General features: G+C 43.0%; 4 protein-coding genes across 15 annotated transcripts; 3 read left to right on the plus strand and 1 right to left on the minus strand.

Annotated features, from left to right (window-relative positions):
* The first annotated feature begins 7,650 nt into the window (after positions 1 to 7,650).
* Positions 7,651 to 131,856, plus strand: LOC139585340 (fatty acyl-CoA reductase 1-like). Of its 4 annotated transcripts, none has more exons than XM_071418026.1 (12): positions 7,651 to 7,805; positions 63,571 to 63,796; positions 92,978 to 93,153; positions 105,831 to 106,010; positions 110,658 to 110,835; positions 111,915 to 111,959; positions 116,675 to 116,793; positions 117,836 to 117,903; positions 121,214 to 121,385; positions 125,130 to 125,259; positions 126,097 to 126,224; positions 127,294 to 131,856. In XM_071418026.1, the coding sequence occupies exons 2-12, from the start codon at positions 63,608 to 63,610 to the stop codon at positions 127,454 to 127,456; spliced, it is 1,548 nt and encodes a 515-aa protein (XP_071274127.1). In that variant the 5' UTR covers positions 7,651 to 7,805; positions 63,571 to 63,607; the 3' UTR covers positions 127,457 to 131,856. The 4 variants fall into 4 exon arrangements, with proteins under 4 accessions (XP_071274127.1, XP_071274126.1, XP_071274128.1 ...); XM_071418025.1 differs by lacking the exon at positions 7,651 to 7,805 and adding an exon at positions 8,039 to 8,284; XM_071418027.1 differs by lacking the exon at positions 7,651 to 7,805 and adding an exon at positions 8,061 to 8,265.
* A 38,837-nt stretch (positions 131,857 to 170,693) lies between these two features.
* Positions 170,694 to 203,997, plus strand: ARHGEF5 (Rho guanine nucleotide exchange factor 5). Of its 9 annotated transcripts, none has more exons than XM_071418064.1 (16): positions 170,708 to 170,823; positions 188,870 to 188,953; positions 189,387 to 192,930; positions 194,315 to 194,396; positions 194,765 to 194,829; positions 195,116 to 195,375; positions 196,256 to 196,416; positions 197,252 to 197,404; positions 198,037 to 198,166; positions 199,119 to 199,193; positions 199,992 to 200,081; positions 200,380 to 200,534; positions 201,201 to 201,362; positions 201,738 to 201,808; positions 202,139 to 202,243; positions 202,440 to 203,997. In XM_071418064.1, the coding sequence occupies exons 3-16, from the start codon at positions 189,399 to 189,401 to the stop codon at positions 202,592 to 202,594; spliced, it is 5,196 nt and encodes a 1,731-aa protein (XP_071274165.1). In that variant the 5' UTR covers positions 170,708 to 170,823; positions 188,870 to 188,953; positions 189,387 to 189,398; the 3' UTR covers positions 202,595 to 203,997. The 9 variants fall into 9 exon arrangements, with proteins under 9 accessions (XP_071274167.1, XP_071274166.1, XP_071274165.1 ...); XM_071418063.1 differs by lacking the exon at positions 170,708 to 170,823 and adding an exon at positions 171,871 to 172,444; XM_071418066.1 differs by lacking the exon at positions 188,870 to 188,953 and having other exon boundaries at positions 170,694 to 170,823; positions 189,384 to 192,930.
* Positions 203,998 to 207,347: 3,350 nt separating this feature from the next.
* On the plus strand, positions 207,348 to 223,119 carry NOBOX (NOBOX oogenesis homeobox). The gene is made up of 9 exons (XM_071418042.1): positions 207,348 to 207,414; positions 209,805 to 210,425; positions 210,810 to 210,916; positions 211,051 to 211,169; positions 212,082 to 212,215; positions 218,104 to 218,368; positions 218,862 to 219,169; positions 221,213 to 221,515; positions 222,052 to 223,119. Exons 1-9 carry the CDS (start codon positions 207,348 to 207,350, stop codon positions 222,075 to 222,077), a joined length of 1,950 nt encoding a protein of 649 aa, XP_071274143.1. The 3' UTR covers positions 222,078 to 223,119.
* Positions 223,120 to 238,484: 15,365 nt separating this feature from the next.
* CD9 (CD9 molecule) lies at positions 238,485 to 260,273 on the minus strand. Its single transcript, XM_071418039.1, has 8 exons — positions 260,103 to 260,273; positions 248,504 to 248,603; positions 244,557 to 244,654; positions 242,874 to 242,948; positions 241,816 to 241,908; positions 241,232 to 241,321; positions 239,561 to 239,644; positions 238,485 to 238,829 (listed from the first exon to the last, which is right to left on the minus strand). Exons 1-8 carry the CDS (start codon positions 260,166 to 260,168, stop codon positions 238,764 to 238,766), a joined length of 672 nt encoding a protein of 223 aa, XP_071274140.1. The 5' UTR covers positions 260,169 to 260,273; the 3' UTR covers positions 238,485 to 238,763.
* Positions 260,274 to 287,686: the final 27,413 nt, after the last annotated feature.

Here is a 287,686-nt window from a genome sequence, read left to right on the forward strand (position 1 = left end):
AGATAATCCAGAAATCCACCAGGCATCCCTGGTGCTGCCTAACATCTTCTGTGGATCTCTTCAACCTTTCCCCCCATTAAATCTTTTAATTAAACTAAGCCTTCGCCTTTCCTACTCCACACACAAACAGTGTTTCCTGGAGGTTTTGGTGATTTTTTTTTCCTCCAAGCATCCTCTTGGACATGATGGAATAATTCAGCTCCAGCACTGTCTCCCCTCCCAAAATTTGGACATATATTCATCTTTATTATGAAATCTGATCTTTTTACTCGAGTTAATTCAGAAGCAGGAAAAGTAATCCTCCAAAAAGCCCAGATTGCTGAAATTGCCTCTGCTGTCTAGAATACATTATATAAGGACTTCTAAACTCAAAAAGAGCAAGAAACAACAAATCTTCTCAACGTTTAATTTCAAATATATTTTTTCTTTATAATTTTTAATCACATGAGTTGTGAAGTCAGTAGATTATGGCTTTGTTGGTTTTATTGCTTTCTATACTTGTTATTTGTAATTTTGGAAAGTTGATTTCCTCTCTCTGCCCTTCTTTATAATGTTAGAAAAGCAAATTTACCATTCTCTCTAGCTTTCTTTCTTTTTCACACAAACAAATATTTCTCATGTGAGAAAAATGAGCATTCTCAAAATCACACACAAAGTGACCAATCACAAAATCACACAAGCACCTTGGAGTTCCTTTTTGTTTTATTTTTCTTTGAATTTTTTTTTCTTTTACATTTTTAAGAGCTAAAACTCAATCCAGACTTACCTACTCAGAAACCTTCTGAGAGCCATGCTTGCAGAGTAAAAATTGTAGAGCCTGACAATCACCACAATTATCAGTGAAGGTGTTTCCACTAGAAGAGTGAAACATCCTGACTGCCCAAAAAGCACTTGCTAAGAGACTATTTATGCATAGAGGAGGCTGATGCATTTCTCTCTTTATGCCTTATGAAAATGGCTTTATGGAAGTACTTTGCTGTACTGCCCACAAGGTTGGACTGGATGCGCCATCCTATCAGCTTCTGTTGGCATAATATTTCAACACAGGGCAGTCAAAACGAGGGCTTAAGCAACAAAGCTCATCACTGATCTGATCACATCACTGGAAGCTGAAGAGGTGGAAGGATTTAGTAGACAATGGAATTGGTGAAAATACACACACACACACACACACACACGACCTTCTGAGGTATTTTGGGCTCAGTGCTCTGTTACTTTATGTGTGCACATGGCCTGAGATGGAAATGAACGATATAATCTCATTCTTCAATAAATTGTTGTTGTTTATAAATGCAGTATTGGCTACCCCAGCTCATGCCATGCTGTAGTAACTAAGTACAGCAGCATAGAAGAGAATTAAGCAGCCTGTTTGAAGTGGACTATCACTGTAAGTTATCAGTGAGATTTTCTGAAGGCAAAATATTGATCTGTTGATATGATAAAAACATTCCTACCAGACTAAAAGAAAATAGATCCTGGGTCACATATGAGAAATAAATATCTAGCTATTATCTCTTTGTATTCAGAAGGTTGTGTCTGTGTTTAAATGTTTTTATACATATATTATTTTTTAAACAGTCTTGCTGTTACATGGTAGTTGAAAGAACAAAACAAAACCATCCAGTCATCTTTCAACATCTTAGTCCAACTGCCCAGATTACCACAGGTACTTGAGCTCTCTGATCTTTGTCTCAGTTGCATTTGGTGTCTTCTTTTTGTTGTGGTTCTCATTTTTATTTTTGCCAGTTCACAATCACAGCCCTTTGAAAGAGGAATAGCTAAAATAGCTGAGGGTTCTTTTGAATTCTGAAAAAATGAAAACTGAAAAACCTTTGATCTTGATTTTTTCTGACAACTCATTTCTGCTCTCCTGCATAATTAGTAATTTAAGGTTCCTTTTTATTAAACTGTGGCTAGCTTAGTTCAGCTATGTTTACTGTGATCTGAATATCTTCCTTCAGTGGAAACAATGCTTGAAGGAAGCTCATCAGGGCAATTTAGGCTGCCTGAAAATTTGATTCCTTAGGTTGAATCATTTGCTATTACAGGGTTCTATTTTGTTAAGTTCTCCACACAGCCTGAGGATGTTGGGAAGTGCAGCTTTCATAAAATACACACATTTTTTCACTCATTTAGATTAATTTTTAACAGAAGGATGGTGATCTGCTCAAACATGTTCCTGTCTTTCTTCCTGATGAATTAAGATTGAGCAAATGCTGGGAACAGAGGTCTTCAGAGGCAAAGGAATTCTATAAATCTTCTTGAGAAGGCTACCCCCCAGGTCCTGCCTTTCCTAAAAGCCTACCAGCCCTATGCACAAAGATATTGGGCCTGCTTGCTGCGCAGCTGACATTCCATTGGGAAACTATTGCCCTGTACTATTTAAACAGGATCATCCTAATTCTTGCTGAGTTGACTTCTGACTTTACAATATTATAGCTTAAGGTTATTTTCCATGTTGTTTTTTCTCTTGATTCTCTTTTTCTCTCATTGTTGCTGCCTCAATTTCACTTCAGTCTTTTCTTACATTGCACAAGATGTAAAAAAAACTGAGAAAAAAAATCTTCTTTCAGAGCTTGCTGCAATCACACAGCCTAGAAGGTGGGCAGTGGCTAGGGATAGGTGAACTCCTGTACAGTAGATCATGGCACAGTCATTTGTTCTGGAACTTTTTAAGTGTTTTGAAGCCCAAAATTTAATAATTAATTGATAATATTTACCAGCCATTTGGTGTTTAAGTCTGCCTCTAACAGTCTACTAAGACTCTGCCACACTGTGAATCTCTTGCTGAAATGCTGAAACTCCCTACTCATGCAAAGACAGTTTATAGCAAGGATTGTATCAGAAAGAAATCTCAGTAAGGAATTGAAAATACCTAAAGGAAGGGCCTGTGCTATCCAACTGCAAAAAAGACAAAATATCTGCACTTGTATAAAGTTAATACTACCAAATGACATGTAGAAATAACAATCTGAATATTTTAGATTATTATTATGATGATACAATATTCTGTAGTAATTTTATTAATAAACTGATTTTGTGCTTTTTTAAGAGGAGTTGCCAAGGTGTCTGCATTTTCTCCAGTATTCTTGAGGAATATCTGGAATATCATAGACCAGACGTCAGTAGTGAATAATGGATAGCATGGTCTCATATTAAAAAGTTGAGTGCCTTCATAAAATGTAGTGTGCATTTCTGACTTTCTGCAAAATACTACTTGGTATTCTCTCATGGTACTATTTCTCTAATTGTATTCCAGGATGGGAAAATCCAATACAAATGAAAAAGTCTTCTAAATGCATACTCAGAAGTGGGTTTTGCCCTGATTTCTGTAAGGTTTTGGAAGCTCAGTTTCATTTCTTAAACACAGGAAATACTGGGATGTTGTCAGCTCGCATTTCTGTCCTGATTTCCAGATTGAACAGTTTGGATCAAAAGAATAAAAAAATTGCCATAGCAGAAAACTGCTCACAGGTGTAGATTTACAGATTTAGAGATCAGCCAATCAGGAAATAACCAATCTACCTTTCGATTCCCATTAAAAAGTTGAAAGATTACAGTACAAGCATTGTAAGGTCTATTGTTAAAAAAAGCAACATTAAGGCTTGTGTGACAAGAAGCCTATTTGTGTCTGGCATTGATCACTTAATGCAGAGTGGCTTGGCATTCTGAGATGTGAGGCACTTCAGACATGCACAGACTGTTATTTGTTTAGGCATAATTTGACCTGAAAACATAAGATATTTAACTAATTATTTGCAGCACTATGACATTCCACTTCTGGTTACTCAGTACACAGTGTTACGACTTAATTGGTGAAAAGAAGCAATGAATTTCAAATCACAGAATTTTGGAATTGTTTTGGTTGGAAACTTGATGATCTGTAAAGATCATCAAGTCCAATCCTTAGCCCAGCACTGCGAAGTCCACCACTAATGCATGTCCTCAAGTGCCACATCTACATTTTTTTTAACACTTCAGGGATGGTGACTCCACCACAGCCCTGGGCAGCCTGTGCCAATGCTCAATACCCATTTCAGTGAGGAAATTTTCCCTATTATCCAATCTAAACCTCCCCTGGTGCAACTTGAGGCTGTTTCCTCTGGCCTGTCTCTTGTTCCCTGGGAGCAGAGCCCGACGACCCCTTCTGTGCACACTTGCACTTGTGGGATCCTTTTTTTAAAAAATCAACATTTGTCTTTTTTTTTTTTTATTTTTATTTGGACTCAACAACTTGCCACCTTCTCTTTCTCCTCAGGTATTAGGTTCACATGAGGAAGCTGTAAGTGGGTTAAATTACTGTTATTTAAGAAATCAACCTGCCCAAAGACTCTTTGGCAGCTTTCCATGCATAGCTATGATTTTCCTTCATCATAAACACCAGGTTTGATACAACTTGATCAGGCTGACAGATGACAAGATCTGTTAATTACATCTTCTTACTTTTAAATATTAATTGCATTAATTCTAGGCTTAATTTTTAAATTTTCTTCTCAGAGTCCCTAATCTTCACCCGTACCTTGGCTGAAGGCTAACACATCATTGGGAAAAAAGTGAAACGGGTAAATGCAAATTCCTTGTATTAAGAAAATAAATGCAACACTATTTAATTAATTCCTTCCCTCTCACAAGGAAAAACAAATAAATATTTATCAGTAGCAAAATGATTTTTAAAACATGTTTGTAATATGTGGCAATTAATATTCTGTTTGGAGTTTGACCCTTTTATGACTCTTCAATATATGTTACTCAATTAATCAGAATTTTAGTATTTGTCTAATAGATGGTTCAAAAATCATGAACATCTTCCATTATGTTTCAGTTTCCTTCACTTGGTCCGTATTATAAAATAATGGAATAATTTAGTCTGGGGCATCTAAAAACTGCAGAAGATATACCCTCTCCAACCACATTGGAGAAAAGGTTAAAGGGCAAGCTGACTTGCTAAATCAGAAATATAAGAAGTGGGTATTGGAAGCCACAGAGATAACAGGTGTCTCTTTAACATTTTTTTGCTAAACAAGCATCATGTAGAAAAGATTTCAATTCAACTGCTCAGATTGTTGAAGCTGGGCAGCCATGAGTAGGAGTGAGTGGTAGGTAAAAATAATTTTAATAGAGACATGATTTTCTGCATAGAATAAACTTAATAGTTATTGCATTTGACTTTTTTTTTATCAGCCTCAAAGAAACAGAAATCTCATAGGTCAAGCCACTACTTTGTAAAGATACAGGTATAAATTTCTGGGGGAAAAGCCAAGGTTAATTACTTTTGCATGTTTTCTGTTATATTTCTTTTCCCCTCTGGATGCTTAATGGATAAATGATTGCTTTGCTCAGAGTGCCTCACCAAGATTGAATTGCTTGCATTGGCAAGAATTCAAAGAGAAACTGACATCTGGGAAGGAGCTAAGGAAAGCTTATCTTTTAATTAAATTAAATAAAAAACAACAACAAAAAATAGATGCTCCAGAGTGAGTTTTGAGGACCTATAGCATATTTCCCAGTGTATGAAACCACTTGCAGTCCTCTTTAGAGGAAACAGCAGATGTTTTGACTCAGTGCTCTTCTCATGCAGTTCATCCTTGTCCATCTCATTCCAAAAAACCATGTAACAGTTTTTTCCTACAGACTCCCACAAGACTTCAGACAGATTATTATCGCTTCTCGAGCTGAAGCCTCCACATTCTCCGTAGCCCTTGACACATTTGAGAGCTTCATTGCTACCTTCATTTCCTGGGTTCAAAGGGAAGCCTCCTCAGGTTGGCGCAATTCCCTGTTGTTTCTTCATTTCCTCAATCGAATTATGCTCTCAGCATTTTTTTTCACCTAGAGATTTCTGAGAAGCTGTCATGAACCGATTCTGACACGCGAGCAGTTTAATGTCCTAATTGGTTCTTAGTTGGGAACTGTTCTTCTAGACTGCCTGCTTTTTGGAAATTTCCCAAAGAAATTTCACTAAGTTTGCAGATTTGTATATCTCCTATACAATGTCTCTTGGAAGAGTTTCTGAAGGAACTGTTGCTTATCAAGCTCTCTATTTGTTGTCCTGAAAGATAATAATTACAATCGTTCTTTCTCATTTGGGCTTCCCAAAAACTTTTCTTCTGGTTAGTTTTCAAAGTGCAAGATCACAATCCTTGAACAAAGCCATCCCTCACTGACTATTCTTTTAAGTCACGTCTTTGTCTACTTGTTCCTCATTTTGGTGTCAGTCACCATCAGTTCAGGTATGGCCTTTTTAGTCTTGACAGAGGCCTAGCCAGCCTGTCAAGGCAGATGTTTATGTTAAAGAATATGCCTGTGATGCAGGCAACCAAAACTCTCTTTACTTGGAAACATCCCAGCAACCATCAGTCACTTTCTGCAGACAGCTGGGGCCTCCTCCGGTAGAACCACTTCCTGTGGTTTCTTTCCTTGCAAGTTTCCTCCTGCTACACTTCCAGTGAATGAAATCTGAAACTCCTTTGCTGGAATCACAGAATCACTGAGATTGGAAAAGATCTTTAAGATCACCAAGTCCAGCTGTAAAAGAAGCTGTAGGTTGTTTTTCCCTGTAAATGCAAAAAATTAAATTGAAACAGAGCTTCCACTCTCCTGTTGAGTGCTCCAGACCTTTGGGACAGCACCTGGGTATTGCAGAAGGCAGAAGCTTTTCTTCCATCTGTATGAATGATGAAGGCAAAGTTCTCTACATCCCACACATTTCTGTGGGATGAATCACCTGCTCAGCTCTGTATGACCCTACTCCAATCCATAGGTGTAATGTAGAGAGCAGGTAACACAGACCTTGTGTCCTGGTTGGATATTTGTGGTCTGCCTGGGTCTTAGAGCCCTATGTCCTGTGTCACATGAAGGTGACTGGCACATGTACTGTAAGGACACCTGGCAGAATGAGGTGAAATGAGGCTTTGGAGATTCCACCTAGCCTTAGATTGTGCCCAGATGTGCCAACAGGCACTGGTAGGTCTCATGTGGAAGTGGCAGGCACCTGTAGCCTATAAACTCTCCAAGCAAGGAGCTAGAAGTGGGGGAGCTGCAGTTGTTGGTGCAGTACTTAATCCCTTTGTGTGGGGTGTTCTGCTGATAGCCCTCATACTGATTCACTCATCAGCGAGCAATTTACCCAATCTCTCCCGGGCTGGCTTTTTCCCAGTACTAATAAATGGAAGGAAATAATGAAATAAACACAACCTTGTAAAATTAATTAATGCTCATACATGCTGCAAGTGTAATAAGAGACTATAAAAATGTCTCATCTTGATGATTCTGATGCTGAGTTGAAAAGATCAGAGGGTGTACCTTCTATTGCCAAAGAGAGAAAATGAATATTGGTGTTAAAAGCAGGTATTCTAGGCTGACTAGGCATGCTGCAAATCTCGTTTTTTCCCTAACGCTTATAAGACAAGTTGCATAATTAACATAATATGCCTATTTTATAACTCTGTTTCTGTGCATTCTTCCTGACCATTTTAATCGCAGACGTAAATTCTGCTGTAAGCTGAAGAGGGTAAGGAGGTGTAATAACCTTGGAGGGCACCCGAGGGACCACTCACCCTGCCCCTTCACCATAGATTTAGGAGCTTTTGCGGCTCCCCCACCCTCCCCTGGATCCCTGCGGGGCTCCAGCGCAGCCCGACCACGCTTCCCGCACTCCCGGCCGCCGGCTCACGCCGGCGCAGGCGGAGCGGGGAAGGACGAGGGTGGGGAAGGGGTTCTGGGAGGCGCCGAGGAGGAGCCGCCACCGCCGCCGCTCGCTCCGGCCCCAGCGAGCCCGGAGGCGGTGGAGGAGCCCCAGCAGCACGGTAAGGAGGGGAGCCCTCCGGGAGGAAGAAGGGAAGGGAGAGAGGGAGCCTTTTCTCGCCTGCCTTGCTGGTTCCTGCAGGGATGGCGCGGCGTGTCCGCACCCCCTGCGGCACGGCCGCGGCCGGGAGCGGCCGGGCCGCCGAATACGCCTGTGCCCCACAGCTGAGGGGCGACGCCGGCAGCGGCCGCGGAGGAAGGGGCGGCCTGAGGCGGGGGTTCACGGGCACACGCGGAGCCGAGCGCTGCCGGGGGGGGGGGCGGGGCCCGCTCTCCCGCCCTGGCGGTGCCTGGCGGCTTCTGCTGCAGAGCCCACGGCGCTGAGCCAGGCGGCCCCAGTCCGCACCCGGGCGGGCGCGCATCCTCCCCGGGTCCGGCTCCGAGCAGCGGGGCAGGCGCTGCTCCTGCCCGCCTCCCTCCCTCGGCCGGATACACACTATCACACCTGGAGCGCCACGAGAGGTTTATTAATTTTATTTGGGTGGGTTTTATATGGTTTTTTCCCCGTGGGTTTTTGCCTTTTTTTTTTTCATTGTTTTTTTGGGGTTTTTTTGCTAGCTTGCTTTTTCTCTTTTCCTCCGCCTCTTCTTTGCCGGGAGTTGCCTGCGTGCTGGGGAAGGTGGGGGGCAGCGATTTGGAAACAGGAATTGGTCGGAAAAGCGGCACTTGAGGGTAACAACCCGCTGGGGCACGGCGGAGGGAAGAAAAGAAAAAAAACCCAAAACACCCAAGAAGGCAGAAGATGGTGTGGGGGCGAGGGCGAGGAGGAGGCGACGCTCGAGAGGGAGGATGCCCGGGAGGCGGCGGGGCCGGGCCGGCTGCAGCGGCTGCCGCGAGGCTGGGAGGCTCCGGCGGGGTCGTGCGGGGCAGGTACCGCGGCCGGGAAGCCGGGAGCGGCGTGGTCGAGCCCCTGGCATCGGGCGGTACCCCGGGGGCGACGGCGGCCCCAGCCCCGCTGGTGCTTCGGCTCTTCCTTGGGTGAGTTGATGCCGGGGTGAGACTCTGTGAATGAGGAGAGGATGTGGCGAACGGCTCCCGCCCTGCCTCGCCGCAGGGTTGGCTGCGGGTGAGGGGAAATCGTCAGTGCGATACGGTTCAAAATAAAGATCTAATCTAATTTTTGGGGGAGGATTGCCTTTTTGTTTTCCTGCTCTTAGGCCCATACGTTGTTTCTGGCTTTTTTTTTTTCAATGGAAGTGTGGTGTTAGATAGCGATAGAGTTTTATTCATATGAGGAAAGAGCCTTAGTGATGTTTTCTGTCTCTTGATTGGGAAATGACTGGATATCCCTGCTACCCCCTTCCCGCAGGGCACCACAAACATAAATTTTGTTACAGGATCCTGTGAGGATATCTTCGGTTCTCTGGGAACTAGAGACATGTGACCTTGTCTTGTCTTATACAGTCCTTTACAGTAATGTTACTCAGAACAATTTGTTTTTTCGTGTTTGCCTTGGAGCCTTTTAAGGGCATAGCTAGAGAAACAAATAACTAATGACAGACCATTATCTTGTTGGGGGGGAACTAGTAAAACTATATTGGAGTTCATCCAGAAATATTGCATTATAAATTCAGTCAAAAGGCTAGTTTTGCATCTTTATTTAGACTGAAAGTTTGCTATCTCTGAAGGTCATTTTTAGGCTAGAAAAATGTGTTCCAAAATCCATATCAGCTCTAATCCTGGTTCATTTGAATTTGTATTAAAACAAGTGTACGATTGAACTATTAGATGATCCCAGAAACATAACAAAATGCAAGGCCTTTCAGAAGCTTTTAATACCGAAGCTCACATTGTTTTGGCTTGTCAGTTTAGAGTGTAACTTTCTGTGCATGCTGACATTCTGGGAACCTTCATCCCCACTTGTTAAGAAGCTGGTGGCGCAGAGATCTGCTATTGGAGTTTATTTTGATTTGCACTGCTGTATCAAAAGCATCATAGTTTCCTGCTTAGCTGTAATGTTCTTGACTAGAAAAATCCAAGTTCTGTTTATTACTGAGTTAGGGACTCGTCTTCTCTTTGAAGGAACCACATAGTTTAAAAATTGATAGTTGCTTTAGTTAAGTTGTAAAATGCCTGTTGCAATGTAGTGCTTTAACCTCTAGATCTATTGTGTTGTTCTGACAACTAGTTTCTGCGTAACTATAGTGTTTTAAAACATGTTGTTTGTGTTTTGGGGTGTTTTTCTAAGTTAAAGTCACCATAAATTTCAGTACATAGGTGATGAGAACTGGGGATGAGAAAATTGAGGGGAGTAGGGATGCATTCACTCAAAGGTATCTGAATTAAACATGAAGGAATAGCAGATTTAGGCCAGCCTTCTACTATATTTGGAGTATGTTTGAGGATGGATCTGATATTGTAACAAAGCTGCAAATCTTCAGTTCTTCCAATTCAGGATTCAAGTTTAATCCCTGTCAAGGCTTGTTTAAATTAGTGGTGGGGAAATGTAGTTTTAAAACATCTTGAAGACCATGTGAGAAAAGGCTGAGTAAATAGAACCCAAAGCATGTCAGCTGGGGAAAAAATATCTAGAGATCAGCTACTATGAAAGTAATAGGAAATGGCCCGTTAACAGAGGCACAAAGTTTGTGGCTCTGTTACAGGAAGCAGCTTTGACTGATAAGCTTCTTGTACCTTCCCCAAAGTCAGTTCAGATCTGACAAACCTGAATCTTGGGGAAGTGGGTGACTTGGGAAGGTGTGGGAGGGCTGACAGGGAGAGAAACATGGATGATGACAGGGCAGAAGGATTGTGTCAGGGACTGTTAGCAGTTTGACCAAAGGCACAGAAACTGTCATTTGGCTACATGGTGCAGTGGAGAACACAAACAAGTGGCCATTGTCTTCAGAAATCTTCTGGATACTGATGATTTTGAGTCCTGTGACAGAGTGTAGATCCTTGCTCCAGAGGAGCAGCCTGCAGAATTAGACTGTCATTGGAAAAAAGCTTCCCCCCCCCCCGCCCCGCCATACATTTCACATAGAAAGCTCCTAGATTTTGCCATTTTTTTCCCCAAAGCAAATTACTTTGACTTATAGAAGATCATGTGAGCAACTCAGTGGGGTGGAGAAAACTGTGTTGATGAGTACCAATTCATCTGAGGACCGTTGCTTATTTTAGTATGTTTTTTGGTTTTGCTATGTTTGGAAGAAAATATTGGGAATAACGGCTGCAGGGGATAATATTAGCATTGTCCTATAATAATTTTTCATAGTCCTTTAATTATTTTGCATTATCACTATGAAAAATTATAGCATTGTTTCCCTAAGGGTTGAGTCCACAAAGGAGGCTTAAGAAATAGAAGTTTGAATATTATCCAGCGAGATTAAAATTATCTAAATTATTAGCAGTGGGTCATGGAAAGAGTCAGACATCACCAGATGTGTCTGGAAATAAGGATAGTCCGAAAGACGTTGACTTCCCTGGCTCAGACAGCTATTTCACAAAGGCAGTCGTAGTTTGGGAGCTCTTCACCTGGCCTGTGTGGAGCTGCGCTGGCAACTCCCCAAAACCTTGCTCCCTAAATGTGAGCTCCTACCTGACCAGGGGGTCTGCCTGCCTGCCTCACCTCTGGCTACTCATTCCGGACCTCCTGCTTGGGATGGGACTATTACTTCTGGCCAAATGCAAATCTGCTCTTGTTGTTGCTCTTGGCCTGGTTTTGAGTTGAGGAATTCCTGGGTGTGACTCAATGCCTGGCTAAAACACTGCGAGGAATCAGTGGAGATCGAGGAATCGGTGGAGATCGTGCACTTGGGGGAAGAGTGCGCTGCTCCTTGCAGCAGGGGACGTTTGGCATCACGAGCTTGCTTGGTGCTGTACTGATGCTTCTGCATGGCCTCTGGATTTAATTTGACTCCTATCTGGCCAGTCTGGAGAGGGAGGAGAGGTGCCTGCCTGTCTCCAGTCACTTGTGTAGACATACCCTTCAAGGGTCTGATGAACAGAGTCAAAGAGGAAACGATATCCTTCAAGATAAGACTACAGCAGATGCTTTTTCTTTTATTACAGTTCTTTTCCATTCTGTTTTTGAATGGTAAGCCTATGTTTCCCATTTTTAATGCCAGCTGAGGCAGACGTTTTGTCTGTGGTGTTTTTTGTATTTTTTTAATTCTTATTTTCATAGTGCTTTAAGGCTTTCTTTAGCTGTCTTTGAGTGACGTAGTGTTAAAATTACAGCAAACTAGGTCTTTATATAGTGAAATAATAATAGTAGGTATGTAATTAATGTTCTGTTGATAATTACTAAAAACTGGAAACCCTTTCACCCTCAAATCTGTTACTATATTTATTGTTAAAGCATGAGGCATATTGAAGGTTTGGCAAAAATACCTGTAATTCAGTTATAATCGTGTTCTGTTCTAAGCTAATATTAGCTGTGTTTTGCAGGAGTTGCTTGAATCTGTTTCTCTTTGTGTGTACCCCTGCTTAGGGAGTTTCAAGTGGCTGGAAATCGCATGGGGTTCTGTTCTTCCACTCATGCTCACAGGAAAAGGTATCTTGTGCCTCAAAAATATGCTGTTGTGTTTGACTCCAAAGTTTTCTCCTTCCCAATTAATTTTTCTCCTTCCACAGTGTGATTGTGGTGCAACTGTGCCCATAAATTTATGATTATAATAGGTTTTCCTCTTACCTCAATTAATTTTTAACCCTCTATACCAATATCCATCTTCCATATCTGCTTTGAGTAGCAGATTGTGGGGTTAACAGAAAAAATATAAAACTTGATGACTGATGGATGCATTCAAGAATGGCAAGACTGGTCACAAACCTGGATGCTTACAATATAATTTCTAAAGCCATCTTTTGGCCATGCCTTTGTCCAAGCCCAGATCCATGTTTTATTGTGTCCAAAGGTAAGAAGCAATTTTACCATGGGGTGCTCTCTGTAAACAAATACAAAGTTTTGATTCCAGTTTTGAATGGCTTATGTTTACCTTTGTAGCAGACTCAGTTTTCAGTACTGTTCTGCAGTGCTGTATAAAATTGGGACTGGCTGGACTGGCAGCTTCTTTTTTTGGTTTGTTTGTTTGTTTTCTGTTTTACATTCCTGAAAGAAGCCATAAACTTAATTGTTTGAAGGAAAGAATTGTTCCCTGATTTAATGTAAAGAAGGGAGATTTATTTTGCTGTAGATGGTTCAAAAAGGCCTTTTCTTATTTTGGGGCTGCTGAATATAATTGCACTATTGTGTTACAGCCCTCTCTAGAATATTCCTTAAGAATGGAAATGTTAATTGACTGCAATTTTGTTAACAGTGGGATAGATAAACAACAAGAAAAAAGTTCTTACAAAGCTATGCAGTTGCATTGTTTTAAGAAATGTAAAGCAAGAATAAGTCTTATGTTGATATTGAGCCAATAACTCCTCTTTCTGAGGAAAATCTGAAAAATGGATATGCTGTGTAGGAAAAGTACTAGGCCTTTCAGGAGTGCAGTTCCTACCCTACACTTTAGTAAATGCTAAAAGAGAGATTCTTTATTTACCCACAAAATATGTGGGCATTAATAGAGCAGAGCAGTGTTCTAAAAGGTTCTTTGGAATGAGTGTACTCTGGAGTTAATGGCTGAAATGGTTACAGGCGGTTTTGATAGTAGCCAGAGGTGGCACCATGTAATGATTCATTGGCAGAATAAGAAATGGTCTGAGTCATCATTTTAGGTGTGATAAGATGTTTAGCGTTGATAGCTCAGAGGAGAGTTACTGTTGACTGGAGCTGGTGCTGTGCTCCAGCTGAGGCAGTGTGCCCAAAAGGACACCATGACATTCGTGCTGTCTCTTTGTCTTTAGTGGGTTCTTGTTCCCTGAGCATAAATAGCAGTAACTTGGAGAAGGTTGCACCTGTAGCAATATTGCTTTGGCCAAACACATGACACTCATTGGAAATCTATTTTTCTGTCACTGCTATTATTTACACATGAAATAATGTTTTTTTCCCCACTTTTTCTGTTTTGAGGTGTAATGTGAATAGCTGTGCTTCTGTGAGGTTTGCTCCCATTGCCATATCGCTCTGTGACGTGAAGTCATTCACCATTTGTCTGGCTGTGTGGGGTTGCAGCATCTAAGATGCCTTCGCACTAGGGCCTTCAGAAACAGGTGCTGGTGCTTTAAGCAGGGCTCTGGTCTGTGGGTGGGTGTGTATGCTGGGGTTCAGCACTGGAGCGTGCTCTCTTAGGTACCATCCTCTGGCGTGGTCAGAAGCAAAATGGTCATGGTCTGTGGTGAGTGACTGCCAAACCCAGGAGCTCTGCCTACTCTGGTCCTGGCTGAGACCAGTAAACACGGGGGTGAATTTGTGTCTCTTGTCCGGTGGGCACCTGGCTGCTCAGCCTAGAGCAGCGGCTTGTGTTTAGCTGAGCTTCTGCAGAGGGGCAAAAGCAGTTTGGAAGTAGGATGAAGAGCATGAGTGAATTTTGCCTGTCCTTTCCTGCCTTTGTGGCAACCAGCAAGATCAGCTGCTGGTTTTCTGGAGTAAGAAAAGGAAAGAAAAGGAAAGGAACCACTTCTTCTGCCAGTACCCTGTGGAGCTTCTGAGATGGTGGAGCCAGGGACTGCTGCAAATCCTTTCAAAACCATCTGCTTTTACCATCTGTCTCTGCTTATTGACTAACATGTGGTCTTATTGGGCCTTAGTTTTAAAAATCTTTCTCTGTAAGGACAGAAATGAATAGGTTTCTTCTCCAGTCCCATGCTTGAGCTGTGGGTATGTAATGGAAGAGTTTCAGAAGTGCTCTGTTGTGAGGGAGAGTGTGGAGGGGAGAGAGATAAAAGGAGTTGCCTCCCTGACCTAAAGCACTTTCTGATGTAGTACATGCTCACAGAGCTCTTTTATTTTTGGTATCTGTTGGTCTGAAATGCATGGCATGACTGTTTAAACCTAATTTTAAGGACAATTTTGAGGGTGAAATTTTGTTACAGAAGGAGCCCTTAGCAAAACTGTTGCATATACTGACATCAGCTTATTCATTGCTTCTAGCTTTAAGTCAAGGAGAACATCACAGTCCAGGACTGCTTTTAGATTGCCTTTGGCTGTTGAAGTAAATGTCATTGCTGTAAAGGACTCAACTCCTTTGTTGGACAAAAAATTTTTGAAGAGCCTAAGGCTATTGCTCTCCAGGCCATTAGTAAGACACCCAAACTCATATGAAATGTATTCACATTTCTAAATTGAATGTGACAGAATTACACCCTTAGTTAACCTTCAGCTCGTATAACTGCATCCTTGCTGCTCTACTTACCACCCTGCAGACTGCAAAGAAACAACCTGCTTGCTTTTGTGATAAAAGATCTGTTTATGCAGCCTCGGAGCTCTGGTAGCCATGCAGTGTGGGCAGTAGATTCTTCCTTTATTCCTGTGAGAGCAGCTGGAACTTCTCAACCTAGCTCTTTACATCCCCTGTGATCCTTTCTCCAGTAATGTACATTATTGCTTTGATGTGATTCTGCTTCTACTTCCCTGTAGAGCCCTGTTGCAGGAAGAAGTGAAATCCCAGGTCAAAATATTACAGACATCGAATGACACTGGTTTCTACCAGTGACTTCCTTGGGGTCCTCATTGCTGCTATCTTCATTAGACACTCCAGAGCAGTACATTTCTAGTATGTAACAAAATGTCAGTGATCCCCTCTGCATTTCTTTGTGCCTTTCTTTGCATCTGAAATAAAGTTGATGGCACTTGCAGAGATGAGAGGGCAAGGAGCTCAGGGGGTACCAGGGTGCTTATGCCATGCTCTGTTGTGTGTAGCAAAATAACCATTGAATCTTGCACCTAGGGGCAGTACTCAGACCTGCCAGTTCAGTGGAAAAGCTTTGTGGTTCTGCAGATAACCAGTAACATTTGCCATAGCAGTGTCTAGCTATGGTTTTAATTTTTCTTTATTCTTACATTATTCTTACATTTATGTTCAGTGGCTACTGCCTTGGCCTATGCATCCTCAGAGCAGCCAGTGGGTTTCTGCTGTACTTGAATTTAAGGTTTCAGGGTACCCTAAACAACACAGTGATTTGATAGGAAATGTTGGATCCTTGATTCATTTCTCAGTTAATGTTTTTTCATTTCCCATTTCCTAATATGTGTCCTTTCCCAGGCATTTTGGTTTGTTCCTTCGCCTAGTTCTGCTGCCACTTCACTAAGCTGAGAGAGCTCAGGCTGTGACCACAAAGCCTCATTTCCTGCCGGAGGTGTATCCCTTCACCTTTGTTTTGGCCTATTCCTGACCCCTCATTCCTATGTAGTGTCAGGCAGACTGCTAGCTGTGTATTAATCTCTTTGACTAAGAGTAGAATGGCACTCATCTCCACCATGTTCTAAAGCTAGCTGTAGTCACTCTAAAATCAGTGCCTTACAGGCACCTGTCTCAAATCTGGGAATTGTGCTGTTTGCTACAGGGTCCAAATCAGCTGATTTGTGGAGAAGTATCAGTTCTGGCAGTGGAATGTTTCATAAATGTGGCCTTAGGTGTTTCAGCCCAGCATTTTTTTCTGCTGGATGTTTGTATTGGCCCATATACAGCTGAGATTGTGTTTCTGCCATTGGGAGTGCTGAATTTTCCACCAAGGGGAAAGCCTATTGCTTTGGCTGGGTGAGGGTTTTTCAAGAACTGACTTTTCAAGGCATTGCTTACAGCTGATAAACTTACCCACAAAGAATTCCCAGCAAGCAGATCAGGGAGAAGGTGGAGCTGTGTGCTTCCAAGATGATGTGATGACACCCCACCCATATTTTAAAGATGAGATCTCTGGACTCTGCCAACACAGTAATGCTGTTGAACCAACCACATATGCAAAACTTAACTGTGATCTGACAGCAAGTCAATCACAGCCTACAGAGGCATTAGTTCCTCATACTATTCCACTTGGACAGGGGATATGTGTATTAATTCTCAGGTTCCTCTTGGAAACTTTTGCCTGTCAGTGCTACATTTACAGCACCATGGGTTTTCAAGTAATGAATATTTGTGTTTTAATAGTCACCCCTCTGCTGGTGAATCATCAGCAGGCTGAAGTTGCATTAATACTGAAGGCATTTGTCACATCTCTGGAAGGCCAGAATTCCCCCAGCCCAGGATGCTGATGTACACAGGAGGACAGGTTGCTTTGCTCTTGACATTCAATATGATTTTGAACTTCCAGTCTTAAAGGTTATAGGTTGGCATATCTATCTGTTGGTATATAATGTTAAAAATTAGATAAGCACATTAAAAAAAGAAAAAATAATACACAATGCCAGAGATTCCATTGCTGACCATAGATTGCATCCTTGAAGATGGGGAAGTTCTTGCCTTCTGAAGTGACATAATCTGTATTTATCAAAACCCAATTTCTCTGCTTGTCACTAACATTTAATTTCCCTGGCAGCTTAGGTAAGTCTTGTTCTGGGAGATGAGGTAAGGTGATCTGGAGCCCTTCATAGGAACTTGTTTCTGATCTGAGGTTCATGTGTTCAAAATGTTAAAACAGTCACAGTCTTTCATTAAATGACAGGGTGCTTTCAAAGAGAGTAGTTCTCTTAGTTTCTGCATACACCTACACTGAGTGTGACTAATGTGATTGTGACTGTGAGCCCTTAAATAACAAATGGAATTCTAGAAGTAGGTCTCATAGCAGTCCTAGATACAGAGCAGGAAACTTGTACTTTGTCTCCTGGGTAAGAAGAGTAAGCTAAATTTATTACATCTGATTGTTGGAATTAATTAAGGCAGTAGGATTTGGTTTTGTGAAATGTATGCAAGTCCTCATATGGATTTTTACTCTAAACATATAATTTTCAGTGTTTTGACTATATTATCACTCTAGAGTAGCATTGGCAGCATTTGGTGCTTTGCTCCATGCAGCTCTGTAAAAATATCACCCAGTACTACTGACTCATTTATAAAATAAAGTAGGCACTTCCTCGCTCTTATTTTTTCTTTTTTATTTCTGTTTTTTAGACTTCAAAAATCCTACCTGCTGTGTGCAACCTTATGTCCTTTCCATGCAAAGTGTAGTGCCCAAAATATTCTGTCAAAGATGCTTTTTATCTAAAGTGCTCGTAATTGCTAGTAGCAGCTTTTTTTAAATCATTTACAGATTTTCACTGGAGTGTCCCGTCAGTAGATGGGTTTTTACTCTGTACAGTGCTGTGCAAAAATCTTAGCAAACAAGAAAGTTCCACTTGCACTAATAGAGGCATTGCATCTATTTGATAATTGATTTGAAAGTTCAGGAGGATTAAGGCTGGGAAAATACAGTAAGGATTATTAATTCCATGATGAAAAGGTCATATTTCATTGCCTTAGCTTTTTAAAATGCCATGTTTTTCATACTTTATGGAAATTTACCTTCATTCCTTTAAAGCGCAAATTCTGATCTGAGTGTACTCTTAGGGTAAAATATATCAATTTTCTCTTTTTGCTGTCCTCCTATTCATAAGTTGTAAGCTACAACTGTAGAACTCTTTTTTGGTTTGTGGGTGGTTTTTTTGTTTGTGGTTTTTTTGTTGTTGGTGAGGTTTTTTAGTTTTGGGATTTTTTGAGTGTTTCTTCATTGATTAAATAACTTCTTTAATGCAAATAAATATCTGGTGTATTGTTAGCAGGGAAACATACCTTCTGATGTTTTAGCATAAACATGAAAGTTCTACTAATATTTCTCCACCAGGACTGTATACTACAAGAACAAGATATGCTGGGCCACAGGTAGTGTGGTCTCTATCCTCTTGAGAATATTTTCTGCCAGAAAACATTGATTTTAGTGATCCTATTAAATTTGCACTTAGTGTTTACTCTCACACTCATTGGAGGTGTGCATTTTCTTCATAAGAGTGTGGCATTAGTACCAGAAAGCAAAGGGAACATAGCAAAGCACACAAGTGATAATAAGTGGTACAAAGTATGTGAAAATTAGGTAAACATGGTAGATTTGAAATCAGATACAGAGGTCTGCTAGCATGACATAGGCTGAATGAAGAGGAGCAAAGCAGTCTTTTGCACTTGTTTCCCACTTCACTGTTAGAAAGAACATGAGATTAACTCTGCTTTGCCCTGTGTGACACATCTGCAGTGCTGTGTCCAGCTCTGGGCTCCTCAGGTCAGCAGAGACATGGAGCTCCTGAAGCGGGGTCAGTGGAGGCTGTGGAGATGACTTAGGGCCTGGAGCATCTCTGGCAGGGAAAGGCTGAGGGAGCTGGGCCTGTCCAGCCTGGAGAGGAGCCCCAGCTGAGAGGGGCCCTCAGCCCTGGGTGTCCCTGCCTGCAGGGAGGGCTCTGAGCAGGGCCCAGGCTCTGCTCCAGGGGCCCAGCAATGGCACCAGAGGAACGGGCAGGGACTGAGCCCAGGAGGTTCCACCTGGGCAGGAGGCAGAACTTCTGTCCTGGACAGCGACCGAGCACTGAACAGATTGTCCAGAGAGGGTGTGGAGTCTCCTCACTGGGGATATTCCAGACCCCTCTCTACACAATCCTGTCCCCTGTGCTCTGGGATGGCCCTGCTGGAGCAGGGAAGCGTGACCAGCTGCCCCACTGTGGTCCCTTCCCAGCCTGAGCCATCCTGCTATTCTGTAGCAGAGTGTATGTGTTGTCTAAGTGGAGTAGGGAGTAGTGTTCAAAAACTGCATGTGATGGAAACAGCTTCCCTTCTGAGTACTGAGAATTGGCATCTGCACAGAGGGCTTTTCTGAAGACCTCTGGAAATGCTGCCATTAGACAGCATTTGGGTCCTCCTGTTTCTCAACTCAGAATCAAGTAGTGACAAGTCTGCAGCAGATTGCAGGTCCCTGGTAAAGGCAGAGGATAGGGTAGGTAGCACTCTTGCACTGAGCATTCAGGGAGTCAGCCTGGCAGGTCTGTCAAGGCAGCAGTGAGATTCTTTAATGTCAGTGAAGGAGAGTCTCACTGGGTCTCACCCCTGTAGTAACCACATCCTAGCAGAATCCATGTAGAATCTAGTAATTTTAGTCCTGTTAAGTAAGTTTAATGTCATGTGTCAGAAAGGCGAGTTACTCTTTTTCTTCATTCCTTCAGTTACTTTGAAGGGAAGTAACTGGATTGAAAGTTTTCTTTGTGCTGTGCATATTTCTTGGCTCTCTGTTCTTCTACCTCTATCAGTATTTTGAGGCTAGTGCTCTGAATATTTGGGTTCTCTTCTCTTATATGTCACTGGCTAGTTGTGAGAAGCACTTTTTGGTAGATAGCTGCTCATGGAGCTTGAGGGCAGAGCCCTCTCCAGTTTTATAAGGGTGGGGTGGGGATAAATGCTGTGTCCTCAGAGCCCAAGCAGTGTGGGATTGAGTGCATGGGCAAGAGGTGGCCTGTCTTGCAATTTGTCCCACCAGCCAAGAGTCATGATAGGTTCTTGTTCCAAACACAGTTTTGTACAAAAGCAAAGCTTGCCTAGAACTTAAATAAGCAGTGCAGCACAGGAAACAGAATATTTTACTACTCAGAACTATGTTTAAAAACTGACTATGTTCAGATCTATCAGGCTGGATGGGATTTATGCTAGGATGCTGAAAGACATAGGTGATGCAATTGCAATTCTGCAGTTGCAGTTCTCCATGAAAATATATCAGAAAGGTTCCTGAAAACTAGGGAAAGGCATTATTTATTATATCCATCTTTTTAAGGAGAGAAAGAAGGATAATTTAGGGCTAATTAGCCTTCTGCAATCCCTAGAAATGTTATATATCATGTCTCCAGGGAATTTGTTTTCAAATATGAGAAGAGTGAGAAGATAATCAAGAATAGTTGAACCAGGGGCAAGAAGTATTTGATGAACCCAAATGCCTTTTGTGAATAAATGACCAAATATGTAGATGTGGGCATATTGGTGGGTAAATTCTTTGCTGTGAGGATGGTGAGTCACTGGCACAGGTTGCCCAGAGAAGTTGTGAATGCCCAGTCCAGGGATGGAACTTTTAGCAACCTGATCTAGTGTCTCTACACATGGCAGAGGAGTGGGAACTGGCTGGTCTTTAAGGACCTTCCAACCCAAACCATCCTGTGACTCTCTGACTCCAGTTTTTGTTATCATCTCTCACTGAGGAAGTATATGGATTGTTAGATTAATTGAAAATTGTGTGGATATTGGAGTTCAAAGTGTAGTCTTCCATGGCTCAGTGTCTCACTGAAGACAAATAACAAGTGGCCTGTGAGGGATTGGGCCAGTTATGTCACCTCTCTGTTAATTACTTTGATGGTGGGATGGAATACACTCAGAGAAAAGTTATAGATCACAATTAATTGGCATGAGAGAGAGTTTAGTGCATGAAGTGGTAGAAAAGCAATTCAGCTGGGTCTTAGGAAGCCTAAGATTTGGCTAACAGAAAGCTCTTGAAGTGCAGATCAACTCCTTGTAGCGATGTAGCCTGGGAGGCAGCTGGCTGAAGAGAACATTTGTAGGAATGCTATTGGATGTAATGATTGCTGCCAGGTCAGAAATGAGCTAGTGGTGCATTTTCATTGCAAATAAGACAGACAGCATGGTGGTCTCCATGACCAGCAGATCTGGGGAAGTAATTGTTCTTCTCAGCATTGCTGAGTACTCTGGTTCTTCAGTCAGTTCTGAGGTTCCTCAAATGCAAAGCACGATGTTTAGAAAATGGAGAGAGGATTACCAAGGTGATTCTGAGCCATGGGAACCATGGGTAATGAGGAGAGATTAGGGTCCTTGGGCTGTTTCACTTTGCCCAAAAGAAGAGGCCATCTTATAGAAGCCTGTAGCTTCTTAAAGACAAGTTCTAATTACTATGGAAATGAACTCTTGTTTGAGGCAGATCGTTAAAACAAGGAACAGCTGTCACAAATTGCAGCTCAGGCTGACCATTAGGAGAAGTGCAGACTTCAGACTGGTCATTAGGAAAATGTTTTTCACCACTGAGTAGCACAAGAGTTTTAACATGCCACCCAGAGAGGTGGTGGAGTCTTTCCTTGGGTGTTTTTGAGACTCAGCTGGACTAGGCTGTGGCAGACCTCATCTAGTACTGATGAGAGTCCTTCTTCAAGTGGAGAATCAAACTGCTGATCTGCAAAGAATTGCACTGGGGTTTTTTGTGTTTTTCTGTGATTCTGCCCAGGACATCAGGGATGAGCAATACAGAGGAAGAATTTTGTACGGCTGTGACATTCCTGTGTCCACGAGGGTGAATCTGAAATGGTGGACAGTGGAAGTCCTTCTGTAAGATTTTCTCCTTACTGTCAGCTTGAAATATATCCATGTACTAGGAGTCCTTAACTCTGTGTGAGATGTGTGTTTATATTGCCTAGCCATTTTCAAATTTTCTGCTCTTTTGACACACCTTGGGAATAAACACCACAATGTTCACATGACCATTTGAAGCCAGGTAATTTTTATTTCATCAGAATTATTTAATTTGAATTACTTATTGAACATAACGTGTACTGTAGTTATTGCTTCTCTCTTTGTAGGTGTTTTAGAAATTGTAGAAATGTATAGAAATCTGTTTTTGAAACTTAATTTGTCAAAAGTAAGAGAGAAAGAGACATGAGAAAATCAGCTGTCAGAATCATAATAGATCTGTTTTCACAGATCAGTGTTGATGATGGTTTTCAATTGAGTTGATCCTTGTTTTAAATCTGACTGTGATTGATTGCGAATGCTGCAAGATTTAATTGAAGAGGCCAGCTCATGGAAAGGTGAAAAAGTAGTCAGCTAAAAGCCAGGATAATTGGAAGCATGATTTTATCAGTAATCCAGGGTAGGAGCAGAAGACAGACAGAATGGGGTCAACCTTTGACAAGCTAGAAAGAAACACCCAAAGTCCTGATTCCCCAAACCCACAGGCCAAGTCCTATTGCCAGAAACCCGTGGGTGGGAATTCCCTCCCTTGAGGCTGGCCAGGAAAAGGTGTTGCAAGGGTATGTTGGTCATCCTTCGTGTTTTATCTGACTCTCAGATACTGATTCCAGCTGCATCAGGGTAGGAACATGCAAATGTGCCTGTATTCACTTCAGGGCCAATTCCAGTTCCAAACCAGTTTTATTTATTTCTCTTGCTGCCTGAGCCAAGAAACCCTGCATACCTAGGTCAAGCCAGTTTAAGGAGGACTGGATCTCATTTAGGCTGCTTGGGATTATGTAGAGAACAGGGGGAAAGCACCCAGCCAACCCCTAAATATTTTGTTTTCTGAATCAATTTATGAGAAGTTGGCTTAGGAAAGCCTGGATTTAAAATCTTGACTTTAATTGACATATACTGAATGAAAGTACTAAACTGAACGCAGTCTTAGTTGATGTCTGGTCATCATTTCCTTATTCAGTATATTTCTGTGAAATGCTCGCCCAGACTATGTCTATGTGATGAAAATTGGTATTACTCTTGATTTACTGCACTCTTCTGTGCTGAAAGGCTTTGCTATAAAAACAATGCAATGTAGAAATGATGCTCTGAGTAGATATAGATTTTCTTCTTATGGTTGGTATTGCTATAGCAACATTTCCCTCTATCCTTCCAAGCCATGACTGTAATTACAAAAGTTGCCATTGATCTTATATGTAGTAAATTCTATCTGTATTTAGCAATGAACTACTAATGTCAAATGAAATAAAAAATTGCTTTTCCTATTCATCCCCTACCAAGCCTCAATTTTCATTTCAACAAAATAATTCTATTTTTAAGAATTCAGATTTTCAGTAAGTTGTTTTTGGATGTGAACACAGTTTTTCTGTTTCTAGATTTAATATGTTTATTGTGCTTATTTTTTGTGTTTATTTTAATATGTTTAATTACTGTAGCTTAATTTAAGCATCAGTGTTCACTGTGGTTCTTTTACTGGAAAGGTTCTTGTTAGGAATGTCTCTGCCTCTGCTGGATATATTGGGGGGTTAATTATGACCTAGTATAGATTTCAGAGGAGGTATGCAAAAAAAGGGAAATTTACATGTGGAATATCTTGAAAATACATTTCAAAGAGAAAATGTTCTGGCAAACATTTATTGTGTAAGTTACATTATTCATGTCTTAGGAATATGTGCATGTTCATTTTTGTTTTCAGTCCAGAAGCAGGAGCAGCAGTCAGAAGTAAGGGTATGCTCAAAGGGTATCTGAGAAGACAGGATGGGAAGGTCAGTACCTGTCTTCTTGGGTATCCTTCCTGAAAGTGAACTGTGTGACTGCAGCCAGCAAATCTCATTGTTGAACTACTTGCATAAACCCACAAGCACATAGGAATTAGAATATACAAACCTGATTCTGGTTAAACCCCATAGGTTATGCAAGAGCATTTATGAAATGAACTTAAGAACTACAGAGTGACAGTAACTAAGGTAAGAGTGCAATCAATCACGTGTAATCGCATTTTGCTCAAGAAGCTGAGGGGTCATTGTTATGAAAACAAAAGCGTAAATCAGTTTTAGTTTCTTGGATAGGATCTGCTCTTTCTTCTCTGAGCAGTCCAGCTGGGAATTCTGAGCTGAGTTTGCAGTCACATAGCTTTGAAATAAATTGTAGTGTTACCTGGATTTCTTGGTTCTGTTTGTCATGTAGTAAGTGGCTTGTTAATTTTAAATTCCACTTTGTGCTTAGACTTTAGACTGGATTTTATTTGAGAGATTCAAGGCTCTTCAGGTGTGATATAAATACAGTTTATTGAAGGGCCTTTGTTTCCATAGAATAGGTGAGAAGTGGTTTTGTACCAAAGTCATGGTGTTAACATGATCCTACCATTTCTCTTTATTTTTCAGGGAGTTCTGAGAGCAGGCTCATCTCTACCTCAGGTTGTAACTTAGTTGCCTCTCTCCTGAAACTGCACCTGCAGAAGAGCCCTGCTAATACCTCTCTTTGGGTGCTTGGTGCCCTAAACCAAAAGGAACAAAGACGTTGTTACGCCATAAAAATATGTAGGGTAGAGGTAAAATCACTTGTGTCACTGGAGAGGAGGAGTGAAGCATATGGCTAAAGCTTTATTGTCAGGGAGCATCACATTACACAGATGATATTTTGAACCCAAACATGTTTAAAACAAAGCTGTTGATGTGTGGCTAGTGTCATCACGGTGTGGCCACCTGAGAGTTATTGGAAACACACCAGTGCCTCTAAATCTTGTAGTTAAGCTGGTTACAAGCTACTTAACCCAAGAGTCAGCATGAACTTTATACATATGACAAGCATACAGTCTGTTCTGATTTTGGAATGCTGTTCCTAATGGAAATTTTATATGAACACTAACTAGTGTGAGACTACAAAGTATAACATGGCATTTGTAGGTAAAACTTTTTATGTGTGAATGTGGGTCCCAAAGGTTGTGAGCCACTTCTGACACAGGCTTGTTGAGTCTCATGCTTCACGTGTGAGACTCAGTTAATTGGCCTCTCTTCTCTAAAATTCTGTCTTTGTGGATGATTTCTCTCTGGCTCCAGGCTACTGCTGATGGTGAATTGGTAGAGTTGGAGAGGCAGTGTTATGTGGGACTGTGCTGCAAGCCAGGTTTTGCATCCCAGCCAAACCTACCTGTAACATATTGGGTATGGAATGCTCACTTTCTTCATGACCTGAAAGCTTAACATGTGCCCTCAAAACCTTGATCTATCACTTTTTTCCACTGTGCTAGTGCAGAGTCTGTCTTTTGTGTTCGTGTTGGAATAACTTGGATGGTGTAATTTAATATTTTGGTGTTGTTTTTAGATGATGATGATTATTATTATTGATTTGATTTGCAATGGAATTCCAGCAGAATGAGTGATTTGCATTGGTTATGGTCACCGAAGACTTTTGATTTACTTTTTTCATGGTTAAAAAAAGGTGTTTAACTAAACTAGAATTGCAGAGAACTTGGTAACCAGCAGAAATCTTTTTCTGTGCTTCAGTGTGGGATAACTTAGGGGAACAAAAAAGTGTCAAGGTTTGTTCTGATTTTGTACTAGGCAATACATTATTTGTAACCTTAGTATCATGACTATAGCAACTTTCTTTTTAAGGCCTTAGCTGGTACTTTAAAAGGTAGGGCTCTATATGTAAGTTTTGCTCTGTTTGCCGCACTTCTTTGTCATGAATTCTGACCTTCTGTCAAGTGGTTTGTTTTCGTAACTGCTAAGCAACTGCAAAAACCCAAACCACAAGGCATTACCAGAGCAGCAGTCTGCTTTTCTGTGGCCTCCTGCTGTGGGATGGAGTCAGTCTGCCTGCTGCAAGTGCTACAAACTGCAGAAACATAGTTTGACCAAGTTTGAAGGCAAAACTTTCTTTGGTTTTCTGTGTTATACTGTCTTAGTAAATCTCCTAATTGTGAAGGCATTCAGCATGATTTTATGAGCCAGAATAATTCAAAGGCTCACTGTCCTACATGGTAGTTACTTGGGTAGATCTAATTCCTCAAAACTGCCTTGTGTGTCCTCCAAATGCCAGAGGGTATTAGTTCCTTTCTGCTGCAGACTGAAAGGGAAATGCATTATCATGCTAAATGTAAGTTTATTAAATAACTCAAGTAAGTGGTTTTCATTCAGGTATGAGGCTTGTCAACTGTATTAGTTTAGAGTTTTTTTTAAGTTGTTAAAAATGCTTCATTTTCTTGCTAAAAAGTCTTATAAAATGCAGTGTAAATACAACTGTGCAGTGAAATGTCACTTTTCTTTTTAAATTTGCATGCTGTAAACTTAGTTATGTTCAATGAAGCCTATAAACTGAGCAGATGAGTTGGGAGTGGGTAACCTTGGGACCCTTCCTCTGTGCCTGACTCAGACACTTTGATTTAGCTTCAGGGATGATTCTCCTTAGATTCTGTTATCCTCAAATGGCACTAGTTTTACCAAGCTTGGCTATTCAGGAAACATAAATAATGTCCTCAAAAACCATGAGAAAACACTAAATAAGAAAATAATTGGACAAATGAGCAAATTTGCATTCCTGAGCTTTAGTCTTCTCACTGCAGTAATTGAGTCTAGAAGAGCAAAATTCACATGTTATCAAGGAGTCCAGGAGCTGGCTGTTCAAAAATATTTACTGCAAGTATTGTTCTGGTATTGTTAAGAATGGTAGTACTGTAATAGGGGCATAGTCTGTAAAAGATTTTAGCTACAGCTAAAACCAATATATGATGTGTTGGATGATGCCTGCTGGTTCTTCTAGATTCATCTTTCTCCATACATAAGCTGTCAGTTCAATTTGCTTATGAGCAGGGCAGTGTTTCTTTTACTTAGTTGAAGGAAGAAGCCACTAAAATCACATAGGGGTTTACTTATTGCAAAATTTGTTGTGCTATGGGTACAAAACTTGCCAGAAAATGTAACAGTTTTAATCTTCTCTGTTCTTCTTGATGCAAAATACAATCACAGCTCACCCAAAAAAATCATGACAAGGTCTGACTGAACTCTGTAGATTTCAGTTTGATCTTTCTGGTTTGTTTGGTTGAGGAACATTTAAGCACCTTGTTTTGTTTGGGCACAGTGTGCTTTGTGTCCATGGTTTTCTGCTCAAAGCTTTTACCAGAATATCAAATTTTGGTGATATGTAGTCAAGTGCTCTTTTGCTCCCTAGACTTTGGGTGCTTGTATTTTAGAAGTAAAAAGGGGTGACAAGAGAACCAACTGGTTCATGCATGAACAAGAATTTTAATTTATCAGTCATCTTACAACCCCTTGTTTTCCTCTGTTTTAATTTTGAGCTTGTCTTTTGATATTGCTGAAGATGGAAAGGGAAGTAAAACAAGTTTTTCCCCACAACTGCATTGTGCAGTTTTATTACACCATTTAGCTGCTGGTGATTTAATCTTAGTTAATGTTAGAGCTCCTGGAATTATGTCTCAATGCAGTCATGGTGAACTTAAATTAGGATCTAGCAGTCCTAGACATAAGCATCTCCTAAGAGGTTTGTTTTGTTGATTTTTGTTCTCTTGAGTAGGGAATGTTTATTGTCTCTGTTGCAAGGACTTCCACATTTAATATGTAGCATTTTGATTTACAAAGCAATTCACTTGCATTTTAATTTTCATTAAAAGTATCATAGAATGTAATGGTTTTTAGTTGCAAATTTGGATGGGCATGTAGTGCTGTGATCTTTCTTTTGACTATTTGCCACAGGCCAAGTGAAATTAAATATTTTGGAACATCTTAATTTTGCTGTCTGACAAGTTTCCTCTAAGTGAAAGCAGATGGGTGTTCATCAGCAGGAAGGGAAAGGAAATGTGGCATGCATAACAACAACAACAATCCAATGAGTGTCCTTCTCATGCAGACTTGTGCAGGTACTTACAGTCTGCATCTGATAGTGAAGTGCAAAGATCTGAAGTTCACTTAAGGTGTGACTTACCATAAGAGTTAAAGACTGTTATATTGTTATATTTCTTAATATTTTGCATTTAAGCATCTTGGGCTTTTGAATATTTTGTGTCTTCTGTGATTCATATTCAGCTAAAGTCCTTTTATCTAAACAGGTACAGATAGTCCTAAATCTCTTTGAAATGGTAACATTTTAGATTATTATCATTTGTGTTGAGTTGAAAAAAGTGCTTCAGATGCTATCCTGAACAGGAAAACTTTACAAATTCATGACTTTAATGAAGTCAGCCTGTCTTATTTTTTACTATGTTAGCATGCATTATGTCCTTGTAATTCTCTTATGAGCTCATTCATTATAAAACTCTTAACAGTGATTTTTCAGATGAGGCCAATAAAACCCATTTCTAATTTATGAAATGTAGTAAAGCAAGCAGAGTATATTCCAAAAATTATTGTTATAAAATTTCTCTGTAAATGTTTTCAAGAGGTTTCCTAACAACAGACTAATTTCTGTAATGTTTTTTAAATAACCTGTTTATGCTCATAGAAAGCTTAAAAAATACGATTTTTTTTCATGAATTTCTAGCATGAATTCTAGATGTAAGAAATTTGGATTTACTGTTTCTTTTAAAATAAATGAGTTCAGAAAATTGTACTTGAAGTGAAAAGCCATCCTGACAGTTAAGGAGCATTTACAGCAGCTGTGTATAACATCACCTGTCTTACCTGATTATTGCAGTCTGCCCAGAAATAACTAAAGGACATGCACTCCTAGGAGAAAGAAGGTATGGCCAAGCTGTCTAAGGGATGCTGCAGTTTTGGTGCAGCAGCTGTGGGAATTCAGTACTACTCAAAACATAGACCACTGAGGGCTTTATCCCCATATGAATTGCCTTATTTCTTCATCTTCTACTTGTGTGAGCTTTTATTAGTGCTGAGCTTACAACTTCATGATGTACTTGGAAGATTCCTTGCACTTCATGCCCCAAAGCCTTCACCAGCATTCCTGAGAGAAGCTTGCTCCTGCTTACCCTTTTGCTTCTGAGGGGGATTTTCTAGTGGAAACAGAGTTATTTAACCTGATGATGAGGTTTTTCTGGTATGGTTTGGTTTTACTCTAAGAAATGGCATGTTGTTATGTAGGTATGGCCTACAGCATACTTGAATTACTTTACCAGACTTGATTTGGTAGTTGGGAGATTTGAAAGACTTCTCAAAAAAACATTCATTTAGATGGTGTATAAATGCATTATTTCTTTTCCTCTAATTGTGGTCAACAGTGTGCTTAAATAAAACCACAAAACAAAACTGGTGTTTCTCACCAGGAGGGGTGATACACATTGTACCCTAAAGTACAGAAAACAGTGTCATTAATTACAAAATTATGTCTCTTGGGAAGTCTCTGGTGAAGCATTGAATCTCCTCTCTTGATTTGTCCCTGCATTAAGCGCTGCTCAATTGTCCTTGCTAATTTACAATTAAATCTAGTTTTGGATGTGGTTGGCTTCTTGATTTGTTTATAGGGTTTTTTTCGCCTTGCTAAGCAGTACATTAAACTAAAGCCTCTTTTATCCCAGTCATGCTAAATATACTTCCGTGTGATCTGAGTCAAACAAATACTTGACAGCCAAGAGGAATTTCTGCTTCATGCTTGTGGAGCTGCTAAACTTCAGGTGCTACAGACTACATCCTAGAATGGTGTTAAAAGAAGCCAGCTTACACTGAGCATTTCCCTCCGAGGCAAAAGTTCACGCTGTGAGAAGATGGCTTCCAGTTGTGCCCTAAAAATCCTGCCAGAGCACAAGTGGCTCTTCTCCTAAGCCACTGCAGATCTTTGCACTATTTCTGGATACTGCTCTGAGATGAGAGGAACTGGGTGGGTCAAGAGCATCAGTTGTGCTCCTGTTGGGTAGTATCTTCCGTGGCTGGGTGCTAGAAGCTAAGCCTCCACCCAGAGTGGTTGGCAGGAAGCAGAGCAGCTTGTGAGGAGCTGCCTATGCTAAAAAGTGATTCTTTTGAGGTTTGGCTGGGGATGCAGCTCCTGGAGGGCAGTACTGCTGATATGGCAAATACCGAACTGCTATTCTAAGCTGAACAGCTGATAAAAATGGGGGATGAGAGTGCAGCACTCTGCAAAATCCATGTGCTTAACTCTCAAAGCTGTTTTTGAGAAGATAAGGAAACAGAGACTGAAGATGCCACTTCCACTAAGCTGTATGTCTGTATCTTTTAGAATTATAGCTTCACTAGACTGTAAAAGGCCCACAAGACCTGATAGATATGCATTTGAAAATTGAAAGGGCAGCACCATCTCCATAATTTCTAACTGTCTTTGGAGCCGAGCACTTCCGGTATAATTTCTTTGATTCATGATAACAACTAAAACCTAATACCATCATGGAAAATAGTCATCTCTCTAACAGGCTTTCTTTCAGACAACTCAAAAGTTTTTTAAAGCTCCTGTTCAAAATTCATTTCACAAGTCAGGCTCAGAATAGAGATGGAAAAGTTAGGAATTCTTAGTTTGCTAATTCTGAGTGGAACTGTGTAGAAGGAAAAATGTCTTAGGAAAGCCAGTTTTCAAACTGGCTGGAGAGTTTGTTAACTTGGTTTGTCATGCTGTATTTCTGACTTTCTGCTCTGAACTGTTTCTGAATTTATGAACATTGGGCAATTTTTTTGTCATGCATTTAATTTGACCAAGACCTGCTCCCCCTAAGTGCCAGGCAGAATCAAAACAACCACATTGCCACTGTTATTCAAAATTGTGCCTTTGAAACTCTTTTGGCACTTGGCCAGACACCCAAGCCTGTGTTTTACAGCTTCAGCCAATCAATTTACGTATATGGCAGAAGGGGATATTATAATCAGATGTAGTTGGAAAAATTCCAATAAAACAACTTTTGCAAATGTTGTGCTCTGTCACATTTCTGTCTGCTTCTGAAGGATCTGCAGTGCCCAAACACTGCTGCTCTATGGGCAGCACCTGGCCCAGGACAATAAGGTGTTTGACATGGAGAGGGAAAGGGATAAAACTCTGGGAGCCTCAGCTCATGGGAGGCTGTGACCTCAGCCCTCAAGGCTCTCTGGAGCACAGAGCTGTGAGGGTCATTCCTGATGGTATTTGGCCTGTGCATTAAAGATATTTGTGGTTTTTTCATGGGAAGGGCATGGTGTCAAAACCTGAAATTACAGCTTTTGGCATAATTTAAGATTGTTTTTGTTGTCCTTTTTCAAATATTTAAAAGGATTGTGCAGGTTGTTTTGCTTCTGGAGCTGTGTTAGTCTACTGGAAGGACAGTGCAGCCAAGAGCTGCTGGGTGTTTCTTGCATCTTGCTGTGAATATGCAGTAGCATCTTTGAATACCAATACTGATAAAAATAGTAATTCCAAATAATTAAGGAAGTCTTTAGGAATTACTGACTATCCACCAACAGGAGCACAGTAGTGCTGCAAACTTGAATAGAGAATATGGGGTCCCCAACACAGGAAGGATATGGACCTGTTGGTGCTAGTCCATAGGAGGGACCACAGTGACTGGAGGGATAGGGCAGCTCTGCTGTGAGGAAAGGCTGAGGGAATTGGGATTGTTCAGCCTGGAGAAGGGAAGGCTTTGAGGTGCCCTCATTGGGGCCTTCCAGTGCCTGAAGGAAGCCTATAGGAGAGATGGAGAGAGACTCTTGACAAGGGCCTGGAGTGACAGGACAAGGGGGAATGGCTTCATGCTGGCGGAGAGCAGGCTTAGATTGGATATCAGGAAGAACTTCTTCCCTGTCAGAGTGCTGAGGCCCTGTCTCAGGTTGCCCTGAGAAGCTGTGGCTGCCCCGTCCCTGGCAGTGTCCAAGACCAGGCTGGATGGGGCTCTGAGCAACCTGGGCTAGTGGAAGGTGTCCCTGCCCATGGCAGGGGACTGACTGAGATGGGCTTTATGGTCTCTTCCAACCCAAACCATTCTGTGAGTTTATGACCATACGTATGTGCCCTCCATATAAGATAAGCACCTCTTTCCTGATTCGTCTAACATCTGTAACAGGATGGAAGGTGAGATTTTTTAACATCCCTGCCAGGGCACTAACTGGTTTTTAACTCCAAAGATATTTGGCTCAGTTTAACAGTTGTTAAAATTAATGATCTTTGGAATTAGTGATAAATGTACCTCTTAACCACAGTACAATCATGACTCTCTGTTCAGGCTGACTTACTACTTTTGTCTTCTTTGATGCATATTGCTTTGTCTCTCTTTTTTAAAATCCTGATAAAACTTTAATTGTCCCATTATCCTCCCACATGTTCTGCCCTCTAGCAGATCTCAGGGATGGAAATGTACTTGCTGCAAAGTCAAAGGTGAATAAACTAGAAAAGGTATAAACACCTTTTTTCATTTGGGTTTGTTCTGTATTTTTTGTATGTCATGTGTTTCCTGAAACATTTTATTTACTTACTAAGGAATTATCTTGTTTGTACTGATAAGCATAAGGAAAGATGAACAAGAATTTTACCATCTTTTACCATCTTTTGAAGAATTTTCACCACAGAAAGGAAAAGGAAAGAAGAGAAGGAATATTTTTTCTTTTTTTCTTCTTTTTTTTTTTACCAAGCATTATGCGGTAATAACTGCCTTTACTTGTAGCAGACATAGTATTTTACTTTTCTGGTGGAGAACAATCGTTCTTGATGTGTATGCAGCATCCCAACATGACAGGTTCAAAGAGAAGTACACCCATTCTGACAATAGGAACACCACAGGAACTTCATCTTGGGTCTCAGTGGTACTAATGCATCAGGGTTGTTGTGACCTCTCTCTCAGAGAGCCTAAAAAAATGACAGTGTTTATATTTTATGGTAGCTATTTCTTTGGCTTTCTGGGAGTTTTTCTTTTGTCTTGAACTCTGTTTGATTTTATATTTTTCCTTAAGCTGTGTATCTACCAATATAGGAGAGAGTATTTTCTTTTTTTATTTATTGATAAATGCTGACATGAAAGCCTCAAGTGGTGAGGCTAGGTTTAGATAAAGTATGTAGGAGTGGTAACATGAGAGCAGTCTTGAATTACAGCATCAAACCTAAGGGCAAAGACATGGAAAATTCAGATAAGTACCAAGACTTGTCATCTACTCAATTTACTGACTATTTTATGTGTTTCATGCTGCCCCAACTAGGATGGCATGAAAAACAGCAGAAGGTACCAGCATGTGTAAAATCTTCAGCCTGGGACCTGATGTTACTCTCCCTGCCTTCCAGTCTCATACGATATGGTGCACAGTATGAACCCCTTCCTTTCCCAAGCAGTAAATTGGTAGAATTGGCATAAGCAGTGTTTCTGAACCTTTTTTGATTGGTGGAAATTAAAATATCTTTGTGGACATTCCAGTATATTACCTGTATTACAATATATCTCTCTCTGTCTCTTCAACCTGCAGATTTTGGCAGTGATTTATAGACCCCCACAGGAGTCTCTCAAGTCACAATCAGGGACTTGGATCAGTGGCAGGAAACCAGAAGAGAGATGTCCAGAAAGAATAGTGTTTGTTGCCTGCTAATTTGATAGTGTCAGGCTGAGAACAACTTTACTTTTTGTAAACCATGCAAAGAGTGATTTCCAGCAGAGAAAACTGAGCAGCTGCTCCTTTCCTGGCTCTTCTTGCTTCAAAGCCACTGATTTGCAGGTCAGATGCTACTAACTGGAGTTTTATTGTCATTCGTGTGCAGTATGTACACCTAACAAATCCATGAGCTGGATGGAGATGGTAAGAATTTAACTGTTTCCATCACCTGTCCACCTGCGGGAAGGGAAAAGGAGTGAGGGCTTTTTAAACTTCGGAGATAAACTAAGTTACTTTTCAACAGGAGCTGGAAGGACGGAAGCGGAAAAGCAGGCGGACAGGGATAGCTGGAGGCCTTTGCTCAATGCTGTTTAAAGATGTTTCACAGAAATACCGTGGAAGAGTAGGAAGCTTAATTAGAAGTTTTTAACAAGTCATAAATCTTTCTTAAAAATAACTCTTAATGTGGCTTCCTGGAAGAATTTCAAGGTATCTGATAAATAGAAGGAATTCTGCTGTGATTGGCTTTTTATGTAATGCCTCATTTTCCATAAATGAGATCTACAGAAAATTTTTCCTTTGCTTCCACCTCAACTCCAGTATCCTAAAATAAGCAGAAGATGGTATATTATAGATTGCTAGCTTATGCCTCTTTTTAAATTTTTTAATAGCAAATATTGAAACAGATTTTTCATTTCCATGTATGTTTTCCTATCAGCAAAAGATTACAAATGCATGCATGATATTTAGAGGTACGCTTTTTTTTTTCCCCCACATAGCTTATTATAGAAGTTCATGTGATACTGTGTCCCACGGGGTGTGTCAGATAGGTAGACATCATTAATTACAAAACTGCTATACATAAATTATTGTTCCTGCTGTAATGTTTTAAGTAGAACTAATTGGAATATATTTTCTTCCAGATATGCATATATGCATACTTTCACTGTCAAAACTTCCTTTCAGGTACTGCTTTAAACAGTTGGGCTTTTTTTGGTCAAGAACTGTTTCATTGCTTTATGTTGATGCAGACTTAAATAATGAGTTCTGGGCTTATGGCTGCAATTTAGTGATGTGAATTGGAAAACAGGGTTTCTGTAGCTTTCTCAACCAAGTAGGTAAACTTTCTGAAATAGATTAATAGATTAGAATGAAAACCACTGTTTTGCTGATAAAAACCAGGTTGTTGTTTTCTGCCAGCCATGATGTGACCTCCTTGTTTTTTAGATTTTTATGGGTTCTTAGCCTGAGACCTGCACCTTTTCACCCTGGAAGGGATAGTTTCACTCCTATAAATGTACCTATAAAGAAACTGCAGTCTTAAATCACACAAAGGAAATTACCTGGTTCACAGTTATCTCAATTTATTAGGCACAGAAGCCCAAATGCCTGCAGAACACCAAACTGCAGAAATACCAAGGGGAACTTCTTAAATCACTGAAAAATATAGTAGCAACAAGGTTGGAGCTGTATGTTCTGTTTCTTCCAAGAAAGACCATTTTTTTTCTGACCTGTCCCTACTGTAGGATGAGATGCAGAAAAATGGGAATTACTAACTTTTACAAATTAAAGGTCCTCATTTAGAAAAAGCACATTTATGTTTAATGAACACTGTGCACTTAGTTGACATTTTTCCTGTTGTTTTATTTGTCCTTTTTTCTTAAAATAGCAGTAGATATGTGTTAGTATAAAAACCTCTGCCTGCCGACTTTTTTTCTTCTTCCTCTCCAATCTGATCAATCTAGTAGTAAGACTGTAATTAAAAATTAAGTTTGTTGGAGCTGTAAGGTGGGAAGGGCTATGCATCTTGTATCAGATGCCTGTAATATATTCTTCCACCCTTTTTTCCCTCTTGAGGTCAGGCAACAGCAATAACAAAGTGATAAACACTTCATCTCATCATCCTCCGCCATTCCGTAAGAATCACTGGTTGCTACACATGGTTTTAATGCTCTTGCTTTATCAGCTGCTGTCATCACAGCCATTGTATTGGCCTCAAAATGGTAATCTGCAGCTTTGATGTACTGGTTGCTTACATTTTTCATTCCACAGTGCCTTCCTTTTGCCAAGTGAATTCTGCAGTACAGAGGCGTGCTAGAGTAGGTGAGGGTAACAGCTGTTCCTTGAGGCAAAAGCCTCAAGGCAGCTCCTGAATGGAAACTACAATCCTTGTGTGATGCAGGGGTTTCTTATCCTGCTTTTCCATGAAGAGAGAAAGTGATCTAGATATAGCTGTCAGAAAGAAACTGCTCATCCTTGCATACCAGCAAGGCAAGGATGTCTTCACTGGGCAGTGCACTATAAACTACATTAAAAAGATGATAATGCATGGACTCAGCCCACCTTGGGATTGCTTGGAAAAAAAAATTGCCTTTCTGTCTATCCACATCCTGTGGGTGCAGCAGCACGCACCCATGATAAGGCGAAGTTCCTAACATAATTTGGTGCGCCTGTGAAACACTGGAGGATGTAACAAAGACTGCGAGATATGTGCAGACCAGACAAGTTACATGAACTGCAGGTGAGCTCTGGAGTATTCTCTGTGCCTCTCTGGGGCTTTTGAGGGCAGTGTCACAATCATTCCCTTGCTCATGTAATGTGAAGGGTTCAGCCAGGTCTGTGTCAAAGGTGTGATGCCATGGAGAAGCAATGCAGCCAGGGAACCTGCTTCCAGCAGCCCCTTCTTCCTGTGGCCTCCTGGGGAAATGCTGCTCTTGTTACCAAATATAGGTTGCGGAATCCTGTAATGCCAAGTGAGGAGAACACTGTTGGGAGAACTGTTGTATTATTCTGAGGGTCTCATTAGCCAGCCATCTGCTTTGCTCAGCAGATACTTCCCAGATACTGGATATGGAATCAAAGAATCATAGAACGGTTTTGGTTGGAAAAGACCTTAAAGATCATCTTGTTCCAGTCTCCTGCCATGGGCGGGGACACCTTCCACTAGGCCAGGTTCTCCAGGCCCCACCAACCTGGCCTTGAACGTTTCCAGGGATGGGGCAGCCTCAGCTTCTCTTCCAGGGCCTCATCACCCTCACAGGGAAGAATATTTTCTTGCTGTCTAATCTAAACCTATTTTCTGTCATTTTGAAGCCATTCCCCCTTGTCCTGTCACTCCAGGCCCTTGCAGTAGTCTCTCTCCATCTTTCCTGCCATCTCCTTCAGATACCAGGAGGCTCCACTGAGGTCACCTCAAAGCCTTCTCTTCTCCAGGCTGAACAACCCCAATTCTCCTAGCCTTTTCTTGTAGGAGGCTAAGAGAATTTGAAGAATGTAACTATTGGGAACAGATAGTTCATCTTTCAACAGTTCTGTCAGTAAAAGATACATGAAAAATGAGTTTCTTCTGTGGCGTGTGCAGTCATGGGCTGCAGTGTAAAAGGCAAAATCAGTGTCTGTAGATAGGTACCTGTAACACTTCATCTTGTTCAAGTGGAGGGGAGTCTTGTCCTTCTATTCTCTGGTTGTTTATGTCCAACAGGAAGTGTCACTGAGGCTGTGTTAATGATACTTAAGAATAATATTCTTGGAATCAAGAGCATTTTAAAAATTATTATTAAAATGGTTGCATCTTTGGAGTCTCTGCGGTCTTATACTAACGTTGAAGGCACATATGTGATATAAGATAAAATAGCACAAGCAGTTGTATAGTTTCTAAATTTTCCATTGTTTAACAAAATGTTTCATTAATACAGGACATACAGAAAGGGAGAGGCCTGCTCTTGATAGCATTTTGTAAATATTGCCGATAATAGTGCATTTATTAAGTGTCCTCCACCTTGCTACACCACAACACATGCACTGGCAGGTAAGAAAAGCCTAGAGATAAACAGAGAGGCTGCATTCCTTTGTGGATTGGGAGGGAGAAGCTAGAACCTGAGCAGTTAGTTCACATTTTGTTTTTTCACACCCATCTGGTGAGGAGGAGGGGAGCACATTGCAACTCAGATGTGGATGGCTGGAAACATTTCTATCCCTTATTCTGGGCCAGCTTCCCCAGTTCTGCTCCTGAATTTTGTCTGCAGTGGAGGTGGGGGCTGGGCAGAACAAAAAGAAGCTCCTTCTAAAAGTTCTCTTTTTCTTGCCTGAGCAGGGACTAGTTGCTTTTCTGCAGTATTTTGAAACATGAAACAGACCATCTCTGGGCAGATTACACAGGGGAAGGTGCAGTTGAGTTGTTGGATAAAATTTATTTGCCATTAGAATTCAGTGCTATCTGAAAAATCAGAGAGGAAAAATTACAGGCCTGTGAATTTGAGGAGGAAAACTGTTCTGGTTAAACTGTCCAGGTTGTCAGCCCACCTCTCCCCAAGTGATAAACCAAAGTGATAATATTTAAAGCAAAGCTGTTTCACTTTCTAAATTTTGAAATAAAAAGTTATGGTTCTCTATCTTTTTGAAAGTCTGCTCATCACCTGGAAGTACTAAACCTATGACATATCTCTTCATTTTACAGAGGCAGCAGTGACAATTCAGTTGCTTGTCTGTCCTGGATTTGCAAGTGGAATTGTGACTAAGATTTTCTCTGGTATGCCTCTCAATTTCTGCTCGAGGAGCAGATACCAAGTCTTGTAGGAGCATTACATCTTGGGCTGTCTTCCTTCCACACCAGGACAATGCTGTGGGTGCTCTAGTAAATACATCACCCAGGTTTTGCATTAAATCAAGACTGTAGACCTGACTCTTCCCAGCAGGTAATAAGGAGCATCATGTCCTAGTCTTTGGTCAGTTCTGGAAAAATTCTCCTCGCTTTAGGAGAACTTCCTGTATTGCCAGCCCAGCTGCTTTTGCAACAGTCGTAAGCCTCAGGGCTGGAAACACGTTTGTCAGCCAGCTGGGAATTGGAGCATATGTCTCACTTCTTGCACCTCAGTGATGTTTCATTACAGAGTGCATCACAGATGCCTTCCTGTCCTACACCCTTTTTTCTTGCAAAACTTCATGTCTCTCTCACATTTGCTTGGGATTCCTCCTGCTCTCTTGTCAGGAGAGCACTGGTTCCTGTTAAAGGAATCAAACTAGGAAGAAGGTCCTAGGTCAGTTTTGGTGAAGTATCAGTTTGCAGTGGGTACAAAGCACTTCAATCTCTGTAGCCAAAATCAGATTATATCCATCTAGATTAGATGCAATAGCTGAGGTATCTGATTCCAGGTGGATCAAGCTGGGGACAGCTCAGGATGAGGGCTGACCAGTAATGACAAGCTTTACTGCCTCTTGCCACCATGCTGTTGATAAGACAGTAGACATTATCTTAGGCTTAACACACTAACTTCTCACACTGCTGCCAACTGGAATTCAGCCTTTAGCATAGGAAAACTCCTCCTAAATGTATATTCCAGAAATGAAACAAGCCTTCTACCTTGCATTTTGTTATGAGAAAACCACCAAAATTCTAATATATTTATCTAAAAATATCATGTCTTTGAGAAAGGCAATTACATGTTTTTCAAAACCCTTTATGTATCAGCATTGAGTAAAACTCAGTTGTTTGGCAATTTCTAATAATGCTATGGATTTGATCTTTTCTTCTGGTTGCATTTCCCCTAACCAAGCTGCATTTGTTCTCCTTGGGAGAATCTTAGGTTGCTGTCTCATTGTCATAGTACCCATTGGAAGGACTTCTAGTAGGCAGTATTTACTCTTCTAGTCACACACTCTTCCTCATCAGAACATTGATTCAAACTTGTTGAGACAAAGCAAAAAGAAGTTTTGTTACTTAAACTTTCTCTGAATTGCTGACAAAATATGTTCTGACAATGGAAAGAGGAGGAACCATCCCCCTCCCCCGCTTATTGTCTTGACAAATTCCTGGCAGAATCTGACAAGTTTTGGGGTGGTTTTTCTTGTGTGTATTAATGGTTTTTTTAAGTTGTCTTTATAAAACTCTGCTCTTTGGTGTTGCTGGTGAATAGGGCAAGCTGACAATCAACAGGTAGGCACAGGAAATGGCCAAGGCATGAATTCTGATTTGGACCCTTCATACTGTAACAGCTTCATCTAGTCAAAATATGGTTGACTAATTAAAAATTAAAGAGTCTTCCTGGTGAGGAAGAGGAATTGTCTTCATGTTGCAAAGACCCATTTCCCTGAATGTAAAATGGTCAAAATAGGAAGATATTGCCCACAGCTCTAAGTCTTCTGCAGCCCTCAATGTTGCACATACTTGTATTTGTGTTCTGTCTTTCAAATCACATCTGTTTGCTTGCCACTTGGGGTTCTTCTTCACGCAGATCCAAAATGCCAGCATTCAAATCCACTGCTCTGCTTGGCTTGAGGAAAGCAGCAGGATGAGTTTGCTCCAAGCCTGTTGCTTTTGCTGGTGCTGTCTTTCCCTTATGCAAGGAGATTACTGTTAGATAGAGATGTTAAAAAAAAGTGAGCTAAGGGGTCAGGTAAGGGCACGTCTGTGAGGCACCTTAGTCTGGCAGCACAGCAGCATGATGTGAGCTGAGAGCTTCAAAGGGACATCCAGAGTGTCAGCTGGCACGTGAGTTAAAGGAGTAAAGTTAATTAATTGAGGAGCAGTGCTGTCTGGAGGGGATTTTAGCACTCCTGGTGTTGGAAGCAGATTGATCCCAGCTAGACCAGGTTATCCTTACAGTTGTCTGCTGCTTCAGGGTGATTTCAGGATGCTTTCCCCTTGGCTGGTGGTTTGGATGCTACAGATGAAAGGATTTGGTAAACACATCTCTATCTGTTATGCTTTGATGCGTGTATCATGTCTTTAGAGTACTGACAATACTGGGATTGCCTGCGGGCATTTTTGTTTTGTGGTGGAAAGAAGAGATTTTTTGGTGGTTGGTTTGTTGTTTTCTTACACTGGTGTTTTGGTTTATTATTAGTTAAAAACAAAGGATCTCATTTTAGTGTGTGACAGAAGAGCATTGTGTGAAGAGTACTGTTAAGAATGGTAGTTGCAGAATCATGTGTGCTTGTTGCATTTATTGTTTTGAAAACAAACATGCCCCTCCTCTCTAGCTGCAATCTGCTGATTCAGTTGAAGAAGCAAGGTCAGCTTTCATCTCTCTTTTTTCCTTTCTTCCTGTCATCTAGAAATATTTTAGAATATTCATTATTCACTGCCAGAGAGCTTTGTGCTTTCCTTCTTAGCTCTGCAGTTACCCAGGACTTCTGGATGCTTCCTGCTACTTCTGCTTCATACCCCACCATGTTTTGAGCTGAAGCAGGTAAAAAAGGCCTAATAGTTGGGAGAGAAGGAGGAAGGTTACAGGTATGCAGTCAGAGGAGGCAGGGCTGCCAGCAGCAACGGGACAGATTTTATTCATTTGTATTTGTGTGAAAGATTTTAAAAGTGGCCAGTGACACAATGGTCAACACGATGGTCCCTCCCATGCGGTGACTTGGGACATGCCTTACCCTGCTCTGGGAGGGATCACAGAGATTCATGGCAGAGAGTGGCAGTAATTCAGTCACTTTTGGTGACATCAGATTTCTGAAGAGTGCAGCTGGTGCTCGGCAAAACAAGTGCTTCCTCTGACAGGAACAGTCAAAGATGTGCATAGAGGGAAGGCCCCTGGACGAATCGGGGAGATGAGGGTGTTACCTTGTTCTCTTGATGAAGAGAAGGGGGTAACACCTTCCGTGACACATAAGATGTCTTGGGCAACAAAGACTTCAAGTCATCTCCCAATTAGATGACTGTTGTAATTGAAAATAGGCATATCCATGCTTTTTTTTTCCAGGCTGTTGTGATAAAATGAGGCAGTGTCTCTGATGGTGACAGGATGGTCAAGTTGCTTGGAGTTAGGGCCTGGATTCTCTCTTCTGTTGGAAGGAGCAATCCTTCACCAATGTCTGCATCGGAGCCAGGATTTTTTGGGTTTTGTGTCTTTTGCCATCTGGGACTGGGAAAGAAAGCATTGCTAATATTTGCAGTTATAGTTGAGAATGAATAGCTGTAAGATAAGAACTACTTTCCATCATGAACTTCCTTGTCATTTGCAGCTTTGGTGGCAGGTGACGGATGGCAACGTAGCTGTTAGGGCAGCAAGATAGATGAGCAAATTTGGAAAGCTGCCCTGCCTGAGCAGATGTTCCTTCGCATAAACAAGTTTGGAAAGCTCCTCTGAATGGAGAGTACATCAGATCACCATTTTAATAGTTCTGACTTTTATATCAGAGAAATCAATATATTTTGAGAATGGAAAACGTCATAAAGTTACTTTTACTGTTCTAATTTAATCAATGAGAAATACAAAAAGCACCCAGCTATGAAATAATTAAAAGTGATAGGCAAGTCATAGGTTTTTATCCTAATTCTATCCTTTTCTAGACACAGCAAGAAGATTATTTAATGAAGTAATAAGTATTTTACTTTGTAGTGATGTTTGGAGTAGAAAAGTTCAATGACAAAATTGAGACTATATGCCCAGATGATATTGAAATGGTAAATATTGCACCGTTATGAAACAAGTAAATTTTTAACCTTTCCAGCATTTGAAGTATTTCTTTAAAAGCTGACTTTTTTTGTATGTCTGAAAGTAGTTGTAAAAGCAGTACCTCACTGACTTAAACATGCTGCTTTCACCCAAACCTTTGCAGTGAATTCTGACTCCAGCTCTCATCCCCTGAGTCCCAGGGGTGTCTGTGTGTGGGTGTAACCTCTGCTCATGTCAGTGTGTATTGCTGTCTTTGAATGTGCTTGCTAAACGCCTGGCCTGTGGAGGAGCTCCTTTGTTTTCTTAGGAATTACAATAGAACTTTGTAATTTCTGTTGTTGCCTTTGGTAGATTCGAAGCTTGAGAACAGAGGAGCAAGGTCCAATGGGTTTACTTAAGGATTAAATATTTACATTGTATCAGGATTTTCAAAGAGCTCCCTACTTAACTGTTCTCATATAAAACCATAAACGAGCCGGACCTTAAAGCAAAAATGTTTCCTTAACAGTGCCAAAAGATTAAAACCAGTATTTCTAGTATATGTTTGGTGACAGAGAAAAAGCTTGGTTTCTCAGTGCAAGTGAAGACAGTCTGAGGCTTGTACAGGTTCTGCCAGTGGTTATCCAGCAAATTCTGTTTCTAACTAGATGCCTTTCTGACTTGTGAATTAGAAGAACTGTAAGTCCAGGCTTGGATTAGTTGGACTGATTGAATCAGAAGTGTTCCTAGACCTGTAGCTTAGCTCTTGGAGGAGTTTAGTGCTTCCAGAGCAGCTTCACTGGCAGTAAATGTCAGACATTTAAGTCTAATTAATCTAGTTTCCAGGTGAATGCTATTAACCACTTGTTTCCTGTCTGTTATGTGTTTCCCCAGCATGTATCCTGTGTTCCTCACCCTTCCATGCTTCCTGCTCCCTCTCTGGACTTAATGCAGTATCAGTGCTTAATTCTGCACAGCAAACTTTCCTTCCAACACTCAGCCAGATTCATCCCATCATCCGTCACTAAAGAGAGAGGCAGCCTAAGAACAGATTTGATGCTGAGTGAGCGATTTGAAGGAAACATCACTCTGATGTCAGTATGCTTTAATATTATTTTTAAGATATACAGATTTTTAATTTGCCACTCTTAAGTTAGATGCAATCTCTTTGTGTTCAAGCTCTCTGGGGGTACCAAGAGCCTCTTTGGGTAGGAGGAGATGCAGGTAAGGCTTTTTTTAAGATGGCTTGATTCTGTCTGTGGCATGTTAACCATAATAGGTGAGGAAATCCTGTTTCAGATGATGATGAAGTGTAGGTTTCACTTTAACAGTGATTTCTGTTGTTACCTGTCTAAACTAACTGGGGTTTTGGGGAAAGAAAGGACAAACCAGTTCACACAGTATGCAGCTGCACTGGCAATTTTGGCTCTTCCAGTTTTGGATTTGGAAGAAAGAAGTTATGTGAGTCTCAGCCTCTACAGCTACAGAATTGTCGTAAGTAATAGTGGAAAGTCATGAGTCATGCTATCACCCTGTTCTGTTTTCCTGCCTCCAGAGTGATCTAACATGCTTAGAAGCTGGATGCTTAATGATATCCTTTGAGGTTATTAACTTTGCAGGACAGGGTCTTTAACTGGTTATACTGGTACAATTAGAAAATCAGTATTTCAAGTGCACAGAAAATACCTTTTCTTTTCTGAAGACTCTTCAGAGGTCAGTGCCTTTACTTGTCCTCCCTTAACCCACAAGCTGCTTTTAGTCCTCAGCAAGCTCTGGCTGAACTCATAGTCACCCTCTCCTTTCCTCTCCTCTTGCCATGTGACCTTCAGCACACTCTGTTCACAGCTCCCTGGAGGACACAGCTGGTGTGTTAAACTGCTCCATCTGCTTCTTACTTCAGATTTTTTCCTCCTTCAGTTTTCTCTGGAATCCCTCCTTAGAACCTTAGAATAGTAGAATATCCAGAGTTGGAAGGGACCCACAAAGACCATCCAGTCCAACTCCTGGCTCTGCACAGACACCCCCAACAATCCCACCCTATGCCTGAGAGCATTGTCCAAATGCTTCTGGAGCTCTGGCAGCCTTGGGGCTGTCACCATTCCCTGAGGAGCCTGTTCAGTGCCCACCACCCTCTAGGGGAAGAAACTTCTCCTGATGTCCAGCCTAAACCTCCCTGAGACAGCTCCAGCCTGCAGGATGCAGTCTGATTTTGTCAATTGCCATAACAACTTCACTCAGCAATTTCTCAGCATCTTCAGTGACTTCCAACAGCTGTTTTCAGTTTCTTTATTTGAGCAGCTAAGAACAAGGTTTTTATCATAACTGGGCAACAGCTAAAATTGTTAGAAGTTTTTTGCTTTACAGTGTTCCTATTACGTCAGAGGGAATGCACCCAAATCCAGGTGCATCCACATTCCAGCCTGAATTACTAGTCACTGAATGAACACTATAGAAGAATGAAATTCACCAGAGCAGATCTTTTCTGCTCCTTTTTTCCCCTATGTGACTTCTGTCTCCTTTGATCAAATACCTTACTCTTTTGTTAGATTAAGAAATCTAAATTAAATACAGCACTATTTCTCCACCTTACAATGATGCAGTGAGCTGGAAACTGCTATGTATGGCTTAGATTAGAAAAGAATAATATGGCAGAGAAGTTGGTAAAAATCATAAAGCTTTTTTGGATTTGACTTTGTGGAAGGTTGTCCAGAAGGAATGCAATGACTAGAAATATAGTTCAGTTGTTGTTGGGTCTAGTCTACCAGAGGCCATTCTTGAACCAAAAGCCCTATCATGAAGTTAAATTAATTATTACAGTGCATATTGCAATAAATACTAACAGCTGTCCTGCACCTTTAACAGTTCTGAAAGTAGATGGACATACCTTCCCTTATTCATTAACTTTTATGTGGGAAAGTCAGAGGGTGAAAGTCAAAAGCTGCAGGGTGATGTGAAATAACTCACTTAGCAGCAAACATGCATTTCATACATTTTAAAGTAAATTATTCAAATCTATCATAGCTATTCAGGCAGTTATATTATGGTACCATTTCTCTGCCGTATTCTACAGAGAATCCAAGAATTCTAAGTTTTAGCCATGCAGGTTTCCCACTTTACAGGGCTTTTAAATGTTACATCTTTTCTGGTTTGACTTAATGAAGAAAAGTAGAAAAGGCCAGGTCAGGTGGATGACCCAGGAAGCAACATTACATTGAAAGTCCTTTACAGCTGCTTCTGGGAATGCTCTAGGGAAGCAGCAGATCCTCTATATTTCTTTAAAAAAATGAATTTCAGAGCTAAGGGAAAAAGCACTCAAGGGAGAAGGAAAGAGATCTGCAGAAAAGGAGAAAAAGAGCAGCACAAGCATCATGGAAAGACAGAGAGTGATGAAGACAAGTAATAAATATTTCACAAAATAAAGACAAAATTTATTTATCTTTTGGTGGTCAGGAAAATATTTTTCCTTAAAGAACTTCTTGAGACATCCTCCCAAAAAACAACGTCCTGACCAATACCTTTTTCCTTTTGTTTTATTCACACACCAGAACATTTTCAATTAAACATTTTCTTTTATTTATATGATATCTGAAACACTCTTTCATCTCTAATAATTTCTCTGCTCTAGGTGCTGATTTATTTCTTACTTTTTTAGTCTTTTCATTCTTTGGCCCTTTTTGGGGCTAGTGTCAGTAACAATAAAGTGATACTATGTAGTCACTCTGCTCTTGCATCTAAGACTTCAAAGTTAAGGGCCAAATGCTTCTTGCTCTTCATGTTTTCAGTGGGCAGAAGGAGGGGTGTCCAACAAGGAAAGTCAGAGTCTCTTTCCGTTGGTTTTTTTTGCCTTTTTTTTTTTTTTTTTTTTTTTAATTTGGGCTGTCCACATTACTGACCTTGAGTGACAGCAGCAGCCAGCAGGAAGAGCACTTGGCTGTGCATGGAACAGAGCCGCTGTTTGTCCCAGCTTCCCACAGAAACCTTCATGGAAATATCACTGGAAAAATCATAATAGTAAGATTATGTTTGGGGTTTTCGTTCTGGTAAAAGAACATTTCCGAAAGGTGTAAAAATCTGCTCCCAGGGTAAAAGGAGTTGAATAAGCCAGCTTACAGGCTGTGGCTTCCAGAAAGCAGAGACAAAGCCTTTTTTTGTGAATCAGTCTCCCTGCTTGGACACTCCCTGGTTTTAGTCATTCTGTAGCTATTTGGAGGCTTTCCCAATGTGGGAAAGATAAAAATATTTGGTTTTGGTTGTCATTAAGCAGACAGCGTTCCCTCAATGAAAAGAAATTGTTTCCTGGGGAGCAGGTTGAGGCAGGAGACTTGAGACATGTCAGGAGAGCCTTTCTGGCCAAAATAATTATTGGGCTCCATGGTAATCTATTGTTCAAAACCACAAATTGTTATACTCAGAATCCAGGTGTTTGATTAGTATACACACACAAAAAAAACCCCAAAAAACTATAGAGAAGTTGCATAACTCTGTGAAACTCAGTGGTTTTGTAAGTATTTTTGTTTCTTTCTGAATAGAGTTCTTTCTTTAGCTTGGAAAAATTAGCTACATGGAAAAATTATCTGTATTTATGTCTGTCTATAATGTCTAAGTTGTTTTTGCCTAAGCTACAGGATTGTTTGTATTGAGTTTTATTTTTCTGTCATCTTCATTAGTGCTAATGGCTCTTTTTAAGGCCTGTATTTGGAAATTCTTGTCAGAATTCAGCAAAGCTGAATGCCAGTGCAGAAAAGTAACTAAACCTCAGCTCCTCTCTCCCCTGTGTTTTTCTTCTTCCTTGTTTTTTTGAAGAAAAATGTGCTATAAAATGTGGTTACAATTGGATAATACAAAACACAGAATTACAGAAATACAGAATTGTTCATCTTCCACCTCTGGAAGTTTCTTTCTCCTTGCCCATCCTGAAGATGGTCTTGACATATGCCTTTTACTGTCCTTGGGTGTTCTCTCAGTCTCCAGTAGGAATGCTCTGGCATTCCTAAAATACCAGATTGTTTACTTCCAATGACATCAGCAAATTCATTCAGGTCCCTTGGATGCTTCACAACCAATTCAATCTTCCTGTACAGGGTAACACTTTTCTCTATCAGATTCCTCTATGAGACACATACACCTGAGAAATCTAGAGTGCAGACTTACAAATTTATATTTTCTACACAGATTTAGCAGAAATCAAGATAATATCTTCTACTAAAGTTACAGTTTCTATCCAAATACCTGTGAATGGACATCAGGATTTAGGTAATTTAGCAGCAAAAAAAACCTCTAACTGATGGAACCCTGGTTTTCTCACATCCCATGTGTCAGTGTTTGGCATTTTTGCAAATAATGACTTATTCCCTTCTAAGTGGGCAAAACCAGCTGTTACTTCATCAGATTTTTTCAAGGGTTTAATTATACTGGAGTATAGGATGTGATTTGCCACAGTGCATAAACAAAGGGAAGGAGAAGGCAAAATGGAGAAAAAACAAAGTAGTGATAATTAGAAAAAGAAGACCTATTTCAAATACTTTTACATACTGTATAAAAATATACCATTTAAAATGTCGTATTTTAAATATAGAGATTTCCATGTGGAGTTGATCTAAAGCAGCTTGAAAAATGGAGAGTCTCATTTGACCTTCAAGTTGCAGGAAACCAGAAGTGGTTTTAAAAAGCTTGTGAAGGTTTGGTTGATTTGGTTTGGTTTTTTTTACTTCCAAGTTAAAGACTTCTGCCTTAATCTCTTTGTGGTTCTGACTACTTTTCCTTCTGTGATTGTGCAGTGCCAGAAGAGTGCAGTGCCTGGAGCATGTCCTGCCCTAAGATTCTCCTGCCTGTGTAACTGGTGATGTCCCACTCTGACAGAATGGGTTTTATGAGCAGCCTAAGACAATTTTTACTTGCTGCACAGGCAGTCCAAAGAAATAAAGGATTCACAGAAGGTAATAAAATAAAGCCCACCTTTGTGGCATGATGGTGAGGAGCAGGGAGGGCTGAGAAAAAAGCAGATGCTGCTCTGTGGTGAGTCAGGAGAAGCCCCCAAGCTGCTGAAATATGAAATGGAGATGAACCCAATATAGTTTCATGTGTTTAGGCAAAGGCATTGTGATGCTTCCCTGTGAGGGAGGACTGTAATTCTGTGCCTCATCTCGCTCTGATAAAGTCAGCAAATCTGTGAGAGTTTTTAAAGAACAGCTTGAACAAAAAGATTTGACTGGGAAAGATAAATGAGAAACAGTTTAATAGTAGAAGACATAACAAACTCTGATTGAGAAGAAATGAGGAGGAGGAATAACCAGAGCAGATTTAAAACTTGGTGTTTCCTTCCATCAGGGAATTCTCCCTAACTTCAGCATTTATCTTTATGTTGGATAGGGATAAAAAAAAAATTCTAATTTCTGTGCTGGAATGGAGGGTTATGACAAAACTTGTTTTTCAAAAGGATGGTGTGGGGTTTTTTTTAAGGACCAATTTTGACATTTTGTCTTCCCCCACCACTTTGAATGAGTCCTGGGAATGGCAATTCAGAGATCTCTACATTGATCGCTGTTGAGCTGGGGTCACTGACCAAGCATTTTGCCCTCATGAGTGATACTGATGCACCTCCTGTTTTGCATCCAGAGAGCACTGGCAGAGTGGAGGAACAGCACATGCCAGGATTTTGCATGAGGGTGTCTCTGTTGGGAGATACAGACTGTCAAGAGGCACAGCTGATTGTGATAATGGATTGTAGGTTGTGACAAAGGGGGAATGTTGTCATGTCGTGTGTAAGAAAAGGAGGAAGGTGATGTGTTGTCTAAGGAAAACTATGACATGTGTGCTGTTCTTTGTAGAAAAGGGAAAGTAAAATACATTTTTTCTGGAAGCTTTTTGAGATGACAAGAGGTTCTGTAATGAGAGAGAAAGGCAGGACATTTATGCAACCCTTTATAAAGTTCATGTTTAATTCATCTTTGCCATGAAGATCTTCAGATAAGCAGGTGTGCTTCATCCATTGGCTGTGCAACAGCCATCAGCTGTTATTCTGCAACAAATACTTCTGTGAAAGGGGTATTTATTCATGTGAAATAGGATTTAATTGGGATGCTCTTTATGTAATTTTTCAGGGAGAAAAGGCCTCCATAGGAGCTCACACAAATTTCTCTCTTCATTGAGAGTCTCTAAAACACCTGCCCTAGTAGTCACAATAATGGGGGGGAAAAAACCCAATTAGCTCATTTGAGGTGTCGTGCTACAAAAATAATCAAACTATTACTTGATTAGTTTTTAGCCTGTGGGCTAAAGTGACTTCTGCAAGGGAAATGGAAGTTTTCAGTGGGTAGGGAATAATGAAGTGCAGGAAGCTCAGGGCTGGTCCCTCAATCCGCAGCTGTGTTTGGGTGGTCCAGCATTCCAGCAGATCTTGGAAGCCTCTTTGGAAACAAGGGCCCTTTGCTGGGTCTTGGAATGAGGAGGTTCCCTGCACTGATGCGAGCAGAGAAGAGACACAGGGTAGAGAAGATCTTTCTTTTCAAGGGGTTTCATGCCCTTCTCTTCCACCTTCCTCCCTACAACAACGCCCTGGGAGTCAAGGGAGGCTGGTTTCAGTAAGAAGTTAAAAGCTGCTCAGTCTTTTTGCTTAGGATTTTGGCTTAAGGTCCTTACAGTAACAGCAGCAAGCTCTTCTTGTGTATCATGACTGGGTCAATATTGTCCTTTGTTAGTGGGAGGGCAAGCTGCATGAGTAAAACATACATTTTTTCACTTGGACTTTACAATGCTTTTCAAGAAAATATGTTGGATACAGCTGAGATAAGTATATTCTCTGTGGGGAGAGAAAGGAATTTTTATTTTTATCCTTATTTCTTATGCTTTCTTGCTGAACTGAATGATTTTGCTCTAAGATAGGGCACAGGAAAGATTTACAGCCTGAGATCTGTTTGCTCTGATATGTGGAGAAGAACATGAAAGCATCATATTAGGCTATTTCAGTGAAACCAAAGTAAAATAAACTCTGGAGTAAAGGGGCTGTTTTTCCTAGGCATTAGGAAAGGAGTGTCAAATTGTCTTAAGAGATTATATTGTGTGCACAGTAGTTCTGCTCTCACAGGCTGAAACCTGAGCTATGCTGGAGTTGTTCTGTGATAAAGTCACTTACCTTTCAATTCAGCTGAAATTGAAAAATGCTAAACCTATTGTGGAAAGAACAGGGTATGTCTTCTAGAAATAGCTGTCAAAGAAAAAGCACACCTGGCCTATAGTGTGAACTTGTCCATAGATGTTGCAATTCTTTTTGTGTGTTTTGTGGTGCATCATAATTACATGGTGTGCCCTGATTGCATGTGTCCTTAGAGCTGTTTTATTTCGTAATAACAAATGGCTTCTCTACTGCAAACCTCCCAGTACCTCCCTCACGGCAAAGAGAAAGGAGGGGCTAGCTGATCCCCACGCTATGCAATAATGTTCCCATGTTACCTGAGAGTTTGGCTAACTTTCTGGATTAAATTAACTGCTTGCAGATAAAGTTTGGTGACACCTGATTTTTTCAGGTGAGTCATGTTTCTAAATCCTTGTCCTGTAATTGATAGTAGACCTCCTCTTCAATGTTGGACTGGGATTTTCCCTTTTAAGTGATCCTTGGTCTTCACTTCTCCACTACCAGATGTGACCCTCTAACATTTAGGCTGATGGTAGCTATCAGGAATTTCTTTTATTGCTTCTTACTTTGTGGCCATAGAGGATCTATTCCTACCATAAGTTTCCCAGTTCAGAAGATGAAACTGCAGGTTGGACTTCATGGTCTCTTCCATACCAAACAAAGTTATGATTCTAGAAATAAGAGGAAAGAAGAGAAAGTATTGAAAGGAGAATTAACAGAGTACTGGCAAAACATCCACAAGGAGATGAAGAGATAGTCTGAAATTGTTTGAGGCATCATGCAAATCCTGGGGAAAGTTGCTGTAACTGTTATAATGGTCAAATAGTAACAGTGGAGTACTTGCTGAAAAATGATGCATGAAAAAAGATGCATGTATGAAACACTGCTGGAAGGCCAGTGTTTCTCTGTTGGAAAGTTTTGGCAGTGATACAGGACCAGGGAATTCTTGCTGTTTCCTGTCCCTGCCTCTCATCCCACTGCTGCTTCACACCACCCTCAGCAGTGCTGACACAGCTCTTTCCCAAGCCACATCATAAACCAGTCCAGTGTATTTGTTTAATTCACAACATGATCCCACAAGATTTCTTCCTGCACATGCAAAGGGATGAGAAAAACATGGCCTGAGTTGCTAAAGGTAAGAATTTCTAGAAAACCTTAAAGCTACTGCCAAACCTCTGTGTTTAAGCATTGTGCATTTTGGGTTTCATAAAAGAGAACAGCAGAGGACTGGGATGAGTTTCCCCTGTGAATACACTGCATTGATTGTCTTAGGCTTGTTGTCAGACCTAAAAAGTATTGAAATTAAGGCTTATGAATGTACACATTTAATAAATTAATTGGCCCAGGCTCTGTCTCCGAGTTAAACTACAGGTAGTCTAAATCTGGAAGAATCAGCCTGCTATAAGAAAATTTCTTCTGTAGTGTAAAGATGATCTAAGAATTTCCTTGTCACCTGTGGGCATTGCTGCTTGGTATGGTGATTAGAGCTGCTTTTATGGAGTGTTTGGCACCTGGCAAGCCTGACGTCCCACAGCTAGCTGGGAAGCTTGGCAGTGCAAAGGTGTCTGTCTTGTACTCTTCAGTTCATAATTTGACTTCTCGGTCATAGGTAATAGTTTTCATCTTCTGTCACTGTTTCTAAGATTATCTACTTGTTCTGTGAAATACTTACATTAAGTTCTTTCTGTCCTAAACACTGTGACTTTCTAACCTGAATTTGAATGCTGAAGTTTACTGAAGGGCTTGAAAATCTACAAAAACGCCTGATTCAATTTGTAAGAAATGGATCATCCAGATTCCTTAGACTCAATCTCCTTATATTCTTTGAATATAAAGAGATGGGGTACACAGGATCACTCTATTGCATTTACTCTTCAGCCCTTCAGTTTGTATGTCTTGACAGCAGCCATTTTATCCTGTGTTTCTAGGAGATTGCAGCTAGATCAATAATTCCTGAGTAAGTATCATCTAAACAAGATTTTTTTTTCCCAGCACAAATCACCTACCATCTCCTTCCTGTATCTGTGCTTAACCTTCCTTCTGTCAAAAGGCTCACGCTGCATTCCCAGACATTATTTCTTTCCCTTCTGGTCATTAAGGACTGTCTTGCAGGGCATCTCTGCCATTCAGTTGTTAAAATCCAGGTTGTGTGTTCAGTCGTGGCAAAAGCTTCGATGGATATGGTGGCAATCTCCCTGGCTTCCAGTGCAATCTCCCTGGCTTCCAGTGCAAATTCAGGCCACCCTGGTGCACTGTTTACTGTGGCTTCAAACACCTTTCAGATAAAACAGGTATACTTGGGTTCTACTGTCTCTCTGACTGCCACCTTTTTTCTATTCTCATCCTGCTGGAAAGGGGTCAAGAAAGAGAATTGGCAACAATTTTAACAGAGGATCTCTGTACACTGTGAGTACTCAGCCAGGAAAAATTTTCAGGAAGCCAAATAGGCTGAGTTTCAGGCTGTTTTTTTTTACTAGGGGGGAGGGGGGGAAATATGTTGTTCCTAAAATAGCATCTTGTGCTGCAGGGATTTCAAGAACTAAAATTTTGAGCAGAGTGAAACACCTCTCCTGCTTTGTTTTTTCTTTGCTCTCATGACAACAGAGAAGTTGTTTTATGCTATTAAACTGTAGAAAAAATATTGTTGCTACCATGTACTAACACCTACTACTTTCCTAAGAGGTGTAGTTGAGTGAGAGCCCTAATCTGTGTTCAGATTTTAGTTAATGTCTCTGTATTGCACCACTAATCCTGCCTTGAAGACGACTCTGTCAAGGTCAGTGTATGTTTTGGCTATTAATAACAAAACTTGTTCTTTCTTGTGGCAAGCCTAGTGGGGTTACATGCTACTTTTTACGTCCTTGCCCAAATGAGCTGTGTATTTTGGCAGCAACTTTCCAGCCTGGCAATCTGTGTGTACCTCATGTCAGCCCTTCCTAATAAGACTCTTATCTGGACCTAAGATTAGCAGGAAGAAATCCAAGATGAGGGATAGCCAACAGATGTCACAAGGCTTGGAGAATGCAGACAATAATTCAGTTGGTGACACCAGCATGAGCCTTTTGGCTGCTATTCAGAGAAGCAGGGATTTATAAAAGTTTAGGTTGCTATACCAAGTCATCTAATGTTTATTTTCACAGCATTTCCAGAGTTTGGGCTGAGGACAAACTGATCCTGTGATTGCAGAGGCCCAGGGAGCTGAGACCTTGCTTAAGATGCAGATCTTTTGTATTTTGGTTGGCACAAATTAATTAAGAGAGGGAGATGTGGCTTGTTCTGAATATCAAAGTTTAAAATACAAAGAACAGAGAGGTTTAAGATAGAATGTGTCTGCTTTGCTCGTCTTCTTGTGATGGAGCTAGTGCTTCAGAACGAGTATTATTTGCTTGATATTTCTATCTTCAGACTGTGGGTTTTGTCTCCAAGATCATGAGGTCATACGAAAGTTAAAGAGATCATAATTTCTTGGAAAAATAAAAAATTACTTAAAAAAATTATGTAGTGAGTTATTTTTTCTCAAATGATACGGGTAAATTGTTCCCTTTAGATTGGTCCTAAGTACCTTCACTGCAACACATAGTAATTTTCTGTCCCTGCAAGAATGGAAAGGGCTTAAAAAAGAGAATAATCAGGAGGTATATTTATTTTGGTACCTCTCTGTGGTCCATGAAGTTATGCTAATATACCAACTTTGTGTGGTCCAGTGAGTTTTCGGGGCATGCACATACTAGTCCCTCCAGAGGCACTACCACCAGATAAACTGCAGGGATTAACATTGGATTGTTCCATGGGATTGGGCTTCCCGAGGCCTCTGAAGTCAGTACGCATACCTCATTTTCAAGTTAAAAATTATCTCAAAATTTAAACTGAGTCGACTTTACTAGGACCATGTGGGATTCCCTAGAAATAAGAAGGATTTATTTATTTTATTTATTCTTTATTTTATAGACCAGGCTAGGATGAGATTGAAGGGTGGGGGAGTCAGTGTGTTGTGGTTCTGATTCTAGTAGTGTCAGAATTGTCTTCAACAAAACAGGGGATACAGGGAATTACTGGAGAGCTGGTCATATGTGCTGATTCCCAGCTTGCTGTAGAATAAGCCAGCTAGCAGTGTGCAATATTACTAGTGTAAAATTCCCTGTGGACTTCCTGGAATTAAATAGGCTATTGTCACACTTCTTCCCCACTCCTGAAGGGTTTGGTCCTGCTCTGGACAGAACAACTTTGCCAGGTGCCATCAAATGCTCAAAGCCTGAAAGATAGAGAAATGTGGGGAAAACAAACAAACAAAAAAAGCTTTTTGTTTGTATTTAGCCTAAGGTTTGAGTCAATGATGAGGGAAAAGGCAAAGCTGTGCTCTTTCCATTGATAATGTTCTCTTTCAGGTAAATTAAAAAAAACCCAACATGCAGGTATCTTAAATCTTTGGGTTTGAAAGTATATGTCTATATATATGCTCTGCTATGAAATTAATAGTATAGGTTCTCACATTCATCTGGTCATCCTTTTAAGACTCTTCTTAGTGGGAAATATTTCAATCATTTTTGTCTTTTAGCTCTAAGACAAGAGTAGGGTTCTAGACTGTACTTCTTAATGAAACCCCAATATAAAACTACTCAGACTGCTGAGCTGGGCTTCCTATTGGAAATAAAAATAATTACAGTTACTTAGTTCAGTTTAAATTTGTGTCTGAACACAGCAGGTAATTTTTTCCATTCTGTTAGTCTGACATCTGGGGTGTGAAATGTCCTTTTAGCTTACTGTTACAGGACTTCTTAGTGCAGTCACCTGCAGCTGTCTTGCTTTCTTTCAGCTTGTATTATTCAGCCAGTTATTAATTATTTTACATTTGTTTTGAAGCTTAATACAAACAAAAATACACATTTATAGTGATAGATCTGCACTGGAGTACAAAGCAATGTGCCTTTTCTATTTACATCTTCCACTGGACATAGCTGTGGGAAAAAAAGATGTAAAAATAGAAAGGTTATGTCTTAGATAATTGTTTTTAAATCCATGGTCATTAGGAGGGTCATCATTTTGACCACGTTCCTGTACATTCTCCTCAGTTTCTTCTTTTGTTGGTTTCTGCAGGGATTTTTTTAGGTTTTCTTATGAAAGCATAGAAATTCCGTTTCAATTGATTTCATTAAGACTTTGGAGCGTTGTGCTTGGATATTTACCTGACAGGAGCGCTGGATGGAGTGAGTAGAAAAAGTCTTAGGAAGGCAGTCTCTCCATCATTCCATGGCCTGAATTTACGTACTAGATAATGATCAGTGATATTGGTTTACTTGTATCAATATTGCTGTTGACTCTAAATCTTGAGTGGACTGTTCTTTATGTCATGACAGTGCCTTTGTGAAGAACGTGGTTGCTGTAATCACATAAGTATTTGCACTGCTGCTGTCAATCACCACTGCATTTCCATTTGTTACAGAAATGTAGGCGTTTTTAGGCACCCAGTCCTTTTTGGGGCCATTATGGGATAGTTTTCCATGAGTGCTGGAATGTGGAAATTGCTGGGGAGGTAGCAATCCTGCAGCTGCTGTCCTTCAGAGCAGCTGTGCTAGTTGGACTTTTCCAAAAATGGGGCTTGACAAAAAAAAACCACCGAAACACCTCAGCCACTGGTCACCCTCAAATTGTATGTGAGTATTCTTAAACTGGCTCAGCCACAGAATCATTTAGGTTGAAAAAGACCCTAAAGATCACTGGAGAGAGAGAGACTAGACGGTATTGGTGGCTGCAGAGCTCAATGTGTCTCTGCAGTGTGTGAGTGGGCAATGACCCCACCTGTGTGCTGGACTGAGCCCCCAGTGTGGGCAGCAGGGGCAGGGGAGGGGGATTCTGTCCCTCTGCCCTGCTCAGGTGAGACCCCCCCTGAAGAGCTGCCTCCGGCCCTGAGCCTAGCGAAGGACAGGGGGCTGCTGTAGCCAGTGCACAACTGGTACCAAGATGATCAGAAGGATAGAGCAGCTCTGCTGTAAGGAAAGGCTGAGAGAATTGTGATGGTTCAGCCTGGAGAAGAGAAGGCTCTAGAGTGACCTTAAAGCTGCTTTTCAGTACATGAAGGGAGCCTATAAGAAGCCTGGAGGGGGACTTTTCATGTGGGTGGAGAGTGACAAAGGGAAATGGCCTTAGGCTGACAGAGAGTAGGTTAAGATGGGATATTGGCAAGAAATTGTTCCCTATGAGGGTGGTTGAGGTCCTGGTGCAGGTTGACCAGAAAAGCTGGCTGCCGCATCCCTGGAAGTGTCCAAGGCCAGGTTGGGTGGAACTCTGAACAACCTGTGATAATGGAAGGTGTCCCTGCCCATGGCAGAGGGTTGGAATGACATAGTCTGTAAGGTCCCTTCCAACCCAAGCCATTCTGTGATTCTGTGCTTCTAACACTGCCAAGTCCACCGCTTAACTTTGTCCTCAAGTGCCACCTCTACACATCTTTAAATACCTCCAGACTTGGTGACTCTACCACTTCCCCGGAAAACCTATTGCAGTGCTTGATAATCATTTCAGGGGAAAAAAAAAATCACAAATGTCATAAATGCTGGTGCCATTATTTTTGATGGGGGACAAAGACGAATAGTGGAAAGGACAGAAAATCTTTGTTAATATGTTAGCTGCTGGATGCTAATAAGAAGTTATCAATGGAGATGTCTAAAATAAAACTAATTTGCCAGACAAGCCTGTTATCACACAGACCTAACTCCTGACCTCACTGACACCTCCCTTGTGCAGTACTGGGGTGCAGAGTGATTGGTGTACAGTGGGTATGGCAGGGGTTTTGATCTAGGGTTTTGGGACAGGACTGCTGGTTGTAGAGATCCTAGGAGAAATAACAAGAAGAAAATGGCTGTGAAGTGTGAATTGGGGAAATGATAAGGGGGAAAGGATTGCCTGCAGGAAAGCTCTGGTGTAGGACGTCTGCCTTTAATTATGCTGAGTCAAAGCAAAAACCCCCTTCTAGTTCTGATCTATGCTTTGATCCTATAATCTGCTCAATGGCTTTGCAACAACTAGCTTTAAAAAAAAAAGGGAGAGTGGGTGCATATGCTGGACTGTGTGATGCAGAAAGGAGCCTGCAGAAGCTGTGCCTTTGAAGTCTCTGGTAGCTGCTGTTCTTACCAGGTGGATAATTAAATAGGATTGAGGCAGAATACATTGATATTGGGGCTACTGAAAAATATTTGTTCTTTTAAATCCTACATGACACAAGTAGGTATGTCCTCAACACCATTGCCTTGTCTCAGCTCTAAAATGTTTGCAGGCCTGTTTTCCTTAATTTTGGAGAAAAAACATAGTGAGACTGAGTGAGACTAAACAGGTTTCACTAAAAAATCAAGAGGCTCCTCCTGCATTGTGTTCCATCAATGGCCTTTCTGTTTTCTTCATTTTTTTCTCTATTTCTTCATGGTGGTCAAACACTTTGCACTACTTGGGAGGGTCAGAACAGAACATCTGTGAAGCTGTGTAGGTAATGCTTAGGCTGGAAGTTTCAGCTTTTGCCCACATCTATCCTGGGGGCAGGTCTTTTACCCAGCAGCCACAATTCCCAGAGGTTTCCATGTCTGTCTGCCTGTCATGTGGCATTCAGCAGTTTGCAGGATCCAGCTGTGCATGCTGCTTGTTGTCTCCAGCTCTTAATTATGCTGTCACACTTCTGTATCTCTTTAGATTTGACTGCTATAAATTAAAATGGATTGCGAAACTGGTGTGGTTTTTCAAGGCATGAAGGGTTTCTGGAAGCAATGAGTTTCTCCTTGCGTGTTGCTACTTGGGGATGCTGTTATGGATTTAAATTGCTACTGTTGGCAAACAAAAAATGATTTAAAATATATTAGCTGGAGAAAAGTGATTTAACCTTCAGGCTTCTAACAACAATGTTTATATTTGGTGTAAATTGCTTGAAGCAAAATCTCTTTTGCAAAGAGGATTATCATCAGGAGTTCAGTCTGGCTGAAAATGTGCCCATCTTTGAATTGCAGGGTTTTATTTCTTTATGCTACTATTAGCTTCTTTAGTGCTTGCACAAAGGGTGGATTATGACCTTCCTTTTAATTCTCTAGCTAAATGAGGGGAGTTTTTTCTTTGTTGTTGGTGTTAGGTGACGTTAAATAACTGTGGAAATTCAACAAACTGTAAGGAACTTTTAATTTTTCTGTAGAAAGGCCATTTTATCATCCTCTTTGCTTCATTTTCTGCCACCAGTAAAATCTCCCTGACTTCATAGGCTACACAAATCCTTCTGTGCCTAAAGACCTTTGGAAATGCATTATGTAACTTCAGTGCCTCCTTGCTGGTACTTTCTCCTTGTTTGTGTCAGCAATGCTGTTGTCTCAAATGGTGTGCAGTGTTGAACTACAGCCATTTTCTGCTCTGATTTGCTGTTGCTTCTTACTGAAAATGCAGGAAATATTTTAAATCCAAAGGCTCAAATCTAAGTTAATTCACATTAATCCTTGTTGAAACATTGGTCATTGCACTGGAACTTCTCTGGTCGTGAGTTTGGCCCAGAAAATTAAATCAAAGGAGCAGAGTGACTTTCTCCTGCTGTTACTGAGGAGCCAGGAGTTAAGTCAGTATGATGTAAAACAAGTCACTATTTCAGCTATTTCTAGCATGCATGGTGTGTATTTATTTTATGGTGATTAAACAAGCAATAAATGCTTTCAGGCAAAAAACACATATTGGAAATAATTGCTTTTATGTATTACAATTACTTGCCTACTTTGGAGAGTCTCTGTAATACATCCTGGGACAAAATGTAAAAGAGAAAATAATTCTATGAAGATGTATTGTTCATAATCCCCAGTGTTCAGTCCATTTAAAACTCATAAAATAATTAATAGACTGAGGAAGTAAATTGATGAGACAGAAATAGTCTGTGACCACTTTATATTGCTTTTTCTGACCTCAGCTATACAAGTTCTCTGAAGCAACAGGAATTTTTCTTTCTTTGTGTGTTCCAGGTTGATCATAACTCTTCTAGAATCCTGATTAAAGAAAACTGTCTTATGTATGATTGGATATTTTCACCCAAGATGAAAAATTTATTTTCAGAAAGTGGCCAAAATTTATTTCGTCTTAAAGGACTCTTGCTGACTGTAGCTTTTTTCCAAAACCTACTGCTTGTCATTAAGTGTAATTTTGGTTGAAGCCGGTTCATTACATTGAATATGATGTCTGAAAGACTCATCTGAAGAAGCTGATCCTCTTCTTTATGGAAATTACATCCCTGCATAAAATTGTGCAAGAAAAAGCTCATCAAAACTAGCCTCAGTACAAGGAGATGTCAGAGAGACCATTTTCGAACCTGGATGTACATTTATAGGCATATGGTCCTTTGCTCTTGCACAAAACTAATTTTTTTTTTCATTTTATGTAGTTGAGTTGAAAAGACAAATATCTCAACAGATAAGCTTCTGAATTGGCTGCTGTCCTGTTTGAACAGGACAGTGATCCAAACCATGCTAAAATATTCACCTCTTCCAGTCCACCTCCATTTCTCATCCTCCCTTTTGCTGTTCCTCCTTGACCCCCTGCAGCCATGGGGCTGCTGTGGGCAGTGGCAGTGGCAGAATTCAGTGAGCTTCAGGTCCACATTTCCCTTCCCACCCCTCTGGGTCTGGTAGCAGCTGACTCTGCATCACACCATTGCAATCTGGATGCAGATTTGGCATCACCAAAATACATGACAGATGAGGACACAGAGTAGTTGTTCTATTAAATATCAGCTCAGTTGTGCCTGCTCTTGGTGGGGAAAATTCTCCTGTGCTATTCAGCTGAGGATATGAGGGTTGTCTTTTGCAGGAGGGAGCTATTCGTTTGGTAGGATTAGGATTCTCACCTTTCCTTTTGCTTGTCCTTTGGCACAAGATCGTGGCTTTGTTTGTAACACAGCACTGTAGCTCGTCCTTTCTGTTTGATCCAGAGGAGACCGTGAGAGGCAACAGTACCCTCAGAACAGCTTGTGTACTTCTGTCTGCAGAGGTGCTCAGTGGGATTCCTGGCTCGTGGGTTTTTCCTGCTCTGGCTGGAGATGAGTCAGCATCAGAGAGATTTGTGCTGCTGCAAAGATGCTGTGCTCAGTAATTCGGGTGGCATCAGAGATTACTTTCCTGCTCCAATTAGTGCCTAAAGCGTCTGAGTTGCCTGTATATACTCACTTGAATTGGGTTGCAGGAAGCTCTTGCATGGGCTTTTCTCCACAGTTCAGTGGCTTTCTCACCTCCAGGCAGATTTGGAAGAGCCAGGAACCTCAGCCTATGAAATAGTCTTTATCCTTCTTTACCTCACTAAGGGTCGTGTCTCTGCAACTTCTGACCATAGTTCAAGTAGTTCTACCAGTAACCTAATGCCTTGTAGTTTAATTGACTGGAAACTCATCAGTTCTCAGTATTGGCTATTTATTCCCTTAGATGAAAGGCCAAGTATAAACTTCTGTAGGAAACAATTTGAGTGTAAAAAGCCAAAAAGGCATGCATGTAGTTCTCCCTGGTTTGAAGTAGACCTCCAAAGGGTCAGGTTAGCAGGCATTACTTGGGTCACACCCTTTGACCTCAGAAATCCTCTCATTCCTTAAAATCTCCATATATTTTTCAGTACTTTCTTTACAAAGGCCAAGCAAAATCAATAAAAACAGAAAACAATCAATCACACTCTTAAAAATATTAAAAAATCCAAAATAGTTGTACAAAATAAAAAATTCAAGATTAAGTTGAAAGGAAAATATCTCAGCAATCCTGAATATAAACTGGAATCTGCCTTTGAACATGGAATGTAATAAAAGCCTCTTTAAATTTGCTTGACCAGTGGAGATTCTGGGATCTGTCTGAACATACCAAATTGCAGCATTCTGGCTTTTGTGTCATGATCTCAAAACATGAATTTGTTTGTGTGCATTAGACAAATCCACATACTTTCTTTCCTGATAATTAATATGGCATCAGATGGGTACAAGATTTTTATAATTTCTTCTGAAGCTCACTTAGGAAATAGAAAAATAAATGTACTGCAAAGAAACATGAATCTGCTCCCATAACAGGCAAACACCATCTCATTCTTTGTGGCTTTTTATTGTGGATGAGGCTGAGTAACTGGATCCAGCTCTGAAATTTGCCCTACTAACTCTAGGCTGCCTAACTTGGACTGCTTTATTATGGAAAATAGAAAGGATGGGATTTTTCTTCCCTTTTCTTTTAACCCTAGGAGGATAAGCCAGTAATCAATAGTAACAGCAGATTACCTTGAAAGTTTGTTTTTTCAGTGGCTATGTTTGGTACTTCCATTTTCATCATACAAGAATAGCTTGGGAGATGAAATTTTTGGGTTTTTTTGGACTCAGACACTCAAAATGATCTCAGACTAGATGGAGAAGAACTGTCAGTTATGTGCATGTAGTCCTTGTCAGAAATGCTTAGTGAAACATGTCTGCATGGTTAATTACAGGGACACAGTTAATTACAGGGACAAAGTAGTGTGATTTATTTACTTTACTATTCTAGCAGGCATTGAACATCTGGCCACAACAAATGAAGCGTTTTTTAGATAACTGAAGCAGGGAACCCAAATGAAACAACATAATAAATTGATGTCCACACATCAATTTATGTGGAAGCTGTGGAAGCTTTTCACAGTTATTTTGTGCAGTAGTCTACAACTCTTAAGGCAAAGCAGCAGTACTTAGTGATGCAGGCTGGAAATGCTCTCTACTTCTGAAGTGTGGGAAGGAGAATAACTCCTCTGGTAATCTCCAAGTTTATGGTGTTAAGTACTCTATAATTGTACCATTGTTTGTGCAGATATGATCCTCTGGATACAAATTCAAAGCAAGTATCCATCCAGTGGCTGCAAGTGGTCCTTATATTTTTTTGTTTCCTGTTGTTCACTGGGATTGGTATGGCCTCTAGTGACTAAGGACTTCTCTCCTTCATTTTTCTACATTGGAGGGCATGTGTCATGCCAAGTTTCTGAGATCTTTTGCCTTCATCTGGCTGAACTACAACCTTCTTCTGGCCGTACACACTTTTCACATGCTCCCTGGCTCTGCAAGTTCCTGTCTTCCAGTATGAGTCAGTTTTCTGAATTGGAATGAGACGTGACATTTTGTTATCAATAAGTTAATTATCCAATCGTTTTAACCTGTTGATTTAACTTCCTGAGTGGCCAGCTCTTTAATAAGAACAGGTTTTTAATAGGCCTAGATGAGCCTTCTGTAGTCATCTAAGGTACAATCTTGACGACATCTGAAAGTAGGCTAATAACCAAATTCACTGAGCCAGAATACCCACAGCTATTAGTTTGTAAAATAGTGTCCCTGAGAGGTTATTCTGCTTGACCCACTTTCTAAACTGGATTCTACACCTGATGTTTTGTCATGGATAAAGAAATTTGGGGATTTTCATTTGTTTGATGCTGAATGCTGTGGTCCCAGGCAGCAATGGGAAAGAAAAGTAGTATTTTGTTAGGCTTGACTCCCTAGTTTGTGTCTCTGAAGTTTCTGCTGGAGGAGTTTTTCTGAGATACTTTGAAGATCATTGTTCTGGTTCTTGAATACGTGAAAGGCAGCATTCTACTATTCTTGTTTCTTTTTGTTTCAAATTCAGTAGGCTTTTTTCAAAACATTTACTGGTATTTTTCATGAGCCTTTTCCTTGCAGTGTGTATTTTGTGCTTGCTGTGGTCTGCCCCACTTCAAAGATGGTTGTTTTGCTTCTGTTAGGCTAATAGGGGAAGAAGGGCTTTTCTAAGAGGATTCAGTCCAGCTTTGTTTGCATTTAATCAACTTAAGAGTTTGAATCAGGGTGACTGGGAATATTCAGGCCTGAAACTATTTCATCTAATTAAAATACTTAACTAGGACACATCATGTGGGAACCTGGTCCATGTCAGTGAATCTCCAAAGGGAAGCCTATCGTGTCTACACTCCTTAGAGTGAACTGGGATGAATTCTGGCCATAACAGCTTGTGAAGGGTTGTAACCTATTGTAGTCGTGCAGAGCAGTGTCACTGCACTGTCTTATGTGAAGAAGAGCTTTCTTCATGGTGTTATTCCAAGTGAAGGCAACAGGAAAAGTCTGAGCATGTTGATGAGTGATGGCTGACAAGGAATGCCGTAGGCACAGTGGAATTGAAGTGGAAAACACAGCAGGGTTTGTGAGGAAATTTCTTTCTCCTTTGTCTTGTAGGAATAGCTGCATATCTTCATGGCTGCCATTCCACAGTAGCAGATAAACGTTCTTCAGCACTGCAGTGAGCATCTCCTTCTGGGAACCTTGGACAGCATGAGCTGTGTTTGACCTCTGTGTGCAGCTGTGGTGTCACATAGAGGATAAGGCTGAGCTTGATTTTTTTAAGCTTCTCAGATTTTTGTAGCGTATTTTCGCAATAAAGCCTTTTTTAAAAAAATCATTTTTAAAATTGGCATTGACTGAACCAATTTGAGTTTACCTAGGTGACTAAAAAGGTTATCCCAAAAGCCTTTAAAACTTTATTTCTGCATTTTCTCAGGTACCTGCTGCAGGAAGGGACAGAACAAGAAAGCACCATGTCTTCAGTCTCAGCTTATTACAATGGGAAGACCGTACTTATCACAGGAGCTACAGGTTTCATGGGCAAAGTACTGGTGGAAAAACTTTTGCGCTCCAGCCCTGAAGTGAAAGCAGTTTATATTCTTGTCAGGCCGAAGGCTGGACAGTCAATGCAAGAGAGAGTGGCCAACATGTTGAAATGTAAGGTAAGTTCATATGCTTTATTCTGGAATCTAATCTGAAATCCGTTTAGCTGGGTGAAGCAGAGGGCTTCTGTTTTACTCAGTTCATGAGGAGCAAAATGCTGACTTCTGCTGTAACAGCTGTGTATTTTTCCTGTGTCTAAAACAAACAGCAAAAAGAATTGTTCATGAACAAACCTGTATATGTCTGATTTTGATGGCTGCCGCAGCATTTTACACTGTAATGATGTAATCTTTTAAATTCCCGTTTTGCATGACCTCCACCTGTGTGTCTTGATCCTGTTTAGTTTGCCAGTGAAAAAATCTATAGTGACAAGAAGGGTGTCAAAGCCCTTTGCTGTATTAAATGTAAACATTTGTAAGGAGACACTGACTTGGCCTGAGGCTCTCAAGATCCTATGGATCTTAAGCCAGTGGTGAGGTTGTGAACTTGCTCAGACTCCTCCAGCTATGATAAATGCCAGAGTTCAAGCTCATGCCTAATGCTAGTGAGAATTTGTACATAGCTGATGTGAAATGAGAGGAAGGGACAGATCTGGCCCTAGCAGGCAAGGAATTACTAGGAATTAATCTGAGAATTGTCAACATGCCTTTATGGAGTATTGGTCTAAAAGTTTGAGCAAGACTCGACTGGAAGAATCCTTCTCCTTCTGCAGAAGTTAGAGGTAAAATAGTTGACTTTGAGACAAGTAGGTCTGGCAGAAAACATGTTTTTTTCCTTTTGGTGTTTTGAGGCATTAAGCTAGGAAAATCTTACATATGTCCAAGAACAGAGGTAGTTTGGTTTTGGTGTGTTTTTAACTGAGGGTAGATTGTTTTCATATTCAGGAAAATTTGTGAGTAATATAAAAGGAGACAGTCACATTAGTTGCTTTCTGCAAGTCTGTCATAGAATGATTTAGGTTGGAAAAGATCCTCAAGGTCGTTAAGTCCAACCTGTAACCTCACACTGCCAAGTCCACCCCCAGCTTTCATCAGAGTGGATAATGTGAAACAATCCCAAGTGTGGTGTGGTTTTCCCTTTTGTGTTTTAAAACACTTGAGGAAATGATAAACCTAGGTATTTATCAAGACTTCTGTAAGTTCTGTTTGCATTTTATGTATAAATGCTGCTGGCTTATCTTTTCAGTTGAGCAGCACAACTTGGAGGTATTATTAGCTCTAGATGGGGTTCCCTAGTAACTGTTTTATTGTTATAGCTGTATTAGATGTACCCATTTTTCTTCCTAGGATGTTTCAGCAGTTTTAGACTTGCCAACAGCAAACAGGACATGATGACCTCTGCTTGAACCTTTGGCAGCCTGCTCCAGTGTGTTTCAAATGAAGAGAAGGAGAAGGCAGAGCTCTAAGTTAGGCTGCTGCAGCCTTGGGAAGAAAAAAAACTTACACAAGTTCATCCAGGTCCTCTTAAGGAAGAAGGTGTCTTTCTGATGCTGATCATTTTAAAATTACTCAAAAATCCTTGCCTAAGGCAGAAAACCTACTCCTCAAAGGTGTTTGTCATGTACAAATGTTGACACCCTTGGAGATTTTTTTTCTAAAAATGAAACTGTTAATTCCACTAGATGTTAATTTAATGACAGACAAGGATGGCAGGAAACATTATTCTTAACATTTTTGCAGACTTCTTCTAGTTGATCACAATCTAGAGACTGCCTTTTCATTTACTGTTCTGGTTTGCATGCTCCAGTTTGGGAAATCCCTGAGGTATATAACAAATCAAAATGCAGCAAAACTTTGTTCCAAATCTTCAGATAACATTCGCATTTGAAATTTCTGATCACTATCTCTGATGAGATATATTGGAGTAAGCACAGGAAGCTGCAGAGTAAAATAATTTCTCTTATTTATGTACCTTTATAATTTCTAAACTCTAGTGAATAATTACTCTTTTTCCCCACAAACTACTGATTTAATGCAGAATAGTATTTGTATCTGGGTTTAGGAGAATATACTTTATTTCTTCTTTCATATCCTACCCTGTGTAATCTTCTACTGTCCCATGACACATTCACTTTGCAAGTAACTCCTTCTTTTGCATCTAGCTTTGACCTAGTGTTGGCCTCTGGATTTTCTTGTTTGCACATCCAGAAAGTAAGTATTCCAGGAACCAAAGGAACAGAGAAATGCAAGTTGTCAACTTCTAAATATTCGAAGCAAAGAGATAAAATGAGTATTTGGGCTGAAGTAAGATCAGAGTGAAGCAGTTTGGTTAAAATTAGTTGGATAATGTTTAGGTTCTTCAGGAAAGGTCCTCTGGGGACTCATGATTTTTGGTAGTATTTAGAAATATTTTGAAAGAACTTGCCTAGAATTTTGATCCCTTTTCAAATATCTCTGTGAAATTTGTGTGGCTTTTATCATTATATCTACAGGGGTTTGAATACTGAAGTGTCACATTTGTGTCCTGTCTTCTTCACAGTGTGTACGTGTGAATCTGCTGAAAGATGACTCCTGCTAAATAGAAGAGAAGCTGTGGGTTACAAAAGGGTGATACAGTATGATCAGGCAAAATAACTTAGTTTGTGCTTTTCAACAGTTGGTTACTTGGAATTTTTCAACTTCTGAATCCAACATGGAAAGTAAAATACAGAAAATAGTTTATAGGCATCAGTCAGAATTCTTTGCATTCTGTAGCTAAATAGGCATTGAAATTTAATATAAGGCTGCTTTCCTTAGTAAATTAGTTTTACATGCAGGTGCATTAGTGCATTAATATTCAATATATAATGAACAGATACTCAGTTATCTCAGCATCAAATCCAAAACAAGCATGGTGACCTTGCCTGTTTATGAAAGGAGATGTTCTATTTCCCAGCGGCAAGTCCCTAAGGGAATCAAGCTATTATCCTGTCCTTAATGAAATGCCACGTCTGCCTTGCACAGAGCACAGCTGTTCCACAAAAAGCCCCAGATTTTAGTATGGGCTGCTGCCTGGATGCGGCCAAAGATGTGGATCATGAGGCAAAACTTGACAGGGCTATATAATTGTTAGTTGATGGAAGAGATGTCTTTATCGGAGGTAGAGAATTGCTTCAAGGAGCATTTTTGCTGTCTGATCCCTCTGTGCACAGAAATAGGCAGGAGTGCTTGAAGGGGCTGTCTTGGATTCCCTGGAGAGCAGTTACTGCGCTAATGCTGAGTCACTGATTGTAGCTTTCCTGTTGACCCTGGGAGAGCAGAACATTTTCCATGCCCTGCATGCAGTGAACTAAGTCTGCTTGCTGCTGCCAGGCTCTTTCTCAGATATATATATATATATATATATGTTCAGTATTCCTAATTAGAAAGATCAGACAAAGTGGGGAGTGGAAAAGGCTCTTATTAATGTCTCTGATAATTCAGAGAGAAAACGGGGAGGCTGTGAATGAGGCTGCTGAAAATGGGGAATTGGGTGTGACTGTAAAATGCTGCTGCTTTTTTCTGTTGTCCAACCACAGTTAACCCCTCTAGTTAAAGTGGATGCTACAGACAGACCTTCTTTTCCCTGCAAAGCTTTGCCTGGAGCTGCACACTGGGATGGGCAATGCTGTCAGACACTTTTGTCTCTTCAGTATTTCCTCATTAAATGTGCTGTGTTTATCAGTAAATATCCAGCAAGACCCTGTAAATTTCAGCTAATCATTCGAGGTTTATCTTTCCCTCCTATGACTTTGCCCCCTCACTCATCACCATAAGCAGTAAAGGCTCTCCATGCCAAACCAGTGCAGTGTCACTCCATCTGGAACAGCATCCCTGAAATCTGGTGTGACCACTATAGAGGGGCTTGTACTTGGATCAGGGTTAATGAAGTTTTTAGGTTGATGGAACATGGTGGTGTTAGGTCATATGCTGGACTCAGTGATCTCAGAGATCTTTTCCAACCTAACTGATTCTCTGATTCTGTACGTGCCCTATCCCTTGAAGTGTTCAAGGCCAGAACTAAAATAATATTTTTTTTATCTTTGAGTGTTTGAAGAACAAATGAGTTAGAGAATCATAGAGCCATCGAATCAGTTATCTTGGCAAAAAAACTCCTATGATCAGTCCAGCTGTTAACCCAGAACTTCCAAGTCCACCACTAAACCATGTTCTTAAGCATCACATCTTCATATCTTTTAAATACCTCCAGGAATGGTGATTCAACCACTCCCAGCCTGTTTCAGTGCTTGATAACCCTTTGGTGAAAAAATTTTTCCTGATATCCAATTTAACCCTTCCCTGATACAACTCGAGACCATTGCCTTTCATGCTATCACTTGTTACCTGGGAGAAGAGACTGGCCACTACTTTGTTAAAACCTCCTTTCAGGTAGTTGTAGAGAGCCATGAGAGAAGCCCTGATCCTTCTTTTTTCCAGGCTAAACTACCCCAGCTCTCTAAGCCACTCCTCCTAAGACTTGTGCTCTAGACCCTTCCCAAAGGCATCTCTGACTGCAAGAAGCTGTCTCCCTTATATTACATAACTTCTCCTTGTACTCCTGCATGACTCTCTCCCTGAAACATCAGTCTCTGATCACTTAGAGATGCAGTTCTGTGGTGTTATCAGCATGGTTCTGCTGATCTGGCCCCTTAAAAGCAGAACTTGCAGTACTGGAAGCTCTAGGAAGGATTATGACCTAATGGTGTACATTGTCTTTTATTTAAAGAAACAATGCTGCTGAAACCCAGGGAAGCCTTGGGGATGCCATTTGTCTCCAGGTCACAAGCTCTGCCAGATGGTACAGAATTCAAACCTGTTTTATTGCTGTCAAGGAGAGGTCGCAGTGTAATGCTCCATCTTTGCAAACTGTCTTCAGTCCTTCTGTTCTTGCGGGTAGTCACAGTAGTAAAGTCAATTCTTTTAAAATAGAATGCAGTTTTCAGTTTCCTCCAGTTGTACAAAGGTACGCAGTAAATCACCAAGAAATTATGAATGTTTAAATGACATACAATTCTAAATGAGAAACAAGAGCACAGTACGATATGAAACTAGAAATTTGGTGGATTACTCTGAAATTAGTAATTCATTGAAAGCAAAAATGCTTCTCAGTTTATTTCAAGTGTGATCATCATTCTGTGAAGAAAAATGTTTTGGTGTCAAAACCTGACACATCAGTTTCCTCATCTTCCCCTGTAAATAGAAACCCAGCATGAATCAGGGATGTCCAACAGCAACCAGGGGCCACCTGCCTGGCAGCAGCTGCCAGCTCAGCAGAGTCTTGATCCTTGCAATGTATGTGTGCCTTGTATGAAGGGTAAAACAAGATCTTTTTGTACACCTCAGCTTTCTCTGTGCCTACTTGCTCAGCTGCACCAGCAAAGGGGTTAATGGTTTCTGTCTTCATTTCATTCTATACACATACCCACCACCTGCAGAGCAATCTGTAAAAGCTGCCCCTCACTTTTGTCTTTACTTCTTGGTTTCATGCAACTTTTTTGTGGCTGGCATAATGATAAATCAATCAGATTTCAGAAGGGTTTTTTTGTTTGTCTGGGTTTTTTCCCCTTAAAATCACTTTGTGATGTCAAGTAGATGGTGATCTAAACAGCAACACCTGAGAATACAGAGCCTCAAATAGAAGCATTCCAGAAAAATCCCTATAGCCAACTGTATGCTAACGTATGTGCTGCTCATGCAATAAAGTTTAAAAAAAGCTGAAAACAAAGGAGAATTTTCTCAGTTTCGCATAAGATATCTGACAAGAGACATGCACATGTTTAAATATTAATATTCAGTTATTCTTCTAAATCTGTAAAGATACTGTGGTTAACAGTATGCTGCTGTGTGACAACTCTTATGGTCAGAGACCTCATTTTGTCCAAGGAATGTTACGGACAAGCTTTTTTGCAGCCAGCACAAAAGCATTGTGCTCTGCAGCCCAATTAACACATACACATTTATATAGACACAAATGCACACATATGCATCAGGGCACTCTTTCAAGCTAGCCATTTTTGTTTTCTTTAGTGGTGGGTATCCCAAGGGATTTGTGTGTTAGTGAAGATTCTGCAGTGAAGATTCCACCAGCTGATAAATGACAAAATAAAAGTTCAGCCCTTGAAGCAAATGAGCATGCAGTATCTTGAGAATGATGCAATTAAAAAGAAAATCAACAATAAGATTTCCTCCTGCCAGTAACAGCGTAGAGGTTGCGGTTAAGCTGCATTTGCTGCCATCTGTAAAATGAAATGCATTTTAGGTGCTCCATAAGCAGCGATATTTTGAGACACTTACAGCCTGTAACTTCACAATATTTTTTCTTCAATGTACAAGGGTGTCATACAGAAGAAAGAGGGACTCTCATAAGGAAGTTAGCAAACTAAGATTGCAGTTGAGTCACAGCTTTAAAGGATCTTCATAACATTGCTTGAATTTGCATTTCTGCCTGAGTACTTTCTGGTTTGCAGCCAAGGCCCAGTTCCTGGAATCAGTGGAATTTCTCTTGGTAACTTCATTTAGCCTTGGTTGAATATCTCCTGAAAGGTAGATTTCGAAGAGGCAATGGGCCCACATAAGTAGATACAAGCCGTCCTTTTAATTCTGTGCCATTCTGGTGATTTTCTTTTTGTTCTGGATAATTACATGTATGAGTTTGATTTCCCTGCCAGTATTTCAACTTCAGATGATAGCAACTTAAACACAGGGAAAAGTGTTTGGTACTGAGATGAAAATTCAGTTCATCACTCTTCTAAATCTGGGAAACTGATACCATCTGATTCTAGCCTTGGAACATAAGCAAGCTAGACAATTTCTGGATTTGCAAGCTACTAAACCCAAGAAGTAATTGTTTTATTGGTAGTGCTGACCATCCACCTTTATTGATACTGCTCTCATCCACCTCTTTTCCCATGTGGCTGCATCTAAACTCAGCCTTGTGTGTTAAGTTGGAGATGGAAATAGTATCCTAATGTTAGAATTTTTTTCATATGACTAAAGGGAAGCTTTAGATTCTCTAATGCACAAAATTTACTTTTATGCCAGTCAGAGATCTCTCCATCTGGAAAGTTTAATCTTTCCAGGTCTCCTTGCCAGAAGAAAACTTCTAGCATCACCACCATTCCTGTCTACATATCCTAAAGGAAAAAGTCAAGGAAGCGGGGGAGTGTGCTGACAGGCATGGAGGAGTTCAGCTTGGCATTTTCAAAGAGGAAGGGAAAAGAGCAAAGAGCGTTGAAGAGAAAAGCTCTTCTATGCAGGCTTGAGAGTTTTACATCAGTAGCAGAAATAAGAGCCATTTCCCAGCAGCTTTTGCTGGCAGCAAGGCCATGGAGCAACATCATTATAGAGGTCCTGTTGGGCATCCTTTTAAAGCTGCCGATTTCTCCTGGATCCTGGTTTTGCTCAGGCACACAGGAGAGCTGAGCTTTTAGGCAGCTGCACAGCATGCCTTGTGTTCACAGTTTTGCCAAGTGACCCGTTCACCAGCAAGGCCTTCAGCAAACATGTTTTTAAACAATGTTTGTCATTTTGCTGGAGCCTGGGACTTGGCTCTTGATGTGTGCAAGTTGGCACTATTCCTTTTTGGACTATTGCACTTCAGAACTGCTGTGGACACCAACGGATCTGCTCATGTACCACAGCTCATCTGTGGGCGTGGGTTCTCTGCTTGGAATAGGGGCTGAATGAGGACATCTGACCTCAGACACCCTCTGAGGGCCTGAAAACCATAGCTTAGAACACAGGCTCATCTCTTTCTGCAAACCTTTCTCTGGTTTTCTGGAGAAACCCAGTTTCTCCATGGCTGGGTTGGCCATGGAGCCATCAGTCAGCACCCAAAGAGCAAGAATTGGCTATTTGGTCATTGGTTTACATACACAATGTAAAGTTAACTCAAATGAACTTAAATTTTATCCTTTGTGTCTGATTTTATTCCATTCTATCCTCAGCTGTTTCTTCCATTTTTTTCTTAAAGAAAGCTATTCTGTTTTCCTAAATTGAATTCTGGCCTTCCTTACCAGTATTTTTTTCTTCTGTAGCAGCAAACCGTGACTGAATAATGAAACCTAAGGACCAGTTTTGTCAGAAGACCCTGTGTAGTGGGTTGAGTGAGACACCCTGAAAAGAAAGAAATAAATTTTGTTGTCAACAAAACACAGCAGTTTAAGAAGAAATCCTAAACATAGTGGGGCAGAATCTTTAAACTTCTGTTTTTACTTCCCTTTCAAAACCTGATCCCTGGCTAGTACACGGATAAACAAAAGTTGTTGAAATACTGGGGAGAAGTGGGGGAAGTACTGTAATCCTTTGGGCCTCTGAGAGAGCTCTTGCTTGGGACACAGGGGTGCATCTTGAAACTCAAAATCCAGAGCTTTTGATCTTCTGGGTGTCCCACAATTGATCCTAAAATCTATCTTCAAGAGGATCACACAGCTTAAAAGTTGTCTGGAGGTCACCCTTGACTGCAGTTTACTCTGACAAATCCAACCTGCTGTTTTTATTACATTTACCAGAGCCATAAGAACTGCCAAATATATTAGGGAGATTGTTTAAAAAAACGGTGAGGTTCTGACTCGCGTCATAATATTGCATACATAAATCAAAACATCTGAATTGCGCCAAGGAAACCAAGCCTGAAAATTGGGCTTTGGTAATTTTCTGGGGGCATGTATTAGGCCTTTTGTTTTCTTTTAAGGGAGCTGGGAGTGAGAGTATTATCAGTGTTGTAAATTAATTTTGCTTCTTGAAACAAAACAGCTCTTCCATTCGTAGTTAAACGTGAATGATGGTCTGACTGTCAACAGCACAAACTGACTGCAGCACAAACTGACTGCAGACTCCCAGAATGAGCTGGTCTGACTCTGCAGAGGGAAAGCCTATTAATTCTGGGATCAGGTATGATTCACTGCTGCACTCTGGACTGTGGAGGTGGTTGTCCAGAGCCTGCTGTTCTGGCCTCAGCTATATTTGATTTTGAGTTGGTGAAGGGAAAGGGTTGCTAGTCTAGCTAAATGTTTTTAAAATCAAGGCACGCTTTATTCACTCTGTTGAAAATTATCACTAGACTGGTTTTTGACCCTATATATGCTCAGTTACTATAAGCTTTCACTTAATTTCTTTGAAGAAGGTTGGTGTGTCTTCAGTGGTGCATCATTCTTGTGCTTATCCTAAATTCAAGGAGATTGTGTTGAAGTGGGTGCCACTGAAGAGTTAACAGAAACTTGCCTTATGTTATTACAATCTGAATTGAATGAGTTTTGCCAAGTGTTGTGACTTATTATTTATATGATTTAGATGAGAGAGAAAACTTAGAGTGATCTCCTCATACATGAAGCTTTGGGATAGTCAGTGTCTGATTGCATCAAGATTTAAAAGCAGGGACTGAGAGTGGGATGTCTGGATGGGACTTCTGGGCACTGCTGCAGTAGAAATAGCAAATATGAATAAAAAAAACCAAGCACTGACTTGTGGCTTGTTTAAAAACCAAACAAACCTTTGATACTGTGTGTGTACTTTTGATCTCCATTATTTTGTGTCTTCTTCTCATCTTTCTTGTCTATTCTGCAAGTTGTCTCCTTGTGTTGCCATCTCATCCTAAAAGTGGGATTTCATAGCTTAGTTTAGGAACAAGGGTTTCTTATTTTGGTTTTGTATCTGCCAAACACTAAAATGTGTTTTCAAGCCTTCAGTCTACTGCTGAGCTCAGCAAAACAGGAGCCTGGATTTGGCTCCCAAGCTGGGCATTACTGGGATTACAGTAATGTAATTTGTACAGTTGTGTATAATACTATGAGTACTTCATCTGTATAATTAAATGTTTACAATGAACAGTCAGTACCTTCCTAGTTGGGAGGGGAAAAGAATGTCTCCCATATGGTTTTTTGGCGAAGAAAACATGGGTAAGGACAAGCAAAATGGACGTTTTTCTTGAATTACCTTGACTGCTTTAATTACCTTGACTGCTTTGGTAGAGCTCTAACCCCAGGGCCCTAAAAAGAGGGTAAAGAAATCCCGAAACCCCAAAATACTCTTCCAAAGTAACAATTTACTTTTTCAACTACTTCAGTTTTTTATTTTTATAATTGCAGAACTATAACTAAATTTTTACTAAGTTACAGTAAAAATTTCTAGTCAGTGGCCAGTTTTTTCCATGACATTGAAAATTTCCCCTTTGGATGAAGCAAGAATAAGTTATTTGGATTCTCTTTGTTTTGAAAAATCTTGAAAAATTAGGGTGTCCAGATAGCTTTGTACTTGTCTGAAGTTTATGGTAATATTTTATTTATTGAAGATGTATCAAAATCTGCTAAGACACACGCACACACTGTAAGTATGGGTAATTACACCTCCACTAAAAGTTTCATGATACTTTCTGTAACAGCTCTCAGTCTGACCTCTTTAAACCTTTTTTAGAAGTACCTCACTCATTATTCAAGATGTTCAGGTATAAAGCAGGCTGTGAGAATGCAACAATAGGGATGCAGGAGGGTAAGAAAAGGGCTTATCATTCTGATAAGCTCACGTTTCAGAAGACCAGGTGAGTACAACTATGCCGCTTCTAGCATTGTATGTGTGCCCACACCCAAGGAATGAAGCACCTGAAGTATACACCCACAGGTAATTTCAGCACTGGGAAGGGCATTTCCATACAAAGTGTGACAAAATTCTCAGTGGTGGAGGAGGGAAATACAATTTAATGGCTAGATTTCTTCTTGGGGAGGTTGCTTGCAGAAAGGCAGTAACCTGTTCAGAAAGCTGATGTGCTCCTTACTGTGCTGTATCCATGCCTAGAGGCATGCTGTCTCCCTGATGGTTGACTCCCAGTTGGATGTGGGCAGTTCCCAAGCTGCTGCCCTTGCTTTGATCTCCAGGAAGCTGACTTGACGAGAACTCTGTGTGTGCGTATGTTTTGCAGCCAGTTTCTTTGCCAGGGGCTAAAGAGAGCATGAAGATTCCATTTATTTCAGAAGCCTTCAGTATTTCTACATTCTAGAAAACACTAATGGCTGAAAAAAAGGGCAAATGCTTCACCTTTTGTCAGAAGGGGAAAGAGGGTCAATTCAGGCAGCTGCAGACCAGGCAGTTTCACTCCTGTGCCTGAAAGAGGAAATCATGGTGTGCATTTTCTTCACACCTTTCTGGGTACATGAAGGAAAAGGAGGTGACTTGAAGGTCAGCATGGATTTGGAAAAGAGGTGACCTAATTGCAGCCTTCCAGTACCTGAAGGGAGCCTGCAAGAAAGATGGAGAGACTCTATTGATAAGGGCCTGGAGTGACAGGACAGGGGGGAATGGTTTCAAACTGAAACAGAATAGATTTAGGTTGGATATTGGAAAGAAATTCTTCCCTTTTAGGGTAGTGAGGACCCAGCACAGGAAGTTTAGAGAAGCTATGGTTGCCCATGGATCCCTGATCTTTAAAGTCACTTCCAACCTAGACCCTTCCATGATTTTATGACTTACCCTTGGTACACTTAGCAGGACCAGTCAGGTCCTGGGATAAAATGACTGAATCTGTGGATGAAGGGAAAGCCATGGGCATCATTTACCTGGGCAATGGCAAAGCTTTCAGCATTGTCTCCATCAGATTGCTAGCATGCAGATAAGGATGTTACAGTCAAGGTGGGGAAAAGAAACCTGACTGGACATTCAGACTGCAAGGGTTTAATGGTTCATACTTTGCCTGGAGGTCACTTATAAGCAGAATTCCCTAAGAATTTGTCTGGGCATTTACCCTGTTTAGTACCTTAAAAAAGGGGAAAAATCTCCAGGTTGTAGTGCATTCTTTATGCTACAGGCTCTGCTGGTAACTGGCAGTGCTGTTAGAAGTCATATCTAACTTAGGAAGCTAGAGAAGGGAAACAGGATCTGGGTCTCTGAACTCCTGAGTGCTGGTAGCTTTCCCAGTGTATTTATATATCCCTTGGCTTTTACTGTTCTGCCTCTGCTGGGCTGTGTTCATTACAAGGAAGTTGTGCTGGATAGAATCAGTTGCAGAAGAAATGCACTGGTATGTAATTTGTCAAAATAAAATGTAATGTTAATTTTACTGGGAGGATCCAGATTTTAGAGAATGTGATGATTGCTTATTTGGAATAAGAACAAGGGATGACTGAACAACTGTTGTAAGACCAAACATTTTTGTGCTGGAGGCTCAAAGATGTGGCTAAACTGAAGCCTTGCTTATGTCTGTCATAAAAATTAACCAAAATCAAGCACCAGCAATCCCGAGGCATCACTCCTTGCTGCTGTTTATAGTGGTGGTATACATTTAACTTCATCCAATTGTGTGATACCCATCCATCTGCACAAAATGGACTCTATGAAAAGCTCTGGAATAGGTGCTTTTGAGATCTATGACTCTGTTTTTCATGTACCATTCCAGCACTGATTTGTGGTCTGTGCTGCGTCAAACAAGAGTTGATACAGTTTCCTCTGTGCTCATCTGTTTATTGCAAAGAAGATTACTTTGATTTTCTGCTTAGTCATTATCCATCAATTTTTTCCATTTACCAGTGTCTGCTTTGGTCACACATCATTCCTTGGTCCCTCTCAGATGTGTCCTCTGATGTTGTGGTGTTGTGAGGGTCCCCAGGATGAGGAGAGAGGTGATAATTGACTCCAAGTTCTCAGAAGGATGATTTATTATATTATGATATTATATTATATTAAAAGAAAATTATATACTAAAACTATACTAAAGAAAGAGAGAGAAGACAGCAGAAGGCTAAAACAAGAATGAATAATAAAAACCTGTGACTGACCAGAGTCCCAACACAGCTGGACTGGGATTGGTCGTTAATTAAAAACAATACACATGCTGGGTAAACAGTTCTTTAAGTCGGATTCCAGGCAATCAGATAATTATTGTTTACATTTCTTTTCTGAGGCTTCTCAGTTTCTCAGGAGAAAAATCCTGCCAAAGGGATTTTTCAGAAAATATCATGGTGACACTCTGAGGACAGGTTTTACTGCTTTCCTTTGGTTTAGATGAAATCCCCAGATCACCAAATAGCAAATTCTGTGTTCCCTATCCATGTTAACTCCATGGACACATCAGGATTGCTACCTCTGGGCAGTTTACTCCAGATAAATGTTAGGCCCCGATTAGAACTGGTCAAAAGCAGTTTATGGTGGGTAGGAAAGGCATGGAGAGCAAAGCAGTTATTTGTATCCTTTCTTAGTAAGCTTGGAGCTGCAAAGAGTGGTGTTCCCAGCCTGCTTGGAGGCAAGAACCATTCTCCAGTTAACTTCATCTTTTCGTAGCGCTGGTGAGTACTCTCTCGGGCTGACATTCCTTTGCCTCACCCGTGTGCTTCTCCCTGGGGGCCTGTGCTCTCACAGGACTGAAAAGCAATAAAAAATGTCAGAGGGCACATGGAACCTACTACAAGAGAAGATTTTTCCACAAGCCTGTTACCCAAGTTTTCTACTATTCATCCCAATGAATCTTGCCCTTCTTACACAAAATTTGTTATTGTCCAGTTACAGAGAGATAATATTCCCAAGCCTAAACATGTGCTTTTGTTTTGTTGTTTTTTTTAAAGCATAGATCAGGGTTTGAGTTAGTGCCAAAATTTTGATGTTAATTTGACCCTCAAATGGCAGCTCTCAGGAGAGAAGCACTTGGTTAAAGAAGATATATTGCCTCCTAAAGGGCTTTAAAATAGCTAATGTTCTTCTTCCACTTGTGTGGCCTTGGGTAAGTCACTTGAAATCTATGTGTCTCTTTCTTCCTGTGAAAAATTATGTGGCTCTTCTTTATAAAGAACTTACTGATGAAAGAGACTATGTAATAGGTATTAATGGAATATTTGATTAAAAAACCTGTTTGAAATCCAAAATACATGTCTGGAGACCTTTAGTTACCCTTCTCTCCCTTATGCCTAATATCTAATCTGGAGGTTGAGGGACATTTAATCAGTGTCATTCCTTGGTCACTTGATACAACTTTGAGACCATCCTTTTTGGGTTTGCTTTTCGTGTGCACCCATGGAAGCAGTGAGTTCCTTGGAGTGCAGGTGCTCTCTAGGAAAGCAGTCAGCTTTCTGTGGTTGTCTGCAGATTGTTCAGGTACTAATAGATGTTCAAATCCCTGGTATCAGCAGAACATGAAACCAGAGTGGTGATAGACACCTGTGCTAAAAATAAATAAACCCAAAGTAAGATAAGCTCAGTGTCCAGGAAAGGCAACTTTCAGTGAAAGTAATTTAGCACTAAAGAAGGAAAGAGTATTTTACTAAATAATAGCTAGATTTTTAAATTAATTATTTATGATGTTTAGTCAATGAAATGAGGCTTTAAGCTGTACTCAACATTTGTATGGCTAAAAATACATATTTTAACATATATATATAAGGTAATGTTGTAAATTAAACAATTAAGCTACTCTCTTCCTTCTATAAATGACGATGAGACCTGACTTGGGTGGATGTAATTTGCTGAATTAATCTTTCTTCAAAACATTTTATGTAGCTCTTGTCAGATGGTGGCTCAAATCAAATTCATCTTTGCTTTGCTCCTGTGTGATACTTCTTGTGCCCCTGGATAATTTCTCTGCCTACACCTGCTTTTGTTCTCCCATCCTCTGACAGGAGCTGCATTTAATTAACTCATCAGTCCTTTTCCCTTGTTTTCATTAGTTTTTATTCTGCCAGCAAGGATAGATGGATTCCAGCTCCAAAGGCACAGTAAAGCCCATGAACTGGGAAGGTGCCAGGACTTCTGAGCTGCAGCAGTGAAAAGACAAAGTGGCAAGGAATGACACTTCTGTTCTGAAAAGATCAGTGTTTTGTTAAAAGAGATGAGATTTTCTCTGAGGCCAGCAGCACACCTCCAGGGAGTCAGTTCAGCAGGTCACTTTAGGAACTGAAGGAAAATGTTGTATAAGGTGAGAGGGAAGAGAAGTGCTGTCTTTAACCTGAAACCAGCAATTCCCTTTCTCAGTCCTTCCCAGGAGAGAGTCTTTCGTGTGGAAGGCAAGGCATGCATTTACTCGCTCTCTCCTCCACTGCAATTTGGCAATTCAAGTGACAGAAGCGAAGGTGACAGCTACCCAAAGGTGCACTTGGTCCTGGTCTTGGAATGCCTGGCACAGGCTACAGTCCAGCTTCTGCCTGTCTGTGTCCTGCACTTGGGATGGGGCTCCTACTTCATTGCTGTTATTTGGCGGATGTCATGGATTTGATGTGAGGTGATACCTTCATAATAGATGTGTTAGCTGGTTCAGTTTAATCTGATTAAACTCTCCCAGTCACCTACTTAGGTAAGGTAGATGGGAGGAGTCGGAGTCAGAAAGATTAGGAGACATCTGCATGATTGTGAAAAGGCTGGAGGCAGAGGAAAGAATTTGAGGAGCATCACCCCTAACTCCCACATAAACATACTCCATGAAATCAGGGTCCATACTGTGGGAGGGGAAGAAGGGTTGCCACAACATGATCCAGTCTTTCCTCATTCCCACTTCTTGGACAGGTCTTAACCTCTTGGTATTGTATCAAGAGAGTGGGAGGAAGTGGGTTTCACAGGTTCACTTGTCCTCCAGAGTCAATCCTTGAGCAATGGATATTGCCTTATAATAATAGTGAACAAAGTTACGAGTTCGTGTGTTGTCTCTCTCGGGACTCATGTCACCCAGCTTGTTACAGTAGTTTCTTTCCTAATAGAAGAAACTGGTTGTAGGCGTAATTCTGCCGTGGTGTGTGGGAGGAAGATCTTGCGGAACAGATGGTTCTTGGTGAACAGACTCTAGTGACTAAGACTGACTCTCAAAAAAGAATTAATATATCAGGCTGATTTGCTGATGAACAGAAATAGGAAAAATGACCATAATACAAGCACAAAAATGAATGATGAAGAGGGCTGCCTGTTCTATGCTTGACAGCGGTATTTCTCCATGATAAAGAAATTGCTTTTTAAAAGCTCCCTTATGGAAGGGATTCTCTAAGCTGTTTTGTTTTCAAATCTTAATGTATTTGTAATTGAGCACAGGAGGGAGAAAACCAGACACTCAAAACTCAGAATGAAAAAAAAAAGAATTCTGCACTAGGAGAAACTTTGCATCCACACATTTGTGGCTGCCTGCTTGAAGGTGGAAACCATTGAAGATGGAAGACCCATCAATATGTACAGTTGGACAGATTCTTCAGTAAACCTCATTTCAGTCTGCTGATGTTGATAAATACACACTTATCCCTTAAAGGTCATGGTTTGAAAAATATCACTTTCATGACCAATACAAACAATGTCTGAGTGTGTGGATTAAAGTCTCTCCCCGTGAAACAGGTTTTCCTCTTCAAAAGAAGTACCCAGGACTGTGGGCTACTGCTCAGTCTTGAGTAATCTCTTAAGAACTCCTTGTCGGCCATTTGATATGCTGATGTTTCATTTTCAGGGTGTTTAACAATCCCACCAGCTAGGAGTTAGCATCTCAAATTTATCAGCATGACATCTTAAAGTAGTGCAATGGAGTGGCCCTTTCTTATATGGCAATATTTTTTCAGGACTTCTTTGGTTGCTACATTGATTGAAATGCAGTTTTAGGTCTGTTAGACCTGCAGACCCAGCGCAGCTCAGAGGAAATTATTTAGAAGTCCATATCTATGGCAAACTTTTCAGTTTAGGGCTGACTCCAGTGTAGGAGAGAGTTCCCCACCTCTTATGTTAACCAGTAGTCCTGAATATCCTGCTGCTGCTACTAAAAATGTAGCAGACAAGACAGAGTTTCACTTGGGTTTAATAGAAGTAGTGCTAAGCAGTCTGAGACTTAAATTCTCCTTCCCTTTGGCATTACAGTAAAAATGCCCATTTTTAAAATAAATGACTGTACATGCTCTAAACTATTCTTAGCTACAATAACTGATATCAAACTACAGGGCTAAGGGCTATCGTTAAGTACAAAACAGCCAGCAATAATGTTTCAGAAATTGAATCTGTCCTGGTAAAATCATACCTAAACTGGCAAGGTCTTTTGAGCAGCATGCAAGGAAATACAGATTTCCATGGCTGCAATGCTGAACATAGATTGGCATTCTTCTGGAATTGGGCTTTAATCTTGGAGATGATCTCCTGAGCTGCTGTTTTTATGGTGGCACATCACTGATCTTCATACCCTATGGGATACAGATGGCTCCAGCATTGTCAGTGTTGTATATTAGTTGTTATTTTTCTTGGTTCAGAGAGTGATGATCAGATATTATTATATTAATTGAGCCTTTTCAAGAGATGGTTTTAGGCATGTGGGAGGGAAGGAAACACAGTGTTTTGGAGAGTTATCTCTTCCAGTGTAAAAGGGAAGAAGATATTCTTGGTTTAGTACATTTTTACTCTCTCTGAATTAGACAAAATTGCAATGCTCTGAGTGATGACTTGGGCAAATGATGTGGAGATAATAGCTGGGCTATTATCCCCGAAGAGTAGATGCCAAAACTGAATGCCTTTCATTTGAAAGGGGTGAGTTGCCATAAAATGTTCTACATAAGGAAAATGGCATGGAATAGGATTTTCCTTGTACTTTTGTCATAGTTCTGCTGACCTGGTGACTCAAAACCAATTTGCTGTGAAAATGAGTCTGAACTAGCCTATCTGTGCAGTTAGAGCACTCAGTTTGTGAGATACTTGGCCGTTAACTCAGATAGTGCTGGAGAATACAAAACACACATTCAACACTGAGGTGCATGCCACTTCAGAGGTCATTTTCTGCAGCTGCAGCACAGCAGTATTTCTCCTTTCTTGCTTGGGCACCCCATACAGCTGCTCAGGAGATACCGACTTGGTGGGTGTACAAAGGGTCCCAGAGAGATGGAAATTCAGTGGTATGGCAACACCAAAAATGGGTTCTGCAAAAGAAAAGTACAAAGGAGGGTGGAGGGCCAGTGGAGTACAAGAGTCGCCCCATCACAATTATAACTTCAGCAGTGAAGGTGTGTTTGTGCTGTCATGGTTCTGTCAGGGATGACACCACAAAACAATTCCAGAATTTCTCTTCAATCAAAACACACCAGTGGGCTTGTAATTTTCCTGTACAAGTGTGAGAAGCAGAAATGTCATGAGCTGAGCACAAAAATTTTGAGAATACCGAGATTAGCATTTTTTCATTCTGTTACAAGTGCTTTGGAATTACAGGTGTGATTTGGTGGGAGGATGAAGACTGAGATTGGCTGGGTGTGAGGCTGAGCATCCATCTGGAGGTGGGTTGAAGGCTGTTCCTGTTGATTGAAGGATAGAGCTGGTCTTTCAGGCTGGTGAGCCAAAGCAGGTAGCCATAGGTTAATTTATGAGCCTGGCTCTGCTCTGCTCAGGGTCCAGGCTTAAGACATAACCTGAATTAAGAGATTATGATGATGTTAAATTAACCAGTACACTGTGAAGAGACCAATACAGCAATTAAATGATAGCTAAGCTAGAAGCACACACAACTATAAAGCTACTAAATACCATTACAATTATTATGAATCACATCCAACTTCTGCTGAGTTATAACTCTATCTCCCTAACCACTTCAAGTCTACCGCGTCTTTCTCACTGTCTCACACCAGCTCTTTTCAGATGAAGACATGATGGCAACTCCAGCAGGTTATCCAATAGGGGTCTTTTCGACATCACTGTGGACTTGGATTCATCACCATTTGTAAGTGTCCACATTCCAGAAAAAAAAAAAAAGAGCAAAAGAGCTCTGTCCTCTTTTATCTTCTACCTGATTTTATATCTTCCACATTTTCTATTTTTGGATGTTTGGTTTTTGGACCACACTTGCACATCACTTTCTCTATCCAGACTCCTTTCAGACAGTGTATCCCCAGTTACTTTTTCTCCTAGTTGGTCCCATTACTGCTGTATTCATACTCAAGTTTGGTGGGTTTTTTCAGTGCTGTTCCTCAGGCCGTCTTGATTTGTATAGTTTTACTTACATGGTTGCCTGGATACAGGTGACTTCGAAGACTTTGCACCACAAAACTAGCCCTGCCAGCATCCAGTTCATGCTGGCATCATATTGTTGACCATATTCACTCACTAAGACAATTTTATTTTATTCTTGACTCTTCTACTCAGTTCTAATTAAACACAAGCCATTTCTCCTCTTGTGCATAGCCTGCATAACACAGCACCAGAGTAGCCCATTTGTCACACTCTCGTTTTGTGCTCCTGCAGCTTGTTGTCCTTGAGCTGTTTCACTGGCTTTCCTCATTCTCAAGAGAAGTATTTCTTGGTGCTCCATCAGGACCTTCTGCATACACCTTATCACACTGTGGTAGCTGTACTGTATGCCCTAGAGATCCTAACTTTACAACCATGTAGTTTGGAGCAGATCTTTAAATATTGGGTTGGTTTTTTTCCCCCCAGGAATCTGGAAAACCAATAGGCTGCCCCTAACGACTGTAGCAAGACAGGTAGAGAAATTACCTGTACTTGCCTCAGTTAAATACATATTTAGGATATATAGGATAGCCTCATGCAAGTAGTATTTGCAAACATTGTGTATTTCTTACTTGTGTGGGCTGAGAGGTGCATTTCAGTACCTCAGGATGGTTGGTTGGGGTATGTTCTGTTTGTTTCTCCTCTACTCCTTCTGCCACATTTTTTTCAATAGTAGATTAAAACTTTAAAAGTATTTATAATCTTATGGGACCACAGCCAAGGATACAGGCTCATTATTGGTAATCCCTGCTCAGATGGGGAGGCTTTTGTGTACAAAAAGCTTTTTGTTGTTCATAGAATCATAGAATTCCCCGAGTTGGAAAGGGCCCACAAGGATCATCAAATCCAACTTCTGGCCCTGCACAGTTTAACCTGATTGGAAACCTTGCTCTTTCTGGTGACACATGGTCAAGTGATTTGCTACACCTGAAGCATAATTAGCCCAAGTATTCACTTTTCTGCCTTGAATGGGCTGGGTAACATAAAATTAGTTGGTGCAACCTAGAGCTGGAAGCTAAAGGCAGAGAGCATGAATTCCAGTTCAGCTTACATGGATTATCCTCTTTGGTCTCCGTTGGAAGCAGTATGAGTTGAAAATATACTTACAGAGAAAAGTAACTTTTCTCCTGATAGATGTATTGAAAAATGCATGTAAGTGTGAAAGATGTCTTGAGCCACAAATCCTGGGCTCAGAAAGCTTTAATATTCTGGCTTTAGCTGGAAGAATTAGTAGAATGCCAGAGTTGACAAGTTAGGCTTGTTGATTCCCCTTCAGTATTCTCTGAGGTGCCAAAGCAAGCTAAAACCTGAGCCTGGCTGAAGGACACTTGATACGGCTTTCTTGATCCTGTTTAAAACATGTGTGTGTTTCTTTCCATACTAAAATAATTGGATTTCTCGATTAAAAAAAACAAAAACAAAAACCAAAAATAAAAAACCAACACAAAAAACCCAACAAAACACAGATAAAAGTCCTACCTGACTGCTGACAAAACTCATCTTTCCCAGCCTTAAAGAGGAGCAGTCTTGCCAGGTGTGTGAAACATCATCTGACTTAACTTTTACCATCAGGCCTGTCAGAACATTCTAGGGGGGTGCAATTGCAATAGCAGGAGAGGGAGAAATACTTCAGACAGTGTAGCTGAGCCATCTGTGGCAACACTCTGATCTTTGTACGGGGAAGTGAGTGACATCTGCTTCTGGTAGACGTGTTACTATTACAGACTGAGGGGAAATGGCCCTCCTGACAACAGGTATCTTTGTTGTGAAACAAGACAACACCTCCTGCTTGATGAAACCCAAGCAACTGGAAAAGGGAGTCTGCATGCCAAAAGGCTGCTACAGACTTCCTGGGACAACTCTGCCTTTTCCTTACATCCAGATAATTTGACAAAATTCAGTGGAATTGGTTTTTTTAATAGCTTTGTTTTGTTTTGTTTTTACCCATGGCCAGGAATTGGTGAATTTTAAGAATGTTCATTATGGGCAGAACTAATTGATCCAAGCATTGTTAAAAAAAAAAAGTCCATATTTTGAATAACATGCAAAGAGGTTGGATTCAGAGAAAAGGCTTGAGCTGTGATTCTAGAGGGGCTTCTGCAACCATATCCAAAAGGTTTCTATGGATTCTTCTGAGAACTGGCCATAATTAGAGGCATTGGTTACAGTTTGTCTCCAGTAGCAGGGGTACTTGCAGAGCCAGATTGTGCTGTAAGTAGCAGACTCTATTTGGACAGATGGTTCTATCTTCTTAAAGAAGTTTTAATTTCTCTAAGCTGAAGGCTCCTTGGATGGAAATCAAGGATTACTTGTTACCGCCTTACTACCTTGCTTGCTTGGAATAGTGACACTACAGAAAATCGGTTTACAATGATTAAGACATCCTTTCTTAGATGTTTTCTTAGAATATCAACTGTTTTCTTCTTCACTGGGTTAGTTTCTTGTTCACAAGGCCTCTCACTTCTAGTAGTGTCCCTGCTCTTCCTATCAGTTTTCTAAATTGCATTAAATTCTGATAAACTCTCAGGGATTTTCCCATTTGTTTTCTCACTCTGTGTGCTGCCTGTAGCCTTACTGTTGGAATATGGTCCTACTTAAGGGACAGGAAGGAAAAAAGGCAGGTATTTCACAGGCTGGCATACCCCAACTTAAAGCTTTACTTTAAAGCACCATTCAAAAAATTATGTTGTCATGATGAAGATAACAAAAATATATGTGGGATGACATATCTGACAAAATATTTGTGTCAGATGTGAGCACAAAAGAAAAATGCTGAAATGAGAAATTGTCCTAGGTAAATCACAAAATCATTGAATGGTTTAGGTTGAAAGGGACCATAAAAATCATCCAGTTCCACTCCCTTTCATGGACCTTCCACTATACCAGCTTGCTCCAAGCTCTATCCAACCTGTGCCTCACCACCCTCACAGGGAGAAATTTCCAAGAAAATCCCATCTGAACCTGTTGATGAAAACAAGAGGTTGCTGAGGTCAAGGTCCAACGCAGCACCTCTCTTCATTGGCTCCTTTATCACCTAGAGAAGGAAGTTCTCATCAACGCATTCCAGGAACCTCCTGCAAAACTTCCATCTTTAATTGTACTGTTTGACACATCCATAAATTCAATATCCTTAGCATGAATTTCAGTCACTGGGACCAGCTGGCAGGAAGTGGCTCGCACTCATGCCAGAAAGCTTTCTTACCTTCCAAGAAAGGTAGGCCACAGGTAGGATATCTGTTGGGAAAAAATGGCCACAGGTACGATATCTGTTGGGAAAAAATGTGGTTCCAGGGTAACTCCTCACTTGTGACCAGTGACTTGTTCTTTTTTCTGGTAATCTTATAGCACAGTTCATTCGAGAAGAGTGAGTGAACTATTATTCTGCTGTACTCATTTCCCAGATGTTCAGCTCTCTACACTTGAGTGTCCTCTCACTGCAATGTTTGAAGAATTTCTGTTTTATTTGAGTAGCTTTAAATATTTGATGCATTTTTCTTGATTTGTTCAGCTTCTGCTGTGTGTGGTATTAAAGGATTTTTAACTCCCTTTACCCTTTTAATTAATGGTGTGTGCCCACATTACCCCTGATTCTCTTAATGGTCATGTTCTGTGCTTTCTGGGAGGACAGGGTGAGGAAGTGCAGGACACCCACCCTAGGATGCCATTTCTTTGGAGGAGCTCTTCGGAGGCGCCCAAGTTGAGAAGTTTGCATCTCAAGATTTGCTTAGGAGCTGAATGACCCAGATGTTTTGTCCTTGAAGCAAAATTTGGAATTGCATCCCAGCACTGTGTTTTATACAGTGCTGCCTCCTCTGTGTCTGTGTGATAGCCATTATGTTCTCAAATTATAAAGTAGATATTGGTAATTTCTTTAAATATCTTCCCAAGTCTTTCTTGCATCTCTTTCTTTCAAGCATCTCCAAAAAGTAGGAGTCTGTGTTTGGCACAACCCTTAGTCCTGTCTGGTTATCCTCAGGAATTCAGCAAACTCTCCTGAAGTTCCTGGGTGTCCAAGCAAATCTGGCAGTGAAACATTGAAGATCTGTGATTAAAGGCAGTGGGTATGGAAAAGCACATAAAGATCCTGTGTCTGGATAACTTTATACTTATTGATATTTCCAGGTCCATACAGTGATTCTCACAGCCAATCAAAGGTAATCAATTCTGCAAAGCAGGAACTGAGCAAGGGCACAGGGATCTGACTCCAGTTGGGACTGCTGACATGTATAATGGTCTGGGTTCTCGTGGTCTATCCAACCCCAGCTGCCGTAAGTGTCCCGAGTAGCGAAGTACCGCTAAGCACAACCTGTCCAGGTGTCTCAGGCAGGCTCCCCGCAGGCAAACTTAGCAAGCAGCTCAGCTCTTTAAGTGAGATCACTCTTTGGTGAGTTCAGCTCATTAGTGATTTCAGCTCTTTACTTGCTAAGTGCCTTGGTGGAGGCAGGGATGAGAGAGGAGAAGAACTGTGTGAGGTTCCACACGTGTCTTTATTGGCAGCCTCTGCGAAGGGTGACAGTGACAGCTCTTCTGCCGAACTGGGCAGAGGCAGGGGTTTATATGGGGTATATGGGTTTTGGGAAACAGTCCGATAGTAAGGGTCGAGGTAAATATGACCTATGGTCTTACAGAAAGATAATGAGGGTCCGAGGTGGAAAAGGGGTCTCTTGGTCCAGTCATCATGACTAGGCATTTCTTATCTTAGGCAACTGACTGCCTAAAATAAGAGGAGACCTTGCAGGCCCTGTGGCTGCTACAGACATGCTTTGGCAATTGACTCCTGTTTACCCATGGCCTCATTGGGGCATAGTTATGGAGAAGGGTGAGAAGGAAAGTAGTCCTAGGAAATGAGTGGGAAGAAACATTTTCAGTGGTTCCTATAGGAAAAGCTCCAAGTGTTGCTATTCTCCTTCCCTGCACTTACATTCTTCCCTGTCAAACACCAGTGCTGATCTCAAAGTACCACCCAGGGGCACCAGGAATATCTGTGATAAACATCAGAAAACCCCTTGTTCTATCCATGATTTGTCCACTCACATATAACATGGCGCTAGAGACCACGGAAAGCTTTTACATGTCTCTCAAATCCTTCATGCTTCTGTCCACAGTGCCTGACTTGGAAAGTGTTCCAGATTCACTGCTGTGTAATTCAAGTATTCTTGCTCGAAAACAGCAGGCTTGGTCAGCAGCCAATTTTCAAGGAAGCTGGCTGTTCAAAACCACATCTCAAATAGCTGGATATACATATTAGTCTTATCTGACCTTTACTGAAACTTTCTGTCCCTCTCTTTGTTTCTGTAGTCTTCATCATTTAAGTAATCAGCTGTTTTGTTTACTAAGTGTTGGTGGTGGGTTCTGTATTTCCACTACATTAGCTCTACTCAGGGGAAAGTAATAGCTCTGAAGCATAAGCCATTAGTTTTTCTGTAATGAGGAACGCTCTGCTGCCTGCTTTCCCACTGATGAGATGAGTTATGCTTTATTTGCCATGAGAAGAACTGTACTTCAAAATAATTTTCTGAAGAGGAAATGAGACAGAGTGCAAAAAAGGGGGGAAGAAAAGGCTCTGTCCCAGTTAAAGCTCCCTGATCTACATTTTCACACATTACTTGACGGAATAATCCTGGTTTTTATTGCTGGAAATTACCAGGCTAAAGATTAATTGCTTGCTAATTACTTTGAAGCTGCCCAGTTACATCTCAAATTTGCTACAATGGCAATTCTAAAATAGTTGTGTACCTTCCTTCTGTAAATATATTGGAGGATTTTATCAATGGCAAACACAAGTCTGATAAACCCTTTTAGCAGGACAAAACTACAGACATCAGGTGTTTTTTTAAGAGTTGTTTGCATGACTTTGGTGCCTTCAGTAGTTTAAATTTGTGACGATCACTTGTATATTTGTGTTGCTGATTGAAATCACCGAGGTATGGATGCACATCCTTGGGGGGTGTTATTTTGTGTATTTATATATAGGCTGCTCCCCTGTATTTGTACACCAATGCTCTTTTCAGAAGAGGGATTTCAAACACCCTGGGTTTAAAATTGCTCTACAGTGAACACCTTTTTCTTTTAAGAAATTCTTGCCCTGATATTTAATCCCTTGGCCTGTGTCTCTATTAGGATAAATTATATATTTCCTTCACAAGGAGCAATTCTTGCCTATATTCTCCTGAATCAGGCTAAGCAATCCCTTTCATTTCTTTATATGAGAGGTGAAAGCTTTTGGTGCTTTTTTTTTTTTGCTTTTTTTTTAATTTAGCTCTCTCAACTTTAATGTGCTCATTGGTTCGCCATTTATGAGTTCTATTTTGTGGAAGTTCTCTGGATTTTCTCCACTTTAAAGGTTGTCGTACAGTAATGCCGTGAAATATTCATGTTGTAATGTAAATTACCAATCTTCCTAGAGAAGCCTGACTTCCTGGCACCTATTAAACACACCCGAGGAAAAAAGGTTTCCTATCTTGGCCACACTTAAAAACTTGACACTTTCTGGGTCAGTCACCAATCACCAGTCACCATTGCCCACCAGTGCAGTGGGGTAGACGGAGATGCAGGAGTACTGTCCAAAGAAAGGACTACCCAGGCCTTTGAGAAGGCTTTGACAAGACTAAACTCATGCAAGTTCTTTTTTTAAAGTGGATCACGGCTTAGGCACTCTACTTTTCATTACTTTGAATTTACTTCACTGAAAATGCCTCCTGAGAAAGATTCAAAGCCTTTGGCATTTTGCACAGTGGTTCCTTTATTTTTCAGCTGTGCTGTTCCACAGATGTGCAATTCACCCTTTTTTGAGGTTTTTGGATCTTTGTGGCATGGAAAAAATTCTGATTGAAGGATTTGTAGGCAGAAACCCCTCTGAATTATTACATCCTTTAAGGTAAGAGCAGGGAACACCAAGAGCTGCAAAAATCCTTTAGAAAGGGAAATCTGAGCTTAGGAGGGCAGGAATAGGGAAAGTGTCCATCAGACACACTCAGCAAGAATGTTGGGAGAAATTCCAGATGTCCTGTTTTCACGTTTTTGACAATGTATAGTGAAATTACAGAGATTTGATTAGTATTATAAATGGGAATTGCCTGATTATAAAATGAGAAATAAGAAAGTTTGCCCTCTGTTGAGGGGCAGCACAGCCCATGCTGAACTTACATCTATTTTGAGGTTAAAATGGGAATAGCAGCATTAGGATGCTCAAAAAGACACTGAAATCAGGGTAATGTTATTACTGATTTCCCTGAATTTCATTAATGTTGGACAGCTTGACAGTCAAAGGCCTTTACTTTTTCACTGATTTTGTAGCAATTCCTGTATCCCTTCAGAAGTGCTGCTGACCTGGCTAGTTTTTACATTCTAAAAAGTTTTGGCTTCTAAAAAGAAAAGACAGAGCAATCCTTAGGCCTCACACACTTACTGGGGATTTATTATTTATGCTCTTGGTGAGTTCATCAGGATTTAGAGATGCAATTACTATTTACCTTCAGACTAAGCATCATGTTTATATTAAGTACTCCTTGAAGTGCAGGAAGCAGTATAAAATAAGCTGCATTTATTTTGCCTTTAAATCTTGCCTCATTTCCCTGTAAAGCACTGACAAGTCTGAACCCTCCAGCTTCCATAAAAGAAGCAGCAGACAACTTCGATTAAAAAGCTACTCCTGTTATCTGATTTAATGGTGACAATATACCAAATGTTCCTGTGGTGCAGAAGGTTTCCAAAGCAGTGCGCTGACTTGTGTGCTTGCATTTGGAAATTGCCTTCATCTTTCAGAGGAATGCAGTGAATCATTGGAGGGGATGACAAGCTGCAGGAGCTGAGTGGCACATGGTAGCAGCAGGCACAGAGGCTGAAGGGGATATTATCTGCAGTGGGAATATCAGGATGAGATGTAGGAAGAATTTAGCTGTCCAAGGCTGGTACTGCAGAAATACTATTCTTACTTTATATGCCATGACGGAAATAGACAAAGGGCTGATTCATTCCTTCTCTGCCTTTGCATTATTTATGCCAAACAAGTAGAAAATAACTCTCATTTTGTGGCATTTTGCACTCTCTGCAACAGAAGAAATGCAAATGATTATTTCTTAGAGTTCCACAAGACTCTCAGAAGCTTTGGTCCCACGTCTCTCTTTAGCTTTGGTCTCAAATGAGAAACCTTTTCATTTGTGTCCCATTAGGGTTTGCTGTCATCTCTCAGGAGATAATGCATGTTTGGAGAGCCAGTGTAGCATCTTGTTAGAAAAAAAGCTTTTTGCAGACATTAGGGCTGTCAGTGCCTGGGAATTCAGTTCCTACAGTCCAGCTAGCTCTCACCAATACCTTTGCGCATTAATAACTCTCTCTAGAGATCTATTTTCTGGCCTAGCCACACTGATGAAAGATGTGTGCACTCAGGTGCAGTGAGAACAGTGAAATGGCGTTGTCTTGTCCTAACTTGGGCTAAAGTTTCATGTTTATGAAGGATATGCAGCTGTGTGGCAATTTAAAATGAGTGTAGAGTATGGTACATAATGGAGAAGGCTAATGATTCTTTTATCGCCTCTTTATCCCTAAAAACCTCAAGGTTTATCTAGATTTGCTTGTCAGATAAGCAGAAAGATGATAATCCCTTAGTCAAAAAGAAAAAGTACTGCTATTAGGATAAATTTAGTCTTTCTTGCGTCTCTTATTATGTTTAATTTGTGTCGCACAATTTCTGCTTGTACATAAGCACTGGGCACATCAAAGGCAGAAGAAACTCTAAGAAAACAAGAGGCCATGGTAGTAAAGATATTTCCAAACTCAGTGTTACTGGTGTGTAGGCTACAGAAGAGGGGAAACACACCAAAAACACAGAGCTACTGAAAAGTCAGCTGGTCCATTCTCCTTCTCCAATGTTCAGTTGTTCCCTGCCTTTCCTGGCACTGCTTATCTAGACAGGTTTTAAAGGTGTCCAAAGGTGGTGTGATTCATCCTTTGTATCCCTCAGTAAACTCTCTCAATATTAGGTGTTCCTGACAGTAGAGTTGTTACCTTGGAGGTGTGATTATCCTTTGGAATCTAGATAATACCTCTTCAGATCCCACAGCTATTCTATTCTATTTTCTATTAATTATTTCTACCTTTCATGATGTCACTTTGCTCCACAACCCCTCTAAAAAAAAAAAATAAAAAAAAATAAAAGAAAAATGAAAAGAAAAAGGGAAGGATGGTTGTATTGCACTGAATAGTTATTTAGTTATTTGCACTGGGTGTTTGGTAATTTGCACTGTTTACATTATTTGTATCCTATCATCACATGGTCTTCCCCTTTCCTCCCCTAAGTGTCAGTGTTGGTGGTCTCTTCCTGGTTTGCCCCTCCCATCACCCCTCCTCACTTGTATCCCATTGGCCGTAGCTCCCTTCCTCTGCCCCCTTTCCTCCTACCTCCGGAGAAGGCCACCCCCTCTTTTCCACGTGGACCACGTGGTGTCTTATATTAATATAATAGGACTTCGTTCCCAAGAGGAGAAGAGCGCCTTTTATCTTTTGCCTTTTGTAAGATTGTGAGTTTTGTCCTATGTAAGATCGCGAGGGCTAGGGTCTATAGCTAGCTGTTTTGGACCTGAACAGCCCACTAGGCACGAATTCTTACAAAGGATCTTGTTAACAGTTTCTATTAATTCAGTTGAAATGGCTCAAATATAATATTGCAGAAATGTATCTTGGAGAGACCTATGGATCATACTTGTAGGAAGAAAAGGGCTGGAAGATGTCTTTAGAGGCCAACCAGCTCCACACATGTTCAGTTATGAAAAACTGCTGGTGGCACTCAGCAGCTTCAGCACTGGGGATTATTGGGATGCCCCATCCTTCCATCCCAAAAGCAGGTCCCCACTGGACTTCTCTGACATGAACAAAGAGTGACAGTAGACAAGGAGCAGCAAAGGAAGAGGAGGAGGAGGAGGAGCAACACTGTCCAGTTCCCCTCCTCTCTGCAAGTCGTTTGTAGAACCATCTAGCCTGAGTAAAGCTGCACAGGCTTTCCCACTCCATACTCTGCCCTCTTGCTCTTTAGCTCCTGTTTTGGTCCTACAGCCAGCCCTCAAGGTGAAGTAGCAGATGGTTGCAGGAGATGTGGATACAGAGGAATTTTGGTGGCTCTCTGAGGAAATGAGTGGTGGCAGAGAAGATTCATTAATCTCTTCAGAGCAATGCTTTACGACCTATATTTTTGTTCTGTTTCCCTTAGGAGGGAACAAGTGAATGGACTATTTTACCATCTCACCTGTGTCATTCCCCAGACAGGAATTCTCTTTTGTGCCAGTTGCACTGATTGATGTGATCAGACTGGCTGTTAATCAAAGCGATCTCAGCAGCCTAATTTGGTACCTGATCTCTCTCTGTTTGTGCTTCAAGGTCTTTGACAGGGTCCGAGAAGATTGCCCTAATTTCCACGAGAAGATTAAGCCTATTAATGCTGAACTCACTCAGCCCAAGCTGGCCATCAGTGCTGAAGACGAGGAGGAGCTTCTGACCCGGGTCAATGTCGTCTTCCACTGTGCAGCCACAGTTCGCTTTGACGAACCCCTCAAGTACGTCCTGCTTTTCTGTGTTTGCTGAGCGGGATCAGAGTGCACCATGGCACTGCCCAGAGCATCCCTTGCATGGCTGCAGTGCTGATTCTCCTTTCCATGTTTGTGCTCCCCGTGGTTCTGTGCTGAACATGGAAGGAGCGTGCTCTGAAAATGCCGTGTGTGTGTGTGTGTGTGTGTGTGTGTGTGCGTGCACGCATGTCAAAAGAGTGTTGTCTTGGTGCAGTCCCAGGGGAACAAAAGGAAGAACTGCAGGATTAGGTTGTAAGACTGTAAGGAAGTTAAGTACAACCTAAAACTGGGGTGAGGAAAAGTGTGGTTGAGGTCGTTAGGGAGATGTTTTGGCAGAGCTGCAGACAGAAACTGTGTTGTGTCTGTCTCTAAAGCTGGTGTTGTTAATGGCCTTTCTTTGTCACTGAGTAGCTGGAGAGGGAAATGAGCTGTGGTTTGAGAAAACAGCCCATCACAACCTTTTAAATACCCAGCTCCCACTGTAATTAACTGTTTACAATGAGTGCTCGGTTTCTGAAGGAGTTCCCTTGGGAGTGCCTGTCCAGGGAGGCTTTTCCATTAAGAAAAAACAGCAGAAATAAGCCACTGAAACAAGATTAGATGTGTAAATGCTTCTGCGCAGATTATCCATTTCAGCAAACTGAGGTAGATGATCTGCATTGCCAGATCCTCATAGTCTTTTGAAAAAACACTAAAGCTGTCATAGTAGAAAACACAATTCGTAATATCAATCTTTATTTGCTCATAGGCTAAAGAGATGTCCACTGTGTCCACCATAATTATTTGCTTTTTAGAACAACTAATTAGAGAAACACCAGAAAGAAAGCAGCTCTTGATGTGATCTTGAGCCAATATGTAAGTAGCCACAAATGTTGTTAAATCAATGCACAAATGAGCACACTTTAAAAATAAGTTCCAGTGACATGAAACATCAAAGGGAAACCACATTTTAAATATGGAGGATAGCTAGAAAGAAGCTAAAAGTTTAAAAGGTCATCAGCTTACAGGCAATGGAAAAACTAAAGACTGATTGTATGTGATCTGTCAAAATCTCTCTAATCTCTCAAGGAAAATTATGATTAGAAGGCAAAATATGAGAAGTTATTCAACTCAAATTATTTCTGACTCAATAATAAAATATATCAGATGGATAAAAGTTTTAGCAAGTTAAATGTGAAAGCACAAGATTGCTGCTTAGTTACGAATTTTAAGCAAAAACTTGGTGATGACAGAAATAAAAATATTTTTTCAACAGGGCAGAAGCTCAAAGATTACAACAGAATATGTAAAGCCAATAGATAGGGGGGCAAAAGCATTGCTGTGTAGATACTGGAGAAACAGCAGTGGAGACACTAAATGAATAATTGACATCAACATGCAGTAAATTTAGAAAATTCTCCAGATGGAACTCTTGAGGGCAGAAATCAGAAATTGTGTTATATTGAAATATTAATAGATGCTGGTTTAATAGAAGTAGAAAAAAAAATGATAAAGCAAACAACAAACTGCCAGTGTTAGAGATATTCCCTTTGAAGGCTGTAATATATGGTAGGGATAATTCATGCTATTAATGTATGGCATAAAATACTGTAAAATCCAAAAACTATGTATCTGACCATCCCAGCCGGGAGCTGCTGTCTATTCAGATTACAGTGAGTTCCCAGACACAAGTTAAGATAACGAGCAATGCCTTAACGTAAGAATAGAAGCTTCCAGGGCGATGATCACCGGTATCCCGAGTCGTTGGGAGCCACCCAAGAGCGATTATTGCCCTGCCGATTGCATCTATCAAGACAGTCAGCAGCGCCAAACTGATACATCTGAATACATGGCTTCCCCAGAGCCCATTGACGCTGACTACACACCTGGAACTGGCTTTTGTCCAGCTCTGCACATGGAAAGAAACAGTGATGCATGTGAAGAGACACAAAGGAAATTTGGTCATCTTTGCTTCAGGCACAATAAACTGTATAAAACCTCGCTGCAAGAAGCAGAATTCGTGAACGGGGGAGACTCTGACAGTCGAGGGGTCGGGTCCAGGTTCACCCAGCGCCGATCCCGGGCTCGATGCTGTCTCTTTGGCTGTGGGGGTCTCGGAGACCAAAATTCGGTCATGCAGACAAATTATTGATAAATTTTTGATAATTTTGGCTCACGATTTGATCATTTATAACAATCTGGTGACAACCTAAAGTCATTTGAATTTGGGGTTTGGGACCCCTTCGCACCCAGAAGGTGCCCCGCTGATTTCAGTTGTCTGAACGGGATTGGAGTCCGTGAGACCAATCAAAAATTACCAAACCGAAACCGGGGCCACAGCCAAAGAGGGATAAAAACAGGCCCAGCTCTCAGAAACTCAGCAAGATCCAGGGGATCTCTGAGCCTGAGGTGCTTTTTCCACTCGGAAATTGATGTGCATGAAGAATCCACGCAGGAAAGGAACCGTGAGTATTGCTTGGTTGAGTGGGGTGTGACCAAGCCTGTGTGTGAGACGTGACTCTGTCACGAAGTGAGTGTGGACCCCACAATCCCATTTCCACCATCCCGCGAGGGATGTGGTCGGTCAAGGGGGAAGCGGACACTTTTTCTTAACACGTGGGACCCGGGACTCGTAGGGAGTTCAAGGGGGGAAATAGGTCACGGTCGGGTCAGAAAGGAGAAAAAGACAGTCTTGGAAAATTCCAGGAGCCTGTCTGCCTTCTGATCTGGAGAAAACAGGTAATAAAACTGGAGATCAGTCGAAAAGTCAGCAGAATGGTTCTCCGTTTGACTGAGTAAGACTGGCGGCGTTTCGCAAGCTCAGGAAATCAACATTGGACAAGCATTCGGGACTCGCAACGAGTGTCCCAGCCAGACGAGACAAGGTGAGAAAATTCGCAGGTGGGATTTTTGGAAATATGGTGTTGGGAAAGAGCAGGTTCCGGAGAAAACCCCAGGAAAAATTTCCCCAGGGTCCCGAGAAAGTTCTGCCAGAAATCCTAAGGGATAGTCCGTTGGGGTGGATGCTAGAGCATTCGAACGACAGTCCCAGGAGAGCGGGCAGGTCCAAGGAGAAAATGATACATTTTTGTATGGAAAAATGGGGAGGGAAGGAGATCAAAAAATATGTGGTTTGGCTGGTGTTTGGCACGTTTGAGGCATGGACTTGCAAGTCTTTGTACGATCACGTATTTGATCGCCACCCACAGGATTTTGAGGAAATTGAGTATGCCGAAATGTGGAGGTACACTTGTACAAGTTTATACCTGGTACGAGCACACCTCCGCGCGGTGAACAGGGGAAAGAAATTGGAACCCTTGGACAATCTTCCACCTCCCTACCTTGTTCCTCGGCCCCAGCCTGGACCAGCTCAGGCACCGCCAGTGCCTGCGTTGCCTCTCAGGGCGGCGATCCTGCTGGGTCAGGTCTCGGCGCTGCTGCTCCCATGTGAGCAGCCGCTGCCACCGACCCTTCCCAAAACTGAAGAAAAACAGGTAACCGTCCCCAAAGTCAGCTCTCCCTTGGCACATTGAACAAGATGGCGAATGAGGAGGGCAACCACGGGAGACAGTGAGGATGAGGAAGAAAAGCCTGGCTTCTTCCCTTTATGGGAGGTGCGGACGGCTCCTGGAGTTATCGGCTTTGTACACATGCCAGTCGATACCAGTGACATGAGAGTGTTCAAGAAGGAGATGGGAATGTTGATGGATGATCCTTTGGGAGTGGCAGAAAGGCTAGATGAATTTCTAGGGACCAGCACCTACACCTATGAGGATCTCCAAGCGATCATGAGGTTGCTGTTCAACAATGAGGAAAGGGACATGATCAGACTAGCCGCGATCAAAGATAGGGAAAGGAGAAACCCCAATGGGGAAAGCAGGGATGAGAGATGGCCAAACCAGAAACTGTCCTGGAATGCCCAGATGGAGGAGGGGAGGCAGAAAATTATAAATTTAAGAAATACGATAATTCAGGGTATCAGGGAAGCGGTACCCAAGGGACAGAACATGAGTAAGGTACTCAGGGAGTGCCAGGGAAAAGATGAAACGCCCACAGAGTGGTTGGAGAGGCTCCAAAAGGGCCTGAGAATGTATTCGGGGATGGATCCTGATTCTCCAATCGGGGCAGTTTTGCTGAAAACTCAGTTTGTGGCAAAATCCTGGGAGGACATTTGGAAAAAGCTAGAAAAGATAGATGGTTGACAGGAAAAGGGCTTGCAGGAGCTGCTTCAGTAAGCCCATAAAGTCTACGTGAGGCAAGACAAAGAGAAAGAGAAGATCCAAGCTAAGGTATTGGTAGCTGCAGTAAGGGAAGCACAAAAACAGGAGCAGGTCAGAGACATGGCGAAGAAGGTGCCAGTGAAGAAGCAGAACCCTTCCCAAGGAAAAGGATCAAACGATCAGAAGAGAGATTTCGAGTGCTATTACTGCAAGCAAAAGGGACACATCCGAAGAAATTGTCCCAACAAAGCCAAGGACCAGGCAATGTTTCAAGAAGATGAGGGGTGTCAGGGGCTTTTCAGTTTGGGGTCTGGAACACCGAGGTAGCCCTTGATAAAATTAAAAGTAGGACCCCACAGGCAGGAGATGTGGTTTATGGTAGACTTGGGGGCAAAACGGACAGCGGTGCAGCAGCTGCTGCAAGGGTGCTCTCTGAGCGACGATTCAATGATGGCAATCGGGGCAAAAGGGGAACCCTGTGAGGTTCCAATCATAAAAGATGTAGAAACAGAAACGGAAAACAAAAGACATACAGGAAATATATTATTGATACAGGACGCAGATTTTAATTTACTGAGGCAGGACATGATGGTAACCCTAGAAATCGGCTTGGCAGTGGAGAATTCCCGGCTCAGGGTGAGAATATATAAACCCACCATCCAGGACGAGGAGAAAATAGACCCAAAGGTATGGTATGTCCAAGTAACATAAGCTGGGAGGTTGGACATAGAGCCGATTCGTGTCGAAATTGAGAGACCAGAAGACCCTATTCGGGTCAAACAATATCCCATCTCCATGGAGGGGAGGAGGGGATTGAAACCGGTGATTGACGAATTGATAAAGAAAGGAACGTTGGAGCCATGCATGTCCCAGCACACACCCCAATTTTGGCTGTGAAAAAGATGGACGGTAGCTTTAGGCTGGTGCAAGATTTAAGGGCTGTGAATCAGAGAACTAAGACTTTGTTCCCCACGGTCTCGAATCCTTCCACTTTGTTGAATAACATTTCTCCTGAGGACATGTGGTACAGCGTGATTGACTTGAAGGATGCTTTTTGGACCTGTCCTTTAGCAGAAGGCCAGAGATTATTTTGAGTTTCAGTGGGAAGATCCAGAGATGAACAGAAAGCAGCTCAGGTGGATGTCGTTGCCTCAGGGTTTCGTGGATTCCCCAAATTTATTTGGGCAAGCACTTGAGCAGGTTTTGAGTCATTTTGTACCAACGGAGGGGACAAAATTGCTACAATACTTAGACAATTTGTTGGTTGCAGGTCCAAGGGAGGAGGTTGTAAAGGTGAGCACCATTGAGCTTTTGAACTTTCTAGGGGAAAAGGGATTGAAGGTGTCAAAGTCGAAATTGCAATTCACAGAGCCCGAGGTCAGGTACTTGGGACATTGGTTAACCAAGGGAAAAAAGAAATTGGATCCAGAAAGGGTGGCAGGGATTATTGCCTTACCACCCCCGCAAACAAAAAGGGAGGTCAGACAGTTTTTGGGGTAGTTGGGATATTGCTGGCAGTGGATTGAAGGGTACAGCGAAAAGGTGAAGTTTCTATATGAGAAACTCTCCACAGACCGAATCAAATGGATGAAAAAAGATGAAGAAGAATTCAGGGGAGTCAAGGAAGCACTCACAGCGGCACTAGTCTGAGCCTCCCTCATGTGAAGAAACCCTTTCAGTTGTTCATGGACGTGAGCAATCACACAGCACACGAGGTGCTGACACAGGACTGGGCAGGGGTCAGGAAACCAGCAGGTTACTTATCGAGGCTTTTGGACCCGGTCCGCAGAGGCTGGCCCACCTGCCTGCAGGCAATTGTCGCTGTAGCATTGCTGGTGGAGGAAGCTAAGAAGGTAACCTTCAGCACACCATTGGTAGTATTTGCACTGCACAATGTGCGGGGCATACTGCAGCAAAAGGCAGATAAATGGCTCACTGATGCTAGATTACTGAGGTATGAGGCCATTTTGATTCACTCACAGGATTTGGAATTGCGGACAATGACCGTGTAGAACCCTGCACAGTTTTTGTTTGGGGAAGCTTCAGGGGAGCTGGTTCACGATTGCGTGGAGGTGGTTGAATTACAAACAAAGATCAGAGAGGATTTAGAAGAGGAAGAGCTGGATAAAGGAGAAAAATGGTTTGTAAATGGGTCAAGCAGGGGGATTGATGGAAAAAGGAGATCAGGATATGCAGTCGTGGATGGACGAACGGGAAAAGTGATTGAAACAGGGCCCCTGAGCGTGAGTTGGTCGGCACAGGCTTGCGAACTGTATGCAGTTCTGAGAGCCTTGATGGGACTGAAAGGGAAAAAGGGAACAATTTTTACAGATTCCAGGTATGCCTTTGGAGTGGTTCACACCTTTGGAAAATCTGTGTAGAAAGGGGGTTGATCAACACCGGGGGAAGGGACTGATGCATGGGGAATTGATCCAGCAAATCTAGAAGCTCTAAGGGGGCCGGAGGAAATTGCGGTGGTCCACATGAAGGGACACCAGGCAGGGATTCAGTTCTGAACCAGGGGAAATGATTTGGCGGACCAGGAAGCCAAGACCGCGGCACTGATGACAGTAAGTACCCTGGAGATCGAAGGGATCGAGGTCCTAGATGACCCTCCTCAGCCCTCCCAAAAAGAGATCGAATGCTATGAGAAGACTGGGGGGAAATTGGAAGAAAGTAAGTGGAAATTACCTGATAGGAGAGAACTAGTTTCTAAGGGTTTTGCCAGGAGGATTTTGCGGAAACTGCACCAGCAAACACATTGTGGGGCATAGGCAGAACATTTTTTGAAATTTTTTGGGTGCAAGGGAATTTACGAATTGGCCAAACAGGAGGTACAAGGATGCCTGATTTGTCAGAAAATTAACAAAACAAGGGCAAGACAAGCCATCCTGGGGAGTCGCCCCATTGCGTACCAACCATTTGAAAGAATACAAGTTGATTTCAAGAAGTTGCCAAAGGTGGGGAGATTCAAGTTTGTGCTTGTGATCATGGACAAACTGACTTATTGGGTGGAGGCTTTTCCCAGCCCACGAGCAACAGCTCAGACGGTGTCCAGAAAATTACTGGAGGAAATTGTACCCTGATACGGGGTGGTGAATTACATTGATTCGGACCAAGGGACACATTTTACATCAGAGATTATTAAGCAGATGGCTGATGTGCTAGGTGTTTGGTGGTGGGAATACCACACTCTGTGGCATCCCCAGAGCTCAGGACAGGTGGAAAGGATGAATCAGACCTTGAAAGCGCAGTTACCTAAATTAATTTTAGAAACTCGGGTGTCTTGGTTGAAATGCCTACCTTTAGCATTCCTTAATATCAGGACGATGCCTCATTCAGAGACAGGGCTCTCACCATTTGAAATGCTATGTGGGATGCCATATAGACATGGGATGCCGGTAGGACACCCCAGGCTTGAGGACTGCCAGATTCAACCATATCTGGTTGCAATCAACAAAAATTTGCAGGAACTTAGGAAACAAGGGATATTATCTCAGAGTGCTCCTCTGGAATTCACTATCCACAAAATTCAGCCAGGTGACAGAGTGCTTGTGAAAGTGTGGAAAGACGTACCCCTCTCTCCTCACTGGGAAGGTCCCTTTCTTATGCTCCTGACAACAGACACGGCCATTCAGATGGCGGAGAAAGGCTGGACACACGTGTCTAGGGTGAAGAAAGTCGAACATCAGGAGGAAGTGCCCGAGTGGAGGGTTACTTCTTCCCCAGGTCACTTGAAACTCAAACTCCAACGTCCTTGTAAATGACCAACAGCGAGTGGATAAATTGTATACTGTCTGACTGTGTATGCTATCCATTTGTACATTTCAAGTGTGAATATTGTCGGGGGTGTTTGGTGTACACTGTAGAAGGGGACAGAGGCCAAAAGGGTTGTGCACTCGGTGTCTGGAGGAGGAGCTTGAGCTGACTGACTGAATGCTAACCCTAGCCACAAGTCTAGGAATCATTGAATTAGATTCACAGGAGTGGTTTCAGATTTTTCAAAACAGGGTGCGTAGAAAACTTAGATCTAAGGCAGAGGTTCTGGATGTGGAGTGCCAGAAATCAAATAAGGTACCGTGCTCTGATGCCGTCAGAATTTCCCGGTGGGGCGCCTTCAAAAGGAGGCATAGGTCAGAGAATCTGTTCCCTGAAGAATACTCCTGCTGCCGTGAAGATGGTCTTCCTCGCTGCTGGTGGCACCCCAGGGGGCGGAGGCAAAGGCAGAGGAGTACGCCTGGTAGGAATCCTGATTGGCCTGAGCCTAGCCATGTGCAGGACACAGAGTCTGCACATTGAGGTCCCAATGAGAGGCAGAAATGACAGCTCCGCAGATGTGTGGAAGTTGACTCAGGTGGTCCCAGTTGAGCAAGGGGACAGGAAACCCTCAGCATACCAAGTCCCGGAGGAATGCATCAAGGAGCCTGGCAGGGACTGTTGGAAAAATGACATGAGGGTCAAATTATGTAAATTGGACAAAGGGATTTAGTGTATTGATCCCGAGGCAGGGTCAAGGAACAGGCAGTCAGACGAGCACAAGCATCAGATACGGAGACCGAGTGCAGAAATAATGTCAATCCCCGTTTGCAACCAATGCAATCAAACCATCTGGGTTGGGGGAAAAACAGAATCGATTTTTGTCGCGTATCACCAGGTGAATCCATTGTGTTATGACAATGCGAGGCTGGGGATATGCACAATGAATGGGAAAATTTATTGGATGGGACGAAATGTTAAATTTGATAGCAAATTTACCTTGAGCAGGGAACCAGTCATACTGGATTTGGCACGGGTGAATGATGATAGGGTGTGCCTACAATATGACAGGGTTGTCTGTTTGACAAAAAATAAAGATGGTGAGGATCCTGAGGGAAGAATGAGGGAGATCACTCAGGAATTGAGGAGAAGAGAGTCAGAACTGAGGAGAAAGTGAATTGAACAAGAGAGATTGAAAACTCTGGGAGAACAGTAAGAATTACTTGAGAAACAATACACTGATGGGGAATTACCTTCCCCGGACAGGAACCTATTTATTGATTTGATGCAAGAAATTGCAACGGAACTGGGATTGTCAAATTTCTGGATTTGCGGGGGTCTGAAGTCAGCAGAGAAATGGCCATGGAAAGGGGAAGGTTTGGCTCCAGAACAGCTTCTGAAATGGGACAATCCAAGAGTCTCAAAATGGCTCAGAGGCCTGAGGGATGGATTTTGGACCAGAGGGTGATTGGGACCGTTTGCATCAGTCGGGAAGGAAATAAATATACCGAAATAGTGGGATACAGTCTGTGTGTGACTAGCCTGATGGTAAATTCAAACAATAAGGGCAGGGTCTGGCAACCAGAACCCCCTGTGGGGTACTGGAGCCGGAAGAATGAGACCAATTGTGAATGGAACAGAAAAATAGGACTTTGCTGGGTCAAAAATCCTGGAGCCAACCCTTGCCAATCCTTGGAGGGCCTGAGAGAATACTGGGGAGACCCAGAGAGAACGAACATTAGATGGAAAGCCCCGAATGGAATTTATTGGATTTGTGGGGAAAAGACATACAGTGAGTTACCCCCAAGGTGGAAGGGATCATGCACTCTGGGCATGATCCGGCCAGTCTTTTTACTCTCCCTTGAATGAAAAGTAACCTACTAGGGGCTCCTCTGTATGGGACCCTGAGGAGGGAGAGGAGAAGCTTGAAGAAGATGATACCTATAATAAGTGGCAAACCAACCTGGGGAGAGGAAGAGTGGTCAGCTGTGAGAATAATTGATTATTATGGACCAGCCACGTGGGCTCAAGATGGAAGCTACGAGTATAGGACTCCTGTTTATTTACTGAACTGGCTGATTTGGCTGCAGGCAGTGGTGGAAATTGTATCAAACCACACCTCAGAGGCCCTGGATTTACTTTGTCGGCAGCACACCCAGGTACGGGCATTTGTGTACCAAAATCGAATAGCTTTAGACTATTTGCTGGCCAAAGAAGGGGAAGTGTGTGGAAAGTTCAATGGATCAGAATGTTGTATTGAGATTGACGATTATGGGGAGACCATAAGAGGATTGGCAGCCAAGATCAAGAAAGTGGCCCATGTCCCAGTTCAAAAATGGAATTTGATTTTGCAATCTTCGTGGTGGGACAGATTGTTTGATGGGGCCTGGTGGAACAAAATAATGTTCTTTGTGCTGTGTTCAGTAGCCAGAATCCTATTCCTGCCATGTCTAATTCCTTGTTTTATTAGACTGATCCACTCCAGGGGATGCAGATAGCAATAGTGCCCGTGGACCCGGAGCTGGCTTCCGGAAGCAACACATTTAAGATCATGAGCCTGGGAGAGAAGAAGTATGCCAGCAATGCTGCCGAAGTATTGGCGAAATTTGAGAAACGAGTGAAAGCGAGTATAAACAATACTGAGTGTCAGGGTATTCCACAAGGGGAGCACAGGATAATTTAATAAAGGTTGCTCTCTTTGTGAAAGACCCTTAATGGTGGCAGGTAGAAGTAGAAATAAATAGAATTTAGCAATTTGGGTTATAAAGGGAGCATGAATTAAATTAGTGATATAAAAGGGGGGGGATTGTAATATATGGTAGGGATAATTCATGCTATTAATGTATGGCATAAAATACTGTAAAATCCAAAAACTATGTATCTGACCATCCCAGCCGGGAGCTGCTGTCTATTCAGATTACAGTGAGTTCCCAGACACAAGATAACGAGCAACGCCTTAACGTAAGAATAGAAGCTTCCAGGGCGATGATCACCGGTATCCCGAGTCGTTGGGAGCCACCCAAGAGCGATTATCGCCCTGCCGATTGCATCTATCAAGACAGTCAGCAGCGCCAAACTGATACATCTGAATACATGGCTTCCCCAGAGCCCATTGACGCTGACTACACACCTGGAACTGGCTTTTGTCCAGCTCTGCACATGGAAAGAAACAGTGATGCATGTGAAGAGACACAAAGGAAATTTGGTCATCTTTGCTTCGGGCACAATAAACTGTATAAAACCTCGCTGCAAGAAGCAGAATTCGTGAACGGGGGAGACTCTGACAGTCGAGGGGTCGGGTCCAGGTTCACCCAGCGCCGATCCCGGGCTCGACACTGTCTCTTTGGCTGTGGTGGTCTCAGAGACAGAAATTCGGTCGCGCAGACAAATTAATAAATCTTTGCTAAATTTTTGATAATTTTTGCTCACTACTTGATCATTTATAACAAAGGCTAAAGAACTCTGAGCAACTCAGCAAAAATCCGTGCCAGGCCCATATTATGAGCACAGTTCTGTTCATCACTTCTCAGAAGGGATGCAGTCAAACAGAAATGTGCATGGAAAAGTAAATTTTATCTGAAAGGTAGCTCACGTAGAAGTATTCATCCTGATAGAAGGGCAGGAGAAAATAGAAATCTACAGAAAATGCTTCACTTTAATAGCAGTGTGTGAAAAGTATTTCTAGCTTTAGATACAGTGATCCAAATATTGATTGTACTCTTCAGCTGATGTTTGTATTCCTTTGGACTATTTATATTTTCTCTTTGAAAGCTTCTACTCCTGGGCTGAGCAGATTACATATGCCTAAGTCTTCTCCCTCCTGTGCAGGAGAGTGTCGCTATTCCAATACAAAGCATGCAACAGAGTCTGCTGGTTGAGATGTGTTACAGATTGTCTCTAGGACAATTTCTAGCAATGCTGAGTGCTTAAAGGCCACCATTGCTAACCAGGACATTCTTATGCTTATCACTTCTCATCTCCATTCCTTGGGAACTTAAGCTGTTATCTCCAGTGGTGTCTTCTTTGATTATGAGTAGCTTCAAACCAAATGAGAGTAGGTTTAGATTAGATATTAGGAGGAAATGCCGTACTGTTAGGGTCCTGAGGCTATGGCAAAGGTTTTCCAGAGCAGCTGAGGCTGCCCCATCCCTGGAAGTGTTCCAGGCCAGGTGGGAGGGGGCTCTGAACAACCTATAGTGGAGAGCATCCCTGCCCATGGCAAGGGAGTGGGACTGGATGATCTTTAAGGTCCCTTCCAAGCCAGGCCATTCTGTGATGCTATGAATCTGTTTTTCTGGGCCCAGTGACCCTTTCCTGCTTTCTGAAACCATGGGTTCTTCTGGTGTAGCAGCAGTCCCTCCAGAGAACACTGAATGTGTACCATAGGAGCCACAGTGCCTCAGGGCTTAGAAATACATGTTCCAGGGAAGGGTGATCAACCTGTCCCATTTAGAGATGTTAGTGAAGTCTTAATTGTGACCCTTCAAATCGAGTAAAAATATTTGAGAGACATTCAGTGTCCAGAACAGCAAATCCAACAGCGTTGCTTTCAAAGCTGGTTTCACACTTACATTTCAGTGACACTTTCTGCTCCACTGTGCCCCCTGCTCTCCCTGACTTTCCTTTCTGTGGTGAGGTTTGGAAAAAGGTCAGCCTTTATAGGTTTTTCCCAGTGAAATGCCTTTTGCTTATTTCCACTGCATTCCTTAGACATGCCCTGCAGCTGAACGTGATGGGCACGCAGCGGCTCCTCGAGCTGGCCCGGCAGATGCGGAACCTCGAGGCCTTCATCCACATCTCCACTGCCTATGCAAACTGCGTCCGGAAATGCATCGAGGAGATCATCTACCCACCCCCAGCTGAACCCCAGAAGCTCTTTGATTTAGTAGAGTAAGTAGGAACCATATTGTCCCTTCCCTTTATCCTGCGGCAGACTTGGGAGCTGTTCCCAGAATCGCGTGGGATTTCTTTCAGAGGTGCTGTTACTGCTGTTTCTTTGTGGTTTTTTAAGACTCTGATTTCATGAGAGTCCAGTATTAATTTCTGCAGGAGTGTATTTTCTGCCAGGAATGGAGTTGCTGCTTTCTGTAACACTCAGCTCTTCTGCTGCCTTTGAAAGAACTCATTTTTTTCCATACACCTTTTTTCTTTTATCTTTTCAGCTTCCCAACATTGTTTCCACTTCTTTCAGAAATCCTGTGGTATTTAACTGGAGTTATATGGGGATGAGTAAGAAACAGGCTTTTTTACACAGTTCAGTGTGAATCATTTAGGTTGGAAAAGACCTCTAAGATCACCAAGTCCAAGCTTTGACTGATCACCACCTTGTCAAATAAACCAGAGCACAGAGTGCCGCCCTTTGCTGGGTTTTGAACACTTACAGAATTGGTGACTCCACCACATCCTTGGGCAGCCCCTTCAAATGCCTGGCCACCTTTTCAGTGAAGAAAATCTTCCTGATTTCACCTGAACCTCTCCTGGCACAGCACAAGGCAATGTCCTCTCAACCCAGACAGGAATACAGGGCTTTGATGAAACACCCAAAAAAGCTTGGTTATCTGAATTTACCAAAATAAAGAATAATTAGAATAACAAAATCAGCTGATAAAGGTCCTAGAAGACATTCTCATTAAAAGAATTTTCCCACAACTGTTAATGTGTTTTCATTAATTTTCTAGTGGGTGATATAAACAACTGATCTGTGATCTATTAACACAAAGAGCTGGTATAAAATCTTTATTCTTCTTGATTTAGGGTAATGGAAGATGAAATTAATTAATGCCCACTAAGAGAACCACTGATTGGTTTTTTTAAATAAAATAAGTTTGTCTTAAGAAATAATTTAACTGTCTAAGCACTACTTCAAAAAAGTTAGTACAAACTACTTTATCTATTTCAATTTCTCTAGTAGCCCATATTCTTGGATATGTTTACTTCCAGCTAGTAGTCATCAATCATTTATCTTTTATTCAGTAAGTGGAATATGATAAAAAACTTGAGAAATGCCTTAGTGCATTAGAGCAGTGGGCTCCCTGGTCCAGTATCTAGCCCTCAAGAATGTCACTGAGAGATGTTATTGAGGGTAACTACACCAGCCTGGATACTCCTTTCTGTTCCCCTCACAGAAACCTGAAGACTCAGCCTTTTTACTGTCTCATGTGCTGATGGATCTGTCTTGGTGCTGATGTTAGTTGTCCTTCCTCTCTACCTGTTCTTTAACTCTACCTTTAACTCTACTCCCTCCCTGAGGTATGGGAGTCAGACAGAACTTCATGCAGTACTCCAGTTGCAGTCACTCAGTTTTATTTAACCAGCTTCAAAATTACACCACTGGTCTCATTCCCAGTACCTCATGATAGCCAGCGTATCATTGATTTTTTTTTTTTTTTTTTTTTTTTTTTTTTTTTTTTTTTTTTTTTTTTTTTTGCCTGCTGCTTGCTACTCACTGACATGGAGGTTTCAGAGCTGTGATTCAAGAGCTTTTGCTGAGCTACAGTTACCAGTTCTTAAGCTCAACAACCTCTAACACCAGTTCTGGTAGACTGCTTTTCCCTAAAAGTGAAGCTGCTCTGTCCTCTTTTTGCCCACTGACTCAGTTTTATGTCCTTTGGTGTTCATCACTGTCAAGACTCCATTTCACTGTCCCAAAAAGCTTACCATCACTTGCAACTCTGAAAACAATTAGTGTTGATGGCTCAGTTTTAAAAAAAGGTCTGATTGCCAGTCAGAAGTGTGGAGAAGGGCTTGGCTACCTCAGAGGTTGTTACTTCAGCTGCTTTATATAAAGCACTAAGAATTTATGTATCATAGCTTGAAAATGCAGCAGAGAGGATGATGTTTGAGATGCACCTTTAATATTTGCCATGTAAGTGAAAGAAATAGTGCGTGGATATCAGGCTACAGAAGGTTTCAGAGAGAGAGGGGAGTGACAGGTATCAGAATTTTACCTTTGAAGGGGAGGGAGGGAAAGCAGACAAAGAAATATATACTGGCTTCAAAAATGGGGAGAAATACAGATTATGTTTTGCATCAGCCAGCTGTGGATGATTCCCTTCACAACCAACTCTTGTCTTAAGGTGCTGTTCTTGCAAGTGCTTTAAGAGGCATAATCAAAGAACTGGATGCAATAACAGATCCATTTAACAGTGCTTTTGGCCATGCACTTGATATATGCTTATGATTACTTATTCACTTGAAATCTCAAGGAGGATTCCCAGCTGTTTCTTTTTCTGCTCTTATCCTCCTGTTACATCTTGCTGTTTCAGTATTTTGATATTTAACCTGCAAGTAAACCTTGAGGCTTAAGCTGTGTAAAGCAAAAGTCACACTTCTAAGTGCTGCCAGGCCAATAGGAGAAACATATAATCTGCTGCATCAAGCATGGTTTGCCTTAATCTAAAGCTGAAGGAAATCAGCTTTGAAGGGTGTACTGAGGTAAGGAACACAGCACACAGCAAAGTCATGGCTGAAGGTGTGGGTTGGTTATTGCAGAAAATACAGATCCATCATTGCTTACAAGAAAGAGTCTTACTAATGCAAAGCCATTAACACAGAAAGTTTTGCTTTCCTGTGGCAGAGTAATTTGGTGCATATAATGGAGAAGTTATTAATTGTTTAATTTGCTTTGTTCGCTTGGAAGGGCCAGATGCAGCAGTGAGCAGAAGCAGTAGCTTTTGTGAGTTAGCATTCCAGAATCTTCCAAGTAGGTCACAGAGCAGTTGTTGCTGAAGTGTCATCTCTGCCTCCCTGATGGGAATGTTGGTCAATCAAATCACCTAGCAGGCTGGTGCCCTTGGGACAGGTCCTCAAGTAATACAGAGACCTCTCTGGAAGGATGAAGGATGAAGGGGAAATACCTCTGCTTGTACTTCTACACCTGTCTTTGCTTTGTGAGAATGCAAACCTGCAACCCTCTATTATGAAAATTTAAAAAAAAAAGAGAAGGGGAAAAAGACTTGCACACAGCTTAACCTGAGTTCCTAAATTAACTTAGTCTTCCTCCAGGCTCTACAGAAATAGGCATCTCTTCTTGGTAGATCCACAGATTTAAACAATAGCAGTTTACTGAGACCCTGAGGTTGAGTGGCTGCCTAAGTGGCTTTACAAATTATGTCAATATTATGTGCTGCTTGTAACTTCTGTGTAGTTAATATCTTATGCTTAAATGCTTTCTTCTGCCTTGTTTCTGCTGCACGGGACCAGGCTTGCAAAGGAAGGTGTTTGTGCCTCCCTAGGGCTTTTTTATTTAAAGAAAAAATTCCAATATACTACAAATTGTCAGATTTTTAATGCAATCCAAAACTGAGAGATTTGGTGCATCCAGCCCTCCCCTGTGAATCAGTGCTTTCTCATACAACTTCCCATCTGTGCCCAATGAGAGTCATCTGAAAAGTGCTGTGCCACCTGAGCCACCATGTCTTTGAAAGGTTGACAGGATCAAGCAATTTTTCAGTTGTGACAGTCGGCATCATATTTCTCTCGCCTTGACCTCTGCCTTTTTCTGAAACTCAAGATAAGGAGGGTTGAACTGAGGATCTGCAGGAAGCAGTATCCTTGCAGTGCCCCTGGGAAGAGTGCACGCCTTCAGACTGAACTGTAAGTCCGTTGACTTAATTACAAATTGGATTATAGGAGCTAATCTTTGATTCTCTGGTGTAACACCAGGCTACTGGGACCCTGTCAGGGACTGGCAGCAAGGGCTCTGAAAGCACAGCCAGTTCTTGTCTTTTGCACCCAGATGCTGGCAGGACCTGTGAGGTGCTGGTGCTGTGCCAGGGAAGAGCCTTTGGATGTTAGGCCCATCATGCAGCTTTATCGTGGTAAGGGCTGCTTTTTAAAAGCTATCTGCATAACTGCTTCTGATGGATTAGGTGCTTGAATACCTTCAAAAAATAAAAACCAACTTGTCAGAGTACTTCTGGGTTTTTTTGGTGATTTGGTTTTGGTTGGTTTTTTTTAAGCACCAGCTGTTTCCTGTGTGAACAAACACATGGTAAGCCTGCTAGGAGGAACATATAACCCTGCAAATGATGGAAATCCACTGTTGGAATAATATCCCTGTAGGACATTTTTCCAGCTTTTGAGACCTTTGTGTTGTTACGTGACTTGCTAATTCAAGGTTACCTGTAATATCCTGAAACATATTTGGGAGTATACATGGACTGTGTTGGCTGAGGATGAGAACTGCCTAGTGGGATTCCTGTCTGGGACAGCTCCATCAGGTTGTAGACCATGGCAATATTTATGTTACAGATTGCAGTGAAGCATTACCCATGCAAGAGATTGCTCTGAAGTGAGTTTGTAGAGGTACCTGAATTGCAGCAGGGCATTGTAGCATGAAGCTCACCAGGGTTTATTTTGCACCTTGAAGACAAAAGTGACTTTCTCCCACAGAGCAGTTTTAAATCCAAACCTTAAATATCTTTGACTGGCTTATCCACTGTTTCAAGTGAGGATTCCTGTCTCACTGGTCTGTTTTGCCTGAATCTTTTTCTCTCCCTGCACGGTGGATGATAATGTTCTCCTTGTTTCCTGTAGGTGGTTGGATGAATCCATCATTCAAGACATCACACCCAAACTGCTTGGGGAGTGGCCCAACACTTACACCTACACCAAAGCCTTGTCAGAGTACCTGATTCAGCAAGAGAAAGGAAACTTGAACATTGCTATCATCAGGCCATCCATCGTGGGAGCCAGCTGGCATGAGCCTTTCCCAGTAAGCATGAATACACAATTCCCTACCGAGAGCCTTTGGATGCAGCTGGAACTGTGGTCCTGTCAAGAATCTGTCTCTCCTTGTAGCAGTGTCTTGAGAAACAGATGTCCACAGTGCATAGGGAGATGTGCGGAAGAGGTAGAGATCCTGTGCTGGAGTAGAACAGCAAGCCTTCTTCAGCGCCTTAGAACTCCTCTGAAAAGACCACATTTAAGCAATAATAACAAGAGCTGGGATAGTTATAATGCAGAATGCTGGGCTTGCAATTGATTGTCCGTTCAGGCGCACCAGGGGAGTTTCTGTGCTCAAAATGTAGGATCTGATGGTCAGTTGTACTCCTGGTGCATTGTGGTTGAAGTACAAATGTCAGGGAATCAGTAATTAAATGCAGCTGTACTTTGGAATGAGATAATTCATTAAGCTAAATATACCAATAGGAATAACGTGCCCTAACATTGCAGCCAAATTGGAAAGGCAGCACAGAGTCACCTTTGGCTTTCATGTAGCCTGAAGTGTGCCAGAGATGGCTGTGATACAGCCAAGGCTCTGGGCCAAGCTCCCCATCTTGCAAAGACAAAGAGCTCTGTTTGGTGTTACAGCCTGTTCCAGGTCAAACAGCTCATCACTGCTCTGAACTCCAGCTCCCACAAGTGGCAGCTTCCCTGACCTGAAGTAGGATGGGATTCAAAAGGAGTGTTGCGGTTTTGTTTTGGGGTTTTATTCTTCCCTGCTTTAGAAATTAGCTGGAGAGACCAAATCACCCTTGGTGACAGCTGCATGTTTTCTGTCAAGGGTAAATATTAGTCCAGCTGTTTTCAGCAAGTTTATTCCTGAGGCCAGGGAATAGGAAAGAAGTGATTTCTAAGAACAAACCTAGATTCTGTTGATGGTGAGTAAATTGCATACAATGTATCCCCTGCTACTGGTTGGCATCCTGTCAGCGGTCCCAGATGGGCTGGCATCCATCTAAACTGGTGTCTCCTTCCTATTTTGTCTACACCACACCACTGTCATCATTTAGAAGTCTGTGTAAGCAATACATCATTGAAAGGAACACCAATCATTCTTCTTTTCCACAGGGTTGGATTGACAACTTCAACGGGACCAGTGGAATATTTATTGCGGTACGTCTGGTTACTATTTAAGCTCCCCTTAAAGCAGAGTTTGAGTTACTAAAATAGCAATTCTGATAATTCTGATGTTACTCTACAGCCCCACTTAGAAACTGTGTGCAGTAAAGGGCCACAGGAATCTTCTGAGTCTGGGAGAAAGATGTTACCTGCTTGCCACACATCTGTCAGCTGGTAGGACCCAGAGGATGATCTTTTTGTGTGAAGCTCAAAAAAGGACATTGAGAGAGTATTCATGATGCTGGTTTGCTAAAATGCGAATTGCAGTTCCTAAAAGCTCTAAAAAAACTAAAGGTTTGGACACATTTGGCCAGATTTTCAAAGAAAAGGCAAAAGATGTATCCTTGAAATGAGGGTAATTCATGGGTGTCACAGCTTGAATCTTTTAACACAAATTTATTTTCCAGGCCAGGTTACCACACTGTCAACACAAGCAGCAGTATATATCATTCCATTTGTCTCTGTTTGTATTGTTTCCATATCTACTGCTATAACTTGTCATACTTCCACAATACCAAAGATTCTGGCTCCCACTTGCCACTGCTTTGTACAGGATTTTTCCCTCTACAGACTACACCTAAATAATATGTATGATTGATTCAGACTCTGCCAGTCACATGGATAATTCACTATATTTTTTCCTAACTTGATAAAATATTGCTGTAAGATGAAAATTATCATTACAATTAGTACATGAAAGGAGTAAAGTTGCATACCTTTTCTCTTGCCTTGTAATTTTTTTTCTGAACTAAAATCACTGCCTTAGGCCTCTCTGTCAATCCATAATGCCGTATAGCGCTGGGCAGATATTTATGTTCATGTATGTCCAACTTCATTGCTTTGTCAAAACTAGGTTCTAATCAGCCTGGTGCAGTGTATGAAAGGATTAGTGGTCTGCAGTCATCAGAGAGCAGAATAAAATCCAAATATGATCTCGTTAAAAAAGTTCATTTATATCTGAAGTAGAGTATAAATAGAAACTTTCAGTTATGGAGTGCACAGGACAAATAATGCTTTCATGTGAACTCCATCTATACATTTCAGAGGCATTCAATTTTTGTACACATATTATTGACTTCTAATCATGTCACAGTTTCTTTAAAAATAAATTTTTATATTCCTTGGTGACAACTCAAGAAGCTTGTACTGCATCTCTGCTCTAGTCCCAGGATCTTGTACTGTTTCTTGATAACATCATAAAAGAATGTTATGATGTTATCAAGATCAAGGAATGCTTTGCAATTCCTTAATTTTGCAGATACACTTTATACGTTTTCATGTGTAAGTTCTATCTTTTGTAATGACATGAATTTTATATTGGACTTTTTTTTGTTTTGGTTTTGTCTGTCACACCATTTATCCAGAACTGGTTTGCAAGAAACCTTGGGCCAGGTTTTGTATGCAGATGTAGCCTGTATCTTTAGATCCAAGTTAGCTTCATGGAGAGTAAAGATTATGAGATTCTAGGGTCACTATGGGAAATGGCTTCTTTTTTTATATAAAAAGATTAGACTTGCACTGAGATTTGAAAAAGAGGTGGTATTTTTTGGTCCAGGTTTGAAGCTCTGAGATTTTTCAGTATAGTAGAAGAGACCATGAAATTTTTGTCATCTATACTGAGCTCTTGGGTGATGAAATATGGTCTGTAACTACATTGAGAGTTGGCCAACAAAAAGACAAAAAACAATGACAAGGATGCAGGGTGTAGAGACAAACTTGTTTGGAATGTTTTCCAGAAGGTAAAAGTGTTTATTATTAGGGACCCAAAGGACTTTTTTCTTCTGAAGGGGGGGAATTAATAATTTTGCAGCTTTCGAAAAGAGGAGAGTGTGAATACATCCACTAAGTACATGAGTTAATGTTCTTGAATATGGGGAGTTGTTTGAAAATGAACCCTTAAACATCTGAGTGATGCATCAGTTTGATTACCTGAAAGTTGTGTCAGTACAACCAGCTCTCCTGGCCAAATGTATTTTAAACTGTGATTATTAGATGAGTAGCTTTATTTGCTTTAATTAAGTGTTGAAAAAATCAAAAGGGAAGTGGTTTTGGTGGTTTGGTTTTGTGCATTTGAAATGTCCCTCCATACCAAAATACTCACTTTCAACTTCTAACCAAGCTCATCCTACAGGGAGAACATCCCTTAGATTCAGGTTTGGTTCAGATGATCTTTGATGTCATTTGGGCAGAATCTGGACTCCAAATCTTGCAAAGACTTTTTTCCTCGGTTGCAGTGTTTGAGTCTGATCATTTAATTCCCTAAATAGACACATTTCTTTTAAATATTCATTAAATATGGGAGTCCAAGTTGGTTTTGATAATGTAATTATGTTTCTTTCTCCTACAGTTGCTCCAGCTGCTGTGGGGAGCTGTGTTTGTTGATTGAGGAACAAAATTAAATTAAGTACATTTCCGCTGGAGAGTAATTAACTCCTTTTGTCTTGCTGTTCCCTATTACATGCAGAGACCTTCCTCCCTGCAAAGTAGTGAAGCTGTAGGGCACAACAGTTTAATTTGTGATCTGGACGGTGACTGTCCAAAGCACCTCAGCTGAGAGGCTGTCCAGAAACATCAGACTCTGGCCAGGAAATTATTTTGGAGGCTTCACTTTGCAGTAGCTTTTATTTCACTGAAGAGAAAAATGTCAGTATCTATAAATAGAAACCAAGCCATACCTGATGGAAGTACCACTCAACCATTTTTGATGTAAAAAGTAACCTAAAAAACTTAAATCTCAAGCCTTTGTTACATGCAAAACATAGGAAATCTCAAAACCATTCGTGTGTGTATGACCATCACATGCTGCTCTGACCACATTTTGCTGCAGATCCATCAAACATCCTCATTTGGAGGACCTCAGAAAGGTTTTTAGTGTGAAAATGTGATAGTTTATCACACAGTAGTCTCTAGTGAGCATATGTTCATAGTAGTGGAAAATTCAAAGCTGTGCTTGGTTGCCTCCTTTGTTTCCTTCTGCCATTTTTTCCTCCCTTGAAAAAACCCAGTAGTAAGAACACAAAGAAAATCATAGTGATGTTGCAAATTAAAGCTTTAGTGTCTGAGCCTAACCATATTTCAGCTTAGGGCAGCAGAATTCAATGTGTGACACAAGTTTGAGGAGGATGAAGTGAGCCGTGTAGGGAATCTTGCACTGTTTGTGTCAGAGTCTGTGATCCCTCTGACTAATGCACCAAGGATGAGATGGGACTACTCAGAAGTCCTAGTTCCTGAAAATTAAATCAGTCAAAAGTGTTATTCCCTTACTTGCAAGCTGTGAAATGCAACAAACACATCTGATTGCAGACAGGGAAAGGTGGAGGAGAACAGCCTCCAAAAGACCCCAAAAGATAAACACCTTCCAGAGAGGGATAAAGTGTCCCTTAAAATTCACCAATGACCACTAGACAGTGGTATGTGCTTTACAAGTTAATAGCAATCTTAAATGCTTATTTAATGACTTTTTTTTTTCTTCTCAGATTTAAGGCAAGGGGTTTTCCACAACTAGGCACTTCCTGTTTAGTTGCTGTAGAAAAATTTAATCTCTTTTATAATGAAATTCGAGTTTCAGATTGTATGAAAATAATTTAAGAAAAGCTGTAACATTTCCTTTGCCCTACCTTTTAAATATTGATGGATCTGTAGCAAATGTTCATTTGCTCCTTCATTCAGTCCTTCTCTCTGTTTTTGCACAGATCTAAATTACAAGAGCTTTTATCCTTCCTTACTTCATCAGCACTTTTATCCTCTCAGCTTTTTCCCTTGTTCCTCAGCTTAACTGCATTGTTTCCCACATAAGAAAGAACTTGATTGCAACCATGACTCTGCCATGTTTGGTTTCTTCTCTTATGTGCTCTGTTGAGCCCTCATCTGTGACACACCAAGTAAAGTTCTGTCACCCCATTTCACCCCCACCTTTCTGTATTTTGCCTTGTCCTCTCTGATCCAGTCTGCTATGCTGTTGCCATATCTCTCCTGTGGAACCTCCAAAGCCTCATTGGTCATAATGGAAGCCCCCTGATAAGCATTCAGGTTAAATGTACATATTTTGGGGAGCCTGATCCCCTGAAAAATGCACTTTCTACTGAAGGAAGGTGAAAATTTTTTGTTCTTGCCTCTTTCCTCTTTTTGGTTGTCAGTGCTTTGTATTTGCACTGATTCCTTTTACTGAGTTTTGGTGGGTGATGTGCTCTTCAATGCAGGGGCCATCCTTTGTATCTTTGTGCTTAACAGACAGCTTTGGAAAAGAGGAGAGTGTGAATACATCCAAAGGAAAGGTAGTCAACTTTTCAAAAATCCTACAGGTGTCATTTCCAAAGTGACTGTAGTCTCTGAGGTATATTCAGAACTCTGTCTTCCTGTGTCATTTAAGAAAATGTAACTTTCAGGCATGCACTGTACAACTTTACCGCCGCAAATTCAGATAGGTTTCTCTCCTTGGGTTTTTTCTTTCATATTGAGATAAATTAAGAGTCCCAGCTTTTCTTGTACACAGCACAGACATCATCATGTTTCTAGGCGTCCTCTGGAAATCTAGGACAGCAGGATCCATGGGAGATCCATCTTTGTGGTCACAGAAACCAAATAATCTGCAACAGAAAAACCTTGCTACAGTGCTGGCCTGTGCCCAGTGCATGCTGCTGGAGTCCTGCCAGTTAAATCTCAGCCCAGCCTGAAGTGGGTGACTGTTTCCCTGTCTCCCTGTCCCACAGGCAGGCAAAGGGATCCTGCGGACTGTCATCGCCAACAATGAAGCAGTGGCAGATATGATTCCCGTCGACGTTGCCATCAACCTGACTCTCGCAGCTGGGTGGTACACGGCCGTGCACAGGTGGGACGGCATCCCTCTTCGTAGCATTCCTTTTGGCCACACACCTGGAACATTTGCTCCCTGCACCAGCACTTTACAGGGAACTGGGAACTGATTAAAAATCAGTGCAAGAGGCTGGTTGATTGATTTTCTGGTTGGTGTTTCCTCCCTGTGGGTGGGCAAGGACTGAGAGCATAGGAGATGCAATAAAGGTAGGGTTTAGAGTTAGGAAATCTCTACAGCTACGGGTAAGGCCTGTTTCTTGCCTCTTAGAAGTCACTATTCTGAAGGCCAAGAGTTTTGCAGCAGTGGTTTTTGAGTCTCCTTTTCATTGAGCTGCTTCTCAAGTGTCTTCTGGAGTTTTCTTGGTAAAAAAAGCTCTATTTGTTTTCCTTGGGAAACACTGCACAATGGAAATACGTTATAGGCTTATACGTTATACGATTTAAAAAAATCTCCCTTCTTTGCATTGTTGAGAAGAGTATGTAGAAATGGTATTAAGGATTTAAGGTCTTTTCCTGTAAACCTTTGGCCTGGCCTTTAATCATTAGGTAGGACTACAGAGAATAAACTACATGAATTATTCTGGAGGTTTATGCAACTCTGAGAAATCAAACCCAGGCAAATAAAAGGCAGAAGTGTTTTCCTTTGAAAGACAGAGTAAGCCCTCTGAGCTGAGAGTAGAGCTACATCCAGTAAGTTAAATAAGGATCCTAAAAGGACCTTGAAGAGCAGCTCACCAGCTTTCCCCTCAAAGCATTATTAAGATAGCCACCAAATTAAAACTCTGCAGTTTTCAAGTATAGAATAAGAAAAATTATTTCATCACTTGACACTTTTGGCAAAGCATACTTAGATCAAGAAGACTGTTTGATTAATTCTTGATTTATGTTGAAAGAAGAAATAAAACAAGTGTGATCCATGTTTAGTTCCACATCAGAAAATGCAAGCTTTGTTTGGTATTAAACTGGGAATTTACTTGAAATTGATTGTTTTTGTAATCCCATCTCTAAAAAATAGAGTTTCTTCACATCTCAAAATAATACCTCTTTCTGTTTTCCAGACCAAAAAACCTGTTGGTGTACAACTGTACAACAGGAGGAATCAACCCTTTCTTCTGGGGAGAAATGGGTAAGGTCTTAATTAAATGGAGAGCATCAATAGTGTTCCTAACACTTAGAAGAATTGGTTTCCACAGTTTAGGTGGCATTTGGAGTCTGCCATTCAAACTGTATTTTGAGTGAGGGTCCTGTGATGTAAAGGGTACTTCCAGACCAAACCATTCTAGGATTCTGTGATACTATGGAAGTGAAGTGGTCTTTCTTGTCCATAAGAAAATTCTGAACAGAATTAAGAGGTGTGCACTTCAGGAGGAAAACATTGAGATGACTGGTGGGCTTCAAAAACAGTTTGTATTTTGATCATGAGTTTTGTGGGAAAAAAAATCAAATTATTTTGATGGCTGACTTTTCTTCAAGTGGATGTACTTCCAAGGCAGGGGTGAAAGAAAGGGAGACACATCCTGATACCCTTGAAGAGAAAAACTCATGCTGAAGCCAAGCAACAGAATTTGTCTCAGCTGTGTACTGTGAAATACTGTGTACAGGTAGTACATTCATGGACAGATGTACTGGGCCTGGTTTACTTTCTGTTACCCCTGCATTTATATCTTTGTGCTTTAAATACAGGAGGCTGGCTATTCCATCTCTCATACTTAGTTTTGCTTTTCCCCTTGCTTTATTTACATGGCAAACTAAGTCAGCAGAGAATGAGACCATAATTGCATTTACAGAATAAATGTCTTAACCATTATTTGATCACGTGGCCTAGCAGGGAAGAGGTTTCAGTAATTGGCTGAGTTCTGAGGACATCATATCCAGCTCCTGGTTGCTTGTTTTTTTTTTTTCCCCTCTTTCAATGAGAGATGAAATGTTGTGGTTAGTGAAGATCTTTTGTGGCTTTTTCACAGGAGTGAATGCAAAGCTCTTCACAGGCTGCTACTTCAGCAAAAGACACCATAGCACCACTTTCTGAGGTTTGCTTTTAACCCTTTTTCAGTGTAAATTTGCTGATGAAAACAGCAAAGTATTTAGTGCATGGTCATTGATTTTATTCTATTCCTCTGCTTGTAACTGTGGAATTGGCCATGAAGTCATCTGGGTGCAGCAGTGGCAGCTTCCATGAGCAGCTGAGCTGTGTGGTGGAACTGAAGGCAAAATTTTCTCCTTGGGTGACACTATGAAGCTCTTTCTTCCCCATGTTGTAGCCACAGTTTTCCTGTGAGAGAGCACCATGCTGCAGAGAATTAGGATGGAGTATTAAAGTGCAAAATTTTGCCTTTAAAGATGTTGCATGGCTGAAGAAATGAGTTTGGGAAAGATTTACTGCATCACTATGTTATGACTGCAGGTATCCAGTCTGAATCCTTATTCAGACTCCTACCAATTTCTTTTTAGGAAATACACATAATTCTGTTCAAGGAGTCAGGGTGTGTGACTGGTCATCAGGATGGAGGGTTCTGAGTGTCTGGAAGCTGCTGAGAAACCAGGGAAGGGAATGGGAGTCACCTGGTCTGCGACTGAGCGTTTTAGTGCAAAGCAAACATGGGTTTTGCAGAGGTATGGGCCTGGGCTATCTGGTTAGGCCAGGTGACACCAGGACCTGCTGTAGGAGTGACAGGTGTACACAAGGTAGTAGGGATTTTTCAAGGGGAGAGGCTGGATTAGGCTTAGGATACCAAGGGTTCGGAACAGAAGTGTCGGAGATGGTGATGCTTTGAGTACACTTTGAGTGATGAGCTGCGAGGGAGTGAGGGGGCGAGGGAGGGAGGAAACATCCATTGCAAGACAGTTCATTCTAAAGTTCCTCAGACACAGATAAAAACTCCTAGTGTTAAAAGGGGCCTTAACTGATTTATTTCTTTTCCAAATAATGCTATGCCTTGAGGTTTTTCTTTTTCCTTACTTTCTCAGTATTTTGCCTACTTATACAAAGATGTGGTCAAACGACTAAATTTTTATCTGATGAAGCATATTCTGCTTTGCTGTAATGTGAATCTGGTTAGTCTGTACTTGGTGAAATACATTTTACAGTTTCTCCTCAAAACTAAACCATAAAACAGTCTGGAGATGATGTTCAGTGTGGCAAAAAATTAAATTCAGTTTATTCTTGTTAGTCTACCCGGGTAAGACCTGTGTCCAGTTCTCCCCCTGCAGAACCTGCCTTTGAGTTGTAGGATTTGCTGCTGTGTTTTTTTGTTGAGGCTGGAGGGAAGGACCCCCCCACCCACTAAGTCTTTGCAGTAGCTCCTAGAGGTGACAGATTTCTAGTTTGGGGTTCTTAGTAGAAGTACAGCAAAAGTCACTACTTGAAGTTCAGTGATGAGCCGAGCACAGACACTGGAGAGTCCTATCTGAATGTTACAATTGGTATCTGCTTATCTGAGGATGATCTGGATGTTTCTTGTGACTTGCAAATTCTCATCTGATTTTCTATTTGTAACATACGCGAAGAGACTAAACTGATAATATGAGCACAGACTGATGTCGTTAACTCTCAAATAAATGTTTTAGAAAGTGAAGAAAGCCCACATATTCTTCTTTCTGGAGCTTGCTGGTGCTCAGGAGTAAGAGCGCCATCTGTTTATCAGTCCCTAGGATGATAGTCTTGCACTCAGTTACTGCAGTTCTATTAAGCCTCTGCAATATGCAAATGTCCTAGATGTGCACATCCAGATACCAGTTTGTGGCACTGTACCATTGCCAGAGCTCAGAATCAGACCCAGCATATTTTGTGCCTTAACATGCAGAGGGAAGGGAAGATTCCCACCCTATCATTTGTTTTTGGGTTAAGAATGCAAGACAGTTTGCTGCCTTAGAGCATCCAGAGGTCTTTTGAAAACAGGCAGACATTTGATGTTGTGGGTCAGATGTGGTTTTGAATGGACATAATGAAGTATTTTTAAAGCTATCACCCTGTATAAGCAACAGACTAACTCAAACATCAGCCCATTGGAAAATCTGACTGAAAATTAGAAATGTCATTTTTCTTTTTGGGTAGCAGATCAAAGTTTGCTTTCAGTGATCTAATGAAATGTTAGTACTTACCAATTTCTTTTACATCTGCTGCAGGTGAAAGCAGAACTGCAGCTTCTTGAAGCTCTTAAAGCTGCCTGCTTTTCCTCCTTTATGCTTAGGTGCTTTGACAAGGAGGTTTTTGTCTGCCAGTGTTAAGTGTGGAGCAGGATTGGGTTTCAAATACGCAATAGATGGAATTGTCAGTTTTCATAGCAGAAGGGACAACCTGGTCCAAGCTCTGTTGACACAATTCAGAGAGCTGTGGGCTGGAGGTGCGAAGCACAGCACCTTGGGCTGTGCTGCACTGTGCTTCCAGCCCATCTGGAAGTGAGTGATTGCCAGTGAAAAATGCCTGTTCCTTGCAGGGCAGTACGTCATGTCCACATTCAAAAGGAACCCCCTGGAGCAGGCTTTCCGAACACCCAACGCTCACATGACCTCCAGCTACTTGATTAACCAGTACTGGATCACTGTCAGCCACAAGGCACCCGCCATCCTGTACGACCTGTACATGAGACTCACAGGGAGAAAGCCCAGGTAAGGAATGGTGCCCTCAGCCTCCTGTATACCCGCCACTCCAGTGGAGAGCAGAGCTTGAACCAGTGATGAGAACTGGAGTCCTTGAGCTTCTTCCTGTCTCCTTCTCTTGAGGAAAATGAGGAAATGCATGGCTGTAGTTAAACACAGCCTAGGGTTCGCACCCTTCCCACCACCTGGAGAACAGCACATCTTTTGAACTCAGCTTTACAGACTTCAGAGGTTCCCAAGGCAGACAAGGGCTGGTAGTCTTGTCTTCTCTATATCTACATCTCTACCACTTCAGCTTTCCAATGGGATCACCCCTATCTGGCATATGGACTTGAGCCTGGCAAGGTTTAGAACATATCAGCTAATACATTTTTTTCCCCCATAAATCAGATCCCTAAGTAGCTGTTTCCAGCACTGGTCTGAAATCTAGGAAGCAATTGTTTCTGAGTATGATTAAATTCTAATTGTATTTAGGAGGGCAGTTCACCATTATGGGTGGTGTTTGAGCCCTGGAAGTGGTAGGGCTTGGAAGGAACAGCAATATCTATGTCCCATGTGGAAGGAATCCTCTTGTAAGTGATGCTACTCCAGACATTGTCCTCCTTTACTACCCTGACACCACATAGGAGGATTTGTTGTGCAGTGTGAGAACAGGATGCCAGCGCTGTGTTGATGTCAGCTGCTCTGATTTATCCCTGACATTCTGCTTTGGAGGCAGATTGGTCCGTAAAAAGACTTACGCTTATCCTGGCAGAAAGAATTACCGTAGAAATAGAGGTAAACTGAAAATTAGGCTGGAATCTCCAATCTTTGTTGAAAGGGGCAGCAGTAAGATCTTGGCACTGCCATTGCAATTGACATTTCTTTTCATGAAGCTGACTGGCATAATTAACCAGTGGACACTGCCTGCAAAAAATGCTGTAGTTAAATGTCAGACAAAACTCAGCATCATCTTCTGAACTTTAAGATTTGCAGCCTCAGCAAAGATGGCTCCCCAATGAAGTTGGGAGTTTTCCAAGTCTTCTTTTTTTTTAATATAGTTCTCCTTTTCTTTTTATCCACTACTTCAGCTCATCCAGGTATTGCTGCAATGTGGTAGAAAGCACAGTGGCAGCTCATAGTTTCTTCTTTTCCTAGATACCTGAATATCAGACCTTTATGGTCTAAGGGCAGTAAACTACATGAAGTAAAAAAGAAGCCTTTTTAGGTGTAAGCTCATTTCACATAAATTTCCAGATATCAAACAAAACTGCCCTAAGTGGTTTTCTGTGAGTGCTGCACATCTGTCTATGACTTAGAGCATAATGTGGTTTTATACCCTTAGTAGTCCCTTGGGGCAATCCTGTCTCACCTGAGGATCTCCTCATGCAAGGCTCTGTATGGGAGTAAATAAAGAAATAATCGCTGTAAACAGTTTATTAGAAGACAAAAAGCATGTCTGAACTGTGGCCACAGTGAGAGCTAATACTCAATTTATTCCTCTCAGTTCTTCCATAGTGGAGAATGAGATTTCCTGTAAGAAACCTTTGCCATATTTCTACTCAGTTGATGTTTTGCAGAAGACCTTTCCTTCATACAAATTATTAGTCAATGTTTTGAATGTGGTCACATCAACTGAGCTCAGACAGTTGACATGAAATGCAGTTTTCGCACACACCTCTTCAGATCATAGAATCACAGACTGGTTTGGGTTGGAAGGAAGCTTTAAGATCACCCAGTTCCACCCCTGCCATGTACAGGGACACCTTCCACTATCCCAGATTGCCCAGAGCCCCATCCAGCCTGGTCTTGAACACTTCCAGGGATGGGGCGGCCACAGCTTCTCTGGGCAACCTTTGCCAGGGCCACTCCACTCTCACAGGGAAGCTTTTCTCCCACATATTAAAGAGTTGGTTCTCTTACCCTTTTTTTTTTCTGTCATTTTCCATTAGTCCTAAGCACTTTAAAGATTTCGGGGAGTCAGCTTGTGGATCTTTCCAATCTAGCTGCATTTCTTCCTCCCAAGTTCCTAAAATGTATTAAAATATTCACAAAGCTTGGCCCCATGGTGTTTGCCATGCACAAGAGGATTATTCTGAAATAATTTTAAAGCAGCTCAGTTAAACTGTATTCAGTCAAGGTGCACATAATTATTCAGAATGAAGGTTCCTTTAATGTGATTGTCTGCTTTGCTTCTAAAATGAAAGCCACTTTACAAAGGAGTGCTTGTCTAAGGTTTTATAGTGCTCTTTCCAGTTGCTTTGGGAGAGCTGCACACTTCTGCTCTAAACTGATGGACTCATTGTGTCTTGCTGTGCTGTGCTGAGTGCTTATCACGGTGGCAGTCACATGCGCAAAGGGAGAGGCCAGCCTAGTGCCATTCTCCCACAGACTGCCACCTTTTATTTGTCACAGCAGCTGTGTTACCCCCTGGGCAGCTCAATATTTTGCATGAAAACAGCTTTTTTTTCCACAAAAATCTGCCTTTTAATGCTTTCTCCTGCCCTTACCCAGTCTGAGAGGACATGGTGTCCTCTCAGAATTGACCGAGCCCTGTACATCCCACTTTAAAACAACTGCCAGTGGCCTTTTTTACTCATGACCACTGGGACAACTAAAATAATCCTGCAGGGTAGGACAGCATTACTGTCATCCACTTTTGTATAAAAAATTAGTAAGATAAGGCCAAGACACAACAGAGGACCTAAACCTATATTTCCCAAGTCCTTAAGCAGTTATGCCTCTGAAGCAAGACAGCAGAGACATGGAGCTGTTGGAGGGGGTCCAGAGGACGGCCATAAAGATGGTCAGAGGGCTGGAGCACCTCTCCAATGAGGACAGGCTGGGAGAGCCAGGACTGTTGAGGCTGGAGAAGAAAAGGCACATGGGAGACCTGGTAACAGTTTTTCAGTACTTTAGGCAGACTGGTGGGAAAGAAGAGGAAGGACTCTTATCATGGAGTGTAATCATAGGATAGGGAGGAATGGTTTCAAACTGAAAAAAAAGTACATTTAGATTATATAGGAGGAAATTCTCCCCTGTGAGTGTGGTGAGGCCCTGGCACAGGTTACCCAGAGAAGCTGTTGCTGCCCCATCACTGGAAGTGTTCCAGGCCAGGTTGGATGGGGCTTGGAGCAACCTGGGATAGTGGAAGGTGTCCCTGCCCATGGCAGGGGTTGGAACTGAGATGATCTTTAAGGTCCCTTCCAACCCAAACTACTCTGTGATTCTTTGGTTCTGTCTGAAAACTGAAGTTGAGCAAATGACTGCTGAGCTCAGTGTCCATATTGCAGATGTGGTCACCAAATACTGGCGCTAATGCCAAAAATCAGAGCCTTGCTTCAATACACAACTCAGGCTTGGGAGCAGAAGAAAATTCCTGTGGCAGAAAGAAAAGTACCCACCTTGAGAACAGCAACACTGTACCTTTGTGGTGCAGACTTCATACCAGCTCAGATGGGCTCTTCCCTCCATAGCAGTGGAACACGAGGTAGACACAGCTTCCAACCCTTGCTTAGGTCAGAGCAATGATGTGGACATCAGTGGCAATGCTGTTGGCTCCCACATTGGAGCCAACAATAAAAGCTGGGTAGCTCTACGCTCGAGCTCAGCTGGAGCAGTTGGGATTTGCTGGGCAAGTTCTCAGCCTAGTGAGTAGCAGGGCAGTGCTCAGGAGGAATTGGAATGTTTATTCACCTGGATTGGTGGAAACACAAACCAGCAGCTTCTACATAAGGTCAGACTTCCTGCTCATCTCTGATCCCTTTGTTTCAGAATGATGAAGATTATCAATCGGCTGCACAAGTCTATGACACTCCTGCAGTATTTCTCCACCCAGTCCTGGAACTGGTCTTCAGATAATATGAATATGTTAATGAGTCACCTTAACACAGAAGACAGAAAGGTAAATGTGTCTTGAATATGGGTTGCTAATCTCAGATTCTTTCATCTGCAGCAATTATTTTTGGTGTATTGTGGAGCATTTAAATGATATCTGGATGATTGGAATTGTTTTTAATCCGAAATTATTTATTTTAGGAGCTTTCCATTTATTACAGGAGAATGTCTTCAGGTCACTGGCAACCCAACCTATTCTATGAAAACTTCTTCCTCTCTACAAAGCCTTTCTTTGCTCTAAGAGACAGCTGCCTGAGAATTTGCTAACAATTTGTCCAATATGAGCACCCAAAATGAACTGGGGTAGTTGGCTGCAATGAGATTTTGTTTATGCCAAACACCAAAGTGATCTATTTCTTGGATTTCTGTTGATCTAGCTGCCAAAAGAGAGTGCAGCACAGATGAGAGTAACACCAGTGCAGAGGCACCTGTTGACTCAATGTCCAGTTAATTTATTTACATATAATTTTAGTGACATGTTAAAACTGCATGGAGGTTTTCATTTGAATCTGTTTGCCTGTGTGGAATGCCATTTTTCTTCCATGATTCTGTGTCTGTGTGTGTGTGTGTGTGTGTGTGTGTGTCTGTGTGTGTACAAGTTGCTACCTGACTTTATTTTTTACCAGTTAGCACTCCATTTCTGCTTGCTTTGCTGATTCCCAGCTGGGTGGGACATTAATCAGCAGCTGTGAAATACAGTCTGTCAGTGCTTGGAGCTCAGTGGCTTTGAGAATTTCAGAGAGAGGGCCTTGTCAGGAACAGAAATCAATGAAGAATTGATGCTTCAAGTGAACTTGTTTTGAACTCTGGTGTTCAGCTTTCATTGTTTGTCTTTAAATCCCAGTTATACAACTTTGATGTTCGCCAGCTGCACTGGTCAGAGTACATTGAGAGCTACTGCATAGGTGCTAAGAAGTACTTGCTAAATGAGGACATGGCTGGAATTCCAGCAGCAAAGCAACATCTACGCAAGTAAGTCACACCCAGGGACAAGAGAAGAGGACGAGCTCCTGGATAACTTTGGGGAAAATAAGTCTAACTACATTGCAAAAGTATTATTATTATTATTATTATTATTATTATTATTTTTATTTTTATTTTTATTTTTATTTTTATTTTTATTTTTAAAATTGAGATGAATAACTTATTTCTTATTACAGCAGTTTGTCAGTATTTACAAACATAGAATAAGGGGATAGTTGGCCATAGCGGGGAATCCTAAACAAGTTCATTATTCATGGATCATTTTTAGGAAATTAAAGGGACCTCAGGAATGGACTACTGACTGCCTTAGACTGTGGACTGTGATGCAGTGTGATAAAGTGATAAAGTTTACCTTAAAAGGGCTCTTAGAAAAATGAACCAAGTTTTGAGGTCTTTAGGTGTCTTTTTTCCCTTGGTCAAGCACTGGGAAAATGAGAATTAGAGAACTGCAGAAACTTTTGCTTGACAGAAAGAAAACAGGATCATTACAATCTGAAAAATTCAGTAATACCACTGAAATTGATGCTGTAAACTAACCCACTCCCCCCGAAAAATAAAATATCCCAGTGCTGCAGTATTGCAACAGTGAAGACCATTTATGATCATTGTATAATTTCACAACTCTAAAGACGGGGTTTCACCTAAATAAGAGAACCTTGCTTGTCAACTCCTGTGAGTTTCTCTAGGCTGCCCCAATTACTGCAAAGTGAGAGATAACAAATATATGAAACCAAAGTAGAAAGTATTGGACACAGACTGTCCTAAAGAAAAACCCCTCCATATGACTTCACTCTGGTTTGAAATGAGAGAAGAACAAGAGTGAATTCCAGTACAGCTATTCCACCTACACCATGAACTATTCACTGTGCTCCAGCTTCAGCACAGTCCTTGGCAAGACCAAGGACTCCAGCAGAGCGTCTCCACTAAAACAGGAGTAGCAAAAAGCCCAAGGGCCACTTGTAAATAGGGTTTATTCCTGCATAACCTGTAGGAAATGCAGGGGGCTGGTGAGCTTCTTGTTGTTTGTGTGTTTCTTGATAAGATGCCTCTTTCCCAGGCTGAGGAACATCCGATACGCATTCAACACCACCCTCCTCGTGATCATCTGGCGCATCTTCATCGCAAGGTCGCAGATGGCTCGAAACATCTGGTACTTTGTGGTGAGCCTCTGCTACAAGTTCCTGTCCTACTTCAGGGCATCCAGCACCCTCAGGCACTGAAGCCATCCATCAGCAGCCAGCCTCTTCCAGAAGGACCTCCATCTCCTCTAATCAGCAACTGTGGGCATCGAGGTCTGAAAGTAGCAGAAAAATCCACTCCCTCCAACAGCAGCTGGCACTTATTGTACACTGTTACATGCTTACCTTTTTAATTTTAACTAATGCTTTAATATATGGTCTTTCTTCCATAGGACCAGGCCAATTTTTAAAGCCATAACTGAAGCTTTAGGAACAGGTGAAGCTGGGACCCCCCCATCTAAAGTCTGATATGCAAGAGTAAGGATTAACCAAAGTCATTGTCCTCCCATGTACTACTCCTTAGGCTATCTTAATCCCATCTTCTTCCTCAAAAGAGGCAAATTTAGACCTTGGAAGACAAGGATGCCACCAGAGAAGACCCAGCTGAGGAAATGAACCTGTAAGAGGTCTTCCTAAAGCAGCTATTTGTTCATTCTCATTCAGTGAAATGGTACCTTACTTAAAAAACAAGATTACACCTTCTCACTTTTTCAAGACTTAGAAGGGGGAAACATCAGTCACATGAGGCCAGTGAACACACAGAACAGTTTTCAGATCTTGTATTGCTGCTGAGGACTGATGCTTTCAAGCCATACCCGAAGACACACATAAAATTCATGCACACCTGTGTTAACTCTGCTCACTCACAAGCTGCTTTCTTACAAAGAGGTCTTCTTTTCTCCCTGTGGTTAAGGTTTCAGTCTGTTAAAAAATTCCTGGTCTTGCATTTATCACATTTGCTTGGGACATTTTGGAGGTCTTGAAAAATGCTGTATTAACCCTGAGAATGAAGAGAAGACTTCATAAAAATCAGAAGAAGAATACAGAAACCTGTCATTATTTTTGAAGTATGGGTCTTTTTTTCCCCTGCAGGAAATCTCTCTCCCTGTAGCTCAAAACCAGCTTGATACTGGGCTTTCATTACAGCTAAATCACTTTGCAGTTGATCATTTCCAGTGGCAAAGAAAGTGTAAAGACACACATGAAGGAAACACCATTGGGCCTGTTCTGCTGCCGTTCCTGTCAGGAGGCATTAAAAAGTCTGAAATTTGTTTTTCTTGAGAATAGTTAAATGTTGGATTTAATGATCTTAAAGGTCTTTTCTGACCTAAGCAGCTCTGTGATTCTTTGACTTCTCTGTAAGAACAGTCATGCAACTGTGAAGGTAATGCACTATGTCCTGCAGTTTAGAATTTTCAGAATTTGATTTTTCAGAGTTTTAGAATTAAATTGCAGTTTAGAAAGGAAGCCAAGGACCTTCCCAATGCTCATGGCTGTTGGAGATCCTTGTTTCTTATAGTGAATTGTAAATTCCTGTGGGGGCAGAGAGAGCCTTCTCGAAAGTAGTGGGTGCAACAACAGCAACAAATTTACTGCATTGTCAGATTTTCAGAGTCAAATCTTACACCAAAATATTATTTATTCAGATAACACTGAATAAGCACTTTTAAGATGATCAGTCTTCACTGCAGCACCCAGTTTCTCTAATCTGTGTCATGCCAGCTGTCTGAAAAAGTAATGCTATACAAAAAACACAACAAAATAACACAGTTGCTCTTTTGTGAGCTGAGATGAGCAGAGAATTTACAAAGCTGGAATTCCTCAGAAATTATACTTGGTTTTGGTACTGAAGGTAGGAGCAAATTATGACAGTGCATTTATATCTGAGCACTTCAGGCTGGTTCAGAAATCTTTCTAGAGGTTCAAGGAATTAATCTTGCCCCCATGCCTCAGAGGTCTGATTCCAGGCAATTGCCAAAGGGTGCCTGCAGCTTGACCAGAAATGTGGTGTCCAGGATGGCAGGGCTCTGGCGTTGCCTGCCACAGACCTCTGTGTTTGTCACACACTGTTTTTGATCTGTGCTTAAATAGGTCAAGCACCCAGTTTACAAAGATGCAAATTTCTGAAGCTCTTGCCTTGGAAATGTGCTTCCTGTAGTGAAACTGGTTGTTGGGGGTGTGTTTTCCAGCTTCAGGGCTGTGCAAGGTGTCACCATCTGGGAAACCTGGAGCTGTGTCTTGGGGGGCTGGGGACCAACGTTCCCTGTCCAGCGCTGCCACAGCAATGTTTTGGGGAAGGTTGTGGCACTGTACTTTGCTACCTTAGTGGGGCTGAGACAGGTTGCTGCAGAGATTCCTCCAGGAAGAGTGCATTCCCTCAGTTACATCATCTGGTCATCAGACAGCTTGCAGTCCTCATAGGAAAGGCTAAAACAAAAGCAAACCATAACTGTTGATCACTTTGAAACAAACTTCCACTCAAACATCAGGAGATAATTTCAACATTTATCCTGAAAGTCTTTTTAAGTGCCTGCCTTATGGACAAAGAGAAGCAACACTGAAGGGGATCATAAACCTTGGGTTGTGCACATGATAGACAAAAGCTTGGGTCTCAGAAAAGTCAAAGGTGCAGAGCTGCTACAACAACATCAGCTCTCCTGAGAGTAAAGTGCCCCACCTTTTCTTCCCCTTCCCTACTCATGCCAGGAATTCCTCACAATATGCCTGTAGGCATTCACAGTTTTGTGCACTGGCTGTATTGTCCCCACAAGTCTGAGGTTTATTTTTTGCTCCCCTGAGAATATCCAGACCTGGTTGTCTGAACACACAAAAAAGTGCTGCATTCAGAACAGTGGTGGTGTGACATTTTAAGGCTCTTCAGCATTTTGCTGAAGAAAACAGCTGCAGAAAAGCTACTCAGCCTCAGAAAAACAGCAGGAGTTGTTTGGATTGGAAAAACAGAGCTGTTGCAGATGGTGTCTGCTCTTCTGGAGACCTTTCGTAGCCCACACAGCAGTGCCAGCAGCTGGCTCCAGAGCTCTGGCCTTTCCTCGAGCAGATCAAGCTGTTAGTTTGTTTTAACACACACGTAACATGAAGGGGAACTTGAATCTTTAATCCATTTTTTTGTGGCCTGAGATGTTTCCAGCTGATTGTCTGACGCACAGACATATTTCAGAAAGCCTCAGTGCAGGGGATTGATGTGTGGCAGTGACCCTTGAGTGCCAGTTGTAACTGTCATCATAGGGAGCTGGGCATAAGAACTTGTTTTCACCTCAAACAGTGGCTGATGTTCAATGGTTTACTTTGTGCTCCTCAGTGGATTTGTTTGTGCTCTGAAGAAACCCAAGCCTTGGGGAAGATATCTGAAAGAAAACACTGAATATCATTTCACCATCAGCAACAGGCAGAAGCTTGCAGTTAACAAGTATCTTTTTTTAAATTAAATGGTGATAACAAAACAAACAAACCAAAACAAATCCCGACACTTAATCTGTGTTTTAACTGCCTTTTGAACAACAACCAAAGCTGTTTATCATCAGAATGTCTGTTACTAAAAAAATTAGATTTCTTACCCCTCCACCCTCCTCTGTTCTATGTTAAGAAACAATTTTTCCACAGTAGGGAGGGAGAGGTAACATACCCTCTGATAAATTACAGGTTTTTGGCCCATTACCCACCTCCTGCAGAAATGTGTTCTTTTACATTTTCTAAGGAAACATGAGTACATCTGCCTGTGCATACAGCTGCATCTTCCAGCACCAGACAACATGGTAAAAGCAGTGGAGCTCATCCAGAAGTGCGAGGCTGTGCTTTTTTGGAGTGCCCTGTTCCACTTCAGTTTACCACAAAGCGATTAAAATATACCCTCGTTTCCAGTGTAAAGGGAACCTAACCTGTAGCTGTTAATCAAGTCATTATCATGAATAAGCAACTGTGAAAAGAGGGAGGGGGGCATCCTTTTGTTTGTAAATAAGCTACAGCTTCATGGTTGAAAGCATGCTGTTGTTCTTCCAGCATTGACTACCGCTGAAAGCAAGGATGAACATTCAGTAAAACTTTAGTACAATTGGATCCCTTATTCTAGCAGAGAGCAAATAATATTCCCCAGAAGGTAAGTGGTGAACACCCATTACATGATGCTAAATAGGTATGAAGGTGGTACAGATTTACTTAAATAGAATTAAAATCCAGAAAATGAAGCGTATTTGGGGAATAATTAAAGATGTACTATTCCACTTTTCTCTATTGCTTAAAAGCCAGCTATGAATTGTTTTTTCAGATGAGTATGAAGCCACTTAGAAAAGGTTTCTTGTCCTTACATGATCTTGGCTGACCCCAGTTTATAGTAAAATATGTACTCTCCCACCGTCCAGAGTTTCTACAGTTCTATCTGCTATTTCTATCCTCTTGTTAGCTACGGGACAACTTCCTGTTATAAATCTTAATTACAGAGTTTCTAATGTTAAGGTGTAACCTTTTGAGCTCTCAAATCAGATAAAATGGTCAAACCACAAATTGTGTGAACCTCAGCCGTAAAATTGTTAATATAATGTTTATGTTATTTGAAACATTTAATAAAACAAAATATTTTAAAGCTATGGTCATTTTGCATTGCTTGGTTTGCTAGAGGAGGTGGTTACTTGCTGGCCATTGCAGTTGAGTAGAGGCTGCCTCTCCAGCACATCTGCCCACATCTGCAGCACAGCTGTCGGTGGAACGGCAGCCCCACCTACAGGAGGGAAACACACATTTTAAAGGCTGCGGTAGTGAGACTTTAACCCTGATAGAGAAGACTGAAAGGTCCTACTGTGATGAGTGTCCTATGGAAACTCAGAGGGACAGCAAAGAAAAATTGGGAGTAACCCAGCCAATTTCCCCAAACAACATCCCATTTTTACCTGAGTATATTACTGCAAATTTTTAGTTTAAGTATAGAGACCTCACCTCATAATGTTAGTTTTCTGTCAAGCAAGAGTAGATAATATCTAGTAACTATCTCACACTTCCTTGCAATATAGCAAACTTCAATGAGTGGAAAAGACACAGCATTATCATGACCCTTTGCTTAATGAAAATTATTTCCAATCCTGAAATCCAGGGCATATATCAAAGATACCACTTTCATTTTGTTAGCAAATCTTTCCTTAAAATATAATTTTCCATTTTTTATATGTAAATGTGATCTTTATGGAGAAAAAAAAATCCATTAAGATGCATCAATGAATGAAAGCCATCAGCAGGAAAGTTCGAATTCTTTACAAGGAACAGATTTTAACGTCAACTTGCATTCTTCAGTATTTAAAGCTTTTCTTCTGACATTCTAAATTGCCCAGTATTATCAAGGCAAATAATAAATAAATGAGGAAAATTGCATTAATTTTCATATTTTAAGGGAAGCAGAAATGGGGGGGGGGGGGAAGAAAATTGTGTAAAGTAGGATAAATCCTTAGCTGATATTACCACAGGTCACACAGAATAAGCACCAGGTCTCAAGGGAAGGCATCCCAGCCAATTTTCCCCATCTCCCTCAGTTAATGACAACTGGCGTTCATTAAGAACTGAGCCCACAGGTCCCAGTTCCTAACTCCCAGTATTATTTGGCTGTGAAATGTGCTGTGGATAAATTGGATTTCTGGACTCACACCCTACCTATGGAATGGATACCACAGCAGTGGAAGCTGAATTAACCCAGAACCCATCCAGAGCCAGGAGAGGGCCACACACTCATCTACTTCTCTTGCCACAGTTGCCTTGATGATACAAATTCCTACAGCTGCCTGCACTGCAGTCTCAGGGGTGACTTGCTCCTTCCAGGGAAGCAGCAAGTAACACCCAGCCCCAAATGAAAAAGACACAACAGAAGTGCGCAGCAAAAGAAATGCATCTTCTGTAAAAGAAGACTAGGCAAGATGGGATCAAGACAATAGCTCTGGAGCTGCCAATGTGATCCATCTTTTCCCAGTCTTCCCTGAACAAGGTATGGAGAGAGCTTTGCAGAGGGCCTTCAAACAGGAATTCCCACCTCATCTTGTGCCCTGAGTTTGTATTTCTGATTCAGTTCTCACTGCAACCAACTGGGATTCACAACCCCTCCACAGAATACAAACCCTTGAGGACCACTGGCTTAATGAAACATAATTCATTGGATTAAACCTATAAAAACTGGCCAGAGAAATCAGGGCTGGTGAAAATGCCAGCAAAAATGTTTGTAGAAAGAGGTTGTAAGTGTATTTGGATCAGTAAATGGGCAAGATCTGAGGCACACAAAGACTTATATTTTGCTACTGATAACACAGGTCCTCTGCCACTGACATTTGTCACCAAGTATTTGCTGTGCAAGACACTGAAGAGCCCCCAAAATTCAGGCCACTGGCAGTGCCTCTGGCAGTTAGGTTTTTTGACCAGAAAGTAATAGATTTATAGCATGGCAGAATCTTGCAGAGAGAGGCAGGTGAATTTAAATGTATCTTTCTCTTTGCCTCTTTGCCTCTTTCAATGCCTTTTAGAAATGGAGGCATTGTGGAACTTGAGGAATTAATGAAAAATTTAAAGCTACAGACAGTAAAAAACACAACTGTAACTGCAGAGTAATAAATAAAACTGGCTGCTTGAAAGTGTGAACAGCATTAAGGTAATGACTGTGTTTATGCAACACTGACTTTAAGGGAAAATTGTGTCCTTTCTTCACAATGCATGATTATTGATCATTTTAGCACATTTTGTTACTCCCCCCCAGCTGAGGCTGATGTGACAGTTGGTCTGGGGAAAAAGAAATGTCAGCTGCCCATGGAAAGTTTGCTACCACTTAACACCTCTGGGAAAGCTTTATTGATAAATAAAAGGCTGCCAGGAAGGATATGCCAAAAAAATAAACTAAGATTGAGTCAGCAAGTGCAAATTCAGCAGTGAGCAGACTAATGAGGTAAATCAGCTTGAAAAGGCAAGTGAGGCACAAGTTTGGTACTCTGCAGTCAAAGCTGGGAGAGAGGATGTGGGTTTAGGCATCCAATAGATGACAGTCCCAGTGGTGGGATAAAAGCAACAGTTACATTATTTTATTCATTCTTTAATCTTTGGCATTAGGATGAGATTAATATTTCCAGAAAAAAAATGAAATTGTTTTCCTAGTCTTCATTTTCATAATTACTGGCAATATAGAATGTGAAACCAAGCAAAGGAATTAGCTAGAATTATTACGCAGTAAATTCCAACTAGTGTCTATTAGTATTTCTTCTAATTAAGATACTGTTTAGCCTTAGAAAGCAAAAAATCAATCAATGAGCAATACAAAATGGTAAATATATTTTGGTATGTAAACCAAGAATTTATCTGCTGAGAAGGTTTTGTTTACAGTTTGCTCTAGTACAGCATTTGGCATTTTATTTGGAAGTGCTGTGTCCTGTGATGAATATGGATTTGAAACATAGATAAGTTTAACTTATTTCCTGGGAGGTCTTTTCCAACATCAGTGATCCTGTGATAACTGTGAAATACAAGGATTTTACCTTATTAGAAGTGAGACAAAATACTGAGAGAAAAGATCCCAGGCAACATCCACTACCCCAGGACACAAAAAGCAAGTAAAAATCTTGTTCCTCACTTCTCCTGAAGAGATGGTGAGAACTGGATACCCACCACAAAAGAAAGGACTGTATTTCCACAAATCGGGTGTCTGCAGACTCAGAGAACCAGCAGTAAGATCCTAATGCAGGAAAATCCCCTGGAGAACAGCTTGTGGGAAGATGGACACTTAAATGTCCTTTAAGGAACTGCTAAAGAAATGTATTGTCTCCAACTAGAGAAAGGAAAAAAAAAGGTTAAGAGAGTAAATTTGACAAGCCACAAATTTCCCTACTGGTTGGAAATTATGAACAGGAATGGCACAGGAGGTGACAAGTAGGTCAGATTACATAAAACAATGTATTAAAATAAATAAATAAATCACAGCCAAACAACTTAGTTACTGGAACACAGAACAGTCCAAAAACATTCTATAAGATTATTGACTGGAAGACAACAGAAAAAAAAAAAAAAAAAACAACAATAAAAAAATCTGTGTCTTTGCTAGAAAGATTAGTAAAAGATTAGTATAATTTATGTAATAAAAATAAGATCAGCATCAAAAGGGTAAGAACTCAGAGCAGACAGAGAAGAGGTTACAGAGTACTTAATTTAGATTTTTTACTGTCACCTATAGGCTAGAGCAAGCTGAGGTAGGCTGGTAGATATCCTGGAGAGCTCAGGAAAGATGGACAAAATTGCACAAGACAAAGGACATACAAGAGGACAAGAATGTGGGAATTATTTTTAGTGAGCCTGACTTCAGTAAAAGAACAATACTCAGCAGTCACACAGCAGTTAAAAAGGAAGAGAATAATAGTGTGGAATTCCAAAGGCAAATTATGTCACATCAAATTTTCTCTTACAATAGAGTGAGAGGTATTGTTAAAAGCTGAAGAGTTGGAGATGGCATACAGTCTGTGCTTTAAGAGGTTTTTATCTCACATGATCATTGTCACAAATAAGTTGAGGCAAGAACACTGCAAAATTAATGGAAAACCTGACAGAAAATCACAATACTTACTTGCAATTCAGTGTTAACCTAGGAAATTATATTATGTGTAACCCCAGATGAGAGGATTCAACAGATTCATTAAGGATCTGAATACTGGGATAGAGAGTAGGCTCTTTAAAACCTTGATGTCAGGGTGGGAAGGCTGTGAACAGTGCAGGGGACAGGGCTAGTTAGAATATTAAATTGAAACCCAAGGCTCCTACTTAAGTTAGTGAAAATTATGTCTTTCAAATTAAAAATACTTGCATGGACATCTAACATGGACTTGTCTAATTTGAGATACAGTCTTGAAAGAAATTTATATGAATGATTATTATTAGTTTCCCAAACTCAAGAATTTTAAATTATAAAATTATAAAATGCCATAGCTATGTGTTCTAACCTACTCATGCATTATAACAAGCTCTTTATTACTTGCACACTATTTTTGCATGAAGACCCACTGCTTTCTTTAGTGAACTTGAGGGACGAGTGAGAAAACTCTTCACCATCTTTTTTGCACCTTTATTACCTGGTGGTCTTACAAGCTGTCATGCCACACAGTTCAAGCTCTGCTGAGCCAAGAAAATAATTCATTTCTTAATTCATTTTTCTATGACAGTCATCACTTCGGTGTCTATAGGCCAGATTCATTTAGATAGTGGGAATATTCTTTCACCACCTTCCAATATGGTGAATCCAGGCTTCCATTTTTCCTTGCAGGGAAGAACAGACCTTGCCGGAGTGTGATTTATTAGGATGCTGCATAAAGGTCTTTTCACAACCAACAGCATCTAATGCAACAAGCTCATTCACATCTATATCATGGACTCTGAAGGCCAGGGAAAATAATCCTGTTTATTGCAAAATACTGGCTGGTACTGTGGATGGGATACCTCTATCCTCCAAAGCACACAACTGCAGAAAGGGAAAAGCTCAACCTGCTCAATGAGCAGCACCTGAAACTGCCCTAAAACAAGGTCACATTGTTGAATCACAGAATATCCCGAGTTGGGAGGGACCCGCAAGGATCATGGAATCCGGCTCTTCCCAAACCAAAATTAATCCTGACAAATAAGGGGAAATGGTCTGAAAACCAGAAGTCAAACAAAAGAATCACCTTCGTTTAGAGCAGAACCAAGGAGTGGCTACTACTGAAAGCACATGGGACTTAAACCTGTGCCCTTTGCTGCAGGATATCACTGTCAAAGAGCTGCTCCATGGCCCTGGTGTGTGTGAGCAGAGAGCTCTGAAAGGAGCAGCCATGATCCCACAGGGCAGAAAAGGGCACAGCAAAGGACGGCTTCTGAAACTGGGAAATATGGACTGTGAGTCCCTCCACAATCCTTTAAACAACTTTATTAACAACTGTAGTGAGCCAAAAGGACACAGCTGGAACGCCAGCACTGGCCCAGAGGTCTTATCTTAGGAGTTTCTTATCTCTAACAGTCCCTAGGATCTGTTAATAACCCAGATATTTAATGTTCCCTTAACAAATTTAGAGCACCTGTCCTATGAGAAAACATTGAGAGAATTGGGATTGTTCAGCCTGGAGGAGTGAACCTATGGAGTGACCTCATTGTGACGTTCCAGGACCTAAAGGGAGACTGCAGGAAAGATGTAGAGAGATTTTGGACAAGGACCTGGAGTGACAGGACAAGGGGGAATGGCTTCACACTTACAGAGAGCAGGTTTAGGTTGGATATTGGTAAGAAATTCTTCCCTGTAAGGGCAGTGAGGTCCTGGCACAGGTTGCAACCACACAAAAGGGAGGGGAAGATTGAAGGGAGAACAGAAAAACAAAACCAAACTGGAATAATGAAATTACATGTCAAAAGAACTGTAAACCTCAACAGAACTTCTTCCCACCTGTCTTGGTTTGAAAAGACAGGTGTCAGCTAAGGAAGGCAGGAGCCTCTCTTGAAATGGAAAATGTAAACCCCCTCCCTCCAGTATTTTTGAAATTAGGGGGCTTTTCAGGCAAAGAGATGGGAGTAGGAATTACAGTTCTTTATTAGGAAAATAAAAAATGCAGTAATACAAAATAACACTGACAGAGTCAGAATATGACCTGACACCCTGTTTCGTCAGGATGCTGGTAGCAGTCTGATTAAATGGTGACTGCAGTCCTCCTAGAGTGACAGGTGTGGTTCTGTTGCAGCAGTGATCCTGTAGAAGAGTGTAGTTTTACTCTGAAGGCCCAGTGGTGGTGTAGATGGGCCTGGTCTTCCTCTGGGAATCCAGGGCAAAAGAAAGCTGCTCCTCTGGGAATCCAGTGGGAAAATGCTGCCTGTGGTGTTTCAAGTCTCAGATTCTATCCAGGTAGGAATGCTTGGCTCCTCCCACTGGGTGGAGTATCTCACAGTGGGATGATGTGATTTTATCAGTCATGCAGTGAGACTGGATGGCCCATTAACAGATGATAACTGCCCCACCTGGAGAGCAACACAACACACACCCTTGATCACATCTTCTATTGCAACCTAAGACACCCCCATATTTAATAACCCCTCCTCATTTGCATGAGCCAATCACTACACCTTATTCCTAACACTACACAATCAGATTGTACAGAGAGGGTGTAGAGTCTCCCACACTGGGGGTGTTCCAGAACCATCCGGATGCAATCCTGTGTGTTCTGGGATGACACCACTTCAGCAGAGGGGTAGGACGATGACCATTCCGTGACTCACCTTGCCAAGCTGCACCTCCTGCCAGCTCAGCCCTCTGGTGCCCAGCGGGGCCACGGAGCCCCGCGGACGCTCCGTGCGGGGGAACTCAGCAAGCCAACGTGGCCGGAGCGCCAGGTTGGAACCGCGCGGGGCAGCGGAGGAAGAGCTCCCGCCGCATTTCCAGGGGCTTGCGATGCCGAACGGCGAACCCGAGGAGCGCCCGGTGCTCCCGCGGGCTGAGGGGAGCGGCACTGACACCCGGGCCAGGTCTCAGCCCCGGGCAGGAGCGCTGGGCTGTGCCGGGAAGAGCCGGCGGCACCGGGGAGCAGCGGGGCCGGGGCGAGGCGAGGGCCCAGCAGAGCAGACCTGGGGCTTGGGAGAGGGCGGAGCGGCGCAGCGGGAGGGGACAAGCGCCCGCGGGCCGGGATTTAAAGCATGGCAGGAAACACGAGGTGAGGTGGATGAGAAGGCCCTGTAGCTTGAGGGTTGGCTGGTGCTCTCCAGGGAGACCGAGCTTGGAGAAAGGTGCTCCTTATCACGCTGGTTTCTGGATGAAGCTCACGGCTCACCCAGCTTCATGTCTTTGTGCAGGGCTGCCCTCGCTGTCCCGGGGGGCTCGGTGGCTTGGGCACGTTTGCAGCTCCTAGGCCGGGCAGTGCCAAAGTGTACAGCGCTGTACCAGCGTCTGCCCCTCCCCTTCTGCTCCCATCTGCTGGGAAAGGTTCTATGCTCCTTGTCCTCTCCTCTTCTAGATAGAGCCAGCGATGGAGTCCATATTTTCAATTTTCCAGAGCCCCGGGAGGAGTGATACTGCAGAATATCCAGGTGAGGTGTAAACTCTTGCTAGTTAAATCCTGCAGGGAAGCATGGTGCCAGCATTCCATCCCCGGGATGCCGTGCCAGGCTGAGGCAAGGCTGCAGTGGCATTCTGGGTTTCTTTCAGCTGCGGTTTTCCAGCATCTCCTCTAAAATAGGACAGTAGAGCTCATTAGGAGTGATGGGCAGCCAGCACACTACCCTTTTCCAGAGTTTCTCACAGGTGAGGTGGATCTAAGGGAGTTGTGGAGCTGAATCCAAAGTGTGTAAGTGCCTAGCTCTGGGTGTGTGTGAGAATGGAAGGTTCTGTGGTTCCCCGTCACTGTCAGGGACCTGCAAGGCTCTTGGGGAACAATCAGCCTTGTAGTTGTAGCATCAGGAATGAGTGCTCCTGCCAGAGAGAACTTTCTTCATCCCTCTGGGAAAAAGCTCTTCTTGGGTGTAATTCCTTGATATAAGAGAGAGAACTCCCTCTCTCAGCAAGTTTGCTTATATTATTACTGCTGTTAACATGTTGGTGGCCCTGTCCATGTAAACAGAGCATTTTGCCTCTTCAAGGACACATTACATAAGAATTTTATTCCTTTGTATCATAGAAATTGCCCTGCAGAGTTTTATCTTGAATGTAGAAAGCCTGGTTTGGTTTTGTTAGTGGACTAAACAAACTTTTTTTGTGTTAAATGTGTGAGTACACATTTAATGCTATATTCAGAGATGCTAATTGCTAAAGCCTCTGCTTGAATTAATAGTAAACACCTGAAGTTGCTTGCAAAAATCAACTTTGGCTAACTGTCTATTAGGTGATCCTTATAATTGTGTTAGGGCTGAACAGCTGTACATCTAACATCTACCGATCTGGATAAGATACCTAGAGCTTACTGTGGGGTGTATGATGGTGCATATACCCTTGTGAAATAAACAGGTTGCATTCTTTAGGAAAGAAAGGGACATGTTTGAATGTTTCTGGTGTGTTTCTTCAGAATGCAATTTATTTGGCTTGTCATTGCAAGGAAAGTAAATGTTGTGTTAGATCTTGCTATGAAAAGAGATTGTAATAGTTATTGGGAATAACTCCCAATAGTAATTGAGAATTAGCTGTTTTGGTTTTTTTTTAATCAATAAAGAGCCCTTTGACTTCTGATGCATAAATATACAGTATCTTTATAGTACTTAAAACTGTTGCTGTGATAGAGAAGAAAACCTGGCGTGCCAACCTACAAAAGACATAATTTAACTGTTTTCTGGTAAATATGAACTAGCACAAGTGAGAACCTAAATCTCCCTGTTGGCCTTGCCTATTGAAGGTTGCATGGGCTCTTTTGTGCTGAAAGATCCCCACCCAAATGCCCAGCTTTGAAACAGTGTGTTAATGATAATTTAGCAGGCTGGAAAGCTTTTGAGCTAAGTCTGCGGGAACAAATAGCTAAAAGTAGATATTTAGGATGGGTGAGCTGCTTCAGTATGTTCCTTTCCTTCCTTCATCTTGGCAGTCTTTGTTTTGACATTCTCTGAAGGGGAGAAGTACAAGGAAATGGGGAGAGGAAGAGAAGAGGAACATTTCTTACCTTTCTCTTCTCTTTGCCACTTTTCTCCATCTCCTTGTCTCAGTCTTTAGAATTTCTGTTCCTCTTTGGGAAAAGGGAATCTGGTGTAAGCTGAAGGTAGGCCTGAGAAATTGAGTTATTTTCCAAGAAGCAGCCTATCTGCCTCAGGGAAAGAGGAGTGTTAAGATGGGTCTCCTACTCCATCAGGGGACTGTGTTTTGGGAGACAATGAGGAGGAGAGAAGCTTCCCTGAAGACCTTAAGCAAGAGGAGCTGCCTCAGGTACGTGAAGCCCAGAGCCCAGAGAGGGGGGCAGCCTGTGATGTTTCTCCTCATGAACAAAGAGACTCCAGAAAGCTCATCCTTGATGCTGATGGCAAGACACTGCACTGTGAAGAGAAACCCTTCAAGTGTCCAGAATGTGGGAAGGGCTTCAAGGGGCACTGCAGGCTCCTGACCCACCTGCAAATCCACACAAGAGAAAAGGTGTTTGTGTGTGTAGAATGTGGGAAGAGCTTCAGCAGGAAGGCCAACCTGGTGATTCACCAGAGAGTCCATACAGGGGAGAGGCCTTACAAGTGCAAGGAATGTGAGAAAACCTTCAGCCGTGCCTCGAGTCTCCTTGCTCACCACAAAACCCATCTGAAAAAGAAAATCTTTTCCTGCACTATGTGCAGAAAGAACTTCAGTGGGAACACAGCTCTGCAGCAGCATCAAAGAGTCCACACAGATGAGAAGCCCTGTAGGCATTCAGAGCATGGAAATAGCTTCAGTGTGAGCTCAAACTTCATCAGATACCAACATCTGAGAGAGAGACCCAGTGAACACACAGCAGGTAAATGAATTGTCTTTATTTCAAGTTACACAAAATTTTCAGGGGATACATAAAATACTCTGCTCTCTGTTTCTTCCTAAACAGTTCTCCCTCTTTGTTCTGAATATGAGTGTTGGGGGTTTGTTGATTTGGTTTTGTTACTTTTTTTTTCCCATCTCTAATATTTATCTCTGCCATCTGAGGAAGTTACTTGAAAAAGCTGAAGTTGAAATTTAGGTGTTACCATAAAGATTGCTTGGCACCTTAGAGTCCCCAAAGCTCTCAGATCCTACTAATAATAAAGATCTCACTAACTCCAGCTTCATAATGTTGCCTGATGTCTAGCCTTAGATCTTCAGAAGATCTAAGCTCAGCCACCAAAATGCTAAACTTAGGGAGATGTAAGGAATTTTGACTTGCAAAAGGCTGTAAGCAGTGCCTTGGTCATCTCTAGCAGCCAAATTTTGTTATATGTGGATATTGAATCCTAGTTTCTTGTTGTCTACAGTGGGAAGCCTCTGGAATATTCTTAGCACATCACAGGCTGACAGACAGTGGATTGTTTCAAGTAGGGAGTTTTCTGGATTTTGCAATATTTTGTGTTCTAGTAGTGACCTGAAACTCAGGGATAAAAACTGGCATTGTGGGGTGTTTTTTCCTGTTGTTGTACCTTTATTTGTGAAGTCCCTTTATCCTTGGTCAAAAATATTTTAGGTTTTCATCTTGGGTCTTGCCTAGACACACACAGAATTGTCGTGGGTGTCGGCATGAGAAGCAGGTGAGTTGTGTGTGAGGTTTTTCTTCGGTTTTTGTGGTTGGTTTGTTTGGAGTTGTTTTACTTGGTTTTGTTTGTTTCTTCTGAAAAAAAAAAAACAAACCAACCCTGAGCCTTTCACCTTAACAATGGGAATAATGAAGTTATGTCACGGTTTGATGCTGGTGCAATGCCAGTGCCCCCATGAAAATATATTCTCCCTGGTGTCTACTGTGAGATGTGACCAGGAATAGAGCAAAGCAGGCTCCAACTTAGGAATAAAGAAGAAAAAACTTTATTAACCTACAACTATATATAAAAAGAAACACACACAGAACTCAGAATTAAAACCTTCCACAAACATTCCTCCTCCCCCCACCAAATTTCCAATACATGCACCCCTCAGATCATCAACTCTCAGTCCATCACCACCCTTTAGATAATCAATTCTCAGTTCATCAAGGAGAGAGGAGTCCCTCTTGTGCCATAGGCTTCCCCTGGAAACACAGTTGAAACCTCTTGTGTTTCCATGTCACACATGGCACTGCCCAGAGATCATTTGCCACGGTGACATCTTCCTTCCATGCCCAGTGCTCTCACCACTGCACATGGACCAGAGCTGCTTCTAGGGTTCCCCTTTTAAGGATGCTTTGCCCAGTTCCAAAAAAAAAAGCACAGTCTCTCACTTTTGGGACACCAGTCCCCCTCAAATTCACCCCCTAGGGCCAAGGGGTCTCAAGAACAGAGATCTTCTTCTTCCCTGAAGATGGAGGGCACCACCACCCTCCTCACCCTTTGTCTCTGTTCACTCACTCCTTCACATAACATCACTGCACTCTCTTGGCTCCAAGCCATTGCCTCCCCCTAAATCCAGTCTCTGTGTCACAGGAAAAATGGTTCTGTCCTTGGCTATACAAGAAAAGTCCAGCCAAAGGCCATTCCATCATCCCTCCCACCTAAGATTCTTCTCAACTTCTCTTGTGGCCCATTTCCTCTTATCTCATCTTTATCTCTCTTCTCATTCAATTCCAGGAGGATCCTCATTTGTAAGGTTTCCATCATCCAAGAAAAGAGTTAAAAATCTCAGGCCCTGCGGGGCACCTTCTTGCTGCAAACCCCTCCCCCCCTTCTCCTCCTTGGCCGGCTGTGCTATCAAATTTCAAGCTCTCTCTCTCTCTCTCTCTCTCCCCCTCCCTCCCTGCGGCGGAGGGGGCTGCCTGATGCCTCTCCAATGTTCCTCTACCCTTCCATCCTGCGGGGGGCCTTCACCTCCCCTCTCTGCCCAAAGCCCGGCCTACCTCACCCGGCCACATGGCCTCCTCTCCTCCGCCCAGCCCGCAGCCGGGCAGGGGAGCTCTGACCTCTTTCACCAAGAGAACCCAAGAGAGCTTCCCCCTGGGAGTTCTCTGCTTTTAACCTCCTGTGTTCTCAGAGGCGTATCCATGTCCTCAGTGGCCACACCAGGTGCCAATATTCAAATCTGAGCACCTATTGGTTTGACCACAGCATCCCAAAAAACTCACTTTCTTTTCGAACCAGGACAAGTTATAATCAGGTTTGTACTAGAATGGCAAAACTGAATTCTTAACATAGAGTTTGAGGCCTCTCAGTCCATAGATACAGAGGAGTGGCCTAAGAACCCTAAGCATGGAATCTTACACTCCTAAACCTTGGGTTTTCTTCAGATGCATTTATAATTCTTGAAGAAAAGTCTCATTTTTGCCCTTTCAGTTGGACACTGAGTAGTATCAGATTAGTCTAACACTATCTGCTTCTAAAGAAACCATGCAAATACAAACATTTTTTTAACTAAATCTGAATTTCCCCTTTCCTTAGCAGATCCCTTGCTTCAGCTTTGCTTCCTCCTTCCCCTGTGCCCCCACCTCAAAAAAAAACCCAAACAAAACAAACAACCCTGTATCTGCCTAATCTTTGGTTTTGGACCACCTGTGACTTGAATGAAGTTTGAATTTTAAGATGTGGATGAGAGGAAGGGTTGTTGCTGAGCTGCCATGTTTGGAATGCAGACCTTGCAACTTTTCACTTACAGTGTCTTCCTTTTAGATGCAAATCAACCTGAATTTACATCTCTGCATCAGAAAGAAGAGCATAGATGTGGTGCAGAGGAAAGTGAGATGGATCACTGGAATCTTGTTTCTGAAGAGTGTAAGTAGAAAAACACTTTTGAACTGCCTGTGTTCTTACTTAGCAGGCATTAACATTCCTTTCTATTTGTACAGTAAAGAAAATGAGGGAGAACATGGATATGCTTCTCCTGAATCAGCGAAGTCAGCTGCAGGTGCTTCAGGAAATTCAGAAGCAACTGAATATACTGCTCGCAGGCAATGCTCTCCTGAATTCCAATGTTTATAGCGTAGGACTCCTGCTAGGACAGCAGGCGGCTGCTGCAGCATCTATTTCTTGCCCTCTTCTTAATCCCAGCAGTCTCCTCTCCTGTGAAGGTGCCAGTGCCTTGTCCTTTTCATCTGTCTCTGGAGCTCTGCCTTCACCTCAGCTCCCAGCTCAAAACCCTGTGGCTTCTGCAGCTTTCTCAGCAATGTGCTGTGAACGTGTCCAGTGTAAACATCTGTGACTCTTCTGAACCGTTCTGTCACTCGGTGCAGGTGACCTCTGGGCTGTGGTGTTGCAGTTGTTGTACCTGTGAAGGTGCTGACTGTACACTCAGATGCATCAACAAGCAGCAGTTGATCAAATCCCTGCCCTGGAGCCTGCAGGGATTTTGGCCAGGAATGACCTTTGTTGTGGCAGCTCAAGAGATTGTTATCACTGGGATGCACTGAAGTGCAACATTCATATACAAGATAATTCATCAAACTTGAGTGTATTTTTTACCTGGTATGTCTTTCAGCAATGTACTTGGGCAATTGTACCTCTCCTAATGAGTTGAAACTAATGATAAAGTCCTCAGGGATGATTTAAGTATCTCCTGTTAAGTATGATTTATATAGAGGGAAGCAAGATGCTTATGTAAAGATGTTCAGTTTAACAGCACCCCTGTTCCAAACATCTGATTGCAAAAGCTTCCTTCCTTTAGGAAGTCTTTATATTAGGTGTCCTTGACTTAGCCGATTCTCAGGCCAGCACTACTGCTCAAAATAGAAAAAAGTACTTTCTGCTTTTTGTGTAAAACAAACAACCCCCCCACCATCACCCAAAAAAACTCTAACTGAAAACACAAACAAAAAAGCCCTGAACAAAATACCACCTTTCAGGTCTACCTTTCTTACCAAGAGTTCATGAGGAAAAGCCAAATTGGTTTATTGGTTTAACTTGTTCTTTAGTTCAAAAGTAAACTCAGTTGAGCCTGGGTTTACTTTGTCATATTGTATTTGGATTTTTATGTGGTTTTGGCTGTTATGTATTAATTAGCGTAGGAGTGGGGTAAATAATGAAGACTGAGAGGCTCAGGTGCATCATTCTTTGAAAACAGCAGAGGAAACAGTTTTTTTTCTTTTCTTCTTTTTTTCCCCTGTAGGACTCTGACATTGGGTCTGTCAGGGTTGGAAAGTGCAGAGTTTTAAGACATGTTTGTCTGGTCTACCTTGTTCCATCAGTGACAGACTTGGGGCAGTCTCAGAACCTTTAAGCTTCAAAGGTGTAAAAAAAAAGCTCCTTTACCCTTGAACTGGGATAAAAAAACTTGCGCTTGTACCTTTGCCAGAAAGTCTTATCTCTTGAACTGATGCTGTGTTTGTGCATGATTGGTTTTGTGGTTTGTAGTTGTATTTTTTATGTTACCTTGTTAAAAGGATGCACTCCTAGTAATTAATAAAATAAGGTTTAAATTTTAGGGATGGGAAACACTAGTTCTCTTAACAAGTCGTCTTCTTGTTGGCAGAATGTCACATTCTGTCCCAAAGCTAAAACTGTGGGGCCAGGTCTGTCACTTCTGCTGTGTGACTACAGACTGTGAAAATCACACCTTTGTTTCTACTGTGTGGGATTCTGGATTAGTCTTACTTCATCAGGATATTAATTTAAACCAAATGAAGAAGTCTTAAAGGACATCCCTTCAATGTGATCTTGTGTTGGTATCTTTGAGCTGTAATTTCCATCAGTTGAGCATTTCAGTATCCTGGAAACTCAGGGGTACTGTTCATAACTTTTTTTGATGTTTAGTGTCATTCTGCATAAAGAAGAATTCCCTCATGAAATCTATGGTTGAAGTTTGTACTTCAGTTGGGTTTATGGTGTTCATTATTTAAATGTTCCACTCCTGTTAGAAATGAATCTTTGGTGAATTTTTGTCCTTCCTAAAATACTATATAGATGTGGCCCCTGGGAATCTAAGGCCAGCCAGAGCTGTTGGTCCTGGCAGCTTTTGTCTGGGTTTTCCTTTTCTCTGCTGATCACAAATCTGGAGATATCCTGGTTCCATTTTCTTCTCTTTGAATAATAATAATAATAATAACAATGGAATGGTACAAGTATAAGAAATAATGATCTGAAAATACAGGAAATTGAAGGTATTTTTTTAAGAAGCAGCTGGAATTCCAGATCTGTAAAACTGGCACTAATTTGCCCAATTTTGCTTTTAACCTGTCAGTCTTCAGAAGCATTTTCTTCTCATCAGAGAAAAATAAAATAACTCATGAAGTTGTTACTAAGCTGATAGCAGGAGAGAATTTTGAAAAAAATTGCCAATTAAAGTGCATCTGAAGAAATTATGCACTCAGGCAGGTAATTGAGGTGTTTCTGTTGTGAGTGGAAGTTTCTGAAGCTGTTAGCTGTGTGGAGGTCAACAGCTAGAATAATTTAAAAAGAACATATAACCCCATATTACACCTTAATCACACAATTTATTATGGCAAGATAACTCTGGAAAAAGAGACAGCCAGTGTGAAATATTAATCCTGGATGACATTTAGGAGGTCTTAACGTGGATCCATAAATTTAAAGATTGATGTGGCTGGTGGCCTAGCAGTCCTTAAAGGTTTTTAGCCTTGTTAATCTGGATTGGATCCTGATTTCTTAATCCTGTAAAACAAGGATAATTATTTCAGCTAAGTTACATTGTGGTTTTTGTGATGTGGTTGCATATAAGACATTAATTAGTTAGATTCTAAAAGTTACAAAGGTCTTCAGTGCAGAATTTTTAGGGCTGAAAATGATCATTCATTAGTGGTGATGGGGAAGACACCTCCACTCTGCATCAGTTTTGGGATTTTCTGGTACTCTACTGGGAAAAAGCAAAGTTTTGCCTGAATCCACAGCTGTTGAAAGGAGTTAGGTTCTCAACACATGCAAAGTGAGATTCAAACACAAATGAGATTAAATGTTGGGGTCCACAGCAATTATTCACATATATTTTTTCTTCATGAAGGAGAAAAGGAAGGGAGAAAATAGAAAAGTAGAAAATGCCAAGGATAAATAAGCATGTGATGATGCACTTATCTAGGCTAATGCCAATATTTAAAAATATAACTCCAGTGACAATTGCAATTCCAACTCATGCTAACCATTTTCTCTGGCCTGTAAGCCCTAAAGGCTTTAGCAGGGTAGTAACCCATGATCCAGGTTCTAATCCATTAAACCAGGCTGTTGGTTGCATAGACTGAAATAATTCTCCAGCTTGATCACTTAGTTCATCTTAGCTCATGCCTCCTCTGTGGAGGATAGTGCACTATGGAGGGTAATGCAACACTCAGTTCCAGATAAACTCAGCATATTCCCAGCTATATTCCCTTTTCAGTTTAAAAAATTCAGTATCTGTATATGGGGTACCTTTTGTGGTAATTTGAGGTGCTTCATCTTTCAAATCCTCATTCAGTTTTAATAAACAGGTCCTTGTGTAACAAGCACTTTGTCAAGTTAGTTGTGCAGGGATTCCAACTCAGACTGGATACGTTGCTGTTTCTTTAGGCAGCCTTGGTTCTAATTCATCATTGTCTTCTCTTGTTAATCTCTCTGAAAAATTGAGCCGAATCATAAAACTTGAAACACCAGCAAGGGAAGGAGCTGCACATTTGCCCTTCACTTACACAGAGCTTAAACAGAGAACAGAGACACGGCTGTGTTGCAGCTTGTCTTCCTTGATGAGGATCCTATGGCAGGATTGAGATGATCTTTGAGGTCCCTTCCAACCCAGGCCAAAGTGGTTGCTTTTACGTCTCAGCAGAGCTATTGGGAATGTGCCCAAGATCTCAATGGCATGGTCACCAGAGGATAACAAATTCATCAGCTTGAATATTATATACAGTTCTTTCTTTCCTTAACAAGCAGGAGTTATGGCCAAACTTTTTCCTCTCAAATTCAGTAGTTCAGTCTAATTTTAGCAGCAATATGTGAAAAACCCAGCAGGTGGGGATCTACAACTGTGTTTTATTTATACAACAGCAGCTTCTTAGGGACCTTGAACTGGGCAGAGGCAGCTGCACTTAAATATTGTACAAATACAAAGTGCAATGGTCTTTCCTATCACAAACAATTTTCAGTCTAGAGCAGCATTAATGCAATTCCCTCAAATGGGAAGCACTTTCATAGAGAATGAACTCTAGCATGATTTATTGCATGGTTTTGCCTTTTTGTCATTGAATATGGCCCAAATTTCAGCTTTCCAAAATCTCCAGGAAAAAAGAGAGCCCACCATATTCCCAAGGAAATGAAGGAATTACACAAAGCATGGTTACACATAGTATGGCTATTGAAATGAATGCTTCCTGAAAAATTGGGATGAACAAACAATTAGAAAAGCATCAAAGGGGTCTAAGACTGGGATTAAAGCTTAATTTACCAAGTTTATTTTTACTCCATGCATTTTGATTTGGGTAGTACATTGTAGATGCATTTTGGCAGGCTCCCTGGTTTTGAGGATTTTCTTGTTTTTCAAGGAAGGATAATGAAGTGAATTTTTCAGAGGCAAGAGGATTTAATTTTCTGTGATGGTAGACTACACTTACAGGAATGGAGAATCTATCATGGGAAGCAAAGACACAGGAAAAGACTTCAAAAGCAATGGTGAGTATCAGCACAACAAAACCTCCAGTGGTGCTGCTGGGATGCCCACAGGAGCAAAAACCAGGGAACGCTGCACAAACCCAAAGAAACTCAAAATATTCGCCCTATATTTGTCTTCCAGGAAAACTTGTACAGTAGTCACAGCTTAGCTGCTGGGTTTGAAGAAAGAACTAAACCCAAGAAGTTCCTTGGCATGTTTGAAAGCAAGAAATCAAACTATCATAGGCATCCTCTCTGCCCACCCTCCCTCTGAAAGCCCCATGTTATTTAATGTGCTGGTACCCCTCCAAATTCTATTGAAACCTTAATAAATACCGTGGATATTTTGCATCATACAGCAGACACAGGAATTAAATCCACACACAGGTGCTTTAAATCAATAGCACTTAATTAGTTACTTCAAAGTCAAAAATAGCCCTTCCCCAATAAGTCTAGTCAATAAAGTTTGATTTGGCAGAAATCGAATAAGAACAGCAGATAGAAGATAACTTGGGTTTAGAGACTAATTATACTTGAAAGCAGAGATTACCCATTTTAAATGGAAGCCATTTAAATGTTGTCAGAGGATTGAAAGAGTAACAATTTCATCTTAAGCCCATGTAGAAAAAATTTGGTTCCATTGCAAAACAGGTTGAAAGGACTGATTTTATATACTCCAAATCTGCCACCAAGGAAACTGCATTGCACTCTAATGCAGGCAGACATCCGTTGCAGTCTTGTCAGGGCTAGCTGGCAGAATAAAACCCACCGAAGCCATGGGATAAGTCCAAAATGCCCCACCTGAAAAGACAGAGGGTTCTTAAAACATTGGCAAATTCTGAAAAGTCAGGTAAGATTTACCCTGTGCTATACCTGAAGGGAGCCTACATGAAAGGTGGAAACTATTTATATTGAAAGACTCCAGTAAGGTCTCTCCAGAGCCTTCTCTTTTTTCTGGAGGTGGAATAAAGAATTGTGAGGGCCCAATCAGAGACAGTTGTGATATAAAGAGATGCCAGGGAGTGTCAGGTGAGACAACAGAAAAATGTGGCAGTGCAAAGGAGCTTCTGAAGGCTGCATAGCAGAGGAGGGGCTGCAGGACAGCCCTGTACTGGGCACTGGTGAAATCACACCTCAAATCCTGTGTCCAGTCCTGAGCCCTTCACTGTGAGATAGACATTGAGGGGCTGGAGCATGTCCAGGGAAGGGAACCGAGATGGGGAAGGGTCTGGAGCACAAATCTGATGAAGAGTGGCTGAGGGAGCTGGGGGAGCTCAGCCTGGAGAAAAGGAGGCTCAGAGGGGCCTTCTGGCTCTGCTCAGGCTCTAACAGGAGGGAGCAGATGGGTGGAGGTTGGTCTCTGCTCCTGGGTAACAAAGGACAAAACTAGAGGAAATGGCCTCAAGCTGCACCAGGGGAGGTTCAGGTTAGACATCAGGAAGGATTTCTTCACTGAAAGGGTGATGAGGCACTAGAACAGGCTGCCCAGGGAGGAGGTGTAGTCAACTGGAGGTGTTTAAGGAAAGCCTGGTCTCCAGCAAGATGGGCTGGGGAGCTCTGTGGGGACTTTCTCATGAGGGCAGCTTCTCCTCCAAGCTGTGACAGGAATATGTCCCTTCTGCAGGAGACTTGGTCCCAGAAAGGATTCAGAGGAACAGGGATGCTGCAGGGCAGCAGCAACCCAAAGGTGAGACCTGCTTGAGTGACAGCTCTGCCCTCACCCACTGGGGAAGAAACCTTTCAGATGCTGCCACTTCAGGAAGGGCTTCTATCACAACTTCTCCTTATGTGACACCAGAGGGGCAAGGGTGCTGGCAGCATCCCTGGGTGTGGTCTGGGGGTGAGCCAAGGTGCAGCTCCTGGTCCAGGTCTAAGGTACAAGGTGGGGGTACAAGGGTGTAACCTCACCAGATCGCCTGGATTCCAGACAGCTGGACATGGTGATGGCCTTAGCTCACTCTATGCTTTTCAGTCCCAGCATGGACTGGAATTGTGCAGGAGGTTGCAGGGGGTAGTTCTGCATCCCAAAGCCCCGCCATCCTCTTTCCCTGGTACCAGAATCAGATGCCATTTGCCACATGGCCAAGGTGCAGGTGTTTCCTCACCCTTCCTCGTGATAGGTGTCTGCCCCTTCACATCAACCCTCAGGGCATTTCTTTTCCTTTCCCCATGCTTTGTGAAGCACTGTGTATACTTAGCAATGCTCTATAAATTAAAAGGATTGACATGGATTTATTTCTAAGATCTTTATTCATTTATTTTGAACTATGCCAGATGGAAGTGGCCTTAGGGTTCACAGCTGTTCCCTAGCAGCTAGGATGGGATTGCTCACCAGTCTAAGCACATAACTGGAGTTCCTTTCCACAGCCACTGTTAGTTTTGCCCCTTCAGTGTCACTTGGCTGAAATAATTAATTTCCCCTGGCCTGTTTGCACTTTACTTTCTGTGGCTATGTAGCTTGAGAGGAGAATCTGAGACCCTTGCTGCTGCAGAACTTAGAGGGTATGTTCTTATTCTTCCTGGGACTTAATCCCTTTGTGGGCAGCATAAACTCACAAGACAAATTCAGAACATATTGGGGATGTGCAACAAGGAAAGAACCAGAAGGTTCACTTTGACAGCAGTCACCTCACTGGCAGCCAGCTCACTACCAGCCAGGTCCTCCCTCTGGACCAGTGGGAGGCTACTGGAAAAAGCCAATTAGCTACTCTGATTCCAGCAGAGCATCCCTAGCACACTCCATGCCAGACCTGTGGTCACCAGCTGGTGCCCAAATGCTCCTGCCAGCTGTGGGATGTAGAATACTGCAAATTTCTGTTGTGCTAAGAATGCTCAGATCTTGCAGTGGGACTGTGGCACTTGAGAAATACCTGAGAGAGACAAATGGATGAATGACGTCTCTGAAATAAAATCTGTCACCCTGGTGTTGTTATCCCGACTCTCTCCCTCTCTCTCTCCCTTCCCTTCTTTTTATCATTCCCTTCCCTCCCCTTTCTTTCTTGCTTGCTTGCTTGCTTTATTTTTCTTTCTCCCCAGAGTGAGTTTCCCATCAGTTTCTCAGCCCAAGAATCTGGAGTTGAGGGACATTCTTGGAATTGGTCTTAATTTTCTCACATTTCTGAAAAAATCTGAAAAGCCAGAGGAGGGCACTCAGTGCTCACCTTTCCTTTATAAGGGAAAGTGGTTTATCTTTTTTTCTCTGCAGCGACACACCATCTTGCTGGTAGAAGAACCTCAGTGCCACTTGGGTTCTATGGGATTCAGTTTTCCAGTCTGCTGCTAGGAAAAAAAATACATGTAATAGTGATGACTGAAATACAGCTTTTTACACATTTTTTGCTTCATTGTGACTGGAAAAACAGATTTCTTTTGATCTTGGACAAGAGGTGTGGGTTTGTGTGTCCAGTAAATATTTAGAAGTATTTTATGCCTGTACTCTAAAACAGTTTTTGAGATATATCAAACAAAAGTGTCCCTGCATGCACAGGAGACTTTTTCTTCAGGCTCTGGTATGACGTGCTTTCCTTCAGCAACACTGGTTTGAATAGCCAGAGACACACCAGGAGCCCCCATCTCTGGAAAAAAAAAGGAACTAAAGGAAATTTCAGAAGATTTAGCAAAGGGAGGCCAGAAGAGGCAACAGACCCAAAGTCAAGGTGCCCTGAAACATTTTGCCATTGCAGTGGTGAATGGTTGAACCAGGCCATCACATGAGGGGAAAGGAGAGCAGATGAACAACTAGGAAGACTGGAGGAGGGATGGACTTCCTGAAGCTGATGGGAAAATGTAATTTGGGGGTGATAACAGCTGCATGGAAGAAGGGTCACAACTTTCCAGATCCCCCATTGATCCCTCATACCTGGACTTGCTTCTTTTTGCTTTCCAGAGCTCTTACAGTTGCCCTGCTGTTGATGTGTTGCCTTGTGACATTTTCTGCTCTGTCTCTCCCTCCAGCTGACCTTCCCCACAATGCTGCTGAACTCTGCCTGCCTGAGTTGAGTGGCTGACATGTTTCTACTTTCCCATCTTCAAGCACAGAACCACAGAAGGAAACTTCTCTGTGTCCGTCCCTGTTCTGTCAGTGTCTCCCCTCACAAAAAGGCTGCCTTGTCCTGCTTTCCCCAGAGCACCTCTAAGCACACAGAACGTGCCCCTGCTTTTACAGATGGCAGAGCTTTTGACAGGCCTGTATGTATCCTTCCATGTCCCTTTTCCCAGCCTTAGCAGATCTTTTCCAGTACAAGGACTGGGAAGTTTCTTCCCACAGCTTTGCACCTGGCTGTTGTGCTTAAGAAGGTGCCTCTTTGCTGTTCAATTGCTTTCTTGTCTTGCCTGAGTTCTTTAACAGATTTCTCCTGATGCCTTCAGGCAGAAATACCAAACAAAACAGGAAAAACAGAGTTTACATATAGTACACATTAGAGGGATTTCAGGCATCTTCTCAATTCTTTGGACATATGATCAAGCCTTTATGTGAACGTAGGGTGAAACAGAAACCACAAGATGCTTTACTGAAAAAAAAAAGTATTTTAACAATTATTGGGAAAAGGGAAGCAGCAATGGAATGCAGGGATCAAGGGGTTGAAACAGAACATTTTTCCTGTGTCTAGAGAAGGAAGAATTAAGATCAGTGAACACAGCTCCTCATATTTTTAGAGAGTGAAAGAAGATGGTTAAAACATTATGGTATTTGGTCTGGACCCTTGAATCCAAGTTCCCTGGCATGGTCAGCCTTGATGTTACCTGTCAGGGCTGTCCTGAGGACAGGTGTTGCTGTGAAAGCACTCAGGGTTTGCCTCAGGGCAGCCACATCTTGCCCTAAGCTTCAGGCACTTGAAAAAAAAATTAGCCTTTCCTTTGGCTAATTTGGGATGCAGCTGCCAATGTGATTGTAGGTTTCTCCTCCATCTTTCACCTTGTTTTGACTATAGCCATGAATGCATGTGGAGAGAAAGTGAATTCCTTTCTCTAGAAATGTAACCTGAGAAGATCCTGAAACTCCTCAGGCTCTGAGTCTCTGAATTCACCACCTTCGCCATCAGTGCTCAAGTCAGTCACCTCCCAGCAGGAATATTCCTGGGGGGAGCAGAGGTGAAGTGCCAAGCTGGAAGCAGGAGGGAAAGGAAAAGGAAATAAATGACTGGTACTTAAAAATACTCAACACAGGAGGCATGAACCATGAACTGAAGAGAGATGCCAGAAGGAAATGAGACATGGCTTGGAATATAAGAGAAAATTACTAATTACAGATGCTTCCTCCAAGTCTGTCATTAGGTGACAGTAATGTCACTGCTGGTGTGATCGTGAATATTAGTGCTTGTGCATCACAGCAGCGGCATTGTTTCTCTAGAGCAGAGAAGAGGAATACATCCTCTTCTGGAATGCATCCACAAATTGTTACTTCACTCTGTACCATGAAGCTGTCTGTGAAGAAGGCTCTTTTATTCCCTTTCTTGGTGATGACACAGCACCCATATTTGCAGTACCCTTAAAAATCCACATAGCTTTCTCCCTAACCCACAGAATAAAGAACATCCATCAGTGGAATGGCACACACTGCCACTAACTTTTGTTCGAAAAGCATCATGTGAAGGAAGGACTGCTAAAGAAAAGACTGTGTGAAGATGTTCTGTGCTGCCATCTGGGCACCGTGAGGTTTGCTCTTGTGTCCCTTATAAACATGGGCAAAAGATTCCTGCCTCCTCATTCCCCAGGCTCCTTCACTGGCTGAAAGGTTCATATTCCTTGTATTAAATAGGTATCTCTGAGGCTGGGCTTTCATGACATCTGAAATGGCAAGCAGCTCTTGCTGATTTGTGACTGGAGATTATCCTGGATGGGTAAAGCTCTTGCCATCGCCAGCCACGCCACTGGGTTATTTTTAATTTGGATTGCTTCCTGATCCAGTGTTCAGCACAGCTCCACAAACAGCAAGGCTGGCACAAGTAAGGGAAAATTGCAGTCTTGGGTGGGTGGTAACGAACATCTCAGGATTCTTCAAGTTGGTAATGCCACCATACAATCTATGCCATCAAACAGGAGCCTGGGGGGAGCAGCAGGGAGTTAAGAGAAAGCAGAACAAAGGCATTAAACAGAAATGTGCCCTTTTTTGCACACTAGGAGTATCCTCAGAAGAGGTTTGATTTAGGCATCTTTTCCAAGTGGACGTCACACAGCTGGGATCTGTGCGCATCTCTTACTAAGTACCTCTGAGGAGTGGAGCTGCCAGGTTTGTACTACTCTGCTCATCCCATTGGAGCTCTGGTTCCACCTTCTTTTCTTCCAAAAGCCTCATCTCCTCTTCTGTGTGTACTTGTGGTCACTTCCTCCTGAGCTCTGCTTGTGGTGTCAGTGCAGCTCTGTGTGCAGCTGCAGAGGGATGCAGATTGAAATTTCATTGGCTGAAAAGTAATGGTTTCCCAGTCTACCCTTGGTTATTTTTGGCTGGATCAGTTCCTGATCCACTTCACTATATGGACACACAAACAGCTGTGTCAGTGTTACAGAAGGAAAATGTTTGAGGGAAGCAGAGGAGAGGCTTAGCTGAGTTTAATCATCACTGATACCAAGTGGGAAACCACAATCATGAATGATTGTTCTAATGCCTGGCAGCAGTTATTTAAACTTCTCTACAGCTCCCTGTCTGCTTATGTAAGAAACAAAGCCTAGGGAACTTCCCAACTCTGTGCCACAGAAAGGAAATGGCCCTTTGCCTGATACAGCTGCCCTTTTCTGCATGAATCAAGGCAAGCTGAATGCAGGGAGCCTGAACAAGTCTGCTGGCAGGCAACGCAGCCAGGGTTCCTCACAGCTTCCTTGCCTGTTGTAGTTTAGCCAGCCTGTACATTTAAAGGTCAAGTCCTGCAGAGACCAAAATTTGCCAGGACACCAGCCATAAGCAGCTACCCAGAAGTGTGCAAAATGTGTTTATAGTGGTCAAAAACCATGCCTGAGACACATGCTAAATACTGGCCACTACCAATGGACAGTGATTCTGACACAAAGATGGAAAGTATAATTAAAAATTTAGTGATTTATTCAGAAGCAAAAAAATTTATTTAGTCAGTTAAAATCACTTACTGAGGCATATGACATGCTCCTTGGTGCCTGACCAACTGCTGTTGTGGGCAGGGAATCGTGGGGATGTTGTTCCATGAAGACTTTCTTCCATCCTAAGGCAGAAGTACAGAAAGGATTCACAGAATAGAATGGTTTGGGTTGGAAGGAACTTTTAAAAGTCATCTGGTTCCAACCTCCCTGCCATGGACAGGACACCTTCCACTAGCCCAGGTTGCTCAGAGCCCCATCTAACCTGGCCTTGAACAGTTCCAGGGATGCGGCAGCCACAGCTTCTCTGGGCAACCTGTGCCAGGGCCTCACAACCTTCACAGGGAAGAATTTCTTCCTAATATCCAACCTAAACTCCTCTCTGTCAATGTGAAGCCATTTCCCCTTGTCCTGTCACTCCAGGCCCTTTTAAATAGTCTCCCTCCATGTTCTCCATAGGCTCCCTTCAGATGCTGGAAGGCTGCAATGAGGTCGAACAAAACTACTCAGAATCTTTTACGTTGGAAAGCACCTTTAAAGTCATTAAGTCCAACCACAAACCATCTTACTTTGCATGGTTCATTTGTGTGTTTTCCTTTCTTTATGATGATCATGACTGCAGCAGCACTCTGAAAATGTGGACAAAACCACCGCTTATTTTGGGGTTATCCTAGGAATTTCTACAAAGCTGTGCAAATACTGGCACCTTTTTTATCTCAGAATTGCATCCAGGGATGACAAGCAGCAATTTCATTTAGGAAATTTTTAAAAGCCTTTTAATCTTTCCGGTAATATACCTACAGGTTTTTTTACATAAGCAAGAAGAAATACAAGGAAAGGTGTAAGCCCAAGGACGTGTTTTCCATGGATGATGCACATCCATCATGGCAACCTCCCTCCTGCACAGTCACCTGAAGTTTCACAACTCTGGTTCAGACTAAATACCAATGACCTGATTCATTCTTCCACTGAATTTCAGTATTAATAATTGTAAAAAGCACATTTAGTGTCATGACTCAGTAGGCAAAGTATCTCCTGCTCCTCCTGGCTGAAGTTTGCAGCAGCCCACACCCACCTCCATAAATGGCCCCATGGCTCCATAACCAGGCTCCTGACACTAATTTTCCCAAGGATTAATGTCTGAGGGACTTGCAGGGGAGTTCGTCATGAGTACCTGCAACAGAGAAAGCGCCCCCATTTATGTTATGCTTTAAAATAGCATCCCATACCTCCCAAAACTGAAGTAATCACAGACACATCGCAAATTCCCAATGTACAAGCTGCTGACTTTTTGGAGAAGGGCATTAAGACAAATACCAAGTGATCTGTGAGAAGGCACAAAGGAAAACAAAGGTTTATTAATACACCTTGATGTACAGCAGTTGACTGGAAATGTTCAGGGGGCTTGGAATTTAAAAAAAACAGAATCCCTCACATTACAACCACTTTTGTAGCTCTGAGATCAAAATCATGGAAAATAAGATGAGAGACCGTGTTTTTATCAAATCTTTAATTCCTGGGAGTCCCAAGTGGCCAGCATTACATAAAACTTCTATGAAAAATGAATTCTATTCCATGAATAACTTGCATGTATTACATAAAATATTTACTGAAGACAAATGCCATTCCATGAAAGCTTGGATGCTGTTTACTTTCAATAACAGCATGTTCATCTACTGTAAATTAACTTCTGCCCAATGAAATTACTTTTATCCCTCAGTCTATCACCCTTCTCATACATAAAGTTTATGAACACATTTCTATTTTAAAATACAAGTTTCATAAGAGCCTATACATGAAAAAGGACACTGACTGGAGCTCATTAGTTGCTCTTGACAAAGGCTCAGAGGAAGGGGAAAGCAAATACAACAGAGAGAATAAATTATCTGTGATGAAGAATCTTTAAACCTGGCCTAGGGTTGGGAGACAACCACAGGAACATTAATTAGAGCTCAAGTCTACATCCCACTGAGTTAATCTTTACATTAGAGGAACGTCCCTTAAGTGACGTCCCATCTGCAGGTATTTCTTAGCTATATTGAAGGGTTAGAGTTGTCTCAGCAACTTTAAAAAGCTGGATCACTGGATGTAAGAAAAAAATTATTTATTCTACCACTTTCCACACACAGGCCCTTTTCTGTAAAGCTGCTTATCCTGGTATTGTATAATATCTAATATAATGACATTGGATAGTGTGTGCAATAAATTAATCTGCCTTTTTCATATACAGTTAGCAAAACTACAGCTATACATATACAAATTCCGTTTTCCTCTAACTGAACCAACAAGCTTTTTAGACAAACCACACAATCTGCATTTCCTGACTGTGTTGGTTCAGATTCTGACTTGCTCACCTTTTCCCCTCTGGGCTTCTGTCTTCTCTGGTCTTACGACTTCACTGTTTCTATTCCACACATCCCTTCCAGAAGACAAACTGCAAAATCACAGGAGTGAAACTGCTGATTTTTTGAAACCACAGTTCTCAGAGAAAGATATATTATCAGCCCATCCTCGTCCTGAGCAAAGATTAACTGAGTATTTAAAAAATGGTAAAATATTATAATTAAACAAATTGAGAATAGATCATCAAACAAAATAAGGAAAGCCCCTTTGTCAAATACTGGAGCAGCCTTTCTAGGGCATGATTCACCTATTCCTAAGGTAGACACCTGAAACAGGTCAGATGAATCACCACCTAATAGTGTCCATTTCTCCCAAGAAGTTTCAAAATCAAAGATAGTTCAGATCTCTTTGATTTTAATACATATTTTCAGATTTGGGGATGAATTTCATGGTGTAGTTTTGACAGGCTTGGGGATGGTTTTTTCCTCTAGTTTTTGAAGGAAATACAGCTTTTTTTATCCCACTGTCAGCTGCCCATTAGGAACCAACTGTCTTATTTCAATCAAATACAAGCATGTAAAGGAATCAGAGATGAGGAGGTTCCTATATCCAGGAATCAATGTTCCTCTAAACAGGGATCAATGCTCCTATAGCCAGGGATCAGTGGCTAGGTGCAGCAGAGAATTCTTACTGGCATCCCCATGGGAGGATCAGCAGGGAGAACCTGCCTTAAGTCCATGCTCTTAAGTAATTTAAGTGGTATCTTGTCCAGGCAGTTTGTGCTCTTTAGACTGGAAGGATTACATTATATATATATAAGATAATGATTTCACTAAATAGCTGATACAAGGAGGCTACATAACTCCAACTGATCCTGGAAGCTGGTGCTCCTAAAATGAAGGAGATATTTTACACCTGTTCTTTCAGCCCTTCCTCCTCAGGAGGCTGCTGAAATGCTCACACTCCTTAGAAGATGGGAACCTCCTTCCCCTAGGAGAGTATCTAAAGCAGATTACCAAAAATCAGTCAGAAATTAATTAACTTCTCCTATGAGGACAGACCTAAATAGTTGGGGTTGTTCAGCCTGGAGAAGGCTCCAGGGAGACCTTATGTGGCCTTTCAATATGCACAGGAGACAAGATGGAGACAATTGACAAGGGCCAGGAATGACAGGATGACTGGGAATGGCTTCACACTGACAGAGGCTAGGTTTAGATTAAGTATGAGAAAGAAATTCTTTACTGTGAGGGTGGTGAGGGCAGAAGGCACAGAAGCTGTGGCTGCCCCATCTCTGGAACTGTTCAAAGCTAGGTTAGATGGGGCTCTGAGCAACCTGGGCTAGTGGAAGGTGTCCCTGCCCATGACAGGAGGTTGGAATGAGATGAGCCTTTAATGCCCCTTCCAACCCAAACCATTCTCTGATGCTGTGATCTGGGAGCCCATGAGGAGAGAGCTGATGACATTCCCAAATCTGGGAATTGAGAACAAAGCCCTGAAGCCCCACAGGGACTCTGGTTTCCTGGCAGGACTGGGATGCACAAGGAGTGAGCTGCACATACTGGTTCCTGTGCTTGACAGGGCCTGGGGGCCTGGCACCTGCTCCCAGCACCTGGCCCACCAGGGCCCCCTACACCCACTCAGGAATCCTGGCCAACCCCACTGCAGGAAGCCACTGGGAACAGGGAAGGGGGTGGAGCACAACACGGCCAGGGAGAAGCAAGAAGCCACCACTGGCACAGGACAGGGAACAGCTAACAGCCAGTCTGGTGCAGGCTGGGTGTGGGAACACATCTGCAGCGATAAGAGGTTTACAAAAACTACCTCTTGGAAGAAAGCAGGGAACTGGGTTTATTGAGTCTAGAGGAGAAGGCTGGAAATAGGGCAAGACATGACAGTGCAGTTGCAGTACACGAGAGGTTGCTGTTAAGGGAGACAGTGATTACACTGCTGGAAGGACAGAGGTAAGATCTAACCAATTTAATTTCCAGGAAAGAAAAGAAGACAGGAGAAAAGAACAAGAGCAGATGTTGCAAAAACTTTCTCTGCATAAGCCAGAGCTGGAAAATATTAAATGGGAGGTTGTGAAACCCCCCTGCACCAGAAGTTAACCAGACATCACCATGCTCTCTCAGTAGAGGATGGACTGCTGAGCTATTCCCCAAGCTGGCCTTTGGAAAGCAAAAATCCATCTACCCTTTTTAAAAATAAACTAAAAACCACCCATGCATGTCACATGGATCATTAAACACATGGGTGATGAGTAAAAAGTTTTGCATTTGGATAACAAAGCCACTGTAGATTTTCAAATCCTGATTTCAATGCAGGCATTCAAATTCAAAACATTATTTGGATAGAAAACTTTGATCTTTCCTCTCAAAGAAACCTGCAGTCGTTGAGCAGGTAAATGCTGCCAAGACCTTTTAGTGCTATTTCTGTCCCATGGCACCTCCTTCCTGCAATCAGCCTTTTTCCTCTGTTATATTCTGCTCCCATGTAGAGAAGCAGCAGCCATTTTATATTCTGTGGAGCACTTTTACTCCTGTTGAAATGTCTGTGGGCTGGGCCAGTGTCACATCAGGATCACAGAGTCATCTCTCCACCATTTGATGATATAGGGCCATAAGATACCTCAGGCACTGGAAGAAAACCTAGACTATATGGTTCTTTTGGGATCCACTGCAGAGAATACTCCCAAGACAGAGAGGCATTCTGACCTTCCCAGTCCATCAGGAGTAATTAAGGCCACTAGGACTCCATTGTAAAGGAGTACCTAAAGGACATAGAATTAGGGGTTTTTTGAGTTGATGAATGGGTATCTAAGCTAGGCAGAAACAATCTAGGCAGATTCCCATAGGGCATATATTTGGAAAGGGTTTTGATGGGAATTCTGACCTGACTCAGAATCAGCTGGTTGACCCCGGAGAAAAGCTTGACCTGTTTGCTCCAGTGAGAAGACCTGGGCCCAGGATTCATCCCATCCTTACTCAGCATCAGTGACAGCACCTCAGCAGGAAACCAGCTCCTGAATGAAATGTGCTCACTGTGAGACCTGCCAGGAAAGCATTCCAGCACCAGAGGTGGGATAAAGGCACAGATATTCAAGCCACTGTGGGGACTCCTGCAGGGAGTATGAGGCACAACCCCCAAATCACAGAGAACAATGTGAAAATGCTCCAGGACACAGGGGTAGCAGGGGTTGGATGTGAGCACCCTACTAAGATGATGGGCCTCATGGTTTTTCTGAGAATCACTAACAAGGGAGGGGGAGGTCCTAGGAATGGAAGATTAACCATCTACTTATGGTTGTGACTAGGTACCTTTTAAACAATCTTTTGGTCTTTGTTTCTTCATTCTCTGATTCCTTGGGGACTTCAACTCATGTGTCTCAGGAGGTGTGAAAATGTCAGAAGAGTCTGTGACAATGCATGTTGACCACAGGACAAGAATGTGGCCTCTACCACAGCCACTTTATCCCCTGAACCTCCACAGTAATGCAGCAAGTTTTTTGCTGAGGCAGAAACCCCACTCTTTTTATAGGGTCATTCTGCTTTTATGTTTTATTCGTAGGATTATTCTTGTGCTGTTCTTAAGTAAATGCAAAGAAAACTGAAAATATCACACAGTGTGAATCACAAAAAACGCCCTTTTTGTGTTTTAAGGACAAAAGTTCAATTCATTAAAAATGTGCCTTTGCTCACAGGAAACAATCCTGCTTCAGTCCGCCCTTCCAACAACAGCATCAGAACTCCAAACAAACAATGCTTCCCCACCCTGTACATGACTGTATTTCTGTGCAAACTCACATCCATCATTATAACCCCTCCTATGGAAAGGTTGCTTTTTTGAGAACTGAGGGGTGTGAGGGGCACAGGGAATCCTCTCTCAGTATACAACAGGCCAGCATCATGGAGGTGATTCAGGAATATGTGCTCATTTTTCTATTATGAGATTGGTTATCTAATGACAGGACTCATGTTATGTAAGTTTAGGACCTCCAGGAAAGCCACCATGTCTGGCTAAAATCCCAGAGATTTTATTTTTTAAAAAAAGTTGAAACTACAATAAAATGGTGGACATTTCTTGAACATTCTGACAGAAAGCCTTAACAGTAATCCAATGACCAAAGCAAAAACTACCTGAGGGACAAAAAGGGAAGTTGCTCTCTAAACCTGCTGGTGTGACAACAACCAACATAGAAGAGCAGGCACAGCAAACAGAATGGTGTTTGGGCTCACGTTCTTTCACCTGGATGCAGCCAGGAATCAGCATCAGGAACAGCTTCCCATGAGGGGGCACTACACTACAGGCTTGGAGATCTCCACCTCCAGGACTTGTACAAAGACACTGAACAGAGAGGGAAGCACATTTCAGCTTTGTTTATCCTCCTCTGCAAAAACTAAGATGATGAAGAATTACTGTGTTCATCCTGTTAAAAAGCTACACTACTATGTGTAATTCTGTCCACCAAGACAACCGGAACAAAAAATCCCAAACACAAATCTGGAATGCAAGGAGAATTTGGGATTTCTGAACTTTTAAGGGCTTGATTTCACAGTTACTGAAGAGGACCTTAATACAAACTAAGGACTTCTGTGTGCGATTTTTTAATGAACAAGGGATCCTCTTTATTGGCAAATGGGACCGATTAATTTGTGGGCTGGATTTTGTGTCTAGCCAACAAGAGGAAGGAAAGTGAAGGGCTGGCCTGAGTCATTACTACTGACCTACACCACAAGCAACAACACTTAAATGGACATTATATGAGGACCTCAGCTAGGAAGAAGTGACTTCCTGGCACTGTGGTTTCTGAGTGCAGGGGGATGGGCAGGATGGGGTTGGGGCAGAGGCAGCTGTTCTGAGCATGGGGCAAAGCTGCTGAGTGTCATCCTCCCACCTGGCTGCACTCACTCAGGCGCTGCAGCTGCCTGCATGGGGAAAGGCCTGCACATGTGCAGCTCCAACACAGCCACATCTTCCTTTCAGCTGAAACCAGAGGAATATTTGGCAAGCCCCTTGAAGGCAGCATGCTGCTTTCATTTCTGCTCTCCATGCTCAGTTTTGTAGAGGTCCCAACTATTTCAGCATGTCTGGACTAGAATAAGAGTACCTGTAGTGGTGTGACTTTGTCCAAATTCCACCTTTCCTTTACAGTAATTTATTTCTAGATTCATACCTGGAGCAGAAAAGCCTGAAGAAATGACCACAGGGTGAGTGGCCTACCTGAATGTGAAAGAAACAGAAAACCACAATGAAGTGTTCTAGATGTTGTGGTAGTGAGTGGATTGGTTTGTTCAGACTAATTTCTACAGAAGCCCTTGAGTGTCACCTCCCCCCCACCCCTGCCCCAGCCCAACTGAAGTTATTGCCATCAACACCCATATATAATAGTACAGAGGAAGACTCTGATGAAGTTCTTGCTTTAGCATTTCCAAATGGAGTAGAAGTATTTTAAGAGTCCCAGTAATGTTCTCCAGGACTTCTCTAAGGGGAAAAGCAGACAACGCTCAATTTCCTGGATCCTCTCTCTTTAGGCTTTTTCTCACTGCTAAGGAAGGAAGGGAAACATCAGTGTGTGAGGTGCAGGTAAGGCTAAGACCCCAATCCAGCAATTACCTGCACAGGGGTGTGTGAAGTACCATGGGCTGGGCAACAATTTACTGCAGCATGAGGGCTCTGCTTCAGATTTGCAAAGGGATTTAGCTGCAACAGAAGAATCACAGAAGGATTCAGGAAAAAAATCCAGCTTTTTGCAGAGTTCAGAATCCCACAATACAGAAATGGAATGCACTGCAAGAAACCAAGAACTGCCTCCCAAAGGCTCTCTGGGAGCTGCAACTGGGGATTTCAGTCTGGGAAAGGCACCTGCCAGGAACAGGCAACTTGGGGTATCCTTTGCATGGAGCATCTCAGGGCACAAAAAGGATAAGCCCAAAAATTTCCTTGGAATTGTAACTGAGCTTGGAATTGCCTATATTGGCTGCTGTAAAAGAACACCTGTTTGGAAATGTTTGCATAACCAGTTCTCATTAAGGTTTTCCAAAATTTGTGTGTGGATATATCAATGTTGTGATCCTGGATAACCAAAAATTAAAACTTTGGATGATGGAGAAAAGGCAAAGCCCACTAAAAGCTTTCTTATCTTCCTCTTTGTCTGACTACTCATTCCCTCAGGACACATTTTTTTTTGGAGGCATCTTAATAGTATGAAGCACTGAGGTTTTTCAACCTGCTTTTATTTTTTTGGATCCTTGTTTACAGGTATTGCCTTGTGTTTCCTGGGTATCTTTTGTGAGTCCTCCTCAGGTAGCCCATGGACCTCCTGATATATGTGGACTCCAGGCCAGAAATTACTGCAGTAATTCTCTTCAGTAAATGACCTTCAGTGTAAAGTACCAAAAATACCCTCATTAATGTTCTTGCTCATAAACCACCCTTTCCCTGCACTATATATTTTCAAAAAAAACCGCTTTAAATTCAAGTCTGTGTTATTTACCTACACGGACACTTCCATATAAATCTCCGTCTATTAATCAGGTGGGAGGGAATAGGGCTTAAGAAGCCAGAATGTGATGTTATACTGCATTACATATATCAAATGCAATTTTTGCAAGTTTGGCTGAGGGAAATCCTCCTAAAAATGTAAGAGCTTACTACTCTCCCACTGAGAATTCCATCACTGAGTTGCCAAATGCTACTGGTGAGCAGGAAACAGGGTGCTTTAACCACAGTATGTATCATTAAAGGCTGGTAACTGCTCCAGAGACTATAACCCTTTTAGCATAGCTCCTTTTTTTCCCAAATATTTATTCAAAAGAGCTTCTTGCTTGTGAAAGGAATCCATATTTTATTAATCCCAAATAAAAGGACTTTAATGGAATTGGACTAACTTTTAAGCTATTCCCTTCTGTCTTTTGAAAAATAGCATACAAGCAAATAGATGTGAAGTTTTAAGTCATGTTTTGCTGCAGTTGTTCATGTGAAATCTTGAGCAGGACATACATTGTGGGAATTTCTTTCTTCAGTTTGTAGCTATGCTTTGAGTAGTACTTTGTCTTCCTTTCTGCCCAGCTGACGTTTTTTACATCCTTGGGAAAACTGAAGTAACATCTGAGGTGATCTTGACTGCTTTTGCTGTTTGAGACTGGCCATTCCTACCCTCAATTCCATCCAAATCAGTGAAGGTCAACAAAACCAACATTTGCATGTGTGCAGCCCACACTGTTCTGAAGCTGTGGCATGAGCAGTCATTTTCTTTGATATCAGTCTGGACTGCAGCTGTAAACTGAGCTGGGAAAGCACATCAGCCTCCCCCAGACTGACATCAACAAGTTCAGAACCACCTCATCCCTTTCAGAACAGGCAGGAGCTTATAATCAAGTGAACTGTTGGACAGTGTCAGGCTACAGGATATGTGCAAATAAAAACATCCTTTTACCACCTTTCATGGCTGACAGGCAGGGACTCTCCAGACCATCCCTTCCTCTCATGCCCCTAAGAGTAGCCTTTGTCTCAAGTCAGTCTGCAGCCTTGTCCATTTGTTTAAATTTTCCTGGCAGACCCTATTAAAAAAGGGAAATTTAGCTGTATGGGACAATGGCCTGACATGCACATCAGGCCAGGCACTGCAATTACTTTGGAAAAAATTTGTACAACACATGAAACGGGCCATTCACACTTAATCCATCCAATGTACACCCTCACTGTAATTGGTACATAATTCATCATGACAAAAAACTATCCCTTCATGCTTCATATGCAGGTATCCATTTGTACAAACAATTCTTGCTGCTTTTTGTATGGAAAAAAAAAACCCAAAGCAACAAACCAAACCTGGATGAAGTTGAGTAATGATTATAAAGATATATAATTTTGGTGGATTATTTTGCTCCTGGTTTTACTCCATAAGAACAGACACAGCATCATATCTAGGTCACTTGTTGGCTGCAGGCTATTTGGAATTCCCAGGAGAGGGCACTTGAGAAGGAAATGGGGGAAGCCCATTTAGGTCTGTTCTTGTCTTGGGATGTTCACGTTCTTTGTCAATATGGGTTTTGAGCTTTGTCATTAACTCAGATTATGGCAGCAATGTAGATTTATAACTAGTTTCACACAGAAAAGCATTTCTATCCATATTACCCAAAAGAATTTCCCAGTTCTGTATTTTCCTAAACTTTTCTGTCGCAGCTGCCTGGACATCTTGAACAAATTTCAGGAAACATCCCAGAAATCAGTATTTGTCTGTGTGAAGCCCATAGTTTTTTGAACACTTGGGATAAATGATGCCTCTCCCAGACAACAGCAGCAGTTCACCCTTGTAACTGCATCCACAACTGGCACTGAAGTGGATTCTCAGACTAAGACAGACCCAAGCTCACTCCCACAAATGAAGAACTTCCTGTAAACAAACCAAGAAATAAAAGCTAAAAATAGTCCTCCTCCCTAGCTGCTGTCATGTGGGGAAATCAGAGCATGAGATACACCTCAATCTGAAGCAGGGAAGATCCAACCCATATTTCTGAGGGATGGTTTGCACACTTAGAACAACCTAATACCCCATTGCATTCTTTCTACCCTACCAGACTGAATCCAAAGGTATGGCTGTAGGGATAAAGAACCTCTGTCAATGACACAGCTGTGTTCAAGATTAAAGAAAAAACCAAACCTATTGTGCAACTGTGACACTTTTTCCTCTCTTACTTCAGCACCTGCTGTAGCTCAAGAAGGTGCTGGCACCCACAAAAGCAGTAAGAGCACTCCGGTACCAAAGCTGAGCTGAGGCCAGGGGAGAGTCTGCACTTCTCTCAGCCCGCTGCAGTGAAAATGCAGTACTGGAGACTGTAAACAAGAGGCAGGAAAGGAGATGACTGGATTTCAGAAGGGCCACTACCGCTGGATGTTCACAGCGAACCTTGGAGGAAATGAAGGAAACGGCCAGGACTGACTCACAGGGGATGGGTGTTTTACTTGCTGCTTGTGTAAACTTACTGTGCTGCAGTTTCCAAGCTCTCTGTTCTGCTCCCTTCCATTATTACCAAGGTTCTTCATGCCATATGCACAGGTTTGCATCTGCTTGGAGTAAGGTACAGCTGCTGAACACGCCTAGGGAAGCAAACTGGGTTTCCAAGGAGGGTTCAAGCAGATGATTTTAGTTTTAAGAATATGTCAGCAGCTGAACCAAGTTACTGTTCTCTCCTGCTGCTTGCCTGGATTTTGGCATGCCCAGCTGTGTGCTCTGCACGTAGAACTAAACCCAGAATAGTGTCTGGGCAGAGCAGAAAGGATGTGACAGCACAGGACTTGAGTAGGACAGGATGTTTACAAGGAGGATGTCAGAGTGGGAGGTTAATATCCCAACTGCCCTTCAGCCCGACATAGCACAAGGCATTGCAGGAAGCAGGAGCACTTCAGGGTACAGGGCCCTGCTCTTGATGCTGCTGGGCCTCTTTGCAGGGAAGGGACACACCAGAGATACATGTATATGTATACACACCAAGGAGGTATGTCCTTGAAGGGAAAGGGGCATACTCAGCTGCTGCAGGCCAGAGTTTGGGGGGGCTAAGAGATCGTGCAGCCCAATCCACATGGGATACTCACAGCAATGGTACAAGCCCTCCCCTGCTCACACTCTGCTGGGTTCCAGATGTGTTCAGGCACTCAAACTCTGTGCAGCAGGCAGAGAAAGCAAGGTATCTCAAGACATGATTCTCAAAATCAAACAGAAAACTGCCTCTGCAGCTGCTGGAGGTGCCAAGGACAGGGGGAGAAGTTAAGCCCACGTCAGACAATAAGTTGCCCTTTTCTGGATAGAAGAGGAGCAGTTTTCCAGTCAGGATGACCAACTCCAACCTGCTGCCAGCTGCTAGGAACTTAGAAAATGCAGTGAGAAGATGCACTAGCTATTGTGGCCCTGATTTTTTTAGATTTTCTAAACCTTCTGATGTTTACATTCTTGTAACAAACTTTCTCACATGCTTTCTGTAAATAGCTTATTGTTTTACATTCTTTTATGGAAGAAGAGAAATTTAATGGACTGTTGGTTTGTCCAGTGTCATTGGAGAGGTGGCACTTTCACCCTCCAATCCACTGTCACTTTTAGAGATCTATAAATGTTAGAGTCAGAAAATAAACTTCCCTTTTTTTCTTTTTTTTCACCTTGAGAGCAGCGGTGCGTGCGTGTCATGTTGTTTCGTGTCCTATAGTGACAAGCTATTTATATAATCTCCCAAAAGTCTGACAAGAAACTAAGAGAGACATGATCCAGAGTCAGCTCCTGGAAACTTGAAGCATCCCTTTCCTTGCATCTGACTTTAAATGCAGTGATGTGGAATGGGAATCTCAGCTGCAGGAGCTGATCCACTCTGCTGAAAAAAGGCACCCACACAAACGAATGAAAGGAGTAATTGAATCAGAAGGCAGCAGCAGGCACGAGGATGATTCTGTGGCTGGCTGGGGAGAATTCTCAGTGTGCTTCCACTTCTGAGTGGAGTTTTCCTGCCTGGGAGACTCCACATGGGTCTTGCAGGCAAGGGAGGGTTCAGGACTGCCTAGGTGTGGGCTGCAGGGTTGCTCTGGTGGTTGAGCAAGCTCCCTCTTTCTCCTTTGCTGAAATCTTCAGAGCACATCCTGAAGGAAACACACCTGTAAGCCTCAGGAAATGATCAGGAGAAAAAAAGCAGACTTAGCAAAGAGACAACTCTGGATATCAACTTAAGAGACAAAATATATAATATAGGTAATGCCTTCCTCAGCCACCTGTCTAAGATAATTCTTTGCACATTTTGTGATTTTGGTAAGCAAAGACCTATATAATACACCATGGCAAAGTGTACCCTCACATAAATCCTGTATCCCTTTAAGCACCTCTGTACCTACAAGAGACATAAAGCCCAGGAATTGTAGCTGTGGACTCAGCTTCTTAATGCAGCCTACAGACTTTTTCTACCCATGGCCTGGTCAATTTCTTCTGAATTCAGGTGTTTCATTAATTTTCATTTATTTTATGATCTTGGATGTGATCCTGCCTGGGATTGTGTAATCCTAATAAAGCCTAGGACAACCCAAAATTTTTCCTTGAACCCTCAGCTGCCTGCTGGGAGGAAACACAAAGGGCTCACACATGTGAAGTTAAGAAGTGGGAAAACAAGAGACTCAGATAATGAAGGAAGTTTAAAAATTAGAAAGCATCTCCGAGTCTTAGGCTGGGCTGGTGGATCAGCTGCACTCCAGAGGCAAAGCAAACAAGTGCTGTGTCCAAACCTGAGAGGGACAGAGTTATTGCAGAATCCCAGAAGGTCTGGAACTGCAAAGGACCCACAAGGATCATCCAGCCCAACTCCTGGCCCTGCACAGGACACCGCAGCAATCCCACCCTGTGCCCAAGAGCGTTGTCCAAACGCTCCTGGAGCTCTGTCAGGCTGGGTTCTGTGACCACTACCTGAGGGAGCATGTTCAGTTCCCAACCACCTTCTGGGTGAAGAACATTTCCCAAAATCCACCCTAACCCTCCCCTGACACAGCTCCAGCCGTTCCCTGAGTCCTGTCGCTGGTCAGAGCAGAGTTGAGGGCCAGCCCCTCCTACTTGCGAGGAAGCTGCAGAATTGCTGTGAGCTCTGACCTCAGTCTCCTCCAGGCTGAACAAGCCGAGCGACTTCAGCCGCTCGTCGTATGGCTTTCCCTCTAGGACCTGCACCCATATACTCACTACTGAATTAAAAGAAAGAAAAAAAAAAAAAAAAAAAAAGGAAAATACCTTCCGCTCGGACGTGTCAGGGCCTGTGGCCGGCCGGAGCCAGGAGCGGGGCCAGAGCCGCCGTGTCCGCCGCAGCCCCTCAGCCGCCCTGCCCTGCCCTGCCCCGCCGCGGTGCCGTCGGAGCGCGGCCGCCGGTCCCGCACGCCAATCAGGGCGGCCCGCCTGCCTTCCTGTAGGTGTGCCCGGCTCACCTGGAGCCGCGCTCGGCACTCATGACATACCTGCGGCCCCGCGCAGGGCGGCGGCGAGGCGGCGGCCGAGGGGGGCCGAGGGCGGTCGCCGCTGGCCCCGGCCCCACGATGTGAGCCCAGCGCAGGTAAGGGCGGCCGCCGGGGGCGGCGTTGGCGTGTTCCCGGGATCGCCGCTGCCGCATTCCCGGGAGAGGCGCGGGCCTGGCGCCGGATCCCTGCGGAGCCTGGGCCAGGACGGACGGAAGGGCGGCTGCCCCGCGGGACTGGGGCGGGGGCGACAGGCGGGCTCCGGGAGCGCGGGGCGGGTGGGGGGACGGGACGGGAGCAGGGGGAGAAGGAAGGGGAGGGAGGTCGGCCGACCCACCATTTTAGGACCCGAGGGAGACGGGAGGAGGGATCTCCGGGGAAGGCGAGCGTCGCTCCTCCCGCGGCGGGCCCGGTGCGGGTGCGCGGTGCGGGCGCCATCGGGGCGCGGAGCCCCTCGGCGTCCTGGGCGCCGCGGGAGCTCCCCGAGGGGACGGCGAAGGAGGCTCCGACTCGCCCAGCCCAGGGCCGCGTGCTTGGCGGGGGCTCTGCGCCCCGACGGCAACGCCCGTCCCGCCCGCCGCCCCCCGTTCCCCCGCCCGCTGCTGGCAGCAGGGAGGGCCCGGAGCGCAGGCCCGATCCCAGGCTCGGCTGCCAAGCAGCAGCAGGAGCCTCTTCCCGCAGAAATGGTGCCTCCCACGCAGGAGCGAGATCCCACGGTGTTCGCCGGGTTTTCAGCTTCCGCCCGGAGCTGCGGCCCGGGAGTCGCGGGGGTGCTGTGCTTGAACTCTGGACACCTCCTTGTTTTCCTCCTTGCCTCGTGACTCTTATGGCCTGTCACGGAGGGAAGGCAGAGGAACGAAAGGCGAGATCTTTGCCTGCTGCTTGCTTCCTGCCTCCTTCCTGCAGCCCCGGCCACCGCAGCAGCTCCGATGGCAACCCCAGCGCCCCAACCAACCTGCCGGGGGAGGGATTCGGAGGTCCCACGGCTCTCACCTGGCCCATCATCCTCCCAGCACCCATGTTTATCGTTGCTTGATGCTTCGTTTATTCCCAGATATTGGCTAAGACTGCGTCAAACCTGGTAGGAGTTATGGGGTCAGAGATCTGAGCTCAGCTCATCGGTGTTGACTTGCTGCAGACTTTGCCAGAGCGCTGCTGGATATTGATGCCCGTGTTGGCTTCTCCTGGAGCTGAGTGCCTGTTCCTCCTGGACCTAGCCCCATGTGTAATGTGTTGTTGGAAGTTTTGTGACCTGATTCCTTGGTGTTTTGGAGTTTCTCATAACCTAAATGACTTTGAGATGGCTTGGATAAGGGCTTAAAGGGTTGCACTGGAGGGAGGTGGCTTGGTTTGGAGGAATAATGTGTGGGTGACCCAGATTTCAGAACTGTACCTGAATTGGGTGAGGAGGAGGCATCCATAATCAGACTTGAAGTTGTAAGAAATCTGAGTTCTTCTTAGTTTTTGTTCATGTTGGGAAGAGCTCAGCTGGCTTCTGTGTAGAACCTTGTTTTGCCGGTTGGTGGTTGAGGGTGGCATTTGTCCTGTCCTGCCTGTACAGCAGCCTCGTGGTCTGGGTAAATCTCAGTGGGATTACACGGTCCAGTTGCTTGTGACAGCAGGTGACTGGGCTTGAGGTTGATGCTCGTGCTCTCTGAAATAGTGGGACACAAATACTTCCTCTGGGAACTTCTTGTGCATCCTGGTAGATTTTAGATGGTAAGTCTGTTCTTCAGGCTTTTTTTTTTTTTTTCATTCTGTTAACTTTAGATGGATGTTCTTGTGCTTGGTCTGCTGAATCTTATCATTTCTTATGGTACACTTATTTCATGTGCTTTCTACTAGGAAAGAGCCAAATTATGCTATAGCTTTTTGATGATTTTTTATTTCCTTTTTTTTTTCCTTTTTAATGTAATCTGCTTTAGAGTCCTGTTTAAAATGGGGTGTTTTATTTAATTAGTTTGTATTCATATTACATTCACTCTCCATAGTTATCCCAGGCAAAATTTAAGGAACAGCCCACAAGGGATTTCCAATTCTTAATTGGAATCACTTTTTTTTCCAAGGATGTTTGATTCTAATTATTTACTTTGCTTTCTTTCATCTGGTATCTTTCCAGTTGATGTTGTTTGCTTAGTTACTGTTTGGCTAAATTATCCACAGCTAGTTTATTTCAGTAGTCATGCCTGGGAAGTTTTGCAATTCCTTGCTGCTTTGCAGCCTCTCACTGAGCTCCTGTTGAATCTTTTACTGAAGTACTCAGAAGTGACTTCAGTGCAAATGCAGTTGTGCTCTATTGTTTTGACAGTTGGGCTCTACAGAGAGTATATTTCCCTCTTTCCTGAGGTAATCACACAGTTGATGTTCAGAGTATCAGCCAGTTGAAGACAGATACCTTCACCTGACCCCTGGCAGGTATTTACATTCCCAGCTGGTTATCACTGCATCGAATCAAAAATTCTACTAGAAAAGTACCCAGTCTTCATTTCAAGATATCAGGTGATAGGCTGCAGTGGTTTCCTGGATAAATTATTCCAATGGCTGATTACCCTCGCTAATTTCTTATCTCCATCTGTCTGGCCTGGCTCCTAACCACAAAGTCTTGCTACAAGTTTTCATGTCAGGTTGACATGAAAGCCTGTTGCTGCCAGGATGACACATTCCAGCTAAAAGATGGTCTGTTGTACTGCAAGGCCATGGCTGTTAGCTGTGCTGAACTCTTCCTTCTGGGAAGAGGCAGCTGTGGAGCTGGAGTCTGGGTGATCAGCATGGTTTAGAGCAGTGATGGAGGGTGCCTGGCCTGGTGTCTCTGTGCAGGCAGGGCTTCCTGGGAACTGTGATTGAATAACTCTGTTGCTTGGAGCTGGGCTTCACATGATGAGCAGCCCAGCACAACAGGATGCTGCTGAAGGAACGATCCAGTTCTCATCCAGTCCTGACTGCAGGCTCCTGCCGCTTCCCTGGGATCAGCTCTGGTGACCAAGTGATCAGTCCAGTCACTGCTCCAACTGAATATTAACCTCCCTCCCTAAAGAAAAAAAGTATAGAAGTTGGATTAGCCTGCCTTGTGGCCAGAGAGATTGCTGAAGAAGTGTAGCGTGACACTGCACATGAGAAATGTGGTGAGGGACCACCTCTTCCAACAGCAGAATTAGATGCCAGAGGGAATCACACATTTAGTTCCTACATTTCTGTGCTTGGATAAACAGGCTGTGGTTGCACAAATCCTCTCAGCTGGCAGTGCTGTTGAAAGAAGCCGTCGTGCCTTCCTGTTGTCATCTCTACTGGTTCTTTGGTGCGGTTTGTTGTGGGACCATACATGCACCTCTACCACCAGGAGAGAAAGGACAGAGGATAGAACTCCTTTTGGCAAGGTGAAGAGTTCGTGAAACTAGGAGTTGTCACAAGCATGCCTTACCTTTAAATCTTCATAGAAGGCAGTGTATCTTTTTGCCTTCCCTCTGCAGCTGATGTATGAGAGCAGCTGCCCTGATTTACTCAGTAATGCGGATTAACTCTGTTGTGTGGCTTGGGAGAACTGGGTTTACCCAGGACTGGGTTTAGGTCAGCTGCTTTTATGTCTTTGGTCAAGAAGTGTGTGTTGAAATTTGTTGTGTGGGAAAGAGCATTTAGTGTAAGAAGAAGGTCTGAGCCTTGGCTGTGACACACTGCTTCCTATGAAGGGTTCAGTGGTGCAGAAAAGTTCTAAGTTAATGCATTCATGCATTCTAGATGTGAGTTCTCAGTGCTGAGCAATGTGGGGTGCCCTTTTGGGAAAGCTTCATTAATCTTGTCTTTTCCATTAACAAGTGACTCCAGCTTTCTTGCCCTTTGAGTAGAATTGGTTTACTGAGACAAAATCCATTCCCCATCTATTATTTTAGACACCATTCCTTCAAGTCCTGTGCAGAACACTGCAGATGAGGAACAGAGCCTGTGGTGGGGACTTGTTTTGACCTCATGTTGGGGGGGTTGGATTAAAAGCAAGGTGAAGTCAGAAGAAGAAATTCTCATTAATTAGTACAAGTTCAGTGCAAGGTCAGGGAGAGGGCTATTGGTTTTGATAGTGGGAAAAATTTAGAAGAGGGGAGGTGATTACCATGACATGTGTACAAATGTACATAGATAAACAGACACACATATATAAATGTATACAAAATAGAGGGTGTTCTGATGCTAGGAGAGGTTGAGGAGGAGTGGCTGAAGAAACTGTAATTGGATAGCACACAAGGAGGGAACCGAGATGGGAGGAAGCACAGGAACCTGCTGCTGGGAGAATACTGCATTAAAGCAGAGATGGCCATAAATTCCCTTCCTGAAAACATATCCTTTTTGCAGTGTCACAGAGAAGTGTGTGACATTTGGACTCCAAACCACCTTTTTGTGATCTCAGATTGAACACCCAGCTGCAGGCAGGGGCTCAGTGTGTGAGATTGACTGTGCATGGCCTTGCTGGTGCTCAGAGTCATTAAGCACTGGGGTTCCTAATGCTGATCATATACAGAAATTCCCATATCTCCACCAGTGGGATCCACTAGCTGGGTGATCCCTTCCATGGGCAGAGCAGAGCTGTGCACTGGTGAGCAGACCCAGCCTTGCATAGGGTGTGACTGGAGGAGGTGAGGGGAGGGAAAACTCCTGCTTCATCACCAAATCCAGCAGTAGAGTTTATGAATCCAAAATACACTCCTCTGGAGGCAGGGGAGGGGATTAGGATCCTGGTCATGTTAGGGCATGATTTGTTCAGGTTGCAGAAGCCCAGGGATAATCAGGGGACAGAGTGTGGGTTACAAGGAGACTTGTAACTAGTTGGACATGATCCCTGTTCACATCTGCCACAAAGTGGCTGCCATGGCTACACTTTCATATTCACTGGATAAAAGAAATAGGTGCACAAAGCAGTCTTAAGCTAACACAAAGGCCACTGCTGGGAGGACTAGAAGAAGATGCTTTGCCTGTGATCTTGCTGGGCAGCTGCAAAAAATCAGGATGTGTAAGCTATATGGTATGTGTGCTTTACACTCACCTTTACAGGTGTAATGATCTAAAATGCCTACAAAGATTGTTTGATTAGCTTAAATCTTACTTGGGCCCTTAAATCTTCACTACAGATTGCTGTCTGATATGAGGGGCTCATGGAAACTTGGAAAGAGTAGATGGGAAGATTATAGCTTTCACAGGAAAAAGATACCATACCAGTGCCTATAGCAAAGCTCTGATGCTGTAGCATCAGATGTCTTTAGTGGGTCTGGGCTCCAGGCTAAATCCTTGGATTAAGCCTGAGTTTAGATGCAGAAGTTTTGCTGTAGGTATTCCATAGTGCAGGCATCCAAGGGTAACTCTAGACTGAAATGTAATCCATCTGCAACATTTGAGTCAGTCTTCTTTCTGAGGTGCTCCAAGATCACAGTCTGGTTTTACAGGTGAGGGCTGCCAGGCTGCTGGTGAAGTTGTGAAGGTGCAGTGTGTCTATTTCCATTCTGTTGCTGGATTTAGGGGAGAAAGGGTGTTCTGAGTATGCTGCCAGCTCTTCAGGACGGGAATAGTGCACAGTATTTAGAACAGTGAGGATTCAGTCCTGATGGTTGGTATGGCTCATGGCTCAAGTAACTCTTCTCATTGTTTGTTCTCTTTTTCTGTGACTTACTTTGCACATGAAGATATTTCAGGCTTGAGTCTGGCTACAATAAAGTTGGTAGATCTTAGAGTGCTTTGAGAATGCTGCACTTTTCTTTCCTTTCTCTACTCCTCCCCACAAGACTGTACAATATCCTGAGTTGGAAGGCACCCACAAGGATCACTGAAGTCCAACTCTGAGGTAAGGTGTTTTCTCCTGGAAAGGCACGTCCCAGGTACAGGTAAGGAGAATTTCAGGATGGGCAAGGCGGGGAGCACTGGCAAGGCTGCAGTACAGTACACAACCTGGTTGTGACTCTGTGCTGTGACAAACCGTGGGGCAGAGAGAGGATGCTGTGGGGAGACAGGCAAAGGGAAGTGGGACCATCCCATATTTTTACAACAAATTACAGGTTGTGGCATGCTTTCTGAAATGTGCAAATGATTGAGGGAGATGGGTTTACCCCTCCAAGTCACACAGTAATTTCTTAATAGCAACTGGTGATGTGTATAGGGATTACATGACTGTATGTCACTCTCTTCTCATCCCTGAGCACAGCTGGGAAGAGGGAATATTCTATCAGGGCATGCGGGGAAGGCTGAAAGGGAGGCTGTAGGGTGTGTTCCTGTAGGCACAGGGTGAACACTGCTTGTTTTGGTGCCATCTGGGAAGGCAGTCATCCTCTCGCATCACTCCTGCCGTTCACCTTGTCTTCTGCCCCTGCATAATGAATAAACTGAGCCGTTTCATTTCGGAGAGGGCAGAGAGAGGAAGATGAGCAATTTGGAGGTATGCTGGAGCAATGAAATGTGCTTTATCCTGGAAGAGCAAGGCCAGGCATGCAAGTTATGTCATTCTGTCACAAGACAGGGTCAGGGCTGTGAAAAGCAGCTAAAAATTGTGTCTCTGCATCTAGAAGAATCATGACAGCTGAATTGCCCAGTGGGTGTTATCCAGATGAACGACAGACACTTCTTCCTTTGTTCTCTACCAGTGTCATTTTTGCCTATCTAGTTGCTGAGTGGGTGATAACAGTGATATCAGACATGAAAATAAGCATCTGAGTATAAAAGGGGAAAGATGAATTGATTCTGACTCTGATAGTCATAGCAGATGACTTTAGAAGAGACCAGAACAAGAAAAGGTGAGATGTGCTGCATTGTGTATGCAGTGCTAAGTGGCATGATCAGAAATCTCATGTTCAGCAAGGCAGTATGGAAGCAAATCTGCCCTGAAATGTACCATAACTGCATTTTACTAGAATGTCGCCTTTGAAAGCTTAATTTAAAAGGTGGCATTGTAAAAGGTTTTGTTGTGTTGATAAAAAGAGTGAACAAAGTGCACTGAAAGGTGAAAAAAAGGTATTAACTGATGTGGGAGACAAATACAGAAGTGTCAGGCAAAGCACATGCAAAAACACCAGCTTGGTTTTAAACTATGGTTTGGTAGAGAAATACAGTTTTGTGTTTAATGGGAGCAAGAAATAACTAATGCTCTCTGTCCTAAGTTCATAAAATTGATGGAAGTGGAGAAGGGGTCTATCTAATAGACATATCTATTAGATATGTCTATTAGAATGTGAATATCTGACATGTGTGAGATTATGGGAGTGGGGATTTCATTGACTGGGCAGTGAGACTCCTCCAGTACAAGTGCAATACATAATGAGCCAAAACAACTAAGTATGTACACTACATGGTGGGAAAAATCTTTATTATTTGTAGTAAACAACTTTGCATCACAAAAGGAAAATATCTTAGTAATGTGTTTTGTTATCTGGAAGAACTTGGAGGCAAAAAAGACATGGAAAGAAAGAACAGAGTGAGCAGCTGATGTATTCTTGTTGGGGAAAGGATTGCTTAAATAAGACTTTGCTTATGGTTGCAATCAGATATGGGGTTTATAACAGGCCTTTGCATATTCAGTACACTGAGCAGCCACTCCCTGCCTAATCCTCAGAGTATGGCTGGGAGGCAGGAGGGTTTACAATTACCCCAACTGCACAGATGACCCTCAGACAGGCAGAAACTGCTGCAAAGAGCTAGAATACAGAATTGGAAATTCTGCTGGATGGGGCCATTCTTGGTTGCCCTAAAAATATGCCAAAACCAGTTACAATCCAAGTCTTCTGTAGAGACTCTTATTGAATGACTGCAGTGGGGCACTGTAGGAAGGAGAGCCCCTGGTATCCTAATGTGTGTTCCCCTTTCAGCCTGGATTATGTTACTGGTGATAACAGCTATCCTTTATGGGCCCCACTGGCTTGAAATTTCTAGTGACTGCACCCATGTTTAACTGCTCATAAGCCCTAGCCGTGAGGAGAGGCAAGACTTAAAACAGCAGTGTGCATCTTTGCCACCTTCTGTTAGGACAAGTGCAGGAATAGCCAAAAGTTTGGAATGTTCAGGTATTCCCCATGTTTGCATCAAAACCAGCAATGCTGCTTGTCCTGCTGTGGGGATACTGTAACTGCACCTTCACTGGCACAAGTGGAAGAGGTGAGGTGCTTGCTTCAGTAATGGGCCGCAAAGATTTGTGCTGAAAGCTGGGTTCCTCAGGTGCATCAGTCTGGCAGAGGTTAGACCAAATTTTCTGTACAGGAACGTGTTTGGGGAGAGGACTCCAAGAAGGAGAGCTCTGGCTCTTCGCTCTTTCTTGGGCATGATCTGCTGACAATCCCACCCTCTTCCCCCTTCAGGCTTTCTATTGCTCTTAGCTTTCCCAAACCACAGTGGTCACACCACATCATATTCTTTGCTGTTACGTCCAGTGATTATTTTTTTTTAAGCAGAGCAAACCATTTTGCCCCATCCCAGGTCCAATGAACTCCTTTAGGTGACTGAAGGAACTCTGCTGCATCTCATTGACCTTGGCAGAGATGGGACATTTATGTGTTTATTTATGCCCTGCTGATCAAAGCATGTTGCAGGTAATGGGAAGGCGAAGGAGCCAAGTCTCTGATTTCATTTGCCTGGTGCTTATAGTTTCCCGGGGGAAGTCTCTCATGGACGGGAAGGTATGCACCAGTCCAATTAGAATATGCCATGCATGCCTGTATAGGCCGGGGGACGAGAGGACTTGGCATTTCTCAGACAGAGCTCTCGTTTTGTCACCATGTCATAGAAAAGGTGAAGGAAATTTTATCGGCTCGACTTTACAGTTATTCACAGGCCACTGTTAAGTTGCCTCATCCTCTGATTTCTCATTGCCACACTGAATTCAGGAGCTTGGGGTGAATTTGAGGCACACAGACCTTATTTTACTCCTAAGCATTGCCATCTGATAAGGTGGGACCTGGGAGGGGAAAGAGAAGTGGTGTTACATGCCACAGGGCTGAGCAAAAGGAAGCCGTAGGCCAGTCAAGAAGAGAGAGAGTTGATGTCTTCAAAGACTCCCAAAGGGTAATCTTAGGATCCTGATTGCTCAGCTAATATCTGAAGATCATGATGCCAGCAAGGAGTGCAGTGTTAGATAATCTGGAAGGGTGGTGGTGGGAAAGGGGCTGTGCCCCCTCATTCATATGCAGAAAAATGAAAATAGAGGGGAGGAAGGATAAAATTATCTCTAGTTTTCCTTATGCATTGAAACTTGTTTAATTATCAAAATGGGAAAAATATTTTAATTAATGCATCAAAGAAATGTTAGTAATATTTCTGAGCTGGTATAAAATTAAAATTAATGCTTTAAATTAATCCACACTTGGAGGTGTACTGCTCTACCTTTTTCTTTTTTTTTTTTAATTTTTATAATATGCTGTGTTAATGACGGTATTAGGAACTAATGCTAAATCTTAACTACAACATCTATGGGCTATAATTACTACCATAAACCTTGAAATAAGGTAGTACTAATTGGTAAAGCTGCATATAAAAAGTATTTTCTAAGACTGATGTATATCAATAACAGCATTTAAACCCCTGATTTATACAACTTTTCACAGCCTGATCTGAAAGACAAGGTCACAAGAGTGTCTTTCCCTTCCCTTCCGATTATTTTCCTGCTAAACTTTGCAGGTGATTTGAGATTTCCAGGGCTTTTTCTGAGGATCTCCTACATGTTGTTACTTATTTTCAGAATTGGTCACAAGGGCTGTCTCCTAATTCACTTCTTTTCCATGCAACATCCCCTCAGAGCCAGCCCTTTCCTATGGGAAGAAGGCTGGCTGTGGGTTCACCGGAGTGGCACAGTCAGTGGCAATAAGGAGACAAGGAAACATACAACCATAAAAACAAGCACTCATTTGGAAATGGTTGTGGATCCAATTAGAATATCCTGCTTCCCCTGGTGCCTGCCTCTCACCTGGGAGGGCAGCAGACATATTCCTAGCAGAGGGCCAGGACTGAGTGTGTAAAACCCCCCTGCTCTGCTGCTGCTGGTGTGTGTAGGCTGCCAAGGGAGCACCTGGCTCTGTGTGTGGAGTGCTTGGCAGTCACACACGGAGAGACACCTACGCTGGAGTGGCAGGGACTGGTCTGTGGATCCTGGGTGTGGTTTAACCAGAACATAGGGCTAAGTCCAGGTTTCTGCTTTCCTCCTTCTGCTTTGCTGCCCAGTCCTGTGTTCTTGTCCTCTTGTGCAGCTTGTACAGCTGCTTTGGGGTCCCAGCACATGGAGGACATGGGCCTGCTGGATGGAGGACTTCTGCTATGAAGACATGCTGAGGGAGTTGGGATTGTTCAGCCTGGAGAAGAGAAGGCTTTGGGGTGACCTCATTGTGGCCTTCCAGTGCCTGAAGGGAGCCTATAGGAGAGATGGAGAGAGATTCTTGATAAGGGCCTGGAGTGACAGGACAAGGTGGGATGGCTTCTAACTGGCAGTAGGTTTACTTGGGGTATTAGGAAGAAATTCTTCCCTGTGAGGGTGGTTATGCCCTGGCACAGACTGCCCAGAGAAGCTGTGGCTGCCCCATCCCTGGCAGTGTTTCAGGCCAGGTTGGATGGGGCTGGAAGGGGGACGGTGTCCCTGCCCATGGCAGAGGGTGGGAATGAGATGGGCTTTAAAGACTCTTCCTACCCAAACCACTCTCTGATTCCATATATAACTACTGCAGGGAGCTGATAAAATTTACCTTTACTACTTATCTTTTCTCCTGTGTCATACCTTTATGGCTGCTCACATCACTCTGCTCCAGGGTTGTTGTTTTTTTTGGCTCGACAGCTCCCTGGGATGGCTCATACATGGTCATGTGTGCACTGGCACGAGGGAGATGTTGGTAGAAACTTGGATGCGTAGTAAATTGGTCTGTTCTGGATTTCAGGTGTTCTGGATTTTCAGGGTTCCATGTCAGGTCTTAATGGAGATTTATTAAGATCCAAGTGGTGTTGGATAGTTTGTACAGTCAGCAGCAGAAGGAATTGAAGAAACTCTTCCTTTTTTTCATTTTTTTTTAAGGAATGGAGTATAAACAAATGAACTTTGCAGGATATCTGCAAATACCTAAATTGGGCCTGACAAATTTGATTATTCATCTTTGTTAACCCAGTTATATCACAGTGTATTTCACTGCCCTTTTTTTAGTTTCTGTTAGCTCGTGTAACTCACTGCATCAGGCCTAAATAGGCTACATTGTTATGAGTCCCAACCTTTGAAAAATAGAGATCAGGCAGAGAGGGAATGGGGAGTCCTTAGTTACAAATTAAGGTTTAGGATTAAGAAATTAAGATGAACCCAGACAGTGAGATTTAATTGTTGAGTCATACTTAATTTTTCTGGCCTTTTCCATACCCATTAAAGGCTATACATCCATTTTTTTCTTAATTGTAAGCCAAAACCCTCACCTAATCATATGATTCTAGGAAGTGGGACTGTATGAGAAACAGAAAATGTTGTGATGTGCACAATAAAGATTTGTATGGCCAACTGGCACAGTTGGCCACACAAGTCTTAGACCGTGAGGAACAACGAGTTTTCCATGTGTTTGCATTAGTACCTTCCTATTCAGCACCCACACAATTCCTGTGGCTTTGGGTGTGTGAAGCTATTTTACCACGAGGGAGAGGGGTCCCCGCTGTTGCTTTCCCACGTTTACATTTCTTATAACATTTTATTTATATTTAATACTTTTTGCTTCCAATACCAAACTTGTCTTGTGGTAGCTTCTTCAATCTAAAGACACCTGTTAAATTTCCAAGAAAAAAATGGTTTGTTCCCTGAGAAGCTGGGTTAGAGGAGGGTTGTACCAAAACCTGTTTTTCCCACATACATCCCTACATCTCTTTTGGATGGATGTTTTTTTCTTTCTTTAGCTACAGTTTTCAGTACAAAACTCCATCAATGCTACAGTATTGCCAAGTATTTTTGTGATTTGATCGTGATACAAATCTCATAACTTTTTAAAATAAATCTCATTGCTGGAGTCATAAGGTAATTAAAACTGATATGGGGAGTTAAGGCTGAAAACATGCATTCTGAGGGCACAACACAAGGATAAATGTGTGGTTTTGTTGTTGTGGTTGTTATCTCATGGGACTCTGAATCCAACAATTTTTTATTTTTCTCTCCAATTGATGGTACAGTATTGAAGCCAGAAAATGACAGTTTTCTGCTGTTGTTATGGCTGATGATAGTGTACTATCACTTCCATGGAAAGTGCAGTTTTATGGGTATTTTAGCATTTTTTTTAGTTGCATAGGATGTGCTTTACCTATTGATACAAAAGCAGGATTTTGCCAGTATATTTATGGCTGGGTATATATCAATGTTTAGCTTGTCAGTCATCCCACACTACTAAAATGTTCCAGCTTTATTTTCTGTGGGACTCTGACAGCTACCAGAAATTTGACAATTTTCCAGATGGAACTTGATCTGGCTGTGAAAGAGGTTATATCACCTGTTTGCATCAGACAGGATAACTTTGAAGGGCCTCTCTGCAGGGCAGGACAGTTTGTCCCAGTTCACTTTGCTCAATATTGTTCATTCTTATCTGCCTGTAGCTTAACTGTGCTCAGAACAGGTACAGGTTACACAAATGGCTCCAGTGTGAAGACTGGGCAAGGCCAAGCTTTCAAGTGTGTTTCCAGGTCCTTTGATGTCTTAAGGGCATTTGCATCTGTCAGAATGGTTTGCTGCAAATATGAGCCTTCTTTAATCTGAGACTCAAAAACAACAGTGTGGGATTCTGGCTCACACATCCATAGTGTAGTAAGAGACTCTGAGATTTCTGCCTCTAACTGGAGAATCTGTCCCATGAAAGTCTTGAATCATCTTGCTCAAAGAGGAACTGAGAACTCTTGGGGTTCAGGGCAGACATGCCATTTAGGAATGTGTACAGCATGCTGCTAGCAGCCACCTCTGCATAAAATGTCATGGGGAAAGTAATTTGGGAATTCTTGCCTCCTTTTATGCTCCAGATGTTTCTATCACTTGTGTCTCCATCCCCAGAGTTTGTGGAGAGACCTGAACAGAGCAACTTGCAGTGACTCAATACATTACTTCCACTGTGGGAATTCTGCTGTTCACCAAGTAGTGTCAATTATCTTTCTACTGAGCTCTAGTAGTGAGAATCACACACTATTCTTGTTTACTCTCATATTAGAAAACTGCAGAATATCGAGGCTTACCCATTACTTTTATGAATATAAACTTAACCTCTGCTTAGAGTGAACTGGGTTTTTTGCTTTACAGGTGACCCCATTTTACCTTAAGAATGAATCACTTTTATTGCATCTCTGGGAAGTGCAATGTACAATCCAAGCCACATTCTTCACTTGCTGTTTGCCAAATGTTCAGTAGCAATTTCCAAGATGAAATAGATGAAATTGTGTTCAACCCAAAATTATGTTTCTCTGACACTTTTTTTTTTGTTAGCATTAAGTATTTTAATTTACTTAAATAGCAACCAATGTAAGAAAAGTATGGAAAAGTATCCTTTTTTTTCCCCCTCAGTTAGTGAGTCATTAGATAATTAATAGGCTCAGTGTATCTTGAGTGTGCCTATGACGAGTGAAAGCTGCGGCTGGGTGTGTTGAAACTCCCTGCACTGGTGTGACTGGGAGGTCTCACCTGTGTTTCTCAAGCTTCAGTAGCAGCTCAGATGCATTTTCCAGGAGATCAGGTGCTTTTGGCAGCTGTGTTTTGTTCTCCCCTGCCTAAGACACCTGAGGCAACTCCTGGTTCCCAGAACATTACCAGCACTGTGTAGCACAGCAGTAGACTCTACATTATTTTGCTATTTTAGATCATCTTACTTTCCTTTTAAGTCTTTTCCTTCAGCAAGCTCCTTCTACTCTCTATGCCCTCAAGCTGACTCCACATGACATTTTTTCCCTCCTTCCTTCTTATCTCTAGCACCCTGTGTTATCTCTTCCTGAGCTCAAGAGTTTTGACCCCCCTCCTTCACCTCCCTTGATGGGTTGTACAGTGATAGAGCAGCCCAGGCTGGTGTGTGAAGATTGGTGACTGTTTCTTTGCAGGGGAATATGTGCAGTGGGAATCTCTCACATGGACATGCAGCTGAGGAAGCCAGCCTAAGCATGGCAGGACTAGCTGAGGAAATACAAAAATTGAGGCTTGTGGCAGGGCAGGCTTTGTGTTCAGTTTCCTGCGTGTCTCACCAAACTGAAGTCCAGTGTGTGGCTTCCTGGGAGAGATGGTGCTGTCCTGCACACTGAGCTCTGGATTTTGAAGGAGAAAGGCTGGCTCTGTGCTGATTCAAATCATAGAATGATAAGGAGTTGGAAGTGACCTTAAAGATCACCTGGTCCCAAACCCATCTGCTGTGGGCAGGGACTCTTTCCAATATCCCACGTTGCTCAGAGTCCCATCCAACCTGTCCTGGAACACTGCCAGGGATGGGGCAGCCACAATCTCTCTGGGCAACCTGTTCCAGAATCTCACCACCCTGACAGGAAAGAATTCCTTCCTAATATCTAACCTAAATTTCCCCTCTTTCAGCTTCTTGTAAAGTGTACCTGAACTGTGTGACCAAGATGATTAAACCAAACTGAGATAGCAGGAAAAGGCTCAGGGCAGCCTTGTTGTTTTTTGGGTGGGTGTTAGAGCCAAACACAAAACTCTTTCCTGCCTGAGCTGCAGTCCTTAAAGCCAGCTTTGGCATTTCTACACCACGTTGTGGCTGCACTAGCAAGGATAAACCCTGGGGACTACTTGGGAAACCCTTTGTTTCAATGAGAAAAAGAGTGTCCTCACCCATGCCGCTCAAACATTGTCGTGAACGCCTTTCTCCTCTCACTGCCAGAAGCTCATGGCTGCAGCTGGGCCGGAGCAGCTCCATCCCCACGTCACAGGGCAGGACTTTCTCTGCTGGGAGCATGTTCGCAGCAGTCTGGGCATGTGGGCTGCTCCATGGCCCGTGGCAGCGGAGGCAGGATGGGGAGTGGGGCCGAGGGCGGCCGGGCGGCACCTGGCACCATGTGGGGAGGGCCAAGGTGGCAGGCAGAAAGCTCAATTTCTCCCCACTTTTGGAGGAGGAAGATCTTGTGGCTCCACTTGTGTGTAGCCTTGTTCCTGGCTAGCCAAAGGGCTTGTCTGTGCTTGATAGTACTTGTTATTGCTCCTTTCTTGTTTGTTGGAGGAGGGGGGGAGGGAAAGTGAGGTACTTTCTATTTAAAACCAGAAGTGTTTGTCATCTCTGTTCAGGTGAATTAACCCACAGTGGAAGGAAGTATGACATTTACGTTGCCTTTTGCAATCTGGGAAAGCTGTGGATGGATCGTGCCCTTATACTTTCACTGCTGTCCTTTTCTTGCTCACCAGGCCACCTCCTTCACCATTCTCCTCTCAGATTTTGTGCCTGTGACTGCAGCAGGACCAAGCATTGCCCTTCTGTTTTTGTGCTGGCATGTGGCCAACTGCTCCCTCTCACTGTTCCAGCTTGGAGGAGTTCTGTGCTCCCAGAATCACCTAAAAGCTGAGTGCATGGGAGCTGAAGTCTGGTGTTTCTAGGCCCTCTCTAGAGAAGAGCCTGAGTGTCTTTATCTCAACAGGGAACATCGGTTTACCTTGTTTCACAGACAGAGCATATGACGAGTGATGGCCAGCTGATCATCTGATGCAGTGAGAGATGTGAAAGATCAGTAAGCCCCCAAAGGGGAAACAGTGAATTATCTTTGAGAGTTTGTATATCCTGCCTAGTGGCAGAGGCTAGATAGGTCCTGTGTGCTGCTCTGTCACATTATTGGCTCTGCTGAAAATGCTAATTGAACGTTTGCTATGGGTAGCTGAGCTCCTGGGGGTCTCCTGGGCCCTCTTCTGATGGAGCAGACCTGCATTGGGAGTTTAACATGACTATGCTCCACAGGCACTCTCTTCTGGGTAATTACTGGGCTCTTGTACATAGCTGCTCTGCATATGAAGACTACAGGTGCTGCCAGTCTTGTTTTATTATTTCCCCTTCCATCTCCATGAAATCTTTATTGCAGACATGTGTCTTCTACTATGGTGTACCCAGCCTTTGACCAGGAAGTTAACAGTTTCCCTGGTGAAATGCATGTCCTCCCCTTGTGTCTCTGCAGAAAGTTTACCTGCTCCTTCTCCTGCCTCACTTCTCAAAGCTCCTCTTGCTCTCCCTGAGGTGCGCAAGACACCTGGCAGTACTAAGATAAGACAAATCTCACTTGGCAGCTTCCAGTGTTGATGTGCTGTGCACCTCCCTGTACCCTGCCTCCCAGTATCATCATGGAACTGCTCCAAATGCGGAGTTAAACTTGTCCTTTCGCCTGTCCAAATCCCTTGCAACAGAGCCATGGAGATGGAAACTAGCGTTTTGAGCTTAATAAGAGGAAATTCAGGGCTGTGTATATCTATGAAACAGCACAGTGAGCAGGAGTTCTTCCCCTGACAAAGTGTGGGCTTGAGCTTGAGCACTTTACTATTCAGATCTTTATGAGCCATCCTACATTTAGTAATAGTAAACCTTCCTTAGCCAGCAGCTTATGTCTCCCTAAATAGTCTCTCTGCTCTTGGGGAGCCTGTTTTCGAAGACTGTCTGTATTAGGTGTGAGAAGTAGTACTTTTCTAGGCTTGGAGCTGAGTAGACTCAGGTGGGGTAGCCAGGAGAGCCAAGAGCAGTGTAGTACAAGAGGGATCTGATGTGGAACCTTTGAAAAGACAGTTTAGCAGTATCCAGGTAGTTTAGTAGCAGCTGTCAGCAGCTGGAAACTCCGTAGGAATTCCCTGAATGGACATACCTCTTTGAAACAAACAGGTTGTTAAAATCACAGCTATTACAACTACTCGGTGCTTGGGAGGAACAATCCAAATTTCTGAAAAACCCTGGTTTTGGCCTGGTTTTGTAAGAAAGACTGTATTTTCACTATAAACAAAAATTAAAGATTACATGAGAAAAAACACACAGGAAGTAGTTAGCTGATGAGTTAACTCAATTAGCTAACTCAATTCTTTTCCTAATGTTTTTTTGAATTGAGGTTGTTCAGCCTGGAGAAGGGAAGGCGCCAGGGAGACCTCATTTCAGCCTTCCAGCTACATGTAAAAAGTAGCTGTCCCTATTTCTAAACACCAAGGGGTGTTTAGAAATAGTGAGAGCTACTTTTTACATGGGCGGGTAGTCACAGGACAAGGGGGTTATGTTTTAAACCAAAAGAGGAGAGATTTAGATATGATACTGGGAAGAAATCCTTTAATATGAGGGTGGAAGGCACTGGTACAAGTTGCCCAGAGAAGCTGTGGCTGCTCCATCCCTGGAAATGTTCAAGGCCATGTTTTGCTCAGGAGCTTTGAGCGACCTTGGATAGTGGAAGGTGCCCATGCCGGGGGTTGGATCTGGGTGACCTTTGATGCCCCTTCCAACCCAAACCATTCTGTGATGACAATACAATTCTGTGATGAAGGTGTATAAAATGCTTCAGTTCTAATTCCAGAGCATGCACTCCTTGCCTTCAGAGCAGGTGTTTTGTTTCACTTGATGTAAGGGAAAACAGAAGCTAAACCAACTTTCAGGCCAGGCGTGCCCTGGCCGTGGAGCTAACTGGGACAATTAGTTCAGATGTAATTATGCCCTTACTGCTTTTACTTTCTGTGTGGGATCAGAGGTTGGTACTTGTGACTACAGAGCCACTCTAGCACAAGGAAATCACCGTAGAAGAAAAGAGAGGCAGCCACAGCAGTTTGTCTCTTTCTCAGGTTTTTTCCAGGTAAGGATTGTGGGTCATGGTAGAAGACAGAGAGGTAAAAGTGGTGAATCGTATTTTTCTGTCCTTTTCACAGACATACCCCAAATGTGCATTCCCTAGTGCTTTGTCATGTCTGAACTTCAAATTCAATAGTTGATGGGAAATTCCACTATATCCTTTGGGAAACTGTCCAGCAATCCTGAGATGGGTTTTTTCTTTTCCTTTTCCCCTCCCTAAAAGAGTAGACTAAATGATGATGTAGTTTCTCTCTAGTCTATAGATTAGTCCACACACACCAGAGCTACTCCTCTCAACCCATGTGGTTTACAGCTTTCAAATATCTTGTGTCTTGTGTCATATACTAGTTACCTGTTAATCTAATTTGTATTTCCTATGTTTTGTTAATTAATTTCTATGATCATTTGCAATGAATTTCAGACCTACACAGAGATCTGCAAAGAGAGCCATCAGCTCCAAAGCACAGGCAAAATCAGAGAGAACTTTTAAACTCGGCTAGAAGAGGCCAGTAGTATTTGTCCACCTTGCCCCATGAAAATCAATGGAGATTTTTGAAAATTTTCTTGTTCTCTGGATGCCTTCTGGTACCCCCTTTTGAGTGTGAGATAACCAGCCATGGCCACCACTTTCCATAAGTTGCCCTGTGGCTATTGCATGGAGCTCAGCATCTCTGCTCTTCGACCAGTCACTTTCTGCATTTGCATGTGAAACTAAAAAGACACCCCACTAAAAAGTGGGGTTATTTTGGTATTACTCTCATCTTCAAGCTTACATGTGGTGTTTGCCTATTCTCAGTCTTTGTGTTTGTTTCCCAGCTCTTATCACCCACTAGGTATGTGGTGTGTGTTTTGGTTTTTATCAGCTGCAGTAGAAGCAGTGAATTAGATCCATGTATCATTGTGAAGTAGTAACAGAAAAATTCATTTTTCTTCAGCAGGATGTGTCACTAATGGAGTCTGAAGAAACCAGTGAGGGAGGTACCACTCCCCCAGGAGCCAGCAGGATCACTGGGGAAGCCTGGGATTCTTCAGCCGTGGAAGGAGAGTATCATGCCACTCATATAGCAGCCAAAATGAGCACCAGCCCATCTAACTCTGCAAAGGGACCAGAGCTCAGCACACCCAAGGACTTCCTTGCTGCTCCAGGGAAAGCAGCAGAGATGCTGGGCAGACCCTCTAACTCTATGCAGAAAGTGCCAGCAGGACTGGAACAAGGCCAAAGGGATACAGAGCCCCAAAAGGGACTCTCAGAACTGGAAGGAGAAATGCTTATAGAGGAGGGTGGACTGGATTATTCTCTGAAACTTAGGCAATTGGAACTGGTTGACCTGGAAAGCAACCAGGGCCCTTCCTCTCACAGCAGAGTCCAGGATGAGCCAGCCCCTGGCAGCCCAGTCCTGCAGGCTGTGAAGCTCAGCACTGAGTTTCCTCAGTGCCAAGCAGGACGGGCTTTTCATGGCTCAGACCCTCAGGCCCAGGATACGAAATCCCCTTTGGCTGATGTCATTGCCTCTCAGAGGGACACACCTAAGTGCTTTTTAGTGTGTAAAACTGTTTCAGAAGGACATTATAAGGCTGAACCCTTTCTGGGTAATATCTTGAAGGACTCTTTGCAGGAGGTTGATGCTGGTGCAGAGCAGGAGCAAAGCACCAAAAAGTTGGCACCAGCACCTGATGAGCAGCTTACCTCAGAGGGAGCAGTAGAAGACACAGCTAAACCTTACACTTCTGAAGATGTTCAGGAAAGCTTAAGAGCACCCCAGGGTTTGGAAAAGAATACAGAATCTTCCTCTTCCCATCAGCTGACTTCCACCTTAACATGTGACAGCCAAATGAGTTCACTACAAGCAGAAGGAAACAACTCATCTGGTGAAACAGGGAATACCATGATGGTCAAAGACCAGGGAATGGTTCCTAAAAAGAACTCATCTGATTCCAAATGCTTTCATCTAGAAGATGATCACAGAAAAACTGAGGGCAGACCTGCCCCTTCAACAAAGAGTGCTTTCCAAGGAAAGAGTACTTCTAAAAGGACAGAGGAAGTGAATGCTTCATGGCATAAGGAGCCAGCTTGGAAGGAGGCAGTGTCTGAACTTCAACAAGAAGAGGAGGAGGAAGAGTGCAAAGAGCAGAATTTGCTGGAAGAAGGCAAACCTTTGGAACTCAAAGATCAGAAAAACAAGGAACAAAATGAGCAGGAACAACTGCAAAGGGAAGAGCTCAGACTGGGGGAAGAGCTGAAACTAGAGGCTTTATCATCAGCTTTTGGGTCAGAGATACCTTCTGTTCCCAGGCGTAATGTGGATGTGTGTGGTTTGGAGTATGCTTCCTTGTCTGAGCAAACAGGATCAGTACTTCTTCCTAGGGAACCTGTCTCTGTGGATCAGCATCCTGGTGAGAATGTGCTGCTGAAAGCGCATGTCACAGAAGCAGGTTCTGGATGTCAGCCACCTGCTGTCGGCCCTCTGTCCTCAAATAATCAGAACCCAGGGGGGGAAACTCCACACATGTGCCATGTTTCTGACCAAGCAGAAGACCTGGAGGACTCTGGCCGCTTTTCCATCGGTGGTCAGGATATTGGAGAAGCTCACTGGGATGATAAGACACGACTGGGCAGGGAGAATGAGCACAGTGATGATCATGGAAAAGCTGTCCAGAGGTTTGATAAAAGAGATGCATCACTCTGTGGAGGGGTGACAACACCTTTTAGCGCAGAGAACCCAGAGGCTCTTGTTCCAGCATACCCTTCCTCTGGTACCAGTAACTTGGAGCCACCTGATCACCTAGATCTTCATCGTATAACAGGAAAAGCTGAGCTTTGGGACTTCATTCCAGCTTCCCCCTCAGAGATCACCTCAGCTGTGTCAGCATCTGTTCCAGAGCAGGATGGTGGCAGAATAGCCTCTCTGACCTCTGAGCACTGTCCTGGCACCAGCCTGAACAAGCTGCCAGACTCTGCAGGGAAACCACCCAAACAAGCTGCTCCTGCACAGGAGTGGAACCCAACACCAGCAGAAACTGCTGTTGTAAGGACAGATGCAAGGGAGGCCAAGACTTCTCATGAACTCCTTACTTCTGAGGAAAGCTTTCATGAGGACCTTAGTGGCCCATCTTCTTTCTCTGTAATGTACACTAGCTCCCTTCCTCCACAAGGGGGTTTTCCTGGAGATAGGAGGTCTATGGCTAGTATTGCAGGACCTCTGGAAGTATCCCAAACACCAGGAAGGACTTCCACTCCCCTGATCCACCCAGAGACAATTCAGCAAATCTCTCCCCAAAAAAGTGCCATTATACAAGGAAAAGAAATAGCAGCAGATGTGGATTGTAAAGCACAAGTGCCTTTATTTGATGAGCCTGACTGCAGTTTATACCAAAAAGAGCCTGGATCCAGAATTTCCAGTGTCCTGAGCACCCTAACTTGGCCCTCCGAAGATGATACGGTCCTTGCTGTGAACCAGCAGGGACAACCTCTGTACCCTGTGTCCCACTCAAGCCTACCTCTGGTGTCTGAGCCTGATGCCAAGCTTCCTCATCCTCCTTCCCATGTCCAAGGGCCCAGTCAAGCTCAAGCCCCTGCACTCCACGCAAATCACCTTGTTTCACCTCCAGTCCCTGAAGGTCACCAGCTGCTGGCTCCTGAACTGCACTCCAGGCTCACCCTCAGCTGTGGGATGGATGATGGTAAGCTGGGAGCCATTCACCCTGCTCCAAGCCGTCCTCTCCAGACTGCCACCTCTGCATTTGATACCAACTCCGTGGCCTCTGCTTCTGATGGAGAAAGTCTAGCAGAGAGAGATGACTTTGTTCCAGTGAGTGGAGTGTGGGATCTTGGTGACTCAGGTCCCCATGATACAGAGACTTCTGATGACTCAGGGGTCAGTTTGCTGACCAAAAGCTTTTTGGCTCTTGGAAACGAAATGTTGGTTGGCTGCTCTGACAATAGCCCTGAAACAGCAGATCACGACATGGATATAGAGAGTGGAAAATCCTCACCTGACCACCCTTCTTGGCCCTCGTTGGAAGGCCTGATAACATCCCCAGACTCCAAAAGCAGAGAGTCTGCACAGCTCCTTCCAATGCTTGCATTCACCAATCCTATTCACTTCCTCCGGCTCAGCCCTCCATCACTGCTGACCACCAGAACAACCTGCCAGGACAAGGAGCTGCAATGGGAGCAGCCCACAGGTAGCTTCGGTGGGGACACAAAGAACATCCAGGCTTCACTGGCAGTCACAGAGAAAACAGAAGGTGAGAGGAGAGTCAGGCAAGGGCTGGAAGGAGGAGAACACCAGCCAAAGGAAGAAAAGGTCAAACATGCACCCTTGGAAAAATCATCTAGCTGGCCAGACAAAAAAACTATTGGGGTAGCTATGCAGGACCTAGCAGGCAATCAAGAAAACGCAATTAAAAGCCGAGTAAAAACCAAGGACTGGCACCGTCAGGGCCTGAAGAGGATGTCAGTACCACCAGACATCTTGCAGCGTGAGTCCTCTCTTCCATTTCCCTTCCTTCTTCCTCCCTCCAACTTAGAACAGTTATCAAGAAGTAGGATTAAATTAAATAAACAATATGATGGAGAGGCATGACAGTAGAGAGCTTAGCATGGCTCTTGTGCCCTTCTGGTGATATTTCTTGCTCCAGCCCTACAGCCCTCTCCTATCCTGCCCCAAGCTTCCCTTTTCAGCTGTCCCCTCTTTCCTCTCTGCTGTCCTCTGTATCCTGCTTGTTCCCTTGAGTGATGCATCCTTGAGGAATGCACTCTGGCGCTCAGTCTCCCCATGCCACACTAATACCTGCTACAATAAACTTATTTCATGGATTCCTGAGGCAATAAAGAAGATCCATGCACACACCCTCAGTAGCCCATATTTCTTATCAGTTGTTTATTTGCTGCCTCCCCTTATTTTGCAACTGGCACTTTTAGGTTCCCACTTGACCTTTTAAAAAAGATTATATTCCTGTGAGCGCAGGATTTAAGAGTACAGATAAGAAGGGAAATTTGTCAAACCCAAGGTCTCAGCTTGCACAGAAGTCAAATCACTGATGTCACAAGTGGAAAACATGCATCTTCTGTACTACAGCTCATTCAGCAGTACTTGCTATCAGGATGTATATATGTTCTTTACTATACCTTACATTACTTCTTTTAATAATTACTTCTTTTTAGCTCTTGCTTTAGTCTATTTTTGAAGCTCTGAAACATGCTGTATTTTTGGCACAGGGGAAAAGGAGGGGGGTATGGAAGGGTGTAAAAGGTTTGGAAGAACTTGAATCTCAAGATTTGTTAATGTGTTTGACCTGTAATTTCTTGATTCCAAATTTTAAAATATTCAAGGCAATAGTACTGTCTTTCCCCTTATCCATAACTGCAGCTCAGTCTTTGGACTTTCTTCCTTTTTCTGCTTCCAGTTATTTCAGATTTAGAATTTCTTCACACCTTATTTGATTAAATCCCTCACAAATCAAAAGGACTTCTCCAGTTTTACACTTTGGCTCCACTGATCTGATGCCTGGCCTTAGGAGCTGAAAGTGTTAGGACAGCACCAAACAAGGCACACAGGCAATTCTTTACTTGCATAACTGGAGAGAGAAGCTCTTAGAGTTACTGTTGCTGCCTAAAATATCAGCCTTTTTCTTTATGTGAAAAGTAAATGTGGCTAACAGATGTAAAGTGTAAGTAATGTCAAGAATTATTAAAACTAGAATGTTTCTGACCCAGAAATAAATGCCACAAGGGCACCTGTACTCCAATTCAACACTGCGACTTAGGTGGGGCATAGGTAAGTGGTATCTGTGCGTCATTTGGATTGTAGATTAAGTCTAAAAATTGACTGATGTGTTTACTTTCCAATTGCCTTCTATGCAGAGGTTTCTTCTGTTCCTTCAGAGGAGGAAGCTCACAAGGCACACAGGGAACCACCAGTCATCTCAGAAACAGTTATAATGAGGTGAGTCTCTCAAAGATTCTTAGAATTTGCCCCAATCCCTGTGAAGCACAGAAGCCTCCGTTGTTTCTGAGTTACCAAAGATGATGATAAGGAGTGGAAAACTTTAATTAAATGCCATAGGCCTATGTTTCAGTCTATGCTCTCTTGAAGAGAGTCCTACTGCAACAGAGGTATTTCTGTGCCTTCAGGACAGCCATTCCATTAAGCCAAACTTTTCCCTTTGTGTCAAGTAAAGCTTGTGGAGCTTGAGCTTGTTGGAAAATAAGAGGTCCCTGTTGTGACAGAGCAGTTTCTAAGGTTTGGATAAGCCTTCTCTGGTGCTGTGCCCTTTGTTCACTCTGTGTTTTGAAACCCTTATTCCTTGGCAGAGAGAAGAAATCTGCAGACACAACAGAGAACTTCAAGCGCCGGCACTCCAAACTAATCAACTCCTGTAAGTACCTCCTGCCTGGGGTGCTGTGGCAGTCCCCTCTCCACCAGCATCTTTCACCCTTGCAGTGAGCACAAAGGAGAGGGACTTCTGCCACGTGGTGGTTGTGAGGATGTAGTGTTAGAGAGCAGGGAAGGCAGTACACTCTGGAATCCTGCAGTACACTCAGGCAGCTGAGGAGCTTTGCCTGAATTTGGCTGTCCCAGTCTGGGGCAGAGTTTTGTCCAAGTTGAAGCAGAGGGTGAGTTGCTACTACAGAAAAGAAAAATGTATGTGTTTTTCTCCACAGCAAGATTACTGTATCAGGAGTACAGTGATGTGGCTCTGAACAAGGCCATCCAAAGCCAGAAGAGAGTGGATTATCCAGAGGATATAGAGTCAAGTTTCCCAAGTTCCCCGAGGCTACGGAGGAAAGTGCTGTCTCCCCAGGACTCATATTTGCAACGTCTGTCAGTCTCATCTAATGCATCCCTCTGGCAGGACATCCCCATGATACGGGGCAGCAGAATACTGCTTAACATGTCCCGTGAGGAACAGAGGCTGCAAGAGGTATGGGGCAGATGTGGCAAAGTAAATGGGTGGTCTTGTAGTCAAGAAAGAGTCTCTGGAAGGAGGGTTAAAGCAGAGAGCAAAATCTGTGATGTGGGAATGCAGGTAGTTGAGGCAGAGGTCACTTCTACTCCTGGAAGCAGCATGGGGTATGAAGTAGAGCAATGCTGAAGTGCTGAATTTTAGAGAAAAGCAGCACTGAAGGACAGACTGTGCACTGTATAAATAACTCCAAGTAAACAGACATGGGGAAAAGTGAGAACATGATAAGGAGTTTTGAGTATGCTCAATGCAAAAGGGTGTGTAAAAGTAGAAGACTTGCAGCATTCTCCCATACATAAGCTTGTGAGAAATGCTAATAAAACCACAGTAAATTCTATTTTCTGTAGTAGAATATGAGTTTAGCAAATTGACCTGTGTGAGTTTAGCAAATTTACCTATGTGAGCTGCAGGGCTGAGAGGAGACTGGGAGATGTGTGGATTCAGCACAATGGTACCCAGAGAAACTGGGTAAAGAAAATGAGAGGATCTGAGAAGTGGACAGGAGGACTCAGAGAAAGAGGTGAAAACAACAGCATGGGAAAAGGTTTGTGGTATGGATGCTGGACTTTATAGGAGCTTGTGAAAGTGGTGTTGAGGGGAAATAAAAAGTAAAATGAGAGCAAGTAGCTATTTTTAAGTCATAACACAAGTCTGTTTCTTAAAGAAAGTCTGTAAGTGCATACTTGCCCTTCCTTTCTAAAGCCTCTCTTCTCTAATTACACACTCCTTGCAAGATGTGCTGGGAGGTTTTCCTGCTTTGCCACGTTTCCTCTCTGTAAGATTCCTCACAGACTTGCGCAGTGTACTGATGCTGTGCTCCCTTGTTTTCTCTCCCAAGGCCAAGTTTGAGCTGATAATATCTGAGGCTTCCTACCTGCGCAGTTTGAATGTGGCAGTGGATCACTTCCAGCGCTCGGCAGAGCTCCAGGCGATGCTAACCAACCAGGAGCGCCAGTGGCTCTTCTCCCGGCTCTCCGATGTGCGTGATGTCAGTGCCAGGTGAGACGTGGCCCTTTGCTTCCAGGTCTAACAGGCACATGGTGCTTCCATCAGGAATGTTTCTCACTCCTCTTCTGCACTGTTCAATGGAGATACAGCACCTAGTGATGACACACCAACACTGCCTGGAAAGGAATATTCACCTTTTTAGGTGAATTCTGGTGTTAAATCCCAGGTATTATAGCTCAGTTGTGCACAGAGCTCACTGCAGGGGATCAAAATGGTAATGTAGCCTTGTGCTACTGCTTTCAACTACAATTAAACTTGACTAACTAGACCTCAACCCAAACCAGCTCCTGCCAAATACAAGACAAAAGGGGCAGCTGCATTAGCCCTGATGAAAAGCGGGGTAAAAAAGGAAAAACAGTAAGTTACAACCATCACTTGGCAGAAACTAATGTGAATCAATAGAGCGTAATTCATGAAATGTGGACATGACCCCACATGCAAGGAATCCTGTATGTTGTAGGATTTTGTTTTGCTTTTCCTCCTGCAAGGCTTGACTACATAAGTTACTAAGCTGGTAAGGTTTGCTGCTACCTTTTCCATTTCTACTAGCAAGATTATTCTGGTGAGGTCTTAGTTTTCAGCTGTTTCCTGACCATGCCTGTAGAAGCATGACCTCTCAAGAATAGAGGTCTTTTGCCTCTGCTTTTTCCTTGCTGATACAAAGCCCTATCATTATCCTCAAAGCCCTATTGTCATTATCCAGACATTACACTCTCCCTAGAACTAAAGAGCTGTTTTGTGCTTGTGTGGGCTGTCAGGGTTTTAGAAGACTAAATGACACTGATATTTCCCTCTCCTTTCTTGGCACCACATCCATGTGCTGCAGTTTCCTCTTTGACTTGGAGGAAAAATTTGAAGAGGACATATTCACCTTCCGTGTGTGTGACGTGGCTCTGAAGCATGCCCCTGACTTCCGCCGGGTGTATCTGCCATATGTGACAAACCAGACATATCAGGAGCAAACCTTCCAGAGACTACTGTAAGTTTTTCTCATTTGCTGCACCCTTCTCCCCCTTACTTCCATGAATAGCTTCCTACTCTTTCAAACTATGGGCAATACTGCAGGAAAAGGCTGTTGAGTAGTGCTCTTGCTACACCCCCCGGAAGAACCTTCCTCAGTTCAATGGCATTTGGGACAGCAGGACAGAGCTCCTGCAGGCTTCTGTCCCATAGCATTGGGGAGAAAAATAATATGTAATATCTGATCTTGTTGCAGGCTGTTCTCTGTCTGCCCTCTACTGAAGAGAGCAAAAATGACCATCCTGGATAATGGTTTTCAGTCTTGATCACTGAGAACCAGAGTGCAAATCACCACTGTCCCCATGAAAGGAGCACTGCTGATAGAGGGAGTTGAAATGTAGATGTTACTTCTGGCTTTTACTCCAGAGAGCTGTGGAAAGAGGATAGAGATAACAACAGCTGTACTGTCATCCTGTAGCTGTTAGAAACCCGTAGTTGCTCTTCAGTAGCAGAGTGGTGAAGTTTCTTGACATTTCTTGGCCCAGGGACAAAACCTGACTGTCGGGAGTACTCCAGCATTCCCTGATACTAGGAAGGTTATTTATTTACTCTGATGCCTGGATGTCTTTTTTTTCTTTGCCACTCCCACAGAAATGGAAATGCAGGGTTCCAGCAAGTCCTGGAGAGACTGGAAAGTGATCCAGTGTGCCAGCGCCTCTCGCTTAAATCCTTCCTCATCCTCCCCTTCCAGCGCATCACTCGACTCAAACTCCTCCTACAGGTAACTGTGGTGATTCTCTGCCTTCCCTCAAGTTTCCCTCAAGCTGTGTTTGGAAGCAGCTGAGAGAGTTGGGAAAGGGGCTCAGCCTGGAGAAAAGGAGGCTCAGGGGGGACCTTGTGTCTCTGCACAACTCCCTGACAGGAGGGTGCAGCTGGCAGGAGGTTAGGCTCTGCTCCCAGGGAACAAGTGACAGGGCAAGACGAAAAGGCCTCAAGCTGTATTAGGGAAGGTTCAGGTTGGACATCAGGAGGAATTTCTTCCCAGAAAGAGTTGGGAGGTGTTGGGTTGGGGGCTGCCCGGGGACATGATGCAGTCCCCATCCCTGGAGGTGTTCAGGAAATGATGGATGTGGCACTGTTTGAGGCATTGCTATTTGTGAATCATTTAGGGCTTTGTTGTGACACTACTTTAATTGTACCCCAAGAAAGAGTTAATGGAGTCTTCTCAGAACATGCTGATTTCCATTTTATTGAACTTTCTGGCTTCCTGCTAGGAAAACAAAGCAAGGGTTCCTTGGCTGCCCTCTGGAAGGCAGTCTGTGTCTATGCTTTGCCTGCAAATTTGACTAATAAAGAGCCATCCAGACAGGGAACCAGCCAGTCCCTAAAGAATTAATTTTGAGTTCTTTCTATGAATTTCTTCTTTTTGATTTTTTGAGCTTCTTTTTACCAGGAGAAAAGGACAAGTCTATTCTGTTCATACGTCCATTTGTGGTTTAGCTAGTGGTTGCTTCCTATGCCATATAACTTCTATGTGATAATTAATACAATTTAGATTTACAGGAATCACTGGTCAGTATGACTTAACAGTGACATTCTGCATCTCAATTTTTTGGCTTTCTTGTCTCCACATGTCATCAGCTACTTCTGCTTTATTATTTATTGTACTCTTCAGTGGTGGTAATGACCACCTTTCCCTGTTTGCATCGTGAAAATCATCTTTTCTCACACAGAATATCCTGAAAAGAACTCGGCCTGGGTCTGTGGAGGAAGTGCAAGCAACGCAGGCCTATGATGCACTTGAAAAGGTAAAGGTGCCTACCCTTTCTGCAGCCTTACCTTTGTCTCTAATTAGTCAACTCCCACCCTTGTCCCTGCAAGAAAATCTTGCTTTAAAAAACCCCACAGCATTACTCTATTGCATCCCTTCCTCTTATCCTGTTTATTATAGAGGCAAGGTTTAAAGTTTTCTAGGACAAATGGTTATCTAAAATTTGTACAACTTCATAAGGTGGATTGTTCTGTCTAGTAATGATTTGACCTTCCAAAGGAGAGCCACCAGGATGGTGAAGGGCTTGGAGGTGAAGACAAAAGGAGTGGCTGATGTCTGTTCAGCTGGAGGAGACGGAGACCAGATCTCACAGCAGTTTTGCAGCTTCCTCATAAGGGGAAGAGGAGGGGCAGGCCCTGATCTCTGCTCTGTGTGACCAAGGACAGGACGCGAGGGAATGGCTGGAGCTGTGTCAGGGGAGGGTTAGGTTGGATATCGGGCAAAGGTTTCTCCCCCACAGAGTCATGGGGCACTGAACAGGGTCCCCCAGGGAATGGTCACGGCCCCAAGGCTGCCAGAGCTCCAAGAACATTTGGACAATGCTCTCAGGCACAGGGTGGGATTATTGGAGTGTTCGTGCAGGGCCAGGAGTTGGACTCAATGATCCTTGTGTGCCCCTTCTAACTGAGAATATTCTCTGATTGTAATATATACTTTTTTTGCAGGAGGATGCCTAAGGAATTGTCACTTATGCTGACACCTAAGGGGCTCCTGGGAGTAGTACTGATCCCACCATGCAGTTCTGCTCTCACTGCTTATCTGTTTTCCTCTGCAGCTCATCAAGGATTGCAATGAGAATGTCCAGCGCATGAAGAGCACTGAAGAGCTGATCTACCTCAGCCAGAAGATTGAATTTGAGTGTAAGGTGAGCTCACCCATTCCCTGGGCCTTGCTCTAGTCTAATGTATTTTCTGTCTTTCCCCACAAAACCACTTTTTGTTCTCCTCTCAGAGAACCCAGAGCTGTTGAACCAGAAGCTCTTCATCAGTGCTTCCCTTGACCAATCATTCATGTCAGCCTTCTCATGAAGGTGCCTGCCATGACTTACACCTCTCCAGCTGGAGAACTGAAAGCACAATTCCTCAAGAGAAAGGCAAAAATGCAAATCCAAAACTCACAGGGACCCTTCTTCTTGTGCATAAATATTTATTTTTGTCTTGCAGATATTCCCACTCATCTCACAGTCAAGGAGACTTGTGAAATGTGGTGAGTTGACAGCACTGGACTTCAACAACCTGAGTCCAAAATGGAAAGTCACGACCCGGCCCATCTACCTGCATCTTTTCAATGACCGTCTGCTCCTGTCTCGGCCCAAGGAGTGAGTGCTTCAACACAATTCTTGCTGCCCCTTCTAAAATACCTGTCTCTTTCGGGGTCTGTGCTTTGGTGACAGAGTCCTTTCCCTCTGCCTGCCAGCAAGTGGCAGTCTTTGTCAAGTCACTCTCCTGTCCCGACTTGATGTAAGTATCATGAAAGTATGTGGAAATTGATAGTCCCAGCGCTTAATTACATACTGTAATACAATAACATATCTTGTGGTCCCTAGCACAACATTTTGATTCTGCCTTTGCATCTCTACAATGTGAAACACTTGAACAATAACCATTTATTCTAGTTTTACTTGGTAAATAATTTCTTCCTAAAGCACAGTATGAGGACTAGTGAATGTGCAAATCACTGGTTTGTCAAGAGAGTTGTTGGTTAGTTGTGTTGGGGTTTTGAGGGTGGTGAGTTTGTTTTTAAGCTGTAAGCTACCAAAAAAATTCTGACAGGTCAGAGGTTAGTATTTCTACCCTTTTCATTAAATCTTTTCTCTCTCTTCTTTGGTCTTCTGAGACTTCTAACAAGAGCACTGCTTAGGATGTGTGAAGCAGATGAAGACTCATTAAAAGCTTTTTGCTTTCCTGCAGACTATGTGACTCACTATGTAACCCTCATAACCTTAAAACTCTCACCTTGTTTTGTTCCTCCTGTTGACCTGCAGGGGTGGACGTTTCGTTGTGTTTGACCATGCTGCTTTCTCGTATGTGCGCGGGGAGAAGTGTGAGATGAAACTCCACGGGGCAAACAAGAATCTGTTCCGTCTCTTTCTGCTTCAGAATAACCAGGGGAAAAGAGTAGAGTTCTTGTTTCGGACAGAGACACAGTAAGAGCTCAAGTTTACCTGTGGTATATCCCATTACCATGGCCAGACACCTCCTGGTAGCCTGATGATTGTCCCTCAGCTATTCAAATGCTGAAATAGCAAATTCAGCTGCTAAGCAGAAGTCTTGAAAAGCATCCTCTTGCTATAACTATTTCCTTGTGAAACACCTTCCCCTCTCTCATCATAGTTGCTCATACAATACTACCACATTATGTCATACCATCAGCCTCCAAAAATGGGAATTTTTGCCTTTTCCTACCTCCTTTCTCAGCTTCCCTTTGTGTGAGCAAACACCCCTCCACTCCACGTTATTTCAGTCACCAGACTGTCATCCCTCACACTGAATGCTGATACCTATTCTGTGCTGTATTCCAGCAGTGAGAAGCTGAGGTGGATCTCTGCTTTGGCTCCTCCGCGGGGAGAATTGGACCTCCTGGAATGCCCTGGTGAGACTGCTCTGCTGCTACAGCATTGGGGGTGGACTGGCTTGCAGGAGTCACAGGCACTGTTAGGTGGGATACCCCAGAAGGATTCCAAGCCAGAATACTTGGGGTTTTGTAGATAAAGAACATACTTATGGGCTTTCCCTCAGTGCTGGGTGCTGCCAGTTATTGTACATGTTTTAACGCTTCATTTTAGATGAAGACCTGCAGTGTTCCTTCTAGTTCTCAACTTTTTATTTGGGCAGCTCCTAATTCTCCACCTCCTCTGGAGCTGATGTCCACAGGTTTACTGTTGCTTTCCGATATATCAATGTGATCTTTCCTCCCCTTCAGATGCACCACAAGTTCAGTGCATAAAGACTTACAAGGCTCGGGAAAATGATGAGCTGGCTTTGGAGAAGGCAGATATCATCATGGTTATGCAGTACAGCAATGATGGTGAGCAGAATGAACAGTGCCTGTCTTAAACTGTAGGACTGAGAGTGCAGAGGGATTCTTCATCTTCTTTAGTGTGCTTTATTTGGAAGCCGAAAGAGGATCTTTTCCTTTGCTCTTAGGGTCTTTTTGGAGGGGGCTTTTTTATGAAAAAAACATGTGACTTTTGCCTCATGTTGTGCTTTTCCCCACACCACAGGGTGGATAGAAGGAGTAAAACTCTCAGACCGGGAGAGAGGCTGGTTCCCCTCGGAACACGTGGAAAACATCTCCAGCAAACACATGCGGCAGAAGAACCTGAAGGAGGAGCAACGGGTGAAGAATGCCAAGCAGCAGGTCTTCTGCAAGAAATAAGGCTCTGTTTGGACCTGTACAGTCTCCCTGCCATGGGGAAACCATGGCTTTTCTATCGTGCCTCAGAAGAAATGCCTCTGTGAAGAGCATAATACAAAGCACTTTGACAGGACCAGGTGCTTTTTGCCAAAGAAAGTGGGAATTCAATCAGGAAAAACTTCCTCTCTGTCAGCAGGACTATGGCAGCAAGAGGAGGGATAAAGGTTGCATGTATTGCTTGCTTTGTGGTAGTAGGGAGGGACTTAAATCAGATAGAGGTCTGGGGTCTGGACTTCTGAAAACATATTCCTGGTTTTGCCACTGACAAGTTGTGGGACTTTATGAAAGTCACTTCAGAGTTCTGCCTCAGTTTTGCCATGTGCAAAATGGGGGTAAACTTACCTACCTCACTGCATGTTGTGAGGCTAAATTCACTAGTATTAGCAGCCTGAGAGCTTCAAGTTCCTGAGAAGGAAGGTGCTAAGTGCAAAGCACAACAGAGCTGAAGAGAATATTCCGTTTGAATATCCTCTGGATACCTTCATGGCGTTGATCTCCATAGTGTAATTTCCATTTAGGGCAAGTTATGTTTTAGATCATGCAAGTCTACAGGGATTTAGATAGGCAAATATTTCATTGTACCCAAATGCTGTTAAGAGTCCTTGACAGCATTACAAAATCCATTGGAATTAAGCAGTTTTCAGAAGCCACTGTGATGATTTCCCCCACATAAGAAGTATCATGCTGAGAAACCTGCTTCCAAAAGGTCACCTCCCTTCTGAACAAGCATCCCACCAAGCCATCTGAACTGACCTTTTTTTTAACTCTGCCTCCCCTTGGAAGATCAGTGACTTTTACAAAGATTTATATTTTGTGTTGGTACATGCCCTGTACAAAATAACCAGGACTAGGCACATGCAATGAAGTGGCACTTTACTGCTGCTCTTACTCTGATTGCTGATGTGGTATTGCATGCACCATTTTGCACACTTATGGAGAACACTGAGATATTTAGCCACTGTAGAGAAAGGCAAAATGTACACCAGGGTCTTTGTTCTTTCTAAGGACTCTCTGGTTTTAAGTCCAGTTTACATGCATTTGTGCAGAACCTGTTTGAGGATATGCCTTCAAGTGTAAAATACTGTTTCTGTGTTAAAGTGTTCAGTTCAGTCAATGCAAGATCAAGTTTAAGAATCAATACACCAAAGAAAGCCACGTGTAGCCTCTTGCATTTAATATATTTGAAGAATTAGTTACCTTTGTATCTCCAGCTTACTGTCTCTGTAACATTCTGCCTTTAAATCCCATTTACATTGTATCTAGAATAGCTTATTATGGCCTATTTATATCAATAATTTTAGCTGGATTAAAAGAAAAAAGTTGCTTTTAGTCCTAATAAACTCATGCACTTCTCCAGTTAAAAAGCTTTCTGCTTGCCTTGTTACTTAGGTTTTCCTCTCAAGTGTAAGTAATTCAATTTACTGAATATACATGCAGTATTTTTTGCTATAATTTTCCTTTCTAAGTGACTGTTAAGTACAAACAGGTCTCTTTAGCAGAGGCAGCGATGAAAGCTGGGTTTATCCAGCCTTAAGGTTCTTCAGTATTATCCCCAGCCCTAGAGAGCTGATGCTGCAGCTCTTCCACAGTGGTGTTAGTCATGCATAACTGAAGGTAGGCTGAAGGGATGAACTACAGAAAATGGGAGTTCAGCCCACTAGAGCAGAAGGACAGGACCCAGTTATTCAACTTTTAATCTATGGTCAGACAACAATCTGCTAACACTTCCCCTCCCAGAAGGACTGGAGCTGTTCCTGAGCTAAGAGCCAAAGCAGAGCTCTACCTCAGACTCACACAAGAAGGGTTATAATCCTCCTCAAGACCCAGAATATTCAGATATCCCAAATGCCTGCTTGTCCCAAGCTGTCATGAATTTATGCAGTTCCAAGTCCCCAGGATTGTCAGTGTCTCAGGTGGGACATAAAATGCTGCCATGGGATCACTTCAGCTGTATAAGGTCACCTCACACAGGCAGTTGGGGCATCCCACATCCACTTCAGCTTCATCCAGGAGGAGCCAGCCATATATATTCCCATTCTAAATTAGAAGTCATCTTGTTCAATATCTCAGGTTGAGAGTTCTTTACTCTTTCAAACTCTGCTCTTGAAAGCAAGCAGGCAGATTGTTCATTAGAGCCTCCAAAGTGGTAAAGTGGTTTCTGTGCTTAAGTCTGTATGTTGTTAAAATTCCACTTGATATAGGAAACATCAAGGGTACTGTTGTCATAATTGACAGCACTTCTCTACTCTTTTTAACTAGTTGGATCAAAGGTTAACTTGTCCCTGTCACAGGTACAGCCTTTATTTCCTGATGTCAGGCCTTTGTATGTTGAGGAGCATTTAAAGGTCAGCTTACGCTTCTAAGAACAAGTGCTTATACCCTGGGTTACTTTGATTTCTCACATTTCAGACAGGCCTCAACTTCTCACTATTTAGTTAAACTTTTAGCCCCAGCACCATCCTGCCACCAAAATCCATAAACAAATCTACACTGAAACTGATTGACATATCTTTGATTTGTACAAACTTAATCAAACTAGTACAATATCCCTCCCAACTGCACATCACAATACAGGAATCAAGTTAGTGGAATGCCTACTGTGTCCTATGACAGTCTTAATTGTGCCACAATTTCTCCCCACATTATCTAATGTGGATTACCTGATTTACCAGATAATCAGTATTAAACAGAAGCATAGGGTATGTCATACAAATCCCAACACTTTCCTGCTATTCACAAAGATTCTGTGAGAGGTGGCACTGGATCTTCCCCGGGAACCTGTGGAGACTGACACGAAGTGTATCTGGACAAAACAAATTCAGGATTTCTGAAAAAAAGAAATAATTAAAGTCAACACTCAGAGGGCAGTTACACTATTTTCTTTTTGTGAAAAGGACAGCAATGAAGTACAAGCATGAGCTGCATTTAAAAAGTTTTGTTGAGAAGCTGAAAAGTCAGGGTGTATGTCTGAAAATCAAATTTTATGACTGCTGACATTTTTCATAAAAAGTAGTTTAAAATACATATAAAGTAGTTTAATATATGTAAAGGTATATATATATGTGGTATATATATATATATATATATATATATATATATATATATTTATATACACACATACATATCTACACATATATGTATGGCTCAAAAAAACCCCCCAAAACTTCTAGTGCTGGAGACCTGTGATGGTCCTTCCTCAAGGAAAATAAATAAAAGTATTTTCCTAGGTTATTATTTTCACAAAAAAAGATGATATTAGGACCAAAAAAGTGATATTAGGACCAGAGTTCAGTAAATAAACACAACCTTGCTCAGAAACAACTTTTAAAGCAGATAGTGTTTTTTTTTTGTATTTGCATTTTTTTCTAATATTGAAGAGGTCCCATGACCCTCCAAGATGTGTCTTGTCAGCTGAATCCTGTTAACAAATTAAATGCCATTTTAGTTCCAACTTCTTGCGGCTGATGGCTGAACCAGGTGCACTGTTAGACCAATTATACTGGCTCCAAAATGTTGGCACAGATCTTTCAGCTTACACTCGTTTAACCTGATGAAATGATTCAGGTGAAAGCATGTGCAGAAGCAAGGCTTTAGAAGCCAAAAGTAAACCTTGAAATGAAGACAGGAATTTTGAGTCAGGAGAACAGTGCTGTGCCAGCGAGACGATGATGAGCCAATAAACAGGAGGAGGATGAAGGTTGTTCTGTTTTGGTGCATAAGGACGTATGTCTCATTCTTCATGCAAGCACTGCCTGGTGCTGGTCTCTTAGGAGCCTTCTTTTTACTAAGAATTGTTAAGCATTGAAAGGACACAAATTACAGCACTCAAAAGTCAGGAAGTGCCATTTGTTCCTTGCAGCCCCCAGCTGCTGAAGAACTAGAAGTTGCTGGACACCTAAAACAAATGTGTTCCTGCCAGGCCACCGGAAAAGAACACAATCACAGAATTCTTAGGGCTGGGAAGCATCTCTAGCGATGGTCTAGTCAGGGTATCCAGAGCAGGTGACACAGAAACGTGTCCAGATGAGTTTGGAATGTCCCCAGAGAGGGAGATTCCATTCCCTCCCTAGGCAGCTGTTCTAGTGCTCTGCCATTCTCTACGGAAAAAAAGGTCTTCCTCATGTTGAGATTAAACTTTTTGTGGTTTAGTTCACGGCTATTGCTCCTTGTCCTGTCGCTGGCCACAACTGAAAAGAGTCTGGCACCATCCTCATGCCACCTATTAAAGATTATTTATATGGATTACAAGATCCCCTCTCAGTTTTCTGCAGCCAGAACAGACCCTGCCCCTGCAGTCTCTCTCACTGTAACATTCCAGACGCCGTATCATCTTTGTTTCCTTTCGCTGGACCCTCTCCAGTAGCTCCTTGTCCTCGTACTGAGGAACGCAGAACTGGGTCTAGCAGTCCTGACAACGAGGTCCCCTCCATCCACGGGTAGCGAGTTTTGCAACACCAAAGCGCACACGGCGATATTTCAGCTAGCTCCTCACGGGGAGCATTCTTCCTAATATCCTCACCAAGGCTGGAACACTCCCGTTCCCTCCGTGTGGACAACAGGGGCCCAGCGTGGTTCCCGTGGAGGGGGGAGGGGTAGGGCGGTCTCCCCCGCTGTGCCCAGGTGGCCCTGATGAGGCGGCCGGGGCCGGGCAGGATGGGCGGCCGGGCGGGGCATTAACCGGGCCGAGTCGGAGTGGGCCCGCCACGGAGCCGGCATGGACGGGGTGGACAAGGAGCAGCAGCCGGAGGACCGGGCGGCTAGAGGGCTTGGAATGGGCTATGGTAAGGGTGTGGATGAGGGCAGGGGGGATGAGTGATACCGGCTCGCCCTAATAACCGGGGGGAGGCACCCGGCAATGAGCCTAATGAGCAGCCCCGGGGGAGGATAACCGCTCCTCAGCGATGTTATCTAGGCACTCATTAGCCTTCTACGTCCTGGGCCCTGCGACTGGGAATGATGGATTCCCCGGCCCTCGTGTTCCCTGCTAGTAAAAGCACCTGGCTTGGGGCAGGGGGTCTTTGTGTCATACCGAGCAGCTCCCGCTACCTCGGGGTTTCTCATTTGCACGTTCCTCGCTGTCCAGTTTTCCCCCTCCTTGTGTGGAGGTACCTCTGAGGCTGTTCCTTTTCCCCTGCCGTGTGTGTGTTCAGGTGGTTTTATACCAAATGCCCCAAACAACCCTAAAAACCTTGCAGATGAAGTGGTTGACTTTTTCCGAGGAATGTCTAAGGAGGTGGCTGTGAAATAGAAAAGGGGGCTTGGCTTGCTGTAAGCGCACCAGGTGTTCCACACTACCTATTCCTTAACACCCACTTGTTAACATCCCTTCTCCTTCTATTTTTCTAAAAGAGGGACAAAGGGATGTTCAGTCTGGTCTCTGAATTATAGGAGAAAGGAGTGGTTTTATAACGCCCTTTGTTACCAAGGCCCATCTTTCTCTCCAAACTTGGTTTTCATTTCAGCTCTTTTCCTTGGCAGTCCCAAATGGTTGTGAGATTTTTGTTATCTGTTCTAGAAATAAAACACAGCAGTTTACTTTCACTTGGAGGACTATTTCTGTAAAGAATATTAAACTCCCAGGTGCCCACATAAGACTTGGACACTTGTGATGTAAACACATACTGGGGTTTGCATAGAAACAGGTAAAAACCCTGCTCAAATAATGTGAAAATACTTTTTTTTTCCCTCACATAATGAGTGAGATAAGCTCAGAGGCAACCAGGAGGATGGTGGAAAAAGGAATTATATAGACCAGAGACCTCTTCTTCCTCATTCAGTTCTTGACTCTCCCCATCAGGATATTATAAGCAGTGGAAACTTGTTGCTGCTTAACAAGATCAAATTATTATAGCTGCATAGTTTCCTGCTTCTGTTTTTTTCCCCTGCAACTAATTTGGTTCTCTTAATCCTATAAAAAGCAAATTAGATGCTCTTGGAGTAGCCTGCCATCCCCTCATACTTGTGTGAAATTTCTCTGGTCGGCTTGGAATTGTGGGGATCTTCCTTGATTAACAGTTGTTTCAGAAAGAGACATTGAGGCAGAAGCAAATCCTTTATTTTGGCATTGCACTAATACATATCAAAAGCAGAGCACAGTGAAATGAAATTATTTGTATCTTTTTCCCCAAAAAATTAAACCATCAAGTTTCTCCGTTGTCATATGCTATTGAAATGCTGCCAACAGTCTGCTCAAACTTTCTTCTCTCCAGACAAAGGCAAATACGTGGGTTTGGGTTTATTATTCTACTTCCTATTCTTATGAAATAATAACTTTAAAAAAAAAAATTAAGTAGCAGAAATCACACAGACTTACACATTCTGAGCCGCTTGGGAGATTTTTGGAAATTTTTATTTGGAAATGTATGTGCCAGCTGGGAAAGTATAAGGCTTCTGTATTATTCTGTTGCCTATTTTAATTATTTATCTTGCTGTGTTCTTTCTGACCTGTCTTCTACTATTTAGTCTTTCTTATTGTAACACACTTTGGGGTTTTTGTTAAACTTAGTTGGATTTCTGTACCTAATTTTGTCCTTATCCCCTTATTTCACTCCCTATCTCGTAAATCTGTTATTCAGAAGTGTGGCTGAAGCTGCAGAGAAATAATTTAAGGCGGTTATTAGAAGTTTGTACAATTAATAGTTGTTTGCTTGGCCAGCTTTGGTATGATAGAACTCCATAAAAGTAAAAAAGTGATTATGTTTGTCAGGTAATCCCTGCTGACAAAGTAGACCAGAATTTTGCTTCTGTCCTTCTTCTGCTCATTTTAATAAGGTGATGGGATCTTGTCAGGTCATTGATTTTTGTTCTGTTGCTTATTCCAGAGACCTGTATTACCCCTGAAGCTGTTTTCCCACAACTGTATTTGTAATATGCAAGCTTCCCTTTATTCTCTGTGTCTGGAATTACCCTCTTCTGTAGTTTACGTTTGCTTTTAAAAAGAGGCTTTTCTAGTCACACATTTGAATATCTCCATATTGACCATATCAGCTTCTTTGCTGTTGCTTTCCTGGCATCACCTGTCTTTATTCTGAGCTCTCTTGTCACTGTTGGGTTTTGTTGTGTGGTCTTTTCCTTCCCCCAGAACTGAAACTCCTGATCCAGGCACATCCAGCTTAGGCAATGGTCATGTGGCGTGGGGTTTGGATTTTTTTCCCTCATTTTTGCCTTGCAGAATTCCATGATGAGAGGGAGAATATGCTGCTGAATACAGAGCACCTTGTGGTGGATGCTGATGCTGTTGGTGACCATGGTGCAGAGAGCAGTGTGCTACCTGAATTCCCAGGCACAGTCAGACAAGAAATAGTTGAGGACAACTTGGGAACAGAAGACAGGAATAGCTCTGTAAAAGAGGTGGAAGAAGATGAGGGATGCAGCACCCTGCAGGCAACTGGGTCATCTCCCAAAGGCTCTGTTGTCCTTGATAGCCAGCACGACTTTGCCTTGGTGTGTGAGCAACCATTGGATTTCTGTGGTGACACGAAGGTTGGATTAGCACAGGAGCCCACAGGTCAGTCAGGGTCACAAGAGCGCTCTGAGAGTTACTGCCCTGCTGAGATTGAAAAGGAGGCGAAGAAGGGAAAAACTAAGCAAGCATCCAGTGGAGTGGCTGGAGCTGCCTGCAGGCAGGAGGAGATCGGCCTGGCCCCTCACCAATCCAAAGCTCCAGCCAGCACTGCAGCTCAGAATTCCTATGAGGGCTCTTCAGTCCTGGAGTCCAGAGGCAGCTGTGATGTGGCCAAGGGAAAAAAATCCTTACCTGTCAAGAAGAAACCCCGCACCTTCTATAGTGCAGGTAGATCCCAGGGCACACACTGGCACACAGTGACATTGGCAGTGCCAGTGGCACTCGGTGTTCCCTTCCCAGTGCTGATGTGCTCTAACTGGTATTGCATTGCACTCCACACCATTAGGTGTATGAAGACTTCCACTAATAAAGGTTGCTGAGTGTCTTTCATTTGAAGCATCACTGGCAATGCTCTTTGCTTTTGAAACAGCTGAAGAGGATTTTTGTTTATTTTTGTGGTTTATTTAAAAAAAAATCATTTCTTACTCATATATTTCTAGTATAATAAAAATGTCCAATTTTTTTCTGTTTCCCTCTCTTTTAAATTTTTTTTCTTATTTTCTTGTCACATACTTCCCATCTCTCTCTCTTTCGACAATGCATCATTTCTAGAGCAGCTAGAAGAGCTGGAGAAGATGTTCGAGGAAGACCACTATCCTGACAATGAGAAGAGGAGAGAGATTGCAGCTGTGGTTGGTGTGACACCACAACGTATCCTGGTAATGCCTGCTGGGGGACAGTGCTGCCTGTGGGTCTGTGCAGAAAAGGGATGGGCAGGGACTGGGACACTGTCATTGTCCCCATGTGTAGATGGTTTCTTCCCTGAATGCATTTCTTTCTTCCCATTTTTCAGGTCTGGTTTCAGAATCGCAGGGCAAAGTGGAGGAAATTGCAGAAGTTGAGCATAAAAGGCAACAGAAAATATCCAGCATCATCAGCTCTGTCAGTCCCCTTTGGATCAGAGGGCTATGGGTAAGGAACTTACTCTGTTTTCTCATTTTTCCACAATTGATACCTAAGCAATTAAATATTTTCTTTTGCCATTTCCCCTTCACCTTTTAACAGTGAATAGCTGAGCACTGAGTTGGACCTAGGTAGCCTGTCAGATTTCTGGGCAAATTGTGATGGACCCTCTTAAAAGTCCTTTTGATTAACCTGTAACACAGATTAATCAAATTAATTTTGAACTAAAACGATTGAAATTGCTCTGGCTGAAATCATGTAAAGAGCAAGGGATGAGGTAGAAAAGATTTATAGTAGATTTATGGAATCAACTCTTCATTTTTAGTTTCTGTGAATGCATCAGCCAGGTGCTTTGGGTGTGCTTGGGGATTCTTTTAACCCAGTTCTCCCACTACTACTTTCCATTTCCATGGATTTTCACTTGGTGATGGAAATGCTGCTTGATTAGATCAGCCTTAGAAAGTCATGGACTTCTTTGAGGAAATCCAAGGTAGCAGTTCTCATACGTGAGCAGAGGACATTATTGGGGGGAAAGAGAATATGTAAGAGGGTAGATGGTCTTTCAAGGGATAGTGAATGTGTGAAGAGAGAAATTAATCTCCATGGGGATGTATTTATGGCAATCTGGAGTGTCTTCTTATGAAGAAAACAGAATGAAAAGGGGAAAAGTTAAGTGGAAGAGGATAAATTAAAGTGGAAGATTGGAGAGCACCTTACTTCATTGCACTGTTCCTGCTGCCTCTCCTATTCAAGTGACCTGGGGCTGCTTCCCCGAAGACTTTTGATACAGCATTCCTTGCACTTGTAGTCAGACAGTGCTTTCCCTTTGCACCTGCTGGTGATGTAGGATTTGCTCCTTGTCTGACAGAGGAGTGCATGACTGTTCATAATGCCCTGCCTTGTCCTCTGTGTCTGCTGCAGGGCACCTCCTCTGCCCGTGCCTCCATTGCCTGACACTGCTGGAGACCAGCCTGACATGCTGGGAGGAGACCCTGGAGCTGAGAACTCCTCCAGCCTGCTCAGCACACATCCTGCATCACCCACCTCTGCCTCAGGTGAGACCCCGACCAGCATGTGTGTTTTGCACAGCTGCAGCATTAGCTGGTGGAGCTGGGAGGTTCCCAAAGGCTTTAGGAAAGACCATGTCAGAGCCTTATGCCATCAGTGCAGAAAGCGACACATCACTCCACAGGCTGAGAAAGTTGGGGCTGTTCTGCCTGAAGGAGAAAAAATTTTGTGGAAACCTCAGAGGACATTCTAGTATTTGAAGGGGCCTACAGGGAAGCTACAGAGGGACTTTTCATCAGGCACTGTAGTGGTGGGACAAGAGGGAATGGCTTCAAACTGAAAGAGGGGAAATTTAGGTTAGATATTAGGAAGAAATGCTTTCCTGCAAGGGTAGTGAGGCACTGGCACAGAGTAGCTGTGGACGCCACATCCCTGGCAGTGTCCAAGGCCAGGTTGCATGGGGCTCTGAGCAACCTGGGATAGTGGAAGTTGTCCCCACCCATGGCAGAGAGGTGGAATGAGGTGGTCCTTAAGGTCTCTTCCAATGATTCTGTGATTGTAGGTATGGCAGCTCACTGCTGATTGAGTCTCCACCAGTTATCTACCAGCATGGTGGTGCCTCTGTGCTAGTTCTGGAGACAGATTTGCAGTCCTTGTTTCTGTCCTAGCAGAAGCCAGCAAGGAATTCTGAATACGACTTCATAAGGTTAAGTGAGCAGGGCATTCTTCCGTAACAGCTGTTTGACAGTGGTCCAGCTGTTGTAAAGGATGAGGGGAATGTTCTGGTTCTGATGTTCTCCGTGGCAGATACACACTCCCCATATTCTTTAGATGGAAACATTCTGGTTACAGTCTGAACTACGTGAGCTGCATAAGGAAGGTGCACTCTGTGAACTGCTGGTGTTGTAAAGGCTCCATCAGCTACTCCACACCTTAAGACATCCAAAGGAGCTTCCTTGGCTTCTCCAGGCAGGACAGGTTTCCATATTGTTCGAGACCTTGAGGGAGTGAGAGTAGCTGAGTTCCAAAGCTGAAGGTTGAATTTAATCACTGTTGCAGTGGGGTTTTAAGTCAGTGGGGTGTGCTGTTCAACCAGTTTTCTACCTGAGCTCTGTTAAAAGATTGATGGCAATGAAAGAGAGAGGATTTGTCTAATTGTTTATTTGATGTGTGCAGTTCAAGAGCATTCCCTAGAGTCAGGAGTGCTCCCTAAAGCATTTCCTAGGTACATTTGTGTTTCCAAGTTGGTGCAATATGAAAAGATTTCCAAAGTGATGAGGACTCCACCACTTTCTTAGGGATGGATATCCCAAGCAGATGTGCTGACATGTGGTACTGCTGTGTGTGTTTTCCTGCTTCCCAGTGTAATTAATTCTTTGGAATTTCATGCCATTATGTCTGTCCCCTCGTTGTATTCTAAATATATCGGTATTTAGTTGTCAGTATTAAAGCCAGTTCCTGCAACTCATTTTCCAAGAATTACTCAAATTTTTTTATAGTGCTTTTACCTTAAAGGTATTTTGGTATGGTGGAAAGCAACTGTAAGTTTAGAATTCTTCATGTGTTGCTAAAAGTATGTTATTGAAATACTTTCTTTATAACCTAATCTAGTACTTCTGTCATTTAAATTTTCCTGTCATCTTCCCAAGGCAAGGACTCCTTTAGTCAATCCTATGACCTTTTTTACTATAATTCAGTCAGTTCCAGTTTTCCCACTTCTTGCGACAGAGTAAATATGGTCAAAATGTTTGAGTAATTCTGCTTTCAGAGTGATGAAATGGTGAAGTCTGTTAAGCCCTGTATTTAATTGGATAGAAACCAAGGTTTTGCAAGAGAATTCATTTAAAGGAAACAAACCAAGTATCTTCTGATTTTTATGCATTAGGAACCTCTCCTGGTTCCTAAAGTACCTCTGCTGAGACACTGTTTAGTCAGGAGAAAATATCAGGGAATCACAGAATGGTTTGAGTTGGAAGGGACCTTAAATATCATCTCATTCCATCCCTCCTGCCATGGGCAGGGGCACCTTCCACTATCCAGGTTGCTCAGAGCCCCATCCATCCTGGCCTGGAACACTGCCAGGGATGGGGCAGCCACAGCTTCCCTGGGCAACCTAAGCCAGGGCCTCACAGGGAAGAGTTTACTTCTAATATCCAACCAAAACCTACTCTCTCTCAGCATGAAGCTATTTGCCCTCTTGGATAATGTCTGTCAGAGAAATAAAGTTTAATTTAGGGACATGATCTTGTCCTCTGCTTGCATTTCTTTCTGGGGGATCTGCACGCTGGGATGCAGCTCTCCATGTGGAAAACACAAGCAGTTCTTTCTGATAGGAAAGAAAGGTCCTATCTGAATTCTTGATGCAATGTGTAAGGAAGAAAAAGGGCAAGTGTCCTCTCTGAGGGAAAAGACTGATATTACTTGTAGAGAATCCTTGTAGAAGAGAGATCTGCAGGGCTATCCATGGATTGCCTGTTTTCTTTATTAGGGTATCTCAGAAAATGAAGGAGACAAAACTTGGATAGGATAAAATCCAAATTAACAGGAGCAAAACAAAAGAGAAAACAGATGAATGAAAAAGGTTATCAATTTACAAGGCAAAACCAATTGCTTAATAGTGTCCCTTGTGAAAACAGCTCATGTATGGTTTTAGCAAAAGCCTCTGGGATTTCTGCATCGTGGTACACTTGGACCCACAGAGTGTGACCTGTTGGAGTGGCTATTCAGATGCTTTCCTTTTTAACCACTTTCAGCAGGACAAGAAAATTACTTAAGTGCATGAGACCTTTGTGGAGTGTACAGTGCTGCAATTTCCATTGTTTTTCCTTGCTCTATCCAGCAGTTCTGACTCTTGCTATGTGGATTTGGCTTGTTTGTTTTTTTTAAATGTCCCACTGTTTTTACCAGTTCTCCAACCAAGCTGATTTAAAATGTCAGTGAGTTGTATTTGAGATGTGTGTTACCTTGCTGGTGGTTACAGCTTCTGATTTAGATATAGTAGCCACACTACTTGCTATAAGAGCCTCTTGTGACTCAAAACTTCAATTTTGAGCTTGTTTTGATCTTAGAAATGTTTTGCTGGTGGTTTTTTTTCCACTTTTGCTAGACAGCATGATTACAATTAATGGCTTTTTTTTAGACACTGGTAATTATTTGAAGCTTTTCTTGGTCTTCTGAGATTTCTTGCTGATACATATGTATCTGTGATTAATTGGCTTGTGTTTTCTTTAGAGGTAACCCATTAGAAAGAAAAGTTCCTTTCTGTGCCTCTGGTAGAGAGGAGATTTTTCTGCCCCACTCGTGTTTTTGCAGGAAATCCTTTGTTTCATGTGTTTGCCTTGCTGAGGACACCTGTCAGGAGCCCAGCCTGTCCAAGTAACTCTGTTAAGCAAATAGCTAGGTGATTAAATTCACTGGCAGAAATGGGATTGTAATGGAAATCTTGGGAGCAATTGGATGAAGCTGGATATGGCTTGTCAAAGAACAGTAAATAAATTACAAGCTCCAATGACTTCACTTATATGACTCTAGCTTTCAAACAAATTTTGAACAAATTTCTTTTTCTCATAATTTCAAGATGAGGATGAACCTATCAAAAGCTTTGTGATGGCCCTTGATGTTCCAGTAAAGGCTGCAAACAGAATAACCATTCTAGAGTTAAGTCAAGTGTAGTGCCAGGACTGGTTCTGCGATGTGAAGGTGTAAATGATTAAATTGCTCTTCAAAAATTCCCAAGGTTGTCTCATGGACTGAGAACCCAGAAGTAATGGAAGAAAGAAATAAAAAATCCTATTGTTACATTCCCATGTTCACTGGAAAGCCTTCTGAGGTTCTCTCTCTCAGAACATCAGCATCAGGAAGAGCCACAGAATTGTACAATGTAAGCATTATGTCAAGCCAGGGGTCAGAATTCTTCATGGAACAACTCTGGAATCTTCTGTAGATATGCCAGATTCAGCAGATATGACTTCTCTGGGAATTGTTTCTTCTTACTGCATTTGTGACTTTAGTTAGAAGACAAAATGTCAGTGTCTCTTTGAAAGGACAGAGAAGCAGAGGAGACTTTAGAAAAGGCTGAACCAGCTCTTTGGAGATTGAGGGTGCTGTCTCACAGTCTCACTGCCTGAGGATCCTATTGCCATGATCCACAAAGATTACCTGCACTAAGTGTTGCAAATATTTTTAAAAAACTAAATTATTCTTAGTAGGTATGGAGATAGGTTTAGAAATGATTTCCTGGGCTGCCTGTGTTCATCCTGAGGAAGAGCAGGGCCATCTGCAGAGCAGCTGTCATTACTGAACTGGAGCTTTGCCTGGATATAGACTGCTTTTCAGGTAAGTTGTGCCCCCCATGGCTGCTGTTCCATAACGTTTGTGTGAACATTCTGGGGCATAGTGGTCAGGGCAACCAGTGCTAAAGAAGGGTTTAAAAAAATCAGAAGAGATCTTCAGTTTCATTTCTGGCTAAACCAAACCCCAGGAATGCAACAGGTACACCTGAGATGCTGCCTGGCATGGATAAATAGTGTGGTCAAACAGAAAAAATAAACCACTGAGAACTGCCTGGGCATGTAAATGCTTTAGAGATGCCATCCTAGATTTTGCTTCAGTTTTCTGACTGAGCCCAAAATCAGGGCTATTGAAAACTTGAAAAGTTTTCATTGAAACATTTGATTCCTTCTCTCCATGGCTGCAGAGAATTGGAAGAAAACAGAATGTGGGAAGGTGCAATAAGAGGCACAAAACTGCCCAGCGCACTGGGCAATCTGAGAAACAGTGCTGCAAGATGAAGTGAAAACTCCTCATCAGCTCTCTGGACATGCATTCCAAAATTCTCTAAAGGCTGCTAATACTTGTGGCATCTTTATGTTTAGGTTTGTGTTTAAGGCCTTTGAGTCACACCTGGTGGAGTGCATTTGATGTTACTCTCTATGCCTGTAAGGGTGAAGTGCAGCTGCAGACTTTCCCTGAAAACTTTACAATGTGTGGGAGAGCTTCACCAGGGCAGCTGGTGATATTTTCTTTTCTCTTCCTCATCCTTGAGCTGGTTCAGCCTAGTTACCCTGGAGAAAACATTGCACCTTCCTGCACAGGTGATGGCTGCATTTGTGAAGAGAGAAGCCATTTGTTAATTGCCATAATAAGAGAGAAACTCATTTTCTTGCACCACGCCCAAGCTTCTTGAGCTTTGTGTATAATTGTTACTCTGGATCACCAGCATACCTGATTCTGATCATCAATTTCATTTCTTCTATTGTGTCTTTCCACAGAGGCTGTTCTGTAGGAAACTGTTCCTCTCTCCTTTTCCAGCAGAGGAAACAGGTCACCAAACAAGATTCTACCAACCAAAAGGTGTTGGTTTCCTTTCCCATCTCTCCTCTTCTTTTTCCCAAGGACCTTCAGCTGCCATTTCTACTTTTTTAATTTTTGTTTTTGGCATGACTCATCAGAGGCCAAACCGGGAGTGAAAATGTGTTTCAAAACAGCCTAGACAGTGGATTTGTAAAGGCATAGCTTTGTTTCATTCAAAGCACAGTTCATTTTTTCTAAAGGGTGATCTGTGCAGCACACTCCTCCCAGAGGACAGTAGAAATGGAAGATGACTGGGGATTGTTCCTGGCTCTTTTCCAAGAACTACTTTGCTTCAGTTGGCTGCCTTCTTGAGAGCTGGATAAAGATAGTATGCAGAGACAGAATTCACAAAGGTAATTTTATTTAACCAATAAACATCATTCTGTGTTCCAGAGAGCTTGCTACTACTCCCTTTTGCTTCTCAACAGCAGTGCTGGTACTCATTTACTTCTGTTCCCATCAATAACATCCACTCTTTCACTGGCATCTTGTTTTTCTGTCCTGGTCCTCTTGTCATTTCCTCTGCTTGCTCCTGCAGATTACCAGTGTGATGGCACAGTGTGACAGTCTGTTTTATTCACAGCCTCCTCGGTGGTAGGAATGTTGGCACCCTGTGAAGCACAAGCTCAGAGCAAGGCGCTGCACTTCAATCCCAGCAGCGTGGAGTGCTTCCCTAATCTTCCCAGTCCTCCTCCCATCCGCAGGGCCAGCCTGCCGCTCAGCCTAGCCTTCGACCCCCACAGCCACATTGTTCCCCTGATGCTGGACACGCCCAGCAATGAATGCAGCTTGGCCAGTCAGGAAAATGGCTCCACGGAATCCTTCTCTTACAGCGACCAGAATCAAGGGTAGGGGCAGATGAAAGGGTCTTTGAGAGAGATGAAAAAAGCAGCCCCTGGGAGACGCCTTGGGAGGGTGAATGTGGGACAAGGGATGAAGAATTAGGTGGGAGCATTCATGAAAAGTGAGAGGCAGAGTGACGATATACTTTAAAGGGAGTATGAAAAGCTATATAAAGTGCATAATAGGACAGGGTGCCTGCTATGAGACAGGTGCTACTTGTACTCAGAGTGGTCTTAGATTTGCATGCCTGTCAAGTGAAAGTGAGGGTGTTCAGGCTTTGGATCGTGCTTTGGAGAGTGGGAAGATAATCCCCACTAATACCCATTGTTCAAAACCCTGCTGTGAAAGCACTTTGCTCAAGTGGCTTTTGTTGCCCTTGTCCTGTGCCTGGCATTTGGGAGGAAGGGTTGGCAATAAAACAGTTGTTAATTGGATAGATTGGTGTAGCTGTTGACCCTCCTTTAATCTCTGGGTTGCCTCTCTCCTTGCTCTCCACAGCTTCAGTTCACCAGCTTCCTGCCCTTGTCTGGGGCAGCTGGAGCCTGCAGACAACCTGGAGGCCACCTACTGTCAGTACAGCAGCCAGGGGGGAATCTATCAGCTCTCCCAGTTGTGTCACCAAGGTCACCTGGCCAGCAATATGTTCTCCAGTGACCACCTTCCTCCTCCAACACCCCTGGAGTCCCATCCAGCTTTCCCTGACTTACCTGGCAACAGTGGAGCCATAACCTACGGAGCCACACGAGGCTATGTACAAAACCATGTGGGGGGACCAGTCATGCCACAGCAGCCAAGTGACAATTCAGGTAATTTTCTGAACTATTTTGGCATCCCGCTCCTCTGGAGTTGTTAAATGATACCCTGAAACATTCAGCATGATCAGTGGGTTCACTGATGACTGTGACAGAAAGAAGGAATGGTCCACATGCCTGCACAAATCTATAGATGTGCCCATCTTTCTCTCATTTAATTTCCTTGTATGCTTGTTTTTTTTTAAAGTGCTGAGTAACCTGTTCATTTGAATCAAAAGTTGCTACCCAGACTGCGCATGTCAGGAAGAGCATAAAATGTGAATGTGTCAGATAGTGCAGATGTTTTAGCTGCACTGGAGAAGTAACTTTTGTTTTCCAGGAGTGTCCTGTTGTGTACACGAACATCCCTTTGTTGCATGTGGTGGAAGTCAAGGGTACAAAGTGGAAAAGGTGCCACAGCAGATGAGATAGTTGAAGGTAGTGAGGAAAAACAGCCTTCTCTGTTTGGCTTCTGCAGAAACCAGTTTGAAATCATGTTATGTATCTTAGGGTAGTGCAAAAGAAGAGAGAGAGAGGAGCCAACAGAGTATGGACATAGATTCTTCCTCTGACTTGAATTTGCAACAGCAGTGAGATGAAGGCACTTCAGCATCATTTTCTGAAAAAAAAAAAAGCAACAAACAAAACAAACTCCTAGGTAAAAATGGCATTGTTGATCTCCTTGTTTTGTGTTTGGGCTTTGTATTTTGAAGTTATTCAAGCCCAAGTATAATCAAATGACAAACTGTTGTAGTTAATTCATTTAGACTGACAGGTTTGTTAAATTAAGGTCATGCTCCAAAAGCTCCATCCCTTGTCTTATGACGTGAGAGAACAGAGAGTTTTAGCCCACAGATGCTGCTGCTGTTTTTGTACCAGTTCTGTGGACCTTGTCAGGGAGGGAAGTCTGACTCAGTCTGACTCACATCAGGCTGCAAGCTGGCTCCTGTCCCCACTCTTCAGAGCTGACATTGTTCAGGACAGGTTGGCAGCACCCATGCTATCTAACACACTTGGCCCTGCTTGCCTGCTCTAGTTCCAAGGTATAATTATTATTTTCTGTGTTTTTTTCTGATGGGCCAGAAATAATGAGAGGGCTGTGCCCCAGACTGCATCAAATGAAATGTGTTTATAGCTTGATGCCCAAGTGTGTGTTGCATTCCTTGGGGCATGTTGTATGAGCATCAAGGGATGTGTAAAGGTGTAAGCTGGTGAAGTTGGAAGGTTGACAAAGGAACAGAGGCAGAGTTGATATTCTCTTACTCCATGCTTTTGTCCAGAGCACAATCAGCACTGAATGGCTTTTCTGTTATGCAGTGGCGATGACCAAGTTCACAGAATTATAGAATCCTGGAATGGCTTGGTTTGGAAGGGACCTTAAAGCTAATCCAGTTCCAACCCTCTGCTATGGACAGGGACACTTTCCACTATCCCTTGCTCAGAGCCCCATCCAAGCTGGCCTTGAACACTTCCAGGAATGAGACAGCCACAACTCCTCTGAGTTCCAGTGCCTTACCACCCTCACAAGGGAAGAATTTCTTTTTGAAAAGGTTCCAGGATTCCCAAAGTACAGGGCTGGAAACCAGTCTATCAGTGCAGACACACCTGCAAGTCTTACATCAGTACATAAGCAAGTGAGCAGCTTAGTTGAATTATGAATATTAATTAACAAAGTATTCCTGGTTTACAGCTTTTATAAATGTAAGTGAAGATTAAGTATCCATCTTATGCCTGGCAGAACTAACTTGGAAAATGGGACTGGAAAAAAAACTGGCGGGGTGTCTCTACTGTCATTACATACACTCAGGATCACTGCTGAGTGGCATGGATTTTTTTTTAGATTATAACAATGCTATGAACTTTGTAAGGTTTTCTTCCTAAGAACCATGTTTTGGTTAAATACACTGCAGTGTAAAGAGCAAAGTGATCCTTGCTCTGTGTGTGATGTCTGCTGCACAGCAGTGCTGTATTTGCACTGAGTAAAGCACAACACACACATCTTGTACTACATAGATATTATTTTCATTATTCTTCTTTTCTTGGTGGCTTTTCCCTCAGAAGATATCCCTGCCTATCCAGCTGTGCCCTGGAGTGATTTCTACATGCAGGGAGCTCCTTTCTCCAATCAGTTGCATTCCCAAATGCCTTTTTCTAGCATGGCAGGAGGGCAGTACTTCACAGAGCCGTATCTCCTTCAAGTGCCCAACAGAACAGTACTGGAATTCATGCCACAGACTGGAAGACAAAAGGGAGTGACACCACCAGAGCAAAGTTCCTACCAGAGCTACCAAACAGAGGCAGAGTTGGCAGCACTCGCTGAAAAAGAGGACTTAGAGAGGAGCAGCAATAAAGGAGAGACGGGTTGGTAACCAGCTAAATGTTTTCTTGGAGAAGGAGGAGGGGAAAGAGTTCCAAGACAGCAGTAGCTCCCCTGAATGCAGGATGAAAACTGTGGCATATATTTTTTGCGATCTGCTGCCTGAGACAGTTCCCATGATGTTACACCTATCTTAGATCCATCTGTTTTTTTGAAATGGGGACAGAAGACTCAGTAAAACAGGTGGCAAAGTTCTGTATTTTCTCAGAAATCATTGCTGTGAGCTGTATGGCTACACAGAACTGATTATTTCTAAGACTTCCAGAGACATGAACACTTCTTTTCAAGGCAAAACTTCACCAAGAAGGGAGAAGGGGAAGGGAGGGTTTTCTGTTTGGATTCTCAGGCTTTTATTTTGGAAACAGAATTACCTTATTCTAGAATTGTTGAAAGGTGTCATATGCCATAAATATTCTTTGAAAGGATGTCTTTGTGGGGGATGCATATCTAATTTTGAGATATGAAACATTTGAAAAATTCAAGGTGTCACATTTTCTTATGAGTCTGGGTTTTTTTTCAGAAACTAAAGAAGAAACTTATGACTGAAGCGGCACTCTGAGAAAAAAAGGAAGAGGAAAAATTGCTATTTTAAACTCTGCAAAACAAGAGTCAAAAAGAGACAAGGATAATATTATTTGCAACAGATGCACTTTTTATTTTATTTTTTTGGTTGTATTATTTTTTCTTGTTGCCATGATTATTTTCTTGCTGAAGAAAGAAGCAGGGATATTTCACTTAATCAAAGTTCCTGCCCTGTCTTGTTTGTTTTTTTGGTTTTTTTTTTTTGCAAATCTCCTGGCTTTTTCCTTCTTAATAAATTCTAATCTTGACCAGCCCTCAGACAGGAAAGAGCTGATACAGGAGCCAGAGTCCCGTGGGTGAAAATTTCAGATCATGCAAGTGTCAGAAGGTCTAGCTGCTCTCCTGGAATACACAGGAAGATAAACCAGAAGGAATAAGATATATGCAAAACAGGAGGAGAAACTCTAGCAACTGGGACTCCAGACAGCAAAAAAATGTCATTGGAAGTCCACCACTCATTTGGTGCTAGCCTTGAACTACTTCTAAAACAATTATTTTTGTTGTAAAACTATAACAATAAACAGCAGCAAGACTGTAACTATAAATGCTTGCAGTGTAACCAGATCCCTATTATTAATTGCTTTAGCATCCCATTTGAATTGATCTGTTTGAACTTGGCTTGATTGTCTTGGCTCCTGCTTTGCCTGGGACACATTTAATCTTTTTCTCTAAAATCACTGGTAAGCAGCGGAGGACTCCAGTGAAGAGATTGTTCATTCTGAGAGCAGTCCCCAGGAATTGTGCTTCCCAGAGGAGCTGTAACCACCTGGATCTGTAGGATGTGTAACATGAGTGGCTAAAATGGATGTCAGGCTCTGTTCTTGTGAGGAAGGACCATCATGTTGTAAGAAGAGGGCCAGGCATTTCTTTTGTTACTTGCTGTGTTTAACCCTGAATCTTTCCATTGGCTTTTAGATGCAGACAATGCCCAAATCATTTTTATATTTACTGTGATGTGAGTGTCCCTCTTGTACCTTGTGAAATAAGACCTGGTAATGCCTATTGTTTCAGTCTGACCATGGAGTGTCTGGCCGGAACTGGATGCTGCAGCTCCTCTCCTTTTTCTTCCTCCTGTACAACACTGGTTTATGTCTGGCAGTGGCTGAACTCTACTGAAAGACTAAGTAGTATAGCCAGGGACAGATTTTGTGTCTACAGCTTTGTGTGGCTATTCGAGAATTTCCGTTTCCTACAGCAAAAGTTAGTTCTTGCCTGTAATAAGCTGAGAATGGTTGGGAATGTGCATTAGTTCACTTGTTTCATTCATCCTCAGCTGAACAGCCTAAACCAATATTTTCAAGAGGTGTGAATAGGAGTTCTCATTGCAGTTACAAGCCACTCTGAAAGCTATTCCTGGTGACTGAAAAATTCATCATAGTGAAGACTGGCTGGGAATCTTGCCTGGATCCCAAACCAGCCCTTCCAGGTTTGGAAGAGGACAAAGCCAACAAAATGTCAGCTTGCTCAGCCCTACCTGCCCCTTCACCTAGAATGAAGAAAATAATTGTGTTCTTTTTGAGAAATGTGCATTTTCAGAAAGAGGCTTTTGGATGTGGTCTGGTGGCAGTCCCTAGCCCAGCTCACATCATCTGCCTACAGCATTCCCAATCTGAATGTGACACTGAGCACTGATTTTTTTGTGCTGCAATCTTGAAAGGTTTGAGGAGTGAATGAGCACAGTGAAATTTTTGAAATGGCCAATCCTTTTGCATTTACGCTTTTGGATAAAAGAGAAACTGGGAATGGTCTGTTTTATTTCCATGCTCAGACATTAAACTTGCCAGATGCAATTTGGCTTGGACTTTTGAATGGTGATTTCTTTCCCATCAGAAAGAGGAGGAAAGGGTAGGTACCTGAGAGTACATGGATGGCCAGATTGATCCTCTCTGTGCTTCTGCTGGCTTTGGAGCCAAACCAGAGTTAACCACAGACAGGATTTTTTTCCCAGTGCTGCCTCTGGAAGAAGCAGTGACAGCCCTTGACCATGTGGCAGGTGTCCCACCAAGGTGAAGAGCCATCCATCCTTATGTGACCCTCCCTATTACATCTGCAATCCACGCTGCACTGGTATCTTGGAATCCCAGCATTCCAGGCTCCTTGTGCGGTTCTCCCTGCTGCAATTTGTAGTGGAATTAGGTGTATGTTGGACAAGATGCCATGGGTGCTTTCATTAGCTACTCCCTTTTCATGTTAAGTCTCAACAAGGCTCATTTTGTTAGAGTGAGCAGGGTCAATATTCCAAATTCCATGGCTGCCTGACTGGAACCTCCTTTGAAGTGTGGAGAATTGTTTTGCCTCTGTATTGTCATTTGAACTGGAAGTGCCAAGCAGGCGGGATTTTGGAGTGAGTCAGACTTCGTGCAAATAGAGAAAGCTGTGTGTGTTATCAACTGTTGTTGGGGTTTTTTTGAGTTGTTTTTCGAGGTGACAGGGCTGATTGTGGATGTATTTCTGTTGGACTCATGCAGTACCATGGCTGCAAGACTGGAAATGGGAGTGAGGGTACTGTCACAAACTTACTTTCACAGAAGAAAAGAATGGTGAGGTTTTGTCCAGTTGCCAAAATTGAGGGTGTTCAGCTGACAGTGCACATATGTGTGTGTCTATCCACTATTTGCATGTTATAGTATAATTAGTTCTTGAATTTCTGCTACTCCTAAATAGCTGATGTATAACCTGGTAAATTTAGTCTATTAACCTTTTCCTGTGTGCCTTGGCTAGCAAAAAAATACTATTTTCTATAAACAAGTCCTGTTTCCTATGATGAGAATACATGAACTTGTGTGAACTAACTCTTCAGTTTTACAAGAGAAACCTTTTCTTACAGGCTTCTTAGTTTCTGTAAGGTGGGATACATTAGAAAGTATCAGGACTAATTTAGTTCAACAGCAGGAATAATTTTTGGCATTTATTATAAAGATTGCTACAAATCAGATGAGACAATTATCTGTTGCTGGGTGGTAAATATTGATTTCCCTTCATGCAGCTGTGCTAAGCAGAACACATTAAAACACCCACAAACCAAACCAAACCCAAATCAATCACCTGCCAGTGCACTCCATCTCCGTAGGTAAGTGCTGAGCATGAAAACACCTGTGAGACCTCATTTAGCTTAATGATAATCACACCTTCAGTATTGATAATGCATCTGCCAGGTGAGCCTGCATGGCTCAGTCATCAAACCAACTTCAGGGATACATTCCTGATCTTGTGTGTCTCACATCCCACATCTGCCTGATCCATCAGAAAAAAAGGGTTGGTAAATTCTGAACATTAAGGCAACAGCTTTTCAGAGCACAGGGCTGTGATAGCTGTCTCCTAAAGGCTGTGGCTGGAGAAAAGAACTGCTGAGAAGTGTTTGATTTTACAGTGAGGTAGCTGTAAATAGCTAGGAGTTTAAAAGTTCCAGTTATATACAGGGTAGAAGACATCCTCTTGGGATACTTCTTGTGCCATCTGTGCTCATTGTAGATTTTTACAGTACTTTAAACAAGGTGGAGAAGTTTGTCCCTTGATTGTTTTCAGGGATTTGGAGCAAAGTGCCACTTGGGTCCATATCACTCTCTGGTGCTGGGGCAGAGAGGGAACCCAGATCCTTCAGCACTTCCTACTGTGACAGATAAAAGCCTCTCCATAATTTTTGGGGAGGGGAACCAATCTCCCTTTCTTCTCTAGGAAGATGATTTCATCCTTTCCTTTCTCACCTTTAACAGGGAAGTCACATGGCCACTTCTTTTCAACCCAGCTGCTTTGGGAAGTTGGGTGCTTTTTTCTTTCTTCTTTGGGAGTGTGGGGAGGCAGACCTGCATGTTCCCATGTCAATGCCACCTGCCTGTCTGCTGCAAGCCTATTTCTTGCAGCACGCAAGGCTCCAGAAGGTGCCCAAAACCTTCCTGGTGCCTTGGGAGCCTTAGAATTGCAGAAACATGGAAGAATTTGTGTCATAAGGGACCTTAGTGATCATCTCATTCCATTCCCCTGCCCAGAGCAGGGACATCTTCTACTACTCAGGTTACTCCAAGCCCTATCCAGCCTGGCCTGGAACACTGCTAGGGATGGGGCAGCCACAGCTTCTCTGGCCAACCTGTGCCAGGGCCCCTCCACCCTCACAGGGAAGAATTTCTTCCTGATATCTCATCTAAACCTACTCTGTGTCAGTTTGAAGCCATTCCCCTTGCCCTTTCACTACAGTTCCTGATGTAAAGTTGTCCCCCAGCTTCCCTGTAGTGACTTCAGCTACTGGAAAGTTCTGTGAGGTGTCCACACACCAACCTTCCCTTCTCCAGGCTGAACAGCCCCAACTTTACCAGCCTGTCTCCATAGGGAAGGTGCTCCAATGACTTCTGGATTGTGTGAAGTGTCATTCAGCCACTGTTGGGAACAAAGGAACTGAAATTATTTGGAGATCCCTACCCCAAGTCTAGGTCCTTTGCTCTGGTGTGGATGTGCTGGGCTGATTGGAGCAGAGCCCTGGGGAGCATGAGGGGCTGTACTCTCCTCACTGCAGCACTGGGAACGCTGTGTCAGCCTGCTGTGCCAGCTGGGCTGTTTACATTTGCTCCCTTTGCAACAGCAAAGGCTGAAAATATTTCCCATAATTTGTGTTTGCTGCTCTCCACAGAAGAGTCATGATTTATTTTTACAGTAACCTCACATTTTGAAAAGACACCTTCCTGTTTGTATCCTGTTTGTCCCTGCAGTGGCAGACAGATACGTGCCCTCCCAGCCTGCAGAGAACAGGAGATGGGACTCTGCTGGGAGAAACGCTCTGCTGGAAATCTCTGCTGATTCATTTAGCTAATGGCTCAGGAAGAAAAGCCCTTTGTATACTGATGGCTGAATATCGGCCAATGTATCATAAAGCAGAAGTCATTGCCTTTTTCTTTTTTCAAATTAGGTTCCCCACCCTGCCAGAGCTTCTTTCCTGAGTCATTCCACTGATTGTAAACACTGTTTTAAACTCTGTCTGCACGAAGGGAGGAAATGGAAAGGGAATCCCCATCTCCCTGCCTCCTTATAGGTGAGACTAGCCCCTTGGTGCTGAGCTGCTCCCACGGGAGAGCCTCTCCATTGGGGGAAGAATGAGTAATTGAAGGAATATGTAGAAAGAGTCTCTGTACTGTGGCTAAGAAGCAACTGGGTAAAGGTGGAAAAGTGAGGGTGAAGTGGGCAGCATGTGGCTGGTCATAAGAATTGCAGGAATGGTTTAGTTCTCTCTGACAATTCCTTGTGTGATGAAATAATTTGTGCCTCAGGGCTGAGCTACACTGAGCCTCCCTGGATGGGTGGACAGGACACGCAGCCCAGGGTCCATTGGGAAGAGCAGGTCAGGGAGTGATCCTGCCCCTCTGCTTTGCCCTGTGTGGCACATCTGCAGTGCTGTGTCCAGTCCTGGGCTCCTTAGGACAGCAGAGACATGGAGCTCCTGGACTGGGGCCAGCAGAGGCTGCAGAGATGATTTAGGGCCTGGAGCATCTCTGGCAGGGAAAGGCTGAGGGAGCTGGGGCTGTCCAGCCTGGAGAGGAGCCCCAGCTGAGAGGGGCCCTCAGCCCTGGGTGTCCCTGCCTGCAGGGAGGGCTCTGAGCAGGGCCCAGGCTCTGCTCCAGGGGCCCAGCAATGGCACCAGAGGAACGGGCAGGGACTGAGCCCAGGAGGTTCCACCTGGGCAGGAGGCAGAACTTCTTCCCTATGCAGTGACCGAGCACTGAACAGATTATCCTGAGAGGGTGTGGAGTCTCCTCACTGGGGATATTCCAGACCCTTCTGGACACAATCCTGTGCTGTGGGATGGCCCTGCTTGAGCAGGGAGGTGGGACCAGCTGCCCCACTGTGGTCCCTTCCAGCCCGAGCCATCCTCGTATTCTGTGGAGGTGTGGGTGCAGACTTCAGTGACATCGTTCCTCTGCTTGGCTGCTGGGAGCCAAAGAGTCTCCAGCAGCACCTCTGGCATTGCAGAAGGTGATTGCATCTGTGAAAACACAGAGCACAGAGATGCTGCCCTCCGGGCTGGAGGAAGGTTGCCGAGTTCTACAGAGATTTAAAGAATCTTTTTGCTGGTTTTGGCAATGGCATTTTCATCAGGCTTGGCTTTTGTGAAAGCTGGTTTTAGGAGTGTTTGCTTTGGTGCCTGAGCAGGTTCCAGGCTGGTGGCAGGACTCCTGCCATGGGCAAAACTCATGGTCAATGAAGCGCTGGACCAACATCCTCCATCCTGCCCTGGTTCAGGGACTGTAAGCACAGAAAAAAAATAGGAGGAGAAGGAAGAGGAAGAAAATAGGGAATTCCTTATTCTGCTCTGAAAAGTGACTGTATAAATGTGATGCTGCCAAATAAAATACTAAAATAAGAATTATTTGTTTAACTTCTTGGATCTGCAAAACCTGACCTAGCCAGAGGAAAACAAGTGAGGAACTCTTGAGCCCACACAGCACCAACTCAAGTTTCTGGCTCAGGTTTCTGGCTCAGGAGCACCTTTTGGCCTCAAAGGTATTTGCACAAAATTAGCTTCAACATAGTTGCACTAACATAAAAAGGAGCTGTTATCTGGAGAGGCGTAGAGGCGTGCGTGGAATTCTCTGGGACTTTCTCTACTGGCAGTTGCATGCAAAATAGAAAATATCTTGTTTGGAACAGAACTGGCAGGCAGCAAACAAAACCCAGTTTAGAGACTTTCCATGAAGCAGGCAGTGACAGGAAGTCCTAACAAAGCCACTTTTTAGAGGGTAAAACAGCACTTTGAAAAGTGTAAACTTTTCACTTCAAAAAAATGCAGAAAATCAGTCAATAATCCAAAAATTAAAGAAAGGCTGCTAGGAAGGTACAACTTTTTTTAGCTTATTCAGCTTATTTTGTGCCTATGCACATTTGATGTGGTGAGTAAAGACTATTTTTAGCTCAAGAACCTCTGACTTGCCTTGCATCACTTTGGACCTGAAGCAGGACAACATCAACGTACCTTCATCACAAAACTGTTTTATCTCTTCCTTGAATTCCTAGATTTGTTCCTGCCACAAGAGAAGCATAGATCTTGCAGATCTTTATTGCAATGCACATTCCTCTTCATACCAGCATCACTGGAGATGCAGTCTGAATCTCACTTGTGCTCTGCTTCTGTCTGGGGTATTTTGGTGGTTTTGAATTTTTTTTTTGTTTGTTTTCTTTTTTTTTTTTTTTTTTTTTTTTTTTTTCCTCTTTTTCGATAAATGGAAAAATCTAGTTTATCCTGTGGGGTTGTGCTGCCACATATTGACCATCAGAAGGTTGGAGTCTTTGATTTCATCTTCTAAACTAAAGAACCACTTGCTAGATCCTGTTGTGCTGCCAGCCTTTCAAGATGGAAGTGCCCTTGTATTTTACACTTTGACCTCCTGTATTACCAGGCCATTACATTTTCTCCTAAATATTACCTGTTCCTGTTATTCCCCACAACTTAGTGGTTTCCCTCACTTTTATCCTCATATCTGTGATCTGCATTTGCCTTCCCTGCTCTGTTTCTAGCACTGACCCTCTCCTATTTTCTCCCTTCCCTTTCCAAGCCCCTGTCTTCAGCTTCTTTTCCCCTAAGTCCCATCTTGTTCCCAACATCCTGCTCCAGGTCCCAGCAGGACACCTGAGGGAAGCTTTTCATGCTTCTCCTAGCAAAACCAGGGAATGATGTATTGCTATATTTTAAAATTGTTCCAGAAAGGGGAGTAGAAGTGAAAGGAGAATGTGCTGCCCTCAGCCCCTATTCGTCCTCTTTCAGTTATAGTGGCTCTCTCCCAGGATTTTTGGGATGGCTCTGTCACAGCTTGATAGCTCTAGGGACTGGCACAAAGAAAGGGGTCACTGGTTACCATGGGATTTTGTATTTTTCTGTGGAAAAACAATGTGTGGAAAGCAGACCTGTCTGGGAAGCTGCCGTGGAGTGTTTGGTATCAAGCTGAGAGAACTGATATGAACCAGTTAACCAGGAGGCCTGACTGCAGAGAGAGCTTCCAGGCTGCCTTACCAGGTCACCTGAAACCAGATCAGTAGGTTTGGCACAGCAGATGCACCTTCTGAGATGGAGAGCTGAGCACTTGGGATACCAATGAGGATCCCCAAAGCCCGTATTCCTCAATGGCCTTAGCTCCAAAAACCCCGGAGTGAGGCATCCAGGGCTGGGGCAATGCCTGGCACCAGGTGACTCCCAGCCAGGAGAGGTAAAAGGTTAGTGACCAGCCAGGACTGTCTTTTTTGAAACCTCACATTCCCAAACTCCTCTTCCTAAGGACAAAACCCTGCTTTAAGTCTTGCTACATCCATTCTGTTTGTGTTCCACAAGCCCGGGGGTGGCAGAGGAAAAAAACGGGCAAATCCTAATGAAACCAGCAAATCCACAGGGTGTTGTACCAGGGCAGAGGGCTATTTCCAGGTGTGCCTGAGAGACTGGCACTTCATGATATGTGTCAGAAGGCCAGCTGCTTGTTGGGCTGTGGCAGGTGTGGTGCTTTCAGGTTGTTGCTCATCACAGCGTCCCTCCAGAAGAGTTTGTGTTCCCCCACAAAGCTGATAGCAGAGGTGTGCAGGGCACCTGGGTGAACCAGAGCCTTGTGAAAAAGGAAAAAAAGCCTGGTGTCCTCTACTGATTGCACATGGAGAAGGAATTTGGGTGCTCATGTAGAGAGAGGTGAGGGGGATGCATTCCCTGGGCAGACAAGGGGAATCTGCTCTATAAAATGTACTTCCTCCTGCCATGTCCTTGAGCAAATCTGCCTCTGGAGCATCTACACCACATCCCATTCTCCAGGCAAGTCCATAGCTGCCCATAAGCATCTAGGAAGCACCTTCCTACACAGGGAGACCTTCCCAGGGAGGCAGGTGAGGGCAAGCCTCACCTTGCCCCTCCTCCCTGGGGGCAAGTCTGAGGCAAGAGCCACTCAGCTCTGAGCAGGCTCAGGAAAGTTGTTTTGCATTAGGGAACAGCTCCTGTTCCCAGGCAGAACCTGATGACTATCTGCACATTCCAGGGCCTGGAAGCTGAGTATAGGAGAAGCTCTTCAGGACAAGTTTAGGTGCCTAGATGCCCAGACTTCCCCTCCTGGTCTATGAGGACTGTATGGATGAAAGTGTCTCACAGAAGCTCACACTTCCAGGACTTTTCCTTTCTAAAAAGCCATAGGCACCTCTCTAACAGAAGGCAGAAACCGTCCACAACTCTCAGGCACTGCTTCCAAAACACAGGCTGAGCTTCAAGTTAAATGGCTGATGTGCTTTTATTTAAGTACAGGCAAAACAACATTTTTCTGATAAAATAATTTTAGGCAGTAGCCAAAGATACTTCAGTACATATCAAAAAGTTCTCCACTCCCTTCGAGGAAGGCAGCGGAGAAAGTCTTAGCCCAGATACTTGAACTCTGGAAACAATGAGGTGCTGACAACAGAGTCCCATCACAAATAGCAGGGAGGAACTGCTAGGACCAGCTGCAAGACAAATTTTACAGATAAATGTGACTTAGTTTGTAAAACAAACCACCTATAGAAGGAAAACCTACACTGTTTAATAGAAACCTTCCCCAGGAGTGAGATGAGAGCTTTGCCAGCAGACCCAGATGAGGAGGTACCATCAGCAGTGAACAAGGGGCTCACTGTTCTGGGAAGGGATGTGGTCACTTGTGTGTACAGGGCTGCAAGAACAGAGATGGCAGCTCATGAGATACACTAACAGGCTCAGGAAGGGGAACTGGTGGCGGCAAAATCAGCTTTTCCTAATTGCAGTGCCAAGCCAAGGGTGGAGCAAGGTTGGCCCTCACAAGAAGCAGCAGTTCACTCTGTGTAGGGGACCTTGGCATGTGGGATTAACAATCCTTGATGGGAACAACCTGACAAGTGGTGTTTGTTGGTTGCTCAGCTTTTCTGCCCCATTTTTACCTTTAGTTTTGTTTCTTTTTCCACAATTAAGTCCTGGAAGATGACCCACTCTCCTTCAACAAGCCATCAAACACCAAAGGAACTGTGTATTGTTTTCCCCTGATAAAGTTATTCTGGCCTTGGCTACTAATGGGCCACCAGGCAATGATGAATCTGGGCTGCATTACGATGGTCAGGCTACAGGGTTTGTCCAGCCTGGAAAAGAGGGGGTTTGGCTGGGAGGGGCAGTCTTGCAGTAGCTGTGGGGAGACAACCAAAAAGAGCTAGGTGAGACAACAGGCATGGGTTGAAACTAGAGAAGGTCAAACTCATGAGGAGAAGCTTTCTCATCAGGACACGAGCTCAGCAGGGGACCAGGAGCTTGTGCAGTTTCCATCCTCAGTGGTTTTCTAGTTTGAGTTAGGTGCAGCCCTGAGTAACCTGCTCTGACTTGGCTGACCCTGCTATGAACAGGAGGAAAGGCCTCACTCATTCACCTCACACACTTGCCATTAAAACATGATCTGCACAATCAGGAGGGGGGTGACTTGACCCAGTCTTCCCTCTTCCATCTATTTACATCATATTTGCAACTCTGATTTCTCTTCTAGAGCATTTTTGATGCACATACCATGCACTACCTTCAGCTCAGCGCTAAGGACAAAGGCTACAGCCACAGACTGTGTGTGAGGGGAAAAAGTCCATTTCTGCGCCTCACCAAACAGCTGAATGTTTATAGGTCTTCCAGGAAACTTTTAAAAAGAAGGAAAATAGGAGTAAAACCACAATGAAAATAGTTTTCTTTACTTGGTGTTCTAGTGATGTTAATGATTGAGGGTGTACAAATCAGAATGGCCCCATGCTACAAAGCAGCCACCCTGTAATGGCAGGATCCCCTTGTATTAAAAATCAGGATAAGCAGCTGCCCCTCAAACTCACACTGCAAATAAAGCCATTCCCCACCTGTGGAGCAGCCACCCCACCCCAATGGCACAGCACAGCTATGTAGCTTCTACCTGGAAACAGTGACAGACACCATGGCACCCCTAATTTTTCTGCATTCACTCCCACACAGAATAGTCACAGAGAGCTGCAAAGGAGTGGCTAACCCCACAAAAGAAGAGGAGCTTTTTTGAACACCCACTGCAGCCTTCCCCATCTGTTTGAACTCACACTGTGCAAGTGGACCAAGCCATGAATTCTGGCCTGCTGAACGCTGGCCCCACCTCTACTCTGCTGGGCTGCTGATGATGGTGGGACCTGAGCTATAGCCATGTCGAAGTGCCTGCTGAGAACTCGCTCTGCCCTGCATCTCCACTGCCAGGATATTTAAAGCTGCTTTTTTTTTTAATTACAGACCTGCAGCTGAGGTGAGCCTGTGGGTCTGGAAAGGGCTGCTGAGGGCTCCCCCAGCTCTCCATAAGCAGAGGCAATGCTGGTGTAAGCTGGAGGTGCAGCCAGTCCAAAGCCGAAAAACCTGTCCCAAGGTGCAGCTTCCTCAGCTCTTCTCCACCCTGCTCTTTCCTCACACACAGCCACGAAGCAGCAGCTGGAGATGGCAGTTCCTTCCAACCAGCAGGACCTGCCCCGCTGGTGTTGGAAAGGGAGGGGTGGTGTTGGTCAGGCAGAGCAGAAGCGCAGCTGCCCCGTGCATGGCAAGGCAAGGACTGAAGGCCAGCATTAGAACAAGGCATAAAAGGTCAGTTCTCAGCCCCAGCCTGAATTTCTATTGATCCCAAAATTGGCAGTGAGAGAAGAGGAGGCATTCAGCATGCCATGAATAGCTGCCTTGTGGATTCATTTTGTGGGAGCCCTGCATATGGAAGCCTGTGTCCAGCAGTGGAAAAATCTCACTTAACTGTCTTTGTCACGGCCAGCAGAGTCTGGCAAATGTCTAGAGGTTCTAGGTTCAGTTAAAAGACTGACTTTTGATAGGGTTCAAGGTCCTCACTGCTGGCAGTTCAAATTAGGTAATTTCCTGAGAGCTGCCAAGAGGCAGGAACTGAAGAGGTGGCTATTTTATAATCATAATTATACAGCGGCCATAAGCATAAACCACCCCCTAAACATAGAAACCCAACAAACCCCAGCTTGGGCTGTGCTTGCACTCCGCAGCTGGAGCAGCATCTCTCACCCAGGGACAGCAGGCCCTGGTCCCCATGGGACATCCCTCATGGGACTCTCAGGTCCCTCTCAGGCACTTCAGGATGAAAAAGATGCTGGAGCAGTCAGAGGGAGCCTTTGCAACGTGTTAATCACTGCCTGCAGATGGAGGCCGGCTGGGCAACAGAGGCTTGCAAATGCCTGCAAGAGAACAGGGCAGGGCTCAGCCTGAATTTCAGGCACATCCCCCATGGAAATGGTGCTTGACTCACATTTATCACTGTGATTTTAGGCCTCAACTGCTTTCCCCCCCTCCAGGACAATTGCTTTGAACCCACCTTCTGCAAGGCTTGCTTGGGCTTGGAGATTTATCTGAAGAAAAATAGTGGAGAGGTACTGGCAGTTCCTAAAAAACTGTCTGCAAGCACTTGCTATTCTTTTCTTTTGGTGGGTGGAGAGGGAGAAGTGTAGTCATGACTTAGAGAGCTTGTCAAATAAATCCAGGCTTTTTCTAGCTGGAGCAATTCCTTTAGGAGCTCTTTTGGAAGTCACCCTGTAGGTAATGGCATCCTGCCCTTCTGCAAACATCTCTACACCCTCTCTGAGTAAGACTATTAAATGCTGAAACATAGGGATTTAAGTCTTTGAAGTGTACAAGAGGAAAGCATTTATTCCAACCCTCCCAATGTTTCAGGCCCACCTCTCTCTTTCCACTGTAGCCAGCTGCTTCCCACACCCTTTCCCCACTTCATGGGCCCACTGTAATTTTTCCCTGTACTCAATTATGCTCATGCGCCAGGGCTGCTGTAAAATGACAACATGCTGTACCACAGATGACTTAGCTCCATTGTAAAGGAGGAAGACATTTCCCAGCAATAAACTCTGTCTCCCTGGAAAACCAGTCTCTCCCTGCCTTGGTACACTTCTCACAGAGCTGACCACACAGCAAACTTGAGACTCCCTCCATTCCTGAGGCAGGCTAGCTCCAGTTTTCCAAAGTAAGTCTAAAAATCTTCTGGAAAAATTACCTTGTAGATAACAAAATACAGCCTTCCGCAGGACTTCACTGCTACATCCTTCCCTTTAGTCAAACACTTATTTTCTTAAGCTTTTTCCAGCTGTTTCCCAGTACAAACTCCCATATTCTGATGGGAACAGAGCATGGTGCTCTGTTACAACAAATGAATAGCCACATCTTTTACTGGTTTGGTTTTATCTGTTCTTATTTTCCTCCCAGCAGCCAAGGGGCACAGCTGAGAGCACCTCCAGAGCAATTCCCATCCCTGGAAGTGTCCAAGGCCAGGTTGGATGGGGCTCTGAGGAACTTGGGATGGCAGAAGCTGTCCCTGCCCATGGCAAGTGGTTGGAAGGAGATGTTTAAGGTCCCTTTCACTCCAAACCATTCTGTAATTTCATGATTTAACAGACTTACAGGCAGTGTTTTATGTTAGTCCTTTACAGGATTTACATTACCAGTTACCTCTTCTACCATCCAAATCCAAGAAAATATCTAGACCAGGATTGCTCATATCCCACAGCTCTTTGCTATCCACAAACACATCCCATAGATACTGTAATATATACAGTGTCACATCTGGCCATAAACCACAGCTATTTTAAGCACATTTACAACAAAGAATTAGCAGCACCTATATGTAAAGGAAAAATCTGCTTTTGTTTAGAAACAAAGCTGCTTAAGCCTTTTTCTTTCTAGAGTGGTTCCTCACATTCCAGATAGACTTTAAGGTCTTGACATAGCTGCACCTTTGTTTACTGATAGGGAAGGATGACATGGAAAAGACAGTGTTTTACTTTTCTATGTTTTCCTCCATCCTATATTTTCCTCCCAATAGACATGCCATCTCTAGAATAATTTTTCCCAGCATCAATACTTGCTTCTCTGCTGACCCTCTGAATCCAAGCAGATGTATTCCTCAGAGGGATCCTTCTCTCCCTCCCTCCACATGCATTTCACTGGTGTCAGTCACTCCTGCCACAGCTCTGACACTGTCTTAAGCACTGTTTCCCATTCAATATTGTAATCCCCCATTCCTGTTTTCCAGAACAATCTATTTTTGCCCCTTTTGTCTCTCTGTATTAACCTCACAAGTCACATTCTATTCCTGACTTAACTCAAAGACAGGAACTTGCTCCCTGCTTAGACAGTCAGTGCCACACACTTAGATTTTTAGGGCTACCATTCCTTAGATCCCAATTCTTCAGGAAATTTCATCACAATTGCTCACAGTAAGGTGAAACTTGACATCATCAATATTCATTACTGAAGCAGTACTCATTCCAGACTAGCCTGCAAGTCTGAGGCTGAGTTTTTGCCTCTATAATCCATGATTTGCTTAAAGGAAATCCAGGTTTTGCATCTGTAATCCATGTCCTTGCCTAAAGGAAAGTAATACATGAGTAATAAAGATCAGCTCTTCCCTCTCACATAAAGTAAGAATTACCCATCTGTTGATTCCTCAGACAACACCAACCCACATGCAGGAGATGCTCAAAAGGGTAAAAGATTGGGCTATAGCACTTATAAACCACATGTGCATTGAGGGTGGATATCAGAGAGGCAGAATGTGGCATAAACAGTGTGGGGAAGGCAGCAGCAATGCAAGCTAAAGACTAAATCCCAGGAAACCCCTCCCCAGCTTCTGTGGAATCCAAGAACAGGGGCAGGTATTCACTTCTGGATCTTCAGCTGACCTGGATGCCAGATCAAGAGCTGCCTCTGCAGTTACTGCCCAAACCTCATGATCTGGGGTACTGAGCCTACAGCTGAGTTCTCTTCCCCCTAGTTACAACCTACTGGAATTTCTTGGACTCTGCCAAGAGCTGCTGGACTGGAAGGGCCTATCCAGGGAGAAGTGGTGTTTCCATCCCCTGGAGGTGTCCAAGGAACAACTGGACACAACACTCAGTGCTCCGGTATGGTTAACAAGGGGGTGATTGGTCAAAGGTTGGTCTCTATGATCTTGGAGGTCTTTTCCAACCTAAATGATTCTGTGAAAAAGAAGTAAAAAGTCAGCAGTAAACTTTCCTGATGGTTGACAGTGATTCACTCCAGCTCTTCCAGGTGCCAGGTTCATTTGCATCTCCAGAATTACCCAGCTGACAAAAATGCTACTTCTCAGTTCTGCAAGAACTCAGTGGGGACATGGCTGCTCTCAAATTCCCATGAGAGATTTTCCCCTCCAGACTGTCACATATAGCCACAAAAGAAATTAAGATAACTCCTTTCTGGAGTAATTTCAGTCTCTGCAAGACACACAAAAGCATGATTACCACTTGACTTTTTTGATTTTTTTTTTCAAGAAGGCCTGTGAACACAGAACAGTGCAAGGTGTTACAGAGGAGAGCTGTATGGTTCCCTCAGACAAGTGACAGTGGGTAACACAAAAGTGACAATACATTCATGCATCAGCAGAGCCTGACACCCACCAATTCTGGTATTTCCCATAATAAATACCAACCTCCTTGCAGGAGAAAGAGGGGGAACAAGCAAGGACTACTCAGAGACATTTGTATTACCCAGAGGACAGAGACCAGAAGCTTCCAAGAACACAGATGAGATTGTACAGTAAGCGAGCACCAGGTACAGTAACAGCACATCAACCTGCTGGTAAGCCCATAGGTAGCCCCCACCAGGAAATATTTTAGAGACAAAAAAAACACTTAAAAGCTTTGTAAGAGTAGAAATGCTGGACAACTTGGTAGTTCTTTAGCCTAAGGGTTCCACACTGGTGTCTCTGTTCTCTCCCATAAACTGAAACAGGACAGCCTCAACTCTGCAACTGCAGAGCTGGACACTTAACTCATTTAACTGCTCATGCAACTTATGTTTATTCCACTTGGAAACCTGAGATTTGGCACACGTGTTGTAAGCCCTTGAGACTGCACCTCACTGGCTTTAGGGAAACAAATCCTGAAGCCAGCCAGTGAAAAAATCCTGAGCACATACTAGGCAATGTGTCCTGCCAAGGACCCAAGGCCATGCCAGGTGTCAGGGGACAACTGTGGCATGGAAGCCCAGCTGGCCCCCAAGGCAGAGCCCAGCCTGGCTGCATCCAGCTACCACTGCCTACGCATCACCTGTGTGACAGCCAGCCTTTGCCACCCTCCAGGGAAGTGACAGAAAAAGTGGTACAGCAGTGACATTTTAGGAATGTACTTAAGACATGCTTTCATTCACACACACCAAGGAAAGAGGAATGACCACACCTTCCCTGACATGCTCTGACAGCATCTCCCATTCCCTTCCAACATGGGGCACTGGCATAGGAGTGCTTTCCTGTGTTATCCCAAACACTTAACACGTTATGCAACTTCAACTCCTTGCTATGCATCAAACAGTGGGATTAATCAACATAGCAACATTTCCTCTCCCCCACAGACAATACATCTTACTCTTTATTAAGTATCAAATTGTCTCCACATAAATTACAACCAAATTATGTAAGTTTCAAGAAAGTCAGATATTTTATGTACAATGTTTGTCTTGAGTCAGATAAACCTTTATCGTTTTAACCTGTAACATAAAAAGCGAACCTACATCAGTACCAAATAAAGCATTAAAGAGGTAACAAATATGTAACGTTTTAGAAATGCTCTCAGAACATGGAAGTTAATGGTGAGGATTTGTATAGTGCAGGAATCTTGGGTTTGCAGCTCTTAGACCATCTCTCTTTCCCTGCGGATGGCACAGCACAGAACCATACTGAATATCATGCCAACAATCTGGAAAAAAAGCAAACAGATTAGAAATCAGAAAAGCAAAGCATGTGCTTTTATCAGCATGAGAACAAGCTGCTCTTCACAGCCCAGAGGTCACATTTATTCTGTATTTTTACACTTTACTCTGCCATTCCCCACCCCCCAATCCCCAAAGTTCATTCCCAGGAATCCCATTCTCCTCAGTACTTGAAAACTGATCACAGAATATGTCAAGTTGGAAGGGACCCACAAAGATCTTCAAGCCCTGGCACAGCACCAGCAGCTATAAACCACTGCCATATCTCCTAAGAAAGCTTTGATCATCCCAGCATGTGCTTTTTTCCAGAGAGGTCAAACAAAAGTGCAAGTTTTTTAGCAGCCCTGTATTTCAGCCCTCTATCAGAGCCTGTAATTGTTATAAAGGAAAGAGAAGAAGAATCCCCAACAGATATTAGGATAAAGATGTGGGCCAGCAACATGACCAATACATTTTCACTCCATATATACACACATCACTGATAAGATTTCACCACTGCTGAAAGTGCAAGGAGGCAGATCCTAATCCAAAGCAGAAGCAGGAAGGCCAGAGACATCCCAGCTTCTGCACTGCCTCAGGGCCCTGCAGCACACACCCAGATCCTGCTGGGACTTGTCCTCAGTGGAATGGCCTTGTGAGCTGTGGGGCCAGGCACTGCTCTACAAGACTTCTGCTCTGTGTATCCTCTGACCACCCTCTAAATAATCTGGAAACTCACCATCATTACAGCAATGCCAAGGCCAACTGCTCCAATGACATTGAATTTGGATTTGAAGACGTCATCAATGGCATCAGGGCAGGACTGAAATGGAACAGATGGCTCATTTGTGTTTTACACACACAAGGTTAATTTGAAGACTCATCTTTTAAAAGCTGCTTTGATCTGGCCTTTACTGTGACATCCTTAAAGAGAGCCAGGGATGGTCCTACACACACGAGTTGGTGGAAAAATTTAAATCTACTCTTCAAGTACCTCAGAATTGTTAACAGCACCTTGACTACAGCAGGATTCCCCTCTCAATCTGAACATGCAGTTTATCAGGCTTGGCTTGTTACTAATTGCTGTCAGCACTTCAGATGATGCTCATCCCTTATCAAAAGATATTTAAAGCTGCTCTTGATATTGCTAATTGCTACTGTAATTCATAGAGGAGCCAGTTTAATGTTGCCAGAACAAACCCTTGCAACTAAAAAAAAAAAAAAAAAAAGTATAGTCCTTTTCCCAGAACAGACACATGCTGGCCAGTAAAAAGAACAAGGCACTTTTACAGAGGTATAAATCTTTAAGAGCCTGGTAGCTGGTTGAAGTCTCATCCCAGTTTCTGTCCTGCTTGTTCCAGCAGCAAACATCAGTGAGCTGCTGAAAGCTACCTTTTTTGTTGCTGTTCCTTATCCAGTCTAGAAAGAAAGACTGAATCTGAGATTAAAGGGATATACTAGTAAGAATGAGTCAGTTCAATCAGAATACCAACACAGCACTGCTTCTTAGAGGTACACTCCATTACATTTCTTTGATCTTGTAATCTATCCACTGTTTTTCTAAAATTGGGAATGGGCATCACAAGATGAAGCTAAAACACACAGCAGAATAAAAACAAACAAAACCTGTGTGCAGTCTCAGCTACTAGCACACACTCCAACTCAGACTGCATGGAAAGGACTAAAGATACAGACTGAACAATCTCATGTGGGCAGATATGTGAACTGTCAATTAAATTGAAAAAACCCAAGTCATTACCTGAATTCCTGCATGGTAAGAACCATAGACAGACTCATACAAACTGTCTTGGAGCATAAAGCAAGAGCACAGGATGTTTGTAAGGAAAAGAGGAAGAGAGGTGGTTAAAAACTACAAAAGCTGTTTTCTCCTGTTAATTGTGGTATACAGGCACCTCTGCAGCAGTACTCCAACAGAGAAACCTGATTTACAGAATTGCCTTCACAGTCACCAACTCACCTGAGCAGGCTACCAATGCCTTACCCCTCCCTGACCTTGCTGAAGCTTCAGACTTGCTCCCACCCCAGACTCTACTTCTCCCTAACAAAGAGGAAGCTGACAGCTCCGAGCAAGCACCAGGAAGATGCACTGAGAAGAGAGCTCTCAAGGCACTGTGAGGGGTTTTTTTAGGCAAACTTTTGATCTTCCACTGCCCACCCCACCAGTGATTCTGTGACACACAGACTGCACATTTCCTGAGCAAGGTCAGACTTCCTGCTTGTTCTTTCCACAGTAACAGTGGATTTGTTTTCCACAACCAGTCTGATCACAGACACAGACGGACACACCAGTTTGGCATGGGCTTTTCCCACAGACTGGGAGGGTGTCCTGAAGTGTCTTTCTCACTCTACCCACTGAGCAGAGCTGATGATGAATTACATCAAGCTTTACCTTGATAGAGAATGACTCAGACAGTGTCTTTGCTGGACAGGTGTCCATGTACTGCTGCTCCACAGCTCCAGTAAGGCCACAGCAGTTTAGCTACAACAGAAAACATAGAAAGAGACCCAGGTTAAACAATCTTTTTGTTCAGTAATCTGGTAAAAAAAAAAAAAGGGGGGAAATAATTTACATTAGTTTTTATTACAGACCAAGTCCTGTCAACATGACTGCTATAAACCTAATTTTAACAAGCCTTTATTAAATTAAAGGACAAGGTTCTGAAAGGAAGATCTCTTTAAATACACACAAAATCATTTTGGCAACTGCCTGTGCTCCTTACAGACACAAGGCTGAACCCCTAACTGAAAAACAAGAAAAAACAAGAAAAACAAGAACTAGTTCTGCAGAGAGACAAAAAAAAAAAAAAAAAAAGCATCCTGAATTCATTTATACTACACAAAATCATCTCTGCAATCTTTGGTTTCTTCTAACTGGTAAAAAATTTGTACAGGGGACTAGGTAGGATGAAGAACATGTGAGGAGCAGTTGCATTACTGCATTACTGTCCAGGTTAAGCAGAACCATATACTTACAGTGAACTGAAATGCTTTCAGGGTGTCTCTGGCACTTGTCTGAGTTCTCTTTCTGTAGGTGTCCATGTAGAACTCCTTTAACTCATCAATAATCTAAGGAAAAGCAAAAAGAGCTGTCTATTAATGGTGTGTTAGTGTCATATCTTGTATTAATTATGAAAAACTTGCTTTCAGCAAGTCAGTCATCAAAACTCCTGTAGCCTACAACACCCATTCTTCTGCCATGTACAAACAGAGGGTGGATGGAAGGCTCACCTGTTTCAGGTGAGAAATAGCTGTACACTCACTTTAATAGTGACACCTAAACAGGTAAGACTGCTTCCCCTTCCAAATCGCTGACCTTCTAAGAGGAGCTAGAGAACCAACTCTTTGCCCACTGACTGCCCAAAAATATTCCCTATTCTACTGTACCACAAAAGTTTCTATATTTCCCCATTGAATAACACAATGTGAGCAGAAAAACAACCCTGGTCACTAAGTATGTGATTTTGAAACAAGACAGAATCTTGACTGCTTGGGAGGGAGAGGCCATATCAGTCATGCTTCAGGTGCAGATACACTCAGCTGTCAGATGACCCAGCTCCTCTCTGGAAGTGGTAAAGCCTCCCAGCCAGCCTGCTTCAACTCACAACTCAGTCAGGTACTCTCTGGAAGGCACCTCTAGCAGGCAACAGCCTCTTGACTCTGGCTTCCCTGCTACAGTCATTTTTGAATATTACAGTTAGATTTTTTTGTGTTGTTTTGCTTGAATCAGCCTTTTCCCCTCTCCCCCAAATTCTCTGGGTAATAAGGATTTGACTTGTACTGGTATAGATATCAGCAGATTGCTGACTGTAGGCACATTCATAGAATCATGGAGTGTTTGGGGTCAGAAAGGAACTTTCAAGATCACCTAAGTCCTGCCCCTCTGCCATGGGCAGGGACACCTTCCACTAGACCAGGCTGCTCAGAGCCCCAGCCAACCTGGCCTTGGACACTTCCAGGAATGGAACAGCCACAGATTCTCTGGAAAACCTGTTCCAGCATCCCACCACTCCCAACTTTTAAAAGCAACCTACCTTTTCTTTATTTGAAAATCCCCAGATCCCAGCAGCAATTTCAAGGGCAAAAATCACAAAAAGGAAGAAGAAGAACTAGAAAAGAAAGACCATATTATTCATGAAGGCCAGAACAGCACAAACCAGCATCACACATGTACACTGCAAGTTTGTCCAGACTTGTGGGAGCTGTCACTCAACCAGGTTGCAGTTGGAGGTCTGAGACATTGGTAACACCAGGAAAAAGGAGACTGGGTTAGCACTTCTTCCCAGAAGCATTGGAAAGTCTGACAGTGCTCTCCAAGCACCAGTCCCTTTTTTTTGATCAGTTTAATTAAAGCCAATCATCTGTTAACTCCAACTTGGAAGCTGTCTGAGTCATTCAGACACATCACAACAGTTGGCACCAATTCTTTACTCTGGTTTGTCACTCCTGTTGCTTTAGGAGTCATTACTTGATTCCTAGCTTGCCACCAACTCCCAGAGAACTAATCATCATTTTGTTGTATATCCCACAGAACACAAATGAAAGTTTTCTGTCTCTCATTGACTACCAGACCCAAAACACCACTATAATTTAGGAGCACTTTAAAGAGATACTCAGAATTAGAAAGGGCTAGAGGTATAATTTTGCAACAAATAAGTGAATTTAGGTTCTTCTGTGACATAGAAGGGGAATTGTTCTTTCAGTGGCTATAGTTGCTGTATTGCACTAAATAGTAAATAGTTTATCTAGGTGCTGTTTTTGCACTGATCACATGGTTTGTCCCATTCCGTGCCCCCCCCCAAGCCCCGGTGGTAAGGAAATGGTTTGTTCCAGGTGTACTCCTCCCCTCACCCCTTCCTCACTTGTATCGCATTGGCTGTGGCCCCCTTCCTCCATCCCCTTCCCTTGAGCTTAAAATTTCTTGGGAGGAGATCCCCAAGCCTCTTTTTCTCCTGGGAGGTCACCTGCATCCTGAGGTGACTCCTATCAAGGAATGATACAGGACTTTGGTCCCAAGGAGAAGAACGCCTCCAGTCTTTTACTTTTGTCCTTGTAAAGGCTCTGAGGGGCCAAGGGTCAGAGCTCGCTGGATTGGACCCGAACACCCCAGGAGAGCAGCCTTTACATATAGTAGTTGACTTTTATTAACTAAGTCTTCTGGTTATTTGGATGACTAGTTTTGCAAGCGTACAGATGTGCACTAACCCAGTAAGCTCTACTGCCCACCCCCAGTCTGAAAACAATGAACTTGCTCTCCAGTAATTGGCTTGCAGAGCAGCTGTCAACTAGAAGAGCTCATCCTGTGATAATGAACAGTAGAGCCTTGCTGTTTCAAGCACCAAATACCACAGTTTTGGTATCAGAGATTAATGATTGCACCACATTCAGAGTCCAGGATGAACTGCCTAGCAATGATAGCACTGCTCTTATCAATATTTTCGTTGTGTTCATGACACTCCCAGCCTTGACACTTCAGTGTATGTCAGACACATCCAGCCTCTTGATATCATCCTCTGTTCAAATGCAGCAGGAGCATCTGGATTTTAGGCCAGAAATTAGAACTATATTTAACAGTTTAGTATTATGTAGGTGACCATGAGTTTAAACACTCTGATTGTTCTGGGTCCACAATCTGCTGCCCTTGAATTACACAGTAATATTTTCCTTCATTTCTCATCATGTTGCTCAAAAATTTAAGCATTACCCTGAGCACTTACCAGGCCAAGCATACACTGAGATTCCTGTGATGCACCACAGCATCCCAAGAAACCAACCAGCATCATAAGGGCACCAGCTCCAATAAGGATGTAAACACCTAGGGAGGAGAAAAACAAAGATGTGCAGGTCAATCGAGACCTCAGCAGCAAGGTATGAAATTAATTGCTCCACAAACAGCATTGGTAGCTTTTGCCAAGGTTTAAGCTGCTTTACTGAGGTGTTTCAAGTAAAAAAAAAAAGGGAGGAGAAGGGAAAAAGAAGAGGAGGAGCAGAAGAAGAGCAGAGGAAAAAGAGGAAAAAGAGGAAAAAGAGGAAAAAGAGGAAAAAGAGGAAAAAGAGGAAAAAGAGGAAAAAGAGGAAAAAGAGGAAAAAGAGGAAAAAGAGGAAAAAGAGGAAAAAGAGGAAAAAGAGGAAAAAGAGGAAAAAGAGGAAAAAGAGGAAAAAGAGGAAAAAGAGGAAAAAGAGGAAAAAGAGGAAAAAGAGGAAAAAGAGGAAAAAGAGGAAAAAGAGGAAAAAGAGGAAAAAGAGGAAAAAGAGGAAAAAGAGGAAAAAGAGGAAAAAGAGGAAAAAGAGGAAAAAGAGGAAAAAGAGGAAAAAGAGGAAAAAGAGGAAAAAGAGGAAAAAGAGGAAAAAGAGGAAAAAGAGGAAAAAGAGGAAAAAGAGGAAAAAGAGGAAAAAGAGGAAAAAGAGGAAAAAGAGGAAAAAGAGGAAAAAGAGGAAAAAGAGGAAAAAGAGGAAAAAGAGGAAAAAGAGGAAAAAGAGGAAAAAGAGGAAAAAGAGGAAAAAGAGGAAAAAGAGGAAAAAGAGGAAAAAGAGGAAAAAGAGGAAAAAGAGGAAAAAGAGGAAAAAGAGGAAAAAGAGGAAAAAGAGGAAAAAAAAGAAAAAAAAGAAAAAAAAGAAAAAAAAGAAAAAAAAGAAAAGAAAAAAAGAAAAAAAGAAAAAAGAGAAAAAGAGAAGAAAAGAAGAAAAGAAGAAAAGAAAAAAGAAAAAAGAAAAAAAGGAAAAAGAAAAAAGAAAAAAAGAAAAAAGAAAAAAAGAAAAAAAAGAAAAAAAGAAAAAAAGAAAAAAAGAATAAAAAAAGAAAGAAAAAAAGAAAAAGAAAAAGAAAAAGAAAAAAAGAAAAAGAAAAAAGAAAAAGAAAAAAAGAAAAAGAAAAAAAGAAAAAGAAAAAAAGAAAAAGAAAAAAAGAAAAAGAAAAAAAGAAAAAGAAAAAAAGAAAAAGAAAAAAAGAAAAAGAAAAAAAGAAAAAGAAAAAAAGAAAAAGAAAAAAAGAAAAAGAAAAAAGGGGTGTGCCTAATTTTCAAAGCAAATGCATCTGATAAATAAAAATTGATATATAAAACCTTCATTTTGACACAATTAATGTGTATCCCTACTGCACACAAACTCACAAGCTTTAGAAAATGGGCAGGATAAAGCCATCTAATACAACCTGTAAGACACTTTTTACAACAGGCTCAGAGCCAAGACTTATCAACTTCTTCTCAGGTGAAGATAGAGACAACTGAAATTAGAAACAACTGAAAGAATGATTTATCAACAACTGCAAAGTCTTAAAGCAGATGATTTTATAATTCTTCAGATTATAAAAAGTGTCAGAGCTTGTAAACTAGTCTGCCCAGAAATAAGGTAGTGAGTATGTTGAAGCAGAAAGAATAAGCATTTCTCAAGTATAAGGCTCCATTTATGCCCAATCCTCTGGCTCCTGAACTTGGGAACAACCAGCCTAATCATAATAGCTGTGAGCTGGAGACCACACCAAGATGTGGCAAGCAAGAAAACTCCCAAAGGATGGCAAAGAATATTAGAGGGGTGGTGAAGCATCAAAGAATCAGCACAAAGCATGTGGAACAAGCAGGACACTTCTATCAACAGGGACATAAAACCAGTTCAATACTAATTAAAGGGAGCTAGATGTAAGCTTTTGCAAATTATATATTCTAGACGCAAACCAATAAGATCAGCTGCCAAAATAAACAGCTCCTTGATGCAGCATTTGTAAGGGATTAAGCCTGACATTTCTTATCAGGAGGAAATTCCAATATGGACTTTTAAACCTCAGCTTAACCTTTTTCCATTTTGAAAAAGAAGAAAAAGAGTCCATCAGTAACACTTAGACTGAGTTGTACAGAAAGCCTTTGAGGTAACTTGCTTTGTCACTTACTGCAGTCAGTAACTACTCCCAGAAAATTATGTTAAAGCAGAAATTCCTATTGAGCTTCTTTTTAAAACTCAGTTCAACCTACGAAGATTTCAAGCAGGTTCCACTGGCTGCATCCAGCCAGTAGCTTAAGCATCACATCAGAAAACTTTTATGTTTTAGGAGATGAAAGAGTTGTTTTAGACGACCCAAAATAAGACTTGTTAAATATTCAGCTTAACAGCCAAGTTTAGATTTCTGTTCTTTTTCTGAGGTCCACTTGAAGCATCTGGGAATCTTCCTGGCAGCTCCAAGAACCACCCAGTTTGCTAAGATGCCATCATATCAAGGGTAAACCACAAATTTTCTCACAGATCACAAAGAAGCTGCAGGCATGCAGACAGGTTAAGTCCCTGGGAGCATCTCAATATTCCCAACTATGGCCTCTATACCATTCCTAAGAGTATTCTCTGCAGGGATAGGCCAACCTAGGACTAAGAGGCTGCAACATAAATTGCACCTCCTTATAAGTGACCCTTCAGATACCAGCCTGGGAGTTGTCACAGCTGAGTAGCCAAGGACAGGAGCCAGTTTTTTGGCAAGAGAAAGATGAAGCTATCCTTTAAAGACTTTAAAGGCTGCCTAATCAAAGATTGCCTAATTCCAACCCCCTGCCATGGGCAGGGACACCTTCTACTATCCCAGGTTGCTCAGAGCCCCATCCAACTTGGCCTTGGGCACTTCCAGGGATGGGACAGCCACAGCTTCTCAGGGCAACCTGAGACAGGGCCTCGGCACCCCTCAGGGAAGAATTCCTTCCTGATATCCAACCTAAACCTGCTCTCTGTCAGTGTGAAGCCATTCCCCCTTGTCCTGTCACTCCAGGCTCTTGTCAAGAGTCTCTTTCCATCTTTCCTGTGGGCTCCCCTTCAGGTACTGAAAGGCCACAGTTAGGTTACCTCCAAAGCCTTCTGTTCCCCAGGCTGACCAATCCCAATTCTCTCAGCCTTTCCTCATAGCAGAGGTGCTCCAAGGGTCTGAGCACCTACAGGTGACAATAACCAAGTTATGTGTGTTCCCCTGCCCAAGCTTAAAAGCAACTGTAGAGACCAAAATCAAAGTTCAGATAAAATCCAGTTCATTTAGGAATTCCCATGACATTAACAAACTAAAAATGTGTGTGTCCCCTAATTAACGACCTTACAAATGCCTTCCACATGGTACAGCTAAAGCTACATTGATCCACACTGGCTGGAATAATTCTCATATGTACCAAGATGTTTGTGCATTCAGTTCAGGATGAATTAGGAGATGTGGGGTTTTAAGAGTTCAACAACAGTGATTAAGGGATTAAGCCTGACATTTCTTATCAGTGCTCCTTCTGAGAGATGAGGCAACAGGAATTGTGTTTTGGGTAGCTCAGGTTGGTCACTCTGGAGAAAAAAATATTAATTACTCAGTTTAGCATGAAACTTTGCTGATGCATATGGTGATGAGCATCAGGAAAAAACATCCTCTATGTCCTCCAGGAGCCCCTGGGATTACAAAATGTTTACTGACAGCAACAGAGACAAACTACTGTGGGAAAAAGGCTGAAGAGCCAAGAAACCACTCACACGGCAGCACTGCTGTCTGCACAAGAGCTCACAGGGGAAGCTGCCCCCAACACCATCCAAGGGAAGCTGCTCTTGGGGTGTTTAGGGCTGTTTTGCCTTTTTACCCTTTAAGAAAAGCCAAGGTTTCTGAGCAGCCTGGAAATCAGGACACAAAAGTGTGACCTATCCCCTGAGTGATCCCCCAGCTCACCTGTGTAAAACTTTGTGTCAGATTCCAGTTCAAAGACGCTTTTGGTCTGTGAATCAAAGTGAAGCCATAGTCCAATTGCGAGCACTGCTGTTCCTGCAAGCTGTAAGAACAAGGAAGGCTTGTTAAACGATACCAACTAATTCACCCGGCCTTGCATTAGTAACAAAATCAGAAACAAACACAGGATACAGCTTTTATTTAAGAGATGGTAACAAAGGACAAGCATAAAAGGATGGGGATACCAACGCATGAACAAAGTCCCAGACATGAGGCACCTTGTTGAAAGAGGCATTTACATAATATAAACTCCAATGCCACAGGAGATCAATGCCATTCTTGTTCCTTTCTGAAAATATCCACGGTTTAGCCAAGTGTCAGTATTTTCACTGATCCTTACACACATTGTTTTATTCTGGGTGGATGCAGACATTGCATGGCTTAGTGACCTTAAAGCTTCATACTGAAGAGCAAGTGTATTACAAGGAAAAGTGCCTTGTAAGGCCAGCCGGAAGTTTTAGTGTATTAAACAGACTGCTGAGAGTTCAGTCTACCATGGAAGGGAGTTAAAGAAGAGTGCCATTCTTGCCAAACATGATAAAACCAACCCATTAAGTGACCACACTGACAGGAATAAGAAAATACCAGCTGCAGCAGTAGAATGTTGCTGATCGGGAGCAATACAATAGAATTTTAGTTAATATTTAGTTTTATTTCATTATCATGTCTGCCTGTATGCCTTCAGGTTCCTCTTAATATTGGTGCCTGTGTTTGCAGCAAGTCACTCTGGATGAAACATCTGGCAAAAGCCACAGGAAGTGTTGCAAGAAAGAGGGCATGGCACTCTGGTAAGGCCAATGGCAACAGTTTGCCTGGAAGAGACTGAATCCTCCTTTAGAAAGAAAAGAAATGGGGTTTTCTTGCATGTAAAAAAATGAAGAAACCAGGACAAAGTATAAAGCTGGAGTGTGCTTCTCAGCTCTTCCTTTGAAGACCACTGAACTATTAAAAAAAGCTCTACAAAGTGAGATGAGGACAGAAATCCCAAACATTGAAGCAGACGTTAAAATTTTAAACTTAAGAGTGAGCAATAAGTTTATGAGGTCCGGTGCTTTGGTCAGGCAAAGCACACATCAAAAGCAAAAATAAAATCCCAACAAGGCCCTTGCAGAAAGAAACAACATTCCTGATTTACCTCTAAGAAACTGGGAATTGTTTAATAATGGCAATTTTTAGTGGGAATATGGGCAGTGTTCCCTTGGTGAGCACCCAAGGATATGACAACCCTTCCACACCAAGCCCACCTGAGAGGTGGGAGCCCAAAAGCCCCTTCTCCTTGCTGTGGAAGAGTTCCTGCTCACAGGCAGCCCCAGCTTTCCTAAACCAGCTTTTCCTGTACAGCAGGAACCCAAGTGCCAGGCCTGCCTCCAAGAGGAGCTGCAGGGCTGTAACTGGGAAAACAGATCAAGTAACACACAACTCAAAGAGCCAAACCCACCTGGAGGATTCCAGACCTAAGCAAAAGGCCTTTGTTGGTGTTTCTGGTGCTTACTCCAAAGGCACACCTGCACATACCTCCTGCTTGCCTTGCTAGGGCTACCCTGACAATATGATTAAGTTATGCTGGAGCACCTTTGTACAACACAGAATGCCACAACAGCATCATTATTTCAATTTCTTGTGCCACAGCTGTATCCCAAGGGGAGGGAGAGGTGCAAAGGGGAGGTGCAGAGAGAAGGGTTGCTGCCCTCCTGGCTGCAGCATCACGTCAAAAAGCTTTTGCCACCCTCATCTCACCCCAGTGCTTCAGTTCAAACATCAGAAAGGCTTAGTGATGGAAAAAACTCTTTGAGACTGCTGTTAAGTCACCCAGTATTTAGTAACACTCTGCTTGAGGCTCCCTTTCCTGGTCGTCCAGCAGCTGTCGGCTTTTATAGCAGATCCAGATCCCCCCATCATTAGAAGAAGCCTAGAGCCTCTGCTGGTTTTGCTAGGAACTCCTAAATTGTGAGGCCACAAGCCTGAATACCCAGCTCTTCTCACCTACCAAATTTATTTACAGCTTGACAAGTGCTTGAATAGAGAGCTCTGCAAATGGAGCAGGGCACAGAAAAGGACTGTAAAACTAAAGAAACTCTTAAACCATAATGTAGCCATGCAGATAGTCTTAAAATTCCAAGCAAAGCAGAAGGTTCAGTTAATGCCCTCCAGAAAAAAAAAACTCGTCTGTTCACATTGGGCAGAGATAATGTACCTAATATAGCTCCTTTCAAAACACAATTTTAACTCTTCCCCACCACCACACATAGGTACATGGCATGTTTTCTCCTTGAAAAAGCAGTCACTTAATCACAGAAAGATTAAGAATGTGCCAAGGAGACCTGAGACTTACAGGATCACAGAACAGTGATAACACTTTATGCCAGTGAACTGCTGCACAGCACTAAAAAAAGGGGTAGAATTAAACAGATTGATAATTCTCTGCATGGTGGATTAGAAATAAAATGCAGCTTCTTCATGCAAGAATAAGAGACTTTCTGTCTCAGTTTCTTAAGGAAAGCAGACTTATGTTCTCAGATTGTGCTCTTCCTACTCAGACTGACCACTGAACTAAAAAAAAGGCAGTTTTGGAGCAGAAGGCAAGAAACTTGAAGCTTCAAGTTTCCATCAAAACAAGGGAGAAACGAGGACACAGCAACACCAGCCTCTGAGGAAGAGAAAAGCACAGCCCCACGGGCACTTGCCAGCACCGCTGGCCAGTGTGGCACACTAGAGGCTGAGGCACTGTCACCTCCCTGCTCACCCACACTATGCCAGCAAGATGGGATCTGTGCTGGGATGGTTTGGGAGCTGTGTTTTTCCTTCCTGGGAAAGGGGTGCAAAGCCCCCAACCTCGGCTGCGTGGAAGCAGATCACCAGATAATCTAATTGCTGGGTTTTTGTTTGGTAATCCAAGGGGATTCCCCATCTAACAGATCTATTTTGTCACAGGAGTTGAGCAATACTGTGCATTTCTAAGTAGCTCTATCCTGCGCTGAAAGAGAAATTTAGTAGGAAAAGAACAACACTGTATTCCTGAAAGTAATCAATTTTGTCTGGTTTCACACACACAAAGAAGAGAGTGGGTTCGTGTGCTTATCAGACAGGTAAGTAGTATGTTTTTATAGTGACAACTACAGCAAAAAGAGCTCAGAAGACAGAGTTGGGTTTTTTTCCCAATCTGGCCAAAATGTGAAGTTAAAGGGATACTGCTCACTCGCTGTTTTGGAGAAGTTTGTGGCAGTGATCTTCCAGTAATGGCATGTCCTGGCACAATTACACTACTGACTTCCCCGCTCCAGCAAACCAGGCTTCCTTGTTTTCGCTAACCACTACTCCCAGCTCATTCCTGCTCTGCTTGGATGTTCCACGGCTGCAACAATGATAAAACTACCTGGCCACTCCTCTCCTACCCCTGTGGAGGCTTGTCAGGTTGTTTTTTTTTTTTCATTACATGCAAACACACCCCCTTTGCTCCTAAAGCTCACTCCTGCATACAGCTTTCTGCCTGTTGCAACAGGAAAACCAGCTTTTTTGGTCCATCTTCCTTACTGACATAGCCTGCACGTTCCCTAGTGAGCCTTCTGTGCAGGACTTCCCTCCTCTCATCCATTCCACTGCTCTGGGGCATCCCCCTTGCTTGGCCTCTGGGTAAATCAAAGGGTGTGTCCCAGCCTTCCCTATGAGAAGAGATAACTGAGAAAGGACCTCAACCAGTCAGGATACACTTGAGATGAGAAAACCTGTGTATCCTGGAGGCAGCAGCCACACAGAACACTCTGCCTTCCTCCCCTCATCATTCCTGGCTAAACTGAGCATGAGTTTGGAGTGTGCCACAGCACTGAACACTACCAAACAATTCCCAGAGGATTTCTGCCCCACTCTGACTCCTGAGGTTTTGCAGATACGGCCCCCCAGCAGAAGGCTTGCACAGGAAACCCTTAGATTTAATGACAATGTCATAAACATGTGTTAAAAACTTGAGTTTTAAACAAAAAAAAAACCCCAAAACACCATTTGTGTTAACACATCCCATAGAAGCACAATGTGGGGGGGAAAGAGGAAAAGAAGGGGCAAAAGAAGGAAGGAAGCGGCGAAGGGAAGCGGGAAGCGGCGAAGGGAAGCGGGAAGCGGCGAAGGGAAGCGGGAAGCGGCGAAGGGAAGCGGGAAGCGGCGAAGGGAAGCGGGAAGCGGCGAAGGGAAGCGGGAAGCGGCGAAGGGAAGCGGGAAGCGGCGAAGGGAAGCGGGAAGCGGCGAAGGGAAGCGGGAAGCGGCGAAGGGAAGCGGGAAGCGGCGAAGGGAAGCGGCGAAGGGAAGCGGCGAAGGGAAGCGGCGAAGGGAAGCGGCGAAGGGAAGCGGCGAAGGGAAGCGGCGAAGGGAAGCGGCGAAGGGAAGCGGCGAAGGGAAGCGGCGAAGGGAAGCGGCGAAGGGAAGCGGCGAAGGGAAGCGGCGAAGGGAAGCGGCGAAGGGAAGCGGCGAAGGGAAGCGGCGAAGGGAAGCGGCGAAGGGAAGCGGCGAAGGGAAGCGGCGAAGGGAAGCGGCGAAGGGAAGCGGCGAAGGGAAGCGGCGAAGGGAAGCGGCGAAGGGAAGCGGCGAAGGGAAGCGGCGAAGGGAAGCGGCGAAGGGAAGCGGCGAAGGGAAGCGGCGAAGGGAAGCGGCGAAGGGAAGCGGCGAAGGGAAGCGGCGAAGGGAAGCGGCGAAGGGAAGCGGCGAAGGGAAGCGGCGAAGGGAAGCGGCGAAGGGAAGCGGCGAAGGGAAGCGGCGAAGGGAAGCGGCGAAGGGAAGCGGCGAAGGGAAGCGGCGAAGGGAAGCGGCGAAGGGAAGCGGCGAAGGGAAGCGGCGAAGGGAAGCGGCGAAGGGAAGCGGCGAAGGGAAGCGGCGAAGGGAAGCGGCGAAGGGAAGCGGCGAAGGGAAGCGGCGAAGGGAAGCGGCGAAGGGAAGCGGCGAAGGGAAGCGGCGAAGGGAAGCGGCGAAGGGAAGCGGCGAAGGGAAGCGGCGAAGGGAAGCGGCGAAGGGAAGCGGCGAAGGGAAGCGGCGAAGGGAAGCGGCGAAGGGAAGCGGCGAAGGGAAGCGGCGAAGGGAAGCGGCGAAGGGAAGCGGCGAAGGGAAGCGGCGAAGGGAAGCGGCGAAGGGAAGCGGCGAAGGGAAGCGGCGAAGGGAAGCGGCGAAGGGAAGCGGCGAAGGGAAGCGGCGAAGGGAAGCGGCGAAGGGAAGCGGCGAAGGGAAGCGGCGAAGGGAAGCGGCGAAGGGAAGCGGCGAAGGGAAGCGGCGAAGGGAAGCGGCGAAGGGAAGCGGCGAAGGGAAGCGGCGAAGGGAAGCGGCGAAGGGAAGCGGCGAAGGGAAGCGGCGAAGGGAAGCGGCGAAGGGAAGCGGCGAAGGGAAGCGGCGAAGGGAAGCAAGTGGGTTTTGCCATTTTTCCATTTTTGACACCTTTAGGCCAAGTTTACATACAACTTCTACCAAGCTTATGGCATTACCTCCAGCAGAAGAAGGTATGTCATTATGTGAAAATAAAGAAATCAGTCAAAAAGAAATACTACTTTCAGTGTTGTCAGCTAAGTATGGTATCTAACAGAACACTTTTTCTTGAAGTAAGAAGGTATGTCAGGCTCAACACTACTGTTCCATATTTAGGTTTACACCCGGATGTGACAAGAAGGCATTAAAAAGTCACCACCTTCACTTCATAAACACTTGAACTTTTAGCTAAAAATCTGATTGCATAAGAATTTACTTCTCACTGTTTTAGACTGAACTAAGAAAGCCAGAACTAGATCTATAACGGTGCAAAGTACAGCCAAAGAAATCGAGAACATTATGAGTTGTAATGAACCATTTCTATCCTTTTACTGGCTAGTACTCCATAAATAAAACCCCATAAACAGTAACTACAAGTGAGGCTCGATGCCACTCTAAACCCTCAATTACAGAATTAGTGTTATCCACAACAGCACAGGTTTTCAGAGTTTTGAAACAGCTCCCCTAACACTTCTGCTATGTGGGCTCGCAGTTATACAAGAAACTGCAGCTATTTTCAAACTAGTTTGGAAAATAGTGGATTGGAAAGGAAGTATTTTCTTTCTGCTTAGCAAGTTTCAAAAATGTTGTGGCCTATGTTAATGCCACAGCACCTTTTGCAATAAAATGGTGCTCCAGTACAGTACGAGAAGCATTACAAAATTCCTGAATCACTGCCAAGACTAGTGCCCATTTCATACAAGTTCCTATTCAGAGGCTAGTCTACTATATTTGCAATTAGAATTACAAATAGGAGCCAGAACTGGTGGAACTCTAAGTAGCTTCACATCAGATTTCTCAAGGCAACATACTCCAAACTCCATTCCTGACCTCACAGAACTTACCAGAGTCAATATACACTGAGCTGAGCCCAAGCAGCATTAGATTCTCACACTGTACCCAGCAACTGCATAAGTTCATTACAGAAAGCAAAAGCAACTAATTTCTGAGTTTTTCATATGTGCCTGCATATATACATACTAACAGACACATGCATATTTCCCTGCCCATCCTGCAAATCCTCTGCTGGAGGAGGAAAGACCCTCTGAATTGCTGTTCTTGGTGCACAAAAGCAGCTGAGATTATGGCTCAGAACAAAGTCACAGAAGCTACAGAAGCAAAAGGGCACTCCAGGCCTAATTCTGCTCATCTTACTTTAGCAGGTACTGTCACACAAAAATGCATTTATTCATAAAACACGGCACTCCGGAGAGTGGAAAGTCAGGACAAGAGAACTGCCCAATATTGGAAAGGAGCAAGAAAATGACTGCTCAAAACTTCAACATGAACTCTGCCTCTGTGCTACAACACTTGCTTGCCTAAAATACATGAAACCATAAATATTAGCAGCAGATTCCACAAAATCTACAAGGAGAAAACCCAGCATTGAAATTTAACAATGCAAGGCCTTGCTTTTGTTCAGCAGCAGGAAGCCAGTGGGAGAACAGGCAGGCACTTGCCTGTGTGATCCAAGTTGCTCAGAAGCCCACAGTTTGCCTAGGAAAAGACTTCATGACCAGGACCAACAAGCCTGAGCAAACCCAGGGAGCTAAAGGAGCACAGCTAAAGGCAGTCACTCATTACACAACTCAAGGCAATCCAGCATTGCTCACACTAAGGTTGGTCCAACTCTGCTAAGACACCTCCACTGCTCAGGTTTAAGGAACAAAATGTGTTGTGTCCATTGACTTCTTGCCAAGCTCAAGCCAGCCTGGTGGAAAAAAAAAATTAGTTCAAAATTTTGTTGACACCTCCCTCCCACACCCTCAAACAGCCCCAAAACTTGTATTATTAGAAAGCAGACTGTCAGGGATGCCAGGGCCAGCACTGGCCATGCCAAGACAGCAGAGCCGTCTGCAAACCTATGTGGGAGAACATCAGTCCCAGAAAGGACAGCGCAATAGCAGCAAGGAGCCTGGTGCCTGCTGCAGTACTTCATCCCAAGAGAAAACACAGCCATCCCTACTTCCTACACCTCAGAGAGGGGAATGAACCCCAAAACTTACAGATCCATGCTTAACTGGACTTGGTGCAAACATCCAAAAGTGTCCCCTTCCTTCCATTAGGGCCACAAGCATGTTTTAAGCCAAACTCTGAAGCCCCAAATGTTTCAGATAATACCACGTTAGTATCCAGCCTTCCTGGCTGGAGAAAGGCCATCAGATTAATCAAACACAAGATCCTCAGGAAGGGTTAAGAGAACAGGACAGAAGGTAGCATTTCCCAGGACCAACCTCCTGGGCTACATGTCGAGCACTTATGCCAAGACACAGCACCTTGAGAGAAGAAAAATTAACAAATGGCTGCTGAACTCCACATTAGCAGGTTGGACTAGATTATCTTAAAGGTGTTTTCCAACCTAATTCATTCTGTGATTAGCCAGTTATCCCTTGACCAACCTATTCGTCAACATCTGCTAAGGAGAAGGTATCACCACTGTACCCACTTTTCTTCTGAAAAGGTCCTCTTTCCTGGCTAAATATTCCACAGCTCTTGCTCACTGCCTCTTTCAATACAGTCAAGCCCTACCTACTGCCTGGACAATCATGATTCTAAGGATCTCTAGCACATTTCCATGCTGAAGATAAGAGTTGCTGATGACAGAAACCCTCCTCTTTCTTTCCCAAACATTACCAAGTTCCACTATGATCCTCTCAAGACAGGCAGATGACTAGAGCAGCCTGCAGCACTGTGGGACACCAGGATGCCATAGATTTTGTGAGTTTTACACACCATATTCCATTTTCTCTCAGTCCTTCATTTCTGAAGCTGGTTTCCCTCTGTTGACACTGAGCACTCACCTGGTGCTTTTGTAAAGCCATTATAGATTCTTTTCTCCCAAGGCTTCACTGCTCCATGGCAGCAGCTGCCCCTGAATCATTTAATTCCTATCTCCAGGCAGCTTTCTGCTGGTGCCTCCCATGGGAATTACCTGATGCCTGACTTTGGAGAGAGTCTCACCGTGCTGTGTCAAACACCCTGCTGTGTCAGCAGGCAGCCATCACCTCCATCACCCTGTACAATGGATGCCAGCCAGCACCCCCTGTGCTCCTCCAGATGAGGTGGGGCTATACTGACCATCACAGAGTTTGTACCAGCACTACTTCTCTCTGCAACAGCAGAGCTGCATCTCACCACAGCCCTGCCTCCACTCCAACAGCCATCTCATTCTTGCCAGGATCTTACTCCAGGACTGCCTGGTTTTCACAAGAGGCCTGAGATTTCCAGATGACATTGAACAAGTGAACCAACACCAACCAGTCCTTGCCTTCTCCAGCATTCAGGCTTTTAAAGGCTCCAAGGCAGCAGCTTCATGAAGTCTGACTTCCCCTTGCAGTAGCCAATGTCCCTCCTATACATGTACACCAGCTTTTAAAGAATCTTCTCCTTGGCTCTTTCCAGATACTCCATATGTGCTACTCTCTGGGTATCCCAGACTACCATAAAGCAAAAGCCCAGCCTCCAATTCACTGCATTCCAGCCCTCCAGCACAGAGAAGGGATGGTGAGGGGAGTTACCTAATCACAACTCACTTAAGAGTTCTGAAGTGTTTTGTGACTTTCGAGAATTGTTAATCAAACATTTGCTGCTCCTCTTGTTCCACCTCCTTTGCATCAAGAGGTCAGTTCAAGCCTGTGCAGAATTCAGAGTCAAAGACAGGTTATGTCAAAGGCTTCCCCAGTAAAAAAAGTCCTGCCGAACTTGGCTCCCAAAACTTTTATACCTGGAGCTATTACTGCCTGGAAGGACTCCCTGAGAAACTCCCTTTTCATCATGTGTCTGAAGAGGGGTATGTTACTTAGGTTTGCTTTTGCAAATAACTCCTAAAGCTTTCCTTTGGCTAATGTTACTGTTATTTTATTAGGCTCACCAGCATTTATGAACTTTTATTTCCTTCCTTTGGATACAGCTTCAACTTTGAGGGTTTCTCTTTTTATTTCAGTAACTTCCTTTACCAAGCTGTATGAGCCTTTTGCTTCCTCTTACCCTTGTTCAAGCCTTGATGGAAGCAAATACATTCCACCTAATGCGGCATCCACAGCCATCTGCAGGTTTGGTGCAGGCCTGAAATTCCTGACCTATATTTTTGAGGCACCTTATTTCAAAAAAAAAGGAGGTACAGTATTGCACTTGGACACAGCAAATTTTGTCAACATACTTCCATTACTTCACAGACTTTTCACATCGGCAAAGCCATAAAAAAACCATTCGAGCCTGTTTTCTTATTAGGGTGGTTCTTGCCTTTTAATGCTGGCAGACCCAGAACACTTTTCTTTTTATGCTGTTCGGTGTGGAATAACCCAAGACCCAGCTACTTTATTTCTCCATAGATGACACAAGGTTTGCTAACACTGTACCCCCTAAACGCCCCTCCAACTGTTTTCAGCAGGCCACAATGACATGTGGTGGCCCGCCTGAGCCAAGGACCACTCCAGCTGGTCAAACACATTTATCTCTGGCTGAGCCAAGCTGCTTGCATTTCACTGCCTCTTGGGGCCTCCAGGCACTTACTGGGATCTCCAAAATGCATATATTTGTCTCCCTTTAATTCTTTTTTCTTCCTCTTCTCTTTCCCACATCCTAGCTTGATACTGCCAGCCTCAAGAAGCCAACTTGAAAAGCCATCATCTCTCATCTCCTCTGGACAGCAGCACCACTCTTCCATCCACTCTGTCATCAGTACAATTCTGTACTCATGAGCACCCCTAAAGGTAGGAGCCTCAGCACTTTATAACCATGACACTCCCAAGCAACAGGTACATCCCCAGCTAAACAAAACTCCTCTCCCTATTCTTAGCCTATCTGCAGACAACAAGGTGGTGAAGCTCAGGTTAGGAGCTTCTTTGAGGCAATGCTGTTGTCACAAGAATTTTTGTCCCATAAAATACTCTGCAGAAAGTCTGCAGCTTTGAAATAAACAAACAAAACAAGCACAAGGCAAACCATGAGTACTTCAGTCTCTTTTAACAAGAAGTTTAGAAACTCTCTCACTATAACTTTCAGGCAGTGCTTTATTAGGCTTTTCCTTTTGATCAGCTCTAACCCTGCAAATGCGACAGCCCTGCTCACGGTCCGGCGAGTCCCGAGTGGCAACATAGCTTTCCTGGGTCAAGTTCTGCACAACGTTCCTCAACTAGAACCCAGCTCTGTATTCTCAACTCTGCTGCAACCCATTTCGACATCGAGACATCCCGAGCACTTTACCCATTAACATGGCAACTTCCACTGTCCCACGGGCAGCGCTGCGACTAACTCCAGACGCGGCTCCTTCCCGCCACTCCAACTTCATACCGCCACATCACAGTCACACACGCACTCCTCCACCGTGGCAAACAGCCCAGAGAAAACCCAGCTTTTTGAACCATACACTTTGCTCCTATCCATCAGGCACACAAATAGCTCCCATAGTACTTTTCTATGCATGAGCCAGCGCTAAATCCAGGTGCCCACGCCCCGAGTGCTGGAGGACAGCCCAAACCTCTCGGCTCAGCCATACTTTCTCATGGCGCCTATCCAACAAGGCGTAGTAGGGCCAGTGAGCACACCGGAGACGTGATCTCAAGGGGTGCCGGTCTGCTCCGACAGATTAAACCCGAAGGGAAGCCACAGCTCCCACCAACACGAGGAGTTCACACACACGACAACCACAGGCTTGCAAGGAACCGGCTCACCCCGGGCACAGCCCCAGCACCGGGAAAGCCAGCAGGGAGCCCGACCTACGCAGAGTTTTAGGGCGAGGATTGTGTGAAGTGCTGGGGGATGCTCAGTGGGGGCGGGCTATCCACAAACCCAACACCCCCTGCCCGCCTGACGATAAACCCCAAAAACGTGAAAAATAAAGCGGTGAGCGCCCGGGCACACGCCTCTCTCCTTCTGGGGGGGTGGGGGTGCGGGGGAGGGGCAGCTAGTGGAGAAAACAGCCAAAACCAGGCATCAGAAAAGCTAACAAAACGCGGCTCCCAGCGCTTCCCCTCCCCTCCCCTCCATCCCCGTCCCGCGGGCTCCCCGCCGGGCAGCGCGGGGGACACAGCCCAGGGAGCCTTACCCAGAAGATGAAGTTGAAGCCGAAGAGAAGGTACTTGATGCACTTGGTGCCTCCTTTGACGGGCATGGTGGCGGCTATAGACACAGTAACCAGGCTCCCGAGCTCCGACGCCGCTCCTTAAATGCGGCCCTGCCCGGGTGCTCGGGGACTCCCCCCTTTCGCCCCCGGGGCCGCCCCCGGCCCCGCCCCGCACCTGCGGCCGCCCTGCTCCGCCCCAGGCCGGGCGGGCTCCCAGCGCTCCAGCAGCGCCTCACGGGGCCGGGCACGGCCATCCTTGGGGTTTGGAGTGTCCCGGCACGGAGGGGCAGCACGAGGAACTTCAGAATCCTGCTACCTGCCCTGCACGGCGCCGCCCCAGCAATCCCACCCTCTGCCTGGAGCGTTGCCCAAACACTCTTGGAGCTCTGGCAGAGTTGGGGTTGTGACTGCTTCCCTGGGAAGCCTGTTCAGTGCCCGACCACCCTCTGAGTGAAAAACTTCGTCCTAATATCTGATCAACCCCCTCACCCCAACCCGACCTGCTCTTGCACAGATCTCAGAATCCTTAGGATTGGAAGGAATCACTGGAGATCATCCAGTCCAACCCACCTGCCATGGCAGGGTCACCAAGAGCAGGTGACACAGGAATGTTTCCAGGTGGGTTTGGAATGTCTCCAGAGAGGGAGAATCCACACAACCTCCCTTGGGCAGCCTGTTGCAGTGCTCTGCCATCCTTACCATATAGAAATTCTTCCTTGTGTTGTGGTGAAACTTCTAGTTTTGGCTTATGGCCATTGCTCCCTGTCCTGTAGCTGGGCACCACAGAAGAGAATCATCATCTGCAGCACCATCCTCTTGACACCTGCTTTGAGATATTTATATGCATTAATGAGATCCCCTTTCTGGCTCTTCTAATTAATCAGGCCCAGCTCCCACAGAGATGCTCCAAAACTCTCATCACCTTCGTTGCCTCTGCTGGATGTTTAGTTTAAAATGAATACATCAGTCTGGCTTAAATAGTTGTTTTCTCATACAAGATAAACTTACAGCATAGTTTAATTCCTGTAATCTTTCAAATATGTCTGTAGGAAGTTACAAACATCAACTTTAGGAAAATAAGGTGGGATAAATTTCAGCCCACCAGCTGATCCATGGTAACTGTTTACGCACATGCCCTTAGGTCACCCCAGTTGTGAGAAAAAACATGTTAAATTTCAACTAAGAATTTCCCTTTCATCGTAACAGGGTGTTCAGCACTCAGCTTCTGAGCCTTTTAGCTCAGGGATGAAAATTGAGGGCTTGTACCTTAATTTCCTACTGTGGGATTAGAAATTAATCAGGTATCAAGAGTCAAAAACATACCCAAGCAGAACAGTAAAAACAGACAAGCCATGCTGAAATACGAATAAAAACATATTGGAGTTTTTCTTCCCAAAATAAATTATAAGATGCAGCACATTCCAGAGGCAATATGGAGGGGGAGCTGCTGGCTTGGGCAGCGGCTTCCCAGAGGAGGTTACAAAACAGGAATACCTTTCCTATAAAATAAAGGGAAGTAGAGGGGTGGAGGCTGGCCACAAATATAGATCCAGCAAGGATGGAATTAACAAATGCATGTGACTACATTCTTGTGGTAACTGGAAACCGAGCAAGGGGAGGTCCTATGTCTCAGTCTTGAGCTTGGACTGGTTTTCTGTGTGACTTTTGGGTTGGTTTTCTTTTGTCACTTTGCCATTAGGAATTTATGCTGTTAGTCAGCATCAGCATCAGGCTTCCCTTAAGTTTTGAAAATTAAGGATCACAGAAGAACTTTGGATAACTCCCCTCCCACCTTAGTATTATTAACCATTTTATGCTGATACTGCATTAAAGCAACTCTCATTAAAATTCATGGGCAGTAACCTTTTGATCAGAGGCAAGAAATGGACCTGCTCAATAAAAACCTCCAGTGAGTTTGTAAAAAATTAAACACTCCCCATTCACCTGGCAAATTAAGTTATGAGGAAGTGAAATGCGTTTGTACATCTTTAGTATTCTTGAGAATATGGAAGGAAAATAATGCTGTGACTTTTTTTTTTTTTCATTGCATACAAAGGATCTGGAGAGAACATTTATGTTTCACTCTTCCAGGGTGTGACAATCTGATAGATGCAATTCTCTGACCACACCTGAACTTCTCTGACTAGTGGAATGAGATAGTAATCAACTGAATTTTTGCATAATAGAAATCACTAATGGAAATTCATGACCCTTGTAGAAGTACTTCAAACTGATTTATTATTTTGAAACTTTGTATTTGCATGGGATAATAGGCATTTTGCATGAAATATTTATTATCTGCACTTAAAATTGCCCTGTGTGGCTAAAGTGTTATTTTGTCCTACTGGCACAAAGAAAAGCAAATTCAGGATATTGCTGATAAAAAGAAATCAGCGTTTACCAGAACCCTTTTAAAATTACACTTTTAATAATCAAGACACAGCACTAACTATCTGTAGAGCTTTTCTCTACAGGTAGGCTGAGTTATTTTATCCTGTTTAAATGTGAAACTAAATGTCTTGTTTGGCCAATAGTGAAGAGGAGAAGCATTTGCTTCTCACCAGGAAAGATTTTCTTCTCAGACTGCACAATCCAAAGGACCCTGATCCTTTGATTTATATAGGAAGGCAAAGGAGAGTAGGGGTTTCTCTCCTGACTGTATTAAAGGATGGTGGGATTCTCTGGTAAGAACAGCAGAATTTCTTGTCTCCTTGACCTGTTTTCCCCATATTACTACCTTTAGAACATGTGGAAGGACTAGTGTCAGCTGGCTTGAGACCTTCAGCCTTCTTTGCATAAACAATTCCAAGTCTTTTAAAAGGTTTCAGCTCCCTTAAAAAGCCAGGCATAAATGGTTGGAACTGCAGAGAGATAAAGTACAAAGCTTTCCCCACCAAAGGACAGGGATTAATAGATTTCTTGAGTGTCAGTTAATGGAGAAATATAATAACAACATTTTGGTTTTTGTAGAGAAATAACATCTTTGACTGTACAAGCCAGACACGAGAAAAAACCTAAAGGTTGTTTTGCTTGCATTTTAGCTTCAGTGATTGTTTTTTTAGCAGTGACTGTGATGCTGGGCTGTATCTGTCTATCTGGTGGGGCTGTACAAACACATCACTTCTCTGCTGTTAGGGAGTTGGGGATGGCTTTTTAGAGGAAAGAAGAATAGGAAGTCGCAGACCCTATGCTGATGTCATCTGGATCATTCTAAACTCTTGAGCTTGTCCATGGAACATAACACAAAGTGCCTTACTTCTGGTCTCACCTTTCCAAACAAATTTTAAGGTACTTTGGTTTATTTCAACACAGCAATATTTTGGAATGGTGATGGGTGAGTGGTTCCTTCCACATCTGGGTCTGTGAGGGAGAGGCTGGTCTTGAAGCTGGAGAGTCAAGACTGGCATTCCATTGCAAAATGGAATGAGTCACTGCAAAAATGACTTACACGGTCACTTATGCTGATAACACTATGTGGAAAGCACTGACCTTTTTTCCAGTGCTGGTAGAAATGTGTTTGGTGTTTGGTATCCATAGCAGATAGATTCTGGAAGAACTCATGCCGGAAGTATGTCTGCTTTCTGCCACAAGAGAAAGGCTATGAAGAAATCACAAAACCCTGGGGGACTTTACGAGAAATTAGGTCTTCTGCTATAACTGAAGTGAAAACCCAAAGCCAGACTTTATAATTATCCTTGTTTTTAAAACACCTTTTTGGTTTTTTAACTGAGATTTGAATAAGTTAAGAAGTGATTTGGGCACATCCTTGCAAATATTTGGCATAAGACATTTATGTATGATGCATGAGTAGTGATAACGTCAAGAGAGCAACTGGAAAATCTCAATATGAATTTAGGAACCCGTACAAAATTGTTTCATAATCACTTATCATTTTACTGGAAAATCTCAATGTGAAGTTAAGAACCTTTATGAAATTGCTTTGTAATCAGTTATAATTTTCAAATTTTGAGATAAAAAGCATGGGATAAAAAGCAAAAATTCCAAAAATTCCACAGAGCATCCATTCAAAATAATTCAGACATTCTTACTATTACCAATGATGAAAGTAGACTCCTTCAGGAAGGAAGGGTGATAAAAGGATGGAACCAGGCTCTGCTTGGTGGTGCTGGACAATAGGACAAGAGGGAATGGTCAGGAATTGATGCCCAGGAAGTTCCACCGGGACAGGAGGAACAGGAGGACTTCTTCTCTGTGCTGTGACCAAGCACTGAACAGATTGTCCAGAGAGTGGAGTGTGGAGTCTCCTCACTGGAGATATTCCAGACCCCTCTGGACACAATCCTGTGCCCTGTGCTCTGGGATGGCCCTGCTGGAACAGGGAGGTGAGGCCAGATAAGTCACTGTGGTCCCTTCTAGCCTGGCCCATTCTGGGATGTGGAATATCTCATCATTACTTAGAGAGAAGGAAACACACTTGCTTTTTTAATTGTTGTGAAATCCAAAAAATAGTCTGGATGCCCCTTAATTTTTCACAGCAGCAGTTTGACATCACTGGAAGTGTAGCCAATGGTTTAACTCCTTTTCAAGTTAAATTACTATTCAAGCCCCTCATGCATAGCATTAGTACCTGGGGTCAGTGTGAGAGCAAGCTTGTGACTGGAGGACAGGGGACCAAAGCTTTACCAAACAAATGCTGCGACTCTGGAAGATATCAAAATGCCTCTTTGGAAATCATGGCTGTAACATATGTGCAGCTCCAAGGGTGATTCATCTAACTGCTATGTTGATGTCTGCATGTGTCAGACCTTTCTGTGTGGGTGAAGTTATTTTAGGAGCAGGGGACAGGAGTGGGGCCACGGGCTGTGGCTGCTGTCGAGGGAGGTGCTGGCAGGTTAGGCAGGTTCTTGTGCACTGGGCCCCATGATGTAACACATCTCCCTTGCCACAATACAGCACTCTGATGTGTGTGGGGACTTAGGGCAAACCTTTTTATGTGGCAGATTAAAAATCAGGTATGTGAGGCTCAGCTATGATTGTTGTGGAAAAATAATCCTGGTTTTTCTAGCACATGTGAGAGAGAAATACAGGCAGCATCAGAAGAGAGTGAGATGGCTTTAGGTCTGTGTCTAACAGACAAGAAAGCCACAGGCAACAGTCTTAATAGTCTCTCTAGATGCTTTTATTTCCCTCTTCAAAGGAATAGAATAGAATAGAATAGAATAGAATAGAATAGAATATTTCATTTACAAGGGACTTACAACATCCATCTGGTCTGAGCACTTGAGAGCTAACCAAAAATTAAAGCATGGTATTAAGGGTGCTGTACAAATGCCTCCTAAACATGATTAGTAACAATAGTCTCAAATCTGAAAATATTTCTAGTCTTTGTTCTGTTCCAGCCAGAGGTAGATTTCCAGGTGTTTTCCTCAAATTCCCCTGGCAGTCCCAGTTTCATGGATCCCTAGACCACAGGTTAGGCTGTTCTTCCCAGTGCTGTCAGGTGGATGACTAGGAAGTTGTCAAGATATTATTTATAATTAGATTCATGGTTCCATTAAGAATTTTACAATTTAAATTTCTGGTGCAAAGTAATCTGAACACTCTGGCAGAGTCTCAATTAACTGTATTATAAATCCTTCTGTATGTATAAGTAGAAATATTTTTCATACCTAGCTAGAAACATTAGTTATGGAACTGAGCTTTGAAATTCTGGGGAGTTACCTTTCAGTCAATTTAAGAAAGCAGGAAAAGTAATGATGTTCAACAATGGAGAAAGGGGGAATGTTTCCCTCCGTTTTTCAGTTATCCAAAAGTGTTTCAGGACATTTTTCCTCCTGTGCTCTCAGAGTGAAAATAAGCTTTCTTTATGCAAGTGCCAAGAACTAAAAAATTATCCAAAACCCCAAATAGTCATACATGAAAATAAAAAAAACCCAAAAACCACAACCACAAGATGCTTTTCAATTTTAGCAGTAATGGTTTAATATTAGGATCTGTTTTGGTACACAAAAAAGCTCCTTAATTAGCAGGACTTTATTATTTAGTGGCTATTTTAGATAAGCTGTCACGGAGTAACCTCCTCCCTGTCTGCAAGGGAGAGGATTTTATTTCTGGGTAACCACACAGCACTTGCAGGTGAAGTCAAATAATTTTTAATTCTGAACCAGCACTCATCTGAGGGAGCTGATCTAAACATATATTCCAACACAGGTCTAATTATGTTGGACTAGATAAGGTTGATTTTGCTTTCTGGGTTTGTTTTCAACTTCATTTTCCAAACATGGATTTGGTTTTAAACTTGCATTTCACTCTTTGGTAATTAAAGCAGCTATGCATGGTCTAAAGTGTGTGGATTAAAAAATAGCTGCTTGTAGGATTGAACTTTGTGTTTTATTCTATTGAATTTTCTTTCTTATTCCTTACCCTCCCCACTCCAATTTAGTTCTTAAATTCTTCTTGGTGGTTTTCCTTTTCTCCCTTCAGTTTCTTCTCACTGTTTTGAGAACTGAGGAGGAAATATTGCTGAATAGAACTTGCAGTATTGAATATTGCTCCTTTGAAGCTGTCAGTTCTTAGGATGTCATGTGAGGTCTCTGAGAAAAAAAAGTGGTATGGAACAATATTTCAAAATGAACTGTCTATTTTTTGCCATTCTAGTGAGGTCATTGACATTAATAGCTTCTGTGAGATGGTCAAATGAGCAAGAATAGAGTTTCCCCATATTTCTGGTTACAGACTCTTTGTGTCCTCGTGAGGTCTCTGGTCATTTCCTGCTGATCACACCAGAGATTGCTCCATAGCTTGGGAAGCCTGTGAAAAATCACTTCCCCTTTCCACCAGGTTCTCTTTTTTTACTTCATAAAATTTTTCCTGCAGACCTGGAACGATGTTCAGGGTTTGCAGATGGGAACTGTTGCTTTAGATCACAGTGGATGGGTCATCTCAGCTGGTGTCACAGGAGGCCTGTTGTTGTTATCCATAAGAAAACTGGTAACAGAGCTTTAATTGCCACTGGTATTGGGCTGCATCTTATCTTTTAATGAAGGGAGGCTTCTAACCATCTCACCTATTTTACATGCTGAAAATCAGCTGACAAAGTGTGCTTTTTGTGGGCCCATCTTTTAAACTGCAGGTGAGCATTCATCTCTGAAATTACCAGGAGGTACTTGAGTATCTTCTCAAGCTTTGGTGAATAATGCCAATGTCATACAGTGTTGCCATCTTTACATTTGTTTGTTTCTAATGCTGTCAGGAGGGCAAAGTGTAGTGGGCAGGCCTCCAGTGAGTATATGCAACATGTTATGTAATTTATTTCACCCCAGCTGCTATGAAAACCATGGTGCCTTTGCTGCTCTCAGCACTTTGGAGCCTTTGAGCAATCAGAATTGCTGTTGTCAAATGTAAATCAGATGGGAAGTTCTTGAAGGAGACTTTGTACAGGTCATGGATGTGATCTTGCCAGCTGAAATCCATCTGCTTTGATTCTTTTGCTGCCTGTGCTTCCTTGGGCATTTATTTTTTTATTTCAGCGATGGAAATCGAGAAGCATAGATGATCAAGACCTGCTTGAGGCAAACCAATCTATGTCTTCCAGAGCATAAGGGAGAAATAAGGCTGCTACAATCAATCTGTGATTGTGATTTACAATACTTTACAAGTATTGTAAAATGGAAACAACTCCCACCTTTCCTGTAAAAATCTTAAGAGTTCAGCAAATAACATGGAAAAGGAATACATCATGTACTGGGGCTGCTCTTTAGAATAGGTAAAAGGTGTAAAAGCCAAGATGAGGAAACTTTGGATGTTGTGATTCAGTTAAGACAAGGGAGGTCACACCAAATTTGAGCTGATTGCTCAGTGTTCTGTCAGTGAATGTATTTTCATTAAATCCAGCAACTAAGCATGATATTCAAGAAGGCACAGGTTGCTGAACATGCTTTCCCTTTTCCATGTGATACCTTCAGGGGCGAGGTAATATCCCCTCCTCAAAGACAAGATGTGGTGGGTAAAGTAAATATATTTATAGTAAACATGTTTATAGGAAAATAAACATATTTACTACTTACAATATTTACATATTTATAAACATGTTTACTTTACTATAGCTTACAATTATTCTCATGTGTTTCTTGTTATGAATCACACTGCCTTGAAATGATGGACACACTTCTCCAAGTGCTTCAAATCACCATTAATTAACTGATGATTAGTTAAACCCGCCTGAAGGGAGCTGGGACTGTACATACTCTGTGGTATGCCTTAGAGAGGTTTGTTTTCATGGGAAGGTTTTCAGAGACTAAGGGATATTTTTAAAGCTTTGGTATTGTGCTTCTTCCTCTCTCAACTTCAGCTTGAGTTATGTTAAACTGAAAATCTTCCTGTAAAGGCTATTGCTCTACTTATGTTCTATGCTGGCATAGCGTGAGTAACTTTCTTATTGAGGAGTAAAACTATTGGACTTTTGATTGTTTGGTGAACCCATAGGCATGTTTAAATTTGGTACTAATAACTGCAGTGCCACAACCTCCTTTATTAAACCTCTGATGAAACTAGTGGATAAAAATAAGGCTCAAGATAAGGCTTAATTGAAGATCATCCCTTTTATGACTATCAAATGAAGTAAGGGCAAAAAGCCTCCTTAGAAATGCTATGTGCATTTTTGGATTTTGTTTTCGCTTTTGCAAGGAAGCAGCCTTGTGTTCTCTAAGTCTGAAGTTTTGTTTATTTTCTTATTTTAAATATTTTTTAAAATATTTTCTGATATGAATCACCACCTGATATTATTTTGGTTATTTTTGCATTGAGTTAAAATCCTTGGGGTTTGATTTAAGAAGTCATCTTGTTCAGCTCGCTACTAAATTTGAAATTATATTTATACTGTGCATAACTATAATATTGAGGGGGAAAGATGTTAATAATTAGTGTAACTGATGCAGGGGGGATTAATTTCCTCTTCAGAAATCCTTTGAAATAGCTGAAGGTGTGCTTTCTCAGAGTAGACTAGGTATTCTTATTTTCTAAAAATATTTTAGCTGCTTTGATAAAATCTGTGAAAACACCTTCTGGAGGAAGGAGGGATAGCCTCATCAGATCACAGAGGGGATGCAGGCTTGAAATAAAGTAGACCCAGACCTGAGGAAAAAGAAAAATATAGGAGCAGTAGATCTTTCAGAGAGTCTTGGGAAAAAAAGGAGTGGAATTTTTAACAAACAAGTCTTCAAATGCTAGTAGACAGAGGCAGATTGAAAGGTGTGTCTCAAAACTGGCATGTGGTTTTAGTCTATTAATGGCTCCAAAACTTCAAGAAATACCGAGTAATAAGTCACCTTTCTAATAGAATACTGTGATCCTACTTGTCTGGGGGCTTTGTGTGGTTCCTTGTGAGTACATTGATATTAGATTTTCATAAAACAAATCAACTTGCTCCTGAAAATTGAAAGTAACCTATTGTATATCTGAAGCTGGACACACCTGTACACAAAACAAACCTCAGTTCTGCCTGTCTAGGTATGGTCTTTAATATGGTGTAAAACCTGATACGTCTAGTTGAAATTAAGTCTGGATACAGGTCTTGTATAAATACTGTGGATTTGTAATTTTTTTTTTTTTTTAGTGATTTAATTTTTACCTTCCATTACTTGCATGAAAACTTGTTGCCATGAAGGTAACCAGTGTTTGCTGTGACTCATCACAGAAACTTGAGGGAGTATTTGGCTGGAATTTCTAACCTGCCAGCTCTATATAAAACAAGAAAGGATGTATTTTGTTCAGTTGCAGAGTTTGGTATTGACTTTAGGCTGTAGTGCTCAGATGTCCTCAAATCACAGGGCTTTGCTCTCATTAAAAATAAGGGTCTCTTAACAATGTTTAGCAATGACTCAGGTGTGTGGATATCTGAATTTAAATTTCTATACTTGGAATTAAGGGCTTAACTGGAATTGCTAAGCTTGAAGATTCTGCCAAGTATCTTTATTCAGAAGCAAATGACAGAAAATAATCTGAAAAAGGTGTTTGATTTTCTTAAAGATTACTTTTGTGAATTTAGCAATCATAAAAGGTAGAGGAGAGACAGGAATGGGAATAGATCAGAAACCAATGGAGTGCAGCATGAGTTGTAACGATGGATTTACTGTGGCTCCACCTTGAAATTAAGAGACCTGCAGAATGGGACCCTTTTACCTGGCATGAATATCCTGATGCCTGTCACATGCCAGAAGTAGGCATATTCCCTGCGGGTATGGCTTAAGGTTGCAGTTTAGGGCATAGCAATTGACACTCTGCCTGAAACTGTCATTTCCTGAGCATTTCACTCTCAATTCTTTGAATGGAAAGGATGAGAGACATAGCTTTTTTTGCCATGTAGCCTCAGCATCCTCCTTGCTCTAATTTCTCATCAGAGCTGCTGGTTTATCCCCCTTTTCTCTGTGAAATTCTGTTGTCCCTGCTTTACACTCCTCTTAGCCAAACCACAAACTTTGTATTTCCACAGCAGGGCTTTAATTGGTTCTTTAACTTTCTGGGTGGAGGAGGGAAGTCTTTTGAAAAGAATACAGGAACACTTTGTGCAAAAGGCTGGGTTCATAATTCAGCATTATCCTGGAGCACACTAGGATAGTCAGCAAGTATGTGATATTGAAGATTTGCCAGATACTAGAGCTCTGGATGACTGGAATATATTCTTCAGAAGGCTGTGAGATCTGACTACACAGCTGTTCTTTTCTAACCCCAGAACTAACAATTGTGTCAAAGCTGGGTTTTCCACTCTCAGCTGCCACTTGGAAGCAAAACCTTTAGGAAAGTCCCACATCCTATTTGAGTACCTGGATTAGAAATGCATATTTCAAAAAGTCGCCACGTGTAATTCAAATGTAAGGTAATTTGTTATTTTTGCATCTAAATGTATGTTGTTCAAGTGCTTGATCCAACTGGGCTCAAGCCTGGAGTTAGATGATCTAAAAAACCCACTGCCAATGATGTGATATTTGTGAAGGATTTTATTAGTAGGTTTTTTTTGCCATTTGATATGTTCTGGTCCTTTCAAAGTCAGGGGCCATGCACCTAAATGGGGGCAGCTCTTTGCCTTGCCCTGGCTGCTGTGTAATGGGTCAGGAATTGGTGGGGAATGGAGAGGGGGAATTGTGCTTTCTGAGGTGCGGCTGCGCTGGTCTCTGGGTGTCAAAAGAGTGCCTGGCAAGCTCACCAGCCTGGCTCGCAGTGGAGGGGCGCCTGCCGGACTCGAAGTCCAGTCTGCGCCTTCGTGGGTCTTGGCCGCTCCACGGGCACAACAGCGAAGTGCACGGAGAAAAGAAGGGAAGACTCTGAGGTCAGTTGGAACAAGGTTGGGTTTATTGAGCCCAACCGGGCGAGACAGGAACGGGTGCGAACAGGTGAGAAGGGGAGCCTCGGAGACGAGAAAAATGTGGATGCCCTTCACTTATAAATGCAGGGGGTGGGCACAGGTGGAGACTTACAGCAACCAATTAAAGTACAGAAGAAATAGATACATTTCTGAATGGCAGGCAAAATCATCAAATGAAGCTAGCTCTGGGGAGGGGCCCCTGACCCCTGACCAATTACTCGACGCTCTGGGAAGAAGAATCTAGAAGAAGGGGAAGGGAAGCCGGGTGATGGAAAGGGGGCCTGGGGTGGAGAAAGCAAAGATACATTTTCGAAACCATAGGAATGGGGGAGGGACTAGGAGATTGGCAGACAACTATCTGGGATAGGGGAATTCCGGGCAGGACCACTGGCAGACGAATGGGGAGGAACTGGGGCAAACCAAAAACAGGACACAACACTGAGGAGCTTCAAGCCCGGGGTGGGTGGCTTTCTATTTCTTAGGTGTCCAGCTTGAGATAATTGGTTAAGAAAACAAGGCTATTTCAATCCTCAGATGTTTATGTACGTAATTTCACAAAGTGCCTTCTATATGGAACACCCCCACTCCAGTTTCTCCAAGGAATGTGTGGAAAACTTGCAGCTAAACTGAGGTGTGGGAGACAGCCATGGAGAAGATGAACCTGGAATGCCATGGGAGGACACCACTGTTTAAGTTAGGGCAAAAGACTGGTACAATTCCCCATGGTTCTTTGCTTGTTAATGTGCTGTGTCAATTGACTGCTGTTTGTCCCCCAGTTCCAGAAAGTTCTGTACTCCCCGTTCCTCCATTGCCTTTCCCTGAGAGACTCCTCCCATTCTGCTCCCCCATTGGCATGTCCCATGTCACCCCACCTTAACTCCACCCCTGACTCCCTTCCCCATTGGATAATTTGTACCCTGACCCCTCCTACCTTCCCTCAGTTATATAGCCGGGCCTCACCCCTGCTCCTGGTGCTTCGCCCCTGGTTTCCCTTTAGCAGAGGTTGTGTTCCTGCTTGCTTCTGCTTCTCTCCTCACCCTTACCTAACCACCTGGACCTCTGGATCTTCCCTCAATAAACCCTGCTGGATCTGCCATGCGAGGAGTGTTCTAGTTTTCTTTGGTGAGGCTTTGATTACACCATCCAGCCTCAGGTGTCTGGTGGGCTGAGGGAGTTGTCCAGGCAGCCCGAAGTGGAGATGCTCTCGGTGCTGCAGGCACCCTGACAGTACCTGCCTGGGGAAGCTACTCTGGCCACCCACAGCTGGCGCCCGAACAGAGACCCTGGGCAGTTGTCTAGTCCTGCAGAGCATATCCTGAGAGTCCACGGATCTGTGATTTCAAGTTGTCAGGAAAAAAGTGCCAAGGGACCAGCTCCAGGAGGAGTTTTTTCCTTTGTTTTGTGAGGACTGTTGCTCCTGGCCTGTCAGCGCCCCTTTAGTTTTTTTGAGTGAAGACTGCAGCTTCGGGGGAAGCTTCCAGAAGCCAAAGGACTGACAGGAGCCAACCAGCCCCTCCGAGGCATCTTCTTTTCACCTGTGTGTCTTTGATTGGTGAGTGCTTGCAGTGAAGGCTGCCAGGTGCCTGGGGGAGGGCACCACACACAGGCTCATCCTTTTAAGTTATTTCTTTTGTCTCGTGGGGGAAAGATTTTGGGTTTTGGGGAAAGATGGGTAATCGTCTGTCCCTGGCCCAGTGAGAGTTTTATGTCCAAGTTAAAGCTACCCTTGTTTTGGGAAATGTTTCTTTTTTAAAGAGGGACCTCAAATCTTTTGCTTGCCTTTTGTTTGAACATTTTCCTGATATTACTCGGGATGTAATTTCTTCGGTTTCATTTTGGGGTAAAGTTGGGTGAAGCATTTATTATATACAAGTTAAGGGGAATTATAAGTGGGCAAGTTTATACTATTTTAGATTCAATTCTTAACTTAGTAAAATCTAAGCGGGAGCACAGGGTCCCGGGTTCTCCGCTCCCATGTTCCTCCCTCCCCGATTCTAACCCCATTTCCCCTGTGAGTGGGATGGGAGCCAGAACCTGCTCACAGGCACAGGGTTGTCACCTACTCCCTACTGCCTCCTGCCCCACTCAGTCCCTCTCTCGTGCTGGACCTGGACACTCCAGCCCGAGCCCTGTCCGCTCCCTTTTCCATAACTCCCTGATTCCCAGTTTGATCCCCAGTTCTAAAAATGTTAATAGTGGAGTACAAAACAGTGCCAGCCACGTGGTCGGGCGCCCAGATTATCCTCCACAAAATGGTGTCTCTCCTCCTTCACCCCCTTGTGTCCCTGCCCCTCCACCTCCCGTCCATCATGCACCGAGCCCCACCCCTGAATTGGGTCCCTCCCCTTTGGTTGTGAATGCATTGATGGTGTCACTGTCGGGACCCACCACTTCTGTTCCTTCCACCACACCCTCAGATGAGCCTCCTATAGGTTGTGCTGGCTTCCAGAAAGGCCACACCCCAGTAGGTGAGTCAGGCCTACCCCCAGGCCCTGCCCTTCCCTCTCCAGCCTCTTCCGGTTCCCACTGGAAGCAGGCCATCTTGGCCTGCCAGGACCCAAGTCACCAGGTCCCGCTGGTCAGTTGGAGACTCTGTGCCCTAGCTTGCCTGGTCCCATCCTCTGAGGAGGATGAGAACGGTAGCAGCCCCGGCAGCACCATCAAACTGAGAGGAAGCTGGATGTGAATCAGGGAGGAAGCCTTACGGGAGGGTGATTTGGGCTTAGTGCGGGATCTTGATTGTTTTGCGGTGCCAGTCATTGTAAAGCGAGGTAGGGAACTGCGATGGGAGCAAATTCCTTACGCCGAGGTGAAAGAGTTGAGAAAGGCGGCCAAAGATTATGACCACAACTCATCTTCTTTTAAAAATGTTCTGACTTTTACTAGACACGTCTTATTCTCTCATGACTTATGATAAATTGCCACTGCATTACTCTCTCCCACTGAAATTTTATTATGGGAGATGCAATGGAAAAAGCTCTTAAAGCCCATTCTTTCTAAATATGATATAAGTGTTGTGCTAGGAGAAGGGGAAGAAGACCTTGAGGCCTTAGCGAGGGAGGGAGAGTTCTCCAGACCAGAAGACTAGGTCATGCTACCCACAGGTGTTCTAGATGATATCAAAGCTGCTCTTTTAAAGATCTCTGATGGAACTATCCCCCTCCAGAACTTTTCTTCAATCTACCAGGGGATTGGAGAAACCGCTTCCGAGAGACCATTGAGCGCCAAATTGATAATGTTGAGGCCAGGGATGAGCTCTTGAGGAAAACGGTCATGACCAATGCCAGTGTAGAAATGAAAAAGATCCTCAGAGCTCTTCCTCAAGAGCCCGAGCCAACCATCCCCCAGATGGTCGATGGTCGCACTAAGGCCTCCTCTCCTGAACACACTTTGGCATTGGTTGTCAGTAAAGGAGTGGGGGAGGCAATGGTGAACATAAACAATGTGAAGTGTTTTAACTGTGGCCAATTAGGCCATTTCCAAGCTCACTGCCCTCATTTGCCCCCCAGATGCTTTAATCAAACATATATGCCTTCTCCAAGAATGTCTGGAAATTACCAGCACCCACACCCACCCCGAGAAATGGATGTCAGAGTGCGAGGCGGCCCCATGCAGAGATACCAAATAGCAAGATGTATCACCAAAGTCTCCTGACCATCCAGGACACCCAATTCCCATACAGCTCATTTTCCCAGCATCAGAGCCATGAAGAGGGACTCAGGTTCTTCAGGAGAACCCACAACCTGAACCAAGACACTTGTTGGATTTTATATAGCTCCATCCATCTACTCTTTGCAGACGAGGATCTGGTAAGGGTCTCTGCAGGATACTTGGGTCCCCCTCACCCCGATCGCATCACCACTGTGCTCCACCTCAGAGACACTTGCCATACACCGGAAAAACTTGCCATCCTCCCTGAAGTGGTAATTATCAATCCTGGGAATGAAATCACGGTTACAATAAAATGTTATGACTCCTCCTATACCCTGTTCAAAGGGTCCCCCTTTGCCCTAATGTATATCCTATCTGGACATGATGATTTAGATGATTATATTGACTTTAATGTTTATTTGTCTAAGAGTTTAAGTAAGAGAGACCACTCATTTCTTTTCTTATTTCCCAAAAGGGAAGATCCATTGAACTGAACATGATGGCAGACACTGGCACGGACGTCACCGTCCTTCCCAAGGCAGAGGGGCCTCGCGACTGGGAGTTGGTGTCCCCTTGTGGCACAATTTCTGGCATTGGGGGAGCTGTCAATTCTTTGAGAAGCAAACACCTGGTATGCGTGGAGGGGCCCGAGGGGCGGATTGCCACCACTCGGCCTTTTGTTGTTTCCTCTGACATTAAATTGCTCGGTAGGGATGTTTTGTCCCAGTGGGGAGCCCACCTTGATATCCCCAGCCCTCAATGGGATTTTAGTATGGGCCACTGCAGAGCGCACCACCCCACCTCTGAATTGGAAGACCAACATGCCAGTGTGGGTGGACCAGTGGCCCCTCCCAGAAGAAAAATTGACAGCGCTCCATGAATTAGTAGAAGAGCAAGTGTGCCCGGGACACCTTGTACCATCTGCTCGTCCTAGGAACACCCCCTTCTTTGTTATTAAAAAACCCAGCAAAGACAAGTGGTGCCTGCTCAAAGACCTATGTAAGGTCAATGAGGTTATCAAGGACAAGGGCCCCCTACCTGGCCTCCCCTGTCCCTCTGTGCTTCCCCAGGGTTGGCAGCTCCTTGATATCAAGGATTGCTTTTTTAACATCCCATTGTACCCCAGAGATGCTCCCAGGTTCGTGTTCTCCGACCCATCTGTCAACTGTGGAGAACCCTTCAAAAGGTACTATTGGGTCACTTTGCCTCAGGGAATGAAAAATTCCCTCGTGCTCTGCCAGACTTTTGTTGCACAAGTACTATCTCCGATGCATAACATGTTTCCCGAAGCTATAATCCTACATTACATGGACGACGTACTAATCTGTGCTTCCACCAAGACTTAGATGCAGCACTTTCCAAGACTGTTGCAGCTGTTGAAAGCGCAGGGTTTCAGATAGCTCAGGAGAAAATCCAGCTATCAAGCCCATGGAAGTTCCTCAGGTTTTTAGTAACAGGGAGGACCATCGCGCCTCAAACTCTATCCATCAGCGAGCACCCCCATACATTTAAGAGACATGCAACAGCTGTACAGCATCATCACGTGGATCAGACTTCTCCTGGGCCTCACCACAGAAGTACTGGCACCGCTCTTTGACCTTCTACGAGGAGATGGCGACCTAGCTTCCCCATGCTCGTTACCGCCGGAAGCCTGTGAGGCTTTGGAGAGAATCGCCAATGCCATCAAACACTGCCAGGCACACTGGATAGACTGAGGTGTCTGATTTTCTGGTTAACTGTATTAAATAGGTGTATTTAATAGGTATAATGGATATGTATAGTCTGCAAGGAATATACAGCTGTTCTATTTGTTGTGTTATGGGTTTGTCTTTTCCTTCTTTTCTCCTTCCTTTTATTAACATCAATAGATCTGATGTCTAGTCTGGGATAAAGGGGAGGAGGGGAATATCAGTCTCTCTGCAGATTATTTACTTTCTGTGTCTGGGACTAAAGCAAATATTTCTTTTCTCCTGTTATATTTCATTCTTAGGGTTGAATCCAGAAGTGACAGCTTTCCCATTAGTGTGATTTGTGGTTGGTTTGTTTTCATTTCAAGGGCTCCTCAGCACAGCTAGCAGCAGCCCAATAGGTACTTTTTCACTGGTTCCAAATCCAGGTGTGCTCTTGTAATTTTAAAACTTCACAGTTAAAATTGCAGAGAAAATATTCCCCCAAACCAGCTGGAATTATATTTGCACAGTTAGAATAATGTAACTTGCCTTCTCTTATCACAGTGATCCTAGTATTGGTGTTGAATCAGTACCAAAAAGAAATCCAGGGAAATAAATTTAAAAGTTCAAAGACATTTTTTATCTTAATACATCAGCATGTGATCTGGGATTATAGCAAATACAGTTGTGCTTCAGAGCAACCTCACCCTGACACATCCTGGGCTGGCAAATTTAGTGCTGTCTAGTGAGCAAAGCTTCTGCTCAAAATCGGTATTAATAAACCTCAGGTTTAATCTGGTTCTTGCTGGACTTGGTCTCATGATGCTCCAGGGGCTTGTGCCTGTCAGAAAGGGAGTTTTCCTTGTATCTGAAGATGTGCCAAGATACTGCTCACAGCAAGACTGGTTCTGTGGCAGCAGGAGCTGCAGAAGGGTAACAACAGACTTGCTGAGGAGTAGGAAAAGTGAGGAGTCGGAGAAAAGTCCTGGCACCTGGCAAGGGAAAGCCCTCAGAACTTGTCCCTCCTCTCTCTGTCAGTGAACACAGCTGGGCTGGAAAGCTCAGGGTGCTTGGGGCTGGGCTTCTCCTGCTCTGTCTCTGCTCTTACTCTGGTAGAAATGGTTTATTAAGGTCAGAAACGACCTGGCAGCCTCTCTAACACCAGCAAGAGAAGTTTAAATTTATTCCTGCTTCCCATAGAGCAGGATGGATTTAAAGTACCCATCTCCCCAAAAAGCAATCTCTACTCAATATTTTTTGCTTCTCAGCAGATGGCATTTAGAGCACCTTGTTAAGCCCTGGGTTTGGAGATTTCTTTAACACAGGGAAAAACTTACTGCTGCCCATCCTTACCTTTCCGTGAACAAGGATTTTTGAAAATTGCTGTTTTGTACAGATGTGCATTTTTTGAAGGGAGTTTTCAGGATACTTCTTTAACCCAGGCTGACTATTCTGGAGTCTCTGGCTTCCTGGCAGTGACTGTGTGGGACACACAGTACTTTGTGCTCCTTCTTTTCCTGTTTCTTGATCTGTTACACTCCCTCTTCTGGCTTAGTGCAACAGTTTCTGTTATTTCCCACACGGGGCATCCTAGGATGTGTTAATTGGTTAAAATGGTCAAAGAGAGCAAGAATCAGGGGCCTTGGCTGGTCTGGTGATGAGTCCAGTAAGGACTTCTAGAAAATATGTTTGAGGACCATCATGTTTTCACTGCAATAGTTAACAAATGCAGTGTCCCAAAATGTTGGGCCCCAAATATGCAAAATGACCTATTTGTAAATAACTGAGGTGGCCTTGGTAGACTCTTATCTGAGGGGCTCTTGGTGTGTTGACAAGGAGGAGGGAAGCCAGCATGAACCTCTGGTGCTTAAAATCTTCTCTGAAATAGTCCCAGCTTTTGTTATTGAAGGGTGTGAAGCTGTATTTCAGTCTATGGTACTGTATTTTTACTCCTTTCAGTGTACAAAGCTTTATCTAAACAAGGATTTATGTCATTTGTGTGATTAGCTCCTTGGTGTCTGTAAAGTCTAGCCTAGGCATGAATTTGTCTTTCATCACTTGCAAAGGCTTTACCTTCCCTCCATTCCATGGGATTAAACTTGACAGGTTCAATGTGTGTGGCAGAGCTCAGTTTTGACTTTGTTTTGTTCTAGATGGCTTTTTTTTTTATTCCTTATTTAGTATGGTGCTGATGCTATTTGTAAGGCAGAGTTGTGGACCCAGTCCCCACTTCAAGTGCTGCACAAACTGAAAACAGCACCAAGGCACCAGCTCCAAATCATTTGCAGTGTATGAAAACCATGAAACAAAAATTCCTGGTAGCCAGGAGGACCACAGAAATTAGTGAACCACTACTGTACATGTCTTTGGCAGTCCTTGCAGTCCTGTTTTGTCCTTTTGCCCTGATAAGGTGATGGTCTGAGCAGATCACCCTGCCGTGACACATTTTAATCTTTGTCAGGATCCTTGTTGTGAGTAGTATTTGTATTTTTTGGTGCCACTCAACTGCTCAGCTCTGGTACAATTCAGCAGTGACCAGATAAAACCAGACTGAGAACAGCTGGAAGCATTATTCTGTGCAGAACATCCATATCAGAGTTATCTTCCTGCATGGTTGAGTGGCATTTCTAGGGAAGTTCACAAGCCTTCCTTTGTCCCCACCATGAGTCCTTCAAATGGCCTCCTTGTTCTCCTAGTGCATTACTTGTTACGCAAATTAATTGATCAGAAGGGACACTGTTTGACAGGAGCTGTGGTTCTTGAGTTGGTCAGAGGCTTTCTAGCATTATCACTGGAAAATTCTAGATTTTCAGAGGGTACAACGTGCCTGTGGCACTTTTGGTTCAGGTATAATTGCCCAGTTCCCTTATTTTTCAGCACACTGGTTGATCAGACTCCTAGGGATCTCAGGAGGCCTCCAAAACTGGGATGAAAACTTTCTGGAAATGCAAAATTATCTAATCCCCGCCCCCCCACCTCCCCCCACTTAGCTCAGTTATCACCAGACTGTGGAGATTTGCAGGTCTAATGGGAATTTCCAGACTTGTGCTTCTGTCTCTTTGATCAGGAGGCAGGACAGGAACTTTGCAAATCCCATCTCAGATTTTCCAGGTGAAGCACTAAAAAAAATATGTCTGTTCATAAAAAAATATTTTTTGAAATAGTAGCAGAGTTATATATCCCTTCTTTGTTTACAAACTACAGTCGGGGAAAAACCCAAACATGGACTGGTTTGTAGTGAGGCAATCCTGTGGTAACTGCTGAGTGGGTGCTTCAGTTTTCCTTTTCTGGGAACAAGATTCCCTCTTCCCCCAGGGTTTCTGAGAGAGTATATAAACCCCCATGATATGGTCAAAAGTGGCTGAAGAATTAATATATAATAAAATGTGTACATAAATAAAGTTTAAATTAGGCTTTAAGTACATATCTTTAGGATATTTTGAATTTTACTTTCCAGTGCTATTAATTCCTGGCTGTCAGGAGATTTGAAAGAGATTTGAAAGAACCGGGTCCCACATAAAGAGCTCAGCATGAATTTGAGTTCACTGCCCCAGAACCACCTTCATGTCTAAGCTCTTCCATAGTGTAGTGGCACACAGAGCTTTGGGCATAACAAAATGTCATATCAGATGTTTTCTGCTGCTTAACAAATATGACACCTGGATGCTTTTAAGTCTCTGGAGGGGTTAAATCCGTGATTTAGTAATTTTGTTGCTCCCAACACTAGGCTGATTCTCGTTGGTTCTAGTTACTGGAAATTCAGGCTCCAGTGCTTTTCAGCTTTTCCTTGAGGAATGCTTTCTTTGCTTTGCCTTCTCTGAACAGTCCTTTTTACTTTAACTCAAGTTACACATTTTAGACTGTGAAGCTACAAATAGCTGAAAGTAGTGTTAAAATATTTAAAGCTTAATTTATTTGTAAAGCCAGTAGATTCCCACACCATGCTGAGGTCTGCTCAATGATCTGTGTAATTTTTTTAGCATGACTTCCTCTCTCAAGCCTTCTTTCTGTGGTGCTCCTACTGATGCTTTGGTTTGGACAGTTTTTTTGTCCTGTTTGTGCAGCACTTAACACAGTGGGGCACTGGGCTGTGGGTCTTGTAGGTGTTCCTGGGGTCTAAAATTAAGGTATTTTTATTTCCTCTTTATAAATGAAACTCTTTAATTAAAAAAAAATTAATAAAACTCCTTTTCTTTCTTCTCTATAAATAAAATGTAATGTGGAAAGTGTTTTCATTTTGAGATTTATGCAATTGGCTCCATGCTTTTGAATCTGGAGGAAAATCAGTGTGTGTTTATGAGAACTAAGTTCCATGTTGTCTTTCAATAAACAAGATGTGACTGTGGTCCTGATTTAGAGAATTAGAAGATATTATTCTTTCTTTTTCTGTTTTCCCAAAGAAATGACTATACTATAGTGTTTTATAATGGCTATAAAGTATTTTCAATGTTTTTTATTTGCAGGGAAGTTGTTCTATTTTTGCCACCATCCTGTATAGAGTAATTGATGGCTCTATATCTTAAAGAAGTAGTTTATTTACAGAATTACAGGATAATTAGGGCTGGAAGGGACCTCAGGAGATCACCTGGTCCAACCCCCCTGCCCAGACAGGATCACCTGGAGCAAGTGATACAGCAATGCATCCAGGTAGGTTTGGAATGTCTCCAGAGAGGAAGACTCCACACCCTCCCTGGACAGCTGTTCTAGTGCTCTGCCACCTCCAAGATAAAGAAATTCTCCCTCATGCTGAGGTGAAACTTGTTTTAGTTTATGGCTTACAGTTGTAATTAAACTAGTGGCTGCTTATTACTTGTGAGTAAAAGGTTAGGAAGCAGTTTAGGCACTTCTATCACTGTAATGGCTATAAAACTGTCTTTATGCAACGAGTGTGGCACCTACTGTGCATCTCTGCCTCCTGTCACCTGAAAGTGATGATGTGACCTAGGATGTGATTCCTAAACCAGGGGACCAGGAGAGGAAAAAAAGAGAGTAATATATGGAATGATGAATGCATGGGTGTCACAGCATGTTAATTAAACAGTCTCTATTACAAAGTAAAATGGCTGAAGATGACTTTTGGAAACCTTCATTTTCTGAAGGAAATTTGAGGGAAGATGATTTTCATTCCCAGTGTTGGAAGATGGGATAGGAAAGAGCAGGAAAGGCACTGCAGCCACCATGGTAATCTACCAGAATACCAAATCCCAAGGGTGGGTGCATTCTCCTCACATCCCACCAGCTTCAAATTAAACCTGACTTTTGCTATTCTGTGTATTCTGTAAAATCTGCCTTAATGTTCCTGAGATCTCTCCATATCCATGTGTGAATCTGTCCTTCCAGAAAGCCTGGCAGACTGCTGGGATTCATAGCTCAGGTGTGTAGGTGCCTTGGGGCCTGAGGATTTCTGGAACTGTTTGAACCAGAAGGATGTGAACAGAAATAAAAAGCCAATAAAATATACAGATATATTCATGCTTGCAAATACCCTCAGGCACTGTCCCTCTGAATGCCGTGAATTTTTCTGCTAAACAAGAGAAGGAGAAAGGAATATATTCCAATTACTTTTGTTTGACAAAGAAAGGAAGCCTAATTTTTAACTGTCTTTTCTGAACAATTTATGGCCATGATTTTGTTACTCAAACACACAAGATCCTGTCTTTTTATAGTGCTTCTAAAAATAAAATCTTTGGCCATGGGCTCATAAAATAGTGAGTTCAAGGCATCTCTCAGCTTTGCGATGTTAAAAAACTAAATCTTGATTAGGATGCAGTTTTGTACAGTTCTTGTCCCATAGCAAATGGAAAAAGATTGGACTACTTGGTACATTTTTTTAAGTCAAACTTGGAGGGTATTTTTAATGCCATTTCTATAAAGTTCCATAGTTTTAGGAACAGTCCAGTGGAGAAACACACACTCATTGTCCATTACCTCCAGTCTGTGAGGGGTGAGTACCTGTCTGATGGGTTGGGCATGAAGACTTATAGGGAATTAGGGTGACATCAGGCTGATTCCATGATCCTTGGTCCCTTCCAGCTCAGGATATTCTATGACTCCAGTCCCTGTATTATCTCTATTGTCAACTTGCTTGATGATGTTTTGAAATTGTAGAGTATTTGGAGAATTTTATCTTTTATTTGGATGTTAAATGTGGAGATTGGGAATTCTTGTGAATGTCTCAGCTTTGTTTTTCATCTTGAAGCCTCTACCCTTCACATTTCAGGAGAAAAATCTTATAAGTGCTAATCTTTGATGGTAGAAAAGAATCAAAAGGCATATGAGAGAGACAATTTATATTCTAGAATTTCAGAGTCCTTGTATTGTGGTTGATGTCTTATGATTGATATCTTCTCTTGTGATTTTAGGGTATGTACTGTATACCAATGCATGAGGAAAATTTCACTATCTGAGCTTTTTGCTTTTTTTCCCCCCCTACTCCTTGTGCTTATATTGGATGACTGCAGGAAAAAAAGGGTGGTGGTGGAGAATGCACACAAGACACAGATTTGTTGATCACATAATGGTGTCAATTGTTCCCAGCAGAGCAGTAAATGTTTCTGGGACTTAATTGTCCTCCACAATGAGTAACATGCTCTGTCTTGTACTGGGGTAAATCAGCCTTTCAGAAGGAGAAACATGTGATTTTTGTCTTAGTGATCAGCTTTTTCTTGGAGTTGGTTCTTCCTTGGCATTATAAAAATGAGTGAAATAGATTTTGTATGGATATGACTTCTTTCCTTTTCAAAAGTGATTAAGATAATGCTATAAATGTTTAAGGTAATGCAAGGAATTTCCATAGGCCAAATTTCAATCTTAAGGGACCAAGATCATTCTTCCTGACGAAGACTTTCAGAAACACCCTATTATTCAACAGGAACTGGCATCTCTCAGCAGTTCAGTAGAATTCCTAGCACTGTTCCTGAGTTTTTTTGACTGTTTTGTTTGATAGATTAGTATTTACTTTATGCTGCTTGATGTTTTTTTAATTAATTTTGATGGGTTTATGAAAAACACAGTGTATAACAAACCTTACAGCTCTTTAGTGAAATCACAACTTTGGCAAATTGTATTGATGCAATCATGCATGCATTAGGTGCTTAAAGATTTGAGATTTAAAATTTGACATACCATCATTTAGGTGAGTAGAAAACACACCAACAATGGAGCGCTCATCACATTGATTATATGTTCCCAAATGATAATTTACGCTTCTGTTTTGTTTCTGATTATTGATAGTATCCATCTCTTTCTTGTGCTATTTAAACTGCTGAAGTGGTAGGAGATGCTGGTGAAGGGAGGAAGAGATATGGATGATGCTGCATTCTAGGAATAGCAACAGTGTTAAATATTTAAACCTGGCCCTAGCTCTGGTAACTGGAGTTAGAGATGAGCCGTGAAAACCACAAAAAGTGGAGAGAAATGCACTTTAGAGAGGCAACCTGGAAGCTCCGTTCATTGAACTTAAACAGGGGGTGGTGGAGAATTGTCTTGAACTCATTATCCAGGAAGGGATGCAGAGAAAACATGGTAATAGATGTTTCTTAAATTTCTATTAAGTTGCTGTCTAAAGCTTAGGCTAGCAGAAAACCGAGTTAGAGTGAGTGTTTTTAACATGGTGTGGCTTTAATTGTCAGAACAGTTTGCTAACAGTTGTGTTGAATTTTTAAGTGAACTCCTGGTGCTATTCTTGTTTGAAAAATAATTAATTTGGGACAAACCTACAGGGGTCAGCCTTGAACACAGAAGTTCCACCTGGCTCCTGAGTTGGGCGTTTTATAACAGCTGCGTTTTATACACCGTGTAAACGGATAAGATTATAGACTTTTAACTAGTTGGAAGTGGGGGGGGGGGGGGGGGTGGGGTATAGGAAAAACACCATTCCAGGGGTGGGGGAGGAAATCGTTGAACTGGCCTTGGCTGGCTCTCTGTATGCAAGGAATTTCAGCCCGGGGTGGAGGTACAAGACATTAACAAGCAAAAGAGAGAGAGAAGTGACCGCCTGTCTTCAAGCTCTTCCAGGAGACGGCTGGAAGTGGCCGATGCTGTTCTGCCCTAGGAGCACACGCCCTTCCCGGGAATGCTGCATAGTTGCCGTGTAGAAGTCGGGCGCGTCTCAGCGCGGTGATACCTCAAATAAGGAAGAAATCGCCCACAGACCAGGCGAAAAATCATCGTCACCCCCTGCCCTTCTGTTTAATTTCTGGCGGCTCTTTGTAATGTAATGCAAATGTGTGAGGCTTTTGGCTCTTCAGCCAGCACAGAGTAGAGTAGTGCAGCTGACTTCAGCAGAGCAGTACTAGCTGGCACCAGCTGAAAATTATGTTGTGCAGCTCTAGTGTCCTTATTCCCTGCATATAGAGGCGGGGTATTTTGCTTTGATGTGATGCTGCAGACCGCAGGGCTTGCAGGATGCACCTTGGCTCATAAACTTCAGGTCGGGATGCCACCTGGCAGGTTTGGAGCCTGAAGAGCAGCAGCCAAAACTATCGCTTCACCCGCTGCAGCCTGTGGTCCCTACGGCTCGGCTGACTCCAGTCACAACCTCAGGAAGGGCTGTGAAATTGGAAATCCCGTGAGTTTACCACCAGGAAAGGACTTAAACTGGTAAAAAGGATTATCTCGGATACAGCCCTTCCCTGCCCAGTCAGGAGGGAGAGTGTTCAAGTGTTGGCTTTCCCGAGTGAACTTCCCAACCTGTGGAAGGATGTCCGGAGGTTGGGGGCTTTCAAATGCAAAGTGAGGGTCGTTATTGCCTCCCATCCTCTCTGAGGGGTGTCCTCCTTTAAACTATGATCGTTAGCTGTGCCAGGAAAAGGAACTGAGCGCTGATGACCCCTAGAGCTTTAGCCCCCCCCCCCCCCCCCCCCCTTTTCCTTTCCTGGTTTGTTTTTTGGGGTTTTCCCCCCCTTTCCTGTTTTGGGGTTTTTTGTTTTTTGTTTTTATTTTTTTGGGGGGTTTTCTTTTGCCCCTCTCCTGAGCTTTTTGCTTTGTTTCACTGTTGGATCTGTAACGGGAAGTTAATTTGAATCTCACTTGTGGAAAAACACTGGAACATACCTTCTTGCAGACTGGGACAGGATAAAGAACGCTGTCTAGTTGATTTTATTTTATTTCGGTGTTTTTTGTTGGTTTGTTTTTTTGGCTTCTTTTTGACCAAAAAGTAGGATTCTGGTGGCTAGCAGCAGTTGCTTAGGAAAGGAGAAGGCAGAAATGAAGTGTAACATTAAAGGATGGGATTTCTGCTTCTAACACACAGTAGGGTAAAGACTTTCTAAGCCAAAAGCTGTCTTTGATTCAGCACTTGATCCTTGAGATTTGATCCCTGTGATGCAGGGGCCCTTTGTTAGTTTGTCTGACTCCTTGACACAGTGACCTGTGCTGATACCTTCCAGTTATGTGCTTTAAAGGCAGCAACCCCCGAGGATTTCATTGCTTGCTCCCAGCTTTTATCCTGGGAGAAGAGAGGAGCACTGATTCTCTGTACTACTTGTAATAGGACACACAAGGACCTTCTATAATTCCTCTCATCTTTCAAGACTGGAAATTTCCTCTGCTCACAGAGAAGTTGCTTCCTACCTCTACTCATAATTTTATCTTTTCTCCTTCTGTCCTTTCCTACATTTCTGCGTGCACCTTCCTTCATTTGACTTTTTGTGTGGCATCAGAGGATGTGGCATTTGGGGTTTCTGTTTACTCCAGATGCTGGGAAGACTTTTATTAGATCCCATAAAATCAATTAGTGCAGTTGCCTGCAGAAATTAAGTGATTCTCATGCAAACTGACTTTGCCCAGGATAGAATCCTTCAATTTAAACATACTTGTAGCAGGGCAAGGACTTGTTGCATGCAGCCTGGTATTTGAACAAAGCAATGAAAAACAGTATTATGGATAATTTTTCTCAGAAGTCCTTCCTGTGCCGTTTATGAGAATGGACTATAGATGTTTTTTGGCAACACTTCATAGCTGTTTCTATATTTTCTCCTGTGTCTCAGGTGTATTGTTTGGAAAATTGCATGTCAGAAATACCCAAGCATCACTAAGCTTTGTGTTTGAACATTGTACAATATCAGTCAATAAATGCTCTCTTTAATTACCATTTCCTTATTTTTGGGGGGAGAAAAAAGAGCCAGGATGAAAAAGGGAAGTTTATTCCTTGTGTGTCTATCTCAATTAATTCTGTTTGTTATGTTCCCCAAGGTCATTAACACACTTAAGAAGTGTCACAAGGTCTGAGTTATCTGACCACTGTTCTTATTTTTAAGGAATTTTCCCAGGTAATCTCACTCTACCTTCCTTATGTGCCAAACAAAAAAAGCCCTGCTCGATTTAGATCTGCAAGAGGAAGTTGCTAAATGAAATTACTTATCTGGGGCTCAGGAAATGAAAGGATTAGAACTGAGAAGATGTTAAGAGACCATGGTCATAGAAGATCTAATTCCCCTATCCTGAGTAGTGCTGGCATTCCCATAAGGAACGGTTTAGGGAACATCTGTCTGTGATCACTCATGTTCAGGCTCTCAGGGCTAGGAAGGACCTGCTGAGATGTGGCAGCTGGATCCAAGAGGAGAAAACAATTCCCAGTCAGTGCAATGTGTTGCCTCCTAAGGCCTTTGTTAATCCTAGAAGTTATTGAAAATGTGAGGAATGGGACATGGAAAGTCAAGTAAGACTTGACAAACTCTGGTTTTTGTGTGGTTTTGCTCAGTGCTGTACATATGCCCATAGATTTGGTGCCTACTCTGCAAACAAGTCAGAGCAGGGTGTGCTGTTCCAGAGGAACTTTTCAAGGAGCAAATGTATTGCTCTGATAGAAGGTGGCAAAATTCGAGTATTTTTTCACCTAGACAATAAATTCAGGGCATTACTAGCTCTGAATTTTTCTTTCTCCTTTAAGGCAGTTGTTTAGGAAAAAAGGCTTAATGGTTCTG

This window comes from Agelaius tricolor, unplaced genomic scaffold, assembly GCF_023055355.1.
Source record: "Agelaius tricolor isolate 1412-34295 unplaced genomic scaffold, bAgeTri1.0.p SCAF_74, whole genome shotgun sequence".
NCBI classification, from domain to species: Eukaryota; Metazoa; Chordata; class Aves; order Passeriformes; family Icteridae; genus Agelaius; species Agelaius tricolor.

Coding starts and splice junctions, on each gene's coding strand:
- LOC139585340 (XM_071418026.1), top strand. CDS start 63,608: ATGTCTTCAGTCTCAGCTTATTACAATGGGAAGACCGTACTTATCACA. Junction 121,386..125,129: donor CTCACAGGGAGAAAGCCCAG/GTAAGGAATGGT, acceptor CCTTTGTTTCAG/AATGATGAAGATTATCAATC. Junction 125,260..126,096: donor TTAACACAGAAGACAGAAAG/GTAAATGTGTCT, acceptor TTTAAATCCCAG/TTATACAACTTTGATGTTCG.
- ARHGEF5 (XM_071418058.1), top strand. CDS start 189,339: ATGTATCATTGTGAAGTAGTAACAGAAAAATTCATTTTTCTTCAGCAG. Junction 197,405..198,036: donor CAAACCTTCCAGAGACTACT/GTAAGTTTTTCT, acceptor CCACTCCCACAG/AAATGGAAATGCAGGGTTCC. Junction 200,082..200,379: donor AGATTGAATTTGAGTGTAAG/GTGAGCTCACCC, acceptor TTTGTCTTGCAG/ATATTCCCACTCATCTCACA.
- NOBOX (XM_071418042.1), top strand. CDS start 207,348: ATGGACGGGGTGGACAAGGAGCAGCAGCCGGAGGACCGGGCGGCTAGA. Junction 207,415..209,804: donor AGGGCTTGGAATGGGCTATG/GTAAGGGTGTGG, acceptor TTTGCCTTGCAG/AATTCCATGATGAGAGGGAG. Junction 211,170..212,081: donor TTTGGATCAGAGGGCTATGG/GTAAGGAACTTA, acceptor TGTCTGCTGCAG/GGCACCTCCTCTGCCCGTGC.
- CD9 (XM_071418039.1), bottom strand. CDS start 260,168: ATGCCCGTCAAAGGAGGCACCAAGTGCATCAAGTACCTTCTCTTCGGC. Junction 241,322..241,815: donor TGAAAGCATTTCAGTTCACT/GTAAGTATATGG, acceptor TTTCTGTTGTAG/CTAAACTGCTGTGGCCTTAC. Junction 239,645..241,231: donor CTGAGTCATTCTCTATCAAG/GTAAAGCTTGAT, acceptor GTTCCATTTCAG/TCCTGCCCTGATGCCATTGA.